This window comes from Salvelinus fontinalis, chromosome 42 (genome assembly GCF_029448725.1).
Source record: "Salvelinus fontinalis isolate EN_2023a chromosome 42, ASM2944872v1, whole genome shotgun sequence".
Lineage (NCBI taxonomy): Eukaryota > Metazoa > Chordata > Actinopteri > Salmoniformes > Salmonidae > Salvelinus > Salvelinus fontinalis.
The window spans coordinates 12,805,823-13,064,693 of NC_074706.1; the positions used below are offsets into that span (position 1 = coordinate 12,805,823).

The window sequence follows — 258,871 nt, forward strand, 5'->3', positions numbered from 1 at the left end:
ATGTTGCAGATAGAAATGCCATGAATACGTGATTCCTCATTCTACATGTTGGAGAGGCATGTTTGTTCTACATAGCCTATTTCTATCTGAACGTTCCAAAACGTTGCGTCCTGCTAATTGCGTCCCTGGTCTTTATGACATGAAAATGCTGGCAAACATTTTGGGAGAACTATCCCTTTAAGTAGTCTATTAACACCTTCTGAATTCACAGCTCTGTAACATATCAGTGGTAAAACCTTATAGATTTTTGTAAAAAAATATTATGGAAAAGCAACAAAAAAGCACAAAAAAAATGATACATAAGGGTACGGATAGGGTACAAATTGTTCCCTGGGGTAAAAAATATCCAAATACACATAATGTACATTTAGAGGTACACATAATAATCTTACATGGTACTGTTCAGTACCTTCTAGGGTATATGTGCAGATAACCATGTATAATGGTACATTTTTGTACCCTATATTTTGAACATAAAATATACAATCATCCCACTCTACTGTGAGGCTATTTTTCTGTTTGTTTTTTAGAATACAAACGTACTGTATTTTGTGTACCGTCATGGTATAATGATGTATTTTTGCCACTTAAAAGGAACTAATGGCTTTGTCACTGTGGTCGTACCCTAAAATACAAATTTGTACTATAATCATTATAATAAAAATATTTCCCAGCATGCTCTAATGCAGGTTGATTTTCTCAATGTTTTGAATATCTGTGATTTATCTTTAATGTAGATTGATCGAGGAATCTTATGCAAAGATAAATAACATATTTTTCTAAACTAATGCAATCAGTTGCATTTTTTGCACCCTTTACTGAAATAGTTGTTCAATTTTCAATAGTTTAAGTTCTCAATCTGCAGGTGAGTAAAAATTGTTGGTTAACCTAACTTTGGCTGGATTCTGATAGGAAAATCCACAGCACTTTCCAAGCCAGCATAATGTGACTTGCAGGTAGGGTTGCAAAATTCTGGTAACTTTCCCAAAACGACCAGTTTCTCCAGGAATCCCGATTGGAAGATTGTTTAGAAACAGGAGGGAATATGCAGGAAATCTGTTACCAGAATTTTGCAACCCTACTTGCAGGCCTGTACTTACTTGTGGCCTGTAAACCATGAGCTAAGGTGACTGTCTTAGGGTAAAACTAGGCCGCAAAATAAGGCCTTATGAGATATGTAATTTATTGTCATAAATAGTTACATTTTTATGATAACATTAGCCTAGGAACTCACTTGGTGAAGACCACAGGACTGAAAATGAACGAATTCACTCGAAAAGGCAAGGCACACTGTGAAATTATATTGGAGTCGTGGCTTAGTGTGGACGTGGCTTTTTAGTTAATTTCTTTGTGCCACCAGTGAGTGGAAGTGTTGTACCATGTACCTTATCTAAAGTCACCTTTGTACCTGTTGACTATACAGTGCATTCGGAAAGACTGGTTGACTTTTTCCACATTTTGTTACAGCCTTATTCTCTAATGGATTAAATAAAACATTTTCATCATCAATCTACACACAATACCCCATAATGACAAAGCAAAAACAGGTTTTTAGAAATGTTTGCAAATGTATACAAATAAAATACAAATATACCTTATTTACATAAGTATTCCGACGCTTTGCTATGAGACTCAAAATTGAGCTCAGGTGCATCCTGTTTCCATTGATTATACTTGAGATGTTTCTACAACTTGTTTGGAATCAAATTCAATTGATTGGACATGATTTGGAAAAGCACACACCTGTCTATATAAGGTCTCACAGTTGACAGTGAATGTCAGAGCAAAAATTAAGCCATGAGGTCGAAGGAATTGTCCGTAGTGCTCAGAGACAGGATTGTGTACCAAGTTTGGAACCAAGTTTGGACTCTTCCTAGAGCTGGCCGCCCAGCCAAACTGAGCAATCCTGTCCAAAGAAGGGCCTTGATCAGGGAGGTGACCAAGAACCAGATGGTCACTCTGATAGCGCTCCACAGTTCCTATGTGTCACGCCCTGACCATAGAGAGCCCTCGGCACCTAAAGAATCTCAAACCCTGAGAAACAAGATTCTCTGGTTTGAAGAAAACAAGATTGAACTCTTTGGACTGAATGACAAACGTCCTGTCTGGAGGAAACCTGCCACCATCCCTACGGTGAAGATTGGTGCTGACAGCATCATGCTGTGGGGATGTTTTTCAGCGGCAGGGACTGGGAGACTAGTCAGGATCGAGGGAAAGATGAACAGAGCAAAGTACAGAGAGCTCTATGATGAAAACCTGCTCCAGAGCGCTCAGGATCTCAGACTGGGGCGAAGATTCACCTTCCAACATCAAACATCTCTGGAGAGACCTGGAAATAGCTGTGCAACGACGCTCCCCAACCAACCTGACAGAGCTTGAGAGGATCTGCAGAGAAGAATGGGAGAAACTCCCCAGATACAGGTGTGCCAATCTTGTAGTTTCGTACCCAAGAAGACTCGAGGCTGTAATTGATGCCAAAGGTGCTTCAACAAAGTCCTGAGTAAAGCTTCTGAATACTTATGTAAATGTGATATTTCCGGGGGTTTTTTTGTTTCTTTGCAAAAATTTCTAAAAACCTGTTTTTGCTTTGTCATTATGGGATATTGTGTGTAGATTGATGAGGGGGAAAAACGATTTAATCCATTTGAGAATAAGGCTGTAAATGTAAAAAAATGTGGAAAAAGTCAAGGGGTCTGAATACTTTCCAAAGGCATTGTATATAAGGAAGAAACTATCTGAGGTATGAACCGGGGTACAACTATGTACCTATAACTAAAAGGTATAAAAGACTCATTTAAGTACAAATCTAAACCTTTGTTTCTAGGAGTGTGGATCAGTCAACTCCAGACTGTGATTGTGTCTATAGATCACTTTTACTACCTTGAGGTGTATGGCTGTGTATTCGGTTGATATCTAACGGTTTTCTGGCAATCTTTAGAGCTACCCAATGACCACGGTCGTGTTCAGTAGGGAGAAAACGTTTTGAAACGGGGAGGTACTACCTAAATTTGTCCAATATTTAATAAGTAAGTAATATGTTTATTTTTTTTTCATTTTTCTACGGTTTACCCTACTGAACACAACCCAGGGTTCATACGTGAGATTGATGATATGTGGGATTGATTGATGATATTACAAAATATTGTTGTCTACTATCAGTGGCGGTGAAAGAAACAGCCTTGTTTCAACAGTCTGTTGAAGAATTGATTTTATCAGAGTGAGTTTAGGATAAACTACCAGAGGGCAGAAGAGTACCGTGTATGATTTCTCTCAAAACCCTTTACTACAGGGTTCTCTAACTCCGGTCCCAGAGAGCTACTGCCTGTGCACGCTTTTGTTCCCGTTCTTCGGTAATCAAAGTTGTTCTAAAGTTGATACATAGCCTACCATTTCACATAGGCCTTAAAGGAAATGAAATATCCAGACCACTGCTGGCACAGTTATCAAATATAAAGGGTTCTTGGAAACAGGCTATTACCATTGTGTGTGTGAACTATCTTGATGATCTTGAGTTATCACGTGCTTCTTTTAACTGCCTTCCTTCAGCAGCCTAGGTCAGTGTGATTTGATTCAGGGTACTTGTGCAGATCTGGCCACACTTCTGCATTCACCCAACTCAGAACTGAAACAGCTGGAGCTGAGAGACAAGAGCCTGTAGGACTCAGGAGTTAGCAGTGGTGTAGTGGGGGTTGTAAACGGGTGTACACCATATTCCCACTTTTTTTCAGTGGGTATTATCTATACTCAGGGGCGTTTCTAGGATTTGAAGACATTGGGGGCTTAGCCCAAAGCCAGTAGGGGGTTCCAGGGACATTCTCCCCCTGCAAATAAAAAAATCCTTTCAACAGCTAAATGCATGAATTTGGTGCACTTTGAAATGAACATTGAAAGATTAGAATATTGAGAGATTAGATATTATTCAGGTAACTTGCCCCTTCCACAACAGACACTGCCAGTACTCAATTCCAGTTGCTATTGTGCACGTCTCTACTCTGGAACACTCATCTACATACATCTACAGTGTATCATGAAAAACCACTCAACAACTTCAAACAGACTCTGTCCTGTGCAATGAGCCAATGCCCCTTTCAAAGAGTGGGACACTAATCCGGACGCTTATAAGAAATCCCGCTATGCCCTCAGACGAACCATCAAACAGGCAAAGCATCAATACAGGATTAAGATTGAATCCTACTACACCGGCTCTGACGCTCGTCGGATGTGGCAGTGCTTGAAAACTATTACAATGGGAAACCCAGCCCCGAGCTGCCCAGTGGCGCGAGCCTACCAGCTAAACGCCTTTTATGCTCACTTTAAGGCAAGCAATACTGAAGCATGCATGAGAGCACCAGCTGTTCCGGACTACTACTTGATAACGCTCTCGGTAGCCGATGTGAGCAAGACCTTTAAACAGGTCAACAATCACAAAGCTGCGGGACCAGACGGATTACCAGTGTAACGGAATTCCTCCTCCTCTTCATCCGAAGAGGAGGCGCAGGGATTCGACCAAAATGCAGTGTGGTAGTTATAGGACATAATGAATTTATTCAAACGAAAAGACGAACACGAAAAACACTTGAGAATATTACAAAAACAAAACGAATGTAGACTGACCTGAACGTAAGAACTTACATGTAACGAAGAACGCACGAACAGGAAAAACAGACTACACAAAAGAACGAACGTACAAACAAACCGAGACAGTCCCGTGTGGCGCGACAAACACAGACACAGGAGACAACCACCCACAACAATCAATGTGAAAACACCTACCTTAATATGGCTCTCAATCAGAGGAAATGAAAACCACCTACCTCTAATTGAGAACCATATCAGGTCACCCTTTACCAACATAGAAACACATAACATAGACTGCCCACCCAAACTCACGCCCTGACCGACTAACACATACAAAATAACAGAAAACCGGTCAGGAACGTGACAACCAGGACGTGCACTCAAAGTATGTGCGGACCAACTGGCAAGTGTCTTCACTGACATTTTCAACCTCTCACTGACATTTTCAACCTCTGTAATACCTACATGTTTCAAGCAGACCACCATAGTCCCTTTGCACAAGGAAGCGAAGGTAACCTGCCTAAATGATTACACAAGACTATGTTCAGCAGGGTCATATGGTGACAGGTGTCCCAGCAGGGTCAGACAGCCAGGGAATTCCAGTCTTCGGAGCTCAGGTGAATTTTGCAGTATATTAACAATATCAGTGAATGTTACATCTTGAGTTGATGGGTAGACCTACACTAGCTACAGGACAGCAGCTTAAGCTTAAAGATACAGTCTGGGATCTCAGAATCATGTAAATGATTGAACCATTAATTATATTCTTGGATAATATCATGTATAAATGTACACCAAGGTACTACTTTGACATGCCTCATCTTAGAAGGGTCAGATAGTGACAGGGGTCTCCGCAGGGTCAGGCAACCAGGGAATTTTTGCAGATACAACACCCTATTATCTCTGTGCAGCAAACATTGGACAAGCCAGATGCTTCAAAGATTGAAACTATTTTAAGGCAGCTTGACAAACCTCCAAAGTTGAGTTCCAAACTGTATCAAGTGTTGACAGAGGCTTTTCCCGATGACACAAAACATGTAAAACAAAAATGTGAGCAAGACCTGGTGGAGTTTATGAAATTATGATTAATTATAAATTATGATGAATTTATACAGATATGTTTGAATGCCCTGTCATGTTCATATAATCGCAGACATAAATTACTGCAGTTTAAGACCATCTATAGAATGTACTATATGCCAGTGAAACTGAATTACAGGCACTCAGAAAATGTACTTCCTCTGCTGGAGGTGTAAAACACAAAAGGGGAAATATTTGCATATGTTATGGTCTTGTGAAGGCTGGCTGAATTCTGGCAAAGAGTATGTTATTTTATCTCAGTCTACAGATTCCCCCTTCTCCCTGTTTTTGTTTGCTTAGAAATGTTGACACTGGAGACTTATCAGAAGGGAGAATCAGGACAGCCCAGGACCTCCACATCTGGCTTCTCTTTTACTTTTAATTGTATTATTTATTTCTATCTATTTCTATTTCTATCTATCTATTTCTATCCATTGATATGCCTGGTTTCTATCAGTTATTATTACTAGAAATACACCTGTGTCATGTACAGTTGAAGTCGGAAGTTTGCATACACTGGGCAACTTTCATAAGGTCTGTATGCTTTATATGGAATACAGTATTGTTCTGGGACAGTATTGTTCTGAGACAATCACAGTGGCAGGAGAGGTGACATGTAAGGCAGTAACATTGCCTGAGACCTGAAGAGCTGCATTAGCTCCCCATGCTAATGCCATGGCTTTAGCTCAGCAGGCTAACACAGTCTTCTGGCGCTCAGGGCCACAGATGACAGAAAATATGTCTTAGTGACGGACCCCCAGTTTGACAGACTCCCGTGGCCTTGACACGTTTATCTGTAGATCAACCCATGCGCTTGGGATTACCTCCCTCCCTCTCAGTCCGTCCCAATCCCTCTTTATCCCCTGGCTCAGCCCCACCACACCTGCGGAATGACGTCTTCACTTTCACTCTGTGTCTCCGAGGGACTAATCTTCTCACAAATGAAGTGGGGAGCAGTTGTAAACACCAAGAATACGGATAAATGAATGAAAGGATTTATTCTATCCATTTTCTTCTCTCAGTTCATTTGAAATTAGATGATGAAGGAACAGTTGGACTAGGAGTCAGACTATTTCAATGGTAAATGGGTTAAACATAGCACATTGTTTCTTACCCAAGGCAGAAAGAGAGATGTCGCCATAACATGACGGTGGTGGCACAGCTGGATGCTTATCAGATGAAGTATGTACCCAACTCTAATGCCGAACTGCAGGTGAGTGACATTGGGTATCTCAGAATGGGTGTCTCAGCATTAATGTAGCCTACTTGGTGGGGTGCTTGAGTGCCTGCCACTGCAGAGAGACAGTCACCACTCTCTGATGTCCGGTCATATTAGGTAGGTTCTTGTCTTCATTACCATGGTCGGAGTAAGGAGGGCATTGTTTTTAAGGGTGATAGGCAGTGACATTTAAGAGACTGTGAGGACGCAGGGTGATATGAATTTGTGATAGTGCTCAAAGTGATGTTGCGTAATTCCAAGATATCCTGTGATGAAACAGACAAAAACATATATATTACCCCTGTCATCATTATAATTATTGTCCCCCACTATCAGGTAAGACCCAGATACAGACCACGTCAAATAAACAATAGTTTAATATTCCAACAGGGGCAGGCAATGGACAGGTCAATGCAGGCAGGGGTCAGTAAACCAGAGGTAGGGCAACGATACCGGGCGGCAGCCAGGCTCAGGGTCAGGGTAAGGCAGAGGTCGGTAATCCAGAGGGGGGCAAAGGTACAGGTCGGCAGGCTGGCTCAGGGTCAGAGGCAGGCAGAGTGGTCAGGCAGGCGGGCTCAGAGTCAGGACAGGCAAGGGTCAAAACCAGGAGGACGAGAAAAGAGAGACTGGAAAAAGCAGGAGCTGAGACGCAAAACGCTGGTTGACTTGACAAACAAGACGAACTGGCAACAGACAAACAGAGAGCACAGGTATAAATACACAGGGGATAATGGGGAAGATGGGTGACAACTGGAGGGGGTTGGAGATAATCACAAAGACGGGTGAAACAGATCAGGGTGCGACACCCACGATTAAATCGGGGAGGGAACTGTGGATCTGTCTCTGTCCGTTAGTATGTTCGTTCATTTGTTAGTCACATGCGATAACTTGGGTGAATGATGCATCTTGCAATAGAGATCCAGCATTTACAAAATGACACTGATTGGCCAGATGGTGGTGCTATAACAAGCGATTGAAAATACAAACTTTGAAAGGTCACGCCCATCACCCTGTTTAACCTAAAGTCATGACATTAAGTATATAAGTCCGTCTCCTCACAAGGAACAAATTTGCGTCAGAGACCCATAATGTGCGTCATGGATTTTGCGCAATTTGGAATTTTGGGGAAAATACTTTAAACGCTACTCTTCTGGCACCGAATGACCAATATGCAATGAACTTGAAATGTGTCATCTATGGACAAAGTTCTCTCAACGCAATATTTGGTACACATATTGCAAACACTGTCAAGACTCAACATATACAAGAACATACCAACCTCACGGTGGCGCTATAATCTCTTGATCTGTTTGACTGAGATTTGGCACACATGCTCAAGGATTTGAGTCTAGCTAAGCCACATGATATCTCAGACACCACTGGGAGGATTTTGACAAAACGTGGGTGAATGTCAAGTCTTGCCATAGAGATCGATAATTTACAAAATTACAGTGATTTGACCAAGGAGGTGATGCGTCATTCATGGGGGACAGCATGTTTACTGTTGCCTTGTTGCAATTGTTTAAAAAAATATATTTTAAAGGGTATACATAAAGACAGAACATAATAGACAATAGCGAAACGTAAATACAGCATCTAGTACAAAAACTAAATTCACTGGTTACATTTAGACATAGAGTATGCAGCAATCATACTCTGTCATCATTACATTCCAAAATTCGGTGCTCCAGGTCTTTCCTTATCATAAAATTATATCTTTTTAACAAATGGCCTGGGAGGTGGACTGATCTCAACAGTGGACCACTTTTGTGAAACTTTTATTTTGGTGTCAATCAGTCCTTTAAGTTGTCATTAAATGTCATTGCCATGGAGCAATGCTAAACCATGAATTAACATTGATGTAAAGCTCTTAGCATGAAAATCTTTATCCTAATATTTGTTCTTGTAACTGAAAAATGCCAAATAAAAGTGAATTCAAACGGATTATATCTTCTCCCGTTTTGGTGGTTTCAATTGTATGTTACTTTGTAACTATAACATTGATAAGATTCCTGCAAAATGATCTGCTTTTCATAGACAAGTATTCTTAGCGTGATTGTTAATATATATTTTTTTAAATCCCCGCATAGGTATTTAATTTTGAACAAAAAGGATATTTTGTATAGAAACACGTCTTTATTTTTTTTTTTTAACTGTTTTAATAATCATATCCTGCTGGTGAGTCAACGTTTTAATGCAGAAGGATTGTTACTCAATTATGAGTAATTTTTTTCTCGTTACAATATCCCTGTTACATCAAGAGAGTTCGCCATAGTCTTTGATGCTATTCCATCTGGGACTCTCATGTTGCTTGGAGGTGTAACCAGACCTCACCTTCTTGACCTACCCTCTCTTAACCCAGTTGACTCTCCAATAGGACAAATGTGTTTCTCCTTGCTCCCTCAGAACAACAGATCTATACGTGCTTTATTTCAAAGGGATATTATATCCATTCCTTATGTCACAACTTACTGGAATACATTTGTCAATAATATCTGTTGGGGAAAAAGTATGGTTACTACCACATAAATACCTGCTTCAAACAGGTGAAACTGGTCTCTTTCAGAATTATCCATAAATATGACCCTGCAAATCATTACCTGAAGAAACTCAAAAAAGACATTAACATTAACTGTACTTTTTGTGTTGAGCATCCAGAAACAGTTTTGCATTTATTTTGGCATTGTCTACATAAAGAAATTATGGAAAGATATTCAAAGTTTATAATTGTTAGTATTCTTGATGGCTTTTGTTTTTTTTAATGGGAGAATGTGCTGCTCGGTTTCCTTAACTCTAAAATGGATAAAGAAAAACAATTTTACCCCATGAATCTAATTGTGCTAATCGCAGAATTTCATATTCATAAATGTAAATTCACTACGATTTTTATTTTATTTTGATTTGTTTAAAACTTTTTGGGTTACTAAATGCGGTATTTCATAGTTTTGATGTATTCACTATTATTCTACAATGTAGAAAATAGTAAAAATAAAGAAAAACCCTTGAATGAGTAGCTGTTCTAAAACTTTTGACTGGTTGTGTATATAACATTGATCATATAAATATGTGTATGTTAAAATAAAATAGAAAACAAACAAACAAAACAGTAAATTCCCCACCCTGTCACCCCCCAAAAATAATCACAAAAGCAGCATGCACTTGAATAATGAATGAAATATAGCTCGTTTATTTTTGTACATCTGCTGTGACCATCCAATGAATATTGATAGCGTTTTAAAGCTGATTGGGTTAATTCATGTGTGTATTCCGCTGGCATTGCCTCCCTGCCTCGCTTTTTTGTCAGATCAGATATGTCTTTAATGCTGCAGTTTAGATTCAACCCACTGCTTAATTTCCACTGAAATTGACAGAGAAGGCAGAGGGCGCACAGTTTTTGCTCCTCTCTCGTAAATATTGCCCTGAGCATACTGACTGACAAAACGTGAGTATTTCTCAGGTTATTCCTGGAGGGGTACTCTGAGATCTGTTCAATGTGTTCGTTGTTTGGTGCGTTATTGTAAATGATTGCAATTCGTTTTATCAAACGATGCATGTAGTCTAGAGCGCATGCGTGGGACACATGCGTTATTGTCCGAAGATTGTTTCAGTGACTATATGTTGAAATGTTGTTTCATTGTTTCAGTTACTCTCATCACTTGCTTTATCAGCACAAGAAAGCAATGCGTGTCATATGCCGTCTTGTTTGATTTAATATAGATAATATATTTAATAAATCAGCACTCCTACTCTGAGATGCTTGATCCATAACAGCCCCAGGACAGGACTGGAGTACGTAGGCCTGCGCTGGATTAATGCTATGTAAGCATTTTAGGTTATACTTTTTTTGTACGCCTTGTTTTTGTTGAATCGTTTTACTTGCAATGGCCATAAAATGTGATTGCTTCAGCTTACTTATTTCACTACTCGGTCATTGTCGGTTGCTGGATAAGATGGTATGTCTGTGGTTGCACGTACTACTATCTAATTTGCTGTTTTCTTTCATTTAGACTCATTCGTGAAGTTTGTAAGCAATCCAGGCATTCTTGCATTCATCCTGTACTTTGGTATGCTCCAGTAGTCTTCAATAATCAATAACGTTGCCTCAGCCACGGCTTCATACAGTCATTCAGTACATTCCATTTCCTCAGACCCCCCAGTTCCTCTAAAGAGAACGTGTCAGTGAACACACTGTAATGTCTTATTACATAAACACCACTCTCTCTCTCTCTTTTCATCTCTCTCTCTCTTTCCATCTCTCTTACTCTGCCTCTCTCTCAATTCAAAAGGGATTTATTGGCATGGGAAACACGTTTACATTGCCAAAGCAAGTGGAATAGATAACAAACAAAAGTGAAAAAAAATAGTCAGTGAACATCACATAAACAGTGAACATTACGTTTCAAAAGAATAGACATTTCAAATGTTATATTACTGGCTATGTACAGTGTTGTAACAATGTGCAAATATTTGAAGTAAGAAAGGGAAACATAAATAGACAGATAAATATAGGTTGTATTTACAATGGTGTTTGTGCTCCACTGGTTGCCCTTCTCTTGTGGCAACAGGTCACAAATATTACTGCTGTGATGGCACACTGTGATATTTCACCTAATAGATATGGGAGTTTATCAAAATTGGATTTGTTTTCATATTCTTTGTAGGTCTGTGTAATCTGAGGGAAATATGTGTCTCCAATATGGTCATACATTTGGCAGGAGGTTAGGAAGTGCAGCTCAGTTTCCATAGCCAGGTCTGCCTACGGCAGCTTCTCTCAATAGCAAGGCTATGCTCACTGAGTCTGTACGTACATAGTCAAAGCTTTCCTTAAGTTTGGGTCAGTCACAGTAGTCAGGAATTCTGCCACTGTGTACTCTCTGTTTAGGGTCAGTCACAGTAGTCAGGTATTCTGCCACTGTGTACTCTCTGTTTAGGGTCAGTCACAGTAGTCAGGTATTCTGCCACTGTGTACTCTCTGTTTAGGGACAAATATCATTCCTGTTTGCTTTGTTTTTTGGTTAGTTCTTTCCAATGTGTCAAGTAATTTTTTCATGATTTGGTTGGGTCTAATTGTGTTGCTGTCCTGGGGCTCTGTGGGGTCTGTTTGTTTGTGAACAGAGCCCCAGGACCAGCTTGCTGAGGGGACTTTTCTCTAGGTGCATCTCTCTCTAGGTGAGGGCTTTGTTATGGAAGGTTTGGGAATCGCTTCCTTTCAGCTGGTTGTAGAATTGAATGGCTCTTTTCTGGATTCTAACAATTAGTGGGTATCCACTCTCTCGCTGTCTTTCTCCCTCTAACCCCCCTCTCTCCCCATCTTTTTGTCTTGGATGGCTACCCACCAGACTGTGGCAAAGTCCTCCCTGTGTCATCAGTGGCTCATCAATGCAGTGACTATTTCTCAGAAACAGGAAGTAGCGTGGGACGGGTGCCACAGTATGTTAGCCCGGATGTGCGTTCCTCCACTACTGCACCAGTGCAGTGCAGCCCCAGAGCTGGACCTGAGAGATTGTTATGCTCTTCTCATGGCCTACATATATTGTATTTTGGGGAGATTGTATATGCAGTGTTTTGTCATTTCAGGAGTCGGGAGAAGTTGCCCTTAGACACTGATCTAGGGTCAGTTGAACTTTTTCTCCAATAATGGTTAAGGTTAGGATTAAGAGTGGTAATACCCAGGGGGTGCAGGTTTTTGTTATTTCCTAGTATTAACACACCTAATTAACTTCATCGAGAGCATGGGGATTAGTTGAGTTGAAAGGTGTGAATTGAGATAGTACTGGGCTGGAACAAAACATTTGCAACCCTGGCGGCTCCCTCCAGAAATGTATTGATAAACACCTCTACGTGTATATAGTCAGGAGGAAGGTACCAGTCACTATGCGGTTCACTCCTTTGTTTGGGCCCTCGTAGATTTTAAGGATCGGATGGGTATAAGAAAGTTGCAGTAGCGCTGCATAGCCTTCTGGTTAGCTAAATGACATATTGCTTATTCACATTATCCACTCATCAGATCTAAAAGTGACACACACACACACATTGGAGAGGTCGATAAGACTTAGTGTCTAGGTTAATCTCTCTATTGCATGCAGTGGATATCACTATTTTTCATACATGTTGCTCAAACCATGCGTGGCAATATAGCCTTGCCTCCCAAACATGGCAGTATTGATTGTTTGTAGTGGCTCGGCTACTGGACAGTTGACCACGTATTGACTTATCCAGTTTGGACACAGCCTCTGGGCCCTAAAGGCTTACAACACTGGTGTCCTTTGACATTTGGTGACCCGTGTGGGGATGTGGGTCGATGGCAATGGTTGCTGCTGGAAGCCAGGCTGGTTCTGGCTGGGGCTTGTCAATGTGCAGGGTGACTAGCTGGAGGTAATTGGTTGCAACACACACACACACTTATAAATCAGACACACACACACACAGACTCACACGCGCAAATACCGACTCACAACAAGTGTATTTCCCACTCATACCAGTAGGGGATGTCAATGACTCACAAAAGGAGAATGAGCTCATAAATCAATGCATGAAATCCACCATTGTAGAGAAATTCTCCCACACACACCTTCACAACAACAAAAGAGATGGTTGTCTAGGGTCAGTTTTGCATTTCGCACAGTAATGATTAATGTAAGGATTGGGGGAGGGGAAGCTGATCCTAGATCTGTAGCTTGGTGAAACTTCACCCCGAGAGCATGATGTAGATGCTGGAGGTATAACACTGGAGAGTTCTCTTGCTGTTTGTGATGCAGTGTATTATGAGTGACACACACACACACATTGGAGAGGTTAAAGTACATTTTAATATGGTGGTGCTGGAGACATATCAGCATGTCATTCACGGGTGGCCTACTACCCTCTATACTGTATTACATACATACGTGCATACATACATACGTACATACATGCGCACACACACACACATACAGAGAATAGCTTGTTTCCATGGCACCCATAATGTTATGGTGTAAAGTGGCGTGCTCCTCTGAAAAGGAAATGGGTTAATGTACCCTGAAAAGATGGCTCGTAATTGATTACATTCAGAGAACCAATAGAGTAGATTTAGGAAACGTTCATGGACTAATGAGTTGTCTTAGCGAAGAAGATAGTTGTATAAATGGATGAGCGCTGCCTGCCCGCAATGCTTTACCTAGGATAATCGTGTGTGTGTGTTTGCTTGCCTGTGTGTGCGTTTTTCTGTCTGTCTGTCTCTACGTGTCTAGGTCTGTGTATGCGTACAGTAGTTCCAAGGCTCTCATCTTGCAGCCAATCCAAGCATGAAATAGCATGTAAGCTCTCTGCCTGTGCCCCAAATGGGCTCTGGTCAAAAGTAGTGCACTATATAGGGAATAGGGTGTCATTTGGGACGGAGCCTCTGTTTCTCTCTCTCTCCAAGCAGATTTAGACCAACTCCCTTATCTCATCTTCCGCTGAGGCCAACATATGTGAGCGTGCATACATTGAAGTGGCTCCTAACCACTGAATCCTGATCAGATAATGTTCCATCCACATCATGGTTGAGGTTAAAATTTTGATTATTTTTTGTATGTGAAGGGTGATTCTAGGGGTTGGTCTCAGTCTGTGGATTCCTCTCCTTGTTTCCTGCCCTTACTTTGTACTAATTTCCAATCAATGTGGTGAATGTCCACCCAGATTTCGCTTTTGCCCGCCTAGTCATTTCATGTCAGTGTAGATGAAGGAAAGGAGATGAGGAGAGGAAGCTATATTTAGACGATTGAGATACACTCCAGACACCAACTATTTCTATCTTTCACACTTGCTGTTGTATCCCAGTAAGTGTGTGTTTGTCTTCTGTAAAGAATCCCTTCTACTATCTATCAACACAGAGGCTAGCTAGGCTGTATACACACCTCTGTTGAGTCAACCAAGTACACTTTGTCCCAGTGTGCTTAAGTACACATTGTACGCTGTATTCTGTGATGTCATGATGTTTTATGTTTTCCCAGGGCCACAGATAGAAATGAGCTATTTGGCTACATCTGATGAAATACAGTTCTTGTGCATGGTCCCTGACAAATAAAATAAAAATGGGGTAAACATTGTAACTGTGTGTGTTATTGTAGGTTTGTCCTGGTTATGGCAATGTGATGGTGATGCTAATAGGTCATAGTAGGCCTCTGTCTCCATAGACCCGTGACTTTTTCCACATTTTGTTACGTTACAGCCTTATTCTAAAATGGATTCCATCGTTTTTTCCCCTCACCAATCTATGCATAAACCCCCATAATAAAAATACTAATCTCTGGTTAGTGAATGGTTTGCCAACCATCAGAGGTGTGGACAAGACCATGAAACCGTAATGGGGGAGAACTCAACGACCGCTTGTTTGGTTTTGAGGGCTAATGGGGAATGATGTTTTTACCCCCACTCCTCATCAGGGACTTTATGTAGGAGTCCTGAAGTTTAAACCAGTTAAAGGTGCCTGATTCATTCAGTACTGTACTATAAAACATACATTTATGTGAAATAGGTTCCCATACTGGTTCTACATCTTACGAAAATGCATGTATTATGTACGGTATCATAGTGCTTTTACCTTGGATTGAATAGAACTGAAATAAATAGCTTGACTATCATTTTCACCCGGAGATTGAGTATAAAACACGAACACCATTGTAAATACAAATATCAGCCCTTTATGCAAAACATGCTCTTCTAAAACATGACATTCAAATCGACAGCATGTCCTGTTTGTTTCCCGCTCTCCTCTCCTCTTTTTACACATCCCTTCCTCTCTCCCTCCTTAACTTGTGAAGTCTGTTGTTTTCTGCCTTTGACGCCTCTGGCCCACACGTGTGGTTGCCCCCAAGCCTCACTGAGCTCTGTGATTGGTCAGTGCCTCTCCCCTGACAGCGCCCCCCCCACCCCCGTCTGCGCTCAGCTGGTGGCTTTTCTGTCAGTCTGTTTGCTTTATTGTAACATCTCCAGCCACTCATACACACAGAGATGAGAGGGTTTATGTGACAGGGAGATGTGTGTGGACGTTCTCACATACCGAGCGGGAAGAGAGGAGATAGAAACAGAACAGACATGGAGTTCAAGTAAGTGGTGTTTTCTGGGTTTGGAGAAGGGAGGATGGAAAGAGAGTGAGATGGAGAAAGGGAATAAAGAGAGATGGAGAGAGGGGGGGGAGGGACATTGACAGAGAGAAATGAAGAAGGGAGGCAGTTGTATTATCTGTGTGATGTCTCCTTTGGGGTGATAGTTGGGTGAGTGTGTGTGAAGTCTACATGTAATGTCACTAAGTGTGTGTCTCTGTAGGTCTGCCCCTCTAGCACAAACAGTCAGAGATGATGAGTTGACTCGACACATACAATGTCAAGGGAAAGATCCATAGTAGACTTCCTCATTTCCTCATATCTCTTGAAATATTACTGGAATCATTTTCTTGAATAAGAACATCCTATCACAACACAATGAGCGATGGTGTGGTGGCTGAATGTTGAACTTAGATTTTACTGTGTGTACATGTGTGTGTGCATTCGTCTACAGTATTTTTGTTTGTCACTTGCAGTTGTTCTCCCATTGTGTGTGTGTGTGCGTGCGTGTGTGTGTTGAGTTTCATCAGCAGGGTCAGGCTGTAGACTAACGCCCATGCGAGGAAACCAGACACTGATGATACATTGATAGGAGGAGGGCTGTGAGAGTGTTTGTGTATCCCAAAGGGCACCATAGTCCCTATATAGTGCATTACTTTTGCCCAGAGCCATATGGGCCCTGGTCAAAACTAGTGCACTATATTTGGGAAGAGTGCCATTTGGGACACGGCCTATGTATTGATTGCTGTGGTGATGAAACTTGATATCTGGCGGTTACACTGGTTCACTGTTCATCATGCAGACAGTTGTGGGCAGCTATGGGCTACAATGGGTGTGGGGCTCTGTAACAAGTCAAGCCCTGAAATCTTCATTGGGTTATGATGCGATACAATCATATTCCATCCAGAGTATAATTGGAATTGAATATGCTATTTTAATGATTATTTCACAATTTCATGGGAGTTCATCTTGCTTGGAGTATATTTGGGAATTAATGAACTATTTTGTTGAGGTCTGCTTTGTATTTCATCTCATGAAATGATATTTCCTATTTCCCTTATTGTTCCATGAACTGTTTTCTTTATGTCTTTCTGATATTCTGATGGTTGATATTGAGCCAAGTGGATTATACTGTGTTCATGTTAGCTCTGAAACGTTTACCCTTTCTATTTGCATTTAGCTAACACATTTGTGATTGAGTTTGCGTCAAAAACATGAAACTATGCAAAACCCATCACATTTTATGCTCTGTACTGAACGTGCTCTATCTTGAAAACTTTTACTGCTGGCGTGCACTGTTTTGGGGGGTAGTATTAACAGTGGACTAATTAACAAAATGCCAAAAGACAGTTTTTCAGTAAAGTGATCCTTTAACAGTACTGCTTCTCAGTCTCACAGATGCAGTGTATTTCGTCGTATGGCTGACTTGGTCAGTGAGGGCTGAACTGGGAAGTGTATCTGACTCTGGTTGACAGATGTGCAAAGTCCACGTTTTCTGTTGCCCTGACGCTAGCACAGTTGCAGGCCCTAATTTAAGTTCACTGGAACACACATACACGCACACACACACACACACACACACACACACACACACACACACACACACACACACACACACACACACACACACACACACACACACACACACACACACACACACACACACACACACACACACTGATGCTTCCCGTTACCATATCTGCTATCCTCAGACAGTGCTGTCGCTAGATGCACAGAGTGAGTGTGAGCCACTGAAGGAGTACCATTCTGAAGCACATCCTCTTTTTCCCATGTTATTGTCATGGACAAAAGACAGGCCTTCACCCGTATACACAGCCAGCAAAGGGGAAAAATAATGTTCGACATTGAGTACAAAGAACAGTAGGCAATGTTAGAGTATTCTTCTCAGTAAAGCATGCATACCGGTATATAGCTATAGTTCTCTGACTGCCAGGGAGTGGGAGAAGAGATGCAGTATATTGAGCATTCAGAACATTCCCTGAACTGCTATGGGTCAACGTTGCCCAGCAGGCACAAAAAATGGCTGCCGTGGCATTACGTAACAACATCTAATAACATCAGGATGCCTTTTGGTTTGAACCGCAATGACCAAAGCATTTTTCTATAGCTGTGGGTGGGAGATGGTGGTATACTTGAGGGCAGTGGGGGTGGGAGGATGAGATACTCTACCATCCCCCTTCCTCTTCCCTATATCTCCATAATCCCTCATCATCCCATCCCTAATGTATGGGCCCAGTGGATGCTTTAGATTTGTGTGTGTGTGTGTGTGTCCATGCACAGAGCTGGGGTGGGGGACTCAACGCACCCTTTCCAACAGTAAACACACATTGAACCGACAAATCCCTCTCAACAGAGAGGGATTGAGATGAAAACATCAAGGTATAGATAGCCCAGATGAGGATTATCCTAACAATTTAAGCAACAATTTCAACATAATAGATTTAAAGGGACAATCAGCAGTGAAACAATTACTAAGCATACTCCCTGCCAATTTCGATTAAAAAGCTGAGGGATGGGGCAGGAGAAATGTAATCACTCTCAAATTCATAAACAAAACTATGGATGCAAGGACTGACCAGCCGTGATATCAAAAGTATAGTTTTAACCATGTTTTGACGCTATGCAGTGTTTGTTTACATTTATTTCGTTTACACACATTGGCGTAAAACAAGCTTTTATTTTGGGTTCTGAAGGGGATACGACAGTTGAACCAAGCTCATGAGGTTAAGTTATATTGAATGCACAGTGCCTTCGGAAAGTATTCAGACCCCTTGACCTTTTCCACATTTTGTGACGTTACAGCCTTTTTCTAAAAATGTATAAAATAATTTTTTCCCTCATCAATCTACACACAATACCCCATAATGACAAAGCAAAAACTGTTTTTTATAAATGTTTGTAAATTTATAAAAACAAATAAACTGATATTACATTTACTTAAGTATTCAGACCCTTTACCTTGTTGAAGCACCTTTTGGCAGCGATTACAGCCTTGAGTCTTCTTGGGTATGACGCTACACATTTGGCACACCTGTATTTGGGGAGTTTCTCCCATTCTTCTCTGCAGATCCTCTCAAGCTCTGTCAGGTTGGACAGGGAGCGTCGCTGCACAGCAATTTTCAGGTCTCTCCAGAGATGTTCGATCGGATTCAAGTCCGAGTTCTGGCTGGGCCATTCAAGGACATTCAGAGACTTGTCCCGAAGCCACTCCTGCATTGTCTTGGCAGTGTGCTTAGTGTTGTTGTCCTGTTGGAAGGTGAACCAATGTCCCAGTCTGAAGTCCTGAGCGCTATGGAGCAGGTTTTCATCAAGGATCTCTCTGTACTTTGCTCCGTTCATCTTTGCCTTGATCCTGACTAGTCTCACATTCCCTGCTGCTGAAAATGCTGCCACCACCATGCTTCACCGTAGGGATGGTGCCAGGTTTCCTCCAGACTTGTCGCTTGGCATTCAGGATAAAGAGTTTCATCTTGGTTTCATCAGACCAGAGAGTCTTTAGGTGCCTTTTTACCAACTCCAAGTGGGCTGTCATGTGCATTTACTGAGGAGTGGCTTCCATCTGGCCAGTACCATAAAGATTGCCTTTCTGGAAGGTTCCCCCATCTCCACAAAGGAACTCTATAGGTCTGTCAGAGTGACCATCGGGTTCTTGGTCACCTCCCTGACCAAGGCCTTTCTCCCCTGATTGCTCAGTTTGGCCGGGCGGCCAGCTCTAGGAATAGTCTTGGTGGTTCCAAACTTCTTCCATTTACGAATGATGGAGGCCACTGTGTTCTTGCGGACACAGTGGCCTCCATAAGATCTGTGCCTCGACCACAATCCTGTCTCGGAGCTCTACGGACAATTCCTTCGACCTCAAGGCTTGGTTTTTGCTCTGACATGCACTGTCAACTGTGGGATCTTATATAGATAGGTGTGTGCCTTTCCAAATAATGTCCAATCCATTGAATTTACCACAGGTGGACTCCAATCAAGTTGTAGAAACATCTCAAGGATGATCAATGGAAACAGGATGCACCTGAGCTCAATTTCAAATCTCATAGCAAAGGGTCTGAAAACTTATGTAAATAAGGTATTTCTGTTTTTTGTTTTGAATTACAGTTGCAAAAATGTGTAAAAACCTGTTTTTGCTTTGTCATTATGGGGTATTGTGTACAGATTGCTGAGGATCATTTAAAAGAAACAATTTTAGGCTGTAACGGCTGTAACGTAACAAACAATAAGGCTGTAACGTAACAAAATGTGGAAAAAGTCAAGGTGTCTGAATACTTTCCGAAGGCATTGTGTACATATTTAGTTGTCTTCTTCAAGAATCAATGGGTACATATCATTAATTTATGAATCCCAAAATGAATGTAGCAACTGCAGATTGCACTTCTAAGGAATGATTACAAATGCTATTCGGCGCTGTGGATTCTATAGTCACTGATAATAGTGGTAGATGCCTCAAAGATTGCATCTGCCTCACAAACTGGCTAAATGGAAACTGGCTAGAATAATTCAATATAATGAAAAAGACCTGCTATGTTGGTTAGATTCATATGCTCTAATTGCTCTGATAAGTGGTCTTGTGCTAATGATAGGTAATTTCTAATTGTGTTTTGTAATTGCATCACTATCCTGCCCAATTCATCTGAATGATAAGTGCTTTGTGCTAGTTGTTGATCTACAGCAGTGCCAACGTTTCAGGATTGTTGTAGTCTTCATGGACCGTTGTCATTCTCATTGTCCATTTAATGATAGACCAATGCTATAATTTAGCTTTGTTGCCTTCCATTGAACAAGACTTGTATTCCCCAGTTAACGAAGACTAATCTTAAATCAAATGAATACTCACAGAAATGGATGTTATTTAACCCAACACAAATGACACCCAATTTCCTATGGTTGCACAACTTTTGACCCCATGGGCCCTGGTTAAAGGTATTACACTATGTAGGGAATAGGGTGCCATTTGGGATGCACCCTATAACGTAGGAGGACTTTAAATGTCAGCCATTAAGTCCATAATGTCCTTTGACATTATGGTGATTTCAGAGCCCAATTACAATGCGGGGGCCCCGGTCGTTGCTCGGGTAACAAAGTGCACAGCAATTGGGCGGGTGTGTCCATTTATGTTCATTGTTTGCGTGGTCCAGTCTAGCCGTGGATAATATGTACCCCAGCCAGGTGAAGTGTGTGTGTGTGTTCTGTGCATGAGTGTTTGTTTGTGCCTGCATGCGTGTTTGTGTGTGTGCTCAGTATTTGGCACTGCTAGTAAACCCAAGCAATAAAAACCTGTTAGGATTCCCCTTTGGAACACTGGGCCTCTTCTAACACACACTGTCTACAGTTCTGAAAAGAATCCCTCCACTCACTGAAAACCAAGCCATATGTCTGTATGCGGTCTCAGACAGTTAGTTGGTGTGTTAGCATGATGCTAATGCTACTAGTGATTTCATTCACACTGGTTTCCGTTTAGAAAATGTCGCCGGCGTCACCGTTGTGATAGCATGACAAAGCAGTTTGTTGTTCCCAGAGAGAGATGGAGCGAGAGAGGGAGTGTCGGGGCTGAGTATTGACATTGGGCCATATTACGCCAGACAGGGCTGCACACATACACTGCTTTCCATTGAGATGAGTGAGTGGTATATATATATGAGGAGTTGATTTTGGAGCTTGGGCTGTGGTCCAATACTACTTCTTCCCTTCCCTTAGGTATTGTGGGTCAAACACATTGACTTTTAAAAAATAGGTCAAACAACATTGGATAGATTGAAACTGAACATCTTTCACATTTTTCCAATCGTGTCAGATCTGATATTATTTGAAAGAAGGAAAAAATGAAGACTTTATAAAATATTCAAATAGGGTTTTGGCCTTTATTGGCAGTATAAGTAATATATCTGACCTGGTGTGTGTTACATTTGAGAAGTTGAGAGGCCGTCATAAGCCTACTGTACCACATATCCTTGATCTGAGAGGCAAAAACACAAGTTTGCCATTTTTTGTGTCTTTGTGTCCAGAGGGGTGAGGGTGGTGGGGTAGGGGGCGTCTACAGATGCCAACAGTCACGCACACCTCCCTCTGGATGGGTTGATGTGAGAGAGAGAGAGAGAGAGAGAGAGAGAGAGAGAGAGAGAGAGAGAGAGAGAGAGAGAGAGAGAGAGAGAGAGAGAGAGAGAGAGAGAGAGAGAGAGAGAGAGAGAGAGAGAGAGAGAGAGAGAGAGAGAGAGAGAGAGAGAGAGAGAGAGAGAGAGAGAGAGAGAGAGAGAGAGAGAGAGAGAGAGAGAGAGAGAGAGAGAGAGAGAGAGAGAGAGAGAGAGAGAGAGAGAGAGAGAGAGAGAGAGAGAGAGAGAGATGCATGCGCATTTGGGTTACTAATGTGTTGAGTTGGGCCCTGGTCAAAAGTAGTGCCTCCGCAGAGGAGAATCCTTTCGTTGAATGCAGTGTCTTTTTTTGCGGATTGTTTTCTTTCTTTCCCACCCTGTTTTGTCTTTGCGTATGCTCTGTTTTCGGGCGGCATTAAGGTATAAGAATGTGCAGCAGCATAATGGTACCGGAAAACACTTCTGTCTGCACTTCTTGGAAAGGAGACGGGGTTTCTTGGTGTGATGCATCTCAACTTGAAATTTGCGGGCAATGAATTGGATCTGCGCTTGTACAAGTGCCCTTATTGGTACAGCTCACGCAATTCACTTTGATAAAAGCCTTCCCAGTCCGTCCATCCATCCATCACACATGACCTGATTCTAATTTCTCTAGACGTCTACGAGCCTCCCAAGCATCCTGGTGATCATGCAGTACTGTCCAGAGCCGTGGTCAAGTGGGTAACACTCCTGGCCAGGACATGCCTCCTCACTGGAGACCAGGCTTCAATCCCCATCTACACTCTTCCTACTGTGTCTCCTTTTTATCTCCCTATCGGTTTCATGCTATCGAAACATACTAAAGATAAGAGGGCAATTCTTGCCCGAGTACCAGTCTGTTTGTACCATCATGCCCCTCCTTGGCATGACAAGGACCAGGCTAGTGGAATTCCAATTACTTTTTAATCATAGTACATAAGGACCTGCTCAATGAGGTGACAGTGTCACCCTAATAATGAACTAAGTGGGGAGTGAGATGAAACCTGGTGTTTCATTACGCAAGAGCACAGAGGGCGGTGTGTCCCAAATGGCATCCTATTCTCTACATACAGTCGTGCACTCCTTTTGAACAGGGACCTTAGGGACTATAATAGAGAATGGGATGCAGCCCAAGTCTATGCAGAAGGCTTGAATTGTCACGTGCATACTGTCATGTTTCTGGATGCCTTCTCAATATTTTGTAGTTCTTCACTGTAAAATGCTATAGGCTATGTTATCTAGACAGAAGCCAGCAGCTTTGCCATATCTTAGTTATTTTGTGATCAGATGAAGTGTCTTGTCATTTCTAATGATCGTACTACGTAGCGAGTTGGTGTTGACCTTAATTCCCCGCTGTCGCTGTTTAATGTTGACATTTGCATGCATGTGTGTGTGTGTGTGTGTCCGGCTGTGTCTGCGAGTCACAGTCTGCGTTCGTGTTTATCTATGTGTGTGTGTCTATTTGTGTGTGCATGCATTGTGCAATTGAGGCTGCCTTTTTGATCTAGGCCGACTGGCAGCACACTGCTTCTCCGTCTCTCTCTCTCGTCCAGTGTTACCCAAACTCGGTCCTCAGGACCCCAAGGGGTGCACGTTTTGGTTTTTGCCCTAGCATTACTCTCTCTACCCTCTCCGCTCGATGCCTGTGCAGTGAGTCAGCAATATGTGTATACACACGCACGCTGCTGCTCCCTTTGACCATGTTAGTTTCCGCCTCATTGGTTGCCGAGCTGACCCACGCCGGCTGCTCCCCGTCTCATTGGTCGCTCTTCAAGATGCCAGCCAATCCGCTCCCTGCTGCTTACTGACGCTGCTGCATCCCGTTCCCAGGATCCTTTGCCAGCTCTTCTGCAGTGAGCCAGCATTAACTTGAGAGAGAGAGGGAGGGATGGGGAGAGGGGGAGGGGGAGTGTGAGGGGTATAGAGGGTGAGTGGGAAACAGGGGAGGGAGACAGAAAGAGGGTGAGGGGAAAAAGGAAAAGCGACAGAGGGAGGGAGGAAAGCAACGGAGGGAGGGAGAGGGGAAGAGATGTAAGACATTGATTGGCTACGAGTCCAGACATAGGTCCACACTGTTGGCTCTCGCAGTTAATCCTCCTCTCTCACTCTCCCTCCTCTTGATATGTGCCGTCATCTCTTTTCAAGTTTAGCAGCTCTTTAAGCAGCTCGTAATTTCTCTGCTACCTGGACAGGAGCGTCTTTAGAGGGCAGAAGCATGCGCTGCGTTTTACTCAGAGGATGACTCGGCGATGGTAGGGCTCCTGCAGAACGTGGTGGCTAAATGGCATGGTGGCACAGTCTTATGTTGGCACGGGTAGCACTGGGTGGGTGACAGTGTCACTGACTATATCGGCTTGGCGGTGACGCCTGTTGATTGCTTCACAGATGCTGTGACTGTGTTTGGGATAGGGATTTTAGAGTGATTCATATAGTGCCTTTGCAATGTCGTCATATAGTCGGGGGACGCACTCTATGTGCTTGAGTAATGGATTTGTGGTTTTGTTTATTGATTTGATTGATTAACATTGGGCATTTTCAAATAGGGTCATTGTTAATGCTGATATCTACAGAACTTAAGGACATTAACAAATATGTTTTTTTCATGTAAGTTGCACTCGGCTTCTCTGATTGGTGAAGATAATTGGACATCTTCAACAGAAATGCCTGTCAGTCATATTTTGCCTATGAGACTCTGCTAGTGGTATGTTGATGGACTAATCAAGCAGGATTTATTTAGTTGCATTTCAAGCTGCCTTACATAAAGATGATGTAACAGCGAGACCTCCCTTTGTGAGACGACAGGAGCTTTGTATGTGTCCTGTATGTTGTTTGGTGTTGTCTTCGTTGTGTCCTTTGTCTGTTGTGTCTGAGTTATTGTGCCCTTGTTGTGTCTGCGTGTCTCTGTTGTGGCTGTGCTGTGTCTGCGTCTGAGAGAAGGATGTGTGGAATAGTTTCATAGTCACTTTCATGTGCTGCAAATCCACCTAGATATGCAGCGACATTTCATGGAATTGATAAATCAGGGAAGGAGCTGGATTTTGATTCATCAAATCGTCTATTTGATTGACAAGGCTTTCGTTGCGCTGGGTTTGTGTTTGCATATACCGGTAGCTTTTTCAATGTAAAAATTGTGATCAACAGTATAGTGTATTTTATTAGATTCCCTTGAGATATTGAGTGTTATGATAAAAAGCATGAGCTGACGCACACCCAAAAATATTCCTACATAACCTGGTTCAAGCATTCATTATGTAACCCTGAAGAAGGCACTGCGTTGCCAAAACATTGGTTATTAGGTTTACTATTCAATTGTTGGGAGCATATAAGAGTGTCCGCCTTTCTTTCTTTATGTTTGAGTGTTATGGTGTCATAAATATTCGGTGGTATCTCAATACACCATGAACCAGATTGTCATTCTCTTAAAGATCCCACGTGTGGAGAGTTAACCCTTCGTTGACCCAGGAAGTGAAAAGGATTGTGTAATGATGTCTTTCCAGATAAAGCTTTCCAGATAAATCTAGCTTGATTTGACCTCAAATCACTTTTTTTTCTCTTTTTTTTTTTTACATCAATTCACCAATTTGGCTAAAACCCACTAAGCTTCAGTGGCCGCACAACCAAAGTTATGTAAATATTGTAGCTTAGATAAGCTAGCGACAGACACTATGAATGACTTGACTTCTGCTGTGTACTGTCGAGTAGTCAGCATTTAAGATTTAAACAAACTATACGGAAAGGGTTAAACCAAAGGGTCTCCATCCTGGTAGCTATGGCAATGGTCTTTTTCCTGTCAAGCTATTTTCTGGCACATACTATACGAGACATCAGCAAGGGAAGGAGAGTCTCCCTCAGGGTCTTTTTCTACAAGCGGCAGAGGCGTCCTGTTTCTTTGCCTGACTTAAATACATCCTGAGACCGCTAGCTAGCTGACCCACATGCTTTGCTCACTCTGCTCACACTGAGTCTTGTCTGACAAGTGTCCCCTATCCTCTAGCCAGCCTTGCAACATGTCAGAAAAATTATGCTTTTACTGACTGTGGTAAGAAACTACTATCCTTATGACTGGCACATATGAATCTGATGATTCATGATGACAGTCTAAGAGAAAATGACAAACTGCACGTTGACAATATAAAGTCCTATGGGGGTGGTAGCTGCATTACATTAATTTAATTTAATGAACTTTATTAATAAAGGAAGAAATTTGATTCTTCAAAAAACAGCAACAACATATACATGCATATAATACAGTAGGGTATTTCCATCGAAAAGGACCCATGAACACCAACATGTGAAGTTCATAGGAGTATGTCAAATTAAAGCATGCATACACTCAGTGGCCAGTTTATCTAGTACTAGGTCGGACCCCCCTTTGCCTCCAGAACAACCTGGATTCTTCGGGGCATGAAAACGTTGCTCAATTGGTATTAAGAGACATAATGTGTGCCAGGAAAACATTTCCCACTCCATTACGCCACCAACCTGTACCGTTGACACCAGGCAGGATGGGGCCATGGACTCATGCTGCTTACACCAAATCGATGATCATACCACGTTCAAGGTTGCTACGGTCACTCGTTTTGCCCATTGTTATGTTGTCGAACAGTAACTGAATGTCTCAATGCCTGTCTGCCTGCTTTATATAGCAAGCCACGGGCATGTGACTCACTGTCTGTAGGAGCGAACCATTTTTGTTAACGGGGGGGGGGGTATACCTAATAAACTGTCCACTGAGTCTATAATACTGCCATACCAAACAAAAGAGCAGTAACTCCACATTTGGTCAAAAAATGAGTTGACATCTTTTATACATTAATAAATCCTTTTAAGGATCTGACCCTTTTTAAAATGTTCACCTAAAATGACATACCGAAAGGATATGCAAGGATATGCATATTCTTGATACCATTTGAAAGGAAACACTTTGGAGTTTGTGGAAATGGGAAATTAATGTTGGAGAATATAACACATTAGATCTGGTGAAAGATAATACACACACAAAACATGCGTTTTCTATTTTCATTTTTGTATCATCTTTGAAATGCAAGAGAACGGCCATACATTAACATAGGAGCCTTGATGTAATTTAGATTATGTCTACAAGATGGCAGCAGTGTATGTGCAAAGTTTCAGACTGATCCAGTGAAGAATTACCTCACTACACAACATTTTGCACCAAGTTTGCCAGGAGTTTGCCCAAATGTGCTGAATTGGTCAATTTAAAACTATAGAGAACACACAAAAATGCTATGGTAATACAAATTTAAGTTTACACACTCCCAGGAATGTCATACATGATGGATCGTTAGCTTCCCTACAGAAAAGACACATCTAGATGGCCGGGCGGGGTGGGTGTGGAGCCAGTGACAGCAGTGGGGTCAAACTGTAGAACCCAGTTCCTTTATTTGTATTATTTTTTCAAACAAAACTACACTACATTTTATCTCTGGGACCCTCAGGATGACAAATTAGAGCAAGATTACTGAATGTAAGTACATTATTTAACTTTAGAGGTGAATGTATCAAACCAGTTGCCGTGATGGTGTTTTGTTGTTTTGCACTATCCTCAAACAATAGCATGGTCTTTTTTTAAAAATGTAATAGCTACTGTAAATTGGACACTGCAGTTAGATTAACAAGAATTTTAAGCTTTCTGCCCATATATGACATGTCTATGTCCTGGAAATGTTTTCTAGTCACATTATCGCATATTGAGCAACAACCGTCCCGGTTTAGGGACACCGATCCTTTTAAGTACATGCTTTATTACGTGGACAAATATCATGCCTCCATTGTGTAGTGTTATGGAGGAAATGGGAGGGGGGTCATGTTTGCAGTAACTGCAAAAAAAGTTACAGTGAAACCATCAGTTGCTGCCTTTTAACTTGGTTTCACTGAGCTTTGGGATGCAGTGTCTACTGTTTCCCTTGATATTATATATTGTTCTTCACTGATACAAGTATCAAACTATACGACAATGTATGTAACTATGTAACTGCCGTCTAGGGTAAAAGGTCATAACAGAGGTCAGGATCAATATGAAGAAAAAGTAAACTCATAGTAAGACAACAGAACCAATTATCGGCCTACATTTAATTTGGCTGTACAATAAAACAACTTTGAATTTTTCTCAGTTTCACTCTGAGCAGTTACTGCTCTTTTGATTGGTAGGGCAGAATACAGTAATGGATTTCTATCGAAAAGGACCCATAGTTTGATATCAACATGAGGTTCATAGGAGCATATATATTTTTTTCTTGGGGGGGGGGGGGGCATAGAAACATTTTAAAAAAAAATTCCATCTTAAAAATAAGGCACAAGTTAAGGCTTAGATTTCTGGATAAACAGATGGAAAAGCGATTAGAGAGAACATCTACCAGAAAGTCTTAGAAGGTATCAGAAATGCATCGAAACACGAGAATGTTGACGTAAAGATCCCTGCCAACACCAATATTTTGTTTTGGAGAAATTCTTTACCTTCCGGAAGTTTAAGAAATATTGCCTTGTCCCTTGTAATTCTGTTACCAAAACCCCACATATCTTTAAGATACAGTGGGGAGAACAAGTATTTGATACACTGGCGATTTTGCAGGTTTTCCTACTTACAAAGCATGTAGAGGTCTGTAATTTTTATCATAGGTACACTTCAACTGTGAGAGACGGAATCTAAAACAAAATTCCAGAAAATCACAATACTTGTTTTCCCCACTGTATTTTCTCATTTCTCTCCCTCATGAGGATGGAGAATAATGAAAGTTTAGTTATAGTGATTTTACTAATGTCCATTTTGTTTATGAATTATTAAGTGATTAAAACTCGTAATTCTGTTACCAAATTGGTAACGGAATTAACCAAAAATCAATACTGGAATTACTTTAACTGAATTGGCTACAATGAGAAATTATAGTAGTTACAAACCACAGTTGGGTCACCTGCTACTGTCCTCCCTTCCACTGGCATACTGTTATGCTCAGCTCATAACTGTTTTATTTCTCTTTCTGTTGTCTGGTGGTCAAAGCAAGAGTGTTAAAACAGTCTGGAAAACCCTACCAAACCCTTCGCTCTCTCTCCAGTTAATGTCACCTCTCCCAGCTCTTACTGACACCTACCCATGAGCCCCCTCTCTTTCTATTTACTTTAACCAGCATCCTCACCCTCTGAGCACCGATCGACACTGGACATCCATGGACGTTGAAAATTAGTTTAAATTTGGTCAGTCCACCCTGGCCTTGTTGTTAAGGTCCAAAGACGGACCGAACTGGACCAAATTTGAACCTATCATAGACACGTTTCACAAGATTGTGCTCTTCTCACTGTGCTATCCAGAGTACTGTACAATACATTATTGTACAGTATATTGTACTGTACTGTACTGAACTATACTCTACTGGAGTTGAATTGCCCAGTATCAGCTTGTAAATGTATTGATATGAAGCACACCCGTGTTAGAGGAATCCCGTGAATCTGAGGCCTACTATTTTTGCCTATATTAAACTGTATATTGTACTTTACTTTTCCTATGGCTCAGCACTCAACTCTGTCCTCAGGGATGTCACTGTAGCTGCACTAAGCTTATACTGTACATGTACTGCTTTGCTTTCACTTTGTTATCAACTATTTATCACTCAGTGCTTTTTCTGGAAACATCCACCTAGTATAGCACTGAAGCCATAGCGAAAAGCTTGGCGGCATGAAATAGCAACTCTCCTCAAATCTATTTTGAGGTCATCCAGGACTCCCATCTCTCTTAAAACCGAGCCCCAACTTGGTTTCTCAATCCTAGGTAGGGATGCCAGGTGGCCAGTCTAGGCCTGGGGCTCCTGGCAAGTTTCAGCCTTGAAGACTACTGACAAGGGCCAAGGCCCCAAAACCACAGAGGATATTTATTTTATTTCTCTCCTTTTTGGGGACGTTCTTCCCTTCTGTAACGGCTGGTGCTCTCCTCATCCTCGGATGAGGTGAGGAGAGAAGGATCTTCAGACCAAAACGCAGCTTGCGGGAAATAAGCCATCTTTTTATTTATAACAACGATGAAGATGGCAACACGAAAACAAACACTTTAACAAACTTACAAAATAAGAAAACGACGTAGAACGAAACCTGAACATAAACTTACATAACTAAACATAAACTCACGTACAGGAAACAGACGACATCGAAACGAAACGAAACAAACAAACGCTACAGTCCCGTGTGGCACGAACATACATACTGACACGGAAGACAATCACCCACAACGAACACTGTGACAACGCCTACCTAAATATGACTCTTAATTAGAGGAACGCCAAACACCTGCCTCTAATTAAGAGCCATACCAGGTAACCCAAAACCAACACAGAAACAGAAAACATAGAATGCCCACCCAACCTCACGTCCTGACCAACTAACACACATAACAACTAACATAAATAGGTCAGGAACGTGACATTACCCCCCCCACAAGGTGCGAACTCCGGACGCACCAGCACAAAGTCTAGGGGAGGGTCTGGGTGGGCATCTAACCACGGTGGTGGCTCAGGCTCCGGGCGCGGTTCCCACCCCACCATAATCCATCCTAGCTTCCTCCCTCCAAGAATGTCCACCCTCTTTTTTCCCCCACAAAATCCTCTTAATAACATACCTAATAAGGACAACACCGGGACAGAGAGATAAATCAAGACAGAGGGATAGATAAGAATATAGAGGTAGATGAAGATAGAGAGGGAGATCAGGATAGAGGGGCAACTCCGGACTGAAAGGCAGCTCCGGACAGAGAGACAGCTCTGGACTGATGGGCAGTTCTGGGTATCTAGCCTTTTCAGGCTGAAGGGCAGCTCATGGCTGACTGACGAATCTCGACGCTCATGGCTGGCTGACGGCTCTCGACGCTCATGGCAGGCTGACGGCTCCTGACGCTCATGGCAGGCTGACGGCTCTCGACGCTCATGGCAGGCTGACGGCTCTCGACGCTCATGGCAGGCTGACGGCTCTCGACGCTCATGGCAGGCTGACGGCTCTCGACGCTCATGGCAGGCTGACGGCTCTCGACGCTCATGGCAGGCTGACGGCTCTCGACGCTCATGACGCTCTGACGGCTCTGGCTGCTCATGGCGCTCTGACGGCTCTGGCTGCTCATGGCGCTCTGACGGCTCTGGCTGCTCATGGCTCGCTGGCGGCTCTGGCAGATCCTGTCTGGTTGGCGGCTCTGGCAGATCCTGTCTGGTTGGCGGCTCTGGCAGATCCTGTCTGGTTGGCGGCTCTGGCAGATCCTGTCTGGTTGGCGGCTCTGGCAGATCCTGTCTGGTTGGCGGCTCTGGCAGATCCTGTCTGGCTGACGGCTCTAGCGGCTCCTGTCTGGCTGACGGCTCTAGCGGCTCCTGTCTGGCTGACGGCTCTGTAGGCTCATGGCAGACGGGCGGCTTTGCAGGCTCATGGCAGACGGGCGGCTTTGCAGGCTCCTGGCAGACGGATGGCTCAGACGGTGCTGGGGAGACGGATGGCTCAGATGGCGCTGGGGAGACGGATGGCTCAGATGGCGCTGGGGAGACGGATGGCTCAGATGGCGCTGGGGAGACGGATGGCTCAGATGGCGCTGGGGAGACGGATGGCTCTGGCCGGATACGGTGCACTGTAGACCTGGTGCGTGGTGCCGGAACTGGAGGCACCGGGCTAAGGATAAGCACCTACCTACTAGTGCGGGGAGCAGGGACAGGGCACACTGTATTCTCAAAGCCCACTCTATAACTGATGCGTGGTACCGGCACTGGTGACGCCGGGCTGAGGACAAGCACATCAGGATTAGTAGGGGGAGAAGATACAGTTTGTACAGGGCTCTGGAGACGCACTGGGAGCTTAGTGCGTGGGGCCGGAACTGGAGGCACCGGGCTAGATACACGCACTACAGGGAGAGTGCGTGGAGGAGGAACAGGGCTCAGGATACGCACTGGTAGCCTAGTGCGTAGTGTAGACACTGTAGGTACTAGGCTGGGGCGGGGAGGTGGTGCCGGAAATACCGGACCGTGGAGACATACTGGCACTCTTGAGCATTGAGCCTGCCCAACCTTACCTGGTTGAATGCTCCCGGTTGCCCGACCAGCGCGGGGAGGTGGAATAACCCGCACCGGCCTATGTAGGCGAACCGGGGAAACCATGCGTAAGGCAGGTGCCATGTATGCCGGCCCGACGAGACCCACTGGAGACCAGACGCGTTGAGCCGGCCTCATGACACCTGGCTCAATACCCAATCTAGCCCTCCCAGTGCGGGGAGGTGGAATAACCCGCACTGGGCTATGCACTCGTACAGGAGACACCGTGCGCTCTACTGCGTAACACGGCGCCTGCCCGTACTCCCGCTCTCCACGGTAAGCCTGGGAAGTGGGCCCAGGTCTCCTACCTGCCCTTGGCCCACTACCTCCTAGCCCCCCCCCAAGAAATTTTTGGGAATTACTTACGGGCTTTTCGGGCTTCCGTGCCAGACGCGTTCCCTCATAGCTCCGGTTCCTCTCTCCGGTAGCCTCTGCACTCCCCAGTGCCTCCAGCTGCTCCCATGGCTTTTCGAGCTTCCAGCCACGTCTCCTTGCTGCCTCCTCAAACCACCGCTCCTGGGCTTTAGCTGCCTCCCTCTCTTCCTGAGAACGGCGATTTTCTCCTGCCTTAGCCCAGGGACCTTCTCCATTCATTATCTGCTCCCATGTCCAGAAATCCTTGTTTTTCTCCTGTCCCTTACTCCGTTTATTTTTCCCTTGCCGCTTGGTCTTAGCGTGGTGGGTGATTCTGTAACGGCTGGTGCTCTCCTCATCCTCGGATGAGGTGAGGAGAGAAGGATCTTCAGACCAAAACGCAGCTTGCGGGAAATAAGCCATTTTTTTATTTATAACAACGATGAAGATGGCAACACGAAAACAAACACTTTAACAAACTTACAAAATAAGAAAACGACGTAGAACGAAACCTGAACATAAACTTACATAACTAAACATAAACTCACGTACAGGAAACAGACGACATCGAAACGAAACGAAACAAACAAACGCTACAGTCCCGTGTGGCACGAACATACATACTGACACGGAAGACAATCACCCACAACGAACACTGTGACAACGCCTACCTAAATATGACTCTTAATTAGAGGAACGCCAAACACCTGCCTCTAATTAAGAGCCATACCAGGTAACCCAAAACCAACACAGAAACAGAAAACATAGAATGCCCACCCAACCTCACGTCCTGACCAACTAACACACATAACAACTAACATAAATAGGTCAGGAACGTGACACCTTCTGTGGCTAGTAGCCATAGCCAGAATTGCTTGGTCCCCAGTTGTTGGCTCTACTGCTGTTATTCAGCTGGTGCCATGGCATGAGATTGACCTCCTACCTGGGTCTTTTGCCCCTAACAGCCATGGGTCATGTTAGCCTGGTCCACAATCTACAGATGCTTTTGGCATGACAATGACCATAGGAGTTGGCAAGGCGGCACAAACACAAACAGGTCTGGGACCAGCCCCTGGGGATCAGATCTGTTCCCCAAGCAGCCAAAGCTATAGCATCTGTGTCTCATTTGAAAGGACTGTGATTTAGCGAAAATACTAAAAGGCTAGCACACTTGAGTGGATTTCATTTGGTTGGTAGTGAATCTGTATGCTCTCGTTATGTAAGTCATTGAGTGAGCAGCTAACTTCTTAGGTCTTGTTCCATGCGTTTGAGGGTGATTTATTTTATAGACTTCTTGATGACTACTACTAAGCAGTACAATCTCATAATGCCATTGTGTGTGTTGGTTATGTCCTTAGGCTTATAGGCCATATTGTGGGAAATATTATTTAAGATAATACATTAATACTTGGACCCTGTGTTGTTCATATACATACTGGTATGTGGACAATGTTGAGATTTGTTTGTCTCTTCAGCCTGTGACAGAACTGTAATTTGTGTGTTTGGCATTTCCTGTCTCAGTGAGGGACAGGATGGGAGGAAGACAGCCGCTGACGTGTGTGTGTCCTCTTTTTGACCTTTTTTTCTCTTTGTAGCTGATTTGTGTGTATGTGAATTTGCCTTTGATCTCTCTCTTTGGCCGTGTGTGTGTGTGTGTGTGTGTGTGTGTGTGTGTGTGTGTGTGTGTGTGTGTGTGTGTGTGTGTGTGTGTGTGTGTGTGTGTGTGTGTGTGTGTGTGTGTGTGTGTGTGTGTGTGTGTGTGTGTGTGTGTGTGTGTGTGTGTGTGTGTGTGTGTGTGTGTGAATGCATACTGGTTGAAAAAGCGAACAACATTTTGGACACTTTTGTATGTGTGTGTGTGCATACCTCCTAAACTCACTTCCCTCTATGTCCAAGTCTTAGCATGGGCATCAGTGCTAATGTGTGTGTGAACCCCTCTAACCCCCCTCTCTCTGTAGGGTGCAGGGTGAGAGGAAGAGGGAACTTTATGACAGAGTATTAGGATGGCCAGTGAAGGCTCCAGTAGCATCTCCAGCCCTGTGGTGCGACAGATCGACAAGCAGTTCCTGATCTGCAGCATATGCCTGGACCGCTACGACAACCCCAAAGTGCTGCCCTGCCTCCATACCTTCTGTGAGAGGTGAGTTGTGTGTGTGTGCGTGCTGCCTGCCTGTCTCATTTTGTTCTTTATGTCCAGTTTGGGAGAGTGGGTGAGCTTGATTGTCTTTGAGAGTGAGATTTATTGGTTGGCAAACATGTGAATATTCTGCCAATTAAGGGTGATGCTTGCTCATGCTTGCTCATCACACAACCTTAGATTAAAAGGACGGCAGGTAGCCTAGTGGTTAGAGCGTTGGGCCAGTAACTAAAAGGTTGCTGGAGCAAATCAAATCAAATCAAATTTTATTAAATGTGGAAAACAAATCCCCGAGCTGACAAGGTAAAAATATGTCGTTCTGCCCCTGAGCAAGGCAGTTAATTCCCTGGGCACTGAAGATGTGGATGTCGATTATGGCAGCCGCCCGCACCTCTCTGATTCAGTTGGGTTAAATGTGGAAGACAGATCTCAGTTGAATACATTCAGTTGTACAACTGACTAGGTATCCCCCTTTCTTTAAAGATGACCTAACCAAAGAAAGTGTCTTTCTTTTTGTCATGGAACTCAGCTGAATATAGAAACTAAATACTGTATCTTCACAAAATGTCTGTCTTTTCTGTGACTACGTTTGGTCTGTCCATGTCACCCTCCTAGACTAGCTGTCTTTGTCCCTGAGAGAAGGGAGAGCTCAGTGCCTGTCTCTGCCTGTCTCATTGTTCTGTATAGCATCTAGAGCGTGACAATACTCATTTAGATTTGATGACGCTGTTGAATCAAGATGCTCTCGCTCTTTCTCCATCTTTCGCTTGTTCTCTCTCATTCTCTCTGTCTTCTCTCTCAACTACCCCTCTGTCTTCTCTCTCCCATCCTCTTTCCCACGCACTCTGTCCCTCTCTCCATCTTTCAGTCTGGTCTCTCTCTCTGTTCATTTCTGACTCAGTGTGGTGCAGGCAACTGTGTGCAGAATTTAAAAATTCAGTTTGTATTAGAGGGGAGGAAAACTTTAACTTGATTGACATGTTAGGTTTTTCTTCCATTTTAATTCCGCGTTGACTTTGATTACCATCGGACAACTTAATTAAACAGGGAATTAAACAGTGATTTAATTTATCAGCGTCTCTGTGTAAATTGTGTATGACTAAATTATATCAAACTAGCAATTCAGTAGACCATTTAAAGTATATATATATATATATATATATTGTGGGACCTTTTTCTGTGCTTTTGTTCTTCTGCCATGTATCAAGTACCTACACGTATTGCAGGACGCTATCTAAAGCTAGGTAGTGTGTGACTGTGAATCCCACCGCTTCATACAATGTGTTATAGAGTCACGCACTGGTATTACAAGTCAGAGTTGTTGGTGTATGGTGGAAATGACCCCATGTCTGCATACTGCAACATTTTAGGATTTGATCCTGTAAAGCCATCGAATCTAATGAAAACTATTTTTTGCCTGACTCAAGTAGAATATACTAGACGAGAGTCATAATAACATATAAGTATGATACAATGTCTGTTGTTGCATCCCAAATGACAACCTCTTCCTTAGTTAGGACACTACTTTTGACCAGGGCCCATTGGTGCCATTTGGGACACAGGCATGTAGCCTGTATTTTCTGTCATGACAGGTATTAGGGCTGTGGCGGTATAGAAATAGTCTAGAAACACTAGTAAGTATATCTACATCACAGACATTTGACTCCACCCTTCTACCCTCCTCTACCCTATCCAGGTGCCTGCAGAACTGCATCCCCGCCCACAGCCTGACGCTGACGTGCCCCGTGTGCCGCCAGACATCTATCCTGCCAGAGAAGGGCGCGGCGGCGCTGCAGAGCAACTTCTTCATAACCAACCTGATGGATGTGCTACACCGGCCCCCCAGCGACAGCTGCAGCCAGGAGAGCGCAGTGTTGGAGACCATCAACTCTGTGGCCACGGGACAACCGTTCTCTTGCCTCAACCACGTGGGAAATGTAGGATATAACGACAGACAGACTCTCTCTCACACACACACACACACACACACACACACACACACACACACACACACACACACACACACACACACACACACACACACACACACACACACACACACACACACACACACACACACACACACACACACACAGCTAATAATTTCCATCCATCAGTGTCCATATAACGTTATTGCAGGAGTAAATGATTCTACCGATCGGTCACCTTGTTGAAATTACAGTGATGGTCAGGGGGGGGGGGGGTGATATCGATGGCATTTAACAGTCTAGACATGTCTGTGGCACTTCAGCAGGAGATTCCGTGACATTCGACTTTCTTGCATATTGCTCTAGCTCGTCACCATAGCAGCAAGTTTATTTTTATGGGATACTGGCACGGGGCACTACCACATTGGCACTGAACTCCTAAGTGACTTGCTTCAAAGCTTGATACAGAGGTTTACTACAGGGTGTGATGTTTTGGGGAAAAAATTATTTGAGACTAATTGTGGTGTTTTTTTTTATAGTTAATTGGAAATACGTTTTAGGGTTAGTAGATATCTACAGTATTTTGTACCCTCATATATTCTGGGAATATTTGGGTAGTGCTTTCGCACACCTGCACAGTATGCATTTGCAATCATGTCAGAGGAAAGGAAAAGGAGAGGAGAAAACGGATTCTCATACCGTTTCTTCACCTTGACCTTTAAACTCTTGCTTTGCTCTTGCCTAGGTGATGGAGTTCTACTGTCCACCGTGTGAGACAGCCATGTGCCAGGAGTGTACGAGCGCTGAGCATGCCGAGCACCCCACTGTGCCCCTCAAAGATGTGGTCGAGCAACACAAGGCCTCGCTGCAGGACCAGCTTGACGCCGTCAAAAACCGGTAGGGGCCAATACATACCCCTGGGGGACGTTATAAAACATATTTACAACCATAAAAACAAATTACAACCAAAATAAATAAATAAAATAAAATAAAAAGGTAATGGCCCAACACACCCTTGGGGAAAGTGGGTTAATGGTGCCATCTTTGGTTGCATCTGTACACAGAATAATGTACACCATATGTTCTTCTCCAATTTGCACTAGTGTATTGATTTTTACTATTAGACTCAAAGTTCTTAATCTACCCAAGTATTCAGTCAGACCCCTTGACTTTTTACACATGTTGTTACGTTACAGCCTTATTCTCAAATGGATTAAATAAAACAAATTCCTCAGCAATCTACACACAATACCCCATAATGACAAAGCGAAAACCGTTTTTGGGAAATCTTTGCAAATGTATTAAAAATAAGAAACAGAAATACCTTATACATAAGTATTCAGACCCTTTGCTATGAGACTCAAAATTGAGATCAGATGCATCCTGTTTCCATTGATCGTCCTTGAGACTTTTCCAGAACTTGGAGTCCACCTGTGGTAAATTCAATTGATTGGACATGATTTGGAAAGGCACACACCTGTCTATATAAGGTAAAACTGCTGACAATGCATGTCAGAGCAAAAACCAAGCAATGAAGTCGAAGGAATTTTCCGGAGAGTGCCGAGACAGGATTGTGTCGAGGCACAGATCTGGGGAAGAGTACCAAAACATTTCTGCAGCATTGAAGGTCCCCAAGAACACAATGACCTCCATCATTCTTAAATGGAAGAAGTTTGGAACCACCAAGACTCTTCCTAAAGCTGGCTGCCTGGCCAAACTAAGCAATCGGGGGGAGGGCCTTGGTCAGGGAGGTGAGTTCCTCTGTGGAGATGGGAGAACCTTCCAGAAAGACAACCATCTCTGCAGAACTCCACCATCAGGCCTTTATGGTAGAGTGGCCAGACGGGAGCCACTCCTCAGTAAAAGACTGATAAGAGAATTTTGTTCTCAAGGTATATAACCCAATTTAATTATTACTCAGTCTGCAAACCAGAATTTGCAAGATCCTGGTCGATTGAAACAGACGGAGGCCCAGCTAAAATAGATAGTCAAAAAGGTTTATTCACGGAACGTTCTAAAGTCAGGAATACAAAACAATTCATTTTATACTGACTTCTCACGCCCACACATTCACACAACAATACGCGCACTGTGACGGCCCTCAAAACCGTTACAGCACACACACACACACGTGCATACAAACAGACGCACACACACACACACACACACACACATGCATACAAACAGACGCACACACATGTCCTGCTACCCAGCCGCCAGAGATTAGTGACCTTGTCCTTGAGACATACACCCTGTTCTTCTCCCAAATCTCTAGTCAGGTCGGCACCAAGCTCAGACAGTCTGTGTTTATAATACCATAAAGACATATTGTCTTTACCCTCATTCTGACTAGACTACACATTTATTGATTATGATGTTATACATTCTAATCACTTCCATACAATTATATGTTTCAGGGCGGAATATTCTAATCATTCTATTAACCGATAATTCTCACCTAACAAAGACACATGAAATCCCATTTGGAGTTTGCGAAAGGCACCTAAAGACTCTCAGACCATGATAAACAAGATTCTCTGGTCTGATGAAACCAAGATTTAAGTCTTTGACCTGAATGCCAAGCATCACATCTGGAGGAAACCTGGATTGAGGTAAAGATGAACAGGTCAAAGTACAGAGAGATCCTTGATGAAAACCTGTTCCATAGCGCTCAGGACGACGACCCTAAGCAAACAGCCAAGACAACTTAGGTGTGGCTTCGGGACAAGTCTCCGAATGTCCTTGAGTGGCCCAGCCAGAGCCCGGACTTGAACCCGATCGAACATCTCTGGAGAGACCTGAAAATAGCTGTGCAATGACGCTCCCCATCCAACCTGACAGAGCTTGAGAGGATCTGCAGAGAAGAATGGGAGAATCTCCCCAAATAGATGTGTGCCAAGCTTGTAGCGTCATACCCAAGAAGATTCGAGGCTGTAATTGCTGCCAAAGGTTCTTCAACAAAGTACTGAGTAAAGCGTCTGAATACTTATGTAAATGTGATTTATTTTGAATAAATTAGCAAACATTTCTAAAAAACAATTTTTGCTTTGTCATTATGGGGCATTGTGTGTAGATTGATGAGGGACAATTTTAGAATAAGGCTGTAACCTAACAACGTGTAAAAAGTGTAACCTAACAACATGTGTAAAATATGTGTCAGAGGCAACCTAAGAATTATCCCCGATGGCCCAGTAGTTTGAGGGTCAAAACACTCCATCCTTCAAAGCGATTTAGTCACAGTCAGCTAATTTTGACCTATGACTGATCGCACCCACCTTCTGACTCCCTCCCTTCCTTCAGGCTGCCTGAAATCGACTCAGCTCTGCAGGTGCTGTCGGAGATCCTGCAGCAGCTGACCAATCAGAAGAGCTCGATTGAGGGGGACATCCACACCACGTTCGACGAGTTGCAGAAGACCCTGAACGTCCGCAAGAGTGTCCTGCTCATGGAGCTTGAGGTCAACTACGGCCTCAAGCAGAAGGTGAGGCCCCAATGTTTGATAAATGGGGGGGAGGGTTGAGTGGGACATTTATTACAACCTTTTCTTGTGGGTTTCTGTTTTGTCAATCTGTTTGGTGAACACAGACAATATGATATGAAATTAGAGGCAGGTGGTCCATGAAAGTAAACAGATATATGATTAGGAGATAAAGGAAAGACATTTCTTAACATGGGCATAGTTTTTAAACCAAGAATGAACGGCCTTATACTCACGATGTGAACAAGAAAAATACTGAAAATAGATGCTTCCCAATTTGAAAATGTAGTATATATTGAAAGCAATAGGTGGTAATTTTACAACTAAAACGTTTTCTGATTCCAATGTGCCTGCCTAAAAGAGATTGTTTAATCTCAATTAAATTAAACCTGTACTAATAAAGGATAAATAACATAGAAATAAAGTCCTCAGTTCTACTATCCCACACAGCAGCAGAGGCTCTGTTAACACTGTTTCTACTTTGCATGCCAGTGGCTCAGCTGTCGATCAGGCAGTTCTCTGATAAATGATTAAATAAAACATGGATTGGGGAGGGCTGGAGAGACGGACTGCCAGGGCAGAAAAGCTGACGCCTCACCCAGCCCAGAGAACCAATCACCCAGGCTGGCCTAGCGCCCTCCCCCTTAGGGAGGAGATCACCATCACATAGGAATGATTCACAAGTAGGACCGGCTGGCTAGAGCAGGCAGAGTGCTGCATAAATTACTTTTATCTGTCTGCCCTTTCCTATAGGGTGTGGACACTTTCTACTTTTCTATATCTAGGCTTTGGTGTTGCCATTATGTCTATCTAGTTGGTAATTTAGGCTTTGAAAGTGCTGTATCTTCTAGCAAGCTAGCTGAGCTGTTCATGTTTAAAGAGAGGGTGAGTCTTAGAAGCAGAGAAGGGTTGATAAAGTGGGTAGGTACAGTGGTGTGAGTGTGTACTGTATCTCCCTGCCTTTAGTGCGTCCTCTTTCTCTATCTGGAATATATTTGTGTTAGTCTTTCAGAGTGTGAGTCTTATACAGTATGAAGCAAGGGTTGATATAGATAGTGGTGGAGAAAGTCGTTTTGGCTGGGGACTTTGATAGCTCAATGGCCGCTCGTGTTGTCGAAGAGGATGAGTGTGATAGCCAGATGCAGGTGAGTGTGTGTGTGAGGGAGACAGTGAGACTGTGCGTGTGTGCGATGCTCAGTGTTTTGACCCGACCCTGTAGCATTTTTGTGCTGTGGTGATATGTTAACAAGTGATAAATATGATAGTTAGTCAACACTCTACCATATGCCTATACCAGTGGATGTGTCAAAAGTCCACTTAGCGTATTCTGCAATTCTATGTTTATTCTTGGTAATGGAAAATGTTGCTTTATTCTCAATACAGCAAATTGACTGTTATTCATGTGGCATGTGGACAGCTGTCTAAAAGCAGATGACTGTTTTCATTTGTTGTGTATGTTCCCAGTGCCCTGCTTACAGTATATATTTGCATGTCTGTGTCCGCACATTTGTTAGGTGTATGTGTTTTACATTGACAGATTGTGTGTGTACATTGACAGATTGTATATATGTGTGTGTGTGCACATGCGTCCATGTGTGTACATTGACAGATTGTATACAGTGTTTACACGTGTGTGTGTGTTGTCAGCCCAAACAGCCCCTGTTTGCATGCCCACATGTGCATCTCCATTCACACCCACCTGACACCCTTCTACGCCCTCACCCTCTCTACTATCCAACCCCCTCACTCTTTTGCCCTCTCTACATTATGTTTCTCCCAGGTACTCCAAGCCCAGCTGGACACGTTATTCCAGGGCCAGGATGGCATCAACAGCAGCTGCAACTTCACCGAACAGGCCCTGAGCCACGGCACCGAGGCCGAGGTCCTGCTCGTCAAGAAGCAGATGAGCGAGCGGCTCAGTGAGCTGGCCAGCCAAGGGCTCCCCCTCCAGCCCGGTGAGAATGACCAGCTGGACTTCCTGGTGGAAACAGAGGGCCTCAAGAAGTCCATCCACAACCTGGGTACTATAGTTACCACAAATGCCGTGGCGTCCGAGACGGTGGCCACAGGCGAGGGCCTGAGGCAGTGCGTAGCGGGCCTGCCCACCTCTGTCACCATCACGACCAAGGACAAGGACGGTGAGCTGTGTAAGATGGGGAAAGCAAACATCATGGCGGAGATCGCCACGCCGGACGGTAGCGTGGGCGACGGCGAGATACTGGACAACAAGAACGGGACGTACGAGTATCTGTACACGGCGCCGAAAGAGGGTAGTTTGACGCTGTCGCTGCGTCTGTATGACCAGCATATTAAGGGGAGTCCCTTTAAGATTAAAGCGACAAAATCGGCGGATGTGTCGCCCAGTACGGAGAGCGCTAAGAAGAGGTTGAAGTCGCCCGGGAGTAGCCATGTCAAGCAGAAGGTCATCAAGAGGCCAGCCAGTATGTACAGCACGGGGAAGAGGAAAGAGAACCCCATCGAAGATGACCAAATTTTCAGGATCGGTAATGGTTGTCTTATCATTGGTGTTTAACACATTTAAAAGGGACAGTTCACCTAAAACATTTAAAAGGATAGTTCACCTAATACATAATTAAATGTTGTAGTTTTTTTGGGTATCTGTACTTTACTATTTATATTTTTTAACAAATTTTACTTCACTACATTCCTAAAGAAAATATTGTACTTTTTACTCCATGCATTTTCGCTGACAACCCAAAGTACTCGTTACATTTTGAATGCTTAGCAGGACAGGAAAATTGTGAAATTCACGCACTTATCAAGAGAACACATGGTCATCCCTACTGCCTATGGTCTGGCGGACTCACTAAACATAAATGCATATTTTGTAAATAATGTGTGAGTGTTGGAGTGTGCCCCTGGCTATCCGTACATTTTTAAAACAAGAAAATGGTGCCGTCTGCTTTGCTTATTATAAGGAATTTGAAATGATTTATACTTTTACTTCTACTTTCGATACTTTAAGCATATTTTAGCAACTTTTAATACTTTTAAACTTTTACTCAAGTAGTATTTTACTGGGTGACTTTCACTTTTACTTGAGTAACTTTCTATGAAGATATCGTCACTTTTACTCAAGTATGACTATTGGGTACTTTTCCCACCACTGCGGTATACAGAAACGTCGGTACTTTTTCGATACTAGAACATGAAAATTGGTTTGGTACTTGAATTTTGGTTACGTTCAGTACTTCTGTCAAAATGTATCTCACGGATCAACTCTATCAGCTCAGCGATGTCCCGTTATAGTGTGAGGCGCGTACCGTGCCTGCTACACTTACTCATTGCTAGCCTGCACTGGGAGTCTGGACTGCATCATGTTAGCTCCCCACTCTGCACAGAAGTTAACACACTTAAATAATGCGAAACGGCATGTTGAAACTGTTAATTACTGTTCTCAAAACAATGTCCATACAGGCTAGAACACTTTAAAATGCAAGAAGATACGGGTAGCATCAAGCTATGTAGGCTAACTTTGCTAGTTTACAGCGGAACCAAACATCAATTTACTACCGTAGTACTTTGTTTGTGATTTAACATGGAAACTTATTTCATGCCTTCCAGGTACAAAGGGAAGAAACAAAGGGGAATTCACCAATCTACAGGGTGTGGCTGCCTCCTCAGTAGGCCAGGTGTTGATAGCAGACAGCAATAACCAGTGTGTTCAGGTAAGGGAACTGGCTGGAGAATGCCATCTCTAGCTCTATTTCATTGATCATTAATTAAACCCGTGTCATTGGCGCGACTCAAGACCATGCCTGAATCCCAAATAGCACCCTATTCCTTAGTGCACTGCTTTTGACCAAGGCCTGTTGAGCTAATGCTCAGGCATTACTGTTAGACCTAGCAGAGGTCTCAAGGCAAGGTTACTTGTCACACAAATGTAGTTCAGCCAACTACCTCACTAAAATCATTTGGCTTCAAAAGATAACTAGCAGTCATATAACGGATTGCAATAATAGATTGAGTTTACATCTCAAAGTGGTTAACATTGTACAGTAGAATGTTTTATATTCAGATGATACCAGTTGTTCAGGGTAGGATCAACAAACACATTATGCTTCTTCTCTTGGCCTGAGGGAAAAATCTGAAGGAATTGTGGGATGCTGGTAGGCTGAGCACAATGACTCATCGTCGCTATTGAACATAATTCGCTTGGTGAGAGCTGCACTTTGTCATCTCCATGGAGACCAACCATCAGCTGTCCGTCCTCCCTTTAATGCATTTGAATTGAAAAGGGCTGAGAACATGTTCCGTTAAATGAACATACAGGCGATGTTGATCTGTGGATTTACATGGCTTGAATACCAGATGAATAATGGAAATTGACAAAGGTTTTAATTGATTTATTTACTACAGCACACATTCATTTTGAGTCAGCAGGAATAGGACTTTCCCAAAGCAGACCCTCTGTTCGGACCACCACCCAGGACAATGGATCTAATTCCAGTAGTCGACCCAAAACAGCGGAAGGGGCAGACGAAGCGGCCACCTGGTCAGGCTCCGTAGACGCGCACATCGCCCACCTCTCCCGAGTATACTACTAGCCAATGTCCAGTCTTGACAACAAGGTAGACGAAATTCGAGCAAGGGTTGCCTTCCAAAGAGACATCTCTGTTTCACGGGAAATATGTCTCTCTGGGGATATGATGGCGGAAATCGGTTCAGCCACCGGGCTTCTCCATGCATTGCGCCGACAGAGAAAAACACCTCTCTGGGAAGAGGAAGGGCGGGGGTGTATGCTTTATGATTAACGACTCATGGTGTTTATTTTATTTATTTATTTTACCGTTATTTTACCAGGTAAGTTGACTGAGAACACGTTCTCATTTGCAGCAACGACCTGGGGAATAGTTACAGGGGAGAGGAGGGGGATGAATGAGCCAATTGTAAACTGGGGATTATTAGGTGACCATGATGGTTTGAGGGCCAGATTGGGAATTTAGCCAGGACACCGGGGTTAACACCCCTACTCTTACGATAAGTGCCATGGGATCTTTAATGACCTCAGAGAGTCAGGACACCCGTTTAACGTCCCATCCGAAAGACGGCACCCTACACAGGGCAGTGTCCCCAATCACTGCCCTGGGGCATTGGGATATTTTTTAGACCAGAGGAAAGAGTGCCTCCTACTGGCCCTCCAACACCACTTCCAGCAGCATCTGGTCTCCCATCCAGGGACTGACCAGGACCAACCCTGCTTAGCTTCAGAAGCAAGCCAGCAGTGGTATGCAGGGTGGTATGCTGCTGGCAAATAATAATAATAGTAATCATAACAACATACAGGAACTCAACTCCTTCTGCTCACCGACCTAGAATTCCGTACAATCAAATTCCGGCCATTTTACCTACCAAGAGAATCCTCGTCAGTTATAGTCACAGCTGTGTACATTCCCCCTCAAGCAGACACTAAGACAGCCATCAAGGAACTTCACTCGACAATATGCAAACTGGAAACCATATATCCTGAGGCTGCATTTATTGTAGCTGGGGATTTTAACAAAGCAAATTTGATAACAAGGCTACCTAAATTCTACCAGCATATTGATTGTGCTACACGCATGCGCAATACCCTCAACCACTGCTACTCCAACTTCCGCGATGCATACAAAGCCCTCCCCCGCCCTCCTTTCGGAAAATCCGACCATCTTGCTCCTACCGTCTTATAGGCAGAAACTCAAACAGGATGTACCAGTGACGAGAACCATCCAACGCTGGTCCGACCAATCGGAGCCACGCTTCAAGATTGTTTTGATCACACGGACTGGGATATGTTCCAGTCAGCCTCAGATAACAACATTGAGTGAGTTTATAAAGAAGTGTTATTGGAGATGTTGTACCCTCTGTGACTATTAAAACCTACCCTAACCAGAAACCGTGGATGGATGGCGGCATTCGCCAAAATTGAAAGCGCGATCCACCGCATTTAACCATGGACAAAGGTCTGGGAATATGACTGAATATAAACAGTGTAGTTATTCCCTACGCAAGGCAATCAAACAAGCGAAATGCCAGTATAGGGACAAGGTGGAGTCGCAATTCAACGGCTCAGACACGAGACGTATGTGGCAGGGTCTACAGGAAATCACAGACTACAAAAAGAAAGCCAGCCACATTACGGACACCAACGTCACGCTTCCAGACAAACTAAACACCTTCTTTGCCCACTTTGAGGATAATACATTGCCACCATTGCGGCCCGCTAACAAGGACTGCGCCCCCCCCCCCCCCCCCCCCCTCCTTCTCCGTGGCCGACTTGAGGAAAACATTTAAACATGTTAACCCTCGGAAGGCTGCTGGCCCAGACGGCATCCCTAGCACGTCCTCAGAGCATGCGCAGACCAGCTGGCTGGTGTGTTTACGGACATATTCAATCGCTCCCTATCCCAGTCTGTTGTCCCCACATGCTTCAAGTTGGCTACCATTGTTCCTGTACCCAAGAAGGCAAAGATAACTGAAGTAAATGAGTACCGCTCCGTAGCACTCACTGGTCCTGGACTTTGACGGGCTCCCCCAAGGTGGTGAAGGTAGGAAACAACATCTCCACTTCGCTGACCTTCAACACTAGGGCCCAACAAGGGTGCGTGCTTAGCCCCCACCTGTACTTCCTGTTCACCCACGACTGGCCATGCACGCCTCCAACTCAATCATCTAGTTTGCAGACGGCACAACAGTAGTGGGCTTGATTACCAACAACGACGGGACAGCCTACAAGGTGGAGGCAAGGCTCTCGAGAGGGTGGTGTGGTCTGCATAACACAATGTCGGGGGCTACCTGCCCTCCATGCCACCTACAGCACCCGATGTCACAGGAAGGCAAAAAAGATCATCAAGGACAACAACCACCCGAGCCACTGCCTGTTCACACCGCTACCATCCAGAAGGTGAGGTCAGTACAGGTGCATCAAAGCTGGGACAGAGAGGCTGAAAAACAGCTTCTATCTCAAGGCCACCAGACTGCTAAACAGCAACCACTAACTCAGAGAGGCCGCTGCCTACATTGGGTATCAGTGACTGGCCACTTGAATAAATGGATCACTAGTCACTTTATACAATGCCACTCTAAATAATGCCACTTTAATAATGTTTATATATCTTACATTACTCATATCACATGTATATACTGTATTTTATACCATCTATTGCACCTTGCCTATGCCGCTCGGCCATCGCTCATCCATATACTTATATGTACATATTCTCATTCACCGTTTTATATTTGTGTGTATTAGGTAGTTGTTGGGGAATTGTTAGATTACTTGTTAGATATTACTGCACTGTCGGAACAAGAAGCACAAGCATTTCACTACACTCGCATTAACATTTGCTAACCATGTGTTTGTGACAAATAACATTTGATTTGATTTGAATAAAAAAGAGCACTGACTATCCGTTGATTTAAGTTTTATATTTCAAAGCATTTTGACAATCAGATCAACTTCAGTCATGTGATTCAGCCCCGTGTTTCTTTCGCAGATTTTCTCTAACGACGGTCTGTTCAAGAGTCGCTTTGGGGTGCGTGGACGGTCTCCAGGGCAACTGCAGCGGCCCACAGGAGTGGCGGTGCACCCCAGCGGTGACATCATCATAGCCGACTACGACAACAAGTGGGTTAGCATCTTCTCCAGCGACGGGAAGTTCAAGGTGAGTTCAAAGTTTATACAATGCTGTCATTCATCCTGGAATCCACACTAGATATCGCTCTGTTCCACTTTACTGATTCAGTCTGGATCCGGAACCCTCAGTCTGGACCTGCCTTCATTGAAATCCTTTGTGCTGCTTTCTAGCTGCCCCAATTGTCGGTCCGAGTGCCTCTCTGTTGGAGCAGGTCCAGACTTCATCATTGAAGTGAAAACATTTTGAAATGGAGGGCTATTCAGTTTGGATTCCAGTCTTTTCCATCATATCAATAGCTGCTGTCAGAATTGCTTTATCCTAAGTGATGCTTTGGATGGCTGATACTTACTGATAATGGATAACTCAATGTGGGTATGCTTTCTAACTTAGTCTTTTTCTACCCAGCAGCACCTGAAAAATATGTTCCCATGCCACTATGAGACTTTGACGTTAGCCTGAATTGAAAATGTCAGCCTGAAACATTAACTTGCGAGAACCTGTTTGTTATTTCTTTATATAAAATAACCAACAGAAATACTGGGGTATTATCCACTGTCCCTCTATCTCAGAATAAGATTGGCTCGGGCAAGCTGATGGGCCCCAAAGGTGTGTCGGTGGACAGGAACGGCCACGTCATAATCGTGGACAACAAGGCATGTTGCGTCTTCATCTTCCAGCCCAACGGAAAGCTGGTCACCAAGTTTGGTAACCGCGGAAACGGCGACCGGCAGTTTGCAGGTACACTCAATGGTAATGGTGTTGCACTCCCCTCTCAGCTCCCTCTCTTTTGCTCTCACCAACTGCATACGGAATGAGGACTCCCCCAGGCGAGTGACCTTTAGAACGTGACCGTGACCTTTCGAGCAAAAACATTAGATTTGATCAAGGGGGACTTCCCGCATGCTTTTCCTACTGTCTCGAAGCCCATTGCTTTTGTCAGTCATGCGTGTTTGTGTGTGTGTGTTTCCATTCAATTCAATGTTTCAATTTTAAATTAAATGCGTCAGGACGACCGGGCATGATGACTCCTTGCTGTCTCCAGTCCACCTGGCCTTGCTGCTGTTCCAGTTTCAACTGTTCTGCCTGCGGTTATGGCACCCTGACCTGTCCACCGGACGTGCTACCTGTCCCAGACCTGCTGTTTTCAACTCTTAATGATCGGCTATGAAAAGCCAACTGACATTTATTCCTGATTATTATTTGACCATGCTGGTCATTTATGAACATTTTGAACATCTTGGCCATGTTCTGTTATAATCTCCACCCGGCACAGCCAGAAGAGGACTGGCCACCCCTCATAGCCTGGTTCCTCTCTAGGTTTCTTCCTAGGTTTTGGCCTTTCTAGGGAGTTTTTCCCAGCCACCGTGCTTCTACACCTGCATTGCTTGCTGTTTGGGGTTTTAGGCTGGGTTTCTGTACAGCACTTCGAGATATTAGCTGATGTACGAAGGGCTATATAAAATAAACTTGATTTTGATTTGAAATTAACCCAACCTTATCTTAAAGGGGCAATCAGCAGTTGCTACATCCATTTTTGTACTTAATGATATATACCCATTGATTCTTGAAGAAAGTAACTTGTGCCTCATCAGCTTACTTCAACAGATATACCCCATCAGAACCCAAAATATAGCTTGTTTTACTCCAATGTTTGTAAACAAAGTAAATGTAAACAAACACTGTATAGCCTCTCAAAACATGATTAAAACTATACATATTGAATTTGAGTGGTTACATTTCTTCTGCTGCATCCCCCCCTCTTTTTACAGAAACAGTGGTGGGGAGTATGCTTTGTAATTGTTTCAACTGCTGATTGCTGCTTTAAAAAGGTATGGGTTAACCTTACCTAGACGTGAAAGAGTCCAGTGAATCACTTGTCACTTTATACAATGCACTCTAAATAATGCCACTTTCATAATGTTTACCTATCTTACATTACTCATATCATATGTATATACTGTATTTTATACGATCTATTGCACCTTGCCTATGCCGCTCGGCCATTGCTCATCCATAAACTTACATGTAGGGTTGCACAGTTTGGGGAATATTCAGAGGTGGAATCTTTCCGTGGGAATTAACAGGAATATATGGGAATCAACGGAAATATATGCAAATTAATATTAATACCATTTAAATATAGATGTTTTTGCATTGGATATATTTACCATATCATATGGAGAAACAGAAAGGGAATATTGAATGATCCCAAATGATCCATCGCATCTCCCAAAAACGTTTTTAACATACATCTGTAAAATGATAGTCTAGAGACTAAAGCTTTGGTTATCTTCCTCTCAGGCTTCCATGTCTTCTCCCTGGACCTCCTCAATGTCCACCTCTTGAACATCAGACTCTGAGGCCTCATCTTCATTGTTACTTTCCAACCTTGTGGATGATGGCTCGTTATCAGGCTCAAAAAGCCTCAAATTTGCCCGGATGGCCATACATTTTTCAACCCTTGTATTGGTCAGCCTGTTGCGTACTTTGGTGTGTGTGTTCCCAAACAAGGACCAGTTGCGCTCTGAGGCGGCTGATGTTGGTGGGATTTGGAGGATGATGGAGGCAACAGGGGAAAGAGCCTCAGATCCACAAAGTCCCTTCCACCAGGTGGCTGATGAGATATGTTGGCACGACTGCCATATTGCATCTCCATCCCAAAGCCCTTGCTTGGAAGTGTACTTCGCCAGACTGCCAAGAACCGAGACACGGTAGTGATGACACCATAGGCCTTGTTGATCTCTGCACCAGACAGGATTCTCTTGTCAACATACTTGGGGTCCAACATGTACGCTGCGGCGTGTATGGGCTTCAGGCAGAAGTCTTCACGCTTTTTGATGTATTTCAGAACTGCAGTTTCCTCTGCTTGGAGCAACAATGAAGTGGGCAGGGCAGTACGGATTTATTTTCTTACTTCTGCAAGCAGAGTCTGAACATCAGAATGGATGGCATTGTCTCCCTCAATCCGTGCAATGGCTACTGCTATAGGTTTCAGGAGTTTCAGGCTGCTTTACCGCTCTCTCCCAAAATACATCATCCAGGAGGATCCTCTTGATTGGGCTGTCCATATCGGCAGACTGTGATATGGCCATTTCTTGGAGAGACTCCTTCCCCTCCAGGAGACTGTCAAACATGATGACAACACCACCCCAACGGGTGTTGCTGGGCAGCTTCAATGTGGTGCTCTTATTCTTCTCACTTTGCTTGGTGAGGTAGATTGCTGCTATAACTTGATGACCCTTCACATATCTAACCATTTCCTTGGCTCTCTTGTAGAGTGCATCCATTGTTTTCAGTACCATGATGTCCTTGAGGAGCAGATTCAATGCATGTGCAGCACAGCCAATGGGTGCGATGTGAGGGTCGGACTCCTCCACTTTAGACTAAGCAGCCTTCATGTTCGCAGCATTGTCTGTCACCAGTGCAAATACCTTCTGTGGTTCAAGGTCATTGATGACTGCCTTCAGCTCATCTGCAATGTAGAGACCGGTGTGTCTGTTGTCCCTTGTGTCTGTGCTCTTGTAGAATACTGGTTGAGGGGTGGAGATGATGTAGTTATTTATTCCTTTCCCACAAACATTCAACCACCCATCAGAGATTGTAATACACTCTGCTTTCTCTATGATTTGCTTGACCTTCACTTGAACTCTGTTGAACTCTGCATCCAGCAAATGAGTAGATAAAGCATGTGTGGTTGGAGGGGTGTATGCTGGGCAAAGAACATTCAGAAATCTCTTCCAATAGACATTGCCTGTGAGCATCAGAGGTGAACCCGTTGCATACACAGCTCGAGCAAGACATTCATCAGCATTTCTCTGGCTACGTTCCTCTATTGAGTGAAAAAAAAGGAGGACCATGAGCTGTTGCTATCGATAAGGTGTCTGATTAATAATTTTCACCTCGAATAGAAGTAGAGGGACTTTTGTCAGAGGTTGCTTGTTGTGAGCGCTGAGGGAACTTTATGCACTTGGTCAGATGATTCTGCATCTTTGTTTCATTCTTTACATATGATTTGGCACAGTATTTGCAAATGTACACACCTTTTCCTTCTATATTAGCTGCAGTGAAATGTCTCCACACATCAGACGGTGCCCGTGGCATTTCCCTGTAAAGATTAGAAACAAATGAGTAAAAAAAATAACCAAATAAAATTCCATGTAGCGATAAAATGTTCAGCAGTTAGATTAAACAACTCCTTTGTAAGATAAATGTTTTCAAAGTAAACATGTATGAAAACAGCTGAATTAACAGTCCTCAGTCAGCAGGCTCAAGCAAGCTAAAACCCACATGGTAGCAAAAACTAACTTGCTAACTTTTTTGATGAAGTTAAGCAAAATTCCCCAGTCTTAACTTCCCATGGAAAATTTTTGGAAAAATTACCGAAAATTAATTAAAAATTGTTTACCAGAAAGTTTCCAACCCTACTTACATGTACATATTCCCATTCACCCCTTTAGATTTGTGTGTATTAGGTAGTTGTTGGGGAATTGTTAGATTACTTGTCCTCTCCTTGTAGCGGACCATCCTCTCCTTGTTTTGGTTCGTGAGGAACTTGACACGCTGAGCCTTGTGCTGGGGCCACATATATTGGCTTGGTGGACACAAAGGACCTCTGCCTTGCTAGCACACATGACCACCCTCCTGTAGCATCTTACCAGTCTGCCCCATGTAAAACACTAGCTATTCTGTGGCGCAAGTGGGGACACTTTAGGCTGAGGAGTAAGCGCTACACTAGCAGCATTCCGTTTAATTTTGTTATAGCTCTTTCAGAAGTCTCCTTGAATGAAGGCTTAGCCTTTAGACTGCCCATTCTCGTCACAAACCAGCTTACTGGACACAATGTCTGAAGGCAGATGGTCTTGTCCAGGTTCTTAACAAAAGTATTACCTACCCTGCTCTTTCTCAAGGATGGGTCATGCTGCGACCACATGATCCGCATAAGCTTTACATGGATGCTTTCAAAGTTTCTCGTGTCCAGGGCACGCTCTGTATTGGCTGAGCTAAGAAAGTTGACATATGTGCTTGTCAGTGAACAATGGGTGATTTGGTCCCTAACGACCTGGTGTCAGTAACCTCAGGATGAAGATCACCAATGTAAAGGGGAGGCTCTGGGGTTTCTGTAAAAGAGCCAACTTCGTAGATTTTTTTTTGTTATACTGAAATAACAAAACATGCTGAAAAGCTGCAATGTTGTTCAATGTACCCAGGTCAAAAATCCCAACCCACGGCCTCCCGGGGTGGCGCAGCAGTCTAAGGCACTGCATTACAGAGGCGTCACTCCAGACCCGGGTTCCATCCCAGGCTGTCGCAGCAGGCCGCGACTGGGAGATCCATGAGGTAGCGCACAATTTGCCCTGCGTCGTCTGGTTTAGGGGAGGGTTTGGCCAGCCGGGGATGTCCTTGTCCCATCGCGCTCTAACGATTCCTTGTGGCGGGCTGGGCGCATGCATTCTGACTTCGGTCGCCAGTTGTACTGCGTTTCCTCCGACACATTGGTGCGGCTGGCTTCCGGGTTAAGCGAGCAGTGTGTCAAGAAGCAATGTGGCTTGGCAGGGTCTTGTTTTGGAGGACACGTCTCTCGACCTTCGCTTCTCCCGAGTCCGTACGGGAGTTGCGGTGATGGGACAAAATTGTAACTACCAATTGGATATCACGAAATTTGGGAGAAAAAGCGGTAAAAAAAATCCCAACCTAAGGTTTGCCATGCTCCCACGTAGGGAAATGGAGCCTGCGAGGAGAGCCCTGTGGCTTCAGGGTATTTGGAGTGGGAGAGTGGGAAATGTGGGAACCCGGTGTCCAAGTATGCTACAAGTAGTTGTGTGTAGATCACAGGTATGACATTAAACTTATTTAGTATAGTCCGTTTGTTTGTGTTGTTGGTCTTGGCTAGCTTAATGTTCTTGTCGGTAGCTAGCTTACACCATCATGAGGGAAGCCCTACAACATTACGTTTTTCTAAGTAGTCCGGAGCAGGCAGTGTTCCGGAGCAGGCAGTAAAAAAAAAAAAAGTTAAGTAATCTTTAGGCATGTTGTACTTTTCTTCCATGTAGTTTTGTAATTGACTAAAACAAGCAGACAACAAGAACATTGCGTTTGAAAAAGGTGTGAGCTGTGAGCCAATGGGGGTAACCTAGGTAACCACAGGTTGTTTTTCCCACAGGTTGTTCTAATACCGACTGGGACTATCAAATATAATCTATCCAATACTTTCTTTATTGCATCAAAGTCAGAAATCATGATTTACATAGTAAATGGAAATAAATAAACAAAACAAATGAATAAAAAAATAAAAAATAAAAAAACACTGTAGGCCTAAGGATACACATAAATAGCAAATAACCTGTCAAAAACATCCAGTAGGGGAGAGTGGGGTAAGTTGAGCCGGTGCACCCGCACATTGACTCTGTACCAGTACCCCCTGTATATAGCCTCGCTATTGTTATTTTACTGCTCCTCTTTAATTGTTACTTTATTTATTTTTTGTTGTATTTTTCTTAAAACTGCATTGTTGGTTAAGGGCTTGTAAGTAAGCATTTCACTTTAAGGTGAATTATTCGGCGCATGTGACAAATATCATTTGATTTGATTAGATTTTTTATATTCATCATCACTCCGTCAAGGGAAATATAGTATTCTTTCTAACAAAAATATCTACATATATTTCAGGATGTTGTGTATCCCTGGAAATAATCAGAATTAAAGTAAGCATTACAGTTTTGAAAAGTAGTCTCTTGGCACTTGTTGAGCCGCGGGACAGGGTAAGTTAAGCCGCCTACACATTTTCTATACCGAATGAAATATGTGACCGACCGCCTTGATTCATCCAGTCTTATGTAGCAAAATTTCAAATGTTCAAATGTTTATTTTTACATTGGATAAAAGCAGAGAGACAGAGCTAAAAAATGGTATATCATACACTGCATTTGAGGAACAATGGGAAAGTAATTCTGCTTTTAAATTTGATAAACTTGTTACCTCACTTTTGAGAAAATGGCCTTTGAATGTTTTGCTACCAACTGGAGAGCTCTTCTTTGTCTACACCCATTCAGCATCGTTCACACCCTCTTAAGCTTTAGCCCGACCCATCTCTTTTAAGGGTTGATCCGAGCGTTCTGTACTAACAACAACAGCAGTCAAGCTGGCTTGTCAAACTGGCAGTCAAACTGGCCTAACTTGCTAGCTACTTCAAAATGAGAGAACAGCTAACTGAATATTACTCGCCCTAGCAGAGCTGGTTAGGCTGTTTTTATCTTATCCAGAGCGTTGGTGACTGCAACTGTTCTGTCAGATTGTCCATTCTTAAATTCAGAGCGTTTCGCTCTCGGGAGTGTTCAGAGCGCACACTGGACGCTCTGGCCAATGCGTAGGGTTAATCTGAGCGTTCTGACCTCACAACGGCAGTCAAGCATCCAAGCGAACTTGCTAACATTGTCTAGCTTGCTAGCTACTTCCAGACACAAATGAGAACACCCTACTCTGACCATTTCACTCGCCCTAGGAGAGCTGGTTAGGCTATTTTCAACAATTTAACGGTACACTAACTTGAAATATAAACGACTTTGTCAAAATTAGTAACATGTAATATCTGAAAATGTAGCTAGCTAGACTATTTTACTCGTATACATCATGGTTGGACACTTTTCCCTGTCACGGATGCCATGGTTGCTCATAGTTTGAAGATGTAATCCGGAGACAGGTGTTTTCTCCATCTCCTTAGCTATCATACTCTAATTCCACTGATTTCAAAACTCGGTCCTCCAGAAAGTGGAGATCAACACCTTTGCAGTTCTAAGCAATATAATATTTTTAAAAGCCACATTAGACAGGATTACCTACACATTCTAACGAGATCAAATAGACAGAAGCGTGCTATATGGCAGACCAATCCAAACTCATCTCTCGGCATGTCCAGCCCACTCATTATCTCAGCCAATCATGGCTAGCGGGAAGGTTGCTAGCTTTTTTTGTGGCTAAACCAACTAGACTTGTCATTTTAACAATTGTATTTGTATTTACAGATGGCATACAAGTTTGTTATTAAGGCACATGAAAGTTCACATGTTCCAGAAGGCATTTCTGCCAAAAAACGCATTTAGATAAAAAATAAAAAAAATACATTCAAATGGCTCCCGTGTGAAGTAGTGATCCGCGACATACGCCTAGTTTCCTGAAATGGGTCACATATTACAAGTACCATTTTAAAACCATGTCTCTTTATTTCCCAAACACAATTACGATCGCTTTTTTGTAAAAATAAAATGTAAAAAATAAAATAAAATGGGACCACTTTTTCCATATGGTTTCTTCCTTTACAGACTCCATGAAATGATAACCTTTCTTAAATATTTGTTCAAATTGTAAATGTTGTTTATGGTTTCCTAGAAACAAGGGTGGCTCAACTGACCCCTTTGCTCAACTTACCCCACTCTTCCCTGTAGCTTTCCATTTCAGTTAAATACATGTCTTTAAATTTAAAAATGTGTTTATGATTATAGTTTATGATGATATTTACTTACAATTTAAAAGAAAAAAATACAAACAGTGAAATCAGTATCTACGTGTGTTTTGGCAGGCGTGTTTTGGCATGTCTTTCATAAACATATCACATCAAATGATACATTGTTTTAAATCAAGCCATTTTCGACTTTGTCAGCAGTGACAAAGTCACTACTAGTAGTAGTAGTAGTTCTATTGCATTTACATGTAGGCCGTGGTATGCCAGCTTAAAGCTGAATTATATATACAGCACAAATGTAATTAAACAAGGAAACAAAAACAGTAATTCAGGAAGTCAGGATGGGAGCTGAAGCAGTTGGTCTTGATAATATCAAACAATGGCTTGAGCGGTGGGAGGCAGCATCACAGGGATGTGGATCAGGGCCAGACAGGTCCGGAGCTGTTTAGCAGCGCACCTCGACGTCCCCAGCCGTCCGTAGCATAGCCGCTTTACTTTTGTAGCCATTCCTCCATACAAACAAGTAGCACCCACTTGGGTGATTCCCTGGCGCCAAAAAGCTCACTATTCATCGGTAGTCCAGAGTAGGCTATGACACAATGCTCATGTCTCTGCCATCATCGCTTTCCTCTGTTTTGTTGTTTACATTGCTATAGTACATGCATTTAACCGTGCTCCTATCTCTCGGTTTGATCCAGGTCCTCACTTTGCAGCAGTGAACCATAACAATGAGATAATTGTTACAGACTTCCATAATCATTCTGTGAAGGTAAGACCATCTCATCAATCACAAATGATTTGTACCCTTGTGAAAAGAGTATGTCTATTTTCCCATAAAAAGTTTGTGTACCTTTCTGAAAAAAAGTGTCACTTTTTTTTAAGGATGTGTACCCTTCTGAAAAATGATGTGCACCTTTCTGAAAAAGGGATATAATAATGAATCATTTATTCAACTTCTATAGTGCTTTCCATTACAAAAATTCTCAAAGCACTTGAAAAAGCTATAAAATAGTGTGTACACTTATTACTATGAGATTATTAACGAAGCACCAGTCCAGTATTGGACGAAAATTGTATTTAAGAAGACCTGGTTCATGAGTTATTTTACCAATAACTCTATAAGACTAACATTTTAACAATAGTAATTATTGGCTTATCTGAAGGTATGAATTCTTATGAGAATCAATTGGAGTTCTGTCATGAGTCTCTCTCTCCCATGGGTGAGGATCATAGGTGCCAGATCAGCTCGGCACAGGGCTGACAGACAGCCAGACCCCCCCCCCCCCCCTTCTCTCTCTTCCACAATAGTTTTATGACTTAACAACCAGATCGTAAATACCTGGCAGAAACCCTCACTTCTGCTCTGTAGTATTGAGTTAAAACTCCTTTGTGTGTAGAGAGAGACTCTGGCCTTAATACTTTAACATCAAAAGATTGGACATTGAAACAATATTTCTAACATAAATGTGGGAAATGGTCAGGAGGGACTTAAAGAACAATCATATCAGATCAGTTATTGTTCTGTGATATCTTTAAATAATTTATAACGTAAACATTGTAACTTTAAGAGCTTTTACAATGTATATGTCAGAGTTACATCTAAATGTTGTAAAATGTATATGATTAAATATGAAACTATTTGTGAGAAGATGAAATGTAATTTTAGCCTTCTAAATGAGAAAGGTTTTCATGTAAAGTTTTACCCAGTCAGTAACCGACCCCACGTGAGCACAGGCACAGGCATTATGCAAAAAGGATGGATGGAACATTTATAAAAGGACTCCTAATGAAATTGACATTGGACCAGTATATGGACGGTAAGCCGGACGTCACAGATGGTTTAAAACTACTAGACCAGAAAGCGTGGAGCTGTGGCTACACGTGTAAAACGGTTAGACTCTACCAGAAAGAGAAAATGTTAAGATCCTCAAACTCAACAAAGAAGAAGACTAGACATGCACCGCCTGCAGCTCTGCATGTAACGTAGTTTAGGAAACTCGAGCGAAGACGAGAAAATAATATTGCCCTATCAAACGACCATTGGTACGTCTGATGTTTCCATTCTAACAGACACTTCCAGAACAAAAGGAAACCTACTACAACTACTAAGGACATGGTGACCTCTGGTGGACAACCAGAGACTTACACAACCAGAGACTTTCTGTCGAACTATTCGCCACAGACTGATCGGGCGAGTTCAACAGAGAGAGACAACAAAGACATACAAGCGTAAATATGTACATTGTATTTCTAAATCCGAATGAGCGGTTGTTAGGGTGCCAAATATCCATATTTACGATGAGCGTATTATTCAACTGTATGTACGATAGTTGAATTATTTTGTCTCTCCTTCTCCTACTCTTTCTTTCCTCACCACATTCATTGGGTAACCAGCCGTCATATTGGGTTAGTCCACTAGGGACGTTTCATTGCATTATGTAGTAATCAATGTATAATCTATCCTGTGTGTTTATGTAATTCTGTGTGATTATTTAGTTAGTTAGTAAATAAATAATTAAGCCAATTTGTGTATCACTGAGTCACTAAGTTGTGGCCAAAAGTTTTGAGAATGACAAATATTAATTTTAAAAAGTTTGCTGCTCCAGTGTCTTTAGATATTATTGTCAGATGTTACTATGGAATACTGAAGTATAATTACAAGCATCTCATAAGTGTCAAAGGCTTTTATTGACAATTACATGATGTTGATGCAAAGAGTCAATATTTGCAGTGTTGACCCTTCTTTTTCAAGACCTCTGCAATCCGCCCTGGCATGCTGTCAATTAACTTCTGGGCCACATCCTGACTGATGGCAGCCCATTCTTGCATAATCAATGCATGGAGTTTGTCAGAATTTGTGGGTTTTTGTTTGTCCACCTGCCTCTTGAGGATTGACCACAAGTTCTCAATGGGATTAAGGTCTGGGGAGTTCCTGGCCATGGACCCAAAATATTGATGTTTTGTTCCCCGAGCCACTTAGTTATCACTTTTGCCTTATGGCAAGGTGCTCCATCATGCTGGAAAAGGCATTGTTCATGACCAAACTGTTCCTGGATGGTTGGGAGAAGTTGCTCACGGAGAATGTGTGGCTTCTTTGCTGCAGTGGCTTCTTTGCTGCCCTTCTTGACACCAGGCCATCCTCCAAAAGTCTTTGCCTCACTGTGCGTGCAGATGCACTCACATCTGCCTGCTGCCATTCCTGAGCAAGCTCTGTACTGGTGGTGCCTCGATCCCGCAGCTGAATCAACTTTAGGAGACGGTCCTGGCGCTTGCTGGACTTTCTTGGGCGCCCTGAAGCCTTCTTCACAACAATTGAACCGCTCTCCTTGATGATCTGATAAATGGTTGATTTAGGTGCAATCTTACTGGCAGCAATATCCTTGCATGTGAAGCCCTTTTTGTGCAAATCAATGATGACGGCACGTGTTTCCTTGCAGGTAACCATGATTGACAGAGGAAGAACAATGATTCCAAGCACCACCCTCCATTTGAAGCTTCCAGTCTATTATTCGAACTCAACTCTGTCATGCTGATTATCTTCAGCTTTGTCCTCGTCAACGAGAGAATCACTGACATGATGTCAGCTGGTCTTTTTGTGGCAGGACTGAAATGCAGTGGAAATGTTTTTTTGGGGATTCAGTTTATTTGCATGGCAAAGAGGGATTTTGCAATTAATTGCAATTCATCTGATCACTCTTCATAACATTCTGGAGTATATGCAAATTGCCATCATACAAACTGAGGCAGCAGACTTTGTGAAAATTTATATTTGTGTCATTCTCAAAACTTTTGGCCACGACTGTAGACTAAGGTTCGTGCAGATTTAACGGATTATGCAACGTTCAGAATGAGACTGATATGAGGTAATAATAATGAATGGATGACTAAGATAACGATATTCTGATATTCTTGAGTTAATTCGGGAAACGGTAACTCATTAAACAAACCTTTTCCGTGGTGCCCCAAGATTGCTAATGAGTTAATTGTTACATGATTAATTTAATCATCGTAATAATTAAACAGTTAATTGATTTGGTAAAATAATCATCAAAGCATTAATGGTAGTCACGTCACGACAGTTCTTTACCAGAAAACCAAGACAAACACAATTTCTTTATACAATCAACATTTAATAATTCTAATCAATATATTTAAACAAAATGAGAATGATCATGAAAAGGTAGGAAATAGATTGGAAGAAAAGTGAAGACCTTGAGATCCTGAACATTAAATGATGTTGTATTCAGTCTGTGATCAAAGTCTGTTGTGGCTTCTTGATGGCTGCATGGCGGAGAACAAAGAAAGAAGATGGCTGTGTGTCCAGTCTTGTTGAATTGGGGTTCCTCCATCAGGTTGCTCCTTTGGTCCAGAGTTGGTGTCCTTATGCTTGTTGCTCTTCTCTGTTTGCTCCTTGCTTGAGTTGCAGACGCTGTGCTCTAATTGTCTTCTCCTTAAAATCTGGCGTTCTTCCCTTGAGCAAGGAAGTTAACCCACTGTTCCCCGGGTGTCCATGACGTGGATGTCGATTATGGCAGCCCCACGCACCTCTCCGATTCAGAGGGATTGGGTTGAAGACTGTTAGCTTACGTGTACCGTTCAGGCTACGCTAGCTCTTTTAAGTCTTATGTTTTCTTCTGATACTAACTCTTCTTCGAAGCCTATTTAGTGCGTGGGCTCTTCGTTTCCAATGTCTGTACTGGATTACAGGTATTATTCCCTAAAATAAAAATGTTCCCTAAATTATCAGTTACCAGTTCTGGCCATTAAAGGCAAAGGTCCAGGACCTATGGTCAGCCTGCCGGTGATGGAGGTCCAGAGTAAAGAGGGTAAGAGATAGGGGAGCAGAACTTTTATAGTCATGCTAGGTCACATGGTATCACCCCTAGGTGTCGAGCCATTTGTACGACCCATTGTCTTGGGGGGAGAAAATCTAAAGTTGGTTAAGCTCAATTCAACATTGTTTTCTGAATTGTTCAACATATGAAATTCAATCGACAATGCTACAAAACAACAACAAAAAAACAATAAAAGAAAACAGCTATAGGATAGAGTAGATCAGGAACAATAATTTTCAGACAGTGTTGAAAGTTGAGTGTTTCAATCCTCCAACAGGTGGAGTGACAATCAAGATGGAACCACATGGCTTGAACAGAGAAAGGAGGTCAATGGGGGAGAGATGAGCAGGTCCTCCGGAGACTGGCAGGCAGACAGCACAGTTCATTCTCCATTGAGAGTGAAATGTGGCGCCTTGTCGTCGTCCCCGCCATCTGACTGAGATTTTCTCCACAGCTGTTGACTCTCTGGTCTTGTAGCGTAGAAAGAGAAGAAGTTTGTTTTTGAGCTCTCCAGTCACTAAAGATATGATGACAGGCCGCTCATATGAAACCTCCCGAGATGACGTCACTGCCAGCTCGTCATGCATTAGTCTTCCTCATTGGGTCATAAGACCGTAGAAATAACAACAAAAAAATAGGTTGGGAGTATTCAAATCTAAATACACTAACGTTAGCTAGCTAGCCTGGTAGCATTGTTAGCTATCATGAGACACTGAATTGCAATGAATTCATGGGCAGGAAACAAATAGACTTAATACAGATATAATCTATAAACATTTGGCTATTCAAAACCAAAAATAAAGAAAAACGATTCCAACAAAAAAACACGTATGAATTAAATATTTACAAAATGTGCAGCAGCTCTCTGCCTAGGCGACCTCACGGCAAAATGGCACCCACCGAACCAAATTATATGTACCTTTTCTTTAAATAAAAAGGGATTGTGTACCCTTCTGAAAAAAGGATGTGTACCTTTTCTGCAGGTATTCAACCCTGAGGGGGAGTTTCTTCTGAAGTTTGGTTCCAACGGGGAGGGGAACGGCCAGTTCAATGCCCCTACGGGGGTAGCGGTAGACATCAACGGCAACATCATTGTGGCAGACTGGGGCAATAGCCGAATACAGGTGAGGCCAAAGAGCATGGAAGTGAGACCAAGGTCAGGGAAGTGAGAGACCTTGTTTTGGTGTTAACTAAACTGTAAATGAGAAAAAGAATACTGTCCCCTAGAATGCACTTTAAAGTATAATTTTATTATCAAATATTTTGATTAGATTTGTTATATTTGCATCTAGAATAGTCAGTTAAATTTGGAATACGACTAATCTCTCTCTCAGGTGTTTGATGGCAGTGGTTCATTCCTCTCCTACATCAACACATCGGCAGACCCTCTCTACGGTCCCCAGGGCCTGGCCCTCACCTCCGATGGCCACGTGGTGGTGGCTGACTCTGGGAACCACTGCTTCAAAGTCTACCGTTACCTGCAGTAGCCCTCGCACACTTAGTGTACACACACGAAGACTTGCACACACACACCATCCTCAGTACGGAGTAAATGGGTGGATTTTCACTCATCCACTTCCCCCACTAATTCAATCCCGCCATCTAACACCGTGCCATACAGAACCTCTCTCTAGCCGTTCACCCTGACATGTGCCTCTGTAGCCTCCTTCATGACCTCTGACCTTTAACATTGTCCTCCACTGACCCCCTGGAGTTCACAAGAGCAACCCTGTATTTCCTCAAACTTTTTCTACTGTCGGCCATGGGGAAGAGGAAGAAGAGAAGGAGAATTGGTGATGTGTTGTAGGTGGGAGGGACTATGATTGAGATCTCCGTGGATTGGAGGATGGAGATTTATTCGACTCGTTTCTGTCCCTGCCCCTAATGTGATATACAGAAGTAGTAGGGTGAAGTTGCTCCTAGATGCTGGTCTTGGGTCAGTTTAGCATTTTCCCCACCAATAGTTTAGGTTAGGATTGGTGGAGTGGAAGCTGATCCTAGATCTGAACTTAGGGGAAACTTCAACCCAGAGCTGATATACAATACATCCCTTTTGTTTAAAGGGATCCTTGTTGGGACAATGAGAAATGATAACTGGGTATCATGGTAAGGTTGGACCAATTCTTCCTTTCGTTATTTATTGTTGTGACATGGCACTTGATGTAAAACTGGAAATTAAGGTTTATCATGCAAGTATGGAGGTTGTTGCTAATATATGTCGACAGTCACCAATGTGTATGGAAGTGAGAATGAAGGGAAGTAAAAATCTAAAATAAAGTGCCTGGACTTTGATCACAGACTAGCTTCAAAAATATGTCTCATTCCCCAATTTTAATCAATTAGATTGTTTAACTTTCTTGGCATCCCATGATTATTATTTGGCATCAATGATCACCACAAAGTAATCTCCGGCTAAAGTAGCTTCTAGTCAAATGTTCTCAGTGAAAATGAGTTCTCTACCCACCTCACCTGTTCAATTTCATACATATAGGACCTAAAATATAATCAGGGTATTTTTAAAGCATTGTATTTATAACAAGTGCATGCAACGCTGTCCAAAAACCTTCCCACAAACATTTGTAAATCATTCACCAACATATGCGAAACGTTTGTCAAAGAAGCTATCGAAGCTATCGTAGTTTGGTATCAGATGACACATTTTGTGACATTGCCCAATTGTTATATTCTGCTTAGGAGATAGTTCTTCGTGGGAGTGCTTTTTTCAATCTACACACCACCACTTGATATTTACATATATTAACAATAAGGATTTCACATACTGCTCAATGTATGATATAGTATCTTATCTCCTCTAGTCCAGTGGTTTTACACTTTGCTTCTCTTCCACAATAATAACAGACTAGGTATTGTTGCTCAATGCAAAATAGTGTGTGTGTGCGTGTGCGCACGCGTGGTGTAAAATACAATGAGGGACACTTAACATTAAACTCTTTATGATACTACTTATGATGGCTCAAAGCATTCTGGGATGTTTAGTTCACTTTCAATCAGTCCTGGAAATGAAAAATGTAGTTATACATGTGTTATTCTTGCTACTCTGCACTGTAGGTCATTGTAGAGCTGTTAGAAACAATAACGACGATATTGAGACTGATATTGCAAACCTGTCATCTCTTACCTCCCATCCTCAATTGTTGTGCCCTTTTGTCTGTTGTCACAACTATTGATACTACTCAGGTGTAGTGTTCTGATACTGTAGCTGACACTGTCTAATAGTATATCTAAAAAACCATACAATGGCTTAACAGTCGAGATGCAATCTGTGTGAATACACTGCGCTCTGTTCAAAAGGGTAATTAGCCTACATCTTAATAGGTTCAGCCTTAAAAAAATGCTCTCCTTATCTTTTTTTTTTCTTCATGCGTCTGTTTTGATTAATTTAGATTAGAAAGCACTTGACTGAATTCATTAGTTTCAAGCAGCCATTTTGTATTTGTCCTTAAGTTTTTTGTTTTCCTCGTCCATGTTGATACCCTGATGCCAATGGAAGAAGGGCCCATATTCTGTATGTTTAGCTCTCACTAATGCAGCAAGTGTGATATGCAATTTGAACATTTTTGTACAGAAACTACGTTTTAGTGGCATTGCAATGACTGTGCTGTTCCATTCCACCCCCAAAATGTGTATGTAAAACGTTTTTGAAAATGGTGTATTGTTGCAAGTGTTATGAATGTCATACATTCCAACTTTACACAACACCCTGTTAAAAATTGCAGTGCTATTCCCCTTTCAAAAAAAGTATTTGATCCCCTGCTGATTTTGTACGTTTGCCCACTGACAAAGAAATGATCAGTCTATAATTTTAATGGTAGGTTTATTTGAACAGTGAGAGACAGAACAACAACAAAAAAATCATGTCAAAAATGTTATAATTTGCATTTTAATGAGGGAAAAACACTGGGTAGTGGAGGGTAAACTCACCTTTTTTAACACCAAACCGGACAAGCCCGTGCGCATCGCAAAATACATTTACGCAGACACACACCAACGAGCATATGCGTTGCCAGGTGCTAATAGGCTGACCACACCACTCGCGTTGCAAATTAATGTAGAAATCTATGTTATTCAATTATTGCACCATACTGCTCGGCGGTCTGCGTTGCCAAGGGCTAAAAATAGAACTCCTTTCTATTTCTGATGCAGATCGCGGTGCAAGTCCTGCCTTTCCCATCTCCTCATTGGTTTATAGAAGCAGGTACCCAAGTGCCATCTCCTCATTGGTTATACCCACGTGGGTGATTGAAAGACCAGGTCAGTGGCCGTAATGCACCTAATCTATGAAAGTTGCCAATTGCAATATAAAGTCAAGAGAAGAAAAAGCCTGGAAGGAAGAGAGATGACTACAAACGATTCGATTGACAGATTTATGTGTGGATTCATTTTCGTAGAGGACCTTGTGCATTCCAGGTAAAATAACTCAATATGTATATCCCAGGACAAATTAGCAACAGCAAGCTATCTATCTAAATAGGACAAATTAGCTAGCTAAATTGCCATGTTTAATGCTTTTCGACCTGTCCCCAAATTAATATAATTGGTTGAGTTTGTTTTGATATTTCAACCTGTGTGATCGCTTTTGGTGTGGGGGACAAAATCAATTGGCGCACTTGGGCATAGCACCCACCTTTTGCAGAAAATGCATTGAAAGTATAGGGAGCGTTCACCGCGACCTGCGATCAGAGTTTACTTGCCACTTTTTTCCCCCACCACTACATCACTGATTATAACCATAGTCAGTCTTTCCAGGATTTCGCAAAATTTTGGGGATTTCTGCAGCCAAAAATGCTTCATTTTTGCTGCAGCTTTTCTGAATTTCATTTAGCGAAAAAAAAATTCACACGTTAATTTCACAAAGCAACAAAAGTCACATGTGATTTTAAGCAGAATACATCATACAAAAACAATTAGAAACATCTAAAGTGCTCAATTCTGTTTATTTTCCTGAACAAACAGCTCTGTCATAATCCACTCACACACCTCTCCATCAGGCTTGGGGCTTGCTATCAACGAGATGCACCTCCCATTCCTTCCTCTCTCTCCCTCTTAAAAAACCCCAAATAGGTTCAAAGCTGATCAATCACTTTCAATTTGATGATCGATATTTCTTTCAAATAAGTTGTCTTCAAAATTCTTGTTTGTGATTTTTCTTCTGAAAGGGTCGTAAGGGAGATAAAGAACAGAACACGGAAAAATAGAGTTGTGGTTGATTGTTATTACATTTCTAAAAAATCCAGAAAGATTGTGCCTTCGTGATCCGTATTAAGTTTTGGAGTTTAAAACGGCAATGCTGACAAATTGCACTCAGCGCTTTGAGCAGCGTTCTCCATTGACACTGGGGAGAGCAGAGTGCCGACCACTCGTGCGAAGATGATGGCTGATTATTGATGGCTGACAGGCAGTACAATAAACAGAAATCAATCTCATTTGCCAACCAAAAATAACAGCTAACGACAGTGCGAAACAATTTCCAAATGTTTTTGGAATCTAGAGAAAGTCGACAATCAACAGTCACTTCAAATCAGCAAAGCATATGAGAATGTTAGAACAGTTCCCGCTGCAGATCACCATGACTGAAGTGGTAGCAGGGAAGACTGGCAAACGCTGAAAGACTCAAGGTGAGTGGCGTTTTACTCAAACTTTTACTCCGCTAACCTTAGCTTTAGTAGAGCGGTCGTTTCGCACTGTCGTTAGCTGTTATTTTTGTTGGCAAATGAGATTGATTTCTGTTCATTGTACTGCCTGTCAGCCATCAATAATCAGCCATCATCTTCGCACGTGAATACGCTGACAGGCCAGGGGGAAAAAACTTTGTTGACGTGTATTTGGATTGGGCCATTTTCCACAGTAACAGTGCAGTAATTGGTCAAAATTACGAACCCGCTTTTGATTGAACGCTTTTATGCGCTGAAAGTGCGGGAATTTGCTAAAATTGCGAGCTCTCGCGCAATATGCGCGGTTTGGTTGATTTTTTTGGATTGAATTATGCGTACTCAGAATCCTGGAGGGACTGCATAGTAGGCTGTACTGTGTAGGACTGTAGCTCTCCTAAACTGACAACAGATGGCGCCAGGGTATGAGAGGTGAGTTTAATATCCCGCCACCCTTCCCTCGTTGACAACCCTTGAATTACCGCGGGAAACTCATTGCTTGCACTGTATCACTGAAGCCGGAGAAACTCAGTCCGTGAAAATGGTAAGTTAGTTAAACCTTTTTACAGTCAACACCCTTACTCCCAGTCAATTGCACACTGGCTAAATGGCATAGCTAGATAGCCAGTTGAAGAAGCTTTGGTTGAACTCTAACTTGCTAGCACACTTACATAAAGCTAACTAGCATGTATGCTAGCTTGGCATGTCTCTTTGCAACAACAGAAAATAACCAGTTACGTTCATGTGCTAGCTAGGACGTTATGTGGTTGGCGTTTATTTATGTTCACATGCTCCTTCGAGCTTGTCTGCCAGTGTATAAATAAGCCGCTTGCCAAGGCCCCTCAGCGAAAGTCTGCAAAGCTTCATTGCCACTAATATATCAAGAGGCACATTATGTTTTAAACGGGGGAGGGGTTGCAATGTCAACCCCACCTCTGTTTTCGGTAAATAGCTGAGGGATGGAGAGATGTAGACAAAGACTTTCTGTTTGATCCGAAATTGTGGTCGGATGCTTCGTATGGAAGGTATGACGCAATTTGTGGAGGCTTGAAGAGGTCAAATCAAGCTCTGTACCACATCGCCGTGTGCCTCTAAAATGTTGTAATAATGTGGAGGACCCCGAATTGACATGATTGGTTAACGATAGGTGGGGACCGGAGGTCCAGTATAAACAAACTCACTTCCTATGCAATAGTTCGGCTCCGCTAAGCGCAAGAAGTATGACAGCCCTGAAGTCTGTAGCATCTCACTAAATGCTGTATGGCCACTTCAGACGTCGGATGCAAGGACTGACCATCCATGAGATTAACATTTATAGTTTTATCCATGTTCTGAGGCTATACATTTTTTAAAAGTTATATTTGTGGTTATGATGGTGTATGACAGTTGAACTAGGATCATGAGGCATTTAAAAGTTCATTCATTCATTCATTCATTGATTCTTGAAGAATTGTTGAAAGTCAATGCATGTACCGATTACAGATTGCCACATTACAACTGACTTGTTTTATTTCTTCTGTATTTTTGTTTTGCAGTCCAAAAAAAAAGGTCTCAGTCTTGAGGAGAAGAGGACTCGCATGATGGAGATTTTCTTTGAAACAGTGTAACTCACTGTAGTTCACCAAAATGACATATCGGTGTCTTTGCTAATCGGTTCCATAACGTGAATGGGATTTGTGCCACAAATTCTTAAACGTTAGCATGTGGAAACAGTGCCAGGGAAACTAAACCAAAGCATGAATTGCTAGGGAACCCAAGGGGTGCACGTTTTTGATTTTGCCCTAGCGCTTCACAGCTGATTAAAATAATCAACCAATCATCAATCTTTGACAGTTTGAATTAGTTGTGTAGTGTTACGGCAAAATTGCTGGCCTGCAGGGTAAGGAAACCAATGTAACTTTGGTGAACTCTCCCTTTAATAATTTGACACTTAGGTGTATTTCATAACACAAATGCCGTTTCACTTCAAGCTGTGTATGGAGGTCCAAGAGTATCTATGTAGAGTAGCAAGATTGTGGGAGTTTTGAGTCAGTTGGTGAAACCGAGGACTGGTTTCGTGTCGCAGTTAGAAAGCTGCCGCTCATGCCAGGGTTGCCTATGACACCTGAGCTAAAGTAAACAGACCATACATAGCACCTTGAGCGTGCCTCCATCTCTCAGACACACACACACACACCGGCTCTCCCTCTAGTGTGAAACACTCTGACATGTTGGGGCAGGGAACTTGGTTTCCAAGGTGGGGTTAACCAGTAGAAGAGGTTTTCAGGACAATGCATGCTGTATTGCTGATTCTGAGTAAAGTTGCGGTTGAATAACGGGAACTGGGTTACTGCGATTTCCCACCCAAACCAACTCCCTTTTCCCGGGATAAATAACTGCTAGAAACCGGACGTCTGCAGTTTGACAAGTCATACTCTTACTGCTCGCTTAAAGGTTTAAAACCATAGAAATACTTAATCACATGTTTGATCATGAATTATAGGCCTATACCGGTTTTTGATATCCTTTAACGTTTTCCATGCCCTCTTTGATTTGAAGAAAAACCAATAAATGTCAGTTTTCACTGTCTTTTCAAGAAACAACAAACTACAATCTAAACTAGATTCCCTCAATCTCACACAAATTATCAAGGAACCTACCAGGTACAACCCCAAATCCGTAAACATGGGCACCCTGAAAGATATCATCCTGACCAACTTGCCCTCTACATACACCTCTGCTGTTTTCAACCAGGATCTCAGCGATCACTGCTCATCACTGTCAAACGCTCCCTGAAACACTTCAGCGAGCAGGCCTTTCTAATCGACTTGGCCCGGGTATCCTGGAAGGATATTGACCTCATCCCGTCAGTAGAGGATGCCTGGTTGTTCTTTAAAAGTGCATTTTCTCACCATCTTAAATAAGCATGCCCCTTTAAAAAAGAAATTGAACTAAGAACAGAAACAGCCCTTGGTTCACTCCAGACTTGACTGCCCTTGACCAGCACAAAAACATCCTGTGGCACACTGTACTAGCTTCGAATAGTTCCCGCGATATGCAACTTTTCAGGCAAGTCAGGAATAAATATACACAGTCAGTTAGGAAAGCAAAGGCTAGCTTTTTCAAACAGAAATGTGCATCCTGCAGCACTAATTCCAAAACGTTTTGGTAGACGGTAAAGTCCATGGAAAATAAGAGCACCTCCTCCCAGCTGCCCACTGCACCGAGGCTAGGAAACACTGTCACCACCGATAAATCCACGATAATCGAGAATTTCAATAAGCATTTCTCCACGGCTGGCCACGCTTTCCACCTGGCTACCCCAACCCTGGCCAACAGCTCTGTACCCCCCGCAGCAACTGGCCCAAGCCCCCCCGCTTCTCCTTCACCCAAATCCAGACAGCTGATGTTCTGAAAGAGCTGTAAAATCTGGATCCCCACAAATCAGCTGGGCTAGACAATCTGGACCTTCTCTTCCTAAAATTATCCACCGCCATTGTTGCAACCCCTATTACTAGTCTGTTCAACCACTCTTTCATATCGTCTGATATTCCTAAAGATTGGAAAGCGGCCGCAGTCATCCCCCTCTTCAAATGGGGAGACATTCTAGACTCAAACTGTTAGACCTATATCCATCCTGCCCTGCCTTTCTAAAGTCTTCGAAAAGCCAAGTGAACAAATAGATCACCGACCATTTCGAATCCCTCCGCTATGCACTCCGGTTTCCGAGCTGGTCACGGGTGCACCTCAGCCACGCTCAAGGTCCTAAACGATATCATAACCACCATCGATTTAAAAAAATAAACAGTTCTCGGGCCGACACTTTTCTCTGTATATATCAATGTCGCTCTTGCTGCGGGTGATTCTTTGATCCACCTCTACACAGACGACACCATTCTGTATACATCTGGCCCTTCTTTGGACACTGTGTTAACAAACCTTTAAACGAGCTTCAATGCCATACAACACTCCTTCCGTGGCCTCCAACTGCTCTTAAACGCTAGTAAAACTAAATGCATGCTCTTTAACCGATCGCTACCCGTGCCCACCCACCCGCCTAGCATCACTACTCTGGACGGTTCTGACTTAAGAATATGTGGACAACAATACCTAGGTGTCTGGCTATACTGTAAACTCTCCTTCCAGACTCATATTAAGCATCTCCAATCCAAAGTTAAATCTAGAATCGGCTTCCTATTTCGAAACAAAGGCTCCTTCACTCATGCTGCCAAACATACCCTCGTAAAACTGACTATCCTGCCGATCCTTGACTTCGGCGACGTAATTTACAAAATAGCCCCCAACACTCTACTCAGCAAACTGGATGTAGTCTATCACATTGCCAACTGTTTTGTCACCAAAGCCCCATATACTACCCACAATTGCGACCTGTATGCTCTTGTTGGCTGGTCCTCGCTACATATTCGTTGCCAAACCCACTGGCTCCAGGTCATTTATAAATCTTTGCTAGGTAAAGCCCCGCCTTATCTCAGCTCACTGGTCTCCAAAGGAACAAATCAAATTGTATTTGTCACATACACATGGTTAGCAGATGTTAATGCGAGTGTAGCGAAATGCTTGTGCTTCTAGTTCCGACAATGCAGTAATAACCAACAAGTAATCTAACCTAACAATTCCACAACTACTACCTTATACACACAAGTGTAAAGGGATAAAGAATATGTACATAAAGATATATGAATGAGTGATGGTACAGAATGGCATAGGCAAGATACAGTAGATGGTATAGAGTACAGTATATACATATGAGATGAGTAATGTAGGGTATGTAAACATAAAGTGGCTAGTGATACATGTATTACATAAAGATGGCAAGATGATATAGAGTACAGTATATACATATACATATGAGATGAGTAATGTAAGGTATGTAAACATTATATTAAGTGGCATTGTTTAAAGTAGCTAGTGATACATTTTTACATAATTTCCATTAATTCCCATTATTAAAGTGGCTGGAGTTGAGTCAGTATGTTGGCAGCGGCCATCAAATGTTAGTGGTGGCTGTTTAACAGTCTGATGGCCTTGAGATAGAAGCTGTTTTTCAGTCTCTCGGTCCCTGCTTTGATGCACCTGTACTGACCTCGCCTTCTGGATGATAGCGGGGGGAACAGGCAGTGGCTCGGGTGATTGTTGTCCTTGATGATCTTTATGGCCTTCCTGTGACATCGGGTGGTGTAGGTGTCCTGGAGGGCAGGTAGTTTGCCCCCGGTGATGCGTTGTGCAGACCTCACTACCCTCTGGAGAGCCTTACGGTTGTGGGCGGAGCAGTTGCCGTACCAGGCGGTGATACAGCCCGACAGGATGCTCTCGATTGTGCATCTGTGGAAGTTTGTAAGTGCTTTTGGTGACAAGCTGAATTTCTTCAGCCTCCTGAGGTTGAAGAGGCGCTGCTGCGCCTTCTTCACAACGCTGTCTGTGTGGGTGGACCAATTTAGTTTGTCCGTGATGTGTACACCGAGGAACTTAAAACTTTCCACCTTCTCCACTACTGTCCCGTCGATGTGGATAGGGGGGTGCTCCCTCTGCTGTTTCCTGAAGTCCACAATCATCTCCTTTGTTTTGTTGACGTTGAGTGTGAGGTTATTTTCCTGACACCACACTCCGAGGGCCCTCACCTCCTCCCTGTAGGCCGTCTCGTCGTTGTTGGTAATCAAGCCTACCACTGTAGTGTTGTCCACAAACTTGATGATTGAGTTGGAGGCGTGCATGGCCACGCAGTCGCGGGTGAACAGGGAGTACAGGAGAGGGCTCAGAAAGCACCCTTGTGGGTCAACAGTGTTGAGGATCAGCGGGGTGGAGATGTTGTTACCTACCCTCACCACCTGGGGGCGGCCCGTCAGGAAGTCCAGGACCCAGTTGCACAGGGCGGGGTCGAGACCCAGGGTCTCGAGCTTGATGACGAGTTTGGAGGGTACTATGGTGTTAAATGCTGAGCTGTAGTCGATGAACAGCATTCTCGCATAGGTATTCCTCTTGTCCAGATGGGTTAGGGCAGTGTGCAGTGTGGTTGCGATTGCGTCGTCTGTGGACCTATTGGGTCCGTAAGCAAATTGGAGTGGGTCTAGGGTGTCAGGTAGGGTGGAGGTGATATGGTCCTAGTCTCTCAAAGCACTTCATGATGACGGAAGTGAGTGATACGGGGCGGTAGTCATTTAGCTCAGTTATCTTAGCTTTCTTGGGAACAGGAACAATGGTGGCCCTCTTGAAGCATGTGGGAACAGCAGACTGGGTTAAGGATTGATTGAATATGTCCTTAAACACACCAGCCAGCTGGTCTGCGCATGCTCTGAGGACACGGCTGGGAATGCCGTCTGGGCCTGCAGCCTTGCGTGGGTTAACACGTTTAAATGTTTTACTTACCTCGGCTGCAGTGAAGGAGAGCCCGCAGGTTTTGGTAGCGGGCCGTGTCAGTGGCACTGTATTGTCCTCAATGCGAGCAAAAAAGTTATTTAGTTTGTCTGGGAGCAAGACATCCTGGTCTACGACGGGGCTGGTTTTCTTTTTGTAATCCGTGATTGACTGAAGACCCTGCCACATACCTCTTGTGCCTGAGCTGTTGAATTACGACTCCACTTTGTCTCTATACTGGCACTTAGCTTGTTTGATTGCCTTGCGGAGGGAATAGCTACACTGTTTGTATTTGGTCATGTTTCCGGTCACATTGCCCTGGTTAAAAGCAGTGGTTCGCGCTTTCAGTTTCACGGGAATGCTGCCATCAATCCACGGTTTCTGGTTTGGGAATGTTTTAATCGTTGCTGTGGGTACGACATCGTCAATGCACTTTCTAATGAACTCGCTCACCGAATCAGCGTATTCGTCAATATTGTTGTTGGATGCAATGCGGAACATATCCCAATCCACGTGATCGAAGCAGTCTTGAAGCGTGGAATCAGATTGGTCGGACCAGTGTTGAACAGACCTGAGCACGGGAGCTTGCTGTTTTAGTTTCTGTTTGTAGGCTGGAAGCAACAAAATAGAGTCGTGGTCAGCTTTTCCAAAAGGAGGGCGGGGGAGGGCCTTATATGCGTCGCGGAAGTTAGTATAACAATGATCCAAGGTTTTACCAGCCCTGGTAGCACAATCGATATGCTGATAGAATTTAGGGAGTTTTGTTTTCAGATTAGCCTTGTTAATATCCCCAGCTACGATGAATGCAGCCTCAGGGTGTGTGGTTTCCAGTTTACATAAAGTCAGATAAAGTTCGTTCAGGGCCATCGATGTGTCTGCTTGGGGGGGAATATATACGGCTGTGATTATAATCGAAGAGAATTCCCTTGGTAGATAATGCGGTCGACATTTGATTGTGAGGAATTCTAAATCAGGTGAACAGAATGACTTGAGTTCCTGTATGTTGTTATGATCACACCACGTCTCGTTAATCATAAGGCATAGACCCACCCGTAGCACGTGCTTCAGCAGGTATATTTCACTGGTCATCCCCAAAGCCAACACCTACTTTGGCTGCCTTTCCTTCCAGTTCTCTGCTGCCAATGACTGGAACGAATTGTAAAAATCACTGAAGTTAGAGACTTATATTTCCCTCACTAACTTCAAGCATCGGCTGTCAGAGCAGCTAACCGATCGCTGCGCCTGTACACAGCCCATCCAACCAATTACCTACCTCATCCCCATAAATATATATATATATATATATATATATATACACTGCTCAAAAAAATAAAGGGAACACTTAAACAACACAATGTAACTCCAAGTCAATCACACTTCTGTGAAATCAAACTGTCCACTTAGGAAGCAACACTGATTGACAATAAGTTTCACATGCTGTTGTGCAAATGGAATAGACAAAAGGTGGAAATTATAGGCAATTAGTAAGACACTCCCAAAAAAGGAGTGATTCTGCAGGTGGTGATCACAGACCACTTCTCAGTTCCTATGTGTAATAGCTGTCGCTTTCCTCATCCTCAGATGAGGTGAGGAGAGAAGGATCTTCTGACCAAAATGCGGAGTCTGGGAAATATGCCATCTTTATTATTAATTACGATGGTCACGAAACAAAAACACTTTAACAAACTACAAAATAAGAAAACGACGTACAACGGAACCTGAACATAAACTTACATGGACAAACGTAAACTCACGAACAGGAACGGACATCAAAACGAACGAACAGCCAAACAGCTCCATATGTGAAAAAACATCGACAACACGATAGACATCACAGGAGACATGTACTCCACACAAACCCATATACTATACAACAACCCCTTTACCATAAAAAACACCCAAAACCAACAAAACACAAACATTCCCCATGTCACACCCTGACCTAACTAAAATAATAAAGAAAACAAAGAATACTAAGGCCAGGGCGTGACATAACCCCCCCCTTAAGGTGCGAACTCCGGGCGCACCATTACACAGTCTAGGGGAGGGTCTGGGTGGGCTTCCATCCACGGTGGCGGCTCCGGCTCTGGTCGTGGTCCCCACGTCACCACAGTCCCTAACCACCTCCTTAGCTTCTTCAAAATGACCCCTCTCCACATTAACCCCATTGCATTAAGGGGCAGTTCCGGACTAAGGGACAGCTCCGGACTAAGGGCCAGTACCAGGGTAAGGGGCAGTACCAGGGTCAGGGGCAGTACCAGGGTCAGGGGCAGTACCAGGGTCAGGGGCAGTACCAGGGTCAGGGGCAGCACCAGGGTAAGGGGCAGCACCAGGGTAAGGGGCAGCTCCGGACTGAGGAATGGCAGCTCCGGACTGAGGAATGGCAGCTCCGGACTGAGGGACTGCAGCTCCGGACTGAGGGACTGCAGCTCCGGACTGAGGGACTGCAGCTCCGGACTGAGGGACAGCCCATGGCTGGCTGACAGATCTGGCTGCTCATGGCTGGCTAACGGATCTGGCTGCTCATGGCTGGCTGACTGATCTGGCTGCTCATGGCTGGCTGACGGATCTGGCTGCTCATGGCTGGCTGACGGATCTGGCTGCTCATGGCTGGCTGACGGATCTGGCTGCTCATGGCTAGCTGACGGATCTGGCTGCTCATGGCTGGCTGACGGATCTGGCTGCTCATGGCTGGCTGACGGATCTGGCTGCTCATGGCTAGCTGACGGATCTGGCTGCTCATGGCTAGCTGACGGATCTGGCTGCTCATGGCTAGCTGACGGATCTGGCTGCTCATGGCTAGCTGACGGATCTGGCTGCTCATGGCTAGCTGACGGATCTGGCTGCTCATGGCTAGCTGACGGATCTGGCTGCTCATGGCTGGCTGACGGATCTGGCTGCTCATGGCTGGCTGACGGATCTGGCTGCTCATGGCTGGCTGACGGATCTGGCTGCTCATGGCTGGCTGACGGATCTGGCTGCTCATGGCTGGCTGACGGATCTGGCTGCTCATGGCTAGCTGACGGATCTGGCTGCTCATGGCTAGCTGACGGATCTGGCTGCTCATGGCTAGCTGACGGATCTGGCTGCTCATGGCTGGCTGACGGATCTGGCTGCTCATGGCTGGCTGACGGATCTGGCTGCTCATGGCTGGCTGACTGATCTGGCTGCTCCTGTCTGGTTGGTGGCTCTGGCAGATCCTGTCTGGTTGGCGGCTCTGGCAGATCCTGTCTGGTTGGCGGCTCTGGCAGATCCTGTCTGGTTGGCGGCTCTGGCAGATCCTGTCTGGTTGGCGGCTCTGGCAGATCCTGTCTGGTTGGCGGCTCTGGCAGATCCTGTCTGGTTGGCGGCTCTGGCAGATCCTGTCTGGTTGGCGGCTCTGGCAGATCCTGTCTGGTTGGCGGCTCTGGCAGATCCTGTCTGACGGACGACTCTAGCGGCTCCTGTCTGGCTGGCGGCTCTAGCGGCTCCTGTCTGGCGGACGGCTCAGTAGGCTCATGGCAGACGGGCGGCTTTGCAGGCTCATGGCAGACGGGCGGCTTTGCAGGCTCATTGCAGACGGATGGCTCAGATGGCGCTGGGAAGACGGATGGCTCAGATGGCGCTGGGGAGACGGATGGCTCAGATGGCGCTGGGGAGACGGATGGCTCAGATGGCGCTGGGGAGACGGATGGCTCAGATGGCGCTTGGCAGACGAGCAGTTCAGTCATCGCTGTGCAGACGGCAGACTCCTGCCGGCTGAGGCGCACTGTAGGCCTGGTGCGTGGTGCCGGGACTGGTGGCACCGGGCTGGGGACACGCATCTCAGGGCTAGTGCGGGGAGCAGCAACAGGACGCACAGGACTCTGGGGACACACAGGAGGCTTGGTGCGTGGTTTAGGCACTGGTGGTAAAGGGCTGGAGACACGCACCATATAGCTAGTGCGTGGAGGAGGCACTGGTGGTACTGGGTTGGGGCGCGCACCTCAGGACTAGTACGGGGAGAAGTGACAGTGTGTACAGGACTTAGGAGACGCACAGGTGGCTTAGTGCGTGGGGCCGGAACTGGAGGCACTGAACTGGATACACGCACTATAGGGAGAGTGCGTGGAGGAGGAACAGGGCTCTGGAAATGCACTGGTAGCCTAGTGCGTAATGTAGGCACTGTAGGTACTAGGCTGGGGCGGGGAGGTGGCGCCGGAAATACCGGACCGTGCAGGCGTACTGGCTCTCTTGAGCATTGAGCCTGCCCAACCTTACCTGGTTGAATGCTCCCGGTCGCCCTGCCAGTGCGGCGAGGTGGAATAGCCCGCACTGGGCTATGCAGGCGAACCGGGGAAACCATGCGTAAGGCAGGTGCCATGTATGCCGGCCCGAGGAGACGCACTGGAGACCAGACGCGTTGAGCCGGCCTCATGACACCTGGCTCAATGCCTAATCTAGCCCTACCAGTGCGGGGAGGTGGAATAACCCGCACCGGGCTATGCACACGTACAGGAGACACCGTGCGCTCTACTGCGTAACACGGTGTCTGCCCGTACTCCCGCTCTCCACGGTTAGCCTGGGAAGTGGGCGCAGGTCTCCTACCTGCCCTTAGCCCACTACCCTTTAGCCCCCCCCCAAGAAATTTTTGGGAGTTACTCACGGGCTTTTCGGGCTTCCGTGCAAGACGAGTCCCCTCATAATTCCGGTTACGAGCTTGATTCTCCGGCTTCCATCCACGTCTCCTAGCTGCCTCCTCATACCAGCGCTCCTGGGCTGTGACTGCCTCACTCTTCTCACGAGAGCAGCGATATTCCCCAGTTTGCGCCCAGGGTCCTCTACCAGACAGGATCTCCTCCCAAGTCCAAAAGTCCTTGTTGCTCCGTCGAGCATTTTTCCCATACCGCTTGGTCTCTGTATTTTGGTGGGTGATTCTGTAATAGCTGTCGCTTTCCTCATCCTCAGATGAGGTGAGGAGAGAAGGATCTTCTGACCAAAATGCGGAGTCTGGGAAATATGCCATCTTTATTATTAATTACGATGGTCACGAAACAAAAACACTTTAACAAACTACAAAATAAGAAAACGACGTACAACGGAACCTGAACATAAACTTACATGGACAAACGTAAACTCACGAACAGGAACGGACATCAAAACGAATGAACAGCCAAACAGCTCCATATGTGAAAAAACATCGACAACACGATAGACATCACAGGAGACATGTACTCCACACAAACCCATATACTATACAACAACCCCTTTACCATAAAAAACACCCAAAACCAACAAAACACAAACATTCCCCATGTCACACCCTGACCTAACTAAAATAATAAAGAAAACAAAGAATACTAAGGCCAGGGCGTGACACTATGCTTCCTGGCTGATGTTTTGGTCACTTTTGAATGCTGGCGGTGCTCTCACTCTAGTGGTAGCATGAGACGGAGTCTACAACCCACACAAGTGGCTCAGGTAGTGCAGTTCATCCAGGATGGCACATCAATGCGAGCTGTGGCAAAAAGGTTTGCTGTGTCTGTCAGCGTAGTGTCCAGAGCATGGAGGCGCTACCAGGAGACAGGCCAGTACATCAGGAGACGTGGAGGAGGCCGTAGGAGGGCAACAACCCAGCAGCAGGACCGCTACCTCCGCCTTTGTGCAAGGAGGTGCACTGCCAGCGCCCTGCAAAATGACCTCCAGCAGGCCACAAATGTGCATGTGTCTGCTCAAACGGTCAGAAACAGACTCCATGGGGGTGGTATGAGGGCCCGACGTCCACGGGTGGGGGTTGTGCTTACAGCCCAACACCGTGCAGGACGTTTGGCATTTGCCAGAGAACACCAATATTGGCAAATTCGCCACTGGCGCCCTGTGCTCTTCACAGATGAAAGCAGGTTCACACTGAGCACATGAGCACATGTGACAGACGTGACAGAGTCTGGAGACGCCGTGGAGAACGTTCTGCTGCCGCCAACATCCTCCAGCATGAACGGTTTGGCGATGGGTCAGTCATGGTGTGGGGTGGCATTTCTTTGTGGGGCCGCACAGCCCTCCATGTGCTCGCCAGAGGTAGCCTGACTGCCAATAGGTACCGAGATGAGATCCTCAGACCCCTTGTGAGACCATATGCTGACACATGCACAATTGTGGCCTGCTGGAGGTCATTTTGCAGGGTTCTGGCAGTGCATCTCCTTGCACAAAGGCGGAGGTAGCGGTCCTGCTGCTGTGTTGTTTCCCTCCTACGGCCTCTTCCACATCTCCTGATGTACTGGCCTGTCTCCTGGTAGCGCCTCCATGCTCTGGACACTATGCTGACAGACACAGCAAACCTTTTTGCCACAGCTCGCATTGATGTGCCATCCTGGATGAACTGCACTACCTGAGCCACCTGTGGGGATGTAGACTCCGTCTCATGCTACCACTAGAGTGAGAGCACCGCCAGCATTCAAAAGTGACCAAAACATCAGCCAGGAAGCATAGGAACTGAGAAGTGGTCTGTGGTCACCACCTGCAGAATCACTCATTTTTGGGGGGTGTCTTGCAAATTGCCTATAATTTCCACCTTTTGTCTATTCCATTTGCACAACAGCATGTGAAATTTATTGTCAATCAGTGTTGCTTCCTAAGTAGACAGTTTGATTTCACAGAAGTGTGATTGACTTGGAGTTACATTGTGTTCCCTTTATTTTTTTGAGCAGTGTATATATATATATATATATTTTTTTTTTCTGCTCTTTTGCACACCAGTATTTCTACTTGGACATCCTCATCTGCACATCGATCACTCCAGTGTTAATTGCTAATTACTTTGCCACTATGGCCTATTTATTGTCTTACCTCCTTATTTCATTTGCACACACTGTTTACAGATTTTCTATTGTGTTTTTGACTGTACGTTTGTTTATTCCATGTGTAACTCTGTGTTGTTGTATGTGTCGAACTGCTTTGCTTTATCTTGGCCAGGTCGCAGTTGTAAATGAGAACTTGTTCTCAACTGGCCTACCTGGTTAAATAAAGGTGAAATAAATAAAAATAAAAACATTAAAAAAACAAAGAATGTTGACTCACTGAATGCATGCATTTGGCCTGTAGGGGTTATTTTCTCTTATGGCGCAGTTTCTAGAGTATTAGTTTAGGATAGCTTGGCACCCTGTCTAACTTGCTCATACTTTTTTTAAATTTGTTTATAAAATATATTAGTATGGAGTTGTTTTTTTGTCTCAAGGACATAGAGAAAATCGCCCTCAAGACTAAAGGAATAAGTGAATAATGATTATTTGAGATGAACCAGATGGATCGTTTTACAAGTGAAACCTGGGACTCGTGATTTATTTTCTATATGAAATAAAACTCTGCATTAAATTTAAAAAATGTCCCTGCGATGCCAATGTGAATTTTCTATTCAGTGACAGCATATGGATCCCAAATCTTTAAGTCCGGCGTACTAACATTTCCAGAGGTCTTTATTTCACCTCTTGAAGTTAAGTGTATCCATGTTTTTGGGGCAAGCATTTTGCGGATGCCTGAAGTAGTTCTGCGTCATTTTCTTCCCATGAATGTGCGGTCTGTGTCAACACTGAAAGTTGCCCTCACGCACCCGTAACAACATAATGATAAAATAGTCCCAACATCATCATCTTGGAAACCGAGTCCAGCCCAAATCACTTTGATTCATCCCTAAATTTAGCCTGTAGTATGGAGTGGGACGTCACTACTGTCAAAAGGCACTAACGTGTGAGGGGGGGGTGTACAGGGAGAACAACAATAGGGAAAAGCACATGTTTTAAGTGCTGGCACCATAGAGAAACAGAGCTGTGCTGTTTTGGTACGCACCCAAACGGGTCTTTATTTTCCTTTTCTTTTTTTTTTTTACAGTGGACGTTACATTAATTTGGGGAAACTTGATCGGGATGCCCGCAAATTATTAGAATCACATGTTTTTAAAGGCCCTGCTCTGGCATCTGCTGTGTATAACAGTCACTTATCACACACAGCAGAGAGGGAAGGAGGGAGAGAATGAGAGGGGGAGAGGGTGAGATCAGGGGCCCTCTTTGAAAACGTTGAATATGCATCCATTCTTTTCCTTGATGTAGCCTGATCACTGATCACTGATTTCAAATAATTGGATAAGCAAAACCAAGGGTTCAACTACATCGCTTTCCACCACTCCAGCTATGTTATATCAGTGATTACTTGAGGGACAGGAGGGAATTATATATTTTTAAAAAGTCTCAGGAGAGAAATGGTGAGTGAGCGATGGAAGAGAGAAAGGCAGAGAGGCAAACGAGCGAGACAGAGGGACTAGAAACTAGCAAGTCCAGATGTGCCAGACTATCGAGAAATTTAAGCATGTTTGATAAATGAGGCCCCTGAAATCCTTGTTCCAGAGTTTGCTTAAACAGGGCCCATTAGTTTGATTCTCCCTGCTACCCAACATCCTCCCAGTACTTAAAGGGGAAGTTCAGTGTTTTTCATATTCACAGTGTACGATACATAGCTAAAGTTTGTAGTGGCTGTTTAGAGAAAACAAAACAATGGATTACAGTTTCTCCTGGCCATAGACTACTTTCAGGATGTGGCGCCATGTAACTTTAAGTTGTTAAATACTGAACTTTCTCTATAACACAGCTCGTTCCAAAACACACCAGATCAACTTTATTAGTGCTACGGCAGAGGAACAGAACAGTGCATGATGTGGGACTATCACATTTCACCAGACGTCCTCGTTCCAGATGTTAGAACGTTCTATTATGCTTGGTGGTAAAGTTTCCCCTAGGTAGAGATCTAGGACCAGCTTGCCTTCCCCAATCTATCCTTAACCATTGTGGGAAAAATGCTAAACTGCTAAACTAGCTTTATTACTCTCAGCTGATTTTGGGATCAGTTAAGAGAGGGAGGGAATACACAGAAGAGCCCTGGACTCTGCAAATTTAAATCAACGTTTTCCCTTATCGCTGTAATAAATGTAAAGCGATTACGTGGCAGATGAGTGGGCTATGTCTGCGTCCCAAATGGCACCCTGTTCCTTATATAGTGTACTACTTTTAACCAGGGCCCATTAGCGTCTAAAGTAGTGCACTATATAGGGAATAGGATGCCAAATGGGATGCAGATTGATTCTGCTCTCGGTACATCTGGACCACAGAGTTGGAAGATTGAAGCTATATGAGCCTGGATAGTATAATGGGCTTCACTCGGTAATATGATGATTTGAAACAAATCTAGTTGTATTGCTATGGAGTGTGAATGTACAGTCGCTTGCAAAAGTATTCACCCCCTTTGGCATTTTTCCTATTTTGTTGGAATTAAAATAGATTCTGCGGGGGTTTACACAACATGCCTACCACTTTGAAGATGCTAAATATTTTTTGGGGTGAAACAAACAAGAAATAAGACACAACAGAACTTGAGCGTGCATAACTATTCACCCCCCCAAAGTCAATACTTTGTAGAGTCACCTTTTGCAGCAATTACAGCTGCAAGTCTCTTGGGGTATGTCTCTATAAGCTTGGCACATCTAGCCACAGGGATTTCTGCCCATTCTTCAAGGCAAAACTGTTCCAACTCCTTCAAATTGGATGGGTTCCGCTGGTGTACAGCAGTCTAAGTCATACCACAGATTCTCAATTGAATTGAGGTCTGGGCTTTGACTAGGCCATTCCAAGACATTTAAATGTTTCCCCTTAAACCACTCAAGTGTTGCTTTAGCAGTATTCTTAGGGTCATTATTCTGCTGGAAGGTGAACCTCTGTCCCAGTCTCAAGTTTCTTGAAGACTAACGGGTTTCTCAAGAATTTCCCTGTATTTAGCCCCATTCCTTCAATTCTGACCAGTTTCCCTGTTCCTGCCGGTGGAAAAACATGGATGGTGTTCTCGGGTGAGGAGAGGTTTTGGGTTTGCGCCAGACATAGCGTTTTCCTTGATGGGCAAAATGCTAAATTTTAGTCTCATCTGACCAGAGTACCTTCTCCCATATGTTTGGGGAGTCTCCCACATACCTTTTGGCAAACACCAAATGTGTTTGCTTATTTTTTTTATTTAAGCAATGGCTTTTTCTGGCCACTGTTCCATAAAGCCCAGCTCTGTGGAGTGTGGTCCTATGGGCAGATACTCCAATCTCCGCTGTGGAGCTTTACAGCTCCTTCAGGGTTTTTCTGATCTCTTTGTTGCGTCTGATTAATGCCCTCCTTGCCTAGTCCATGAGTTTTGGTGGGCGGCCCTCTCTTGGCAGGTTTGTTGTGGTGCCATATTCTTTCCATTTTTTAATAATGGATTTAATGGTGCTTTGTGGGATGTTCAAAGTTTCTGATATTTTTTTATAACCCAACCCTGATCTGATCCATGTTGTCCCTGACCTGTTTGGAGAGCTCCTTGGTCTTCATGGTGCCGCTTGCTTGGTGGTGCCCCTTGCGTAGTGGTGCCCCTTGCTTAGTGGTGTTGCAGACACTTTGGCCTTTCAGACCAGGTGTATACAGTTTAAGTCGGAAGTTCACATACACCTTAGCCAAATACATTTAAACTGTTTTTCACAATTGCTGACATTTAATCCTAGTAAAGATTCCCTGTCTTAGGTCACCACTTTATTTTAAAAATGTGAACTGTCATAATAGTAGTGATTTATTTCAGCTTTTATTTCTTTCATCACGTGGGTCAGAAGTTTACACATACATACACAATTAGTATTTGGTAGCGTTGCCTTTAAATAGTTTAACTTGGGTCAAACGTTTCAGGTAGCCTTCCACAAGTTTCCCACAATAAGTTGGGTGAATTTTGGCCCATTCCTCCTGACAGAGCTGGTGTAACTGAGTCAGGTTTGTAGGCCTCCTTGCTCGCACATGCTTTTTCAGTTCCGCCCATACATTTTCTATAGGATTGAGGTCAGGGCTTTGTGATGGCCATTCCAATACCTTGACTTTGTTGTCCTTAAGCCATTTTGCCACAACTTTGGAAGTATGCTTGGGGTCATTGTCCATTTGGAAGACCCATTTGCGACGAAGCTTTAACTTCCTGACTGATGTCTTGAAATGTTGCTTCAATATATCCACATATTTTTCCTTCCTCAATGCCATATATTTTGTGAAGTGCCCCAGTCCCTCCTGCAGCAAAGCACCCCACAACATGATGCTGCCACCCTGTGCTTCACGGTTGGGATGGTGTTCTTCAGCTTGCAAGCTTCCCCCTTTTTCCTCCAAACATAACGATGATCTTCATGGCCAAACAGTTCTATTTTTTTATTTCATAAGACCAGAGGACATTTCTCCAAAAAGTACGATCTTTGTCCCCATGTGGAGATGCAAACCGTAGTCTGGCTTTTTGTGGCGGTTTAGGAGCAGTGGCTTCTTCCTTGCTGAGCGGCCTTTCAGGTTATGTCAACTTAGGACTCGTTTTACTGTGGATATAGATACTTTTGTACCTGTTTCCTCCAGCATCTTCACAAGGTCCTTTGCTGTTGTTCTGGGATTGATTTGCACTTTTCGCACCAAAGTACGTTCATCTCTAGGAGACAGAACGCGTCTTCTTCCTGAGCGATATGACGGCTGCGTGGTCCCATGGTGTTTATACTTGCGTACTATTGTTCGATCAGATGAACGTGATATCTTCAGGCGTTTGGAAATTGCTCCCAAGGATGAACCAGACTTGCGGAGGTCTACAATTTTTTTTTTCTGATGTCTTGGCTGATTTCTTTTGATTTTCCCATGATGTCAAGCAAAGAGGCACTGAGTTTGAAGGTAGGCCTCAAAATACATCCACAGGTACACCTCATATTGACAAAAATTAAGTCAATTAGCCTCTAATTCTAAAGCCATGACATCATTTTCTGGAATTTTCCACGCTTGTTTAAAGGCACAGTCAACTTAGTGTATGTAAACTTCTGACCCACTGGAATTGTGATACAGTGAAATAATCTGTCTCTAAACAATTGTTGGAAAAATTACTTGTCATGCAAAGTCGTTGAATGCACGACTTGGTTGAAAAACAAGTTAATGACTCCAACCTAAGTGTATGTAAACTTCCGACTTCAACTGTGTATACTGAGATCATGTGACAGATCATGTGACACTTAGATTGCACACAGGTTGACTTTATTTGTCTAATTATGTGACTTCTGATGGTAATTGGTTGTAACAGATCTTATTTAGGGGCTTCATAGCAAAGGGGGTGAGTACATATGCGAGCACCACTTTAGCATTTTTTGAAACAAGTTATTTTTTTCACTTCAACAATTTGGACTATTTTGTGTATGTCCATTACATGATTTCCAAATAAAAATCTATATAAATTACAGGTTGTAATGCAACAAAATAGCAAAAACACCAAGGGGATGAATACTTTTGCAATGCACTATCATTACGATGAGTCCCAGATGGTGCACTTGACACTAGCAATGACAATGAGGTTACAAGAACCACAGGTTTTGCCGTCCACTAATGACCAGGTTGAGAGAGGGGTACTGAGGTACAGTAACATGTCCCCACTAAGTACACTTACCTGCCACCCCAATCTCAATTCAGACATAAAGTGCACTTCCTAGGGAACTAGGGCACTAACACACTCCTGGGCTCTACATCAATTCACCTTTCTGTGATTCCTCACATCCTTTTCAATCATATTGGAGGAGATGGTCCAAGGTCCCTCCACTCTGACCTTTTTATCTAATGGGTTTTGAGAAGGTGAGGAGAGCAGATGCGACGAACCCAGGAAAGATGAACTGAGAATGAGCCTCTCCTGTCTGCAGCACCCATGTCAGTGAAGGAGGTTCTGGTGGATAACAACATGGTGGACTGTGAGAGAGTGGGCACCTCAAACTACTACTGGGCCTTCCCCAGCAAGGCCCTGCACGCCCGCAAGCGCAGGTTGGAGGAGCTGGACAAGCAGGTGATTTTAACGGGTGTATTGTGGCCTATGGTGGTCTAAGCCACTGCCTCCAGAGCATACCGCTGCAGCATGGGTTAGAATCTGACCCACTGCTACAGAAATTCTATCTTCTATTTTTCCTATCCAATAAACACAAAATGTGTGGGACATCCCCCTCAATTGTGTGAGCTTCTCTGACACTGCGGGGGGGTGTATTTTGATTTTCAATAGGGCAAAGTACACTGTCACCCCCCCACCTGACCTCTAACCTTAAGCTAATGCTGAGGGTCTACTGGCCTCTCTCCCCTCCAGTTTTAACAGCTTGCTAGACTCTTTATCGAGTTCACGCCGGCGATTCACGCGGTTCTTATTACAGAACATCTCAGGCCTATAGACCTCATGTACCATGTGTCCCAAATGGCCCCCTATTCTCTATAGTGTACTTCCGTACTTAACTAAATTACCTTATGTGCCCTGGTAATAAGTATTGCACTACATAGAGAATAGGGGGCCATTTGGGATGCTGCCCTTATCTGCATAGTCTCAAGCCCACAGACAGACCAGGGCATTTCCTGTCCCAAATGCATCATCTGTTCTTAACTGTACTCTGATTTCTGTAGCTAGCACACCAAGCAGGCACACTTGTTTGCAGTAAAGCATATGCTTTCACTGTAAGTGGGAGGTACTACAACACTTACTACAACACTCAAACGTGATTAGACATACGAAACAGAGTGTAATGTTTGCACACAACTCCAACTGTCCATGTTGTGTGATCAGTGTTTCATTTTGTTAATCAAATGGCACTTTACATATCTTCAAAATAATGACTGAAGACAAAATTAAAATGTACCTAGACTGGCTTCGAGGTCCAGAGTTGAGTTTGAGGGGAGCGGTTAAGACCGCTGTCTTCATAGCACTCACACAGCCTACCATGTCGGCGTGTGTTTGAAATCCAGCCCACACCCTTCTGGCACAATCTTCTCTCCCATCTTCCCAGTCTTTCTCTCACTATCTATCCCCCCCAAAAATAACATGCGTAAGGAGTACATTGTCAACTCAGTGTCTCATTTGATCATGATCACGAGGAAGCTCTAGGTTCAGAACCAAAATAGCCTACGTCTAAGACCTAATAATCTCATTGCAGAGTTGTGGGTAGTGACTCGTTATCAGTAGCAGCGCTGAAGGTGGTGGCTGTGTGGCTTGTCGCAGGTGGCGGTGTCACTTAAACAGTTGGTGGTCCTCTCGTTAGCATTTCATCCTCGTGATGACCAAATTCCCCACGCCACAGACCACACAGTATGAAGGCGTGTACTGGGCGGTGAATAAATGGCTTCTAGTCGCCAGTGGTGCAACTAATTGCGGCGGCCGCCGAGTTGGAAATTTAACACATTGGCGTGAATATGTGGTCTGTTATCGGTGACATATTTATATGGGAACCCTCCCGTCTCTCATTCTATAAACAGTGTACAAGGAAGGTGACTGTTTCTTTGTTTTATAGTCAATAAACTTTTATTAAAATTGTATTTAATTTATTGGTTTGTCACTGTCTGAACTTTTGAAAAAAACAATTTAATGCGAGGTATGATGTATAGAGAGATGTAAATTAAATGACACCCTATTCCCTGTGTAGTGCACTATTTTTGATCAGGACCCATAGGGGGACAGAGCCAATGTGCAAGAATACTAACCAGTGCAGAATAATTTTGGCTCATAGTTCTTTGCCATGACTTTTGATTGAGTGAGAAATATTATAGCTGCCTGACTCTTGCCTTCTGTTACCATGGGGATGACTGAGTTGAGGAGTATCCAGATTTTCATACCTGTTTCTACGGTATTACCGGAAGTGCACACACGGGGCACTATTTATTTTGACGCGCAAAACAATTCTCGGCAACAGGTATTTTGATCCAGGAGGGGATTGAATGTCACTGCTGAAACCAAGAAGCTTGATCTTGACATCTAGCCTCTTAGTTAACAAACCAAATGCAAGCTGGAGCACTGAGCTCGATATTATTTATTTGACATATCTTAGCTTTCTTATAGTTATACTTAAGTAGTACGCAACCCCGCAGTTATTGAAAATCATACCGTTGGTATTTCGAAATACTTTGATATACAGTATAAACGGTATATCGCCTAATGGCAGCTGTTTCATGCAGACACGATTAAGAATTTGATAATGTATGTGTATGATATTTAATTATATCTGCATGATTATTTAGTTCATATTTATGTGTGTGTGATGCATAGTTACATGTGTGAAATTGAAGTTCAAGCCCACAAAACACAACATTGATGTGAAAATGTAACTGATGTTAAATTGTGATAATTCTAAATGTATTTTCTCTCCATAGCATACCAAGGAGAAACAAAGGAAGATGTCTCTGCAGCAGGCTGTCGACAAATCAAAAGTAGGACGTGAAGAAACCGTAAGTACATTTACGCCTTAAAGGGAAAGCAGACCTTTTTATTATCCTTCATTTTATCAATGATGAGTGATTTTGTTTATCTGCAATAATTTTGAGATAGTTTTTGTATTGTAAGATAAAAGGACTAGAATCCACACCTCTAAGGGGGGGTGGGGTGTGTATTTTGTTGCATATACAGTGCATTTGGAAAGTATTCAGACCCCTTGACTTTTTCCACATTTACGTTGCAGCCTTATTCTAAAATGTATTCAATTGTTGTTCCCCCTCATAAATCTACACTCAATACCAATAATGACAAAGCAAAAACAGGTTTTTAGAAATGTTTGCTAATTTATTAAGAATAAAAAATGGATCGGGAGCATTGCTGCACAGCTATTTTCAGGTCTCTCCAGAGATGTTCAAGTCCGCGCTCTGGCTGGGTCACTCAAGGACATTCTGAGACTTGTCCCGAAGCCACTCCTGCGTTGTCTTGGCTGTGTGCTTAGGTTCGTTGTCCTGTTGGAAGGTGAACTTTCACCCCAGTCTAAGGTCCTGAGTGACTGGAGCAGGTTTTCATCAAGGAACTCTGTACTTTGCTGCGTTCATCTTTCCCTCGATCCTGACTAGTCTCCCAGTCCCTGCCACTGAAAAACATCCCCACAGCATGATGCTGACATCACCAGGTTTCACAGAAGGGATGGTTTCTGGTTTCCTCCAGACGTGACGCTTGGCATTCAGAACAAAGAGTTAATTCTTGGTTTCATCAGACCAGAGAATCTTGTTTCTCATGCTCTGAGAGACTTTAGGTGCCTTTTGGAAAAATCCAAGCGGGCTGTCATGTGCCTTTTTTACTGGTAGAGTGTTGCAGAGATGGTTGTCCTTCTGGAAGGTTCTCCCATCGCCACAGAGGAACTCTGGAGCTCTGTCAGTGACCATTGGGTTCTTGGTCACCTCCCTGACCAAGGCCCTTCACCCCCGATTGCTCTGTTTGGCCGGGCGGCCAGCTCTAGGAAGGTTTTTGGTGGTTCTAAACTTCTTCCATTTACGAATGATGGAGGCCACTGTGTTCTTGGGGACCTTCAATGCTGCAGAAATGTTTTGGTGCCCTTCCCCAGATCTGTGCCTAGACACAATCCTGTCACGGAGCTCTACGAAAAAGTCATCTCTCCTCCTTCCAGGCTTTTTCTTCTTTGAACTTAAATGTTGATTGGCATCTAAACTTTCATAGTATGACATAGAAGTAGCTTGCACTTGCTAGCTAATTTGTCCTGGATATAAACATTGAGTTGTTATTTTACCTGAAATGCTTCTTTGAACTTTATATGGTGATTGGAATCTAAACTTTCATAGTATTACCACGACTACTGACAACACAGTTCGTCTTTCAATCACCCACATGGGTATAACCAATGAGGAGATGGCACGTGGGTACCTGCTTCTATAAACCAATGATGAGATGGGAGAGGCAGGACCTGCACTGCGATCTGCGTCAGAAATAGAAAGGACTTCTATTTTAGCCCTTGGCACCGCAGACGCTGGTTGACCGCGCGCAAGCAGTGTGGGTGCAATAATTGAATTATATCGATTTCTAAATACATTTTTGCGACGTGAGCGCACGCAACGCGAGCGATGTGTCAGGGTATTGGTGATGGGGGGTGAATCAATAGTTACATTTTGGTATATTTTTGACAATGTATTGTTTTGACTATCGCAATATTATTTTAGCGGCAGTTGACTGTACTGCACAAACTCCTTCCTTCATAGCTTGTTCTCAATCTTTTTAAATGGGGAGCCAATTTTGTTTTCAACACATTTCCCCGACTGATCAAATAGAAATTTATTTTGTCTCTCTGTAGCAGACATGGTGAGAAGTATGTTTGGAACATCGAATCGCAATAAAATCAGTATCGAATCGCAATACATATTGAATCGTGAGAATTGCCGTCTGTATCATATCGGCACCTAAGTATGGTGATAGTATCGTGAGATCCCTGGCTATTCCCTGCCCTAATGTGTTTGCACACTTGGTGTGTGTCTGTCTTTTGGGTTTTCACCTGTGTCCACCTATAAAGGAGGAGCGGGCCACTCTTCTAAAGGAGCTGCAGGCTCTGAGGGAGAAGAGTAGTCATCTGAAGGCAAAGCTGGAGAAGTACAGGGAGTGTGACCCGGAAGTGATCGAGGAGATGAGTGAGTACCCTGTAACCAGCCTCTCAAAAACAAGGAGGCTGCATCCCAATAATCGGACCTTTTTCCTGAAGTGTGCACTCGTTCACTACTCACCACAAATTTACAAGCATTGGATTGGTGTAGGAATGAGCTAGAGGGAGTTAACACCATTTTCTTCTACTAGTCATTCCCATGAAGGGAGATGAACAAGTGCACACTTCAGGAACAAGGATTAGGGGAATCATTGGGATACACATGGAAATACACCCAGATGTCCCTCCAAATGTCAGGTGTTAACTTTTATCCGTACTCTTTTTGGTTCTCGAGAAAGAGGCTATTTAGTATTTTATATGTCATATCAACAATGTGTCCTGCTTTAACCACAAGCTCATTTGACTGGATTTTGAACCTTGCCCTCATTTTGTGTATCTTTTTTTGTGTATCAAACTTTCGCCATTGTTGAAACCTCCCCATACAAATTCAGTTTGGATCGAATTAATAAAAGGAGGGAATCCAATGAAACATCAAGTGCCTAGTCTGGACAGATGGCTCAATCCACAGCTGTCCATCAGGCAGGTGGAAGCCCAGAGACTGAGAAGCCTGGACAGCGTCCAAGAGAAAGCAATCAAGCAGCCCCATACAAGTAGCCTACGAGTCCATGGTTAAGTTTGGAAAATCTGGATCTGCTCCAGTGGCTAGAAATAGAATGGATAGATTGGACATGGACCCAGTCCAGCACAATAAAATAGGATCCATAGAACAGACACTCCTCATGATTAGTCATGGCTAATCCAAAATGGCGACGCCATCAGATTTGTGCACCTTGCAGTTGCGTGAAGCACGTAAAAAAGGTAAAGAACTGATGCACTGAGAATCTAGTCATCGAGCATTCCAAATATAGCAATTTTAAACACCCGTCGGTCCACCGCTACTGCATATGGCTTTAAATCGGAATGCCCGTTCTATCCCTCTCCAAATCTATGCTTCCCAGCTGTTCTAGTTCAGTGCCTTCCCCTCCTCGACTTCTCTGGTTTCACAACTCAGTTTAACCCATCTCTTAAATCAGGAACTCCAACTAAGCCCATAGTTGTTATTGCATACACAACATTAACCGGTCGGGATTGACAGCTTTTAACGGTCTGCCCGTGTCCTGATTTTATAGACTGTTTATTTTTACACACCTCTCAACTGGTATAGGCACGACAAGCGATTGGCTATTTGGAGTCTAAAAAGGAATCGTTGTAGTGGCTTTAGTGTGTGTGTGTGTCAAATCAAATTTTATTTGTCACATACACATGGTTAGCAGATGTTAATGCGAGTGTAGCGAAATGCTTGTGCTTCTAGATCTGACAGTGCAGTAATATCTAATAATTCCCCAACAACTACCTAATACACACAAATCTAATGAATGAATGAGAATATGTACATGTAAATATATGGATGAGCGAAGGTGCAGTAGATGGTATAAAATACAGTATATACATGTGATATGAATAATGTAAGATATGTAAACATTATTAGTGGCATTATTTAGAGTGCGTTGTATAAAGTGACTAATGATCCATTTATTAAAGTGGCCAGTGATTGGGTCTCAATGTAGGCAGCAGCCTCTCAAAGTTAGTGATTGCTGTTTAACAGTCTGATGGTCTTGAGATAGAAGCTGTTTTTCAGTCTCTCGGTCCCAGCTTTGATGCACCTGTACTGACCTCGTCTTCTGGATGATAACGGGGTGAACAGGCAGTGGCTCGGGTGGTTGATCTCCTTGATGATCTTTTTGGCCTTCCTGTGACATTGGGTGCTGTAGGTGTGATGGAGGGCAGGTAGTTTGCCCCTGGTGATGCGTTGTGCAGACCTCACCACCCTCTGGAGAGCCTTGCGGTTGAGGCGGTGCAGTTGCCATACCAGGCTGTGATACAGCCCGAAAGGATGCTCTCGATTGTGCATCTGTAAAAGTTTTGGGTGACAAGCCAGATTTCTTCAGCCTCCTGAGGGTGAAGAGGTGCTGTTGCGCCTTCTTCACCACACTGTCTCTGTGGGTGGACCATTTCAGTTTGTCTGATGTGTATGCCGAGGAACCTAACTTTTCACCTTCTCCACTGCTGTCCCTTTGACGTGGATAGGGGGGTGCTCCCTCTGCTGTTTCCTGAAGTCTATGATCATCTCCTTTGTTTTGTTGACATTGAGTGAGAGGTTGTTTTCCTGACACCACACTCCGAGTGCCCTCCTCCCTGTAGGCTGTCTCGTTGTCGTTGGTAAGCCCACTACTGTGGTGTCGTCTGCAAACTTGATGATTGAGCTGGAGCCCCACCCTTTAACCCTTGCGACGGTTAACTCGTTTAAATGTTTTACTCATGTCAGCCACGGAGAAGGGGAGAGAGGGGGCGGGGCGCAGTCCTTGTTAGAGGGCCGCGACGGTTGCACAGTGTGGGGTTGAGACCCAGGGCCTCCAGTTTGATGATGAGCTTGGAGGGTACTATGGTGTTGAATGCTGTGTTGTATTCAATGAACAGCATTTTTACATAGGTATTCCTTTTGTCCAGATGGGATTGTGCAGTGTGATGGCGATTGCATCGTCTGTGGACCTGTTGTGGCGGTATGCGAACTGAAGTGGGTCTTGGGTGGACGTTAAAGGTGGAGGTGATATGTTCCTTGACTAGTCTCTCGAAGCACTTCATGATGACAGAAGTGAGTGCTACGGGGCGGTACTCTTTTAGTTCAGTTATCTTTTCCTTCTTGAAGCATGTGGGGACAACAGATTGGGATAGGGAGCGATTGAGGGCCCCCCCCCTCCTTCCCCGTGGCTGACATGAGTAAAACATTTAAACGTGTTAACCCTGCCAGACGGCATCCCTAGCCTCGTCCTCCAAGCGTGCGCACCCCAGGTATCTGGTGTGTTTACGGACAGATTACCCACCCCTCAGGACAGATTCCTCCCCTCAGGAGGCTGCAGTCCTTGTTAGCGGGCCGCGACGGTGGCACTGTATTATCCTCAAAGCGAAAGACATTTCGCTTGTTTGATTGCCTTGCGGCGGGAATAGCTGCGCTGTTTATATTCCCAGACCTCTTTCCATGGTAAATGTGGTGGATCGCGCTTTCAGTTTTGCGCGAATGCCGCCATCCATCCACGGTTTCTGGTTAGGGTAGGTTTTAATAGTCAGTGGGTACAACATCTCCAAGTCAGCGTTTAGGTTGATGTTGACCGGATCATACTCCAGTCCGCGTGATCAAAACAATCTTGACGTGTGGCTTCCGATTGGTCGGAGCAGCGTTGAATGGCTCTCGTCACTGGTACATCCAGTTTGAGTTTCTGCCAATAAGACGGAAGGAGCAAGATGGCGTCGTGGTCGGATTTGCCGACGGGAGGGCGGGGGAGGGCTTTGTATGCATCGCGGAAGTTGGAGTAGCAGTGGTCGAGGGTATAGCGCATGCGCGTAGCTCAATCAATATGCTTGAAGAATTTAGGGTAGACTTGTTCTCAAATTTGCTTTGTTAAAATCCCCAGCTACAGTAAATGCAGCCTCAGGATATATGGTTTCCAGTTTGCATATAGTCGAGTGAAGTTCCTTGATGGCTGTCTTGGTGTCGGCTTGACGGGGAATGTACACAGCTGTGACTATAACTGACGATAATTATCTTGGTAGGTAAAATGTAAGTTATTCTAGATCGGGTGAGCTGAAGGACTTGAGTTCCTGTATGTTATGATTACATCATGAGTCGTTAATCATAAAGCATACATTCTTGCCCTTCCTTTTCCCAGAGAGGTGTTTATCTCCGTCGGCGCGATGCATGGACAAGCAGAGTGCCTGTTTCTAGTCCAAGCGACTTTGCGTACCCATGTGACTTTAATTTGTGACTTGATTTATCTTGTCGTCCTCGCTCCCTCAATGCTACGAGGCCTCGCTATTGAGTTGTCAAGCACATGCACAGTGCTGTCATTTTTATAGCCCCAACACTGCACTCCACGGCTCCGCTAGTGTCACTGAAGAAGCCATTACAGTCCAGAGTGACTTTTGGGGAAACATCTGGCCTCATGTCCATTACGTTGTCCCCTTGAAAAAACAGACCATTCCCAATGCTGTACTCACACGGCTAAACCGCTACAACAGCTGTGTGGCTCCCGCGACAGGGAACTCTTTTAGTCTGTTCTTTTATGGGTTGAACGGATTAGATCCATTTTGCCTGTGCAATTGCTCTGCACATCAAAATAATAGGCGCAAGCGCACCAGTGAAGGCCCTAGTGCACCAGTGAAGGCCCTAGCAGGTGTGTGTTTTCAAGTTTCTAGTGGTATGTACGGGATACACATAGTATACTGTCCAACGAAATGCTTACATGCAGGTTCCTTCTTGACAATGCAACAACAATAACAAAGAATACGGACAAGGTAAAACGCTCACTAGAATAGAATAAACATTTTAGCATGAGTGCATTCTGAAAGTATTCACCCCCCTTAACGATCTGGCCTTAATGGCTGTGTTCCTAGGTTCCCTTTCGAGGGAGTTTTTCCTAGCCACCTTGCTTCTACATCGGGATTGCTTGTTTGCGCTTTGGGGTTTTAGGCTGGGTTTCTGTATAAGCACTTTGTGACATTTGATGTAAAAAAAGGGCTTTATAAATACATTTGATTGACCCCTTGATTTTTTCCCCACATTTTGTTGTTACAAAGTGGGATTCAAATGGTTGTGTTGTAATGTTTTGTCAACGATCTACACACGACTCAAAGTGAAAGAACTATTAACATTTGTAAAAATAAATATGAAAAATAAAATGCATAATGTCTAGATTTGGGTAAGTATTTAACCCCCTGAGTCAATGCATGTTAGAATCACCCTTTGGCAGCGATTACAGCTGTGAGTCTTTCTGGGTAAGTCTCTAAGAGCTTTCCATTCCTGGATTGTGCACCATATGCCCATTTATTTACTCAACCATTTTCAGGTTTTGCCATAGATTTTCACTTAAATCTGCTTGAAAATCTAACTTGGCCACTCGGGAATAGTCACCGTCTTCTTGGTAAGTAGCTCCAGTGTAGATTTGGCCTTGTGTTTTAGGTTATTGTCCTGCTGAAAGGTGAATTCATCTCCCAGTGTCTGGTGGAAACCAAATTTTGCTCTAGGATTTTGCCTGTGGTTAACTCCCTTCCGTTTTTCTTTTATATCCTGAAAAACTCCCCAGTCCTTAACAATTACAACCCATAACAATTTGCAGCCACCACTATGCTTGAAATGTGTTGTATTGGATTGGCCCCAAACATAACACTTTGTATTCAGGACGAAAAGTGAATTGCTTTGCCACATTTTTGGGATTATTACTTGTTGCAAACAGGATATATTTTTTATTTTGTAAAGTCTTCCTCCTTTTCACTCTGTCAATTAGGTTAGTATTGTGGAGTAACTACAATGTTGATCCATCCTCAGTTTCCTATCACAGCCATTAAACTCTGTTTTAAAGTCACCATTGGCCTCATGGTGAAATCCCTGAGTGGTTTCCTTCCTCTCCGGCAACTGAGTTAGGAAGGACGCCTGTATCTTTGTAGTGACTGGGTGTATTGATACACCATCCAAAGTGTAATTAAGAACTGCCCCATGCTCAAAGGGATATTCAATGTGGGGGGGAATGTCCATAGGGGGAGTAAGAGGGGGGACCAGGTAGCTGACTAGTGGTGGCTATTCAGCAGCCTGATGGTCTGAGGGTAGAAACTATTGGCCAGTCTTTCAGTTTTTGCCATGATGCTCCTGTACTGCTTTCGTCTGAGCGATTGAAGCGGGGAGAACAGGGTGTGGCTGGGGTACCTGGTGATCTTCTTGGCCTTCCTGCGACGCCTTCCTGCGGCCTTCCTGCGACACCATCAGTGCAAAGGCGAATGCGTCGTCCATGGATCTGTCAGGGCGGTAGGCGAATTGGAGAGGGTCGGGGAGGGAGGAGGTGATATGGTCTGACTAGCCTTGAAGCATTTCATGATGACTGAAGTGAGTGCTACTGGTCTTTAGTCATTCAGTTCAGTTACGTTCACTTTCCTGGGCACAGGGATGATGGTAGACATCTTGAAGCAGGTGGGTATAGAGGCCTGAGCTAGGTAGAGATTGAAAATGTCAGAACACAACAGCCAGCTGGTCTGCAGATGACAATTCTGTAGAGGTTGCTGAGGGGAGGACGGCTCATAATAATGTCTGGAATGGAGTCAATGGAATGGTATCAAACGTGGTTCCACATTTCAGCTTTTCTTATGAGCTGTCCTCTCCTCAGCAGCCTCCACTGACACAATACCTGTTAGCAAAGGTGTCAGCTAAAGGTGACGTGCTTGCAGGGCTTTGTAGTCTTGCATGATGTCTACATTGAGGCTAATTAGCATTTTGGAAGCAGAGTGAGTAAACCTGAAATATATTCATAAGTCACCTTGTCTGAGAGATTTACATGGTTATCAAAACATAACGCCAGGTTAAACCTACACGAAACACAGCACTTATTTTATTATTATTTTTTTTTTAAATAAATTTTTATCCCCTTTTCGTGGTATCCAATCGCTACTAATTACTATCTTGTCTCATCGCTACAAGTCCCGTACGGGCTCGGGAGAGACGAAGGTCGAAAGCCATGCGTCCTCCGAAGCACAACCCAACCAAGCCGCACTGCTTCTTTAACACAGCGTGCCTCCAACCCGGAAGCCAGCCGCACCAATGTGTCGGAGGAAACACCGTGCACCTGGCCCCCTTGGTTAGCGCGCACTGCGCCCGGCCCGCCACAGGAGTCGCTGGAGCGCGATGAGACAAGGATATCCCTACCGGCCAAAACCTCCCTAACCCGGACGACGCTAGCCCAATTGTGCGTCGCCCCACGGACCTCCCGGTCGCGGCCGGCTGCGACAGAGCTTGGGCGCGAACCCAGAGACTCTGGTGGCGCAGTTAGCACTGCGATGCAGTGCCCTAGACCACTGCGCCACCCGGGAGGCCTCACAGCACTTATTTTAAGTGTTCCTAAAATCCCCTATGGGAAAAATTAATGATTGGAACCATTTCCCTGTTTGACCGCTAGGTATTATGACATCTCCACTATGGGGCTCTATAACAAAGGGGTTGAATACTTATTGACTCAAGATATTTCAGCTTTTCATTTTCAATTAATTTGTAAAAATTTCATAACATAATTCCACTTTGACATTATGGAGTATTGTGTGTAGGCCAGTACCCAAAAATCTCAATTTGATCAATTTTAAATTTGGGCTACAACACAATGTGTAGAAAGTCCAGGGGTGTGAACACTTTCTGAAGGCACAATACATGAAGGCACAATTTAATATTTACACTTGTTTTCGAGATTGGGGGACAACTGTTAAAATTGTGCCTTATTTTGCAATCAAAGTAAGAGTCGTGTGTGTGTGGAATGAATGTATGTGTGAGCACGTGCGCGTTCGTGTGCATTGCAACCCCTGAAGGCATCCCCCATCACTCACTTGTCTTGACTGGTATCTGAACCCCCCCCCTCCCCCAAAATGGTTTCTAATTGTGGCCCATCTACTGTGGCTCCCTAGTGAAAGTGGATGCCTCCCACCTTTCCCCACCCTAGCCCCCACAGCCCGTCCCCTGAGCTCTGAAAGACGAGTACACGGCAAACTGTCAAACCCTCACCCCGTGTGTGTTCTGCTTAAGCCTGAATGATGAGGCGTGAAAGTCGAATAACGTGATCCATATCCTACAGATGCATGGCACTCCCAGATGGATGGCTGGAGGGAGGGAGGGGGACCTCCCCTATTCTGGTTCCCCCTGCTAGTGGGTTTGCCCACATGTCCTTCAGGAACTGATTGATTCTGGTGACGCTGTTGTCGGCAGTGAGAACTGAATACCCCGGCGCAGGCTGATGCCAAGGAGGACTCCGCCCCTACCGCTTCTCCCTTCTCTCTTTTCACCACCATCTATCTCTCCCCCCGCAGCTGTCTCGTTGCCGGAGGGGCTCCACACGGCAGGGCGTTCAGCCCCGCACACATTTTCACATAGTTGTCTCCATGTTTCCCCCATGAAGCGTTAATTGTATTTCCAAAGCTGCTTGTGGTTCTTGTGAGGTTATAGGACACCGTGTTGTGCCTAGGTTCAAACGGGGTGTGGATTCAGCCTGCAGTGTGCTAAGGCATCCCTAGAGTCCGGTTCTGGTCTAGCAGAAGGCTGTGGGCATAGGGGTTCATTAAGAACCTTCTATTAGACTTGCTATCAAGAGATTGACACTTAATACAACTATGAATTGAACTGAATTAATCAAATGTTTTACATTGAAGGACAGTCAAGGGATACAATTAAAAGATTAAAAGCAAATAGACTACAAACCTCGGGACATTTGTATAACAAATAATACAAAAGCATCACGGGGAAAAAGAACATGAACATTATTCTGTACTGTACATTTCCAATTTGTAAGTCGCTCTGGATAAGAGCGTCTGCTAAATGACTTAAATGTAAATGTACATATTATGCAGCTGAGCTATACTTCGCTGTGTTGGCGCCTACAGGTGAGTCTGCTTTGAGCTAACAATTAGCCCCTAGCACTGATATCCTCGTAGTTGGAGAAGCTTGCTTTGAGTTTGAGTTATGGATAGGCCAGGCCTCTACTGTTTATGATCACTAGGCATGCTCCTCTCCCTTAGACAGTCTTGTCGGCTTTGCCCACAGGATTTAGTCTCCGTAGAGATGTAGTACACACTGGAGCTGAAATGGCTCCATCTAGAATATTGCTCTTGCGCAGAGAGCTGAAGATCATCTCATCTTGGATCAGATCTCCTGGTCGGCTCCTTGGGGTGTTTCCCCTCATTCTTGATGCTAGGACCATGACCCCTGAGGGTGTCTGTATTAACATAGAGCTCCATCATCTTTTCCTCTGCCTCACCACTGTCAGTAGTGTCCATAGATACTCAGACTTCTCCACTACTTATGTCACTGAGTTACCCCCCAAAAAACTGCTCGCGTACACATATTTTGTAGATATTATCGCGGGTGTAGCGAAATGCTTATGTTCCTAGCTCCAACAGTGCAGTAATACCTTAAAATACAGAAGCTCTGTGACAATACTGGTCAGTTACATGCTGTATTGCCTATCTCCCTCAGTAAACAGGATGCTATGATAGGAAGACAGACTTGCAAAAAATAGCTTTGACCTTTGAAAACAATGGCAAAAAAAACTCGCTCTTTTGAAAAAGGTCATCAGTGTGTCGTCGGCTAAGTGAAACACTTCTTTGCAATGACATATTGACTTTCGATCAAAACTCGGGCTTGAGCAGAGTTTTGTAGTTTTTCCACATTGAAGCAAATGATCAAAATAACAAACTCATTCTTAAAAGCTCATTTTGTTCAATCATATTCCAATATGCCTGTGACTTCCTAATAGAATGTGACCTCACTTTCAGGGCTGTACAGTGCGATCATTTTACTCACATTTGTGCCTAAATATTTGATTTAAAGTAGTTTTATCTTTAAGTGGGGAGACAACTTGGGAGTGTAGCTTGCTAGCTGACTCACTTGACTGCTGACAATGATTGACATTGTAGAAATGTTCAATGTATTGAAAATGAAATGCATAAATAAGTATTCACACCCCTTTGCTATGACACCGAATTGAGCTCAGGTGCATCCAATTTCCTTTGATCATCTTTGAGAATTGTTTTTATTTTTAATTTTACCTTTACTTATACAGGTTTTTTTCTCATTGAGAAAATATCTCTTTTCCAAGAGAGACCTGGTCCAATAGCAGCAGGGGGAACAACGTTTCAGACCAAATAACTTACATACACAACATTAAACAAAACTATAAACACACATACAGTACAACAATTACATATTACATTAAAAACACAAACATCTTGACTAAAAACAGCTGGCCTAAAAACAATTACACTCTTCTATGATATATACATCGATCAAGTGTTTAAACTCCACTAACGAAACTAGATCATCACATGTTAAAATGTTCAGGAGAGAATTCCAGGACCACTGTGCTAAGTAACTAAAACTATTTCTACCATGACCTGTTCTAATTTTTGGTACTGTTAGAAGCAAATCAGAATGAAACCGTAAATGATTTTTATTTACTGACCTGACTTAAAAAGAACAGAGATAAAATGGCATTTTATCCAATATGGCCTTATAAATCAGTGTATACCAGTGTTTAAGCCTACGCAAGGTCAACGACGACCAGCCAACAGCGCTGTAGAGATCACAATGATGTGTTAGATGTTTCTGATTTGTAATGAACCTGAGGGCTGCATGATACACTGAATCAAGTGCTCTCAGGGTAGTGGCTGAGGCCTGCATATATAAAACTTCACTAAAATCTAAAACCGACAGTAATGTACATCATACCAGCTCCTTCCTGGAGTCAAAAGAAAAACAAGCCTTATGCCGGTAATAAAATCCTATTTTCAGCTTGAGCTTCCTTATCAAGTTCTCTACATGCACAGTGAAGCTCAGCTTTTTTTTCAACCCACACACCCAAATATTTGTACACTTTAACTTCCTCTATAGTATGTCCAGCCAATGTAGCAATGACATGATTTGTAACATGCCTGGCATTTGAAAATACCATGCATTTTGTTTTAACCGAATTTAGAATCAGCTTTAAATCATACAGATTCTGTTGTATGATGTTAAATGCTCTTTAAGGAGATGGAGATGTCACTACAGCTTGATTGGAGTACACCTGTGGCCAATTCAATTGTTGGACATGATTTAGAGAGAAAACACACCTGTCTATAGAAAGTCCCACTGTTGACAAAGCATGTCAGAAATCTCCTACATAATTGTAATGACGCATATCTGGTGAAGGATGTACAACTATTTTTATAGTGTTCAATGTTTCCAAGAGCACACTGGTCTCCATCATTGAGAAATATGGAACTACCCAGACTCTGCCTACAGCTGGCCCTCTGACCAAATTTGAGCAACTGGGTAAGAAGGATCTTGGTCATGGAGGTGAAGAACCCAATGACCACTCTGACAGATCTACAGAGGTCCTTGGCTGAGATGGGAGAACCAGTCTCTACAGCACTTCACCAATCTGGGCTTTCTGGAAGAGTGGCCAAACGGAAGGCACAACGGCATGCTTGGAGTTTGCAGAATGGCAAGTGAAAGACCGAGATCGATCATAAGGCAAAAGATTCTGTGGTCTGAGACAAAAATGTAACTCTTTGGCCTGAATGCAAAGCGCTGTCTGGAGAAAACCAGGCACAGCTCATCACCCGTCTAACACTATCCCTACTGTGAAGCATGGTGGTGGCAGCATCATGCTATGGGGATGCTTTTCAGCAAAGGGACTGGGAGACTGGTAAGGATAGAGGGAACAATGAATGGATCCAAATGCAGGCAAATCCTTGATGAGAACCTGCTTCAAAAAGCAAACAACCTTAGAATGGGACAAAGATTTACGTTCTAACAGGACAATGACCCCAAGCATACAGCCAAAGCAATGGCTTCATAACAAGAATGTGAAAGTCCTTGAGCGGCCCAGGCAAAGCCCAGACTTGAATCCCATTGAAAATCTGTGGAAAGACTTGAATGCTGTTCACCGCCGCTCCCCATCTAACTTAACAGAGTTTGAGAAATTCTGCAAGGAAGAATGGGAGAAAATCACCAAATCCAGATGTGCAAAGCTGATAGACATACCCAAGACGACTCAAAGCTGTAATCGCCGCCAAAGGTGCTTCCACAAAATGTATTTAATCTATTTGTAATTCAGGCTGTAACACAACAACATGTGCAGTAAGTCAAGTGGTATTAATACTTTCTGCACTGTAAGTACCCCAGTAGTTAGGTCATTTTATCTTTGAAAACTCAAACATTGAACTGATACTTTAAATTCAGCAATACAGAGTCTCCAATGGATGTGGGAAAAGTAAATGGAGGTACTTCAAACCTAAATTGACATTTTATAAGAAATCTTGACTCCATGTGAGCCTGCTTTGACTTAGCAGTTAGCCCCTTAGCACTGATGGGTTTGGAGTTTCAGTTATTGATATGCTACTTTCTCACAGATCCAGAGGAGCAATTCACTGCATTGTGTATTATGCTAGCTCTCCTCTGTCTATCACGCCACACGGTTCTTTTTTTCTTGCCCTGATAGCTGTTATAGGCTCCCCTTACAACCCAGTACACTGTGGTCAATGGGGTGCCGTCCACCCATTGTCAGGTCCCTTCATCTCGGTCAGTTAGACCAATCCAGAAATCCCTTGTCGACGACTTCATTTATGATCACCAGGTCTGTTCCTCTTCTTAGACGGTCCTGTTTGCACTCCTCCCAGGATTTAGTATAAACACTACACTCACCGTCATGAGAGGTAGTAGAAACTGGAGCTTAAATATCTCCATCCCCGTTGAGAGTTTTGTCTAGCACAGAGCCCGTCACTGGTCTTTCTCAGCAGCGCAGTGGGTTTTAAAAACGCTCGCCCCGAGAATCATTCCAGTATAGTGATCCCAGCCAGTAGAAGAATACACAACAACCCCAGACAATACTGCAGCAGCTCTTTTTCGCTGAGATCTCCAAAACGGAATGCTTATCTACTGGTTGGCTCCTTGGGGTGTGTCCCTCTGTCTCTGTGCTGGGGGTCAAGGCCTCTGAGGCTGCCTGCACTGCTGTAGGTATTGACAAGATGTTGCTGTAGATATTTACGCCCCTCTGCCTCACCATGGTCAATGCTGTCTTTTGTTGTAATAAATACTCCTGATATCTCCATGTCATGATAAGAAATCCATACAAAACTATTAGGAAAACGTAACATTAACGGCACTCTACAGTTAAGAAGTGCAGCTGATCCATAAATTGCTGGCATGGTTCCTACAGGCGAGTCTGCTTGGAGTTAGCCACTAGCGTGGATGCCCTCATATTTTGAGAAGCCAACTTGGAACTTTTGTGTATGGGTTGGCAACCATCTCACAGATCCAAAAGTGTAGTTCACTGCATTCTCCTCTCAGGTAGAAAAATGGGTCCATCACTCTGCAGTCTGCCCTGAAAACTCAGGTTCTCCCCTTGACCTAGTCTCTGTAGACAGAGGTGTGTCATCCGCCCATGTTTATGATCACCAGGTCTGCTTTCCTCCCAGGATTTAGTCTCAGTAGATATGAAGTACAAACCGGAGCTAAAATGTATAGCTATTATAGTGGACACTCAGGCCTATGATCTCAGCCAGCAGGACAACAGCCCCAGACACACTGCAGCAACTCTGTACGGTCTGGACTGCTGATCTTCTGCTCGGCTCCTTGGGGTGTTGCCCTTTGTCTTATTGCTGGGATCATGACACCTGCGGGTGCCTGCACTGCTGTAGACATTGACAAGATGCTTCTGTATATATTCATATTTACTCTCCTCTGCCTCACCCCTGTCAATGCTGTCTATGTTGTCATAGATACTCTCAGACCTTTACATCTCCATGTACTACCTATGGCCTTCCGATTCAACCAGAATGTCTTTACTGCTGTCTAATACATGTCTGTGACAGTTTTGTTTAGTTCGGGACTCAGTTAGGGACTTCCTGTCAAACCAGGAAGAGAAAGGCTTCTATATGTGACTGGCTGCAGTGCGGTTATTTTAAGTTGAGGCGGCCAGATTGCTCCGTCAAAAAAGCATGAGGCGTGTCCCTTTTGGTTGAGGAGTGGGCCTAGAAAATTCAAATCATTGAAAATGATGGCAAAAAATAAACTAGTTCTGTACACACAGTGTAACTCCCGGAGTGAGACTAACTTATTTTATTAAAATGTTTTGTTTATCTTTTTATTTAACTAGGCAAGTCAGTTAAGAACAAATTCTTATTTTACAATGACGGCCTACCCAGGCCAAACCCTCCCCTAATCCGGACAACGCTGGGCCAATTGTGCGCCGCCCTTTGGGATTCCCGATCACGGCCGGTTGTGATACAGCCCGGGATCGAACCAGGGTATGTAGTGATGGCTCTAGTACTGAGATGCAGTGCCTTAGACCGCTGCGTCACACGGGAGTCCAAAACTTCTATCCAGCATGTGGTTCTTCAATTGACCCAAAAATAAACTGTTACCTTTGCTGTCAAAGGCAACATGACTCAGAAAAGCACTGTATGAGTTTTCTTTTATTATAATGAACAAAAAGGTAAACGCAGCATGTAAAGTGTTGGTCCCATGTTTCATGAGCTGAAATAAAAAATCCCAGACAAGCACAAAAAGCTGATTTCTCTCAAATTTTGTGCACAAATTTGTTTACATCCCTGTTAGTGAGCATTTCTCCTATGCCAAGATATTCCATCCACCTGACAGGTGTGGTATATCAAGAAGCTGATTAAACAGCATGATCACTACACAGGTGCACCTTGTGCTGGGGACAATAAAAGGCCACTCTAAAATGTGCAGTTTTGTCACACAACACAATGCCACAGATACCTCAAGTTGAGGGAGCGTGCAATTGGCATGCTGACTGCAGGAATGACCACCAGAGCTGTTGCCAGATCATTTTGTTAATTTCTCTACCTTAAGCCTCCTCCAACGTCATTTTAGAGAATTTGGCAGTACGTCCAACCAGCCTCACAGCTGCAGACCACGTGTAACCACGCCATTCCAGGACCTTCACATGCGGCTTCTTCACCTGGGGGATTGTCTGAGACCAGCCACCCAGACAGTTGATGAAACTGTGGGTTTGCACAACTGAAGAATTTCTGCATAAAGTGTCAAATCGTCTTGGGAAGCTCACCTGCATGCTTGTCGTCCTCACCAGGGTCTTGACCTGACTGCAATTTGGCGTCGTAACAGACTTCAGTGGGCAAATGCTCACTGGCACGCTGAAGAAGTGTACTCTTCAGCGTTTTAACTTTACTGTGCAGATGGCAGACTGAGATCCTGAGGCCCATTGTTGTGCCATTCATCTGCCGCCATCACCTCATGTTTCACCATGATAATGCCCCGTGTTGCGAAGATCTGTACACAGTTCCTGGAAGCTGAAAATGTCCCAGTACTTCCATGGCCTGCATACTCGCCACACATGTCACCCATGTGAGCATGTTTGGGATGCTCTGGATCGCAGTGTACGACAGCGTGTTCCAGTTCCCGCCAATATCCAGCAACTTCGCACAGCCATTGAAGGGCAGTGGCACAACATTCCACAGACCACAATCAACAGCCTGATCAACTCTATGCGAAGGAGATGTCTTGCTGCATGAGGAAAATGGTGGTCACACCAGATACTGACTGGTTTTCTGATCCACACCCCTATATTTCAGTCAGTTTTTTTTAAGGTATCTGTGAACAACAGATGCATATCTATTCCCAGGCATGTGAAATCCATAGGTTAGGGTTTATTTATTTATTTCAATTGTCTGATTATAAACTGTAAGTCTATCTTTGAGATTGTTGCGTTTTATCTTTTTGTTCAGTGTAGGTGAAACTCCGAGCAGATTTACTTTAAAAGCCTGTGTCAGTCAACACTCATGTCCATTTCTAACCTGCATTTCAGTTCTTAAAGCTCAACTAGCTTCAGTAGTTTTTAATTGATCTTACACTGCTGCTTGTCTTAACTTGCCGTCCTTTTAGCAGCATCAGAGACATCAAGGATCGGTAAACAACTCCCTTCTAAAGCACAGCAACTCTTGTCGTTATTGCCAGGGACAACATTTACACACAGGCGCTATGGATATACTGTAAGTCCGCAATGGATGTTTAATCTTGGTTATAAAGTCAGGGTTTAGTGTTAAGACTGACATGAGTGCTTTGTTTGGTGTCTAAGAGCTATGATAGCGTGTTGCTTTGTAAAGAATAGAGTTCAGTTCAAGTTGGCCCTTGTCTTTCAGCTTCAATCGGATTGCTTAAGTAAAATGTAAAAAAGAAAATCATAGACCAGCATCAAATCTGTGTGGACATAAACCTTGACTTATGCTTACTTATACACTTGATCATTTTATGCTTTTACTTCTTTGCACATAACCTTTTCTTGAAAATTTTAGTTGCCAGTGAAATCCAGTTGAGCAAGCAAGAGGGGAAATGGAATTTGCAATTCAAAGTGCGTCCTCTGAAATGTCAAGTTTGTTCCCCAAAACCATTTTTTTTTTGTATCCTCTCTCTCTTACATGAGAATTACTTATTGTTACTCATTTGACCATTTCCCACACAGCCTTTGTGATTAAACCTGTGTAAGTACGTTGACTTGGACACAGTTACTGTTATGTATTCTTTGGTCTCAATGGGTTTGGTTAATTAGTTGTAGTTTAAGAGAGCGTAACGCTATAGCTCTATCCTTTTCCTGATTGAGCTGTATTGAGTTCTTCTTTGGGGACATAGGCCTGTGACAAAACAAAAAAGGCCACAAATGACATTAAATGATATTTATTTCAGTTGACTCTGTTGCATTTGTTGCTACAGCAATAGCTACAAATCAAGTTAACCCCCTGCCTCTACTTGCTGATCCGAAGCAAGATTTCCTTTCATCTAATAACCACTCAGCATATCATCACCGGTGTCGAAAATCTGATCCAGCAACCGTTCCTTCGAGGGCATCTTTTCCCTGGAGACGGAGGTCTTACTTGGCTTCCAACGACGAATGCGGCTTTGGCCAAGCTTGCGTGGCCCAGCTCCTCCCTTGGCTGGCACTCCCGTGCCCCTCTGCCAAGAAATTGGAGACTCAGCGCTGCACTCTCCTCGGCGCTAGGTAGCATGTTACACTGACATAGCAGATTGACCTGCCATCTCCGCCACGGCTATTCACAAAGGGCTGTAATGGATGGCGCACATAGGGTAACTCTCACTTTGGAATTGAAAGTGGTTGGTGTGCGCTCAAAGTGATGGTTTGGCTTACAAAGCGGCGTCAGGGCTGGGGTGTCGGACTGTGGAAGGGATTTCTCTGGTCAGAGCATTGAACAAGAAACGCACTCCACAGCATAATGTACTGTCGAGGCAAAGGACTCGACGTAAAACTGGCACTGTAGTGGTTGTGTAGTAGTGTATAAACTTGACCTTTTTTGTTTCCTGTAGTCAAGTGATATGTACAAATGTTCTACTAAATGCATCAACTCTTTCTGATGAAAGACTGAGGCTGGTTCTCAGACCCAGATTACTCCTGGACTAAAATGCATGCTCAAAGCCCTTTCCAGATACATTTGCCATTAAGTCCAGGAGTAGGCACTGGGTCAGGGATACCTACCCTCAATGTCTGATTTTGTTTTTGGTCTTTGTCTAACATTGCAGACAGTTTCATAAGTACAGTACCTATGTGTTAATGGTAGGTTTGTGTCTTGCAGGAAAGTCCAATGTCACAGCTAAAGAGGCAGTGTCCAGATGGACAGGTAAGTCAACTGAAAGACAAACCTGACACACACACACACACACGAACAGGCCGCCAGACCGTATGGACATTACACTGGGTTGCATGATTCAACGTGGTGTAGGGAAAGGCCCCACACACACTCACCATTACTGGCCAATTTCACACACACACACACACACACACACACACACACACACACACACACGTTTTCTTCCCCTGACCTTCTTTTGAGTCGTGTAGGAAAAGGCACATCCATTACAAAGTGGTATTTCTCTGGGAATCCACTTCTGTGATGACAAAGCTGAAAACACAGTACCTACTAACTAACTGCAGCCCTAAGCACTCCCCATTGTGGCCTGTGTCAACTCCCAGCATACCCTGCACAGGCTCCATGTGCACTACGTGACCCCTGGCAGTAACCTGGGGCGACCAGTGACCTCAGGGTGATTATGGTCGTGGGGAGGGACTACAGGGAGTTAGGGGCTACTAGGTGGAGTTTAGTGAGGAGCAGGGTTAGTATTTACCCACCAGTTATCGTGTTGCAGTGGATAACTCGCCTTTAATTTACGGCCTTTCACACTGGGTGAACACACACAGGCTTTCCCTCTCACTATCACACATAGCCTTGCATGAGCGCACACACCCCAGGGATCACACCACCACCCACTCTGTAAATAGTGTCATTGCATGACGTTAGCGAGTGAATTTATCCGGCCTGGGTTTATTGTTAAGCCTGACAAGTCATTTAAAGGTGCAATTAGACCTATCCATTGATCCCAGGGAGTGAAAGTGCTCTGCTAACCTTCTCATAAAGGATCAACTTTTACTCACAACAAATCTCTATTTGGCAACATTGAAGTCACATTTAAACAATTCTGACGTAAGTTATTTTTGTTCTGTTTGATGAATAATGCGACTCATCGGAGTGAGAACACAACAATATGCAGTGATCCAATTGTTCTAATTTGACTTTTGTGAGTCAAATTAACTCATTTCAGTCAGTTTTGAATGAATGAGATCAGTAAGAAACATGAGTTGTTTAATAAAGTAGTTTTCTAATCATTGAATTTTTGTCTACAGATAACGTCTTTGCCATCAAGTCGTGGGCCAAGAGGAAGTTTGGTTTCGATGATGGACGCATCGATAAAGCCTTCGGGATACCTGAAGACTTTGATTACATGGACTGACTACACTATCTGTAATTTCTATTAATTGTTTTTGTTAATTGAGTGACAGCCATTGCACACGTTGCAACACAAGTCAGACATGTTACTTAAATCCACTCAGACAAGCCCCTCAAAACAGCCTTATGCTTTTCGTAGTTGACTTGGGGCAGCTGCCATTTTGACGCTCGCTCATGGCCCTCGCAGGTGCAAATGCTGCTTCTGTGGAACTTGAGAAGGCGCTGTGCTAACCTTTTGGCTGTTTCGTCCGTGGTGGGGGGGCCCTACATTTGGGACACCTGTTCGCATGAAAATCAAGAGCCCAGAGTCGTTCACGGAAATTAGTTGTGTTCAGCACTCTACACACAGAAAAAGAAGCGGCACATCAAACTCCCATGCGATGTTAAAAATCTGATCTTAACTGATTTAAACAGATGGAAATGAAAACAGCCACTCATGTTGTTTTTGCTCTCCCCCTCTCTCTTTTCGTAATTTACTTTGACAAAAGAAGCATCTGCCACTGTGGCACTAGGACTGACTGAATTGTCCTTATCTCCTGTTTAAATTAAGACGGAGAGGGTCGTTGTGGACAAAACGTGCTTGGTGATTGACAACGCAGTGGCGTGGAGAGCAATGCAAGGAGCACCGAAACACACACGGAAGCGCCACTGAAATATCGTTGAGGAGGCTTTACAGTGGGGATATGTTTAGAATTTAGAAGAGCCATACATTATAACTCCCTGTAAATGTGCTGTATAGTCTTGTGGCTCTGTAGCCTCGAGACTGAGCAGTTCAGGTTTTGTTGTTGGAAACATGATGGATGATTTGTTTGAATGGAGAGGTGAATGACCCGTTAACATTTCAAAGTCTTTATGTTATGTTTTCTTACTTAACTGTTGTTTTTCCACAGGCCTACATGTACCTTAATTGATTTCATATGCCTTGAATATCCAAGCAACAGGGTGAATGCATCACCTTTCATTTTCTGTCAGACCTGGAACGTGGCGAAAACCTCTCAAACATAAAGGGCAGCATTTTTCTGCTGTACGCCGGGATTTATTCCAACGTGGTAAGAGCAGAAGGGGTATTGTAGTCGTGATCGGTTCAGAATAATTTTTGTGCTTTTGCTGACTAAGTTTTGACTGTTTTTGTAAAACTGCACAAGCAATGGGTAGAATTGCTGTGCTCATGGAGTTGACTCCAGATGCCATTATACTACTAGGGGTGAAATGTCAACCCATTTGTTCAAAATGAAAGTATCCACACAGATCCTACCCATCTCTTCATGTTGCTCAAACTGTACATGGATTGACACTGCAATTATTTACTGCTGTATCCTTATGTATGTTGTTCAAAATGTTCAATGTATTCATAATTCCATGCTCCCATTAGAGCAGATTCAGCATTATTGTACATAGGGAAACGGGGCTGTCTAGTCAGTTGTAAAACTGAATGCATTCTTCTGAAAACTGTCTTCCGCATTTAACCAAATGCCTCTGAATCAGAGGCGTGTAGGGGGTGGCTTTATTGACATCCATGTAATCAGGGCATGGGGAGCAGTTGTTGTGGGAGGTTAACTGCCGTGCTCGGGCAGAACGGTAGATTATTACCATGGCGGCTCTGAGATTTGATCCAACAACCTTTCGATTACCAGCCAGGCTCCTGCCACCGAGTAGGACCTGCTGCTACAAATATAGTAATACTATAATGAACAAAAATATAAACGCAACATGTAAAGTGTTACTTACATGAGCTAAAATAAAAGATCCCAGAAATTTTCCATACACATAAAAAGCTTATTTCCCTACAATTTTGTGCATAAATTTGTTTACATTTCTCCTTTGCCAAGATAATCCATCCACCTGACAGGTGTGGCATATCAAGAAGCTGATTAAACAGCATGATCATTGCAAAAGTACACCTTGTGCTGGGGACAATAAAAGGCCACTAAAATGTGTAGTTTTGTCACACAACACAATGCCACAGATGTCTCATGTTTTGAGGGAGCGTGCAATTGGCATGCTGACTGCGAGAATGTCCACCAGAGATGTTGCCAGTGAATTTAATGTTCATTTCTCTACCATAAGCTGCCTCCAATGTCGCTTTAGATAATTTGGTAGTACGTCCAACCGACCTCACAACCGCAGACCACGTGTAACCACGCCAGCCCAGGACCTCCACCTGCGGGATCGTCTGAGACCAGCCAACCGGACAATTGATGAAACAGGAGTATTTCTGTATGTAATAAAGCCCTTTTGTGGGGAAAAACTAATTATGTTTGGGTGGGCCTATGCCCTCCTAAGCCCCCCCCATTGCTGCACACCTGCCCAGTCATGTGAAATCCATAGATTAGGTCCTAATGACAATTTCAATTGACTGTTTCCTTAAATGAACTAGCTCAGTAAAATTGTTGCATGTTGAATTTATTTTTGTTCAGTATACTTTACCTGAACCCTCTGCCCACTACAGTGTGCAGATATTATTTCCAGCATAACATACCTAGTCTAAACATGCTTGGCCTAAACGTTTGAACAATGACACCCACCACGGAGTATGTGTGATATTTGTGTCTGACCCTGCTTAGCCTGTCCATTCTGATTCATGAGGTTGACCCGAATGTGCCAACTTTGAAGTCTGCACCAAAAAAAACTGTTCACCCTTGAGCAGTTGTGTCCAAAGTGTACTTAATTTAGATATAGGCTATTGACTTTTATGTACGCCACTAATTGTCTACCAACCACTGTTGCTAACCTAACACTGGCACATGACCTGTTTCAATGTTGAACTTGAATACCAATGACCTTTATAACTCTTGTTATAAAGCTAGTATTAAATAAAGTGCAAGAAATGTGCTTTATGGCATAATTTGAGTTTGCAGGAAATTCAGATGTTCTAGCACTATGAATATGGCAGTTTGATTATTCTATATGGGAACCACGTGATGGAATCTCTCTTAACCTTTGGAGTGATGATGTTATTGACTTTGTTCATGATCTTTTGATTGGCACAATGTTTTTCAACCTCAGTAGTAGTGGGGTAGTATAGGCAATTTATAAACAATGGGTCCACAAGCACATCATCAGAACCTAGATTTGCTTTGGTTGACCGCATGACAGTTGTTTGCCAGCGGGGGGAAAAACGAAATAGAATGTTTCGCATAAACTTTGTTCTCTGCCAGATTTACTTGCGCATTGGACTGGCCACGCAATATTCCCATCAATTTAATAATTTGGTGCGTTTAGTTTGTCATGTTCTGGTCAGCCTCATTGTGCCAAAATCAGCCAACGCAGGCAGATGAATGCAACCGCTTGGCTGTAGTCGGCGCATAATTTCCACACACACAGCGAGAAAGAGGGCGAGGGTTGAGGAACAGAACAGAGTGGGAGGGTTTGCGAGACGGGGGAGCGAGAGAAAGAGAAAGCCAAGCGTAGCACAAGGCAGGCTGCTAGATGAACAGGGCAGCATGGCGGGGGTACGGGAGTTCCATCAAGGCAGCCGCTGTCACAGAACAACGTGGATTAATATTATACTCGGAATTCTACAGCTACTTTTGCCCTGCGTACAGCATGGAGGGGCTCAATTACAAGGTCTGGAGAAGTACATTTCTCTTCAATAATTAAACACCCATTGCGAAAATGTCGGCGAGAACTGCCAGTAACGTTACTGAGTTGACAGTGAAGACAAGTCGCTATGCGAAAACGGGAATGCTACTGCAACCATCGTATTGTAGATTAAAAACGATAGTGTCAAATATGTTGATGTATGCAGACATGTAGCTAACGTTATTTACTTATAAGGGCTAAGACTATTTTATTTAGTATTTCTTTAATAAAAAATCAGTGGCCAGTTTCCTGTGCTGGTTCATGCAAGCTATAACGTTATTTCAGTGAAGTGTCGCGTTTACAGTAGCTAGCTAACTTAGCTACAAGGGAACTTCGTTTAATTATAGTTAGCTAGCCAAATGCCATTGTTTTGACTTTTTAAATGTTTCATTTTTTTTGATTATGTTATACATGTATAGCTCGGCTTTTATAAACGTTAAAGCTATGTGTTTACAAGCTAACCTAAAACCAAGCTAGCCAGTTAATAATAACAATAATAATTTGGCGGGTGCTTATTGGCCTATTTAACACATGTACAAGTGTGTATTAATACGCATGTGTGAATTGAAAATGTGATTTCTTGCATATCCCAACTCTCCCTGAGACACACTCGGGGAGTGGGATCACGGACAGTTGAATACACGCCTTTGTCAGTCAAGCATTTGCACAAGTTTATGCTAAACGTTGACAAACAACCGTTTGCGCTGTCCACGCTCCATGGTTATACACTGGGTAGAGCATTTTATCTAGACAGTATTTCTTTAACCGCTATCTGATGTGTTTGACAGCGAGTTTCTTGTTCTTGTTTCTTCAAGCTTTTCATTGTTTACCTATTTTCCCCTCTCTTCCCTCCCACCAAGCCCTGAGTCAAATGTCCAGCGTGGTCGAGGTTTGGCAAGCTGAGGATGCTGACCCAGTAGTCCCAACTCAGGTAAATGCAGTACCCAATTTATTGAGCTGGTATAAACCTTAGTTGCAGATTACATAAAGACAGTCAGCCATTTACACTACAGTTCAAAAGTTTGGGGTCACTTAGAAATGTCCTTGTTTTTGAAAGAAAAGCACATTTTTGTCCATTAAAATAACATCAAATTAATCAGAAATACAGTGTAGACATTGCTAATGTTGTAAATGACAAATGTTGCTGGAAACAGCTGACTTTTAATGGAATATCTACAGAGGCCCATTATCAGCAACCATCACTCCTGTGCAAAACACCAGTCTCAACTTCAACAGTGACGAGGCGACTCCCGGGATGCTTGCCTTCTAGGCAGAGTTCCTCTATCCAGTGTCTGTGTTCTTTTGCCCATCTTAATCTTTTATTTTTTATTGGTCAGTCTGAGGTATGGCTTTTTCTTTGCAACTCTGCCTAGAAGGCCAGCATCCCGGAGTCGCCTCTTCACTGTTGACGTTGAGACTGGTGTTTTGCGGGTACTATTTAATGAACCTGCCAGTTGAGTACTTGTTTGTTTCTCAAACTAGACACTAATGTACTTGTCCTCTTGCTCAGTTGTGCACAGGGGCCTCCCACTCTTTCTATTCTGGTTAGAGCCAGTTTGCGCTGTTCTGTGAAGGGAGTAGTACACAGCGTTGCATGAGATCTTCAGTTTCCTGTCAATTTCTCACATGGAATAGCCTTAATTTCTCAGAACAAGAATAGACTGACGAGTTTCTGAAAAAAAATCTGTTTTTGGCCATTTTGAGCCTGTAATCGAACCCACATGCTGATGCTCCAGATACTCAACTAGTCTAAAGAAGGCCAGTTTTATTGCTTCTTTAATCAGGACAATTGTTTTCAGCTGTGCTAACATAATTGCAAAAGGGTTTTCTAATGAGCAATTCGCCTTTTAAAATGATTAACTTGGATTCGCTAACACAACGTGCCATTGGAACACAGGAGTGATGGTTGCTGATAAAGGGCCTATGTAGATATTCCATAAAAATTCAGCCGTTTACAGCTACAATAGTCACTTACTATTGTAGCTTACTAACATTAACAAAGTTTACACTGTATTTCTGATCAATTTGATGTTATTTTAATGGACAAAAAATGTGCTTTTCTTTCAAAAACAAGGACATTTCTTAGTGACACCAAACTTTTTAACAGTAGTGTATATTTCTTCACACAAAGCCTACCACCTCACACGTGCATGGGTATATCACCCCGTTGTTTAGCTCCGGTTTGGACGTGCCTTGGAGCGCAATCATATCAAGGAGATTAGTTTGCTACTGCTACATTGTATCACTGTTGTGTATTCTCTAATTCGTCAAACTGTTCATTGTTGTTATATTTTGCGAAGTCAGCTAAACGTGTTTCTGTTTGAAAAGTGAGGATTTATGGTTGAAGCGAGGAGTCCAAATGGAGGAGGGAAGAACTTGCCAAGGATACCTGGCGTGTGGCCTGCCCTGTTACTTGTCTGAAGTGTGCAATAAGAGTGTGTCCATGAACAGCATAACAAAGCCCTGTCTGAAATATCTACATTTCATACATATCTAACAGATTTTATTTCGCGGAATAGAAGAGCCTTACCGTGAAATGCTTGGTTAAGGGCGTATGTGACAAATAAAGTATGATTTAATTTGAACTCCATCTCATATCTAACATTTACTATGCTACAGAGAAAATAACCTAGCTATTCAAATCAATGAAGTTGGCTAAATAGATGCAAATATGATTTAATTCGCCTGCATTACTGGCACTATGATACAAGAGTTTCATGATGACACCTCAGAAACGTCCCGAATTTCAAGTAATGAGTTGTGTCAGTGCTGCGGTGTGCCTTGCATTTTGGCGAAGTATGCCGCAGCTGTTATGTTTGACTCGTTATGTAATCCAGGACAACACTACAGTTTTAGTTTTACTGATTATCAGTGAAGCCACGGCAGACTGTCACGTTAATACCTGCAGACAGCAGAGGCTTCTTTTAATTGAACCTAGGATAAAATCTATTTGAAAAGCTTTCAAATGCCTGGTCACTTAGGTTGTGTAAACCTTTTGACAGTTGGCGCAGAACTGAAACATGCTTTCAATTGTTTGATGGGAAGTAGAATTTGCCTAGTTCCATTTTTATGTAGAAATGGTGCCCATTTCCTAACCTTACCCTGACATATAATATCACTTAAGTTGGACCAGTTTTTTTGGGGGGGGTTGTATTCCCACCAAAAAAAGGATGTGTACTGGGCATCACACTTTAGTTAGGTTTACATCTGCTCAGTGCAAAGGGGAACCAAGGTAATCCTGTCAGGGTTGCAAATTATTGGGACCTGTTGATAGCAAGTTAAAGTTGCTGACCGAATGCTGAAATTGTTTACATTCCTCTGTATTTGTCAGGCTCAGGTAGGCAGGGCTGTGCTGTGAATGGACTAGCTGTGTCTCAGGTTTATGTGAAATGTTTGCGTTGATTTCTTACGTAATCTGCCTGCACTTGGCTGTGTTCAGTAGGTTCACACCTAAGCAAAACGTTTCTTATTAAATAAGTCCAGGTAGTCCTTCCCTATTTCAGTTTATTTTCTTCCGTTTGGTGCCTAATGTACACAGTCCAGGTTTAAGTTTGTTGTTGTTGGGTAGAAGTTAGCAGCTCACTGAGATGATTCGGTGCAAAGATATCCCGGCTTGTTTTAGCCACGCCACCCAAAAACACTCCCTCTGTTAACCATAACTGGTTGATCTTGGCGTCGACAATTACAATGGAATAGTAAAATATATTTTTTTTATCAGGATGGTTGTTCAACCAATTCGGTGCATTTTGAGGAGTGCAACTTGGTCCCCAAAAAAATGATTTCACATAATTCTAACATTCTGTCATAAAGAGCACATGTTCAACTTAATTTACACGTTTTCCCATCTCAAGAGGTTAACTAAATGACTATAGTCAGTGCCTGTTATGTGCCAAATAAAGTAACATGGTTGACTGTAACAGGGTTGATGATTTCATCTTAAATCAGCCAGAAATCCCCTTGTGATGGGGAATGGAAGCGTGTTGTGTGCAACAGAGAGTGGCAATTTAATGCAAGCTTCAAACATTTTTAATTGTTAAAATAATTCTAGCCTCTATGGGTATCAGGGTTGACGTGTTATGCTCGACACGCTCAGTTTTCCACCAGAAAATGGCCAAAAAGAGTAGAAACAGCTTAACTGTTAAACATTATACTTTTTTAAATTCTTTTTTTATTTTCCAATAAAAAAGACATTGACATTCATTGTATTGTTGAATGGGATGGCACATTTTAGAAGACAAAACAAAACTTAACTCACACATAAAAAATAAAACTTATGTGCTGCACTCCAATCAAAAATAAATATTGAGTCGAGTGCAGCACAGAGTAGCAGCAGATTATCAACCCAGTTATGAAGCAGGACTAGACCATTTATCCAGTATCGGCTGCCATATTTTGTAAAACATTGGACTTCTATTGAAGGTATTGCATCGAATCTTTTCCATATGCATTACAATCCCTAAATCCCGTAACCACATTTCAAAGGTAGGTATAGTCTCCAATTTCCAAAATTGCAATATGAGCCTTTTGGCTAATAGAGTACAAAGAGAGACAGCCTTCCCTTCCTGGTTATTCTCATCAACTGAGCGATCAATGGGTCTGGGGCTATAACTCTATCAAAGGCTTTAGATAAGTAATCAAAAATGAGAGCCCAGTAAGCATGTAATTTAGGACATTCCAAAATAAGTGGGTCAACGTCCCCTCATCCTGCTTGCACCTCTCACACAGTGGTGAGGTGTCCAGGAATATTTTATGCAGTTTGTTTTGAGTAATGTAACCTGTGTATCACCTTAAACTGTACAAGGTTGTGTCTGGCATTCACTGAACTGTGGTTTATAATCATGAGAGCTTCTACCCAGTCCTCATCTGAAATTTCTGAACTAAGTTCCTGCTCCCAAGTCCTTTTAACAGTGTCTGTAGATACCTCTATGTGGGCCTGTAGCACATCATACAGTCTAGAGACCGGCCCTTTTGAATGGGGTTTGACAAGGATCAGGCTATCTAATTTAGGATTCTTTGTCTTAATGCCATACTGTGGGATATGTGTCCTTAAGTAATTCCTGATTTGGAGGTATCAGATTTTTTTTTTTTGGCATGTTAAACTTATTACACTGTAATTGTTGAAATGAAGCTAACTGACCATCAATGTATAATTGTTGTGAGCCCCTTCTCCCTCCACTGTGAAAACACACCAGGTCTACTCTGTGCCCGGTCACTATGTGGCATTTCTTATTTTAGAGCAAATTGTTGCTGTCATACCAAACTCAAAAGAAAAACGTCCCTCCGTGCAGGAGCTTCTCATGCCACCTGTATTAAAAGTGATCATAAAACAGACCCCCCCCCCCCCCTCCTGTCCCATTACTGAGTGACTTGCCCAAACGAAGCACTCCTTGACTAACACACAAACCGTAGTTCCGTCTTCATGTCTAGGCACCCTAACTCGTCATCTATAGATGCTCCGCATATAAACAAATACTATATAACACTTAACTCTCACGTTAGGGGGTGAGTGGCGCTAAAACACGATAGGCTAAACAATGCTATATAAGCAATAACATCATTATAAGTCCCAATTTCTGATCGAAAAGACATAGGCAGGAAATTCAAACACATTCCTGGCCTATATTTGGCCACTTAGCCGGTTGACACAGCAGTTCTGTATCCTCAGCCAGGGAGCATGCTTGACAAGAACAGGTCGGCCTCTTTTGGGTTGTTAAACGTACGTGTTGATCCTATCGACTGTCACCTTAAACCGGGCTGGGAAGAGGAATCCATATCGGATGTTGTCCACCCTCGACCCTGCATTTCTTGCGCAACTCATCATACTCTTTCCGTTGGTTACTCACCTCCAAAGGAAGATCTGAGTAGAAAGACAACCTGGTAGTTGTAGTTAAGGGGGAACTTTTGACTGTCGAGCTTGAGGATGAGATCCCTGGTCTGGGGATAGTGCAGCCGTGCGATGAATGGCCTTGGTGGCGCACCCTTGGCTGGTTTCGTTGCCAGTGATCTAGTCATTTTTGAATGGTGTGCACTGTTTATTTATGTCCTGTAGCCTGGCCTCGTGATCGACTGTCTGCTCAATCTCATGCACCCTGCCCTTAGTTGTCTTCACAGTTAAAGTCCAAATACTCTTTGAGATGTCAGCCAACCTTGTGCCCACCTTCTTGCTTAGTGAGTTTATAGCAGCCAGTAGGTTAGAGTAGGTTCTATGGGGAGCTCTTGGGAGCTAGCATCTTCAGCTAACTCCTCGTGGGTTGGCGATGTTGAAATTGGTTCGTTGTTTGTCTCATCTAAATTATCTTGTTTAGCGCCCCCTTTTTTGGTGCCTTTTCGCTTTGTCATAGTGTCAGACAATGTTTGAAGTTATAGGTGGCGAGAGGTTAAGATAAATATAGCACGCTCTCTAGCGCCCCCCGCTCAGTTTCTGTTTTTACTCTTTGATTTGACTATTAATGTTCAATGTTTTATTTATTTTTTAAAGGAATTAGTTTCACCATATTAAAAAGAGTTAATGTCACGTAAAAGGGTTGACCATAAAATTAGGGACAAACGTAAATGAATCACTAATCAAATTAAGTAAATAATAATCTTCAGAAAGGACCTTGTCAAAGCAACAAAATAACTAAGGCTTTACAATGATGGTAAAAACTTGGCGAAATGTTGGGGTTAAGTGGGTTAAAATCTTCTTCTTAGAAGTCAGTGTATTTATTAAGGATCCCCATCTACTGCTGCCAAGGGGGTCCAGCAATGTTATGGCAGTTATATAAAATTAAGTGTTTGGAGGATATTGGAGGATATTGGCACGGGTGTTAGTCCCGAGAAGGAAGTATTCAGAACCCTTGACTTTTTCAAAATTTTGTTACGTTACAGCCTTATTCTAAAATGGATTAAGTCGTTTTCCCTCATCAATCTAAAAAAACGGAAATATCTCATTTACATAAGTATTCACACCCTTTATTCAGTACTTTGTTGATGTACACTACCATTCAAAAGTTTGGGGTCACTTAGAAATGTCCTTTTTTTTTTTATAAAGCAATTTATTTTGTCCATTAAAATAACATCAAATTGATCAGAAATACAGTGTAGACATTGTTAATGTTGTAAATGACTATTGTAGCTGGAAACGGCAGATTTCATGGAATATCTACATAGGCGTACAGAGGCCCATTATCAGCAACCATCACTTCTGTGTTCCAATGGCACGTTGTGTTAGCTAATCCACGTTTATCATTTTAAAAGGCTAACTGATCATTAGAAAACCCTTTTGCAATTCTGTTAGCACAGCTGAAAACAGTTGTACTGATTTAAAGAAGCAATAAAACTGGCCTACTTTAGACTAGTTGAGTATCTGGAGCATCAGCATTTGTGGGTTCGATTACAGGCTCAAAATGGCTAGAAACAAAGACCTTTCTTCTGAAACTCGTCAGTCTATTCTTGTTCTGAGAAATTAAGGCTATTCCATGTGAGAAATTGCCAAGAAACTGAAGATCTCGACCAAAACTGTGTACTACTCCCTTCACAGAACAGCGCAAACTGGCTCTAACCAGAATAGAAAGAGGAGTGGGAGGCCCCGGTGCACAACTGAGCAAGAGGACAAGTACATTAGTGTTTAGTTTGAGAAACAGACGCATGACAAGTCCTCAACTGGCAGGTTCATTAAATAGTACTCGCAAAAGACCAGTCTCAACGTCAACGGTGAAGAAGCGACTCTGGGATGCTGGCCTTCTAGGCAGAGTTGCAAAGAAAAAGCCATATTTCAGACTGGCCAATAAAAAGAAAAGATGGGCAAAAGAACCGAGACACTGGACAGAGGAAGATTGAAAGAAAGTGTTATGGACAGACGAATTGAAGTTTGAGGTGTTCAGATCACAAAGAAGAACATTGTTGGGACGCAGAAAAAATGAAAAGATGCTGGAGGAGTGCTTGACGCCATCTGTCAAGCATGGTGGAGGCAATGTAATGGTCTGGGGATGTTTTGGTGTTGGTAAAGTGGGAGATTTGTACAAGGTAAAAGGGATCTTAAAGAAGGAAGGCTATCATTCCATTTTGCAACGCCATACCATACCCTGTGGACGGCGCTTAATTGGAGCCAATTTCCTCCTACAACAGGACAATGACCCAAAGCACAGCTCCAAAGTATGCAAGAACTATTTAGGGAAGAAGCAGTCAGCTGGTATTCTGTCTATAATGGAGTGGCCAGCAGAGTCACCGGATCTCAACCCTATTGCGCTGTTGTGGGAGCAGCTTGACCGTATGGTATGTAAGAAGTGCCCATCAAGCCAATACAGCTTGTGGGAGGTGCTTCAGGAAGCATGGGGTGACATGTCTTCAGATTGCCTCAATAAATTGACAACTAGAATGCCAAAGGTCTGCAAGGCTGTAATTGCTGCAAATGGAGGATTCTTTGACGAAAGTAAAGTTTGAAGTACTCAATCATTTCAATAAAAAATTATTTATAACCTTGTCAACGTCTTGACTATATTTCCTATTCATTTTGCAACTAATTTCATGTACGTTTTCATGGAAAACAAGGACATTTCTAAGTGACCCCAAACTTTTGAAAGGTAGTGTACCTTTTGGCAGTGACTACAGCCTCAAGTCTTCTTGGGTATGACACTACAAGCTTGGCACACCTGTATTTGGGGAGTTTTTCCCCATTCTTCTCTGCAGATCCTCTCAAGCTCTCAGGTTGGACGGGGACCTGCACAGGTCTCTCCAGATATGTTAGATCGAGTTCAAGTCCGGGCTCTGGCTGGGCCACTCAAGGACATTCAGAGACTTGTCCAGAAGCCACTCCTGCGTTGTCTTGGTTGTGTGCTTAGGGTCATTGTCCAGTTGGAAGGTGAACCTTCATCCCAGTCTGAGGTCCTGAGCACTCTGGAGCAGGTTTTTATCAAGGATCTTTCTGTACTTTGCTCCATTCAACTTTCCCTCTCCTGACTCCTGACTCTCCCAGTCGCTGAAAAACATCCAAACAGCATGATGCTACCGCCACCATGCTTCACTGTAGGGATGGTGCTAGGTTTCCTGTAGATGTGACACTTGTCATTCAGGCGAAAGAGTTCAATAGTTTCATCAGACCAGAGAATCTTGTTTAGTCCTTTAGGTGCCTTTTAGCAAACTCCAAGTGGGCTGTCATGTGCCTTTTACTGAGGAGTGGCTTCCAACTGGCCACTCTACCATAAAGGCCTGATTGGTGGAGTGCTGCAGAGATAGTTGTCCTTCTGGAAGATTCTCCCATCTTTACAGAGGAACTCTGGAGTTCTGTCAGTGACCATCGGGTTCTTGGTCACCTCCCTGACCAAGGCCCTTTTCCCCCGATTGCTCAGTTTGGCCAGACGGTCAGCTCTAGGAAGAGTCTTGGTGGTTCCAAACTTCTTCCATTTAAGAATGATGGATGCCACTGTGTTCTTGGGGACCTTCAATGCTGCAGAAATGTTTTGGTACCCTTCCCCAGATCTGTGCCTCGACACAATTATGTCTCGGAGCTCTACAGACAATTCCTTCGACTTCATTGCTTGGTTTTTGCTCTGACATGCATTGTGAACTTTGGGACCTTACATAGACAGGTGTGTTTCTTTCCAAATTATGTCTAATGAATTGAATTTACCACATGTGGACTCCAATTTGTATAAAGATCTCAAGGATGATCAATGGAAACAGGATGCACCTGAGCTTAATTTTGGAGACTCATAGCAAAGTGTCTGAATACTAATCTAAATAAGGTTTCTATTTTTTTTATTTGTAATAAATTTGCGAACATTTCTAAACCTGTTTTCGCTTTGTCATTATGGATGGGGTATTGTGTGTAGATTGAGGGGAGGGGAAAAGTATTTAATCCATTTGAGAATAAGGCTAATGTAACAAAATGTGGGAGAAGTCGAGGGGTCTTAGTAGTTTCCGAGTGCACTGTACAGTGGGGAGAACAAGTATTTGATACACTGATGATTTTGCAGGTTTTCCTACTTACAAAGCATGTAGAGGTCTGTAATTTTTATCATAGGTACACTTCAACTGTGAGAGACGGAATCTAAAACAAAAATCCAGAAAATCACATTGCATGATTTTTAAGTAATTAATTTGCATTTTATTGCATGACATAAGTATTTGATACATCAGAAAAGCAGAACTTAATATTTGGTACAGAAACCTTAGTTTGCAATTACAGAGATCATACGTTTCCTGTAGTTCTTGACCAGGTTTGCACACACTGCAGCAGGGATTTTGGCCCACTCCTCCATACAGACCTTCTCCAGATCCTTCAGGTTTCGGGGCTGTCGCTGGGCAATACGGACTTTCGGCTCCCTCCAAAGATTTTCTATTGGGTTCAGGTCTGGAGACTGGCTAGGCCACTCCAGGACCTTGAGATGCTTCTTACGGAGCCACTCCTTAGTTGCCCTGGCTGTGTGTTTCGGGTCGTTGTCATGCTGGAAGACCCAGCCACGACCCATCTTCAATGCTCTTACTGAGGGAAGGAGGTTGTTGGTGTAGATCTCGCGATACATGGCCCCATCCATCCTCCCCTCAATACGGTGCAGTCGTCCTGTCCCCTTTGCAGAAAAGCATCCCCAAAGAATGATGTTTCCACCTCCATGCTTCACGGTTGGGATGGTGTTCTTGGGGTTGTACTCATCCTTCTATTCCTCCAAACACGGCGAGTGGAGTTTAGAGCAAAAAGCTCTATTTTTGTCTCATCAGACCACATGACCTTCTCCCATTCCTCCTCTGGATCATCCAGATGGTCATTGGCAAACTTCAGACGGGCCTGGACATGCGCTGGCTTGAGCAGGGGGACCTTGCGTGCGCTGCAGGATTTTAATCCATGACGGCGTAGTGTGTTACTAATCGTTTTCTTTGAGACTGTGGTCCCAGCTCTCTTCAGGTCATTGACCAGGTCCTGCCGTGTAGTTCTGGGCTGATCCCTCACATTCCTCATGATCATTGATGCCCCACGAGGTGAGATCTTGCATGGAGCCCCAGACCGAGGGTGATTGACCGTCATCTTGAACTTCTTCCATTTTCTAATAATTGTGCCAACAGTTGTTGCCTTCTCATCAAGCTGCTTGCCTATTGTCCTGTAGCCCATCCCAGCCTTGTTCAGGTCTACAATTTATCCCTGAAAGCCTTACACAGCTCTCTGGTCTTGGCCATTGTGGAGAGGTTGGAGTCTGTTTGATTGAGTGTGTGGACAGGTGTCTTTTATACAGGTAACGAGTTCAAACAGGTGCAGTTAATACAGGTAATGAGTGGAGAACAGGAGGGCTTCTTAAAGAAAAACTAACAGGTCTGTGAGAGCCGGAATTCTTACTGGTTGGTAGGTGATCAAATACTTATGTCATGCAATAAAATGCAAATTAATTACTTAAAAATCATACAATGTGATTTTCTGGACTTTTGTTTTAGATTCCGTCTCTCACAGTTGAAGTGTACCTATGATAAAAATTACAGACCTCTACATGCTTTGTAAGTAGGAAAACCTGCAAAATCGGCAGTGTATCAAATACTTGTTCTCCCCACTGTATATCCTCCAAACACCGGCTTCGAGGGCATTATCACTTTCATACAATGGGTTACCAACATATTCAAATAATGATTGACTTGTTAATTAAAATATTATTTTGATGAATTTATTCATACTTCTTCCTTCCACAACATATAGTCCCGACACACAAATCTAGGGATGCTACACAACCCGGCTGGTTGTTCGTTCGATCGTTTCGGTTGCTAGAGATGCGACCCAGTCAATCGTTCTAAATGTTCCATTGCCGTACTGGCTGGCAACATTCTTATCCCTTGCTTGCTAGCTAGCCAACTTCTGCTAATTTAGTCACGTCAAACAATTCAGGCAGAATAACAACAGTAGCTGCATTTGTTTAACCTCTTAGATGTAAAGGTCCCATATTTGGGAGCCTATTATTCAGTTCAGTCTGGTATGAGAACGGTAGCCCCTATCTGCAAAAGCACGGTGTCTGCAGAAAGCTGAGTATCTTGGCTATTGATTGGTGCCTTCAAAATCTTTGGTGCGACTTACAACCATATATGGGCATACTAATATGTAAGGGCAGGCCGAGCCAATTACATTATTTAAAGATGGCTGCTACTTACATTCTGGTTAGGTTATGAAGCATAAACAAGGAATACGTTGATACACACCAAAGCCGGGACTCCACAAATCATGAGGATACATTATTTGTCTGCCTGTGACCTACCATTATTGATTACCGGCGCCGAGAGTCAAAATGTTTATTTTACACAACGTTTACAGCAAACATCATCTTACAAGGTAAGCTTCGATTTGGTCTGTGTTTTAGCTATAGCTTCTTGGGGGTATCAAGTTAATACTTAGGTTGGTAGGAACAAATCTAGCCTATTGCCAATTATCTGATTATGTATGACTTAATGGCAAAATCGAATGTCCACAGAGTGACTATCTTTGCGCATCAAAAATATGTTGCCGCTCATCCTGACATGACCCTCCAGCATGACAATGCCACCAGCCATACTGCTCGTTCTGTGCGTGATTTCCTGCAAGACAGGAATGTCAGTGTTCTGCCATGGCCAGCGAAGAGCCCGGATCTCAATCCCATTGAGCACGTCTGGGACCTGTTGGATCGGAGGGTGAGGGCTAGGGCCATTCCCCCCCAGAAATGTCCTGGAACTTGCAGGTTCCTTGGTGGAAGAGTGGGGTAACATCTCACAGCAAGAACTGGCAAATCTGGACCAGTCCATGAGGAGGAGATGCACTGCAGTACTTAATGCAGCTGGTGGTCACACCAGATACTAACTGTTACTTTTGATTTTGATCCCCTCCTTTGTTCAGGGACACATTAGTCCATGTCTGTTAGTCACATGTCTGTGGAACTTGTTCAGTTTGTCTCAGTTGTTGAATCTTATGTTCATAGAAATATTTACACATGTTAAGTTTGCTGAAAATAAATGCAGTTGACAGTGAGAGGATGTTTCTTTTTTTTTTGAAGCTTTGAATAAAATATTGGTCGAGCGATTTGGACAAAGGGGATTTAGACTCAGCTGACGAAGAAGGATTTTCTAGAAGGATTGGATCCATTTTAAGATCTGTAAGTAAATTATTTTCATGACTTCATGTAGCTAATTTATTATGTATTTTGTTTTTTTGTAAGTTGTCTGCTTTTTGTGCTTTGGATTTAGTTTACATAGGCCTATGTAATTTCAATGTTATATAATTCCAAAGTAGTTACTGTCTGTTTTCATTTTAGTTCATTGTTTACTTTCATCCTTGTATCTTTGGAGAGGCCCCTGAGGTCTCACGGCCATTGGTTATTTGTGGTTCCCACCTCTGCCTTTGTCTCAAGTGTTACTGTTTGCATTGTGTGTGTGCTTCACACCTATGTGCATCACTATACAGATAAGGTTTAGGCTTGGTGTTTTTACTTTACAGTAATGTCATTTTGTACATTTTAGTCAACTGTAATTCTGTATCTTACAACTATCTTTATTTTATTCACCACAGAGTGGAGGATGCAGATAATTTGGATGATGAAGTTTGGGAGCACCCCTTCCCAGCAAGCGCTCCGCAGGTCAAGGTCTTCACCCCTCAACTGCTACGGCCATCACCCCGTCTGATGGTTCTACATCCACCACTCGACAGAGTCCCCATTCCTCTTCAACCACCCCCACTGTAGTTTCAATCAGCCCGTCTGATGGTTATTTAATCCACTTTTCATAGACCTCTTGAAAAAGAAAATAGTGGCTTGTGGCACCATTCATCCTAACAGAATCATTTTCCCCAAGACCAAGGTAAATGACATGACAAAGACATCGGAGAGGGGGACCAAACATTGGATCAGGACTAACAAGCTGCTTTTTGTGAAAAGGAAGGACACTAGCTAAGTAACCATGTTCACCACACAGCATAAGGCATTCAATAATGACCATGTCTCAAGGAGGGTGAAAAATGCCAATGGGGCATGGGTGAGGAAGAATGTCCCCGTTTCTGTGAAGGACTACAATTCCAGCATGGGGAATTGTCTAATGCTCTGATAAGCTATGACCAGGTCCTCCACAAGACCAGGAAGTGGTAGAAGATATATATCTTTTTTTCACTTTGTGGACATAGCAACAGTAAAGGCTTTCATTCTCTGAAAGCAGATGGCCAAAGCAAAAGATCAAACCCCTCTCACCCAGTTCCAAGTGCAGCTGGTGTTGGAAATTGCAGAATTGGAGGCCCAAAGCAACCTCACAACCATCACAAGACCCCCCCCCCCCCCCCCCCCCACTCAAGGTGAGCGCCACTATCCAACACACATGCCAAAAGACAAAGGAACTCCAAATGTTGCACAAAACACGGGGGGAGGTTGAAATGCCACATCTTCTGTCTGAAATGCCAGTGTTCTTTTTGTTTCCTGGCAGAAAGGGACTGCTTCAAAGACTATCATGACATGCACAAGCTACAGTGAAAGTGGAATCTAATCATCTACACCTGGGATGTAAAACGAACACGAATGCCATTTTTGTAAATAGTTCCGATTATTTCTATTTTTGCACCTTTTTTAGTGAAGGACACGTGTGTATCCAAGTTTGTTTGATAAGACATTTAAAAATTAAAAATAAATAAAAATTGTGTATCTGTTGTTTTTATATTGTTTTTGTAAATAGTTCATTTGTATGTGGGACTATATATTGGATATGCGTAGGCTAAACGTTCAGAAACTTTGGAGAGGTTGAAAAAACACTTGGATATCCCCTGTATGTCACCCTGACACCACCGCAATGTTTGAGAGAGGTTGGTGTTGTAGAAATTTGTTTTTTATAGTGAACAATAACTTTTAGGCACTTCCAGTGAGCAAAAACAGTGCAATTACCACATTCGGACACTTTGGAGAGGTTGAAAGGACACTTGAATGTACCCTGGATACCCCATAACACCACCACACTGTTTGAGTGAGGTTGATATGGTAGAAATTGTTATTATACTGAACAAATAGCATTTAGGGATTGCAAATATGTAATAGCGCTGGAATTATATAATTTACAGACATATACCACTTTGGAGAGGTTTAGGGACACAATACCAAATGTCCCGTGACCACAGCTGACACCACTTACTAAAACATCTGCCCATTTCTAGTTGTTAGGTCTATCAATCCCTTTTTTTCTGATATTGTTCACTTGTTGTGGAAGCCATCTGATGTGTTTCCAGCTCTGGGCATCAATAATTAACTTATTGCTTGTCAATGAAAGATGACTTTCAAAATACAAAAACAGGTTATTTTGTGTGTTTGTTCTTGTTTATTCTGAACTACGTAACTCCTATCTTCTGATCCTTTCTTTATAATCTCCCAGATGTCGTCTTTCCAAATATACCACGTTTTGGCATGTCAGAATCATGAAATTACACATGAATAGCAGTTACTTTTGGGTATGTCAATTTAGGTGGAAATCTACATTTTTCCTTTACATTTCAAGAGGTTAAACTTTTCCAGTGACATTTGTTTGGATACTTCGATAACAATGAGCTAATGAGGTGCGAATTCGGCTGGCATTGAAAATGTGTTCTCTCGTAAGGACACTGATGTTCAGAGGAGCTAGCCAACAACACAGCTAACACAATCACTTCAAAAATGATGCCAGCTGATTCATGATTTCAACTGGCTGAGAAACGCTGCCTGCCTGTCTCGTCCCGACACCTTCATTACTGGAGATGGAATTTGAATATTGAAACAATGTTGCAAATGTCGAAAAGACAGACACCAAGGTTTATACAAGTCTGTGCTGTTGAAAACCAAATGTTACACGGAACCCAAACCGGCCCATCGTGCATACATTTATTTTGTCCCCCCACACCAAACGCGATCACGACACGCAGGTTAAAATATCAAAACAAACTAAACCAATTACATTAATTTGGGGACAGGTCGACAAGCATTAAACATGTATGGCAATTTAGCTAGCTAGCTTGCACTTGCTAACTAATTTGTCCTATTTAGGTAGCTTGCTGTTACTAGCTAAATTGTCCTGGGATATAAACATTGAGTTATTTTACCCGAAATGCACAAGGTCCTCTACTCCGACAATTAATCCACACAAAACGGTCAACCGTATCGTTTCTAGTCATCTCTCTTCCTTCCAGGCTTTTTCTTCTCTGGACTTTATATTTCGATTGGCAACTTTCATAAATGAGGTGCATTACAACCACTGACCTAGGTCATCTTTCAGTCACCCACGTGGGTATAACCAATGAGGAAATGGCACGTGGGTACCTGCTTCTATAAACCAATGAGGAGATGGGAGAGGCAGGACTTGCAGCACGATCTGTGTCAGAAATAGAACTGACTTCTATTTTAGCCCTTGGCAATGCAGATGCGCGTGAGCAGTGTGGGTGCAATAATTGAATAATATAGATTTCTAAATTTATTTTGCGTCGTCAGTCTGTTAGTCTAAATGAAATGTGAGATGTAGTGGAGATCAAGTTTATAAATTGCCTTGCTGGGCTGATGAGAGAGACCGTTGATTGCGCAATCAGATGGAATAGAGTAATTGGGCGTTTTAATGTCATAGATTTAGCCGGTGGTAACTTGTGGAATAGACACTGTCTGGAATGCGGTTTTAACCCATCAGCATTTAGGATTAGACCAATATCAAATCATGTATTTCCCAACTGCAGAGACTGAAAGGTAGAAGACTCTAGGTACAAACTTCAGCCGTCAGGAGCTGATAGGCTAGATTGGTATTTGTACAATTAAACATATTACATTTTACAACAGGTGTGTGTGTGTGTCCTCGGGCCCACTACTCTACTACCACATATCTACAACACACAATCCATATGTACTTGTGTGTAGAGTGCATGTGTTAGTATGTGTATGCATACTGCAAGGGGTGCATGGATTGCAAGTCTGATTTATTCAATTCTCCATGTTTTCTATATTAATGGGAACTTCATTTTAATATAACAGACTTAAATTCAACAATTTCTACTTAAAATGTAAAACGGGCGCAAAATGCACATTTCATGGAACAACCTATTATCTGTTGTAATATCTTGTCTTAATGGGAAGGAAATACATCTGTTTCCCTGATAGCTTTTATGCCTAAATGCGCTGATGTCCAAACTGGTTTTACAATAGATAGGCCTAGCCTAGGTATTCCATTGGAATTGTCGTAACATCGCAGTTCAAGATGAGTGTTTAGTGTTTAGATAAGCAGCACAATTCAGATTTTTTTTCTTCTCCACAAATTGGTCTTTTGACGAATCACCTCTGAAAAAGATCTGACTTAAAAAGATATGATGTGATTGGTCAAAAGACCAATTAGTGGGAAAAAGCTCAGAATTGGGTTGCCTGTGTGAACACAGCCCCCCCCCCAAAAACAATATATCACAATTCCCATGCTTTATAAAATGTTTAAATTGAGTTTGATCCATGGGTGACTAGGCCTATATGCATACAACGTCATATAGGCTAGATAGATTAACCTACACTAAAGCACCCCGCCCTTCAACTATACTGAACAAAAATGCAACAATTTCAAAGACTTTACTAAGTTACAGTTCCTATAAGGAAATCAGTCACTTGAAATAAATTAATTAGGCCATAATCTATGGATTTCACATGACTGGGAATACAGATATACAGTGGGGCAAAAAAGTATTTAGTCAGCCACCAATTGTGCAAGTTCTCCCACTTAAAAAGATGAGAGAGGCCTGTAATTTTCATCATAGGTACACTTCAACTATGACAGACAAAATTTGAAAAAAATATCCAGAAAATCACATTGTAGGATTTTTTATGAATTTATTTGGAAAATAAGTATTTGGTCACCTACAAACAAGCAAGATTTCTGGCTCTCACAGACCTGTAACTTCTTCTTTAAGAGGCTCCTCTGTCCTCCACTCGTTACCTGTATTAATGGCACCTGTTTGAACTTGTTATCAGTATAAAAGACACCTGTCCACAACCTCAAACAGTCACACTCCAAACTCCACTATGGCCAAGACCAAAGAGCTGTCAAAGGACACCAGAAACAAAATTGTAGACCTGCACCAGGCTGGGAAGACTGAATCTGCAATAGGTAAGCAGCTTGGTTTGAAGAAATCAACTGTGGGAGCAATCATTAGGAAATGGAAGACATACAAGACCACTGATAATCTCCCTCGATCTGGGGCTCCACGCAAGATCTCACCCCGTGGGGTCAAAATGATCACAAGAACGGTGAGCAAAAATGGACCTAGTGAATGACCTGCAGAGAGCTGGGACCAAAGTAACAAAGCCTACCATCAGTAACACACTAAGCCGCCAGGGACTCAAATCCTGCAGTGCCAGACGTGTCCCACTGCTTAAGCCAGTACATGTCCAGGCCCGTCTGAAGTTTGCTAGAGTGCATTTGGATGATCCAGAAGAAGATTGGGAGAATGTCATATGGTCAGATGAAACCAAAATATAACTTTTTGGTAAAAACTCAACTCGTCGTGTTTGGAGGACAAAGAATGCTGAGTTGCATCCAAAGAACACCATACCTACTGTGAAGCATGGGGGTGGAAACATCATGCTTTGGGGCTGTTTTTCTGCAAAGGGACCAGGACGACTGATCCGTGTAAAGGAAAGGATGAATGGGGCCATGTATCGTGAGATTTTGAGTGAAAACCTCCTTCCATCAGCAAGGGCATTGAAGATGAAACGTGGCTGGGTCTTTCAGCATGACAATGATCCCAAACACACCACCCGGGCAACGAAGGAGTGGCTTCGTAAGAAGCATTTCAAGGTCCTGGAGTGGCCTAGCCAGTCTCCAGATCTCAACCCCATAGAAAATCTTTGGAGGGAGTTGAAAGTCCGTGTTGCCCAGCAACAGCCCCAAAACATCACTGCTCTAGAGGAGATCTGCATTGAGGAATGGGCCAAAATACCAGCGACAGTGTGTGAAAACCTTGTGAAGACTTACAGAAAACGTTTGACCTCTGTCATTGCCAACAAAGGGTATATAACAAAGTATTGAGATAAACTTTTGTTATTGACCAAATACTTATTTTCCACCATAATTTCATAAATTCATTAAAAATCCTACAATGTGATTTTCTGGATTTTTTTTCTTCTCATTTTCTATGTCATAGTTGAAGTGTACCTATGATGAAAATTACAGGCCTCTCTCATCTTTTTAAGTGGGAGAACTTGCACAATTGGTGGCTGACTAAATACTTTTTTGCCCCACTGTACATCCACTGCCACCATGTTCACAACGTTGACATCAGCAAACCGTTCGCCCACACAACGCCATACATGTGGTCTGCGGTTGTGAGGCCGGTTGGACATATACTGCCAAATTCTCTAAAACTAATATTCAATTCTCTAGCAACAGCTCATGGGACATTCCTGCAGTCAGCATTGTGTGAAAAACCTGCTCATTTTAGTGGCGTTTGATTGTCCCCAGCACAAGGTACACCTGTGTAATGATCATGATTTTTAATCAGCTTCTTGATATGCCTGTCATGTGGATGGATTATCTTGGCAAAGAAGAAATGCTCACTAACAGGGATGTAAACAAATGTGTGTACTAAAATTTCTGTGATCTTTTATTTCAGCCAACCCACTTGCATTTATATTTTTGTTCAGTGTAAATTGGCACTTTATCACCGTTTTGTGTCTTGGTCGACAAGACCCCCCCCCCCCCCCCCCCCCTTGTTTTTACTCTGCTGCTACTCGCTGTTTGTTATCTAAACATAGTCACTTTACCCCTACCTACATGTACCAATTACCTCGACTAAACTGTATCCCCGCACATTGACTCGGGACCGGTACCCCGTTTATAGCATCGTTATTGTTACTTTTTATTTCATTTTCTACTTTAGTTTGTTTGGTAAATTTTTTCTTAACTCTTCTTGAACTGCATTGTTGGTTAAGGGTTTGTAAGTAAGCATTTCACGTTAAGGTCTACACCGGCGCATGTGACAAATAGAATTAGATTTGATTGCCTGGTCAAGGCTTTCGAATAGTGACCCCTAGGTATGCATGAAGACCCACGTTGCAGTGAACAAAGGCCCTATCAAGAAACTGTCCCTAAATGAACCAATATACACTAATGTAGCCTAGATATGAAATAATTACATAGGTTGGCCTATAAGCACTATGGAAGTACCTTCTCCTTTCCCTCTGATAAGCATGATGAAATTAGTTATTTTTACCATATACACTGAGTGTACAAAACATACCACCTGCTCTTTCCATGGCAAAGACTGAGCAGGTGAAAGCTATGATCCTTTATTGATGTCACTTGTTAAATCCACTTCAATCAGTGTAGATGAAGGGGAGAAGACAGGTTAAATAATAATTGTTAAGCCTTGAGGCATGAATTGTGCATGTGTGCCATTGAGGAGGAATGGGCAAGACAAAATATTTTAGTGCCTTTGAACGGGGTATGGTAGTAGGTGCCAGGTTCACCAGTTTGTGTCAAGAACTGCAATGCTGCTGGGTTTTTCACGCTCAACAGTTTCCCGTGTGTATCAAGAATGGTCCACCACCCAAAAGGCATCCAGCCAACTTAACTCCAATGCTTCCCACAGTTGTGTCAACATGGGACAAGCATCCCTGTGGAACGAGAAAAAGGTTCTGATGGCAAAAGGGGGGGCTGCAACTCAACATTCGGAAGGTGTTCCTAATGTTTGGTATACTCATTGTATATATGGCATATACCTATCCTATCCTTTTAGATCTACTCAGTGTCTAGAGATATAGGGACTATGGGTAGTGTCAGGACAGGGCCTGTCAATCAACACAATGCCCTTGCACACACAAGATTTGCATCAGGAGGACATACAATAGTAATCTATGAACTCTTGCGCACACCTGGTCCTGCTGCAAAAATCAGAGTGTCATTTTGACTTTGAAACAAGTATGGTCCCATAACATAGGCTACTCCATAACCAGTCAGCTTTGGAGCCTCTCTGAATGTTGACATTATATTTTCAAGACAAAATGCTTGCGCCCTAGATAAAAAAACAAAACAGGAAGCCAGTTGTGGAGTTCCTGGGCTGGCGTGGATACACGTGATCTAGGGTTGTGAGGCCAGTTGGACGTACTGCCAAATTCTCTAAAACATAAGCCTATATATTAGAGAAATGAACATTCAATTCTCTGGCAACAGCTCTGGTGGACATTCCTGCAGTCAGCGTGCCAATTTTACGCTCTCTCAAAACACGAGACATCTGCAGCATTGTGATGTGACAAAAACTGCACATTTTAAAGTGGCCTTTTATTGTCCCCAGCACAAGGTGCACCTGTGTTATGATCATGCTGTTAAATCAGCTTCTTGATATGCCACACCTGTTAGGTGGATGGATTATCTTGGCTAAGGAAAAATGCTCACTAACAGCGATGTAAACAAATTTGTGCACAACATTTGAGAGAAATAAGCTTTTTGTTGCGTATGGATCTTTTTATTTACTGGACTGATAGCCTGCATCTGATGGTCAGTCTGAGGGGAGGGAGGGAGCATCGGTGATGCTGCCTGTCTCCCGACTCACCATCTCTCCGCTGACAAAAGGAGAAACCGTCTTCCAGCTGATAGCAAAATCTCACATTTTGAAATCTCACATTATCAACTTTGCTGTCAGAGGCTTCTTTTTACAGTCTATGGTGCGAGGAAACTGCAGACACGTTGATCTGAGCTATCTGATTGGCCAGCAGTAGGTCTATAGGTGCACTTTGATTTGTTCTCTGTGCCTGCCGGGTAGGCAGAGTTCTATCTTAAGACACATTAAATGGTTCAAAATGAGAACACTTTGCCTTCCTGGCGCTAGGGCTGCTGAATCAAGTGCACCTACTGTCACCAGCACAAAAAAATAAGGAACTCAAGGCTCAAGGCTTTATCGTTGGGTTTTTACATAATGTACCCATCTACCTGCTTTGAGTGTCAGTGTTGTCATAATGGGCCACCATTCACCTGAGGCGCATTTAGAAAGCTGGTCATGTTGATGTTGTCTTTTTTCATACAGAATTCCTTTTATCCAAAACAGAAATGTTTTAAAAATACAAACATAGACGGCAGCTAATTTGTTGATACATTTGGGTTTATGTAAGCCTAACACACTTGATTAATTATATTTGTCCATTGTTTATTCATGATCAAATACTGAAATACTACTAATGCACTGAAATATGAATTTGCACTATAATACAATGACTCAATATAGAAACGATTAGGCTAAACTGTAATTACAAGACAAATATACATTCTTTAACCTGCTATGTCTTGATGTAGTTGTTTTGTAATTTAGTTGCTTTGTTTGCTTGTCTACGCAGGTGGAAGAGTGCAGCAAAGACAGTCTTCCACTGGAAGAGAGGTAAGCTCTTCTAATCCCTGATATCCCTTGGCAATCAGAAACCAACATCCTTGTTATGTTACTCATTTGTTTCACGCACACCACAACACACAACAATCATAGGTGAGAAAAATTGCAGAGAAATAATATCCTGCCATGATCAGAAAGTATTTGCTCACTGAGTGGAGAGAACAGTCCACTGACAGTGAGAATGAAGAACAGAATATTAAAATGTAGAAACAGCGAAGTGTAGGTAAGTTAGGACTATGGAAACAAACCACTGCAGCGGTATGCAGTTTAATCGAAGCTCAGACTATGACAGGTGTGCATCTTTCAGATGAGAGAACCAAAGTGGGCGGAAGACAGAAAAGCGGGGGTGGTGTGCAGAGTGGAATAAGATTTGTGTCGTTAAAGCATGCATCATTTTGACTTGTCACACACATTCACATACACTGTAATGCGTAGCCTAGACGTATTCCGATGCATTTATATTGTGTGTATGCATTCATATAAATTGTATCTATGTTGTGTGCATTTATTCATTGTGTACTGAAGGCTATGCCTAGCCTATATGTTGTGTTAGACACTCGCGTTTCAGAGGGGGTTCTAAGAGGTCCTTATTGGGGCCTTTTCAATATGGTGTGGCGTTTATGTTGGTATGAGTGTGGGGCCGTGAACACGAGTGAGAGAGTGGGGAGAAAGCGAAAGAGCGCACAGTACTGCATTCCAGACACATTTTAGTACTCCTTTAAAGAAAATGCAGTAGAGGTCCATCTGACCAGACTTTTTTGTTTTCACTCCAGAATGGGCAGTGTCTCCTTTCTTATCGAATAGAACGTTGATATGCTATACATCTTGAAGGCAGTTAAATGTGTTCTTGTTACATGAAAGACTGGAAGCATAGATGCCAATAGCTCATTTGAAGTGTTGACCCTGGTGCTGCGTTTAAGATAACAAAATGAACTGGCTTGGCAATGACTGAAGGAGTGAGGACATGGACTAGTCTCCTAAGTAACGTTCCACATTCAAGCACATTGATACTGTTAATATAGGCCTATTCTTTTGTGTTTTCTGGTTAGCCATAGCATTAGTGACTAGAGAATGACATTACAAGAGTTGACGACAAGTCTGAACTGGGACTTCTTTTGCTATCAACATTCTTCTTCTAAAGTTCTTTTGGATCTAACATATAGCTGGGATTGTCATGGCAGCCACTGCTGGCAAGCTGCGTACTGCTGGTTAGTGTCAGCTTCTTCTAAAAGCCCCCTGACAGTCAAGAGACAGAGCCCTGAGTCTCCTGTGTGTACTCAACTTGTCACTGTGGCACTGTAAGGGACTCCAGTTGCTTGCTCACAACGCCCTAAAATGAATGATGTTTTGTATGGCATTTGATTTATTTTTATTTAACCTTTATTCAACTAGGCAAGTCAGTTAAGAACAAATTGTTATTTACAATGACTGCCTACCCCGGCCAAACCTGAACGACGCTGGGCCAATTGTGCGCCGCCCTACGGGACTCCTAATCACGGCCGGATGTGATACAGCCTGGATTCGAACCAGGGACTGTAGTGACGCCTCTTGCACTGAGAGCCGTGCCTTAGACTGCTGCTCCACTCGGGAGCCTTACCAGCTAACACGTAGCTAACCTAGCCTACAACTTAGGCAGTTGCTAAAAATGTCCCCCAGTACAAACACACTGGGAAGGTGTTGATGCCTTGGACAGGGCTAACATTCAACAACACTAAATTGAATTTGATACTAAACAGTGCTGCGCTCCTCAGCAGCAAAATGCAGTGGGGTAAAGTACTTATGTAAAAATACTTTAAAGTGCTAAAGTAGTTTTTGGGGGTATCTGTACATTACTTTTATTTCACTACATTCCTAAAGAAAATAATATACTTTTTACTCCATACATTTTCCCTGACAACCAAAAGTACTCATTACATTTTGACAGGAAAATGGTCCAATTCTCTCACACTTATCAAGAGAACATCCCTGGTCATCCCTACTGCCTCTGATCTGAAGGACAAACACAAATGCTGCGTTTGTAAAAAAAAATGTGCTGTCTGGTTTGCTTAATGTAAGGAATTTGAAATAGTTTATATTTTTACTATTGATACTTAAGTACATTTTTAGCAATTCCATTTACTTTTTATACTTAAGTATATTTAAAACCAAATACTTTTAGACTTTTACTCAAGTAGTATTTTACTGGGTGACTTTCACTTTTACTTGAGTCATTTTCTATTAAGGTATCTTTATTTTTAATATGACAATTGAGTACTTTTTCCACCACTGGCAAAATGCCCATTAATGACTTCCTACAATCTCCCTATCAGTAGCTAATACGAGCTAACTGGATGCACCATTGATTTTAGCTTCAAATAGCTGTTGATTTCCTCAGGCATAGTCCCTCTAGACCCAGTGTGGAAGTGTCTCTGAGCCCAGAGAAGTGATAGAAAGTGGGGACAGGTAGGGCTGGTTGAATCCCCTCCAGGACTGAGGCTCCAGGGCCTGGATTATCAAACCTCTTGACACAAGGTGCCATCACTCTTCTCCCAACTGGAGAACATCTCCAGATAGGGGCAGCGGGACGGGGGCCAATGACCTTGTTGTTTGTGTGTGTGTGTCAGGGTTTGCGTTAACAAACAATTGCCGGGATTTGCCCCAAAAATTATAATGAAAAGCTCATGGATAAAACTGTTGCCGGCCAAAATGCCTGGGAGAAAAAAAATCCCATCGCAAGATGATGCTTTTTATTCATTGATGGACTTATCAGTCGATGTACATTTGACCGTCATGCTTATCGGTCTATAGGTACATTTGCGTAATTTAGTATATTTAAATTGGCCTGTGTATATTCGTTAGTCATCATGCATCTTATTTATCCAACACAACTATCACACGGGTCCTCTGGAAAGATTTGTAGCAGTGGGGGTGGGGGGTGGGGGGGTCCCCTCCTATAATTTGTATGTAGGAGGACTGAGGAGATCAGTTCTGGTGAAGGACATTCTAAAGGACATTCTACTCCAAAATAAATAAAAAATAAGGTATCTAAAATAGAATTTCCCCCTCCCAGAAATTTGCCCAATAACACATTGGTAAAATTATTTTAACATATTTGGCCATGTGCAGTATATAGCCTATGCATGGTCCATATTATCAGGTATGCTATAAATAGGCTGAAGCATGGGGTTGCCTATCTGAATTTACCCTATTGGGCTAATCATTAGTCAAATCTCAAATGTGATCTTTTAACTAGTTATTATCATGTTTATGAATTGTATGACCCATAAATTGACCGGTGTTACATTTAGCCCCACTCTCCCCTATGCTTCAGATAGATAGTCATGCCCTGCTCCACTGCGAATTGTGGAGCGGTGCTTAACCATGCTTATGTTAAAAAACCTGGGTTTAAAATGGCGCAGTTCGCGCATATTTATGAGTTGAGAAATAAATAAAGTAGGAATGGAAAGCTGGCATTCCCCATTAAAACTGCTGTTTTCGCGATTGCAAGAATTGTTGTGCATTGACTGCTTGTCAGAATGCATGTTTCCCTCCCTATGGCACTTATAACATGAATGCGCCACGAGAGGAATATTTATCTACACAGAAAATTTGAAAGTGTTAAATTTAACACTGTCAGCGAGTACGTATGGTCACACTCTACACAGAGTAAAAAGTACACTGATCAAAGTGTTACATTTCTAGTGTTGATTTAACACTGAGGAGTGCAAAAAGTTAACACTGCACTACACTGGCCGGTGTTGATCAAATTTAACACTAAGAGGTAATCAACACCTGAGTGTTTATAGTGACACTCACTAGTGTTGATTCAGGTTGACTCCAATTATAGTAAAAATGTATTTACTCTTCCCCCATGTAAATGGAAATTATATTTCGTAAAAGCACTTGGAATTTAGCAATAAACTCAAGCAAAGCTGTTTCAACATTCAAATGTGTTTATTATGACCAAACCATAAGTCTCAGCCCTGGCTTAAACTGTTATCAAGTGACAGTAGAATGTAGTCAAAAGAATCCCTTGCTCCATATGACATGAGCAAATCAAAAGGTTTGGGGTACATGTCATTTACAGGAAATACCTTGCATGGTGGACTTCGCTTCAAAACAACTTTAAATGCATGCAAATGATCATCAAAACATAAGGTTTCAAGAGCTGACACAACCAAGAACAATAGCCTTAATTTAGTAAAATACTGGCATTTCAACGACTCCTTCACCACATCAAGACGATAGTCTGTACCATGGTGCTTTACCCATTTAACTGACTAAACATTTGTGCGCACTGAGACATTCAACTTGGCAGCAATCTCATGAGCTTCTTTCAGGTCATTGAGCCCTGACATCTTTCTTGGACCTAAAGATGGTCTATCCTGGCTGAAAGTTTCCCAATTATACGCCATGTAATTTTGGTGTTTCTTGGCTAAGGTCATAGTGACATTCTTAAAACTCTTCAGTTGCTTCATGAAGAAATTATGTTTTGCCTCGTAGCGCATGCAACCACGAGTGAAGAATGGGCCCAATATTCCTTATACGACGAGGATAATGTATCATGAAGTGGTGTTTCGGTAACAGATTTCTATCAGGAAACAAATACTTGAAAAGCCTATGATGTTCAGCAATTAAGTGCTTCAGATAGATAGTCATGCCCTCAGTATAGGAGAAAACACAATATTTACAATTTGTAGTAGTAACAGAAGCAGCTGCCAGTATTGATCATCTTTGTACCAGATCACCAAATATCAATTGCAAATTGCAGAGAAGACGCAAAGACTGAATAGCATTTAGACCCAAATCATTGCTCCCATCATCCAATTTGACTGCAGGTGGACGATTCCTCCTCTCTGTGTAGCCATAGTTAAATGAATGAACTCTACCGTACACATCTTTAGGAGTCACAAAGTTGGCTTGTATATAGTGTAACACAAGTTTTACCTCATTGTGCAACTCCTAAAATGTCACGCATTATTTCAACATAAAAATTGTCTGTAGTATTGAAGTACTGCAGAGTTCAATAAGCAAGCATGCTTCACACCGTACACGTGAGGTAGGGTTGGGTTTGACTGAATAGTTTGACAATGGTCTGAGTGCATGTGTTTTGTTCGTAAAGTCACTCTTGGGTCATGCTCAGAGAACACAGTTTGAAAATCCACTTTCTCAGGGAGACAAAAACGGAAACAATAACGAGCACTAAATGATTCCACAAAACCAAACAGGCAATGTATACCAAGATTATCTCCAGTTACTTGGACAATACCGTCATGTATACGACCACTGAAGAAGGGAACTTCAATGCACTTCCAAATTGCTTACAATTGGCTCAAGAATGGAATCAAATCCATAACTTTTAGGGTCCTGGGTATGGAAGAGTGCACATGAGTGAATATTTACCCAAATTGAATTAAACTTTGGGGTAAAATTTCTCCAAGGAAAGTATATACCTCCCAACTTGTGAATACCCTTTTTTGATCCCAATGGATTAGCAGTCTCAAATTCAACATAAGAGTTAAATTTGCAATGCATTTTTATTTTTTTTATTTTTTATTTTTTTTAGAAAAGAGAGGATGTCTCTTCATTTATAGTCCATCTTTAAAATTGTGCCCGAGTTAAACATGCCACTTGTTTGGGTTCTTCAAATTTGACTGCTATGTCTCGAGAATTGGAACGTAAGAAAATTGATCAGTTATGACTATTTGATCATAAGTTCCTGTAGTTTTGTTTCTTCTATTGTCAAATCTAACACCAATGACTTTGTCAACTGGTTGAACTGTTCCTCATTTTTGTATGAAATAAGCACTTAGTTTTGATACCAAATTCAACCAAATCCTGAAAATAATGTTGGATTTTTCTGACCGTTTGTGTCTTTTGAAGATATAAACTCAGCAAAAAAAGAAACATCCTCACTGTCAACTGAGTTTATTTTCAGCAAACTTAACATGTGTAAATATTTGTATGAACATAAGATTAAACAACTGAGACATGAACTGAACAAGTTCCACAGACATGTGACTAACATTTACATTTACATTTACTAACATAAATGGAATAATGTGTCCCTGAACAAAGGGGGGTCAAAATCAAAAGTAACAGTCAGTATCTGGTGTGGCCACCAACTGCATTAAGTACTGCAGTGCATCTCCTCCTCATGGACTGCACCAGATTTGCCAGTTCTTGCTGTGAGATGTTACCCCACTCTTCCACCAGGGCACCTGCAAGTTCCTGGACATTTCTGGGGGGAATGGCCCTAGCCCTCACCCTCCGATCCAACAGGTCCCAGACGTGCTCAATGGGATTGAGATCCGGGCTCTTCGCTGGCCATGGCAGAACACTGACATTCCTGTCTTGCAGGAAATCACGCACAGAACGAGCAATATGGCTGGTGGCATTGTCATGTCAGGATAAGCCTGCAGGAAGAGTACCACATGAGGGAGGTACCAGACCATGACGGACCCTCCACCTCCAAATCGATCCCGCTCCAGAGTTCAGGCCTCGATGTAACGCTCATTCCTTCACGATAAACGCGAATCCGACCATCACCCCTGGTGAGACAAAACCGCAGCTCGTCAGTGAAGAGCACTTTTTGCCAGTCCTGTCTGGTCCAGCAACGGTTGGTTTGTGCCCATAGGCGACGTTGTTGCCGGTGAGGTCTGGTGAGGACCTGCCATACAACAGGCCTACAAGCCCTCAGTCTAGCCTCTTTCAACCTATTGCAGACATTCTGAGGACTGATGGAGGGATTGCCCATTCCTGGTGTAACTCGGGCAGTTGTTGTTGCCATCCTGTACCTGTCCCGCAGGTGTGATGTTCAGATGTACCGATCCTGTGCAGGCGTTGTTACACGTGGTCTGCCACTGCGAGGTCGATCAGCTGTCCGTCCTGTCTCCCTGTAGCGCCGGTTTAGGCGTCTCACAGTACAGACATTGCAATGATCATGCACCTGTGGAACGGCAACATCTGTAGTCCTCATGCCGCCTCGCAGCATGCCTAAGGCACGTTTACGCAGATGAGCAGGGACCCTGGGCATCTTTCTTTTGGTGTTTTTCAGAGTCAGTAGAAAGGCCTCTTTAGTGTCCTAAGTTTTCATAACTGTGACCTTAATTGCCTACCGTCTGTAAGCTGTTAGTGTCTTAATGACCGTTCCACAGGTGCATGTTCATTAATTGTTTATGGTTCATTGAACAAGCATGGGAAACTGTGTTTAAACCCTTTACAATGAAGATCTGTGAAGTTATTTGGATTTTTACCTATAATCTTTGAAAGACAGAGTCCTGAAAAGGGGCCATTTCTTTTTTTGCTGAGTTTACATGTAAGAGGGGTCGCTTGAGCTTGACCCTGTATCTCTTGAACTGCTTCTTCCATGGAAGATAAACTATTTACAGTCGTCTGATCTATACCTGCAGCTATGCAATAGCAGATGCACACATATCAAGTTTGTTCTTGTTAGATATTGGTACAACATGGTAACAACTACAATTTGAAGGAAAATCACCATTACTTGGCTGATTATCAACGGCTGTATTAGCATCCAAGTTAGCGTTTAACAAAATTTGACAGTCTCCGGAATGTACCCTGTTCAAATGCTTCCTAATGCCTGAAAATGTACCAAATACACGACAACAATCTGCTTGACCACATTTTAGTCTGAGTTCTACCAGGGCGTATTCCATGCATCAACTTGAAATGCCTCACGAGCAAATTGGTACTTCCATGACTAGCATGGCAAACAAAACATATCATCATAAGTTAATCTGCATTAGTGCAGGAGTCTAGTCTAGCTTTGAGCTCAGCAACCCTTGAAGTCACTTTAACCTTCCCAATGCGCTTGTTGACTTGCAAGGCTCGCTTGTCCAGGATGATGAAGTAAGGCTCGCTTGTCCAGGATGATGAAGTAAGCATGGATGCTGCTCTTCCTGGTTCCGACTGCAAGAAGATATGGTTGGCGGCTCTGGTCAATCGCATCAAGGTGTTCCTGGATACGGATTCCTGCCTGAAGACGACAAAAACAAACACCATCATTAGTTCATCATAACGGCTGCAGCACTGTCCAAGAATAACCTTTTGGAATATCACAAGATGCTGTTCAGCTTGGGATGCAGACATCTTTCCTGGTCTTTTGCGGCCTTGTGATGGGGGAATCAAATTGAGAAGGATGGAGGAAAGGTCACCGTCCCATTCTAAACAAAAAAGAGATCCTGATTTTAAAATGGCAAATTCCATCATCAGTTACATTAACATTTCAGAGTTATTTGAAATATAAATTATGATCATCTAACTGTCAGCGTTCATGTCAGCTCCCTCATCAACTGTAGATTCTGCCATCTGGATAAGCTACTGAAGTTCAGCTCCCTGAGTGGCCTTGCTTCGGGTATTGCTTAGCATGATGATCTTTTGCTTGAATGTAGTTGGCCACCTCTCCAAAAACTTGGCTGATGTTCCCTCTCCAAACAGCAGCACAAAATCCTGTTCAATCTGAAACAAATTATACAAAGAACAAAACATTAGTTTCGTGCAAGTCAATTTCTTTCTCATAAAACATTCCACTTTAACCTCCAAAACAGAGTTTGAGTAAATCACCAGCCTACACATTAATTTAACTAATATTACGGAAGTGTTGTTTTTGTTTAAATTTACTGGTCAACCTGAATTGGCATCTAGAGATTAAACGCAATTTATATAACTGAAACTGTTATTTAAAAAGTCTTACCAAGCCCTTCACATCCAGAAAGCGTGGAAATTCGGTTAGATGGTGGAGCATTTACTCGGGTCGTGGGTCGTCTTTCTGTACTCAAAGGTCAATTTCATATTCTGTTTGACTGTTTCTTCATCAGAAGAATGCTTCATAAGAGAAATGGCCTCTCTGCACTGGTCTTCACTCAGGGTAACCTTTGTGGATGGACTGGACTCCCTCTCAGCATTTTGCCCTCCAGAGTATAGTTGAGATGGCCGTTTCCCAGATGAAGCTAAATTCCTCTGAACGGTTTTGTTTCTGTACGAGAGGTACACTTCTCCACTGTTAGGGTTGTAATAATGTGCCTTAATAAAATGAACATAGTTACTAATCTTGAAAGAAAAAACAAATAACTAAGTCCCATTTGCTCAGATACCAGACAAATTAAACGCAGATGCCCTTTATCATTTGTAATGTATACTTACATATCCATTTGCGGTGTAGGAATCCTTCAGGTATGGGAACAAGGAGACGATGCCTTATGCAAACGTTTCTCTCACACTGCACCGTGGGGATGTCCTGACAATAATATCATTTTTATTTCACCTTTATTTAACCAGGTAGGCCAGTTGAACAGGTTCTCATTTACAACTGCGACCTGGCCAAGATAAAGCAAAGCAGTGAGACAAAAACAGCACAGAGTTACACATGGGATAAAGAAACGTACAGTCAATAACACAATAGAAAATCTGTATACAGTGTGTGCAAATTAAGTAAGGAGGTAAGGCAATAAATAGGCCATAGTGGCGAAGTAATAACAATTAAGCAATTAACACTGGAGTGATAGATGTGCAGATGAGGATGTGCAAGTAGAAATACTGGTGTGCAAAAGAGCAGAGAAAAATAAAATGGGGATGAGGTAGGTAATTGGTTGGATGGGCTATTTACAGATGGGCTGTGTACAGCTGCAGCGATCGGTAAGCTGCTCTGACTGCCAATGCTTGAAGTTAGTGAGGGAGATATAAGTCTCCAACTTCAGTGATTTTTGCAATTCGTTCCAGTCATTGGCAGCAGAGAACTGGAAGGAAAGGCGGCCAAAGGGATTGTTGGCTTTGGGGTTGACCAGTGAAATATACCTGCTGGAGCGCGTGCTACGGGTGGGTGTTCCTATGGTGACCAGTGAGCTGAGATAAGGCGGAGCTTTACCTAGATGACCTGAAGCCAGTGGGTTTGGCGATGAATATGTAGTGAGGACCAGCCAACGAGAGCATACAGGTCGCCAATGGTGGGTAGTATATGGGACTTTGGTGACAAAACGGATAGACTGCATCCAATTTGCTGAGTAGAGTGTTGGAGGCTATTTTGTAAATGACATCGCCGAAGTCAAGGATCGGCAGGATAGTCAGTTTTACCAGGGTATGTTTGGCAACATGAGTGAAGGAGGCTTTGTTGCGAAATAGGAAGCCGATTCTAGATTTAATTTTGGATTGGAGATGCTTAATATGAGTCTGGAAGGAAAGTTTACAGTATAGCCAGACACCTAGGTATTTATAGTTGTCCACATATTCTAAGTCAGAACCGTCCAGAGTAGTGATGCTAGGCGGGCAGGCGGGTGCGGGCAGCGATCAGTTGAAGAGCATGCATTTAGTTTTAAAAGCGTTTAAGAGCAGTTGGGGGCCATGGAAGGAGTGTTGTATGACATTGAAGCTTGTTTGGAGGTTTGTTAACACAGTGTCCAAAGAAGGGCCAGATGTATACAGAATGGTGTCGTCTGCGTAGATGTGGATCGAAGAATCACCCGCAGCAAGAGCGAAATCATTGATATATACAGAGAAAAGAGTCGGCCCGAGAATAGAACCCTGTGGCACCCCCATAAAGACTGCCAGAGGTCCGGACAACAGGCCCTCCGATTTGACACACTGAACTCTATCTGAGAAGTAGTTAGTGAACCAGGCGAGGCAGTCATTAGAAAAACCAAGGCTATTGAGTCTGCCGATAAGAATACGGTGATTGACAGATTCGAAAGCCTTGGCCAGGTCGATGAAGACAGCTGCACAGTACTGTTTTTTAATCGATGGTGGTTATGATATCGTTTAGGACCTTGCGTGTGGCTGAGGTGCACCCATGACCAGCTCGGAAACCGGATTGCATAGCGGAGAAGGTACGGTGGTATTTGAGATTGTCGATGGCTTGGGCCAATTCCTGCGGGGGGTGCAGAGCTGTTGGCCGGGGTAGCCAGGTGGAAAGCATAGCCAGCCGTAGAGATGCTTATTGAAATTCTCGATTATCGTGGATTTATCAGTGGTGACAGTATTTCCTAGCCTCAGTGCAGTGGGCACCTGAGAGGAGGTGCTCTTATTCTCCATGAACTTTAGTATCACAAAACGTTTTGGAATTAGTGGTGCAGGACGCAAATTTCTGTTTGAAAAAGCTAGTCTTTGCTTTCCTGACTGTGTATGTTGGTTCCTGACTTCCCTGAAAAGTTGCATATCGCGGGGACTATTCGAAGCTAGTGCAGTGCGCCACAGGATGTTTTTGTGCTGGTCAAGGGCAGTCAAGTCTGGAGTGAACCAAGGGCTCTTAGTTCTACAATTTTTTAAGGGGCATTCTTATTTAAGATGGTGAGGAAGGCACTTTTGAAGAACAACTAGGCATCCTCTACTGGCGGGATGAGGTCAATATCCTTCCAGGATACCCGGGCCAGGTCGATTAGAAAGGCCTGCTCGCAGAAGTGTTTTAGGGAGCGTTTGACAGTGATGAGGTTGTTTGACCGCGGACCCATAACAGATGCAGGCAATGAGGCAGTGATCGCTGAGATCCTGGTTGAAAACAGCAGAGGTGTATTTAGAGGGCAAGTTGGTCCGGATGATATCTAATAGGGTGCCCATGTTTACAGATTTTGGGTTGTACCTGGTAGGTTCCTTGATGATTTGTGTGAGATTGAGGGCATCTAGCTTAGATTGTAGGACGGCCGGGGTGTTAGGCATATCCAGTTTAGGTCACCTAACACTACGAACTCTGACGATAGATGGGGGGCAATCAATTCACATATGGTGTCCAGGGCACAGCTGGGAGCTGAGTGGGGTCTATAACAAGCGGCAACAGTGAGAGACTTATTTCTGAAGCGATGGATTTTTAAAAGTAGTAGCTCGAACTGTTTGGGCATAGACCTGGATATTAGGACAGCACTCAAAGGCTATCTCTACAGTAGATTGCAACGCCGCCCCCTTTAGCAGTTTTATCTTGACGGAAAATGTTGTAATTGGGGATGGAAATTTCAGAATTTTTGGTGGCCTTCCTAAGCCAGGATTCAGACATGGCTAGGACATCAGGGTTGGTGGAGTGTTGCTAAAGTAGTGAATAACGCAAACTTAGGGAGGAGGCTTCTGATGTTAACATGCATGAACCCAAGGCTTTTCCGGTTACAGAAGTCAACAAATGAGAGCGCCTGGGGACACACAGGGCCTGGGTTAACCTCTACATCACCAGAGGAACAGAGGAGGATAAGGGTACAGCTAAAGGCTATAAGAACTGGTCGTCTAGTGCGTTCGGAACAGAGAGTTAAAGGAGCAGACTTCTGGGCATGGTAGGATAGATTCAGGGCATAATGCACAGACAAGGGCATGTTAGGGTGCGAGTACAGTGGAGGTAAACCTAGGCATTGAATGACGACGAGAGAGGCTGCATCTCTGGAAGCGCCAGTTAAGCTATGTGCGGTCTCCGCATGTGTAGGGGGTGGGGCAAGGAAGCTAACCGAGGCATGTAGAGCGGGACTAGGGGCTCCGCAATAAAACAAAACAATGAGAGCTACCCTAAACAACAGTATACAAGGCATATTGATATTAGAGGGAGGCATAAAGCAATCACAGGTGTTGATTGGGAGGGCTAAGACAACAACGGGTAAACAGCTAAGACAACAACAATGGGTAAATGGCGTTGAATGGGCAGAGAGGGTCAGTTAGCTACACACAGGGCCTGAGTTCGAGGCTGGGGCCGACAAATAAACAAAATGAAATACCGTGTTAATGAACAGTCCAGTAGGCATCAGCTGTGTAGCCGAGTGATGCATGAAACAGGGAGCCGTTTGGTAGTCGTTACTACGCTAGGCGAGCGGGAGACACGGCGTTCAAAGAGCTAGCAGGCCGGGGCTAGTAGCTGAGTCTTCACCGACATCAACAATGTCCAGGCCAATTGGCAAGAGAGGTATTGTAGTTGGTGTACTTAGTTTGCTAGCTGGGGGAATGGGCCTAGGGGAATGGGTCTAGCCCGATAGCCACTCGGTAGCAGCTAGCTAGCTGCGATGATCCGGTGTAATGGTCCAGAGTTTGCGGCAGGAATCCGGTGATGTAGTGGGGAAAAAAGCAGTCCGATATGTTCAGGGCTGATATTGCGCTGTGCAGACTGGCAGATATTATCCGGGCTAAAGCGGCTGGTGTCTGTGCTAAAGGTAAAGACTGCCATCTTGGGTAAATAATGTTATGTTTAGGCAGCAATCAAAATATCCACAAGCAGCATTGGTCCCCAGTCAGCTAAATATCAGGAGTGATTTTTGAATCAGTATCATGCCCATTGAGTTTGATACAATATAAATCTTCTACCAATCGCAGTGGATGGTCAACAGTAGCCTAACCAATTATGTGACTGAGATACTGATACAGAAGTCATTTTTAACATTCAGCAGATATGGGAGCAAAGTAATGCTCAACAATTTTCATTATGAATCTTTCCTTTAAACTTACCCCTTGAGTCTCTGTCATCGCCGAAACAAGAATGTTGATCATCTTTCGTCTGGTGCAGTCAGTCAGGCTTTTAGTTTTGGAGTATTCCTTGATGACAACCTCTCCGCCAGGCTTTTTCTGTATTATGTTGTCATGTTCTAGGAGCAGTGTTACAAGACCACCAAAACTAACTGGTGATAAAGTGAGTGGGAAACGCAGTTAGCTAGACTAGTGAGCTGCTGATGCAATGGCCACAATATTTATCTATAAGCATCACCCCAAGTTGAAAATGCAGTTATAATTTGGCTAAATAAACAACTCACCTTAATCAGATTAGTCCTCAATATATAGTGGAAAGAAAAAGTATGTGAACCATTTTAGAATTACCTGGATTTCTGCATAAAATTGTATCTGATCTTCATACAGCAATAGACACACAGTCTGCTTATACTAATAACACACAAACAATTATAATTTTTCATGTCTCTATTGAATACACCGTGTAAACATTCACTGTGCAGGTTGGGGAAAGTATGTGAACCCTTGGATTTAATAACAGGTTCCTGGGATGTCTGGTGTGAACCGCTCTCGAGGTCATGCCACAGCATCTCAATCAGGTTGAGGTCAGAGCTGACTGGGCCACTCCAGAAGCCGTATTTTCTTATGTTAAAGCCATTCAGTTGTTGATTTACTTCTGTCTTTTGGGTTGTTGTCCTGTTGCGTCACCTAACTTCTGTTGAGGTTCAATTGGAGGACAGATAGCCTTACATTATCCTGCAAAATGTCTTGATAAACTTGGGAATTCATTTTTCAGACTATGATAGCAAGCTGTCTAAGCCCTGAGGCAGCAAAGCAGCCCCAAACCACCATAGTTTACAGTTGGGTGAGGTTTTCATGTTGGTGTGCTGTGCCTTTTTTCTCCACACATAGTGTTGTGTGTTACATCCAAACAATACAACTTAAGTTTCCTCTGTCCACAGAATATTTTGCCAGTAGCTCTGTGGAACAGCCAGGTGCTCTTTTGCGAAATTCAGACGTGCAGCAATGTTTTTTTTGGGACAGCAGTGGCTTCTTCCATGGTGTCCTCCCATGAACACCATTCTTGTTTAGTGTTTTACATATTGTAGACTCGTCAACAGAGATGTTAGCATCTTCCAGAGATTTCTGTAAATCTTCAGCTGACACTCTAGGATTCCTCTTAACCTTGCAGTCATCTTTGCAGGACGGCCACTCCTAGGCAGAGTAGCAACAGTGCTGAAATTTCTCCATTTATAGACAATTTGTCTAACCAGGGACTGACTTTTAGAGATACTTTTGTAACCCTTTTCAGCTTCATGCAAGGCAACAATTCTTAATCTTAGGTCTTCTGAGATCTATTTTGTTCGAGGCATGGTTTACATCAGGCAATGCTTCTTGTGAATAGCAAACCTTTAGGGGCAGGGCAGCTCTAAACAAAATCTCCGATCTCGTCTCATTGATTCGACTCCAGGTTAGTTGACCCCTGACTCCAATTAGCTTTTGGAGAAGTCATTAGCCTAGGGGTTCACATACTTTTTCCAACCTACACTGTGAATGTTTAAATGATGTATTCAATATAGACAAGAAATACAATGTGTGTTATTAGTTTAAGCACACTGTGTTTGTCTATTGTTGTGACTTAGATCAGATCAAATTTGATGTAAAATTTATGCAGAAATCCAGGTAATTCCAAATGGTTCACATACTTTTTCTTGCCACTGTATAGTAAGCAGCTGAAATAAAGAGAACTAGCATGAGGCTAAAAAAAGCTTGGTGCTGAAATGAGACACGCCCCATGGAACCACCATGTAGAGCAGACTAACTGCACAGGACAGGGGCAAGCTAGTTAGCTAGCATGCTAGCTATCTAGCAAAGACATGCAAAAAGTGAAACACAAGTAACTCTAACATTAGCTGCACACACAAACAAAACTGTTCAACTTTTTATGTTACACTGCAGTCTGACAATCAAGTATCATGTATTTAAATTAAAATAGCTAAATGTCAGTGAAATAATTGTTTAAAACTCCCCTTTACATGGAACAAATTAGGATTTTGTTGGTCCAACAATGGCGTTGAGAAAAGAGGAAATTTAAACGCAGGAACTGAATTTATGGGCGTGGTTGTGATGTTTACACTTACTGAGTAAAAGTCTACACTAATAGAGCAAAATGTTATACCTTAGCAATTAACACCAGTTATCAGCAGTGACGCAAGGGGTCATTTGGCACTGCCAGTTGCTAAAACAACTATGGGAGTCGATCACTTTTGACACAGTGAATTTAACACTGGTGATTTTACTGTGTAGCATACAACAACAACAAGCCAGCTAGGTAAATAGATAAATCGAACAACCCCATGGTAGAATAGTTTTTCTATTAATTACTTGTTTTTTTGCACAGTAAAAGTACATGTGGAATGTTCTAGCATCTTCAAAATGCGCCTCGGCAGAAATATTTTTTCATATTTTTGGGGTTGATTGGCGGCAATGATTTTGACGAGGCGCAGCACCACAGCAAAATGAGTGCAGCGGAGACACTGGTGCGCAGCATACAGAGCCTATTTTGAGCGGTATTTCTTCTGCTGCTGGAGTAAAACGCGTTTTTATAAACCAATTCATTGCGCAACAATTCTAAATGCAATCGCATGTTAACAGTTTTGGTGCACGATTAAAAAGAGCTTCTATTTTTCTCAACTGGTAATTGAAGTGCGCCTCCCATTCAAGTGCATGCAACAGGCTATCAGTGCGTCACCCACCACTTTACAGTGTGAGCTGGAAGCTGGAGGCAGTATGCATTTTGAAAACATACTTAATTGTTTGAAAACTGAATGTTTTATTTCATATTATGAGGCATGTCTTACCTTGCTTCAAAGTAGCCTATAGGAAAAATTTGACCATGGAAACAATTATTTTATAAATACTTCATAGGCGGCGCGTGAGTTTCAAGTTTGGGGAAGCTTACAATTTAGCCTACCATTTCTACCATTCTGCATGCCAGTTATGATGATTTTCATATGCTATATTAACATTGGCAATGGATGTAAAAAAACAACAACACTTTCCTACATTTCCATGCAGCAAGCCAGGTACATATATGTGTGCTCAGGTGCACGCACTCCCTCAACATTATCAGGACAGAGAAACCAGACACATACTCATTGCTCATATGAGCAATCCAAACAAAAGACGATTATGAAATAAATCAAAACTTGTTTCTCACAAGTGTAGCAGGTTGTGAACTATGTGAACAATGTTTTCACACCGAAAATGAGAACGGTAAATGACTAAAATTAATACATGCATTAACAGAAATGCACAGTGCCTTCGGGAAGTATTCAGACCCCTTGACCTTTTCCACATTTTGTTACATTACAACCTTATTCTAAACTTGATTAATTAAACATTTTCCTCAGCAATCTACACACAATACCCCATAATGACAATGCTAAAACAGGTTTTTAGAAATGTTTGCAAAATTTTTAAAATAAAAAAACATACCTTATTTACATAAGTATTCAGACTCTTTGCTATGAGACTCGAAATTGAGCTCAGGTGCATCCTGTTTCCATTGATCATCCTTGAAATGTTTCTAAAACTTGATTGTAGTCCACCTGTGGTAAATTCAATTGATTGGACATGATTTGGAAAGGCACACACCTGTCTATATAAGGTCCCACAGTTGACAGTGCATGTCAGAGCAAAAACCAAGCCATGGGGTCGAAGGAATTGTCCGTAGAGCTCCGAGACAGGATTGTGGTCGAGGCACAGATCTGGGGAATGGTACCAAAAAATGTCTGCAGCATTGAAGGTCCCCAAGAACACAGTGGCCTCCATCATTCTTAAATGGAAGAAGTTTAGAACCACCAAGACTCTTCCTAGAGCTGGCCGCCCGGCCAAACTGAGCAATCGGGGGAGAAGAGCCTTCGTCAGGGAGGTGACCAAGAACCCGAGGTCACTCTGACAGAGCTCTAGAGTTACCTTCCAGAAGGACAACCATCTCTGCAGCACTCCACCAATCAGGCTTATGGTAGAGTGGCCAGACGGAAGCCACTCCTCAGTAAAAGGCACATGACAGCCCTCCCAATGTAAGAGGGGCAAAAGGCACCTAAAGACTCTGACCATGAGAAACAAGATTCTCTGGTCTGATGAAACCAAGATTGAACTCTTTGGCCTGAATGCCAAGCGTCACGTCTAGAGGAAACATGGCACCATCCCTACGGTGAAGCATGGTGGTGGCAGCATCAAGCTGTGGGGATGTTTTTCAGCGGCAGGGACTGGGAGACTAGTCAGGATTGAGGCAAAGATGAAGGGAGCAAAGTACAGAGAGATCCTTGATGAAAACCTGCAGTAGTGGTAGCCTTCTAGTAAGACTATCTTGTAGGTGCATTGAATATGCCTGCCACCCAATTCAACTGCACACTGATACGTTTTTGAACCGCGACAGTGACCCCTATCCAACGCAGGAGAAAGCCATTTGTTATAAAATATTTTTATTTGCACCATTGTTCTTACGTAATATAACCATATACTATATATACATATATTCATATTCAATATTATATACAATTTCAGAAGCACGTCATAGAGTGATGGACTGTGCCATCCCCACGGCTTCCACAATGGATCAGTCAACTCAGACAGGCTCGAATCAGACAGGTATCTTTTTTTTTGGACCAACAGCCTATCGACCAAACAATCGACCAGTCAACTAAATGGGGTCAGCCCTAACCCACATCCATCATTTTAGGCTCTGGGTAAAAAAATTAAATAGAATGCATAGTCTCAGCTATCTTCCTGCATTGCGCATATTGCAATTGCCAGGAAGATTTTTGTTTGTTAGCTAGTTTTGTTATTATTAAATGGTGGTATTGACCAACTTTACCAACCTGTTGCATCTTGCTGTGTCAGCATCTGAGGGCCAGGAGTTTTCTGAACCCAAGTGATGTCTTATCAATAGGCCTGGAGTTTTTCCTCTTAAGTTCTTCCTGATCAGGTCACGTGATCAGGGAAACCTTAATGCTCTATGTTATACACTCTACAGCATCTCTACACAAGGTGGAGTGTCTCATGAACAGCTGACCAATTTTCTCGGCTGGTCCTCACCTCTTTCCCTTGAAGCATGTTTGTCAGGTTAACTGGTTCAAATAAGGTCACCGCTAATGTTTGCTTTATTCAAGGTAGATCCAGGGATCAAATGACAACCAAACATAACTTATTTCTGCACCGTGTCTGTGGACAAAACATGGTCTGGGGCACACAGCATGCTTGCTGAGAAGGTGAATTTTGCCAGGGGCTGTGGCTTTTTATTGAAAATAAACACACAGCCTCGTGCAAGGGCAGCTCTGAGCTCTCCTCCTTCAACAAACAGTAGACCTATATAAAGCCACCTGACTGTGTGTTTCTGAGAGTGAGGGAGCGTGTGTGTGGGTGTCGTCATCCTAAAAGGGTTGCTTGTCTCCTAATATTTGACCATTGTAAACCAGTTTACAAGTTCTTTAGGGAAAGTTAGATTTGCATAGCTCCTCTTTATAACTTAGTAGCCTACATTCATAGCCATAAACACATTTATTTTCTTGTAATATGTATCAAGTAGCCTATTACATAAACAAAACCTTTTGCTTCACTGTTGACTAACCCCGTCTCAATTACTAGTCTTTCGTTGACAGATGGATAGTGGATTGAGATACTGGTAGTCAAAATGCTGGTAGTTCAAAGAAAGAGGGGAGATTTGGCTCCCTCCTCCTTTCAGACGAAAAAGTGTACGGCGATCAACAATGCCCGAGTTTGATCTGTCCCTACTCCTTTTCAGAATCACATATTAGCTTTCAGCCACCATTCAGCCACCATTGCAGAGTCAAGTGTCCAAACGCTGATGGCCCTGCCACAGCTTTTTCCTCAGAGTGACAACCTCGTTGACCTTTCACCAAAAATAATATTGCGATATTGTCAAAACGATACGATATGACAGGGGTCTCCAACAGGTTGATCATGAGCTACCAGTAGCTCGCCAAACAATTCTGAAAGTGCATGCAATTTTTATGCATTCCACCACAAACTGTCATAAACAAATCTCACAAGTATCAGACACCGTAAGCGCCCAGCTACTATCTAATCAACGCAACATTGACATTATCCCACGCCTGTTAGCCACTATTGGCTTAAAAGTCCAATTACTTTCCAGCAATATTGCCCGTCTGTGTGATGCCTGCATTTGTTTGTCACTCCGTATGTAGCCAGTTGATGTGATAAGTCTTTTGGGTTGACCGAAATACTTTCGTCAAAACCTTATCAATTAAATGTTAACGGCATATTAGGCTTACCTGGCAGAAGTATATCATGAGTAAGTATATAATTTGTAACAGAACCATCACTAGTGTCACGTATACTCCCTCTCCGGCGCTCGAGGTCGTCAGGCTGCTCATTATTACGCACACGTGTCACCATCGTTACGCGCATCATCAGACTCACCTGGACTCAATAATCTCCCTGATTACCTTCCCTATATATGTCACACCCTTTGGTTCTTTCCCTAGGTGTTATTGATCCTGTGTTTGTTAAGACGCTACTGTTATGTAGTCTCGTTCAGTGTATGTTGTTTTATTAAACGTTTCACCTGCACCTGCATCTCGACTAACGCCTCACCAAAGGGGAGCATTTGAGTTCTTTTTGGGGGTTTTTGTGAGTGTGTGTGACGTCGGGTCCGGGTGCCGCTCCCGGATTAACAGGGGATGCCTCAACTGGCTCGTCAGGTTTACAATACCCGGTTGTCCCATCAAGCATCCGTTGCCAAGTCTACCAAGGATGCCTCAGCGAGCTCGTCAGGCTCCCGCATCCCCGGCCGGCTCGTCAGGCACCCGCATCCCCGGCTGGCTCGTCAGGCTCCCGCGTCAGGCTCCTGGGCCGGTCGCCCCAGGAGTGGGCGACCGGCCCACTCCTGGTCCTCGGGACCATCCCTCTGGTCGGCGTCCTGCGGCTGCGCGTCAGGTACGGGGTACTGTCACGTATACTCCCCGTCCGGTGCTCGAGGTCGTCAGGCTGCTCATTATTACGCACACCTGTCACCATAGTGACGTGCATCATCAAACTCACCTGGACTCAATCACCTGCTTGATTATACCTTCCCTATATATGTCACTGCCAAAGGGGGAGGAGTTGCAATCTACTGCAGAGATTGCCTGCAAAGTAATGTCATACTTTCCAGGTCCATACCCAAACAGTTCGAACTTCTAATTTTAAAAATGAATCCCTCCAGAAATAATTCTCTCACTGTTGCCGCCCTCAACCGACCCCCCTCAGCTCCCAGCTGTGCCCTGGACACCATTTGTGAATTAATCGTCCCCCATCTAGCTTCAGAGTTTGTTCTGTTAGGTGACCTAAACTGGGATATGCTTAACACCCCGGCAGTCCTACAATCTAAGCTAGATGCCCTCAATCTCACACAAATCATCAAGGAACCCACCAGGTACAACCCTAAATCCGTAAACATGGGCACCCTCATAGACATTATCCTGACCAACTTGCCCTCCAAATACACCTCTGCTGTATCCGCTACGGGTCCGCGGTCAAACGACCACACCTCATCACTGTCAAACGCTCCCTAAAACACTTCTGCGAGCAGGCCTTTCTAATTGACCTGGCCCGGGTATCCTGGAAGGATATTGACCTCATCCCGTCAGTTGAGGATGCCTGGTCATTCTTTAAAAGAAACTTCCTCACCATCTTAGATAAGCATGCCCCGTTCAAAAAATGCAGAACTAAGAACAGATATAGCCCTTGGTTCACTCCAGACCTGACTGCCCTCGACCAGCACAAAAACATCCTGTGGCGGACTGCAATAGCATCGAATAGTCCCCGCGATATGCAACTGTTCAGGAAAGTCAGGAACCAATACACGCAGTCAGTCAGGAAAGCAAAGGCTAGCTTTTTCAAGCAGAAATTTGCATCCTGTAGCTCTAACTCCAAAAAGTTCTGGGACACTGTAAAGTCCATGGAGAACAAGAGCACCTCCTCCCAGCTGCCCACTGCACTGAGGCTAGGTAACACGGTCACCACCGATAAATCCATGATAATCGAAAACTTCAACAAGCATTTCTCAACGGCTGGCCATGCCTTCCTCCTGGCTATTCCAACCTCGGCCAACAGCTCCGCCCCCCCCGCAGCTACTCGCCCAAGCGTCCCCAGCTTCTCCTTTACCCAAATCCAGATAGCAGATGTTCTGAAAGAGCTGCAAAACCTGGACCCATACAAATCAGCTGGGCTTGACAATCTGGACTCTCTATTTCTGAAACTATCCGCCGCCATTGTCGCAACCCCTATTACCAGCCTGTTCAACCTCTCTTTCATATCGTCTGAGATCCCCAAGGATTGGAAAGCTGCCGCGGTCATCCCCCTCTTCAAAGGGGGAGACACCCTGGACCCAAACTGTTACAGACCTATATCCATCCTGCCCTGCCTATCTAAGGTCTTCGAAAGCCAGGTTAATAAACAGATCACTGACCATCTCGAATCCCACCGTACCTTCTCCGCTGTGCAATCCGGTTTCCGAGCCGGTCACCGGTGCACCTCAGCCACGCTCAAGGTACTAAACGATATCATAACCGCCATCGATAAAAGACAGTACTGTGCAGCCGTCTTCATCGACCTGGCCAAGGCTTTTGACGCTGTCAATCACCATATTCTCATCGGCAGACTCAGTAGCCTCGGTTTTTCTGATGACTGCCTTGCCTGGTTCACCAACTACTTTGCAGACAGAGTTCAGTGTGTCAAATCGGAGGGCATGTTGTCTGGTCCTCTGGCAGTCTCTGTGGGGGTGCCACAGGGTTCAAATCTCGGGCCAACTCTTTTCTCTGTATATATCAATGATGTTGCTCTTGCTGCGGGCGATTCCCTGATCCACCTCTACGCAGACGACACCATTTTGTATACTTCTGGCACTTCCTTGGACACTGTGCTATCTAACCTCCAAACGAGCTTCAATGCCATACAACACTCCTTCCGTGGACTCCAACTGCTCTTAAACGCTAGTAAAACCAAATGCATACTTTTCAACCGTTCGCTGCCTGCACCCGCCCCCCCCGACTAGCATCACCACCCTGGACGGTTCCGACCTAGAATATGTGGACATCTATAAATACCTAGGTGTCTGGCTAGACTGTAAACTCTCCTTCCAGACTCATATTAAACATCTCCAATCCAAAATAAAATTTAGAATCGGCTTTCTATTTCGCAACAAAGCCTCCTTCACTCACGCCGCCAAACTTACCCTAGTAAAACTGACTATCCTACCGATCCTCGACTTCGGCGATGTCATCTACAAAATAGCTTCCAATACTTCCAATAGCAAACTAGATGCAGTTTATCATAGTGCCATCCGTTTTGTTACTAAAACACCTTATACCACCCACCACTGCGACCTGTATGCTCTATTCGGCTGGCCCTCGCTACATATTCGTCGCCAGACCCACTGGCTCCAGGTAATCTATAAGTCCATGCTAAAGCTCCACCTTATTTCAGTTCACTGGTCACGATAACAACACCCACCCGTAGCACGCGCTCCAGCAGGTATATCTCACTGATCATCCCCAAAGCCAACACCTCATTTGGCCGCCTTTCCTCCAGTTCTCTGCTGCCTGTGACTGGAACAAATTGCAAAAATCACTGAAGTTGGAGACTTTTATTTCCCTCACCAACTTTAAACATCTGCTATCTGAGCAGCTAACCGATCACTGCAGCTGTACATAGTCCATCTGTAAATAGCCCACCTAATTTACCTACCTCATCCCCATGCTGTTTTTATTTATTTACTTTTCTGCTCTTTTGCACACCAGTATCTCTACTTGCACATGATCGTCTGATGATTTATCACTCCAGTGTTAATCTGCTAAATTGTAATTATTCGCTCCTATGGCCTATTTATTGCCTACCTCCTCATGCCTTTTGCACACAATGTATATAGACTCTTTTCCCCCCCCTACTGTGTTATTGACTTGTTTATTGTTTACTCCATGTGTAACTCTGTGTTGTTGTCTGTTCACACTGCTATGCTTTATCTTGGCCAGGTCGCAGTTGTAAATGAGAACTTGTTCTCAACTAGCCTACCTGGTTAAATAAAGGTGAAATAAAAAATACAAACTCAATTTGGTTCTTTCCCTAGGCGTTATTGTTTCTGTTTCATGTCTGTACGCTATTCATGTTTCTTTCCATGTTTTATTTATTATTAGATTTTCACTCTCTGTACTTACTTCCCGACTCCCAGCGTACACGTTGCAACTAGACCGGCACATTAGACAGCACTTTCCTCACTCACTATAAATGCCATTAAAGGGGAATCATGAAAACAATCGACATTTGTTTTTCTCCTCACCCCTCCAAAAAAAGTATGTATTCTGATGAGATTTAAGCATTGACAGAACATCCAATTTTGTTTGTCTATGAACAATTGTAATTTTTAAGATTTAAAAACAAAACTGAGAACATAATTTTGGAAAATATATCACAGATTTTAGAGTTGTTTATAAAGCATTATTTTACCAGGTATATTGACAGAACATAGTTTATGTTCTCTTGTACACTTATTTGAAAGCTAGAATAAAATGATTAGCGCAAGACAAGTTTAACAAAAAATAAATGTACGACAAGTTGGAGACACAAGCCCGTCAAAGATAATATCCCGATATTTAACTATCGATTTCCCCCGCACTACTTTCTACCCTTCATACCCCTGGAAAAACCATCACATTCAACATAATCTGTTTTACTCTGAAACCAGTGGAGCGTTGTGCTATAGGCCTAAACCTGTATTAATTTGACTACTAACCTCAATGTCAGCTAGCCTCACCTTTGCATGTGTGGTACTTTTGAGCGTTTGGGCAGGTAAAGACATCGCCCCTTTTTGCAGTTTGTTGTGTTTTTTTTTGCCCTGCTACAGCGAAGATGGTATTGAAGCTGTGTGAAGTGTCGTAATTTGGAATGCTGAGCTTGCCTTGCAGCATTGCGTTGAAGAGGCAGTTGCAGTGTGTTCTGTATGATGCATACGTTAGATTTATCCAACGTATGCATCAATCTGTATGCATTGACGGCTTGATAGAAATGGTAGCAGAAGGTGAATGTTGAACCTTTGTTGCACACATATAGAGATGATGCTGCGTATAGTCTTGCACTATAACAGTGTCGGTGTGATCGAGGCGTAAACTAAGCCCCCTTCCTCTCGCCCGACCGGAGAGTGAGATCATTCCGTGGCTAAATCAATCATGTCCAATTCATGCCAAACGAAGCAGAAACACAGAAAAGGAACCAAAATTGCTCCGGAAAATAAAGACAAAGCGTACCTTAAATCGAATGGACAGTGGTTTTACGTTTTGAGCCGAGTAGTGGTGGTAATGTTCTCTCTTCTGCTATTTTTGTTTTGGCATGATAATAGTCACTACGGCTCAGAAGTTATCTAATAGCTTTCTCTGCATAGCAGCTGTTGCTATGAGTCCATTATGCTAAAGTGCTATCTGATTCGATAGGCCTAGTTGTATATAGAGCTGTATCAAACCCTTTTTTAGGATATGTGTGTGCCTTTGCTTGCAAGAGTCTCCCTTTCCCTATTTCTGCCTGCTCGTCTCCGTCTCCTGCTCTCCATCAGCGATGACCCAGTGTAAGGCTGGCAGATGAGGGGTGGGGGAGTGCTAATTTTCACACCTCCTACGGTTCCTGCACCCACTCTCGTCTCTGCTCCTTTCCAGCGTCCCCAGAGCCAGCCATGCCTCCAATTACTCCCCATGACGCAAATAGACCCACCACCAGCACCAGTCTGTGTGATATTTAGACCCACTAGCTAGAGGTTAACCCTTAAAATCTCAGTACAAATTGACATAAGGGTTAACGGTAAGGGTATACCATTATTTAATTTGTTCTGCAGGTAGTTTTACCTGATCAAGCTATGCTGAAGTATCAACATTATTGACGTAAAACAATCATTGCTGTTTGTTGTCTGTGGCCAATTACGGCTATTCAACCTCAATATCTTTTGAATAGCCATTGGTTTCTCCCTTCCCACTTCACGTTGGCGGGTGATGTATCTTAATGATCCCAGTGACGGAGGTCTTACAGACTAGAACAATAGGGGTTACGAGGATATAATGACATCGTCCCCCACCTTTTATTCTACTACCTCTCATCTCCTACAGCGTTTGGAAAAAAGCTTTGTCTCACCATAATAACACATTGTATTGGTGAGAACAGGAGGGAAGCTAAAAACGAGTGCTCTAGCCGGGCTTTCATATTGTAATGCACACTTATGATAGCTTTGATTCGCCTGAGATATATTTAGAAGCTCTCTTTCTTCCCCTTCTCTTTCTCACCTCTTCTTTTAATTAGCTAGCACACAGCGCTAATGCCAGAGCTCTCCTCTCCCCTACAGGCAGGTCATTGGAGCCGTGAAACAGACACCCAATCATTGCGCTCGCACAGATTAGGGAGTTGGATACGAAACGGTCGCCAACGGAATTAGCCAACTGCCACCGTCTCGAATTCTTATCTCTGAGCTCCACTCTCTTCTCTTTGTATGAGAGTTGGTTCTGCTGTACGACCACAAAGATCTTCAACTCAGTTTTTTTGAAGGGGTGTATGCGAGTTTTGCTAAAGCCTTTTTTTCTTACTTGGCTATCAACATACATTACTGGATGTGTAATTTTGGTAGATATTAAGTTGAGCAGGTGTTTAGGACACTGTTTTGGCCTTAGACTTTTTCTGATTCAAAATATTTTGATACGCAACCTAATGCAGTGATTGTCATGAATTTTGGGTTGACAATTAGGCATTTTTTGTTATATTTTACTGTCAAAATTTTCATATTTTTTTTGTTCATTAGATATTAATTTGCCTTTATCATTATGTGCACTAATATTATATTTGGGCCTATGTATTAATCTAACAGTAAATGTAATGTCCTAAAAATAACTTTGCAATGTGGCCTAGTGCACTCGCGATGGCCGATGTGGAATTTTGCGCGCTCCGTATTTCAAAGCCATATCAAATATCATGATTATAAAACAGTGTGCTTTGAGCTCAGTGATCGTTGAGAAATAAAATGTGTATCTACAGAAAGCTGATCTTTAATACCCGCAATTTCATTTTGAAATGTTATACAATCACGAGGGGCACATGAGATTGTGAGGCTCGCTCATTACAGCAGCCGGCCCAAGCGAAACAGGCAGGCAACAGCGGCAGGGTAGACACTTTTATTTCAGGAAGGATGGTGCACTTTACTGTTTAACAAATCATGGTTTCATCTGCCCAAACAATAGGATGATTGAGGTGATCAGATAGAATGTGCAGCTCACACCAGTGCAACCAATAAAAACGTTAACTTGCACAGCTAAATCCAAAAGGTCGCAAAATGCAACTAAATGGTCTCAATCTGGACATCTGACAGATACATGTTTTGTGAATGTGTTTGACTGGGTACATCTCTGGCTGTAGAGGAAACCAAATGACAAATCGTTTCAGTTTATCCTTATAATGCACCACACGGGTCGGGACATTAAACACTGAACAGGGTTCCGAGTTTATCAGTATCAGAACATAGTTAGCATGGTCTTGTTCATTAGGCACCAAACATAAGGAAGGGACTTCCTGGGCTTGTCCAACAAGAAACGGTCAATATCGTTTTCTGTTGCAAAACTTTTCAAACGTTTTCCGTTGCGTGCCCTAATGAATACAACCCATGTCAGAAGAGACCTTCCTGTATGAATAGTCTGTTCCCCGTCAACTGTCTGCGCTGTGACGAAATCTGTTTGGGCCAGATTAGGCCGGGAGGGCAGAGCGAAACAGTGGGGCCCCGCAATATTCAAATTAACCCCAACCTGTTGAAACCGTACAGGTAATACACTCTCTCTCTCTCTCAGGGAGATGCTTTATAGGCTCATTACTGTTTTTGTGACACAGGGAGATTTTAGTTGACTTAAGATACTACACTAAACAAAAATATAAATGCTACATGTAGTGTTTAGTTTCATGAGCTGAAATAAAATATCCCAAAAATGTTCCATACACACAAAAAGCGTATTTTTCTCAAATGTTATGCACAAATTTGTTTACATCCCTGTTAGTGAGCATTTCTCCTTTGCCAAAATGATCCATCCACCTGATGTGTGTGGCATATCAAGAAGCTGTTTAAACAGCATGATTATTACAAAGGTGCACCTTGAGCTGGGGGCAATAAAAGGCCAGTCTAAAAAGTGCAGTTTTGTCAGACAACACAATGCCACAGATGACTCAAGTTTTAAGGGAGCGTGCAATTGTCATACTGACTTGACTGCAGGAATGTCCACCAGAGATGTTGCCAGAGAATTTAATGTTAATTTCTTTACCATAAGCCGCCTCCAACGTTGTTTTGGAGAATTTAGCAGTATGTCCAACCATGCTTCACAACCGCAGACCACATGTATGGCGTCACGTGGCCGAGCGGTTTGCTGATGTCAACATTGAACAAAGTGCCCCATGGTGGCGGTGGGGTTATGGTATGGGCAGGCATAAGCTACGGACAATGAACACAATTGTATTTTATCGATGGCAATTTGAATACACAAAATACCGTGATTTTTTTTTTTGAAGGTGTCTGTGACCAACAGATACATATCTGTATTCCCAGTAATGTGAAATCCATAGATTAGGGCCGAATGAATTCATTTCAATTGACTGATTTCCTCATATGAACTGTAACTCAGTAAAATCAATGAAATTATTGAATGTTGCGTTTATATTTTATATTGAGCAACAGCTTCACACTGTCCATGTGAACGTGTAGATACCATACATTTACCTCAGTATCTGAAGAGATGGGTGGTTTTGAGTTACGTAAGAGCCTTGTCTTTTCAGGCACATTCTGTCCGTGGTGCATTTCAGGTGTTGGCAACCTAACTGTTTTCTCCCCAAAACTCTTCATTCCCACGAATATCTCTTCCTTCTAGTCAAATTGCAGATTATGTGAAAATGGAGGTGGCTGAACTTTCTTGTTACGCTAGATGACAGATTAATTGTTGTAACCTTCAACGCCATGCAAATCCTGCAACAATTTTTCCTGCTTTGTAAAACATGTCTCAGCAAAGACTGTACTTGTCAGACACTCCCCTATAGCAGCCATCTATAAGCCTAGATTATAAGGGCTGGAAGCCACAAGCTGCTCTCTGTTTCCTCTTTCATACATGTAGCCTAGGTACATTTGTGTCATGTCGATTGCACATTATGTTCTCAATTCTCATAAAGCTTCAACATGAGATCCTGATCAGATCACACTCTGGACATGTTAAAGACCACCTTGAAGGGTTATTAACAATGTAGCCTATTTTGTCATACCAAAAACGTGCAAGTCCTGGTTGTGTTGTTTTCGAGTATTTCGAGTATTGACTTGTACCTTGTTGTAGCTACATCCATAGCCTACATGTGGCTTGGTGTCAATGTAGCTGTTAATGCCGCAAGCTAGTTGTGAGAGGGTTAACTTTAGGGCAGTATGTAGATTTCATCATTTTGATTTAATCTCTAGGATCAGGCTGGCAAAGTGAATGACCTTGGGCTGTGCTAGGCTATATATTTTTTACACTGGCTGTGGCAAGCCTCCAGACTCACTGGGTACTCATCAGTCAGTGTTTTTTTTGTTGAGGAATGTAGCTCGCATAAGACATCGCCTGTCTCACTTTGGAGCAGGGTTTCGTTTAGGGAAATGTGGCGCCAGTCATTTGACCGGCAACATTTTAATTTACCGGACCTTTCAGAAATGTGCCGACCTTGCGCTATTGCGCAATCTGACAGATTTTCCACTCAAAGGCTCTGTATCTGTATGCTGTGTGATAAGACAGCCTACATAATGAATATCCTGTACACACGCACCAATTTAATTCCAATAAATGATACCAATTAACCTATAGACCGATAAGAATGACCAGTCAAATGTATTTCCGTAGACTGATATTTCCATTAATTACTTGGCTATAAAGCATTATTTAGTAATGGGATTTTTTATTCTTCTCCTGGACAATTGGCTGGCGGCGGTTTTATTTATTGGCCTTTCAAAAAAATGTACGGGCAAAAACTGCTATTATCGGCTAACGGTAATTATCTACCTCAGATCAGCCATCTTGTTTGTGTTTATAAATCAGTGGTGTTTGTGTGTGAACTGATTAGGCCTGTGTATTTCTTAGGCTTGTCCTTCCAAATGCTTTTAGACAATTGTCGCAAGGCACATGCCAGCGGTGTCCGACATCCACTGCAAACAGCCTCTCTTTTTCCAAGCCCTTCATGTACTTAATGCCGTGTGACCACAGCATGAACTTTCTCCCCTTCACCTCTCCCTCCTCCCTTCCTCTCCCGTTGTCTTTTTATACCCCTACACAGCACACCGCATTGCAGGCCAGCGATGCAGATCCCTAGGATGCTATAAGCGGCGGTAGCAGTTGGCTGGCGGTGACTGGTATGAGAAGCTGTTAATAATGTGAATAACCACCCCTAGCCTGAATATATTCATGGCCTATTTTATTCTCTCCGTTAATGACTGGGGGAAGCTGCCAGTGTACAATGCCTCTCAACTCGTAACCACCCGCAAAGTGTCTGTTTGAACTATATTCAGAACCTGTGCAGGTGGGTTAGCGTGCTTCAGGGATGGTATATGTTCAGTCTCTTTTCTTTTTTTCTTGGGAAATTGTGTGTGCGTTAGCGTGTGTGTCAGACCATTGAAGAATAAGACATTTTAACATAAGTCTTTATTGAACATGAGTCTGGAGTAGGACAAGGGTTTTATGGCATAAGATGCATATTATAATAATTAGAATGTTTATCATGACAATGATATGAAGTGTGATAGATTGGATTCTATTGGACACGTTGAGTTTATATAGCTTCCATTCGAATCCGTTATATCTCATTAGGAGCCTATACTGTTGGCTTCCATCATTAGCAGGGTTTGGGTCAGTACCATTTAAATTCCAGTCAATTCAGAAAGTAAACCAAATACCTATTCCAAATATGACACCACACGATATATTGCCCATCCCTATAAAAGTTGGGCCCAGTGTAGCCTGTTACTCAGTGAGGGACAGTGCAGGAAACCAGAACTGAAAGGACAGCAAGCAGTGCTTCGGGTCTGCTTTATGATACGAGTCACCTCAACAGGCACCACCCAAAAGGACATACAATTCAACAATCATTCTGCGGTCCAGAACATTCGCTACGTCTGTACACACTGTACAATCCAGGAAGTCCCCAGTAGTAGCCATCCACTGTGCCTCTTTCAACTCTCTCTCCCACCCCTCCCTGGGTATGTGAGGCGGGATCCCAGCTGTTGAAAGCTTGGACAGGAAACTGACAATCTGGAGCTGATGGAGAGAGCTCGCCAGCTTCCAGCTTACCCTCGCCATCCAGCATGTTATCCGTCCTGAAGTGTGAAAACATGGCTTCTTCAATGTGTTGATTTGATTATCACTCAGGGAGGGGTGTGTGTGTGTGTGTAGGGTAGTCTTTCAGCCCAGGTGTTGCGTTTGAGTTTCCATGTGTGTTCTGGTGATGTTAGTGGGAGTTGACGTATACTTGGGTCTGTTTTTATTGGATGATGATTGGAGTTGATGTTGATGACATGCTTAAAACCCAGAGCTCCCTTTTCTGACTTCAGCATACTTGAGCATGCCAACTTCATGTATCATTGTGAACCCCTCAATCTACACCTATATTGTTAAAGCTAGTTTGGCTTCCATCTCTGTCTCTGCTGTCAACTCACTGAATAGCTGTGTCAGCCCTCTGTCAACAGGTCCAGATCAGGTTCTCCTCCTCACACACTACAGCTGCCGGCTCCCTGCTGTGCAGACCTCCGTCACAGTGCTCATTAGGATGGGACGACACACACACACACACACACACACACACACACACACACACACACACACACACACACACACACACACACACACACACACACACACACACACACACACACACACACACACACACACACACACACACACACACACACACACACACACACACACACACACACACACACACACACACAGGTCGCAGCAGGGTGGCAGAAATGACCTCATACTAGCCGTCATATAGTGTGTCATTGAGAGAGAAAGCACAAGTTCACTTGTTGATTTTTGGTGAGAGTGGATGTGAGAGAGTAAGGGATAGGGTGTGTGTGCATGTGTACTTATTGAGTTCCCAGTACATTTACATTTACATTTAAGTCATTTAGCAGACGCTCTTATCCAGAGCGACTTACAAATTGGAAAGTTCATACATATTCATCCTGGTCCCCCCGTGGGGAATGAACCCACAACCCTGGCGTTGCAAGCGCCATGCTCTACCAACTGAGCCACACGGGACCACGTACAATATGTTGTAGGCTGTGTGGGGTTCTTTTTTAAATCGCTACCTCTATCGCATATCGGCTTCTTTTTCACCATAACCACTCGTCTCTATTTGTGTAACAAAGACGTTTTTAGAGCGCAAACCTGACGGTCTGACGCAGGTGACAAGACAATGTAACCCACTCAGTCTCAGGTAGATGGAGTAGGTTGAATGTGCTCTAAACACTGATCTTGGGTCAGTTAAGCATTTTCCCCACGAATGGTTAAGGCTAGGATTAGGGGATGGAAAGCTGATCCTAGATCTACCTAGGGGGAAACTTCATCCTGGAGCCAGGTGGATGTTGCCATGGTCTCAGCCAGACTAGCCTAACTGATGTACATGGAATTGTCAATGTACCAGCCCACTCACTTATAGCCCAGGGCCCAGTGTTTCTCAATACTGGTCTTGGTGACCCCACAATGCACATTTTTGGTTTTGCCCTGGCAATAACACACCACACCAACCTACCTGATTCCACTTATCAACTCATCATCAAGCCATGTGATTAGTGGAATCAGGTGTGTGCACCCATTTGGTTTCCCAGTAGGGCTGGGAATTGCCAGGGACCTGTATTGCGATGATCGTGTTTCTCATGATTCTATATGTATTGCAAGTTGATATTTAGATTGTATTGTGATTCGATGTTCCAAACAATATTGATCACTGATTCAGAGAAACGAGAGAGCATAAGAAAACATGTTTTGATCAGATAAAATTGCTGAAAACAAATTAGCTCCCTATTTAACATTTTCACACGTACCAACAAACGGGTTTGATCATTCTACAGCGTATGCTTAAACCGGTGTGATTAGAGCGCTTATTTAGAACGCAACAGTCAGCATTTGCGCTAGCCACACAGTTTTTTTCACGGAAACATTTTACACACAGTCCTTACAAAGTTATGTCCTGAATGTGAAAGTTTATTTTTGGATGCAATGTTCAGACACTCACAGAAATAGCACAGCATACACATTCATCCAAACCGGAAAATGTAGGCTACATTAGTCCTAGCGTTTACTAAGGAAAGATTGACGTAACACAAGCAGTCATATTTAGAGAACTTTTGGCTGACAGAAACCACAATATGAATTAGCTAATAGCAATTACTATTTATACACTGCTCAAAAAAATTAAGGGAACACTAAAATAACACATCCTAGATCTGAATGAATGAAATATTCTTATTAAATACTTTTTTCTTTACATAGTTGAATGTGCTGACAACAAAATCACACAAAAATTATCAATGGAAATCAAATTTATCAACCCATGGAGGTCTGGATTTGGAGTCACACTCAAAATTAAAGTGGAAAACCACACTACAGGCTGATCCAACTTTGATGTAATGTCCTTAAAACAAGTCAAAATGAGGCTCAGTAGTGTGTGTGGCCTCCACGTGCCTGTATGACCTCCCTACAACGCCTGAGCATGCTCCTGATGAGGTGGCGGATGGTCTCCTGAGGGATCTCCTCCCAGACCTGGACTAAAGCATCCGCCAACTCCTGGACAGTCTGTGGTGCAACGTGGCGTTGGTAGATGGAGCGAGAAATGATGTCCCAGATGTGCTCAATTGGATTCAGGTCTGGGGAACGGGCGGGCCAGTCCATAGCATCAATGCCTTCCTCTTGCAGGAACTGCTGACACACTCCAGCCACATGAGGTCTAGCATTGTCTTGCATTAGGAGGAACCCAGGGCCAACCGCACCAGCATATGGTCTCACAAGGGGTCTGAGGATCTCATCTCGGTACCTAATGGCAGTCAGGCTACCTCTGGCGAGCACATGGAGGGCTGTGCGGCCCCCCAAAGAAATGCCACCCCACACCATGACTGACCCACCGCCAAACCGGTCATGCTGGAGGATGTTGCAGGCAGCAGAATGTTCTCCACGGCGTCTCCAGACTCTGTCACGTCTGTCACATGTGCTCAGTGTGAACCTGCTTTCATCTGTGAAGAGCACAGGGCACCAGTGGCGAATTTGCCAATCTTGGTGTTCTCTGGCAAATGCCAAATGTCCTGCACGGTGTTGTAAGCACAACCCCCACCTGTGGACGTCGGGCCCTCATACCACCCTCATGGAGTCTTTTTCTGACCGTTTGAGCAGACACATGCACATTTGTGGCCTGCTGGAGGTCATTTTGCAGAGCTCTGGCAGTGCTCCTCCTGCTCCTCCTTGCACAAAGGCAGAGGTAGCGGTCCTGCTGCTGGGTTGTTGCCCTCCTACGGCCTCCTCCACGTCTCCTGATGTACTGGCCTGTCTCCTGGTAGCGCCTCCATGCTCTGGACACTACGCTGACAGACACAGCAAACATTCTTGCCACAGCTCGCATTGATGTGCCATCCTGGATGAGCTGCACTACCTGAGCCACTTGTGTGGGTTGTAGACTCCGTCTCATGCTACCACTAGAGTGAAAGCACCGCCAGCATTCAAATGTGACCAAAACGTCAGCCAGGAAGCATAGGAACTGAGAAGTGGTCTGTGGTCACCACCTGCAGAACCACTCCTTTATTGGGGGTGTCTTGCTAATTGCCTATAATTTCCACCTGTTGTCTACTCCATTTGCACAACAGCATGTGAAATGTATTGTCAATCAGTGTTGCTTCCTAAGTGGACAGTTTGATTTCACAGAAGTGTGATTGACTTGGAGTTACATTGTGTTGTTTAAGTGTTTCCTTTATTTTTTTGAGCAGTGTAATTCAACACATCACAGGTGAGCTCAAAGTTGATCGAAATAATTGAGTTAAACACTTTCTAGAAATTAAAAGTAATCCGGCGATGGGTAGTTTGTGAGCTCCGCCATTTTAGTTTTTTCGCATCAACCAACGATAATAAGAGGAGACGATGAGTTTGTTCTGTTTGTTGTATGCATGTTCGGGGGGGGGGGGGTGTCTATGATCATTCACTTCCCTTCATTCACTTCCGGAAGTTTACTCAAAGATTAGTGAACGATTCCTTCACCTCATTATAACATCTTTTCTCTGACAGACGTTTACGTGACACCCAGAATGCATTGTATAATGGCAACAAACATGGCGCCACACATAGCTGACAAATAGCTTAGCATTAGCTCATTATAACCAGTACAACAAAATACCCCAAAAGTATTTTACACACATCCTAGGTTTCCATTACAATCTATGCAATAATCGTAATGCATTACTTGTCACCAGTACTTGAAAATGTGAATAAAACTGTACATACATTATGCTCCATACTAGGGTTGCACATTTTGGGAAATATTCAGAGGTTGAAACTTTCCATGGGAATATATGGAAATGAACGGGAATATATGGGAATTAATAGCAATATATGCAAGTTCATATTAATACAATTTAAATGTAGATGTTTTTTGCAATGGATATATTTACCACATCATATGGAGACAAACATACACCTTTAACCTTATCATAAGTAGACATAATTGCAAATGATTAAATCCTCATAAATAAAAAAAACAATGTAGTTACGAATTGAACTTCAATTAGGTGAGTTGACTCTTCACATGGGATGATTTCACTGAACAACAAAATAAAAGGAATATTGAATGATCCCCAATGTCCATCACATCTCCCAAAAACGTTTTCTACATATATCTGTAAAATGATAACCAAAGCTTTAGTTTTTAGACTGTCTTCCTCCTCAGGCTTCCATGTCTTCTCCCTGGACCTCCTCAATGTCCACCTCTTGAACATCAGACTCTGAGGCCTCATCTTCACTGTCACTTTCCAACCTTGTGGAGTATGGCTCGTTGTCACGCTCAAAAAGCCTCAAATTTGCCCGGCTGGCCACCAATTTTTCAACCCTTGTATTGGTCAGCCTGTTGCGTGCTTTGGTGTGTGTTCCCAAACAAGGACCAGTTGTGCTCTGAGGCGACGGATGTTGGTGGGGTTTGGAGGATTTTGGAGGCAACAAGGGAAAGAGCCTCAGATCCACAAAGTCCCTTCCATCAGGTGGCTGATGAGATATGTTGGCACGACTGCCATATTGCATCTCCATCCCAAAGCCCTTCCTTGCTTGGAAGTGTACTTCGCCAGACTGCCAAGAACCTTACCCTCATCAGGCCAAGGTGGCGAGACACGGTAGTGATGACACCATAGGCCTTGTTGATATCTGTACCAGACAGGATGCTCTTGCCAGCATACTTGGGGTCCAACATGTACGCTCCGGCGTGTATGGGCTTCAGGCAGAAGTCTTCACGCTTTTTGATGTATTTCAGAACTGCAGTTTCCTCTGCTTGGAGCAACAGTGAAGTGGGCAGGACAGTACGGATTTCTTCTCTTACATCTGCAAGCAGCGTCTGAACATCAGAGTGGATGGCATATTGTCTCCCTCAATCCGTGCAATGGCTACTGCTATAAGTTTTCAGGAGTTTCAGGCTGCTTACCGCTCTCTCACAAAATACATCATCCAGGAGGATCCTCTTGATTGGGCTGTCCATATCGGCAGATTGTAATATGACCATTTCTTGGAGAGACTCCTTCCCCTCCAGGAGACTATCAAACTTGATGACAACACCTCCCCAACTGGTGTTGCTGGGCAGCTTCAATGTGGTGCTCTTATTCTTCTCACTTTGCTTGGTGAGATAGATTGCTGCTATAACTTGAGGACCCTTCACATACCTAACCATTTCCTTTGCTCTCTTGTAGAGTGTATCCATAGTTTTCAGTGCCATGATGTCCTTGAGGAGCAGATTCAATGCACAAGCAGCACAACCATTGGGTGTGATGTGAGGGTAGGACTCCTCCACTTTAGATCAAGCATCCTTTATGTTCGCAGCATTGTCTGTCACCAGTGCAAATACCTTCTGTTGTCCAAGGTCATTGATGACTGCCTTCAGCTCATCTGCAATGTAGAGACCGTGTGTCTGTTGTCCCTTGTGTCTGTGCTCTTGTAGAATACTGGTTGAGGGGTGGAGATGATGTAGTTAATTATTCCTTGCCCACAAACATTTGACAACCCATCAGAGATGATTGCAATACTGTCTGCTTTCTCTATGATTTGCTTGACCTTCACTTGAACTCTGTTGAACTTTGCATCCAGCAAATAAGTAGATAAAGCATGTGTGGTTGGAGGGGTGTATGCTGGGCAAAGAACATTCAGAAATCTCTTCCAATACACATTGCCTGTGAGCATCATATGTGAACCAGTTGCATACAGTTGTGGCCAAAAGTTTTGAGAATTACACAAATATACATTTTCACAAAGTCTGCTGCCTCAGTGTCTTTAGGTATTTTTGTCAGATGTTACTATGGAATACTGAAGTATAATTACAAGCATTTCATAAGTGTCAAATGCTTTGTTGAGAATTACATTAAGTTGATGTAAAGACATGAATGGTCTCAGGATGCTTTACTGTTGGCATGACACAGGACTGATGGTAGCGCTCACCTTGTCTTCTCCGGACAAGCTTTTTTCCGGATGCCGCAAACAATCGGAAAGGGGATTCATCAGAGAAAATGACTTTACCCCAGTTCTCAGCAGTCCAATCCCTGTACCTTTTGCAGAATATCAGTCTGTCCCTGATGTGTTTCCTGGAGAGAAGTGGCTTCTTTGCTGCCCTTCTTGACACCAGGCCATCCTCAAAGTCTTTGCCTCACTGTGCATGCAGATGCACTCACACCTGCCTGCTGCCATTCCTGAGCAAGCTCTGTACTGGTGGTGCCCCGATCCTGCAGCTGAATCAACTTTCGGAGACGGTCCTGGCGCTTGCTGGACTTTCTTGGGCACCCTGAAGCCTTCTTCACAACAATTGAACCGTTTAAATCAGAAATGATTTAAACACACTTTGCTGTAGGCTACTATTTACTAGTTAACAAAAAATCATGTATGTCATAAAATATATTCACCCCACCTATTATTGTAATCAAAACTTACCAGAAAGCATGTAGTCCTTGGCTCAGACAGTGTAGTAGTGTGGGCTCAATAGCATCTCATTAGTGTGCAAGATCTTGAGAATCTGCTGTACATGTGATGGAAGAGTGCACTGTGCATGTAGAGGGTTGCAATTCCATTGAATTGGGGATAGTTTAATCAAAATATGCCACAAGACCTGGAATTGCCTTATGTGTATCCCACAAAAAGGTTCACTGTTATAAAGCTAACTTTTTTGATGAGTTTAAGCAAAATTCCCCAGCTTAACTTCCCATGGAAAATGTATGGAAAAATTCCAGAAATTTACCGGAAAGTTTCAGACCCTTTGCAACCCTACTCCATACATACATACATACATACATACTATACTGTATGTTACAGTAGAAACAACAACACGGTATACAGAAAATAAGGCACTTACTTTGATAGCAACGTACACATGTCCAAAGTTATTATTTGTAATGAAACAACAATGCAACAATGCGAGCGCCAGTCAGAAAATGTGCTAGTTCTTACAAGACTGCTCAAATGTCCTCATACTTGATGTGCGGAAGAAATGGGGTAGGGCTGTCCTCGAAGAGGTAAGTTTATCCAGCTCAGTAAAGTCTTAAACATAAATTGTCCACAACACTGAAATCTTCTGTGTGAATTAATGAGGAGGCGGAACACACTTCAATTCAAACTGTTAGAAAATACAACTTGTTAGAAAATAATTGGAAATTGACAAGTTGAAACATAGCCTATAGATAAGTAGCAGGTAGCGCGTGTTAACTGTCCTGTTGCGTAACAATCACATTAGAGATATTTGGAACAAGCTATGAAGGAAAAATAATGGTGTTTTTGTGCAGTGACAGCAAACTTGCGAAAAAATAATATTGCGACATCGTCAATACGATATCAAATATAATATATGTAACTATCGATTTATGTTTGATAAATAAGATGCATAACGAATATGCTATACACCTGCCAATTTTACAACATTGAAGTCTCCTTGACAACATTGGATTCAGACCTCTGATAGTTTAGAGTTTCAGATATGAAACTGAAGTAGATGTGTGTGATATCTGACGTCCCGAGAGCTATTCTTATTGAGCTCAGAATTAGAAACTACCACTTTCTGTTGTAGCGGTGTCCCCGGAGATTGGCTTCGTTGTTTTGCTGCGTGCATCGACGTTCACCTGTAGTGCCATGCAGGGGCATGTTCATTACAGCAACGAAAAACTTTCTAAAATGTTTTGCAATGGGGAAAAAAGTGCAATATTTTTTTTTTATGAGTAGCATGCTCAAGTGTCTCACAGAGGATTCTGAATTTCGCCACCACTCTGGCTGCATTGTTAGGCAGGAGAGTCAACGTTTTGCCAAGTCGCCCAAGCGCTCACTTGTTTCGAATGATAAGGTCCCATTGGAACTCATTGAGTTGAAAGGTGTACGTGTACATAAATGTGTTCTTCTCTTTTTGTCTTTCTTTCGCCAGCTCCTCGTTCTACGTGCCGGAGAATGGAAGGCCGCTGCGCTTCCAGCCACCATCGCTGGAGTTTGGGACACAGTGAGTTTTTCTCTCACTTCCTGGTTTCATAGAAAAGGATTCATTAACATAAGCCGATGTAAAGACAATGATAAATCCTGTGTTTGGAGCTACTATAACCAACCACCTCATTTTAGACGTACACATGGGTGCAAAAGACACCGACTCCAAATCACAATCCGACAGTTATAAGAGTAATGTGGAAAAAGCATTTAGAATAGCATCGTAAGACAAAATCCACAAAATATCTGTAACCTTTACCTAACCTTGTCGGGATTATGTCACCGGAAGCCCCCAAGAAGAAGCACAGCTATAGAAAGTGATGATAAAAAGCCGTACAAGTGGAAAAGCTCTCTATAAAGCGGAGGGGCCTTTTAAATGCAGAAGAAGCCAAAGGAACAGACAAGCGACGACTGTGAGCATCTCAGCTCTCTTCCCATCAGCGCGAGACTGAATAAGAGAGAGGGTCAGACCCAAGGGGAAAGGTTTAGAACTCTGCTGTTTGCCTCATTGCTCCCAAAACAACCACCAGAATAGCGAGACTCTTTGTTGTGCATGGATGGCCGTCCCCACTGCTACAATTTGCAGCTGAAAAAATGTATCCTATGACATTTTATTCATTCTTTTGAGCCATATTCAAAAAAAAATGCCCCAAGGTCTACGTTTATTTCCCTTTTCTTTATCTATTGGTCCAAGTATCCAAGATATCTATTCGTTAATTAGTTCTGTTTCTAAATCTGAGAAATACCCCATTCCCAACCTTTCGGTGTAGATTATAATGAATCCAACAAACTAGGAAACACTAGGTCCGACCTAGGATGTATCCTCGCCCATACCTTATTGCTACAGACAACGGTTGCTATATGACTGAAGCGTTTAAACATTTAAATCCCACGCCCTTGTTTTGCGACAGTGGCATCAAGCAAAGCAGGCATAACATAACGCAAGCACACCAGCGCAAAGTGTTAAACTCAACCTCATCCCTGCCCACTAGCCTTGCTAGTCTCTCGCTAACTAGGCTAACCCAACGGCCCAGTCATTTCAGCAATGGCAATATACAGTGTTGATATGCAACGTTAGCACACCCTGCTCTCTCTCTGTTTGCCAGGCAGTGCAGAGGCACCCAGGCATGCCCAAAGAGACCCTTATTGACTGAAGTTTTGTCCTAAATGTCACCCTCTTCCCTATATAGTACCAGAGCCATATGGACACACTATTCACTATGTGTAGTGCACTACTTTCGCAGTATTTACTGTCATCCCGTAGTTTAAACACACAACAAGCCCCCTGTCCCCACTACAATGCAGGTCCCCAGTCATGTGTTATGAGTGGATAGGACGGGCAGTAGCTTCGCATAAAGTGGATGGAATTTTTGTCATTGCCGTCAGCATTGATTTGAGGAAACGTAGATTATATCAAATGTATGTATTATAAAATAGGCTAAAATACATCTACAGTTGAAGTCAGAAGTTTACATACACCTTAGCCAAATACATTTCAACTCAGTTTTTCACAATTTCTGACATGTAATCCTAGTAATAAAAAAAACTGTTTTAGGTCATTTAGGATCACCACTTTATTTTAAGATTGTGAAATGTCAGAATAATAGTAGGGAGAATAATTTATTTCAGCTTTTATTTCTTTCATCACATTCCCAGTGGGTCAGAAGTTTACATACACTCAATTAGTATTTTGTAGCATTGACTTTAAATTGTTTAACTTGGGTCCAACGTTTCAGGTAGCCTTCCACAAGCTTCCCACAATAAGTTTGGTGAATTTTGGCCCATTCCTCCTGACAGAGCTGGTGTAACTGAGTCAGGTTTGTAGGCCTCCTTGCTCGCACACACTTTTTCACTTCTGCCCACAAATGTTCTATAGGATTGAGGTCAGGGCTTTGTAATGGCCACGCCAATACCTTGACTTTGTTGTCCTTAAGCCATTTTGCCACAACTTTGGAAGTATGCTTGGGGTCATTGCCCATTTGGAAGACCCATTTGCGACGAAGCTTTTAACTTCCTGACTGATGTCTTGAGATGTTGCTTCAATATATCCACATATTTTTCCTTCCTCATAATGCCATCTATCTTGTGAAGTGCACCAGTCCCTCCTGCAGCAAAGCACCCCCACAACATGATGCTGCCACCCCCGTGCTTCACGGTTGGGATGGTGTTCTTCGGCTTGCAAGCATCCCCCTTTTTCCTCCAAACATAACAATGGTCATTATGGCCAAACAGTTCTATTTTGTTCCATGAGACCAGAGGACATTTCTCCAAAAAGTACGATCTTTGTCCCCCATGTGCAGTTGCAAACCGTAGTCTGGCTTTTTTATGGCGGTTTTGGAACAGTGGCTTCTTCCTTGCTGAGAGGACTTTCAGGTTATGTCGATATAGGACTCGTTTTACTGTGAATATAGATCATTTTGTACCTGTTTCCTCCAGCATCTTCACAATGTCCTTTGCTGTTGTTCTGGGATTGATTTGCACTTTTCGCACCAAAATACGTTAATCTCTAGGAGACAGAACGCGTCTCCTTCCTGAGCGGTATGATGGCTGCGTGGTCCCATGGTGTTTATAGTGGCGTACTATTGTTTGTACAGATGAACGTGGTACCTTCAGGCGTTTGGAAATTTCTCCCAAGGATGAATCAGACTTGCGGAGGTCTGCAAAAAACAATTCTGAGGTCTTGGCTGATTTTCTTTTGATTTTCCCATGATGTCAAGCAAAGAGGCACTGAGTTTGAAGGTAGGCCTTGAAATACATCCACAGGTACACCTCCAATTGACTCAAATTATGTCAATTAGCCTATCAGAAGCTTCTAAAGCCATGACATCATTTTCTGGAATTTTCCAAGCTGTTTAAAGGCACAGTCAACTTAGTGTATGTAAAATTCTGACCCACTGGACTTGTTATACAGTGATTTATAAGTGAAATAATCTGTCTGTAAACAATTGTTGGATAGATTACTTGTATCATGCACAAAGTAGATGTCCTAACCGACTTGCCAAAACTATAGTTTGTTAACAAGACATTTGTGGAGTTGTTGAAAAACCAGTTTTAATGACTCCAACCTAAGTGTATGTAAACTTCCGACTTCAACTGTATCTGTTTAACTTAATCACGTTAGGAAATTGAGTTTGACCTATCCAATGACTTCACATTGTACAGTAGCTCTAAAAGTTACTATCACGTATATATTTTTCTTGCTTGTGGTTATTATGATGACACTAGTCTGAGGAAAGCTTGCACCTGCAGCTATCTACTTTTTTATCTGCAAACCCATCCTTTAAGAGTGACATTTACAGAACTGTGGTGACTCCGGCCTATGTTGCTGGTCCCCCTTTTTATTACAAACACATCAAAATCTTAAAAGGCTAAACAGAGAGCGCTAAGCGTAGCTCCAAAGGTCACCATAGACCTTTTAACACCAGCCTGCGCTCGCTTTGTTTTTTTGGTTGATCTGAACTCCTTTGATGTCGGCCCCAGAGAAGTGTCAGATGAGCAAAAGTGCCTGCCTCGTTTCCAGGAAGTGCTAACTTGACATCAGCAAAATGCTGTAGGGTGAAGTTGCCCTTAGACGCTGATCTTGAGTCAATTTTGAATTTCTCCCACTAATGGTTAAGGTTGGAATTGGAGGAGGGTAAGCTGATCCTACCTAGAGGAAACATTTCTATTAAGGGTCAGTTCTATCTCATGCGCAAGTGTTGATGCTGTCAATGTTGACACAACCGGAAACACTTTGCATTGAGTCGCACAGTTATGCCCTGAAATTACTCTAACTACAGTGGTAACTAGAATGCAATCATGGTAAAACTGCAAATGTCTAAATTGTACTTAAACAAGAGTTTGTTTCATAGTAGTTTAGAAATATTACTTTGTCGATGTCCGAATGCTAGAAAGTATTTTACACTGATTAAACAGCATGATCATTAAACAGGTGCACCTTGTGCTTGGGATAATAAAATATACTCTAAAATGTGCAGCTTTGTCACACAACACAATGCCACCGATGTCTTTTTTTGAGGGAGCGTGCAATTGGCATGCTGACTTCAGGAATGTCCGCCAGAGCTTTTGCCAGATAATTGAATGTTCATTTCTCTACCATAAGCCGCCTCCAACGCCGTTTTAGAGAATTTGGCAGGACGTCCAACCGTTCTCACAACCGTAAACCACATGTGTGGGCGAGCGGTTTGCTGATGTCAACGTTGGTGACGGGGAGGTTATGGTATGGGCAGGCATAAGCTACGGACAATGAACACAATTTGCATTTTATCGATAGCAATTTCAATGCACAGAGATGCCATGACGAGGTCCATTGTCGTGCCATTCATCCACCGCCATCCCCTCATGTTTCAGCATGATAACGCACGGCCCCATGTCGCAAGAATCTGTACACAATTCTTGGAAGCTAAAAATGTCCCAGTTCTTCTATGGTCTGCATACTCACCAGACATGTCAACCATTGAGCATGTTTGGAATGCTCTGTTCTAGTTCCAGCCAATATCCAGTAACTTCACAGGAGAGGATTGGCGCAACATTGCGCAGGCCACCATCAACAGCCTGATCAGCTCTATGCGAAGGAGATGTGTCTCACTGCATGAGGCAAATGGTGGTCACACCAGATACTGACTGGTTTTCTGATCCATGCCCCTTCAAATTGTTGCATGTTGCTTTTATATTTTTGTTCAGTAAAGCTTGATGTTTACAATGCCTGGATAGAACAATGAGCGGTGCTTGTTATGTCCATCTCTCTCCATTTCTATCTCTCTCTCTGTAGGCCACTGGGGCTGCCAAGAGCTGAAACCATATACATACACAACCCCAGCCAGGAACTCCCAGTGACACTGCTGTCAATGTTTACATCCAGCAGAAATGTTCACATGCCTTCGTTCCACAGAAGGGTGAGTGTGTGTGTGTGTCCTTCCTTCACTCGGACACTCCCTCCCTCTCTCACTCAACCACACCCACGTTCATCCAACTTCTCCCTACAATCTCTATTTCGCTTCCCTCTCCTCTTTCTCTCTGTTTGTTTCTCTCCCTCGCGCTCTCTCTCTCTCCTTTTCTCTCTCACACTGTTTTTCTCTGCTCTCTCTTCATCTACTTCTCTCTGCTCCCCCCTCTTTCTCATGTCAGTCCCTTGGGCCACCAGTACAGCTATTTAAACTCTCAAACTGCCATTGAAACCCACAGAATTTCCCTGCTCTGCTTAGAAAGTATACCAAGCACAACAGCGTTGCATCACACTCTGACAACAGTGCATGTTACATCATTGCATATCACATTTTGTCCTATCGATTTCACGTTGAAATTAACCCACGATTCATTCACACAAGGCCTCATTCTCAGCATGATTCTTCAATATGCTGAGCTCTGCGCTACCGAGTGGGGCAGCGGTCTAAGGCACTGCATCTCAGTGCAAGAGGTGTCACTACAGTTCCTGGTTCGAATCTAGGCTGTATCACATCCGGCTGTGATTGGCAGTCCCATAGGGCGGCACACAATATGCCCAGCGTCATCCGAGTTTGGCCGGGGTAGGCCGTCATTGTAGATAAGAATTGTTCGTAACTGACTTAAGAACAAATATATATAAAGTGTTGGAAGTTGTGTGGCTCACCAGCATACCACTGAGAGTGAAGTCATGTATGAAGTCATGCTAGTATGGACATTGTAACGTAGTCGTTGCCTTCGGTGAACACTGACCCCGTGTTTTCTCTGCTTTCAGGTAATCCCACCCCGAGGGAAGGCTTCATTTAAACTCGTCTTCCTCCCGACGGAGGAGGGCATCATAGAAAACTCATTATTTATAAACACATCGGCCCACGGGGTGCTCTCTTACCAGGTCAGTAGTTATACGAGCATATGATACTAACACTCCCCGGTCTGCTTCGCAAACGGCTCCCTATTTAATGCACTACTTTTCACCAGTGCACACATGACTCTGGTCAAAAGTAGTGCACTATAGACTAGGGTTCTATTTGGGACGTATGCCCTGACCCACAACCAGGGGTTTGTTTTAATATGGACTAAAAAAGAACATTGTGTGCCTGGTGGAAGGCATGTTGTTTTGCAACACAGGAAGTAACGGCTATGATGTGATATTTGGCACCCTTGACCCCTGACCTTTGAAGACGCATCAAAGCAGATGGGTGTTAAGAGGGACTCCCGGTTGGCGCAGTGGTCTGAGGCCGGGCGTAGTGCGCGCTGACCAGGTCGCTAGGTGTACGGTGTTTCCTCCTCCGCTGGCTTCCGGGATGGATGCGCGCTGTGTTAAGAAGCAGTGCGGCTTGGTTGGGTTGTGTTTCGGAGGACGCATGGCTTTCGACCTTCGTCTCTCCCGAGCCCGTACGGGAGTTGTAGCGAGGAGACAAGACAGTAACTACTAACAATTGGGTACCACGAAATTTGGGAGAAAAAGGGGGTAAAAAAAAAAAAGGTTAAAAAAATTGTTAATTAGGCATGGTTCTTGGTAGGGAGATATATGCCTAAATATATACTGTTTACCAGTGAAAAGGCACAATTTAGTTCACCCAATCATTAAATGACTTATGTTTCCATTAAAGCTATGCTATGGGTATTGTGATATTAAGATGATCCACTCTCTAGGGTTGTACTACTTCATGGCCTCTATTAGCATAAGCAATATTAGCATGCTACCTTGGATTCATTCACATTCTTTGTTTTGTGATTTAATATTCTGTGGTCTAATCAGTCCCTTTACAATGGCCAAGTAAACAAAACTCCACTTTTGAATTGCTCTCTCTTCTGACACATTAAATATCTCTCAAGGTAAAATAAGTAATTTTTGTAATTTATATGAACGGTCCCTTTAACAGTGATGTCCTTTCACTCAGGTTTTGGGTTTGGGCGTCCACCGGGGCTCTTTAAAGGGGGTCTATAGGAAGGACAGCGTCCTCATATTCCCCCACATCCAGAGCATCAAGCTGAGCCAAACTCAGGTACGTCCATTCCATTCAACTCAATACACTTTATTTATTTTCCAACAGGCAATTGTTCCTGGACAAGAAAGTCAACAGACAACACGTGGCAACAGGATAGATATGTTTACCACAACATGTACCATAACGTCACACACACATATCAATCAAATTTCAATAACATATATTTATAAAGCCCTTTTTACATCAGCCGATGTCACCAAGTGCTATACAGAAACCCAGTCTAAAACCCCAAACAGCAAGCAATGCAGATGTAGAAGCACGGTGGCTAGGAAAAACTCCCTAGAAAGGCAGGATCCTAGGAAGAAACCTAGAGAGGAACCAGGCTCTGAGTGGTGGCCAGTCCTCTTCTGGCTGTGCCGGGTGGAGATTATAACAGTACATGGCTAAGATGTTCAAACGTTCATAGATGACCAGCAGGGTCAAATAATAATACTCAGTGGTTGTAGAGGGTGCAACAGGTCAGCACCTCAGGATTAAATGTCAGTTGGCTTTTCATAGCCGATCATTCAGAGTTAGAGACAGCCTGCGGCTATGGAACAGTTGAAACTGGAGCAGCAGCATGACCAAGTGGACTGGGGACAGCAAGGAGTCATCAGGTCAGGTAGTTCTGAGGCATGGTCCTAGGGCTCAGGTCCATCGAGAGAAGAGAGAAAAGAGAGAGAGAGAACACTTAAATTCGCACAGGACACCGGATAAGACAGGATAAATACTCCAGATATAACAGACTAACCCTAACCCTCCGACACATAAACTATTGCAGCATAATTACTGGAGGCTGAGACAGGAGGGGTTGGGAGACACTGTGGCCCTGTCCAGCCAGGCAGGATATAACCCCACCCACTTTGCCAAAGCACAGCCCCCACACCACTAGAGGGATATCTTCAAACCACCAACTTAGTACCCCGAGACAAGGTGGAGTATAGCCTACGAAGATCATCCCACGGCACGAACCCGAGGGGGGTGCCAACCCGGACAGGAAGACGACATCAGCGACTCAACCCACTCAAGTGACGCACCCCTGCTAGGGACGGCATGGAAGAGCACCAGTAAGCCAGTGACTCAGCTCCCGTAATAGGGTTAGAGGCAGAGAATCCCAGTGGAGAGAGGGGAACCGGCCAGACAGAGACAGCAAGGGCAGTTCGTCGCACCAGTGCTTTTCCATTCACCTTCACACCCCTGGGCCAGTCTACACTCAATCATAGGACCTACTGAAGAGATGAGTCTTCAATAAAGACTTAAAGGTCGAGACCGAGTCTTTGTCTCTAACATGTATAGGCAAAACATTCCATGAAAATGGAGCTCTATAGGAGAAAGCCCTGCCTCCATCTGTTTGCTTAGAAATTCTAGGGACAGTAAGGAGGCCTGCGTCTTGTGATCGTAGCGTACGTGTAGGTATGTACGGCACAACCAAATCGATAAGATAGGTAGGAGCAAGCCCATGTAAACTTTGTAGGTTAGCAGTAAAACCTTGAAATCAGCCCTAGCCTTAACAGGAAGCCAGTGTAGAGAGGCTAGCACTGGAGTAATATGATACATTTTTTTTGGTTCTATTCAAGATTCGAGCAGCCGTGCTTAGCACTAACTGAAGTTTATTTAGTGCTTTATCCGGGTAGCTCTAAAGTAGAGCATTGCAGTAGTCTAATCTAGAAGTGACAAAAGCGTGGATGAATTTTTCAGCATAATTTTTGGACAAAGTTTCAGATTTATGCAATGTTAAAAAGCTGTCCTTGATATGTCTTGATATGTTCGTCAAAAGAGAGATCATGGTCCAGAGTAACGCCAATGTCCTTCACAGTTTTATTAATTGTTTGATCCAACAGAAGATCTCTTTGTTTCTTGGGACCTAGAACAAGCATCTTTGTTTTGTCCGAGTTTAAAATTAAAACATTTGCCGCCATCCACTTCCTTATGTCTGAAACACAGACTACCAGGGAGGGCAATTTTGGGCCTTCACCATGTTTCATTGAAATGTACAACTGTGTATCATCCTCATAGCAGTGAAAGTTACAATATGTTTCTGAATGACATCACCAAGAGGTAAAATATATAGTGAAAACAATAGTGGTCCTAAAACAGAACCTTGAGGAACACCGAAATTTACAGTTGATTTGTCAGAGGACAAACCATCCACAGAGACGAACTGATATCTTTCCCACTGCTGAAGTGAAAGCCATCCTCTCTTGGGGAATGCTGCTTTTTAGTTAGCTTTGCAACAGTATCAAAAATACATTTTGGATTGTTCTTATTCTCCTCAATTAAGTTGGAAAAATAGGATGATTGCGCAGCAGTGTGGGCTCTTCGATACTGCACGATACTGTCTTTCCAAGCTAATCGGAAGACTTCCAGTTTGGTGTAGCGCCATTTCTGTTCCAATTTTCTGGAAGCTTGCTTCAGGGCTCGGGTATTTTCTGTATACCAGGGAGCTAGTTTCTTAGGGTTGCGACTGCATCTAGGGTATTACGCAAGGTTACATTTAGTTCCTCAGTTAGGTGGTTAACCGATTGTTGTACTCTGACGTCTTTGGGTAGGTAGAGGGAGTCTGGAAGGGCATCTACGAATCTTTGGGTTGCCCAAGAATTTATAGCACAGCTTTTGATGAGCCTCGGTTGGGGTCTGAGCAGATTTATTTGTTGTGATTGCAAACATAATAAAATGGTGGTCCGATAGTCCAGGATTATGAGGAAAAACATTAAGATCCACAATATTTATTCCATGTGACAAAACTAGGTCCAGAGTATGACTGTGGCAGTGAGTAGGCCCTGAGACATGTTGGACAAAACCCACTTAGTCGATGATGGCTCCGAAAGCCTTTTGGAGTGGGTCTGTGGACTTTTCCATGTCAATATTAAAGTCACCAAAAATTTGAATCTGCCATGACTACAAGGTCCGATAGGAATTCAGGGAACTCGGTGAGGAACGCTGTATACAGCCCAGGAGGCCTGTAAACAGTGGCTATAAAAAGTGATTGAGTAGGCTGCATAGATTTCATGACTAGAAACTCAAAAGACAAAAACGCAGTCATCTTTTTTTTTGTAAATTAAAATTTGGTATTGTAAATGTTAGCAACACCTCCGCCTTTGCGGGATGTGCGGGGGATATAGTCACTAGTGTAACCAGAAGGAGAGGCCTCATTTAACAGAGTAAATTCATCAGGCTTAAGCCATGTTTCAGTCAGGCCAATCACATCAAGATTATGATCAGTGATTAGTTCATTGACTATGACTGCCTTGAAGTGAGGGATCTAACATTACAGTGGCTTGTGAAAGTATTCACCCCCCTTGGCATTTTTCCTATTTTGTTGCCTTACAATCTGGAGTTAAAATAGATTTTTGGGGGGGTTGTATCATTTGATTTACACAACATGCCTACCACTTTGAAGATGCAAAATATTTTTTATTGTGAAACAAACAAGAAGTAACACAAAAAAACAGAAAACTTGAGTGTGCATAACTATTCACCCCCCCAAGTCAATACTTTGTAAAGGCACCTTTTGCAGTAATTACAGCTTGGGGAATGTCTCTATAAGCGTTGCACATCTAGCCACTGGGATTTTTGCCCATTCTTAAAGGCAAAACTGCTCCAGCTCCTTCAAGTTGGATGGGTTCCGCTGGTGTACAGCAATCTTTAAGTCATACCACAGATTCTCAATTGGATTGAGGTCTGGTATTTGACTAGGCCATTCCAAGACATTTAAATGTTTCCCCTTAAACCACTTGAGTGTTGCTTTAGCAGTATGCTTAGGGTCATTGTCCTGCTGGAAGGTGAACCTCCGTCCCAGTCTCAAATCTCTGGAAGACTGAAACAGATTTCCCTCAAGAATTTCCCTGTATTTAGCCCCATTCATCATTCCTTAAATTCTGACCAGTTTCCCAGTCCCTGCCGATGAAAAACATCACCATAGCATGATGCCGCCGCCACCACCATGCTTCACTGTGGGGATGGTGTTCTCGGGGTGATGAGAGGTGTTGGGTTTGCGCCAGACATAGTGTTTTCCTTGATGGGCAAAAAGCTCAATTTTAGTCTTATCTGACCAGAGTACTTTCTTCCATATGTTTGGGGAGTCTTCCACATGCCTTTTGGTGAACACCAAACGTGTTTGCTTATTTCTTTCTTTAAGCAATGGCTTTTTTCTGGCCACTCTTCCGTAAAGCTCAGCTCTGTGAAGTGTACGGCTTAAAGTTCCTATGGACAGATACTCCAATCTAGAGTTTATTTTTTGCCTCTGATTAATGCTTTCGTTGCCTGGTCTGTGAGTTTTGGTGGGCGGCCCTCTCTTGGCAGGTTTGTTGTGGTGCCATATTCTTTCAATATTTTAATAATGGATTTAATGGTGGATGTTCAAAGTTTCAGATATTTTTTTATAACCCAACCCTGATCTGTACTTCTCCACAACTTTGTCCCTGACCTGTTTGGGGCGCTCCTTGGTCTTCATAGTTCCGCTTGCTTGGTGGTGCCCCTTGCTTAGTGGTGTTGCAGACATTTTTGCCTTTCAGAACAGGTGTATATATACTGAGATCATGTGACTCTTAGATTACACACACGTGGACTTTATTTAACTAATTATGTGACTTCTGAAGGTAATTGGTTGCACCAGATCTTCTTTAGGGGCTTCATAGCAAAGAAGGTGAATACATATGCATGCACCACTTTTCCGTTTTCTTTTTAGAATTTTTTTAAACAAGTTATTTTTTAAATTTCACTTAACCAATTTGGACTATTTTGTGTATGTCCATTACATGTAATCCCATTACATGTAATTACATGTAATCCATTTAAATTACAGGTTGTAATGCAACAAAGTAGGAAAAACGCCAAGGGGGATGAATACTTTTGTAAGGCACTGTAAGTAGCACTATTTTGAGATGTGAGATATCACAATCTCTTTCAATAATGACAGGAATAGAGGAGGTCTTTATTCCAGTGAGATTGCTAAGGCAAACACCGCCATGTTTAGTTTTGCCCAACCTAGATCGAGGCACAGACACGGTCTCAATGGAGAAAGCTGAGCTGACTACACTGACTGTGCTATGCTAGTGGCAGACTCCACTAAACTGGCAGGCTGGCTAACAGCCTGCTGCCGGGCCTGCACCCTATCTCATTGTGGAGCTAGAGGAGTTAGAGCCATGTCTATGTTCATAGATAAGATAGACAGGGCTCTAACTCCTCTAGCTCCACAATGAGAGAGGGTGCATTCCAGGCTCACATCATACCTACAAACAAACACATTTACCACAACATACACCAAGTAGAAGATTTGCTAGCATGGCCTTCTGCCCTGCAGTGTGCAGGCCTTGCTGTATTGTGTCTGACATCTGATAGCCATCAGCAGCTGACTTCCCCTATTTGCCAGTCTCGATACAGCGATAACCCAACACATAAAGACACACACACACAAACACACACACACACACACACACACACACACACACACACACACACACACACACACACACACGAAAAAACCAGAGGCATAAACACACATTTACATGAGAGGCGTACGTACGTACACGAGGTATATATACATTCATGCATGCACACACATGATCAATTACTTTCATATTTGTGTATACAGAATCACACACTTGTGCCTAAACAAACACACAAACACAAGGAGCATGCAAACAGTCACATCACACACGTACTCTCACCCACTTTTAAAAACATCAAGGGAAGGAGTGAAAGCGGCACGAGGCTTCTTTGGAGGAACGTTACCCTCGGCAACAGGAAGCAGGTGGCAGTTTCAAAATGTCAGCCTGGCTGTCTTTTTTTGGGGGGGGGGCAAGCAAGATGGTCGTTGTTATTTGACATTATGGTTTACTTATATACTCAACCACTTATTTTGAACACACTTCTTCTGTTACAACACTGAAGGCAGTATATGGCGTGCGGAACTAAAGTTTTACAAGACAACATATGGGCTGCGTCTTAAATAAATGGCACCCTATTGCCTATATAGTGCACAACTTTTGACCAGTGCACTATATAGAAAATAGGGTTTTGGTGAAGAAGTGCACTATAAATGGAATTGGGTGCCATCTGGGACACAAGCATTGTTTCTTCACTGATCTGGATATACTGTTATGAGAGGTTTTGTTATTACTAGACAGGCGTTGTGAGAGTAAAGTTGTTCCTGTATGGTGTTTGTGGTTTGTGTTTCTGTAACATGGTCTGTTGAGCTGCTGAACACATCAACAGGTTTAAATATAGATCGAGCTTTAGCAGCCAGATTCAAATTTAGTTCCCTCTTCCCTTTATTTCTTTACTCTCTGTCACTTTATTTCTCTCTTTCTTTCTTTCTTTCTTTCTTTCTTTCTTTCTTTCTTTCTTTCTTTCTTTCTTTCTATGTCTCTCTCGCTCTCTTTTTCTCTCCATTTCTCCCCCCCTCTCTGACCAAGTCATTGGATGAGGTAACTGTTATTTCACTGTGTGTAGCTTTGAGCTCACCACCACTTTTGATATTAAATAATGCACTATGCACCAATCCAAATACACTGTCATGTATAAATACTGTTACCTAAGTCTAAGGTCTTGACTAGTGAATACTTGTGTTATAATAGTGTCAAAGAGATCTGCCATGTAGTCGGGATAACCTACAGGTCATAATAATAAATCAATTAATCCGTTTTGAATTTATAAATCCCTTTTTACATCAACAGTTGTCACAAAGAACAACCCAGTCCAGAACCACAAAGGCCTTAGGGTCCAATGACTGAGATGGCAATTATGCTGTTCATGTACAGTTGAAGTCGGAAGTTTACATACACTTAGGTTGGAGTCATTAAAACTCGTTTTTCAACCACTCCACAAATTTCTTGTTGACAAACTATAGTTTTGGCAAGTCGGTTAGGACATCTACTTTGTGCATGACACAAGTAATTTTTCCAACAATTGTTTACAGACAGATTATTTCACTTTTAATTTACTGTATCACAATTCCAGTGAGTCAGAAGTTTACATACACTAAGTTGACTGTACCTTTAAACAGCATGGAAAATTCCAGAAAATGATGTCATGGCTTTAGAAGCTTCTGATAGGCTAATTCTCAGAAAATGAATTGTAGACCTTGCAAGTCTGGTTCATCCTTGGGAGCAATTTCCAAACGCCTGAAGGTACCACGTTCATCTGTACAAAGAATAGTACGCAAGTACAAACACCATGGGACCACGCAGCCGTCATACCGCTCAGGAAGGAGACACGTTCCTTCTCCTATAGATGAACGTACTTCGTTGCGAAAAGTGGAAATCAATCCCAGAACAACAGCAAAGGACCTTGTGAAGATGCTGGAAGAAACAGGGTCAAAAGTATCTATATCCACCGTAAAACGAGTCCTATATCGACAACCTGAAAGGCCGCTCAGCAAGGAAGAAGCCACTGCTCTAAAACCGACATAAAAAAGCCAGACTACGGTTTGTAAGTGCACATGGGGACAAAGATCGTACTTTTTGGAGAAATGTCCTCTGGTCTTATGAAACAAAAATAGAACTGTTTGGCCGTAATGACCATCGTTATGTTTGGAGGAAAAAGGGGGAGGCTTGCAAGCCGAAGAACACCATCCCAACCGTGAAGCACGGGGGTGGCAGCATCATGTTGTGGGGGTGCTTTGCTGCAGGAGGGACTGGTGCACTTCACAAAATAGATGGCATCATGAGGGAGGAACATTATGTGGATATATTGAAGCAACATCTCAAGACATCAGTCAGGAAGTTAAATCTTTGTCGCAAATGGATCTTCCAAATGGACAAGACCCCAAGCATACTTCCAAAGTTGTGGCAAAATGGCTTAAGGACAACAAAGTCAAGGTATTGGAGTGGCCATCACAAAGCCCTGACCTCAATCCTATAGAAGATTTGTGGGCAGACCTGAAAAAGCATGTTCGAGCAAGGAGGCCTACAAACCTGACTCAGTTACAACAGCTCTGTCAGAAGGAATGGGCCAAAATTCACCAAACTTATTGTGGGAAGCTTGTGGAAGGCTACCTGAAACGTTTCACCCAAGTTAAACAATTTAATGGCAATGCTACAAAATACTAATTGAGTGTATGTAAACTTCTGACCCACTGGGAATGTGATGAAAGAAATAAAAGCTGAAATAAGTAATTCTCTCTACTATTATTCTGACATTTCACATTCTTAAAATGAAGTGGTGATCCTAACTGACCTAAGACAGGGAATTTTTACTAGGATTAAATGTCAGAAATTGTGAAAAACTGAGTTGAAATGTATTTGGCTGAGGTGTATGTAAACTTCCGACTTCAACTGTATGTTACCAATGTTTTGCTTAATATAACCTCACATAATTTGTTTAGTTTGTTAATTATGCTACACATGCCTGTATTTATTTATTCACTAGTCCTGTTAGACTTTCATCTAAAAGAGTGGTGGATGTAATTTTTATATTTAATCTGGATTAATTCAACTGTCTCTTTAATTTATTTAGTCTAATCAACATGACTTTTCAAGCTGTTTGTCTCATCAAAGAGCATTGGGATGAAGGCTGAGTTATCAACCTCTTGATTGTATATTTCTGCCATTGGATCTTTGTTCTCTGTTTTTGCTTTTAAAGGACGATTCTTCCAACATCACTATCCTGGGGCTACTGCTGGAGTGCAGTTTACCCAAGAGCATATACAGCCAGCCGCAGGTACTGGGCATCTCATCACTTTTTAAAACCGCCCCCTTTTCACTATAATGTCGCCAATATGCAAATTGTATATAATTATTATTTTTAACAGACCAAAATATGCTTTACATTAGTTAAAAATGTACACGAGACAAAAATCTAAACAATGCCAAACTCAACAGATATGCATGTGTATGACCACTATATTTTCGAGACGAACTATTTGCGTTTTAAAGGGCAAAACGTTTAAATTGCAAAGTCCTTATTCCATGCTAACTAAGAATAGCTTTGCATTTTCATAGCACTTATGCCCGTTTACTATTTATTTTATTATTTTTTCCAACTATTGTCAACATGAGTGCTGAATACTCCTTAACTGTGTGTACTCACTGTCTTGTTGGCTTCACGATAATCACAAGGGTTATTCTCCTGTAGTCAGTTATAAGACCTATGTTACGCGAATTGTGGCTGTAAAGTTTACTGCAGAATCATTGCTCATGATGAAATTGTTTGAAAGATTGTGTACAGGACTATTGAGTGAGCTGCAGTGTTGTGATATCTGACTGCAGTCTGGTTCCTCAAGAAGCCCCAAGGACAGTGAGACCACTTGCTAGGCACATAATTGCTTTCTCACGAGACTGTTAATTGGCCGGGAGCTTCCCTAAACACAGGTTGCGCAATTACCACCATGACGCAAGCCCCACCCACCACTCTATCTCCCAAACCTAACCCAACATTATGTTTGTTCATAATGACTTGTGAATAATACTAGTATGGTATAGCCTGGTCCCAGATCTGTTTGTGAAGTATAGCCAACTACTATGGTCAGTGGGGATAAGTACTAATATGGCGTTTTCAAGAAGTGGCCGGTAGTCTGTGTGTATCTGTTGTATCCACAGGGGCTTGGTGTTTGTTATTGTAGGCCGAGGCCCTGTGGGGTCTAGCCAGGGATAGCGAGCTGTCTGTTTCTTAAGTCCAGGCCTGAGTCACTCCTCCTCCTAAGACGACAACGCCTGGTTTGCGCCGAGCTCAGATGCCTCAGATGCTGATCTTGTCAGGTTAAGGGATGTTTAGTGGGTTGGGTTAGGTACAGTACAGAGGGACTGGAGAGAAGCAGGTTGATGCCCATAGTTTTACCTCTAGCTGGCTATGTATATACTGTGTGTGTGTGTGTGTGTGTGTGTACAAGCATGCACACACACTCTTAGTATTCTCCCACTCTTCATCGCTTCCTCTTTTCCTTTTCTTACACAATTTTACTAATTTGTCTCTCACCCTGTCCCCCTTTCTTGCCCCCCAAACTCTCTCCACATTCCACTAATCGCTCCTTCTACACGCCTCTTCATTCTCTCTTTGCTCTATTCAACCAACCCCCTCCCCCTTTCTCCCTCCTTGCTCCCTCTGCGTAACTGGTATGCCTTTCCTGCCGTATCCCCAGGGGTCGTGCTTCCAGAGCGTTGAGGACAACGCCGCCGGGGTGGAGCAGGGACTCAACCTCCAGATCAGGCTGTCGGAGCACACAGAACGTCCCGCTGACCTGGACAAGCTCAAGCCCTACGTCATCGAGCACATCCTGGTCCTGTTGGTTGCCCCAGCGACGGGCCGCTGCTCCGCCAACGGTGGGTGTTGGGGACTAGGGGACTCGTTTTTGGGGGTGGAGGTGGGGTAAGGCATGAGAGCTATAGGAATAACTTTAAATATTTTAGGATGTTGGTAGATTTCAATAGAGAATGTTGGTGTTCTGCGGGTTTAGGGACCTCTGCACCCGCCTAAAGAAAAATCTGGGAGAAACACTGATTAGGATTTGGGAGTCTTACCACTTACCATTGAGCATATTTTTTGTATTTTATTTAACGTTTATTTAACTAGGCAAGTCAGTTAAGAACAAATTTGTATTTATAATGATGGCCTACACTGGCCAAACCCGGATGTTGCTGGGCCAATTGTTCGCCGCCCTATGGGACTCCCAATCATGGCCGGTTGTGATACAGCCTGGATTCGAACCATAGTGTCTATAGTGACTCCTCAAGCACTGAGATGCAGTGACACCTAGTCAGTTGTACAACTGAATGCATTCAACTGTTCAACTGTACAACTGAAATGTGTCTAATGCATTTAACCCAACCCCCCTGAATCAAAGTGGTGCGGGGGGCTGCCATAATCGACATCCACGTCTTTGGTGCCCAGGGAACAGTGGGTTAACTGCCTTACTCAGGCACAGAACGACTGATTTTTACCATGTCAGCTCGGGGATTTGATCCAGCAACCTTTCGGTTACTGGCCCAACGCTCTAACCACTAGGCTACCTGCCTTAGACCGCTACGCTTCTCGGGAGCCAAGCTAGTTGTAGAATCAAACATGTCCTTCCCCAAATTCTCATCTTAACCATTAAAGGGGAAACGGCAAAACTGATCTTCGATCAGCCCATAGGTGCAAGTTCATCCTGTATCCTCATCACCATCATACCCCATATTACATACACAGGGCCATTAGCACAAGACCAGACTATACTGTGTAGAATGGACTACATCTCCCTGCTCGAAGATCCCAATCACACCAGGCATGTAGCCTATAGATTGATGGTAGATTAACAAAAGTTTTGTCCCAAATGGCACCCTATTCCCTACATAGTCCACTTCTTTTTACCAGGACCCATAGGGCTCTGGTCAAAAGTGGTGCACTATGTAGGGAATTGGGTGCCATTTGGGATGCAGATTTGTTTACAGTTTGGACATGGGAGATTAGATGTTCTTTCCTGGTTCTTCTGTCCACTGACTCTACATCATAAACAACTAAGGGATGTTTTCCTGGCTTTCTCCATTTACATTTTAATCTAATAGTAGATTTACACTAGGGTCTGTTTCCCGGACCCAGATTAAGTGGCCCTATATGCACTATGGCTGTAAAGTCAACCTTTTCATGTGTGAAAGAAAACATGCATTATTTGACATTAAAATGCTTTTCGGAAATTAACATTAGATAGAACATTTTATTTCTGTGAAACAGTACTAAAACGGGGAACTTGGTGACCTCTAGTGAACGGTTGGTCATTCATTGGTTTGCCAATACAACGCAATCGATGGAGGTGAAGCGTGATCGGTAGCACAGGCACTTTTCATCCACAGTCTCACTTGCAGAGAAACCTGAGGTTGAAAGGAATTGCCAGAGCCAAGGAAATCAGCCCCGAAGTGTCAACTCAGCGCTTTCACCCACCAAACTGCTGCAATGCTGCTGTAGGCTAGAGCACTCAGTTTTTATGATCGCGGCATATTGTAAATGTAATCACCTCCTTTCACTTAATGCTACTGTGCAGGTCAAACCAAAGTAGCACCGCTTTCACCTAGTGAGTAACATTAGATATCATTTTAAGTTAATTGCCACAGTCATCTGACCTTATATGAGGAGTTATATCAGTCAATTTTTGTCTTGTGTACAACCGATGTGATTGGCATGCATGAATGGGATTGATGAGGCATTTACCTTCTACCTTGGAATGGGCATCATAGAGCATCAGCATTACACGCTTAGATTATGTGCATGGAGTATAGTCACAGTACCTAAAAGGATTAGCTCTCAATCATGTCAAGTAGCCCTGAAGATTGCTTTGTTATTGACCGTCTGTCTAAATGTGGATGCATCCATTTTGTGTGCCTAGTGACACCTACAGGCGACAGAGCGAAGTGCAATTTTCAGTGTTTTGTTGGGCAGCAATACAGTATTTATTTGATTCTGTCATTAATGTTGATAACATGTCATTAACCTATTATGTCTTAATTGTATCCTACAGGAGAGTCAAAAATTGGAATTTGTATGTTGAATTCAGGAGGAAAGAAACTTTATGTGAAGGTAAGTTTCTGTGCAAACTCATGCAGAGTACTCAAATGGACTCTATTTCATATGTATTCTGTATTACCCATGCATGAGTTTATATTGTATCAAACAGCAGTTTTGTTCTTTTTTTTCTTAGGAAATGCAGTTGTTATCCAAAGTGGACAGCACTCTGGTGTTCAGCCCAACCCTGCTGAGAGCATCAGCGACAAACTTCACACAAGTGGCTACGCTAGCCTGCAGAGGTACATTTAAATGGCAAGGTAGAGAAATAATGGGTCTATTTGCCACTTGTGGTAATAATGTGGATGTCTTAAAAGTAAAGGAAGTTGCGAACTGTTCCTGATATATCATCATCAAATTATTCCCAAGCACCTGCAACAACCAAACTCAGCTGTGTGAGATATTTTGCTAATGAGTTGATAGCATGTGTGTATATTTAAGCAATAAGGCCCAAGGAGTTGTAGTACAGTGCCTTCAGAAAGTATTCATACCCCTTGACTTATTCTACATTTTGTTTTTACAGCCTGAATTTCAAATGGATTTGTGCTTTTTTTTTTCACCCATCCTATGCACATACATCATAATGACAAAGTGAAAACATGTTTCTAGACAACTTTGCAAAGTTGTTGAAAATGAAATACAGAAATATAATTTACGTAAGTATGCACAACCCTGAGTCAATACTTTGTAGAAACACCTTTCACAGTGATTACAGCTGTGAGTCTTTCTGGGTAAGTCTCTAAGAGGTTTCCACACCTGCCCATTATTCTTTTCAAATTTCTAGACAACCATTTCCAGATCTTGCCATAGATTTTCAAGTAGATTTAAGTCAAAACTGTAACTCGGACACTAAGGAACATTCTCTGTCTTCTTGGTAAGCAACTCCATTGTATATTTTGCCTTGTGTTTTAGGTTATTATCCTGCTGAAAGGTGAATTAATCTCCCATGGTTTGGTGGAAAGCAGACTGAACCAGGTTTTCCTCTAGGGTTTGGCCTGTGCTTAGCTCCCATTACATTTATTTTTTATCCTGAAAAACTCTCCAGTCTTTAGAGATTACAAGTATACCCATAACATGATGCAGCCAACACTATGCTTGAAAATCTGTAGAGTGGTACACAGTACTAATGTATTGGATTTGCCCCAAACATAACACTTTGTATTCAGGACAAAAAGTTAATTGCTTTGACATATTTTTTTGCACTATTACATTAGTGCCTTGTTGCAAACAGGATGCATGTTTGAATATTTGTATTCACAGCTTTTCACTTTGTCAATTAGGTTAGTATTGTGGAGTAACTGCAATGTTGTTGATCCATCCTTAGTTTTCTCCTATTACAACCATTAAACTCTGTTTTAAAGTCACCATAGAGTACCACAGTATGAGTCATAATACCCATAAAACCTAGTGGTCTAACAGGGAAATGGTTCCAATCGTTTTTCCACCATACATTTTTCCCATAGGGGATTTTTAGAAACACTTAAAATAAGGGCTGAGTTTCATGTAGGCCTACCCTGACGTGATGTTTTCATAACCGTGTAAATCTCTCTAGGGCAAGGTGACTTTGATCAATATATTCGCCTGTATTTACTCCCCAAAATGAAATGCTAATGTGGCTATCATTAAGAACAAAAAATACCATAATGATCTAGACAAGACTGCCGAATCGAGGCAAAGGTTAGAATCTGGATTAGCTATCTGTTTACCAAATGTATTAATGAATTAATTAGCAACATTTCTTTAAATGGAGAATTCTGTAAATTGACACAATACATGTTAGCAACGGTGTCAGCTAGAGATGACATGCAGGAGCTTGCAGGGATTTGTAGTGTAGCATGACGTCTACTTTGAGGATAATTAGCATTTAGAATCTGAGAGTAAATAGAGCCAAATATATTAATAAGTCACCTTGTCTGAGAGAGATTTACGTGGTTATGAAAACATCTCACCAGGGTAAGCCTACATGAAACACAGCCCTTATTTTAAGTGTTTCTAAAATCCCCTATGGGAAATATGAATGGCGGAAGAAACGATTGGAACCATTTCCCTGTTTGACCGCTAGGTTTTATTGGTGTTATGACACCTCCACTGTGCCTGAGTGGTTTCCTTCCTCTCTGGCAACTGAGTTAGGAAGGACGCCTGTATCTTTGTAGTGACTGGGTGTAATGATACACCATCCAAAGTGTAATGAATAATTTAGCCATGGTCAAAGGGATATTCAATGTCTGCTTAAAAAAAAATATATGTTTTACCCTTTTACCAATAGGTTCTCTTCTTTGAGAGACATTGGAAAACATCCCTGGTCTTTGTGGTTGAATCTGTGTTTGAAATGTACTGCTCGACTGAGGGATAATTGTAGGTGGGGTGTACAGAGATGAGGTAGTCATTCAAAAATCATGTTAAACTATTATTGCACACAGATTGAGTCCATGCAACTTATTATGTGACTTGTTAAGCAAATATTTACTCCCGAACTTGATTAGGCATGCCATAACAAAGGGATTGAATACTTATTGAGTCAAGACAATATAATTTTTTATTAATGTGTAAAACTTGCAAAACACATAATTCCATTTTGATATTATGGGATATTGTGCGTAGGCCAGTGTCAACAAATCTCCATTTAATCCATTTTAAATTGTGGCTGTAATACCACAAAATGTGGAAAAAGGTGAGGGGTGTGAATACTTCCTGAAGACTGTTTCTGAAGACTGTTGGGTTATGTGTCCTGTATATGGCCAAAATGCCATGGATATAAGGGCTGTTCTTACGTACGACGCAACGCGGAGTGCCTGGACACAGCCCTTAGCCGTGGTATATTGGCCATGTACCACAAACCCCCGAGGTGCCTTACTGCTATTATAAACTGTTTACTAACATAATTAGAACCGTAAACAAGTTATTTTTGCATCATTCAGGCAATCAGTATCCAAGACCAAAACTATTTGTGTGTGTGTATCTACAGTGCCTTCAGAAAGTATTCATACCCCTTGACTTATTCCACATTTTGTTGTTGCAGCCTAAATTCAAAATGGATTAAATATATTTTTCCCTCACCCATCTACACAAAATTCCCCATAATGAGAAAGTGAAAACATGTTTTTAGAAATGTACAAAAAAAGAATACTGAAATATCAAATTTACATAAATGTTCACACAAATGTGCTACAGTGTAGCTATTCTCTCCGCAAGGCAATCAAACAGGCTAAGTCCCAGTACAGAGACAAAATCGAGTCGCAATTCAACAGCTCAGACACAAGAGGTATGTGGCAGGGTCTACAGTCAATCACGGATTACAAAAAGAAAACCAGCCCCGTCGCGGACCAGGATGTCTTGCTCCCAGACAGGCTAAACAACTTTTTTGCCCGCTTTGAGGACAATACAGTGCCACTGACACGGCCCCCTACCAAAACCTGCGGGCTCTCCTTCACTGCAGCCGAGGTGAGTAAAACATTTAAACGTGTTAACCCTCGCAAGGCTGCAGGCCCAGACGGCATTCCCAGCCGCGTCCTCAGAGCATGCGCAGACCAGCTGGCTGGTGTGTTTACGGACATATTCAATCAATCCTTATCCCAGTCTGCTGTTCCCACATGCTTCAAGAGGGCCACCATTGTTCCTGTTCCCAAGAAAGCTAAGGTAACTGAGCTAAACGACTACCGCCCCGTAGCACTCACTTCCGTCATCATGAAGTGCTTTGAGAGACTAGTCAAGGACCATATCACCTCCACCCTACCGGACACCCTAGACCCACTCCAATTTGCTTACCGACCCAATAGGTCCACAGACGACGCAATCGCAACCACACTGCACACTGCCCTAACCCATCTGGACAAGAGGAATACCCATGTGAGAATGCTGTTCATCGATTACAGCTCAGCATTTAACACCATAGTACCCTCCAAACTCGTCATCAAGCTCGAGACCCTGGGTCTCGACCCCGCCCTGTGCAACTGGGTCCTGGACTTCCTGACGGGCCGCCCCCAGGTGGTGAGGGTAGGTAACAACATCTCCACCCCGCTGATCCTCAACACTGGGGCCCCACAAGGGTGCGTTCTGAGCCCTCTCCTGTACTCCCTGTTCACCCACGACTGCGTGGCCATGCACGCCTCCAACTCAATCATCAAGTTTGCGGATGACACTACAGTGGTAGGCTTGATTACCAACAACGACGAGACGGCCTACAGGGAGGAGGTGAGGGCCCTCGGAGTGTGGTGTCAGGAAAATAACCTCACACTCAACGTCAACAAAACAAAGGAGATGATTGTGGACTTCAGGAAACAGCAGAGGGAGCACCCCCCTATCCACATCGACGGGTCAGTAGTGGAGAAGGTGGAAAGTTTTAAGTTCCTCGGTGTACACATCACGGACAAACTGAATTGGTCCACCCACACAGACAGCGTCGTGAAGAAGGCGCAGCAGCGCCTCTTCAACCTCAGGAGGCTGAAGAAATTCGGCTTGTCACCAAAAGCACTCACAAACTTCTACAGATGCACAATCGAGAGCATCCTGTCGGGCTGTATCACCGCCTGGTACGGCAACTGCTCCGCCCACAACCGTAAGGCTCTCCAGAGGGTAGTGAGGTCTGCAGAACGCATCACCGGGGGCAAACTACCTGCCCTCCAGGACACCTACACCACCCGATGTCACAGGAAGGCCATAAAGATCATCAAGGACAACAACCACCCAAGCCACTGCCTGTTCACCCCGCTATCATCCAGAAGGCGAGGTCAGTACAGGTGCATCAAAGCAGGGACCGAGAGACTGAAAAACAGCTTCTATCTCAAGGCCATCAGACTGTTAAACAGCCACCACTAACATTTAGCGGCCGCTGCCAACATACTGACTCAACTCCAGCCACTTTAAAAATGGGAATTGATGGAAATTATGTAAAAATGTACCACTAGCCACTTTAAACAATGCCACTTAATATAATGTTTACATACCCTACATTACCCATCTCATATGTATATACTGTACTCTATATCATCTACTGCATCTTGCCATCTTTATGTAATACATGTACCACTAGCCACTTTAAACTATGCCACTTTATGTTTACATACCCTACAGTACTCATCTCATATGTATATACCGTACTCTATACCATCTACTGCATCTTGCCTATGCCGTTCTGTACCACCACTCATTCATATATCTTTATGTACATATTCTTTATCCCTTTACACTTGTGTGTGTATAAGGTAGTAGTTGTGGAATTGTAGGTTAGATTACTTGTTGGTTATTACTGCATTGTCGGAACTAGAAGCACAAGCATTTCGCTACACTCGCATTAACATCTGCTAACCATGTGTATGTGACTAATAAAATTTGATTTGATTTGATTTGATTTGGCACTCCAAATTGAGCTCAGGTGCATCCAATTTCATTTTATCATCCTTGAGATGTCACTACAACATGATTGGAGTCCACCTGTGGCCAATTCAATTGTTTGGAAATGATTTAGAAAGAAACACACCTGTCTATAATAGATCGCACAGTTGACAGTAGCCTTGTATACCATATAGCTGGGTATTTGGAAATGGCCACAGGATGGTTTTTCAATACCGTTAACTAGTTCTTTCAAGTTTTTTTATTCATTTGCATATTTGTAGCTTCTTTTTATGTAAATACCTGCAGTCAACTTGTGCAATATGTTAGATCGCATTTTCCATTTCACCTGTCACATAATCTTTTATTATGAAGCTTTCCGGTAGTCCTCAGTCACGTGGTGTTTGTTTACAAGCACACAATGACGAGAGACCGGTGCCTTGTGAGTCACTCACAGTTGTGCAGCACGCGCCAGGTCATCTAGTTACAGTTTGGAATTCGCAACTAAATGTTTGCCAGCTAGATATCGTATATAAAATGTTCGCTATGCACTCATTAGCATTTAGTTAGCATTCTCTATGGGATTTTACATGTACTTGTTAGCATTGCTAACCTTTGGGTTTACAAATAGCACCCTTGTGTTCAGTGCCGGTATTACTGAATATCCAGGCATGGCACAAGGTTGGTATGACAATCTGGATATCACCCAAGCCTAGTTGACAGTGCATGCCAGAGCAGAAACTATACAATGAAGTCCAAGATCGTAGATCTCCGAGAGAATTGTCATCAGACCACAGAATCTTTTGCCTTCTTTTCAGTATTTCACGTGACTTTTTGCAAACTCGAGGCATGCTGTCATGTGCCGTTTTCTCAGGAGTGGCTTCCGTCTGGCCACTCTTCCAGAAAGCCTAGATTAGTGAAGTGCTGTAAAGACCTTCTGGCATATTCTCCCATCTCAGCCAAGGAACTCTGTAGTTCATTCGGGTTCTTGGTCACCAAGGACTTTCTTGCCCGGTTGCTCACACGGCCAGCTGTAGGCAGAGTCTGGGTAGTTCCATATTTTTTCAGTTTCCCAATGATGGAGACCACACTCTAGAAATTATTTTCTGTCCTTCTCCAGATATATACGCCTAATGACAAAAAGGGAGCTGTTTGGCCTGGGTGCAAAGCGCTACGTCTGGAGAAAACCAGGCACAGCTCATCACTCGTCTCACCATCCCGTCCGTGAATCATGGTGGTAGCAGCATCATGCTAAGGGGATGCTTTTCAGCGGCAGGGAATGGGAGACTGATAAGGATAGAGGGGACAATGAATGGAGCCAAATACAGGCAAATCCTGAATGAGAACCTGCTTCAGAGTGCAAATGACCTTGGACTGGGGCGAAGATTTACGTTCCAACAGGACAATGACCCCAAGCATACAGCTAAAGCAACGCTGGAATGGCTTCAGAACAAGAATGTGAAAGTCCTTCAGTGACACAGCCAAAGCCCAGATTTGAATCACATTGAAAATCTGGGGAAAGACTTGAAGATTGCTGTTCACCTCCATTCCCCATCTTCAAAAAATCTGCAAGGAAGAATGGGAGAAAATCCCAGAATCCAGATATGTAAAGCTGATACAGACATACCCAAGACGACTCAAAGCTGTAATCAAATAGAATTGTATTATTCACATGCGCCGAATACAACAGGTGTAGACCTTACGGTGAAATGCTTTCTTACGAGCCCTTAACCTACAATGCAGTTTAAAAAAATATCGATAAGAATAAGAAATAAATGTAACAAGTAATTGAAGAGCAGCAGTAAAATAACAATAGCAAGACTATATACAAGGAGGTACCGGTACAGAGTCGTCAATGTGCGGGGGCACCGGTTAGTTGAGGTAATATGTACATGTAGGTAGAGTTATTAAAGTAACTATGCATAGATGATAACAACAGAGAGTAGCAGAGGTGTAAAGGGGGGGGGGGGGGTGCAAATAGTCTGGGTAGCCATTTGATTAGGTGTTCAGGAGTCTTATAGCTTGGAGGTAGAAGCTGTTAAGAAGCCTCTTGGACCTAGACTTGGTGCTCCGGTACCGCTTGCTGTGCGGTAGCAGAGAGAACAGTCTATGACTAGGGTGGCTGGAGTCTTTGACAATTTCTAGGGCCTTCCTCTGACACCGCCTGGTATAAAGGTCCTGGATGGCAGGGCACTTGCCATACCAGGCAGTGATGCAACCAGTCAGGATGCTATCGATGGTGCAGCTGATCTTGGTCCTGTATTGAAGCTTTGCCTGAATGATGGTTCGTCAGAGGGCATAGCGGGGTTAGAATCCTGCTCCTTGAAAGCGCAAGCTCTAGTCTTTAGCTCAGTGCGGATGTTGCCTGTAATCCATGGCTTCTGGTTGGGGTATGTACGTACAGTCACTGTGGGGACGACGTCATCGATGCACTTATTGATGAAGCCAATGACTGATGTGGTGTACTCCTCAATGCCATCAGAAGAATCCCAGAACATGTTCCAGTCTGTGCTAGCAAAACAGTCCTGTAGCTTAGCATCTGCTTCATCTGACCACTTTTTAATTGATCTTGTCACTGGTGCTTCCTGCTTAAATTTTTGCTTGTAAGCAGGAATCAGGAGGATATTATTATTGTCAGGTTTGCTAAATGGAGTGCGAGGGAAAGCTTTGTACGCGTCTCTGTGTGTGGAGTAAAGGTGCTCCAGAGTATTTTTCCCTCTGGTTGCACATTTAACAAGCTGATAGAAATTTGGTCAAATGGATCTAAGTTTCCCTGCGTTAAAGTTCCCGGCTACTAAGAGCGCTACCTCTGGGTGAGCGTTTTCTTGTTTGCTTATGGTGGAATACAGCTCCTTCAATGCTGTCTTAGTGCCAGCCTCAGTCTGTGGTGGTATATAATCAGCTACAAAAAATACAGATGAAAACTCTCTAGGTAGATAGTGGGGTCTACAGCTTATCATGAGATACTCTACTGAACAATAGCTCGAGACTTCCTTAGATATCGTGCACCAGCTGTTATTTACAAAAATACACAGTCCACCACCCCTTGTCTTAACAGATGCTGCTGTTCTATCCTGCCGGTACAGCGTATAACCAGTATGTTGATAGTGTTGTCGTTCAGCCACGACTCCGTGAAGCATAAGTTTTGAATGTCCTGTTGGTAGTTTAATCTTCTGCGTAGGTCATCGATTTTATTCTCCAAAGATTGCACGTTTGCTAGCAGAATGGAAGGAAGTGAGGGTTTATTCAATCGCCTACAAATTCTCAGAAGGCTGCCTGCCCTCTGGCCCTTTTTCTCTGCCTCCTCTTCACGCAAATCACGGCGATCTGGGCCTGTTCCCGAGAAAGCAGTATATAATTTGCGTCGGGCTCGTCAGACTCGTTAAAGGGGAAAAAAGGATTCTGGTGGTGAGTAATCTCAGTCCTAATGTCCAGAAGTTATTTTCGGTCATAAAAGACGGTAGCGGCAACATTGTGTACAAAATAAGTAAAAAATAAGTTACAAACAACGCAAATAAACGAACAAAAACACAATCGGTTGGGAACACGTAGAATGTCAGCCTTCTTCTCCATTTTACATTTTAATTGCCGCCAACGGTGCGTATACGAAGTATTGACTCATGGGTGTGAATACTTATGTAAAAGAGATTTCTGTATTTCATTTTCAATACATTTGCAAAGATCTCTATAAACAAAAACATATATTTAATACATTTTGGCTGTAACACAATATGTAGTAAGTCAAGAGGTATGAATACTTTCTGAAGGCACATTATATATTTATGCCACTCTAGATATGTATTTAGCTGCTATCACTATGAAAAATACAACTGTCCTGTATTAGCTGGAACGTAACTGCTATCTACTGAGAGGAACCTCCTACTTTAAAATCCAATGTTATGACTGTGTTCAGCAGGGTCTCTGCCAGGTCAGGGTAGAAGATGCTCCAGTCATATTAGCCTACAGGTCCTGGGGAATCACACAGTGAACACTTTCCCTGGCTTCCACAGCACACACAGGTAAGACCATACAGATACTCTGCTCAAATGGAGCTTTCAATTGTATTTTCTGCCCTCAAGGTGTGTTAGACAACTTGTATGTTCTGTTTTCAGTTTGTATTTACAAAGTATCAAATCCAGATAACAAAAAATCACTAGAAAATGTAGTGAATGTGTGTTATGTTATCAACACAATTTAAGAGACAGAGTGCCTCTCACTCCTATAGACCACATGTCAATGGTTGTCCCTCCCCTCGCTAGGGGGTTGGAGCTGTCTAGTCTCTTCCAGGTGAGACAGAGGCAGAAAGGGGCAGACCACGTGGACCTGTGGCTGACCAACACCCTCCACTTCCCCCTCACCGTCCAGGATGCCATCCTCTCCCCGGAGTCCCAGGGCTTACTCAAGGTAGGGGGGGTGGTATTTTTTTGTAGCTGCGCTGAGCATCTCAGAAGATAGCTATATCATACAAATGTGGTTCCATGAATTCCGTTGAGATTTCTATGAAGTCGACCAGAAGGTCAACTCAATAGAAGTTCAGCCCGAAAGCTATGTGCAAAAGAAGTTGCCTTTGTTTTTTTTTAATACAGATTGGTACAGGCACACAACTCAGCCTCTCAACATTTCACAGGCCTGGTTTCTCAGGTTGAAATCAGTCTCTAGTTAAAATATGAGAGAATGAGATCTGCGTAGTTACAGTTGAATGTCCTAATATCGGTATGTCCGTGCTGACCGTCTGTCCCCCGTGCGTCAAGGTGGTCAACTTCAGCGGGGCGGTGTCAGTGCCCCAGGGTGGCTGCTGGCGGCTCCTCTCCCTGCAGCTCCTCAACAGGAGCCTGCCCCTAAACCTACTCTCCACCCTCTCCCTGACCACTGATTTGTGTCTGACCCTGAAACTACCCCTCCACTTTCACTCCACCCTGGCCAAGGTAATACTACCAATGACGCCAGTTTGCATACACATAATGTACACTCCACCCTGGCCAAGGTAATACTCCAAATGACTGTGCATACACACTCCTCCATACTCTCGATAGACCAGCATTTCTTAAGAAAGGAGTGAACGTTTTTGCCCTAGCACTATATGCCTGATTCCATTAATCAAAGGATTGATGATGAGTTCATTCGTGTAATCAGGTGGGTAGTGCTAGGCCAAAAACGAAGATGTGCACCACTTTGGGACTCCAGGATCAGGGCCTGTGTCCACAAAGATTAGGATCTAGGATCAGTTTTGCCTTTTGGGTCATAATGAACAAGATTATATGGACAGATCCTAGATCAGCACTCATACTCTGAGATGCCTTGTGGATACAGGCCCCGGACTGAGAATCACTGCCATAGACAACTGTCTATTGCATACTACTACAGTCCCGAATGACCACACTTTACATTATTACTGTACATTGTTCTGATCTATATACTAATGTTTAACATCTGCTCACTCACACCTTTGTTCTGATATACTACAGTACAGTGTGTGTGTATATATATGTGTATACAGTGCATTCGGAAAGTATTCAGACCTCTTCACTTTTTCCAAATGTTGTTAAATTACAGCCTTATTCAAAAATGTAGATGTTTCTACAACTTGATTGGAGTCCACCTGTGGTAAATTAAATTCATTGGACATGATTTGGATAGGCACACACTTGTCTATATAAGGTCCCACAGTTGAAAGTGCATGTCAAAGCAAAAACCTAGCCATGGGGTCGAAGGAATTTTCTGTAGAGCTCCGAGACAGGATTGTGTCGAGACACATATCTGGGGAAGGGTACCAAAAAGTCCCCAAGAACACAGTGGCCTCCATCATTCTTAAATTGAAGAAGTTTGGAACCAACAAGACTCTTCCTAGAGCTGGCCGCCCGGCCAAACTGAGCAATCGGGGGCGAAGGGCCTTGGTCAGGGAGGTGACCAAGAACCCGATAGTCACTCTGACAGAGCTCCAGTTCCTCTGAAGATGGGAGAATCTTCCAGAAGGACAACCATCTCTGCAGTACTCTACCAATCAGGCCTTTATGGCAGAGTGGCCAGATTGAAGCCACTCCGCTTGGAGTTTGCAAAAAGACACCTAAATGATTCTCAGACCATGAGAATCAAGATTCTCTGGTCTGATGAAACCAAGATTGAACTCTTTGGCCTGAATGCCAAGCGTCACGTCTGGAGGAAACCTGGCACCATTTACATTTACATTTAAGTCATTTAGCTGACGCTCTTATCCAGAGCGACTTACAAATTGGAAAGTTCATACATATTCATCCTGGTCCCCCCGTGGGGAATGAACCCACAACCCTGGCGTTGCAAGCGCCATGCTCTACCAACTGAGCCACACGGGACCACGGTGAAGCATGGTGGTGGCAGCATCATGCTGTGGGTATGTTTTTCAGCGACAGGGACTGGGAGAGACTAGTCAGGATCGAGGGGAAGATGAACGGAACAAAGTACAGAGTTCCTTGATGAAAACCTTCCAACAGGTTCACCTTCCAACAGGACAACGACCCTAAGCACACAGCCGAGACGACGCAGGATAATCTTCGGGACAAGTCTCTGAATGTCCTTGAGTGGCCCAGCCAGAGCCCGGTCTTGAACCCGATCGAACATCTTTGACCTGAAAATAGCTGTGCAGGGACGCTTCCCATCCAACCGGACAGAGCTTTAGAGGATCTGCAGAGAAGAATGGGAGTAACTCCCCAAATTCAGGTGTGACCAAGCTTGTAGCGTCATACCCAAGAAGATTCAAGGCTGTAATCGCTGCCTAAGGTGCTTCAACAAAGTACTGAGTAAAGGGTCTGAATACTTATGTAAATGTGATATTTCATTTTTAAAACAATTATACGTTTGCAAAAATGTCTAAAAACCTGTTTTTGCTTTATTATTCAGTATTATGTGTAGTTTGAGGGGGAAAAAATGATTTAATCAATTTAAGAATAAGATTGTATCGTAACAAAATGTGGAAGAAGTCAAGCGGTCTGAATACTTTCCGAATACAGTGTGTGTGTGTGTCTTTATCTATCTGTCTTTATGTATCTATCGAGATACATAGATATACACTCTTCCCTTCCATTCACTTTCATTAGTATACTCTTCCTGCACATCCACTCCACTCTGTAGAGGGAATCTCTCTTTTCAAGCTGACAGTCAAACGGAATAATATTGATATGGCATTCGTCCAGCCAAAAATAACTGGGTGTGTGTTTGTGTGTTCCCTCTCCAGCAGGGTGATGTTGTGTTTGAAGCGGATGGGGAGTGTGGCCGACCATGTCCTCTCAGACTGTCAGAATCAGGTGAGACGTGTGCACTCGCTTGTGGCGTGCATGCATGAGTCATTGGTCTCTGCTGTGTTTGACTGATATGTGTGCGGGTTGTGTTGTATGGGTGCTTCCAGGTCGTGTCCAGTGGCAGCGCTCTCTCCTCCCAGACTCCTCCTCCTGGATGCTGGACAGCAGACTGGCCTCGGAGCTCTGCGCTCGCTGGCAAATCCGCAAAGACCAGCTGCCCTGCAGGTGAGACACACGATTGTTCACTTCACTCCTTTACTCTATGTCTAGTCACTCCTACACATACACACACGTATGAGGGCGGGTGGGCCACACACACACACCACTTTTCACTTCACTCAGTCACTTATACATTATCTAGACACTATAACACGTATCACTTATAATGACGTTGGGCCACACACACACACACAATACACTTACAGGTCCTATTTTCTTCTGTTTGCTGAAGGTGGCCCAGACTACCAGCGGAGACCTCGTCCCCTCTAGACTTTGGTGCTGTCCCTGTCAATGAAAGCAAGGTAACAAAACATGTTTTTATCACACACTAATAGTTGAATAGCTCTGTGGTACATAAAGTCACCATTTCACCTGCAGCAGTTTGAGTATTTCTGATATTTGTAATAAAATTTAAAAAATTTACTCTACAATCTGCACTTTTAACATTAGTATGCTTTTCCATTACGCTGTTTGTGTAATGCAATGTCTTGTTATGTTATGTGTCAGCTGTGAGCCATGGAAACCAAATGTCAATGTACAATACATCTTTTGAACTTTGAACTTTTCCCCCAGGTTAAGCTGCTGACTCTGAAAAACCCCTCCTCCTCTGTGGTCTGTGTGGAGATCAGAGCCCTCTCCCTGTACCCGGCCCCCCTGGAAGCCCTTGACCTCCTCACCAAATGGTACGAACCCAAGAACACCTTCCCTCACCATTAGTTGCACAGAAGATGCACTCCCTTGGGTGCGTTTCAATAGTTTATAGTGGCTTCCTGTCCTTGTCTCCTTTCATTCATCTGCACTGAAGTGAAACAACTGGACCATATTACTTTCACCCATCCTATGTTTTGAGATCCGTGCAGATGAAAGGAATGGAAAGTCACTTCAGACTATTGTAACAAATTCCTTCGCATTAGTTTCCCACTCCTTAAAGGGACAGTTCACGCAAACGTTAGTTGATTTTAGACAGAACTGCCCCTTTAACATTGCAGTTTCGTACCAGTTAGCTCTGAGCGTCCCTTGTAGGTGTTATTGATGAGGCGTCTCACTGTTTGGCCACTTACTCTCCCCTGTTTCTCCAGGTTCAACATCAGCCCCCTCTCTGTCAATATCAGCACTAAGGAGTTCACTCTGCTGCCTGCAGAGCACAAGGTAAGGATGTTGTGTATTCTGGGAAATGTAGTTTGTTGTCTGTTCCACTGTCTGACTATGGAACTAGGGCTGCTGTAATGTATTAGGTGTAGGGTAGGAATGGGAGTCCATACAGTAGAGTATAGCAATATTATTTTTGCTGATTTTATATATAAATTGCTAGGTACTATGGTTCTTCCTTTAAAAGTTGCATCATACTGCAGCACACCTTGCTGGCTGCTGCAGAATTCTATGGCACGTTATTGCCATTAATGCTAGTTAGTGCTAGTTTGACCATCAGGGGGCATCTTTGAGAAGCGTTTGACAGTTTTTGATATGGGCTGTACTAGAGAACCTTTTTTTTGTAAGAACAAAGTATATTGGATTGATTTGAAGAAACTTAGCTTAATTAATTTGATTAATATTATGGTGTTTCTATTTCAAGAAAATGAAACCCTCAGGGTTTCCGTTAGGAAAATATGGCGCTGTACAACGTGGTTTTACCCGTGGTTGTGGAGCTGGGGGGGAAGTGCAACTAAAATGTAGCTGAGATGTACTGTACAGTAGTTGAAATAAACATCTGCATTTTGAAAGTCTTCTTTATTGTTATTTTATTAACGAAAGCATAAAGATGTTGATGAACAGATACTGTGTAAAACTTTATAGTACTTAAGTTGGGGGGGTTTTCACACCTACAGTAGCCGGGCTATTAAACTAATCGTTAGATAACAAATCGACTCTCGGAAATAATTAACACGCGTTACTGTCTGTGTGTTTCGATCCTCTCGCTCTCTCTCACACGCACTTGCTGTCTTGACCTCTGAATACTCGGCTATGAAAAGCCAACTGACATCTACTCCTAAGGTGCTGACCGGTTGCACCCTCTATAACCACTGTTTATATTATTTCCAGTAGGGATGGACAGCTGGAGGCATTTTGTTTTTCACAAGCGTAGCAGGCTGTGAATTCTGCAAACAAGCCAACCTAACTAAGAAATACATTTAGCTGGTTGCCATGGTGAATAATCCAATAATAATTGGTTGGACACATAAAAGGAAACATCAAAGAGTTTACCGGAATCTCTAAAGGAAAATACTGGCAGATCAATACAGGTCAATAAATTACAGTAGTAGATCAAATTAAATTTAGAGGATTCTAAATTAATATCTAAGGGGCTTTTATACAATTATAATGCAGGGTTAATAATAAATGAATATATTTGTAGGGGTTTATGCATTTTTTGGTTGGGGCAAATCTGGTTTTAGAGTACTTAAGCATCGAATACATTGCAAGTTTGACCATTTTGGCCTTTAGGCTAAACTTTACAATAGGACTCAACTCTGACTGACCGCAACATCTACAGTGGTACAAATATATTATTGAATTCGATTTTTTAAATGCTTATTAAGTAGTCTTGCTTGTCTCAGAGCAGAGCGAAACGGTGCTGAAATAGTTGACCACACGCGGGTAGGCTATTGCTTCAAATCCTGTTGTAACAATTGGATGACTTTGGGTGTTTCAGTAAGCAACAATTGTTTGCCTTCATTAGCCGACTTTATTCTTAAAAGAACTCCAGCACAGAGAAGAAGAGAAAGGAGCCTTAAATAATTTAACAATAAAGTGATTGAATTCACAAATGCATTTGACTGTATTTAATATTGGCCATCAACCAAAAACACACCGTGGTAGATATATGTTATTGAATTCGATAAAAAATGCATATGTTTATTAGTCTACTGTGCAGTCTGACAAGTAAACATGGGAAAGTGCCTAATTCCTTACATAAGGGAGAGCAGGCCATGTCCAGACTTTCTTGTGACCTCAAGTACTCTGTCTTTAATGCTTTTTCGGGTTGCATCAGTCATGGACAGAAACTTCTGAGACACACTATTAATGAATAAAAACACAGCATCTTGTTTACATAGTCTATTGTAACCACAATGTCACAAATCATTTGTGTCTGCCTTTCCAATTACTTTTAGAGTTTGGGATTTACAAATGTACGCTTTTCATGTCATTTTTTGTTAGGGCAAATATGGTCTGTTATATAATTAAGACTTTTATATAATTATAATGCAGGGTTAATAATAATAAATGCTTTATTATCCAAATGTTTAAATTGCGTATGGGTGACGGAGAGAAACAAAATGGTGCGCCTTGGGACCCAAAAGCATAGTCAGTGCTCTAACTTTGTTTGAGGTCATGAGGCTGACAGTCAAAACATTTCTTTATTAAAGACTATCAGAAAAAATGTTGGTACTTATTTATTTTGATCCAAAGCCATGAATGAGGGAGTCACTCAGCTTTATGTAGGTGCCGAGGCTATATGACTGCGCCATCAACTTGATTATTTAGCAGACATCGCTTGCTGCTTATATTCAATCATCACATATATCTTAAGAATATCATGGAATATAATTGAACATTTTAATTTCTCTTAGAATAAAGAGCTCCAGACCACTGCTGGGGGGGGGGGGGGGGGGGGGGGGTAGAACACTGATTATGCTTTTGGGTCCCAAGGCCTAATGTGTCTCTACCTGAATGAATGGGTGATGTAAACCAAATAGACACTGATAATTGTGTACGACTTCAAAATGCAATTTCAATGAACTGAATGATGAGGATGAAGAAGGTGAATGAATTTAGAATAAGAGTGTAAGAATTGCAATTCCTCTGTCTTGCACACACACCCGAAAAAATACACATATTTTTTGGGTTCTATTTGGTCAGAAGAAGCTGTAACTGGACTGTAGCATATTACTTACTAAAACTGTTGTTACACTAAGGTTTTTATTCTAAGAGAAATGAAAATGTTCAATTATATTCCATGGTATTCTGAAGATATCATGGCGGCTTCTATCTTCAATATGCTTTATTATCCCAATGTTTAAAATGCGTGTGGGGGACCTCATGCAACCGCAAAATGTCTGATAAAGCCTATCCTGTACAGTATTTCTTCATCAACATCTTTATGCTTTCGTTAATAAAATAATGATAAACATTGCATTTTGAAAGAGTATTTTTATTTCGTTATGGATCCATAACGAATTACTATGGGAATAAATATCAGCTAAATAGTTGGGAAGAGATTTTCGATGTACCATTCCATGGCACATGGTTTATGAATTGACACGCAATTTTCCGTTCCTCCTGAAAGCCCTAATCTGCTCACTTAAATTAATAGAGATCCTGGTCGTGGTGCTATTAGCAGGACAATAGACACTTCAACCTTTACAAAAGGATAGCTTGGCTAGGTGTAAATATTTTTTTTCTTAAGTTGTAAATTTATTTTATTTATTTATTTATTTAAAAAATTAAAATTAAAAAAAACTTTTTCTCCCCAATTTCGTGGTATCCAATTGGTAGTTACAGTCTTATCTCATCGCTGCAACTCCCGTACAGTCCGCAACTGGCTGCCAGTCCTCAACTGGCAGCTTCATTAAATAGTACCCGCAAAACACCAGTCTCAACGTCAACAGTGAAGAGGCGACTCCGGAATGCTGGCCTTCTCGGCAGAGTTGCAAAGAAAAAGCCGTATCTCAGACTGGCCAATAGAATAAAAGATTAAGATGGGCAAAACTGGACAGAGGGAATCTGCCTAGAAGGCCAGCATCCCGGAGTCGCCTCTTCACTCTTACTATTTAATGAAGCTGTCAGTTGAGGACTTGTGAGGCGTCTGTTTTTCAAACTAGACACTATTATGTACTTGTCCTCTTGCTCAGTTGTGCACCAGGGCCTCTGGGTGCAACCGGTCAGCACCTTAGGGGTAAATGCCAGTTGTCTTTTCATAGTTGAGCATTCAGAGGTCAAGACAGCGTGTGTGTATGAGAGAGAGAGATTCGAAACACACACAGTAACACGTGGAATATAGCATTAAGACTGTGCATTTAATTATTTAGATTTTTTTTACCTTTATTTAACCAGGAAATATGCAGATCACCTCCTATTACCCTTCTCAGAGTTTTAAGAATTGTGTGTGTTCAATTATTTGTGGCATTTAAAGCATATTGAAGATAGAAGCAATAGGATTTGAAGCAATAGCCTACTCGCGTGTAGTCAACTATTTCAGCACCGTTTCGCACTGCTATGAAACAACATGGGGACTGGTCTTGATACATCAATGAGATTTTGTTTTCCACTGAATCTCCGTTTGGGTATTGGTTAGACTACAATTAGGGTGTGGAAATATTAGGATTATTTTGCTCTTGGTACTGTAGCCTACTCCAGACTGGAGGAACTCTGGAGCTCTTTCAGAGTGACCATCGGGCCCTTCTCCCCCGATTGCTCAGTTTGGCCGGGCGGACAGCTCTAGGAAGGATCTTGGTGGTTCCATACTTCCATTTAAGAGTGATGGAGGCCACCTTCAATGCTGTATCATTTTTGGTACCCTTCCCCAGATCTGTGCCTCAACACAATCCTGTCTTGGAGCTCTACGGACAATTCCTTCAACCTCATTGCTTGGTTTTTGCTCTGACATGCACTGTCAACTGTGGGACCTTATATAGACAGGTGTGTGCCTTTCCAAATCATGTCCAATCAATTGAATTTACCACAGGTGGACTCCAATCAAGTTGTAGAAACATCTCAAGGGATGATCAATGGAAACTTATGTAAAAATAAAACATATTTGAAAAATGTTCTAAAAACCTGTTTTTGCTTTGTCATTATGGGTTATTGTGTGTAGTTTGATGAGAAAAATAATTTGATCAATTTTAGAATACGGCTGTGACGTAACAAAATGTGGAAAAGGGGAAGGGGTCTGAATTCTTTCCAAATGCACTGTACAGTATTGTGTATCCCGATAATATCGTATCGTGAGGTCCCTGGCAATTTCAAGCCCTCCTGTAGGGTGATGTTGCCCCTAGATGCTGATCTTGGGTCAGTTTCGCATTTCCTCCATTAATGGTTAAGGTTAGGATTGATGGAGGGGAAGCTGATCCTAGATTTGTACCTAGGGGAAACTTCACCCCATAGCATTGGATTACAATGAAATGACAGGACATGTTTGCTCCTCCCAAGTGTGGTATTTCATTGACCTATGGTGGATCGCTAGCTAAGTCAAAAGCCTTGCAGCAAACATTGAGCGGACATTCGCTGTCTTTTTATTGCATTATTCTTTGGTCCTTATTGCATTTTGATAAATGTGTTTAAGTAATTCCTTTCTTTTGACACTCCAGCTCAGATTTTTTTAATCCACTCCTAGGGAATCCAGGTTAGTCCTGGGCTAGCATAAATATGTGATCCTCCTGGGGGTCCCTCCCCCCCCCCAGGAATGGATTGAGAAACACTGCTCTAGTTATGGGAAACCAATGCAGTCTTTAATCATTGGCCTCTCACCTGGTGTCCCAGGTCTGAATCGGTTCATGATTAGTAGAGAATGAAAGCCAGGGGCCGTATGTATCAAGCGTCTCAGGCCTTTTAGATCAAAATTAATAAGGTTTTATGGACAGGCAAGACCTGATCCTAGATCAGCACTCTTGAAATGCCTGATACAGACAAACCCAGAAGTGTTTCAGCTGTCCAGGAGACCGCAGTTGAATAATATTTGCTATATAAAGTATGCTATGCAGTGATATATGAACCATTTCCACTAACCCTCGCCCTCTGTGTTGTCTACAGGGGGGTGAGGGAGTCCTGCGTCTCCTCCTCCAGCCGTGGGAGAGCAGGGAGGTGGCCGTGGTGTTCACCCCCTCCGAACACAAACCCACCACCACCACCATCCTACTCCTCAGGTACACTATGATTGACACCTGTCTACATTATGACACGTTTAGAAATATTCTTCTGATATTCATATTTCATATGTACATACAAAGGCAAAATGGCCACATAAACAGTACGGTGAATAATTCCCACCAGTTGTTGCATACTGGTACCAGTAGTTGTAGTCTTTCGTGCATGCACGATTTTGATATGAGCACTGATATTACAGTAGTTATTGCAGTACTATGCGAACATAGATTTGTACGTGATATTTTTCCACGTTTGTGGTTGTTTTGGTCAATAATGTTGCCAGATTTGAGTATGGTGCCATGTGCCGTGTGTCAGTTTTGGTGAATCACAGCATTGGTGACCGTCTAGTCTCGAGTTGCCATTCTTTTCAAGTCTTCTCTGTCACTCTGCTGTTGGAGCGTGAGGAAGTGGAAGTCGGGGAGCTGAGTCTAGAGCCTGTCTGACTCTCTTTCTCTTTTTTCATTTCTCTGTCTCAGGAACAACCTGACAGTGTTTGACATGGTGACGGTGCGGGGCCATGGGTCCAAGGAGCTGTTGAGATTGGGGGGCAAGCTGCCGGGCCCCGGGGCCTCATTACGCTTCAATGTCCCTCAGTCCACCCTCATGGAATGCCGAGACGGTGAGCCAACCACTCGGTTAATTTTATATTTGTAATTTATCCACCTTTCTCTCATTGAGATAAAACCTATTTTGTGCTCCTAGTGGCAATCATAACAATCAGTGTGTTACTCCACAAAAAAATCAATGATAGGGTTTGATTATATTTAATTTGAGTGCAGTATATGTAGGGCTGGGCGATATGGACAAAATATCATATCACGGTATAAAAAAAAAGGATGGTATTTTATATTTTTGAATACTAAAAGTTCTACATTTGCTTTATGAGTAATATGTGACCCTAGGCTGGCAACACAAACATTCTAAGTGATTCCAATGGGTCTTTCTCCATTATGATTTGTTTTATACTCTTCAATTCAACCAAACACTTTCATAAATTTCTGTGTTTCCTGCACTTATTTGAGATCATTTCCACACTGCCATATAGGGCTGCACGATATGGACAAACAATCTAGGCCTTATTTTTAACCAAATGTTGCAATTGTGATTTGACTTGTGTTTTAGAGCACAACACTTGAGTGAACTAATGATTATTCTAATTCTATAGTTAGAATATAATAGTGGGCACTTTGAATACAGTGTTGTTATTGTGACAGGGTAGGAACCAAAGTGTTGATAAGTGTTTTCTAGGGGACCCTATAATCTTTGGCTACAGTTAATGTTTTCTCTTAGCTACTTCATGTATCTAACATATTCATGCTTTGCGTATTCCTCTTTGATTTAGAAGAGACTGTTGCACAAATAACATGCTGATTTAGATCAACGCCATCACTGGTATGTTGGTATGCTAGCCAGCTAACTAGCGATTAGCATTAGCGGCTAACAAGATTTAGGCCCAATTTGCTAAGAAAAGACAAACTAGCTGTTTGCAGACGTAAGAAACACAAACTAAGTGTAATTGTAGAACGCTAGTGGATTTACAGTAAGAAGCAAAGTGAAAACAGCATCGTTGTCGTCAACGCTGTTGCTGTGCTGCATGCAGACTAAACGCAAGTGTCTCGTGGTCGAGGAACAACAAATGCGCTCCATGAGGGAAAGGGAGAGGGCCTAGGTGTGGAATACCGGTATATCGTAAAACACTGTATACCGCCCACCCTTAAGTGTATGCACTGTATGTAGCTAGATCTTATTAGATGTTTATCAATATGTCAATGCATTACTAATACAATTCATTAGTCAAGGCAAATGACCATGCTTCGTAGTAATGAACAGGCAGGAAGCGGCGCAGGTCCTAATCCAGGCACTTGTCATCTCCCGTCTGGATTACTGCAACTCGCTGTTGGCTGGGCTCCCTGCCTGTGCCATTAAACCCCTACAACTCATCCAGAACGCCGCAGCCCGTCTGGTGTTCAACTTTCCCAAGTTCTCTCACGTCACCCCGCTCCTCCGCTCTCTCCACTGGCTTCCAGTTGAAGCTCGCATCCGCTACAAGACCATGGTGCTTGCCTACGGAGCTGTGAGGGGAACGGCACCTCCGTACCTTCAGGCTCTGATCAGGCCCTACACCCAAACAAGGGCACTGCGTTCATCCACCTCTGGCCTGCTCGCCTCCCTACCTCTGAGGAAGTACAGTTCCCGCTCAGCCCAGTCAAAACTGTTCGCTGCTCTGGCACCCCAATGGTGGAACAAACTCCCTCACGACGCCAGGTCAGCGGAGTCAATCACCACCTTCCGGAGACACCTGAAACCCCACCTCTTTAAGGAATACCTAGGATAGGATAAAGTAATCCTTCTAACCCCCCCCCCCCTTAAAAGAGTTAGATGCACTATTGTAAAGTGGTTGTTCCACTGGATATCATAAGGTGAATGCACCAATTTGTAAGTCGCTCTGGATAAGAGCGTCTGCTAAATGACTTAAATGTAAATGTAATGGAAAATTGAATGCAATACCTTTCAGGTTCATTGGTAGGATATCAAGTTTGGAATTCAAACTCAATTATAAGGCCCTTGAATTTGAAACTATGCTACTTAATCATTGTCTTACTATTAGTGGTGGTAGTTCTGCTGTACAACCTGTCATATCCTGTAATAAACTCCTTTTAATGGCACATTGCCGATTTCTTGTAATTAAACGGACAATAAACCGTGTCTTATCTGTGTGTTCTCCTACCTAGGCTAGTTAATCCTTGGTGGCACACCAAATGTCACCCTATTCCCTTTATAGTGACGTACTTGGTCAAAAGTAGGGACCCTGGTCAAAAGTAGTGCGTTATAAAAGGAATAAGGTGCCATTTGGGACTCAGCCCTTGTCTTGCTCTACTGTTCTGAAGAGTGTGTGGCTGGCTACTTTCATTTATTTCCTAAGTTCTTCATGCATCAAACAAAAAATGCTTCCTCCCATCTACCTCCCAGGCCTGCGCACCAACAAGCCTCTGTTTGCCATCCGGAAGAGCTTCAAGGTGGAGAACGCCGGGGAGCTGCCCCTTACGGTCACGTCCATGAACATCAACGGCTACAAGTGCCAGGGCTTCGGCTTCGAGGTGCTGCAGTGCAGGTCATTCAGCCTGGACCACAACTCCTCGTCCGAGATCACCATTGCGTAAGTCAAATGACGGAAGAATGGATGCAGATTGTTGTTGAACCTTTTTTTTATGTGAACATATTTTGTATTAACTCAGCAGTAGTGTACAGGTTACTTTCAAGTGAAGGGTACATAAAGTAATGAAAGAAAAATGGATGTATCATTGTATCAAGACGTTTGTATTGTTCAGTTGATCACACGAGACATATCAAGAAATTGTTTTTGGACATTTGTATCGCTCATTGACCTCTCATCTCCTTCTCTCCTTTTCCCCCCACTGTCTCAACTTCTATTTTCTCTATCTCCACTTCCCCCTCTTTCTTTTCCCCCTTCATCGCTCGCTCTCTCTCTTTCTCTCCTTCTCTTACTCCACCTTCTCCCTCCTCTTCTCTTACTACACTTTCTTCCTCCCCTTCTCTTACTCCACCTTCTCCCTCTCTCCTTCTCTCTCCTCCACCCTCTCTTTCTCCACCCCCTCTCTCCCTCCTCCAGGTTCACTCCGGACTTCACGTCGTCCTGGGTGATCCGGGACCTGACCCTGGTGACGTCGCGTGGCTCATTGTTCCCCTTCACCCTCAACGTGACGCTGCCCCACCACATGCTGCCCCTCTGTGCCCAAGTGGTGCCCGGCCCCAGCTGGGAGGAGACATTCTGGGTGGTCACCCTCATCTTCACCTGGTCAGTGCTGTTAAGTTCATGTTTTAAGTATCCCTATATTTATGCTATTACGGGGCTATCACTCAGTCAAGAGTGCGCCTGCGCAGGGAGTCTTGTTGTTGATGGACCTAGCCTGGAGTGGAATGGCTACCTTGTAGTGTGTTCATATAGTATAGTAAACTTTGTTAAACTGGAACCTTGTCGTTGTGTCATTTCGAGTTAACAAGTGCCACCCCGAGACGCATAGACCAGTACCAACTTAGTGCCAACTTTGGGTGAAGAAAAGCCAATGTCGTACACAGCGTCATGATTTTGTTGTTGTTGCATAAAACAGGTTTCAGGTTGAAAGACAATGGACTTTGACTCCCCAACCAGATTACCAGTGTCTACTTCTTTCTGTCAATTTGTTGGCACTGGTATCCCCAATGAATAACCAGTCGTATCCTCTCTCTCTCCTCTCAGCTTCTCCCTGGCCGGTGTTTGTCTGATGGCTTTCCACCAGGCCCAGTACATCCTGACTCAGTTTTCCAGCCCCACCACCCGGAGCATCCACAATTCTGCCCTGTCCCGGGACAACGGCCCCGTCAACAACATCACCCCCAACGGAGTCAAGTAAGTCTCTGGAATATATTTTACAAGAGACCCGTTTCCAATCAAATATGTGTACCTAAAATCAACAGTTTTACATGGTTAATTACCAATATAAAGCGTTATTAAAGTTAGATGTTTTGGTGGTACTTGATATGACACTCCAGTAAAAGTGTTCCATCAACCCTTTTGTAAAAGTAGCTGCATGTTATCTACATAAACCTGAACTAATTTTGTTCTTTAAATGAAGCTTATCACCCATTTGATTAGCTGGTGATAATGCACTGGTATGGGTTTACACATACACAATCTCTAACTGGTTGTTGTCCGTGTCCAGTAAAATGAAGGGCAGCTGCAAGACGTACGTGGACACCTGCCACAACTCCGACAAAGGAAAGGGGCGTGGCTCCCCGGCGGTGTCCAACGGTGCCACCCCCCGGCCACAGCCCTTCTCTTCTTCCTCCTCCAAGAAGGGTGCCTCCACCACCCCCTCCCAGCCACAGAAGAAACACAAGGTGTCTGTTTACTACGGCAAGTACAAAACCAGCTCCTCCGCCACAGCGGCGACGGCCGCCACGGCGACCGAGGAAGAGCGGGAACTAGACCTAATGCCCGACCTGGGAACCCTGGAACCTTACCTGAGCACGGACGCCTGCAACAACAACGAGCCCACGTTCCTCTGTCAAATCGACATTAAGAAAACGACACAGCACTTTAAGGAAGCTCCCCCACAGAGCGCCGCCCAGGGGGAGGACAGCAAGGGGCCGGCGGCGGTTATGTTTCCCGTGGAAACGCAGGCCGGCTTCCCCGACAATGTCACTGTGGGCCCGGGCCCCCGACCTGGACTCCTGCTGTGCAGCCCCGTGACAGAGAAAGGGTACGACCTCGGTACACATTTGCAGTTTGCAGAGAAGAGGGACACAACAGAGAAAAGGGACAACTCTGAGCTGGAGGTGAGAGATACACAGGGTGATCAATTGGATATTACTTGGCTTTATTTGATAGCTTGCTCTGATTGATGCTTGTAGCCTGGTTTCTCCTACAGCTCTGTAGAGATTTTTTTGTGTGCAATCTAAGTACTTCAGTACAGGGTGGAAATGTAAAGTTAATCTTTCTCTCGTTCTCTCTCCCTCCAGACCAAAGTAGATGGTAAAAGCCAGAGGAAGAAGGCAGAGAAGACGGAGGCTGGTGTCCCAGCCGGGAACAACAAGGCAAAAAAGAGTCGCAAGAAGAACACAGAGGGGGTTTCTGGGTACCTGGCATCTTCAAATCGATAGACAGCGATAGACAGCGTGCTCACTTACAAATTAATCTTGATTTGGTGCAGAATTCCATTTGTAAAATCTATAGAGAATGAAATTGACAGCACTCAAAGGACAATCTTCAATAAGTAATTTCTTGCCCTACACTTGGGATGAACCTATTCATCCCACACAGATGTGATACACCTAATTCACACCGCGGCTTTTGTTCATTGACCAAAAATTAAAACATTTGACGTTAATATTTTCTAACTGGGTAGAAAGGGAAATGGTGAATTTGATTATTTCGATTTGGGATTGATTTAAATTTAAGGAAAAAACGTTAATTAGCTACCCCCAGCAGGCGTTTATAGTAGAACATTCAGCTGTGTTGAAGGTTTGTAACCCTGTTGATTGTAGAATCGCTGCAGGAAATGTAAAGACATTGAAAAGGGACATTGGTCTTTGCTGTTCCCACAGGCTACCTGAACACAGCGTGGTTGTGATGTCAGTGCAGGAGAGGGAACCGGAGTGGAGAACGGGAGAACAACAACAGAATATGAACGGAACCCGCACTCGTAACCGCTGCTCCACAGGAAAACCAGACGCACCAAAGCCCAGCCCCAACCCTGGCAGCCCCCTCAAACAAAACGGTGGGTACATATACATGCACACACCAGGGTTTCCGTTAGGAAAATGTGGCGGCGGAAATTTGACTGGCAACCTTTTAATTGACCGGACATTTAAGAAATCTGCCGGACTCATATGCATTGGGTGCGTAACTGATTAGGGCGTCCACCCATGGTTCTCAGAATGGCAGAAATCACATTTTAGATTATGGTAATTCATATTAACAGAACATGCAAGTCGAGAATGCAACGTGCGGAATACCGAATTCTGATGTGCACTTTGAAGATGTTAGAAGAACTGTCCACATGTACTTTTCCTCAGCCAAGAAGAAGAATAACGAACAGCAAAATCACTAGCCTATGTCAATTACTATCCCCCATGGTATAAAAGTTGACCTATTCTATTGGTCAGCTTATCGAGAAAGAAATGGCCTATTCCAAACATACTCTAGGACAGTTGTGAGACGATGGATCCCAAATTCATACAACCAGTAGGCCTAGGCTCCATAAAAAAAAAACTGTTAAAAAGCAATGAGTCTGACGCAACAGTTCACAACGTTTAGCTTCAAATGTTGATCAACTATTATTTCTTCACATTATAAGCGCAGCAATGCGCACAAGTCAATAGGCTACGTGCAAACGTTCGTTCCATAACGCAACTGTCACCACACATGCGAGCGGTTTCATATTTTATAGGCCAAGCGCAGGCTATTACCGGATAACGGAAACCCTGACAAACACACACACACACACACATACACTCAAAAAGCTGGGACATCTATCTAAAGCTGGGACATCTGCACCCCTCAACCACTTGATAACCTGTGTGGCTATATCTGCCAGTCTGTGGTTAACTTGACCAAAGTTAAACCCTACCCCTCACCTAAACCACCATCCTGTTAAAAGCATTCTGCTGTGTCTGTGATGATATGGCTTGCTTCTGAAGCTAAGCAGGGTTGGTCCTGGTCAGTCCCTGGATGGGAGACCAGGTGCTGCTGGAAGTGGTGTTGGAGGGCCAGTAGGAGGCACTCTTTCCTCTGGTCTAAACAAAAATCCCAATGCCCCAGGGCAGTGATTGGGGACACTGCTCTGTGTAGGGTGCCGTCTTTCGGATGGGACGTTAAACGGGTGTCCTGACTCTCTGAGGTCATTAAAGATCCCATGGCACTTATCGTAAGAGTAGGGGTGTTAACCCCGGTGTCCTGGCTAAATTCCCAATCTGGCCCTCAACCATCACGGTCACCTAATAATCCCCAGTTTACAATTGGCTCATTCATCCCCCTCCTCTCCCCTGTAACTATTCCCCAGGTCGTTGCTGCAAATGAGAACGTGTTCTCAGTCAACTTACCTGGTAAAATAACGGTAAAATAAAAAAAAATAAAAAAAAATATGGACATCTCTAAGTGTATTTACACCTGACTGACCACAAGAAGGTGCCAAAGTGCCTTTTCTTTTTCAACACATTGACATGGTAGATGCTACAGTACATGTCCAGTTTTGCCACATTATCAGAAACATTGGGAATTCCCAATTAAATGTGATGGCTAAAGACGAGCGTGAATGAGTTAAAGTTAGTAGATTGACATTTTACATTGGACAATGGACAGTCCTCAGCATCTCTGTCTTTCTTTACATTTTACACTTCATTTAAAACAGTTGGAAACAGAAGGGAAGATATGCAAGTGGGAGAACCTTAGGAAGGTTGGCCATGGGGATTGAAGGGATTGAGCGGTATACTTGACTGGCCTGGAGTGTTACTGCTCGGCCACAGGCTTTACACAGTCCTCAACATCTCTCGCCCTCCCTCCTGTTCTAGGTGTGTGTCTGGTTCGGCCACGGCGGAAGTGTGTGGAGCGGCGCGTGGCGTGCGAATCGGGCTCAGACTCGGGCAGCTCATCAGGCAGCGTGCGGGCTAGCCACGGCAGCTGGGACAGCTGGAGTTCTGCCAGCAGCGTTGAGGGAGACAAGGACCCCGACGCCTCGCACCACCGCACACACCACTGCACTACCTCAGCCAGGAAAAGTATGAACGCACTACTGCAGCATGCACACTCACACACACATACACACACTGCACTATATACAACACACACACACACAAGCACACTTTTATCTATACACTGAGTATACAGTACATGATGCTCTTTCCATGACATGGACTGACCAGGTGAATCCAGGTGAAAGCTATGAACCCTTATTGATGTCACTTGTTAAATCCACTTCAATCAGTGTAGATGAAGGGGAGGAGACAGGTTAAAGATGGATTTTTAAGCCTTGGGACAATTGAGACATGGATTATGTGTGTATGTGTGCCATTCAGAGGCAAGACAAAAGATTGAAGTGCCTTTGAACGGGGTATGGTGGTAGATGCCAAGCGCACCAGTTTTCTGTGTCAAGAACTGCAACGCTGCTGGGTTTTTCACGTGTGTGCATCAAGAATGGTCCATCACCCAAAGGACATCCAACTGTGGGAAGCATTGGAGTGAACATGACCTCGTATCTCTGTGGAATGCTTTCAACACCTTGCAGAGTCCATGCCCCGACGAATTGAGGTTGTTCTTAGGGCAAAAGGGGGTTGCAACTCAATATTAGGAAGGTGTTCCCAATGTTTTGTACACTAAGTGTATACACATTCCCCCCACTCGCTACTGCAGCACCTCGGACAGGGGAAGTGCATACACTGTCACAACCACTGCGCTGCCATTATCAGGAAACGTGCCCCTAGAGCAGGGCTCTTCAACCCTGTTCCAGGAGAGCTACCGTCCTGTAGGTTTTCACTTTAACCCTAATCTAGAACCAACGACCTTTCGGTTACTGGCCCAACCGCTAGGCTACCTGCCGCCCCGCTGGGGTTGGAGAGAAAGCCTGCAGGAAGGGTTGGAGAACCCTGCCCTAGAGTCACAGATTTACTTTAGGGATTTTTTTATTTTTATTTTTTGGACCCTACATATTGTTCCTTTACTATTCTCAACTCTCTCTCCATCTGATCTGTTGCTCTGTCTTTCATCAGGATAGCCACGTGTCTCCATTCCATCCCGCACATGTGCTTCTCATCAAAATGTCCTCCTTTCACTCCAGAATAGTAGGTCCGGACCTATGCTCTGGAGCTCCGAGGGCTGGGGGGGTTGGAAGTGGGACTGGAGACTCTACAGAGCACCGTGGTGCTGGGTTAGGTTAGGCCAGATGTTTTCTTGTCCATTGGCTCGGAGTGACTTTGTCTGTGTTGGTTAGGGCTGAGATTCTCAAATTCCCCATCTCTGAATCCACCTCAGTGTACACCTCATCAGACATGGAAATGTTGCATCCGTCTTTCACCTCACCTGTTCTCCATCTCTCTTTTTTTCCGCCTATTTCTTTCTCTCTCCCTCTTTCTCTCAGTCTACCTCTCTCTCTCTGTCTACAGCTCTCTCTCTCTCAGCCATCTATTTCCTGTGTTTTGAGGGGTGCAAAATCCACTTGTCACTTAAATCTCTTACTCTGGTGACTCTTTCTCACACTTGCTAGTGCCGTTCGTGTTTTCTCGTTGACATAAGGACCGCAGAAATGTTTCTAATGACCTGCCAAACCCACTCTGGTAATGGCTGAAATGGGCTCAATGGAATACATTGGTTTTCCTGTGCATCTATAAGAACGCTAACACAACGTCTGGGATTTAACGCACCATCTCGACAGTTACATCACAAGAAAGATATCTTATTTTGATCGGTTTAGATTTATATGCAATCGAGAGAAAAAAGAGTCATGATTTAGTTAAAATGTTTGCAAATTAGAGGCGGTGAAGTTAAAGCAACTTCTGAAAATTAAAGCTCAGATTATAGTGATGTTATGTCTGATCTCGCAAACAATGGAAAGCAGGTATAAATAGGTGTAATCTAGAGCTAGTGTTTTGATTTAAAAAATGCATGGTTATCCTTCTCTTGACACACTTGTTGAATTATGCAAGAGAACGTGACAACAACAGTGAATAATTCATGAGGCTGTCTAGATAGTGCAGGTAGACCTAGAGACAGAGCAAGTTTTTGTTGGTTGTAGCCTTGTTCCACCCCTTTATATAAATGTATTCATGAATGCAAATACACCCAGGCAAATGAGGCACATAATATTGTTTATTTTATCACAAAGTATTAAAAAAATACCTGGGAATAAAAGAAAAATGACATTTTACTATAAATGTAATTCCTGAATTCCCACCAAAATGCCTGAACTCCATTCATTATTTGTCCGTGCCAGTCCAATGTTTTATGCGCAAAAATGCAGTCAATATCTGATATATATATATATATATATATATATTTTTTTTTTATCTAAACGTTTGTAGTATTTTCACTGTTGCATTTTTTAGAATTGTTATTTAAACCTTTTAACAATTTCGATTAACATTACTACTCCCACGCTCTCTCTCTCCCTCTCTGACGCTGATATAGTAGAAAAAGGAGGAATGAACTAACCAGTTTTCATTAGAAAGCAGGGTCAGAGTTGTGATCTGTAGCTGTGTGTCTGTGTCCACAGGGGACATGCAGTACGGCGTCTACCCAGCCGAGAGGGACTGCTACCAGACCATGAACTCCACCTACAAGGCCCAGAGGTACACACCACTCACACACACACATTAACTGATTTAATCGCACCAACACAGACAGATAAATACACACACGTAAACACACACAGCAACCACATAGAATGGAAGACATACTCTTATGGTCATTTAGCAGACTGTTTTATATAAAGCTACTTACAGTTCAACCCACAACTGTAGTGTGGCAAGCACAGCCATACTCTAACCAACTGAACAACTCTTAATAGTGTTTCAAGAAGTGTACTATCATTCTAGAAGTCCTTACTGACAAAGACACTTTGATCCTATCAACCCTAATGGAGAAGTCAAAGTTCCAATAATAATGTTGATTATTTACAGTGGGGAGAACAAGTATTTGATACACTGCCGATTTTGAAGGTTTTCCTACTTACAAAGCATGTAGAGGTCTGTAATTTTTATCATAGGTACACTTCAACTCTGAGAGACGGAATCTAAAACAAAAATCCAGAAAATCACATTGTATGATTTTTAAGTAATTAATTTGCATTTTATTGCATGACATAAGTATTTGATACATCAGAAAAGCAGAACTTAATATTTGGTACAGAAACCTTTGTTTGCAATTACAAAGATCATACGTTTCCTGTAGTTATTGACCAGGTTTGCACACACTGCAGCAGGGATTTTGGCCCACTCCTCCATACATACCTTCTCCAGATCCTTCAGGTTTCAGGGCTGTCGGTGGGCAATACGGACGTTCAGCTCCCTCCAAAGATTTTCTATTGGGTTCAGGTCTGGAGACTGGCTAGGCCACTCCAGGACCTTGAGATGCTTCTTACGGAGCCACTCCTTAGTTGCCCTGGCTGTGTGTTTCGGGTCGTTGTCATGCTGGAAGATCCAGCCACGACCCATCTTCAATGCTCTTACTGAGGGAAGGAGGTTTTTGGCCAAGATCTCGCGATACATGGCCCCATCCATCCTCCCCTCAATACGGTGCAGTCGTCCTGTCCCCTTTGCAGAAAAGCATCCCCAAAGAATTATGTTTCCACCTCCATGCTTCACGGTTGGGAGGGTGTTCTTGGGGTTGTACTCAACCTTCTTCTTCCTCCAAACACGGCGAGTGGAGTTTAGACCAAAAAGCTCTATTTTTGTCTCATCAGACCACATGACCTTCTCCCATTCCTCCTCTGGATCATCCAGATGGTCATTGGCAAACTTCAGACGGGCCTGGACATGCGCTGGCTTGAGCAGGGGGACCTTGCGTGCGCTGCAGGATTTCAATCCATGACAGCGTAGTGTGTTACTAATGGTTTTCTTTGAGACTGTGGTCCCAGCTCTCTTCAGGTCATTGACCAGGTCCTGCCGTGTAGTTCTGGGCTGATCCCTCACCTTCCTTATGATCATTGATGCCCCACGAGGTGAGATCTTGCATGGAGCCCCAGACCGAGGGTGATTGACCGTCATCTTGAACATCTTCCATTTTCTAATAATTGCGCCAACAGTTGTTGCCTTCTCACCAAGCTGCTTGCCTATTGTCCTGTAGCCCATCCCAGCCTTGTGCAGGTCTACAATTTCATCCCTGATGTCCTTACACAGCTCTCTGGTCTTGGCCATTGTGGAGAGATTGGAGTCTGTTTGATTGAGTGTGTGTACAGGTGTCTTTTATACAAGTAACAAGTTCAAACAGGTGCAGTTAATACAGGTAATGAGTGGAGAACAGGAGGGCTTCTAAAAGAAAAACTAACAGGTCTGTGAGAGCCGGAATTCTTACTGGTTGGTAGGTGATCAAATACTTATGTCACGCAATAAAATGCAATTTAATTACTTAAAAATCATACAATGTGATTTTCTGGATTTTTGTTTTAGATTCCGTCTCTCACAGTTGAAGTGTACCTATGATAAAAATTACAGACCTCTACATGCTTTGTAAGTAGGAAAACCTTCAAAATCGGCAGTGTATCAAATACTTGTTCTCCCCACTGTATGTACATTTCTTAAGTGCTTTTCATTACACACATAATCTCAAAGTGCTATATCTGTCCCCTGGTGTGCAGCATGAATAACCTGTACAGGAAGGAGCCTTGCCAAAGCCCAACAGAGCCCGCCCCAGTGCCCCCCAGCTTTGCCCCCAGCTTCGCTTCTGTAGCAGCCCGCATGGACAGCACCATGGGTGAGTGAAGTGCTTAGTCAATAAATGTTGACATACCTGTACATCAGAAACCGTGTGTAAAATGTATTGTCTATTATAAATAGAAAGTTGATCTCAAAATGGGAAGTGCTATAAAATTAGCATGCAAGGGTATTGTTTTGTTTGTCATTGCATAAATGCGTTTCGCGAATGAGTGCGATTGCTGTAAATGTTTGGCGTCGTAAATCGGGGATGGCCAACCCTCTTTCTGGACAGCCAAGTATGCCGGCTTTTTCTCCAACCCTACTATAAAGCCTGTGTTACTGCTTACCTTGTTATAAATGCTCTATGTTAATTGTTTCCCTCTTCTCTCTCAGATGTGGCGGGCCAGTATTTTCCTGAGGAGACTTGGTCGGCTCCCTCTGTGCCCCTCACCAATGAGTTCAGGTACAACGCCTCAGAGGCCGTGCCCTACGTACCTCAAGCCGCAGCCCCCTTCAATGGGTAGGTCACTAAGCCGAGAGGAAATGTACTAATTGTGTCTTTTGTACAATCATGTTGTAGCTTAGGAAGCCATTTTGATTGTCAGGCCATGTCGATCATACAGCTATTGTATACAGTAATCATTTGCCTATGAACCAGAGTTCATAGCACTGAGGTGGTATGCCCTAGTAGGACGTCAACTGTGTGCACTCTCACCCTGCACTATTACCTCCAACATAAAAAACATTCTCATGTCTACCTACTTCTCATAAGCTTCCCAGTAAAGCAATAAAAACAATCAAGAATGCCAGAAGAGTGCTAAAAATGGCCCACATGAACATACGTATCCTAAGAAACAAGGTTCATGAAATAACTTGCTAGTAATAGATGACATTCCTATTCTAAAACTCACTTAGATAATACCTTTGATGATACAGTGGTAGCAATACATGGTTATAACACCTACAGAAAAGACAGAAATGCCAATGGGGCCAGTGTCGCGGTCTATATTCAGAGCCACATTCCTGTAAAGCTTAGAGGATCTCATGTTAAATACTGTTGAAGTAATATGGCTACAGGTTCACCTGCCTCACCTAAAGCCCATTCGAGTGGGAAGCTGCTATAAACCACAAACTGCTAGCAGTCAGTAACTGGATAATATGTGTGAAATGCTTGATAATGTATGTGATATCAACAGAGGTCTATTCTTCTGGGTGCCCTTAATATTGACTGGCTTTCATCAAGCTGCCCACTCAAGAAAAAGCATCAAACTGTAACCAGTGCCAGCAACCTTTATTTAACTAGGCAAGTCAGTTAAGAACAAATTCTTATTTACAATGACGGCCTACCCCAGCCAAACCTGGACGATGCTGGGCCAATTGTGCTTTGCCCTATGGGACTCCCAATCACGGGCATATGGGATGCAGCCTGGATTCGAACTAGGGACTGTATTGACGCCTCTTGCACTGAGATGCAGTGCCTTAGACCGCTGCACCACCCCCACTCTGGGTTTAGGTTGTCAGTCAACCTACCAGGGTATTTACAAACAGCACAGAAATGAATTCATCAACATGTGTTGATCACATCTTTACTAATGCTGCAGAAATCTGCCTTAAAGCAGTATCCAAATCCATCGGATGTAGTGATCACAATATAGTAGCCATATTTAGGAAAACCAAAGTTTCAAAGGCTGGGCCTAATATAGTGTATAAGAGGTCATACAATACGTTTCGTAGTGATTCCTATGTTGATGATGTAAAGAATATTTGCTGGTGTGTATTGAGGAGCAACCAGATGCTGCACTTGACACATTTATGAAATTGCTTTTTCCAGTTACTAATAAGCATGCACCCATTAAGAAAATAACTGTAAAAATAACTTCTGTGCGGCTTTTGACATTATCGATCATAGTCTGCTGCTGGAAGAACGTATGTGTTATGGCTTTACACCCCCTGCTGTATTGTTGATAAAGAGTTACCTGTCTAACAGAACACAGAGGTTGTTCTTTAATGGAAGCTCCTCCAACATAATCCAGATAGAATCAGGAATTCTCTGTATCTATGTATGCGGATGACTCAACACTTTACACGTCAGCTACTACAGCGAGTGAAATCACTGCAACACTTAACAAAAAGCTGCAGTCGGTTTCAGAGCGGGTTGCAAGAAATAAGTTGGTCCTAAATGTTTCTAAAATTAAAAGCATTGTATTTGGGACAGATTATTCACTAAGCCCTAAACCTCAACTACATATTCTAATGAATAATGTGGAAATTGAGCAAGTTGAGGTGACTAACTATGTTGTTGATGCAACAGTACCTACGATGGGGAAGAAGTCTGTCCATAATAAAGCGCTGCTCTGCCTTCTTAAAACCACTATCAACAAGGCAAGTCCTACGGGCTCATTCGTGTGGTCAGGTGCCACAAAGAGGGACTTTGGCTCAGAACAGGGCAGCACGGCTGGCCCTTAAATGTACACGGAGAGCTAACATTAATGATATGCAGGTCCATCTCTCATGGCTCAAAGTAGAGGAGATATTGACTTCATCACTACTTGAGTTTATAAGAAGTATTGACATGCTGAATGCACCAAGCTGTCTGTTTAAACTACTAACACACAGCTCAGATACCCATGCATACCCCACAAGACCTGCCACCAGATGTCTCTTCATTATCCCCAAGTCCAGAACAGACTATGGGAGGTGCACAGTGCTATATAGAGCCATGACTACATGGAACTCTATTCCACGTCAGGTAACTGATGCAAGCAGTAGAATCAGATATACAGTGGGGAGAACAAGTATTTGATACACTGCCGATTTTGCAGGTTTTCCTACTTACAAAGCATGTAGAGGTCTGTCATTTTTATCATAGGTACACTTCAACTGTGAGAGACGGAATCTAAAACAAAAATCCAGAAAATCACATTGTATGATTTTTAAATAATTAATTTGCATTTTATTGCATGACATAAGTATTTGATCACCTACCAACCAGTAAGAATTCCGGCTCTCACAGACCTGTTAGTTTTTCTTTAAGAAGCCCTCCTGTTCTCCACTCATTACCTGTATTAACTGCACCTGTTTGAACTCGTTACCTGTATAAAAGACACCTGTCCACACACTCAATCAAACAGATTCCAACCTCTCCACAATGGCCAAGACCAGAGAGCTGTGTAAGGACATCAGGGATAAAATTGTAGACCTGCACAAGGCTGGGATGGGCTACAGGACAATAGGCAAGCAGCTTGGTGAGAAGGAAACAACTGTTGGCGCAATTATTAGAAAATGGAAGAAGTTCAAGATGACGGTCAATCACCCTCGGTCTGGGGCTCCATGCAAGATTTCACCTCGTGGGGCATCAATGATCATGAGGAAGGTGAGGGATCAGCCCAGAACTACACGGCAGGACCTGGTCAATGACCTGAAGAGAGCTGGGACCACAGTCTCAAAGAAAACCATTAGTAACACACTACGCCGGGACTGTATGGATTAAAATCCTGCAGCGCACGCAAGGTCCCCCTGCTTAAGCCAGTGCATGTCCAGGCCCGTCTGAAGTTTGCCAATGACCATCTGGATGATCCAGAGGAGGAATGGGAGAAGGTCATGTTGTCTGATGAGACAAAAATATAGCTTTTTGGTCTAACTCCACTCGCCGTGTTTGGAGGAAGAAGAAGGATGAGTACAACCCCAAGAATACCATCCCAACCGTGAAGCATGGAGGTGGAAACATCATTCTTTGGGGATGCTTTTCTGCAAAGGGGACAGGACGACTGCACCGTATTGAGGGGAGGATGGATGGGGCCATGTATCGCGAGATCTTGGCCAACAACCTCCTTCCCTCAGTAAGAGCATTGAAGATGAGTCGTGGCTGGGTCTTCCAGCATGACAACGACACGAAGCACACAGCCATGGCAACTAAGGAGTGGCTCCGTAAGAAGCATCTCAAGGTCCTGGAGTGGCCTAGCCAGTCTCCAGACCTGAACCCAATAGAAAATCTTTGGAGGGAGCCGAAAGTCCGTATTGCCCAGCGACAGCCCCGAAACCTGAAGGATCTGGAGAAGATCTGTAGGGAGGAGTGGGCCAAAATCCCTGCTGCAGTGTGTGCAAACCTAGTCAAGAACTACAGGAAACGTATGATCTCTGTAATTGCAAACAAAGGTTTCTGTACCAAATATTAAGTTCTGCTTTTCTGATGTATCAAATACTTATGTCATGCAATAAAATGCAAATTAATTACTTAAAAATCATACAATGTGATTTTCTGGATTTTTGTTTTAGATTCCGTCTCTCATAGTTGAAGTGTACCTATGATAAAAATTACAGACCTCTACATGCTTTGTAAGTAGGAAAACCTGCAAAATCGGCAGTGTATCAAATACTTGTTCTCCCCACTGTATATATATTTTAAATAAAAATACACCTTATGGAACAGCAGAGACTGTGAAGAGACACAGGCACACCCGTACACATAACACACACACGCTACACACGCGTATGGCTTTTGTATTGTAGATATGTGGTACTGGAGTAGTGGCCTGAGTGCACAGACTTAATGTGTTGTGAAATGTAATATTTGTAATAATATGTAACTGCCTTAATGTTGCTGGACCCCAGGGATCCTTAATACATGCAAATGTGGTTACCTGTCAAATGATATACTTTTTTTATTGTGAAATATTGTGTGTTAGCTAATTTACGATTTTGTGTTTTCCTTAATGTATATTTGTGTTCTTGAACAGCTTCCCTTGGAACAGTGCCAACAGCCAATGTAACAGCCCGTATGCATACTGTGGCCAGGGCAACTACATGTCAGCAGGTAGGCGTCAAACCTACTGTGTTATTGTGTGTAAAATGTCTTATACAGGTCTCCCTGGAAAAGGGCTTTTGATCTCAATGGTACAACCTGGTGAAATATCACGGGGGAAACACTTACCATTGTATCTGTACCATCGGTCCGCAGGCAACACCAACTTCCACAACAGTTTCCCATGCCAGCCAGAGAGCCAGACGGTAGCCTACAGCCACCGGCCCAGCTGGAGCGAGGAGTGTTCCCAGGAGGCTCCCTCGACCTGGGATACAGCCGGCTGTGTGGGCAGCAAGGTAAACCTCTGGGACCCGCTGCTTGCTCCATTCAACCTAATCCCCCTAATATCTATCATTACTGTCCCCGTCTGCCTCAGTCAATGACCTAGTCCTAACCACTTGACTTCGTGCAGGTTTCCTAAGTGTCTGGACCGAAGAAAAAGATCAAAACAAGAAACTGCCTTCATTTACACTTAAGAGTCATGTTTTTTTTCTTCAAACCTTTATTTTGCCCACTTGATATGTCCCCAATGTTTAATTCCTTGTCGAAAAAGGCATGTGCAAATGCTTAGTAAATCTGTCTAAGTTAAGCTTAGTATTTAATGTTATGTATTTATTATATATAATTTAATATAAAGTATAAAGGACTGTTTGAAATTATGTGGATAATCAATATGTGTGTTATTGTAACTCATCTGAATCTGTGGAGCTACCGTTTTGTTGACCGTCTGTTTTCTGAAACGCCCTTGGCCTCTGTAACCTCTGTTTTTCCCTTTTGGTGTGCTGTCTGTGGTTATCAAATTTAACATCACAATCTAACTGTGTGATTTATAACAAAGCAAATAGAGCTTATAAAATAGGAACTGCAATCTCTGCGGTTTGAATAGGAATCTAGAGATTGAGGCTTTGTCTGCTTCTCTTGACTGGAGAACTTCCACTTTTCACAAACTACCCACCATGGTTCTGGCCTCAGCATGGGTCAATACAATGTAGATCATAGTCTTTCGGTTAGGCTTTATTTTAGAGACCATTGTTTACCTGTTATTTAGACAAAACAATGTCACTGACCGCTTGATGACATAGATGATATCTTTCTTTTCCTAACTCTTAGTAAAAAGTCACAAATGGTACTCATCATTGTATTGAATTGTTTTCTAACAAGAACCAGAAAGTAAATACCAAAATACTAGCGGTGACAGGGCTGTAAAATGAAGATTTTTTTTAGCAAGATCCTGACCACCTCCATTATCGCATGTCTTGTGTGCAATGTTCCCTCAAATATGTATTGGGTACTGAGCACATTTCTGGTCTGCTGAGCACAAACTTGAATGTTGTGAAAATTCTGTGCAACTTCCAACATTTACTCTGAACACTGAGGCTCTACCAGCGTTAAATTACAGTTTTAAAAGTGGCCATGTAGGCTACTGTGGCTATTTGATCATAATGTAGGCCTACCAGAGTGGCCTACCATAAAAAACAATGGAGAAAATACATCCCATAATATTTTAACATGGAAATAGCAGTTCTATCATTCAGCCTACAGTAGTAGCCAATGTGTGGTGTTCAATGTAGGTCTACATTCTATGAGACTTTTGAAGAAGAAAAAACATGCAGGGCTTATCATTAACCTTCAGACAAGGAGGTGACTGAAAATGTTGTTGTTTGATGCAAGAAACCACTTTACAAAATAAAATGCATTATTATTCCCAGATTATGCTACCCTCTGCCTATTGGCTACTTAGTTTATTCAAGCCTGTCTCAAAATACAACACTGGGTCATTAAGACAAAAAAAAGCTCTTTACCTGACTCGCTTTTCAAAAATGTCTAGAGATGTATACGTTTTGTGCTCTTGTAGGAAACAATCACGCCCCTATTGCTGACCACAAATGATCTATAACTGGGCTAATAACTCACTAACTAGCAAAGGATATGAACAAAATGTTTACATGTGGCTACATGCAGTTCTCGACTTTGATCTCAAAACAAGCGCATCTACTCACGGCCGCTCATGCTGTAAACACAGTCCAGTTCAAAGAAAATTGCACAGATCCATATATGGCAATGGTCTATTTGCATATAGGCCTACTGCAGCTCTGATTTGTTTATGCCGCACCGGTCTGTGTAGAGTACGGGCGGAGTAGTGCGTATCAATGCAATAGAATCCTATTCCAATGTGTTCTGCCTACAACAAAATCTCTTGCATAGTTTCGGTTTGTAGCACTGAAAGTGGCTAATATTGTGTTGATTCGATCACAATTGCCACAGTAAAGGGAAATGTTGATAGTGTTAACAGGGAAAACTCTAGAACAGTTGTCACCAACCTTTTCTGAGTCAAGATCAATTTGAGTCAAAATGCAAGCTGAGATCTACCACTCAGATTTTTTTTTAACATGATTTACAAAACGTAAGCCTATGCAACATTAACCAATTGAAAACAGTACTGTAGCAAAGAGTTTTGTGCTGTAAGCTATAGGCCCAATACGTTATGACCGAATATTGGCTTTGCTTGAATTGCCCTGCCATTGTGTTGTTTGGGCCATTTAAAAAAAAATCTAATTCAAAATTTGAGGTAGGCTATATGATCACATCAGTAATAGATCCATTGTTGTATTACTTGTGAAGCACAGCTGTTCAAATAATTTGCTTTTTATAAAAATATTTACTGGGCTTATGGTGCCTGCATCTGATGGTCTGTCTCAGCAGAGGGAGAGAGCAGCAGACTGAGAGTCCGCCTCTCAACATCCCTCCGCTCTCCCTTTCCTCCACTGACACTGACCAAAAAGGGACACCGTCTTCCAGCTGATGGCGAAACCCGAGTCGCACCGCATTATTTCTGCTTCATGCACAAATTTGTTACTCCTATGAACAGAGAAAGTGAAATATTCCTCGATATTAAAAAAGACCCAAGCTGCAAATAATAACAACGCAAGCCTATATATGCACTTTCCTACTCATTCATTACTGTTTCAGTGCTTGTTGTAGCGCTGAGTGGAAATAGGAAGAATGTGCATTTTATGGCTTATAAAACTCACTCATAAAAACCATCTCTGCTGTATTCATTGACAGTCTCTCTAGTCATTTTTGAAATCTAATTTTGAAATCTCACAGTATCAACTTTACTGTAGCTTTCTTTTATGCCTGCTACGTTACTGCAGACACGGTCATCTGTGCCATTCGATTGGTCAGCGGTAGACCTATAGAGCACTTGATTTTCTCTTTGGGCCCACTGGGAACACAGAGTTTGTAACTTCAGAAACATGAAGTGGTTAAAAATGGCAACAGTTCAAGAGGGAATATTGTGTGTATAGGAATTCAACACAGCTTCTCATAAACTTTACTTTTAGATTTTTGTGTCCAGCAACATTTAATACGATCATTTTTTGTAAAATAAATGGTGCCATATCTTTTCTAAACCATATTTTGTTTCTCTCTCTCTCTCGCTCTGTTTCCCCCTTAGCCATATTTCCCCGGCACCAGGAGCCTGTCCCCCATGTCCAGTCTGTTCGGTTCCATCTGGACCCCCCAGAGGGAGCCATACCAAAGCCACTTCCAGCCCGAGCGCTCAGTCCCCATGTCCCCGGTGTCCCCCGTCAGCCCCATCACCCCACCTCACGCCCCCTTCAACCGGGAGCCCGGGGGCATGTGCCGCCCCAAGCAGTACTCCAGCTTCAACCCCTTCGGCCCCCACATGAACCTGGACATTTGGAACTCCTCATCCAACCGCAGCTCAAACTCGCAGCTGTCCAACGACTCGGGCTACTGCGGCGACGTTTAATAAGAACCTGGCATATCCGACGACAACAAACAAAAACGATGCTATAAAATAAAGGAACAAGAAATGAATGTGCTTTTATCGATAATGGGGAAAAAATGTGAATTTTCCTTTACTTTTATGTTCCTTTTTTTTTCAAACGTTCAATGTTGTGAAAAGTTAAGCATTTGTTGTATATTTTTCTAGATGTTTTGCAGTTTTGATCATAGAAAATAAAAAATAAGAATAAAAAAGGTTTTGTACTTGATGTCTTGTTTGCTTTGTCCCCCACGCTACAACTATTTAGAATATGGCAGTAACCGAAGGACCGTAAAGCTTGTTATCTTTGCCATCCATCAAAATCACTTTCATACAGCAGTTTAAATCGCTTTACAAAAACAATTATAACCAGAAAATGTCACAGAATTCAAATGTACAGTTGTGGCCAAAAGTTTTGAGAATGACACAAATATTAATTTCCACAAAGTTTGCTGCTTCAGTGTCTTTAAATATTTTTGTCAGATGTTACTATGGAATACTGAAGTAGAATTACAAGCATTTCATAAGTGTCAAAGGCTTTTATTGACAATTACATGAAGTTGATGCAAAGAGTCAATATTTGCAGTGTTGACCCTTCTTTTTTAAGACCTCTGCAATCCGCCCTGGCATGCTGTCAATTAACTTCTGGGCCACATCCTGACTGATGGCAGCCCAGTCTTGCATAATCAATGCTTGGAGTTCGTCATAATTTGTGGGTTTTTGTTTGTCCACCTGCCTCTTGAGGATTGACCACAAGTTCTCAATGGGATTAAGGTCTGGGGAGATTCCTGGCCATGGACCCAAAATATCGATGTTTTGTTCCCCGAGCCACTTAGTTATCACTTTTGCCTTATGGCAAGGTGCTCCATCATGCTGGAAAAGGCATTGTTTGTCAACAAACTGTTCCTGGATGGTTGGGAGAAGTTGATCTCGAAGGATGTGTTAGTACCATTCTTTATTCATGGCTGTGTTCTTAGGCAAAATTGTGAGTGAGCCCACTCCCTTGGCTGAGAAGCAACCCCACACATGAATGGTCTCAGGATGCTTTACTGTTGGCATGCAACAGGACTGATGGTAGCGCTCACCTTGTCTTCTCCGGACAAGCTTTTTTCCAGATGCCCCAAACAATCGGAAAGGGGATTCATCAGAGAAAATGACTTTACCCCAGTCCTCAGCAGTCCAATCCCTGTACCTTTTGCAGAATATCAGTCTGTCCCTGGTGTTTTTCCTGGAGAGAAGTGGCTTCTTTGCTGCCCTTCTTGACACCAGGCCATCCTCCAAAAGTCTTTGCCTCACTGTGCGTGCAGATGCACTCACACCTGCCTGCTGCCATTCCTGAGCAAGCAATGTTCTGGTGGTGCCCCGATCCCGAAGCTGAATCAACTTTAGGAGATGGTCCTGGCGCTTGCTGGACTTTCTTGGGCGCCCTGAAGCCTTCTTCACAACAATTGAACCGCTTTCTTTGAAGTTCTCTATGATCCAATAAATGGTTGATTTAGGTGCAATCTTACTGGCAGCAATATCCTTGCCTGTGAAGCCCTTTTTGTGCAAAGCAATGACGACCCGTCTTTCCTTGCAGGTAACCATGATTGACAGAGGAAGAACAATGATTCCAAGCACCACCCTCCTTTTGAAGCTTCCAGTCTGTTATTCGAACTCAATCAGCATGACAGAGTGATCTCCAGCCTTGTCCTCGTCAACACTCACACCTGTGTTAACGAGAGAATCACTGACATGATGTCAGCTGGTCATTTTGTGGTAGGGCTGAAATGCAGTGGAGATGTTTTGGGGGGATTCAGTTCATTTGCACGGCAAAGAGGGACTTTGCGGTTAATTGCAGTTCATCTGATCACTCTTCATAACGTTCTGGAGTATATGCAAATTGCCATCATACAAACTGAGGCAGCAGACTGTGAAAATGTATATTTGTGTCATTCTCAAAACTTTTGGCCACTACTGTACAACAGGTGATGACCTAATAATATACAGTGAAACTAAGTGAAATATACACCATGCCAAGTAATCAATTGATTCAAATAACTGCACAATTGATATCAATCAATTAAAAGTATGTTTATAAAAGTCACATTTTTAAGATTCTAAGATTAGGATATTCGTTGTTGATCTTCGACCACGGATTTAACTATACTGAACAAAAATAAACGTAACATGTAACAATTTCAAGTTCATATAATGAAATCAGTCAATTTAAATACATTCATTAGGCCCTAATCTATGGATTTCACATGACGGCATGGGGGCAGCCATGGGTGGGGCTGGGGGGGCATAAACCCACCCACCTGGGAGGCAGGCCCAGACAAAAGGGCTTTATTACAGACAGAAATACTCCTTAGTTTCATCAGCTGTCTGGGTGGCTGGTCTTAGACCATGTGGAGGTCTGTTATTGTCCCCACCACAAGGTGCACCTGTGTAATGATCATGCTTTTTAATCAGCTTCTTGATATGCCACACCTGTCAGGTGAATGGGTTATCTTGGCACATTTATGCAAAACATTTTAGAAAAAAGCTTTTTGTGCAGTGGAACATTTCTGGGATCTTTTATTTCAGCTCATGAAACATGGGACCAACACTTTACATGTTGCGTTTATATTTTTGTTCAGTATAAATCAGAAATAACACTTGATAAAACCAATCCCCATGTTTCACTCTGGCTTCAGTTCCTCTTTTGACTCAATGTACTGTTCCATATATATTGTTGGACAGAGAAAAGGGAAATACTACATTATGCTCACTATTTGGCATCGTTTGCCTGGCTACCCAAACTTCTTGCTATGGCCAAACGCTACGCCACGCCATTCAAATGGACAGTATATTGCTTGCAGGAACAGAGGCTCCAAGGGAATTTGGGACAGTCAAATTCTCACTGACCTGTAAAAGGGAGACTCAGAACACTTTTTAGAAGACGGACCACTCTTATGTTTGTTTGAATCAAGGAACCTAGTGGTTTATTTTGCTATACATTTCTCAAGTTCTAATAATTAAAAAACAATTGTCATAGTTGTATATGCACTGTGGTCAGTTTATTAGGTACACCACCCCGTTCAGGAAAATGGTTCGCTCCTACAGACGGTGAGTCATGTGGCAGTGGCTTGCTACATAAAGCAGGCTGAAAGTCGAGGCATTCAGTTACTGTTCGATTGGGGAAAGGAGTGACCTAAGCGACTTAGTGCCAGGCACGCCGGGTCCAATATCGCAGCAACGTCCGATCCTCCTGGACTTTTCACGTATGACAGTGCAAGGGTTAACCCGAGAATGGTGCGAAAACAAAAAACATAGTCAGTGGCAGTCCTGTGGACGAAAACAGCTCATTGATGAGCTGTCGAAGGAGAATGGAAAGAATCGTGCAAGCTAACAGGCGGATCACAAACGGGTAAATAACGGCGCAGTACAACAGTGGAGTGTAGAACGGCATCTTGGCGCGCAGAACGCGTCAGTCCTTGTCATGGATGGGCTATTGCAGCAGAAGACCACACCGGGTTCCACTCCTATCAGCTAAAAACAAGAAGAAGCGGCTCCAGTGGGCACGCCATCACCAACACTGGACAATTGAGGAGTGGAAAAACATTGCCTGGTCTGATGAATCCCGCTTCCTATTGCATCATGCTGATGGCAGAGTCAGGACTTGGAGTAAACAGCATGAGACCATGGCCACATTCTCCCTGGTGTCAACGGTACAGGCTGGTGGTGTAATGGTGTGGGGAATGTTTTTTTCCTGGCACACGTTAGGTCCTTTGATAACATTTGAGCAACATGTACATGCCCAGAAGAATTCAGGCTGTTCTGGAGGCAAAGGGGGGTCTGACCCAGTACTAGATGGGTGTACCTAATAAACTAGCCACTGAGTGTATAGCTAGCTGTATGTTATATCTTAAAATCTAGTTATTATAATTTGAATAAATGGTCACACTTTTATGAATAACCATTTTAAATGCTTATTTTCATGTCTATGAATTTGAGTGGTTACATTTCTCCAGCCTCATCCATCACAGCGGACACACACAGGGATGGGAAGAAAGATTTATTGAGCAATCATGAGGAGCTTCTGTTCCATGTCAGTGCTCTAGAAGTCTATGAAAATGGACGTTTAGAGAAAATTGGACCTGTTGGCAGTGTAACACTTTGTCTAAACAATCAATTTTAGAGAAAAATGTTCTTTGGTTTAACAACAGGGTTCCCCAAATTTGGCCTGTGGGTGGTTTTATTTGTCCCCCCACGTTTTTTGAGCACATGGAAGACTGGAAAAACACCAGTCAGCTCCAAGTGATTTTCATTTAAGATATCTGTTCCCAAGTATTCCCACGCATAATAGAGACACGTGATCATGTATAAATGTAACCAATGTTTAAAATGAATATGTTTTAGTCAAACTTATGTTTGGGCTTCTTGCGGTCAATTTTCAGTCTACAAATTATTTGTAATTATGTTCCGGCCCCCTACCGTCCACTAAAGATAAAATAGGCCTGCGGCCGAATCTAGTTAATCCATGGTTTACAACATTATGTTGTATATTTCATATCCCAACACAACATAAATTTTCCCAGATACAGATTCACAAAGCATTGACAATGGGGCCATTTTGTGCAGTAAAATACAAAGGTGTGAGAAACATTGTTCGTAGAGATGTCAGTGTTTTCGACATAGCTTTTATTGAATTACAAAGTCAATGCTGTCCTGTATTGAGGTGGAGGTTTCCACATTTATTCTGACTGGCCATTGGGGCAGTGGAGACAAGCCTCACCTATGTATCTCTCTTGGCTAAGAGTTGAGGAGAGACTGACTACATCACTTCTTCTTATTATAGGAAACAATGTCTTGAAAATCCCAAATTGTTTGCATAGTCAACTTACACACAGCTCTGACACACACACTTATGCCACCAGGGGTCTTTTCACAGGCCCCAAATCCAGAACAAATTCAAGAAAGCGTACATTATTATATAGAGCCCTTATTGCATGGAACTTCCTTCTATCTCATATTGCTCAAATAAACAGCAAACCTGGTTTCAAAAAACAGATAAAGCAACATCTCATGGCACAACGCCTCTCCCCTATTTGACCTAGATAGTTTGTGTGTATACATTGATATGTAGGCTATGTATGCCTTTTTTTTATGTATGTAGTTCTGTCCTTGAGCTGTTCTTTTCTATTGATATTCTGTATTATGTCATTATGTTTTGTGTGGACCCCAGGAAGAGTAGCTGCTTCTTTTGCAACAGCTAATGGGGATCCTAATAAAATACTAAAAATACCCAGAGACTGCTTTTCTTCAAAATGTAGATATTCCTCAATTCTATAATTTCCCTGCCATCTTTTGTCTGGTACCTATTCTACAAGTGCTGCGTAAATTGATCGGTGATCAATAGTATAGTTCACACCACTCCTTGTGTAACCTCTGAGGATGTTTCCAGGCTGGAGTATGGACATTAGTGTAAACCTATTCAATTATCAGACAATGCAAGAGATGCTGTGCTATGGCAAGGGTGTACTTTGGAGGCTTAGGACCCTGAACGTCAGCAGACACAATCTGCAATCCTTCAACAATCACCTTTTCACGAAACTGGACAAGTTGACCACCATCGACTTGAGTTGGAATGTTTTCCATAGCATACCTGACAGCTGCGTCTGGCCTCCAAGTCTCAGCTTACTGAACCTCTCGTCCTCCCACTTAATAAAGGCAACCCTTTGCCTTCCGAAGAGTTTGCACGTTCTTGATTTAAGCGACAATGACCTGACGCTGTTAAACATTGAACATTCCTCTCCTTACTGAGTTGTACTTCTCTGGCAACAAGATCTTGAGTTTGATGGATGTAAAGTTGAATCCTTGTCTGGAGGTTCTCTCCATTCGCAACAATGCCATTTGCTCCTTTAGCTGTGATGACTTGGAGGGATACAACAAACGAAGGGTTCTGGAGGCTGGTACCAACATTTTACATTTTACATTTTAGTCATTTAGCAGACGCTCTTATCCAGAGCGACTTACAGTAGAGTGCATACATTTTATTACATTTTTACATACTGAGACAAGGATATCCCTACCGGCCAAGAGCAGACGCTCTTATCCAGAGCGACTTACAGTAGAGTGCATACATTTTATTATTATTTTTTTTTTTTACATACTGAGACAAGGATCCCTACCCCTACCCCTACCGGCCAAACCCTCCCTAACCCAGACGACGCTATGCCAATTGTGCGTCGCCCCACGGATCTCCCGGTTGCGGCCGGCTGCGACAGAGCCTGGGCGCGAACCCAGCCCAGCCTGGGCGCGAACCCAGAACCCAGAGACATTCGTATGTTCGTGTGACTTTGTGGCTTTCATGCAAGATGACATGGGTCATCTACTCACCTTAGTAGATGGATCTGGGGCCTATGTATGCGAGTCACCTGACGCGGTGAGAGGGATGCCCATCGTAGACGCTCGGTGTTTGTGTGCCATGCAACATTACTCCTGTCCCTTCTTTGCACTAGCATTCTCATGGTCTTTCCTGTGTCTGGATGTCTGTGTTACAATTGCAATGCCCTGTGGTACCTAAAAATGACCTGGGTTTGGCTGAGAGCTAAAAGGAGGTCAGTTCTCAAGAGAGGCGACTGTCAGCTACGATGCCTTTGTAACCTATAGCGAGAGAGATCTGGGTGGGAGGAGGAGCATCTGGTCCCAGAGCTTGAGCAAGTGCAACCGCCATTACGGCTCTACCTCCACAAGAGGCACTTCCTGCCCGGTGGGTGGATCTTGGACAACATCATGGACGCTATAGAGAAGAGCCAAAGGACACTCTGTCCTCTCCCAGAACTTTGTAAGGAGCTATTGGTGTGAGTACGAACTGGACTACTTCCGACTGTTTGATGAAACAACGACAGGGCAGCGTTGAAACTGCTGGAGCCCATTGCCAAGGAAACCGTCCCCAAAAGGTTCCGTAAGCTGTGAAAGGTCATGAACTCTAGGACCTACCTGGAATGGCCAGAAGATGACAACCAGTGAACTGAGTTTGGGCAGTCTAAAACTGTCAATACAAAGACCTGAGCAGAAAGCATGAAAAATACATTTGGAGTGAAAATGTAGGTATGCTATTGCTGTGCTGCTGTTATTTGAAACAATGGAATTTTCTTAATGTGAAATGTTTTGTGTATTTAAAGGTGCATCAATGCAATTCAGGGTAGTGTTCTGTAGGCAAAAATTGGAAGATAATGTTTTGAACCATACCAGAGATACTGGATATAATGACGAAATGCTTGTGTCTCTGTCCAAACAATGGGATTTGTTGTCCACAGAGCGGAATGTCGGGCTGTCAAGCGCACGCTTAATTCCTCTCTTTGGATTTGTGGATACATTTTGTAATTTGAATATTAGATGAAGGGTGTTGACATCAACCACCTCCCACTGAGCACAAACTTCAATTCAACGTCTATTCCACGTTGGTTCAACGTAATGATCTCGAATTTCAACAACGACAACTCCTATATCTATCCTACCCTGCCTTTCTAAGGTCTTCGAAAGCCAAGTCAACAAACAGATAACCGACCATTTTGAATCCCACCGCACCTTCTCCGCTATGCAATCTGGTTTCAGAGCTGGTCATGGATGCACCTCAGCCACACTCAAGGTCCTAAACGATATCTTAACCGCCATCGATAAGAAACAATACTGTGCAGCCGTATTCATTGACCTGGCCAAGGCTTTCAACTCTGTCAATCACCACATCCTCATCGGCAGACTCGATAGCCTTGGTTTCTCAAATGATTTCCTCGCCTGGTTTACCAACTACTTCTCTGATAGAGTTCAGTGTGTCAAATCGGAGGGCCTGTTTTCCGGGCCTCTGGCAGTCTCTATGGGGGTGCCACAGGGTTCAATTCTTGTGCCGACTCTCTTCTCTTCTCTGTATACATCAATGATGTCGCTCTCGCTGCTGGTGAGTCTCTGATCCACCTCTACGCAGACGACACCATTCTGTATACTTCTGGCCCTTCTTTGGACACTGTGTTAACAACCCTCCAGATGAGCTTCAATGCCATACAGCTCTCCTTCCGTGGCCTCCAACTGCTCTTAAATACAAGTAAAACTAAATGCATGCTCTTCAACCGATCGCTGCCTGCACCTGCCCGCCCGTCCAGCATCACTACTCTGGACGGTTCTGACTTAGAATATGTGGACAACTACAAATACCTAGGTGTCTGGTTAGACAGTAAACTCTCCTTCCAGACTCAGATCAAACATCTCCAATCCAAAGTTAAATCTAGAATTGGCCTCCTATTTCGCAACAAAGCATCCTTCACTCATGCTGCCAAACATACCCTCGTAAAACTGACCATCCTACCGATCCTCGACTTCGGTCGATGTCATTTACAAAATAGCCTCCAATACCTTACTCAATAAATTGGATGCAGTCTATCACAGTGCCATCCGTTTTGTCACCAAAGCCCCATATACTACCCACCACTGCGACCTGTACGCTCTCGTTAGCTGGCCCTCGCTTCATACTCGTTGCCAAACCCACTGGCTCCAGGTCATCTACAAGACCCTACTAGGTAAAGTCCCCCCTTATCTCAGCTCGCTGGTCACCATAGCAGCACCCACCTGTAGCACGCGCTCCAGCATGTATATCTCTCTGGTCACCCCCAAAGCCAATTCCTCGTTTGGCCGCCTCTCCTTCCAGTTCTCTGCTGCCAATGACTGGAACGAACTACAAAAATCTCTGAAATTGGAAACACTTATCTCCCTCACTAGCTTTAAGCACCAGCTGTCTGCACCTGTACATAGCCCATCTATAATTTAGCCCAAACAACTACCTCTCCCCCTACTGTATTTATTTATTTTGCTCCTTTGCACCCCATTATTTCTATCTCTACTTTGCACATTCTTCCACTGCAAATATACTATTCCAGTGTTTTACTTGCTATATTGTATTTACTTCACCACCATGGCCTTTTTTTGCCTTTACCTCCCTTATCTCACCTCATTTGCTCACATTGTATATAGACTTATTTTTCTACTGTATTATTGACTGTATGTTTGTTTTACTCCATGTGTAACTCTGTGTTGTTGTATGTGTCGAACTGCTTTGCTTTATCTTGGCCATGTCGCAATTGTAAATGAGAACTTGTTCTCAACTTGCCTACCTGGTTAAATAAAGGTGAAATAAAAAAAATAAAAAAATAAAGTGTTTTTTTCTCAAAGTTGCCAGGATGTCACGTGCATCACACTTTTAAATCAGTACACCCGTGACAACCTAAGCATTACGGAACCTCTATTAGATCAAATAAGCCATCAAAATAGCAATTCATTTTTATCTTGACAAAATTCGTCAATCTCTCATTGTCCCCCATACAAAAACTTGTCATTTGCAAATGAGTGATCTCCGCAACGTGGACAGATTTGGGGCCCTTTCGTTTCGCCTCTTCCTCTCTGACCTTACTACCTAGGCAGGCTCAATCCCAATCAATAACTATTCACCCCTATCAAGTCTTTATTGACCTCAATTCTGAATATGTTGATATCAAGTAAGAAATGTAGGGGCTAAGCCTAGTTTTCATAATCCTGGTTGCACTGTCCTCAGCACTTGCATTTTAGAGCAAACCTGCTTACCTTGATCTCAGTTGCAGTGTGTTAAAATCTGTTATCTACCACTAGTGGTCATGCAAGACCTACCAAGAGTTAGTTTTAAATCCCTGACATGTTGCTATGACTATCCGTTTTCTGCCATATTGTTACACATTAGTCAATTGGTATGCTTGGTCAGTATTTTTAATTTTTTTTGTGTATGTATATATACTGTATATATATATATATATTTTAGGGGTACATCAGCTTTAATATTGCAGATAGATTGTGGATTCTATCAATGTAATTAGCTGCATAATTTCCAATCTCCCACATATTGTGTGTTAAATATATATTTTTTAATGTATTTTCCGTCTTTATTATTTTCCCTTAACCCTACCATCCCTCGCCTAGTTGGAGTAGACTAATAGACAACAATACTTAGGCTTTTACTTCCTGCTGATACACACTATATACATTTTACGGACTCATTGTATTTTAGTTATCTTGTTTTTTTGTTATTTTTAGTCCCACCCTTCAGCGCTCCCCTCAACCCCTCCCATCTATCTCTGAACACCATCCAGTTTTGATTTTTATTTGCACTATATTTCTAAACTGTGCTGTGATGTTTCACAAAAGTTCTGAACCTTTCTATTCTCATATTTTCTACAGATTGTAAATTAAGGCAAACATTTTTGGCTGAGAGTATTATTATATTATTGACTGACTATGACTTGTTTAATCACCCAGCAGTGCTATTTGCAGAGTTAGCTTCAGGTAAATGTTGCAATTATTCAACCATTCCTGAACATGCTTCATATGGGCAGTACCAAAACAAGGTATCTAATGATTCTGTCTCTTTGCAGCAAAATCTGCAGAACTGGGATGGTTGTATCCCCCATATATATACATAACATTCTACTGGTTGCAAGAATTTGGTGTAATTTAAATTTAAAAACTATAAGTTTTGAATCCGGCGTTGTATTGTGTATCAGTTCATAAACCATGTACCATGGAATCGGTACATCGAAAATCTCTTCCCAACTACAATATTTTGCAACCTGTATGGCACAGCTGTCAATGTTTTGGTCCTTAAATGAAACTGGTATACTTTTTATTTACTTATTTATCATTTTCTTTAACCAGTTTTGGTCTTTAATGCAGGGCTGACAGACAAGTTCCTTACATTCTCCCCCATCCACTCGCCTCTTCCATTTTTACTGAAATGCTGTAATTAGTTGGTTGTAATTTTGGATAGAGCAGACATTTCCATAGTTTTGTTAGCTGCTTGTGTGACATAACTCCACCAGTCCTATGTATGATATAATTTACAAAGATTATACCGTCCCCAAAAAATCCAATAATGTTATTTTTTTTAAATCAATTAGTATATTTGAGTTATTTATTGTAATATTTTCTGGTGGATTAAACTGAAATTGCAACCAACTTTCTATGGCTTGTTTTAGAAATAGCAATATTTTGGAGAATTAGTTTTCAAATATCCGAAAGTGAGAGGTTGTAATCTGAATACAGGGAAAAAGGCCATTCTTGAACACTGGGTGAGCCTTTATTAATAATCTGCTAGAGAACCAGTTTGGATTTAAGCCTTTATTGAGAGGTCTAATGCTTTAATATTTAATATTCTTTTGCCCTCTGAATTCATATTCATTACAGTGCATTCAGAAAGTATTCAGACCCCTTAAATTTTTCTGCATTTTGTTATGTTACAGCCTTATTTTAAAATTGATTAAATAGTTTTTTCCCCCTCATGAATCTACACACAATACCCCATAATGACAAAGCAAAAACAGGTTTATTTAAAAAAAAATCACATCTACATAAGTATTCATACCCTTTACTCAGTACTTTGTTGAAGCACCTTTGGCAGTGATTACAGCCTCGAGTCTTCTTGGGTATGACGCAACAAGCGTGGCACACCTGTATTTGGGGAGTTTCTCCCATTCTTCTCTGCAGATCCTCTCAAGCTCTGTCAGATTGGATGGGGAGTGTCCCTGCACAGCTATTTTCAGCTCTCTCCAGAGATGTTTGATCGGGTTCAAGTCCGGGCTCTGGCTGGGCCACTCAAGGATATTCAGAGACTTGTCCCGAAGCCACTCCTGCGTTGTCTTGGCTGTGTGCTTAGGGTCGTTATCCTGTTGGAAGTTGAACCTTTGCCCCAGTCTGAGGTCCTGAGCGCTCTGGAGCAGGTTTTACTTTGATCCGTTCATCTTTCCCTCGATCCTGACTAGTCTCCCAGTCCCTGCCGCTGAAAAACATCCCCACAGCATGGTATTGGGAGTCTTTAAGTGGCTTTTGGAAAACTCCAAGCAGGCTGTCGTGCCGAAGAGTGGCTTCCGTCTGGCCACACTACCATAAAGGCCTGATTAGTGGACTCCTGCAGAGATGGTTGTCCTTCTAGAAGGAACTCTAGAGCTCTTTCAGAGTGACCATTGGGTTCTTGGTCACCTCCCTGACCATTGCCCTTCTCCCCCGATTGCTCAGTTTGGCCGGGTGGCCAGCTCTAGGAAGAGTCTTGGTGGTTCCAAACTTCTTCCATTTAAGAATAATGGAGGCCACTGTGTTCTTAGGGACCTTCAATGCTACAGAAATGTTGTGGTACCATTCCCCAGATCTGTGCCTCGATACAATCCCGACTCCGAGCTCTACGGACTATTCCTTCAACCTCATGGTTTGGTTTTTTCTCTGAAATGCACCGTCAACTGTGGGACCTTATAGACAGGTGTGTGCCTTTCCAAATCATGGCCAATCAATTGAAATGATATGAATGCTTGGTCAGTATTTGTATTAAACCATTCCCTTCTCTAAACTGATTAGTAATTTCCCTAACTCTTATTAATATGGATTTGATCCCCACATGGGTCACATATTATGAAAATATGTTTATCTGTAAATTGATAGTGATAAAACCAAAATCCCCAAGCTATCACATTTGTCTTGTTTGTTACTAATTTGTTTAAAAATAAATATAGGTATGCAGGACAAGCTGTATTCTTTTGAAATATATCCAGCAGATAGCTCAAGTGAGCTCTTCATTATTGTATACATTTTACCCTAAGAGATATTTTGTTCAGGGCCTCAGTGCCCAAAGAATTGGTTTGGTCTTGGCTAGTCTTTGTGGTCTCAACTCATGTGGTCAAGATACATAACATCACTAGCCCAGTTTATACCTGGTGCTCACATGTGTGGTTGTCGTCATCCGATCAAGATGATCCAATCACAATTTGACACATCTATACTAAAATGTATATTTTATCAGTCCACTTTCTCTGCATTGTGACCAGATTTTGTGATCCCTCTGTATGCAAATTATTTGACAGATATTGTTTCAAAATAATATGAATGTATTCATTTTAAGACAATGGTGCCACCTGTTAACTTTACAGGGCTGGATAATGATGATTTAGAGTTTTTTACAGTCCAGATCTGTCTACACTTATCTAGTGTCTAGTGTCTAGTGTCTACACTAGATATCCAGACACAATGCGTGCTCTTCTACCTCCGCAGGTGATCAGGAAGATCAGATCACAATGTGTTTTTTGATCATCTACACCCGTCTACAAATGGGGGCAAAATCAGTATGTTGACAAAATCAGGACAAAGGACGAGTTAGCACCAGGTTTAAACGAGGATACTGAGTACCATCTCTTGCCCTGGCACCTTGCTTTAAATGTGGATGTCGTATTGGCATGATAACGTTTAGGGAGATGGATACTTTAAGAGGGTTGGTCCGTGTCTTGTTTTTCCACATTTCAACAGATCTTGTCATAGACTCAATACGCTAAATCTAGCTCTGGTTGTCAAGAAGTTAGGTCTTGGTCTGGAATGGTCCTGAAGAGGTTGCGTCTGGTTCTCAAGTTCTCCAGTCTTCACTTCATATCTGTTCCCAACATATTAATAAACATGCCATTGATTAAGTCAAAGATTTGTATTTTAAGGTTCCTTGGATTGCTTCCTTTAATTAAGAGGGACCAAAAGATGCATATCATTTATAAGAATTACACTTCTCAGATTAACATTATACTAACATATGTTTAGTGTTGTAATTTAAAAAATATATATATATCACCATCTGAATTCACACGTGTCAACTTCTGCTGTCTCCCGAAACTATGTACAAGAATACAAGGATATTTACAGAGTACTATATAAAGCAATATTTTACACACACACACACACACACACACACACACACACACACACACACACACACACACACACACACACACACACACACACACACACACACACACACACACACACACACACACATTTTTTTTTGCATTCACCCCTAAAAATGAAAACACAATCGACCACTAATATACAATCCTGATATACTTAGTTAACATACCTAAGACACGCTGTCATAGTGAGAAGAAATGTAATTAAAAAAAGTTGAGAAAAACAGAAATGGCATGGTAGATGGCACTCCAAAATTTGATCACCAATGTCAAAGGAATTTACTTGAAAAAGCTTGAAACAGAAAAATATTTCATAATCAATAATTGTGGTAGAAAAATAAACAGTGCAGTATTGAGGCTCATGTACAAAAAGGTGAAATAGTCCATTGACTGCAGAGGGCCGAATAATTGATTGTCGTCACTGCAATGATATGGGCCTTGCTTTGGGGCTGCTGAACTTGCAATGCCAGGGTAACATTGGAAGTAGTATCTAAAAGGCAGAGAATATAGCCAGCTATCTCTCATTGCTTGAGAAAAATAACAAGTAAAAAAGCACATTACATTGTATTTCATTAAATACCTTAGTCTCACTATCATCATCATCTTAAAGAATACACCGGAACAATATCACACCATGCACACAGAAACCACACTCTCCCTCTCACCTAATGATAGGCCAATGCACTAAATGTATCCAGCCTCATCATCAAGTCTGGATAAGTGGAGCCTAACAGACTGCATTGCATAAAGAAAAAATGAAAAGAATGATTTTTAATCTCTTCAGAAACACTGAAATATGCATCCAACATTACAGGTGGGGACTATGTAGTAGACCTACAATATTCACCTGTTTGTCTTTGATTTTAATGTAATGTGTTTGTTTCATCTTATAAGGACTATTGATGGATCAAATGAAATCCTAATAAACAATAAACGTGTTGAAATATAGCCTATGGCAGTGCTAAACATGGTACTAAAAACAGGACGTTTAACAATACTGACTGAGAACTAGTTGCATCCGGATCGGACCAGATCCGGATCGGACCAGATCCGGCTCTTAGAGTTTAGATAAGACTCATCGGGTCTTGAGTCTTGCTTCGCTCAGCACTGCAGCTTGCGGATGCTGCGTGAGATCCTCTTGAACTCACGCTGGCCCCGCTGCCAGCGCTTGAGCGAGGTGATGACCAGGTGGCCATCCATCTTCTGGCCCATGACCAGGTAGGAGGCGTTGATGTCGTTCATCTCGTCGCACACACACTGCAGGCCATCCTTGAGCCAGAGCACCGTCTTGCGCAGGTCGCGCTCCGTCACGCCGCTCAGCTTGTAGATGGTCTTGCTCTTGGTCTCGGGCACGATCTTGGTGTCGCCGTTCATGTAGGAGATCTCCTTTACCTTGATCTTCAGGGCTGCGCAAAGCAGCCAGTGGCGAAAGGAAGAGGTGGAGGTTAAGGTTTCGATCTGTTGGACTTGAAACTGGGTGCTAACAGGCCTGCAGTAGGTAGCCGACTTTTGTATATCTATAAAAAGCAAGACAAGACAGTGTCCACTTAGAATTCAGGAGTAGGACTTACCGAAGTCGTTTTTGCAAAGGTTGTCAACTATTTCATTGTCATTTTCCTCCTTTTCCTTGCAGGCGTCACACACTCTGGGCACTACAGGAAAAACGAGAGCAGATGTTTTATACTCCCACCGTAAATTCAACAGGTGTTCTATCAACTATAACACGATACAGCATATGACAGTGTAAAGAGTAAAGCTATTCAATGCATTCTTTCTCACATTCCACTGTTGAGTGATTCTCAGGAGTAACCGTGGAGATCTTGCCGTTTAAACATCCCCTAATTAAGGGAACAACCCAATAAACACAGGCCCTGCCCAAAGGAGGGGGTTCCACAAGACTCCCCACTATTAACCTGATGTTCAGTCTTATGAAAATCCACGAGGGAATGGAGCTCCAGGAACATGGCTTTTAGACTATTACGTTTCATTTAATTACTCCATTAAATCTCAATAGGCTACTGCATAACATATACCATCGGCTGTTTGCTGCAGTGTCATGTTATTGTAGGCTAAGACATCTTTTGCCTGGACTTTATTTATTTTATCAGTAGACTATATGATCTGAAAATCTTACTCAAAATGTTATGTTATGTTGCCATAATAAAGCCCTGCGTTTTTTCAGAACTGGTTATTAAACAGGTTTACAAAAATATATAATCGATTTGAGGTTTATTTTGTGAATAACTGAAGTGTTGTCTAGCCGAATTATGCCAATACCTTACCTTCTTTGGTGACTGGCATGAAATAATCGATGTCCGCTGGAGGGATACACAGGTCATTGTCTTGGGGGAAGCGCTCGCAGTCAAGCATATCTGGCCACGGGAACCCGAACGCGGACATCACCGGTGCGCAACCGTGTTTGACGCTCTCGCACAACGACCTGCACGGCTGGATAGGCTCGTCCAAATCGTGCAGACACACCGGTGCAAAGAGAGAGCAAAGAAACTTCCTCGTGTCGGGGTGACACTGCTTCTGGACCAGTGGAATCCACGAAGAGGCTTGCTGCAAAACCTCGTTCATGGTCTCGTGCCCGAGAAGATTCGGGAGGCGCATCTCGGTGTATTCGATATCATGGCACAAGAGAAGATTGGCCGGGATGGGCTTGCAGTTATTCTTTTTGAAGAATAACTCGGGCTGACCGAAATTGTATAATCCGTGGACGGCCATGCACGCAGGTAATGTTATCGCCCATATTAAGGACAGAATGTAGTAATTCATAGTTGTTGCCTAAATAAAATACAAATGATCTAAGATCAATTTTTTAAAAATCGAAACGTCGAGCTGCAATTCCTTCATCCGGGTGTTCTTCTGCATCAGTAGCCTACATGAGTAGAGGACCACTGACAATGTTCTGAATATGTAGTAGTCTAACGGGGGGGTTTCTTGTGGGCATGTTTGGGAGGAGTCAGGATCGTGAAGTGATGTCATCTATTGGTCCAGTTTCACTCCTCGGTTTCAGGTAAACATTCGACTGGCAGAGTTACATTAACAATTATTTTGAGTTTGGGTGGAATTAAAATCATTTACTACTATTGAATACAAACAATTAAACAATAGAGCTCACCAGAGAAAGATGTGTGAAAGTGTGACCTGGGATATTTTCTAGTGTACAATGTTCTTCATTTCTCATTTCTAGTGTACATTTCAGTGTGCAATATTCTTCATTTCTTATTGTAGCAAAAACATATGTAGAAGAAAGCAGACACTGGAGAAGAAGGCAGATATTTTACATGTCCCCAACTCATTGTGTTCTTTTGTTCTTTAATTTGCGTTTTTTAATATTTTTAAAAATATTTTTTATATTTTGTGCATAATGTTGCCACTACCGTCTCTTATGACCGAAAATAACTTCTGAACATCAGGACTGCCGTTACTCATCACGGACTGGCAGAAACAAGCCTGACACAGATCAGGCCCAGATCGCCGTGATTGCATGAAGAGGTGGCGGAGAAAAAGGGGCCGAAGGGCGGGCTGCCTTCTGAGAATTCGTAAGCAAATCGAATAAACTCCTTCCATTCTGCTAGCAAACGTGCAATCTTTGGAGAATAAAATAGACGACCTACGCGCAAGATTAAACTACCAACGGCACATTCAAAACTGTAATATTTTATGCTTCACGGAGTTGTAGCGGCAGGATAGAACAACAGCGGCGTCTGGTAAGACAAGGGGCAGCGGGCTATGTATTTTTGTAAATAACAGCTGGTGCACGATATCTAAGGAAGTCTCGAGCTATTGCTCACCTGAAGTAGAGTATCTCATGATAAACTGTAGACCACACTATCTACCTAGAGAGTTTATCTGTATTTTTCGTAGCTGTTTACATACCACCACAGACTGATGCTGGCACTAAGACAGCATTGAAGGAGCTGTATTCCGCCATAAGCAAACAAGAAAACGCTCACCCAGAGGCGGCGCTCCTAGTAGCCCCCGGTCAACATTCACAAGGCCGCAGGCCCAGATGGATTACCAGGACGTGTACAGCGAGCATGCGCTGATCAACTGGCAAGTGTCTTCACTGGCATTTTCAACCTCTCCCTGTCCGAGTCTGTAATACCAACATGTTTTAAGCATGTTCTTGTGCCCAAGAACACTAAGGTAACCTGCCTAAATGACTACCGACCCGTAGCACTCACGTCTGTAGCTATGAAGTGCTTTGAAAGGCTGGTCATGGCTCACATCAACACCATTATCCCAGAAACCCTAGACCCACTCCAATTTGCATACCGACCCAACAGATCCACAGATGATGCAATCTCTATTGCACTCCACACTGCCCTTTCCCACCTGGACAAAAGGAACACCTATGAGAGAATGCTATTCATTGACTACAGCTCAGTGTTCAACACCATAGTGCCTCAAAGCTCATCAATAAGCTAAGGACCCTGGGACCTAACACCCCAGGTATTTGTATTTGTATTTATTATGGATCCCCATTCCCACTCTTCCTGGGGTCCAGCAAAATTATGTCAGTTTATACCATTTTAAAACATTACAATACATTCACAGATTTCACAACACACTGTGTGCCCTCAGGCCCCTACTCCACCACTACCACATATCTACAGTACTAAATCCATGTGTGTGTGTGTGTGTGTGTGTGTGTGTGTGTGTGTGTGTGTGTGTGTGTGTGTGTGTGTGTGTGTGTGTGTGTGTGTGTGTGTGTGTGTGTGTGTGTGTGTGTGTGTGTGTGTGTGTGTGTGTGTGTGTGTGTGTGTGCATGCGTCTGTGCCAATGATTGTGTTGCTTCACAGGCCCCGCTGTTCCATAAGGTGTTTTTTAAATCTAATTTTACTGCTTGCGTCAGTTACTTGATGAGGAATAGATGGTAAGGGTAGGTAACAACATATCCGCCACGCTGATCCTCAACACAGGGGCCCCTCAGGGGTGCGTGCTCAGACCCCTCATGTACTCCCTGTTCACTCATGACTGCACAGCCAGGCACGACTCCAACACCATCATTAAGTTTGCCGATGACACAACAGTGGTAGCCCTGATCACCGACAACGACGAGACAGCCTATAGGGAGGAGGTCAGAGACCTAGCCGTGTGGTGCCAGGACAACAACCTCTCCCTCAACATGATCAAGACAAAGGAGATGATTGTGGACTACAGGAAAAAGAGGACCGAGCACGCCCCCCATTCTCATCGACGGGGCTGCGGTGTAGCAGATTGAGGGCTTCAAGTTCCTTGGTGTCCACATCACCAACAAACTAACATGGTCCAAGCACACCAAGACAGTCATGAAGAGGGCACGACAAAACCTATTCCCCCTTAGGAAAAGATTTGGCAAGGGTCCTCAGATCCTCAAAAGGTTCTACAGCTTCACCATCGAGAGCATCCTGACTGGTTGCATCACTGCCTGGTATGGCAACTGCTCGGCCTCCGACCGGAAGGCACTACAGAGGATAGTGCGAACGGCCCAGTACATCACTGGGGCCAAGCTCCCTGCCATCCAGGACCTCTATACCAAGCTGTGTCAGAGGAAGGCACTAAAAATTGTCAAAGACTCCAGCCACCCTAGTCATAAACTGTTCTCTCTGCTACCGCATGGCAAGTGATACCGGAGCGCCAAGTCTAGGTCCAAGAGGCTTCTAAACAACTTCTACCCCCAAGCCATAAGACTCTAGAACACCTAATCAAATGGTTACCAAGACTATTTGCAATGCCCCCCGCCCTTCCCCCTCTTTACACCGCTGCTACTCTCTGTTGTTATCATGTATGCAGTCACTTTAATAACTCTACCTACATGTACATATTATCTCAACTAACCGGTGCCCCCCCACATTGATCCTGTACCGGTACCCCCTGTATATAGTCTCGCTATTGTTATTTTACTGCTGCTCTTTAATTACTTGTTACTTTTATTTCTTATCCGTATTTTTTAAAACTGCATTGTTGGTTAGGGGCTCGTAAGTAAGCATTTCACTGTAAGGTCTTCACTGTGAGGTATTCGGCGCATGTGACAAATACAATTAGATTTTATTTTATTTAAGTTATTTCACTACCAAGCATACCTCTTTGCAATTGTAGCCAGCATAATGGGAGAAATACCTCACACATGCTACAAAACTGAGTCTTGCACTTTTTTTTACTAGCTAGAGCTATATCACTTAATTTAGGCTTTCCAGTCTCCTATGCTTTTTTGAGTCAGCTGCCCATAACAATAGTAATACATTAACTAATTAAAACCCATAAGCTACATCTTGTCTTTAGGGAGTAAGGAGTTAGGAAAGCTATGTTGAAAGTGCCACTCGACTCAAATGAACGCATGGACAAATTATCATCATCGCCAGGGGTTAAACTTTCTGGCCCATTCATGTGTATACACCATATGGTGAAATATAGTCCAGTGTGAGAACCAGAGCTTGGCGCATTGGACCCAGGGGGGAAACTCTATCTTCCCCCATCGGCTGCAGCCCTAGCCTGGCTCCCATCCCACTCAACACCCCCTGGGCTGGAGTCTGGTCTACAGACAGCCAAACGGTTCTTCTCAGCCTTGACATCCTGCCCTATTTTCTTATTGGGGGAAAAAAAGAGAAAGAAAGGATGGTGAAAGCTTTATCTTAAAGGTTGATGTTGTTCATGCTCGCAGGAGTCTTTGCTCCGACAAGTATAACTAGATCAATGAGTAAAAGGGAGAGCTGGAGTTGACATGGTCAGCAACCTAAGTCATGGCCTCCATTTCCTTACTAGAAAGTCCGTACTCTGAGAAGAATGTTGATTTTCAGCCACACACAATAACATAAGGAAGCATGTACATTGCGTCGTTCTAGTGAATTTTACATGTTATAAAAGCAACAAAAATGTGTTCTTGCTTGTTAAAGATGCACTCTCGAATCATTTCAGCCAGTAGTTTTGAAAATGATGCTCACGAGCAAAAACGGTTCCCTGTTTTTTTTGTGTACCACGTCATCCATTTCGTGTGATTCCTTATGGACTTTACAATTCGAATGATATCATACGAATTTTGCAAATCGGGTGATATGTTAAAGATGCACTCAGGGATCTTAAGCACAAGAAATTGTAACTTATTTCACAAATTGGATTTGTAACTTCCCTTCTACTATGTCACACAATATGATGTTATTGCCTTGTAACCTACCTTGACAATAATGCAGTATGTATGCTATAATAGGCCTAAGAGTACACAACCTATGTACAATTTTTAATTTTACCTTTATTTAACTAGGCAAGTCAGTTGAGAACAAATTCTTATTTTAAATGACGGCCTAGGAACAGTGGGTTAACTGCCTTGTTCAAGGGCAGAACGACAGATTATTATTTTTTCTTTATTTTTAAAACCTAGTCAGTTCAGGGATTCGATATCGCAACCTTTCGGTTACAAGTCCAACGCTCTAACCACTAGGCTACCTGCCGCCCTTATATGGGTTTTTACGATAGAAAAAGTGATACTACAAAGAAAAAAGAAACGAGGGAAGAATGTGTTATTGTAATGGTGTGATTTATGGCATCACCCAAAACGGTTATAATGAAATACATTTTTTAAATTTCAATGGGAAATCTATCAAATGTCATAAAGCTGTTTTTCTTTTAAAATTGTGAAAAATTTACGAGGCCCATAAAGTTTTTAGCCGTGTGCCATCCATGTCAAACAAGCCAAGAATTGACAACCCCCACCTTTTGGATGGAAAAACCAATGAACATGATTCCTTGCTAAAGCTTTCTTCTGGGACAGGAAGTGCAATATGTATCTTGCGGTGGTCTCGCCATCTCGTCTTCACTTCTCGAGATCCCCTTCCAGCACCACACAACAAGCAGATCTGTTCAAATAACATTAGTTGTCTTTCAAATACTTTAGCTGTGATTAATTGCCCTGCCTGTCGAAATTGAACCAATGGAATAGTCCCAAAAGTGCAAATCCCACCCACCTGGCACAGTGGCACTCCAGGCAGGCTCAAGCAAATGTTTATAGTATTTGAAGGAAAATCAGGTCTGCACAGCAGTCACTTCGTTCGCCCTAGAAGTTGATATAAGTAAATGGCAAAAGAGGGAGGAGAATGGAAGTCAATTGAAAACAAGAGAGTCATTTACAGTGTCTGAATTAAGCCCATCATTAAAGTTTATAGCTTTAAGTCCGTACATTTTTCAGTTGGGAGGGATAAAGAGGATGGATACGTTGGGAAAATGCTTAAAGTTTGGGACTTTTACTCTGTGGTAAAACAAGACAGAACTTCCATAATATAAACAACTAGGAGTCTTTGGCATGAGTAAACTGTCTTTCAGTCCAAATGAATAGCTGACTATTTACCCATTCCCTTAAATTAGGTGTTTTATTGTTCGCTAGCCATGATAAAATACTTCTAAAATTCTCCTGGAATGAGTCATCATAGAATCATGAGTAGATGGCATACCTTCTACTGAGTCACACATTTCATCTCTTTATAGAGGCTTGTATGGATTTGTTACGAATAATAGTACCTATTACGCCCACATTTCAGGAAGGCAGATCACCTAGGAGCGCATTCAGAATGTATAAACATATGTATTTGCTGTCAAAGCAAGGCCCTTGTGTGTTGGGACAATGTGAAACTGACTACAGACACTTCCATTTGAACCATCCTCCAATAACATTTAGACTGCTGCTCGCCGAGTGTCAAGTGTGCACGTACCGGAGTGTAACTTATCTACAACTGCTTTTTATTAACATAGGGAAAATGTGCCCCCAGTGGTCTAAGGATCAACTGAGTCCAGTGGTACGTTTGTGGTGCCCCCAGTGCCTTGGAGTCAAAGGTTTACCCTGCTTTTATGGGAAAACGCTTCTCCCTTCATCCTTGCTCCTCTTCGTAGTGTGCAAATTCCACAAACACTTATGCGAAGACAACCTTGAGGTCGTATTTACTCACTAAAGCCCATATTAACCCGCTACTGGGCTCCCCTTGACCCTCGGGGTCCAGAGGCTAAGCCACGCAGCGAGCCCAGCTATTTAAACCCAAGGTTTGATAGTTCAAGTGACAATCCCTTCTGTTGGGCTACCGAGGTGATCTAAAGGCTACAAACGGGAGCACGGCTTATACTGGGGAGTCTTAACGTCTCGCTACACCAGGGCCTGTATTCACAAAGCGTCTCAGAGTAGGGGTGCTGACCTAGGATTAGGTCCCCCCCTGTCCATATAATCTTGCCCATTGTGATCTGAAAGGGAAAACTGATTCTAGATCAGTGTACTCCTACTCTAAGAAACTTTGTGAATACGGGCCCAGACAATGGTTGTGGACCCATTCAATGGGAAAGCTAAGGGGCGTAGAATGTGTTGAGGTTTCACGGGGCATGGGTAAAATCACTGGGGAAGTCAAGCCAGAAAATTAACCATATCACAACCTGTATGTGTTGTGGTAATTGCGTTGTTTTCTCTATAATCTATTAGGTCATATGCCTTGCCACTGTGATATATAGGCCTAAGGCCGAGACAATAAGAAGATACAGTGGCAGAATAAATTCAACCACACCTTTGTTTCATCACAAAACTGGAGAGCAGCATCTGTCCAGTGAAGTCTACAAAGCGTATAGCATGTAACAAACAGTTACATGACAAGCAAGTTAATGTTTCTGTCATTTGCATACTATTGATTTCGAACCACAGAGAGTTCCCGCAAGTCGCTAAGAAAACAGGAGCTGCCTCCTGCTAGTTAACATCAGCCTAATACATCTAGCTACATATTGAACTTCCATCCTCTCAGGCCAGGGGCACAATGATTGAATTTATGGTTGGTTGGATCAGAAACCCAGTTATATAATCACTGACCAGTACGGAGAGCTAATTAAAAACAAATCGCTATCTCCATCCATGGCTAATTTAGGAAAGGGACAATTTTATCTAACTAGCTAGCCACCGGAGGACAACAACACAATGAGATGCAATAATTCAATTTTTTTCTGTCAATGACAATTTACTTTTGATGTGATTGGTGGGAAGCCAAATCCAAACTGTCTTCCCATGACACTTCCATTCACAGTTGAGCTCGTTCAGTTTAGCTCAACACTGTTTGGCTATTATTATTTATTTTTTATATTATAAAGGGAGGCCAAATGCTCACTGGCTTCCCTTGAATTCAATGCTACAGGCAGCAACAATGTCATACTCTTTTTGATCAGACAGCATCAGATACAGTTGAAGTTGGAAGTTTACATACACCTTAGCCAAATACGTTTAAACTCAGTTTTTCACAATTCCTGACTTACTCCTAGTAAAAATTCCCTGTCATCGGTCAGTTAGGATCACCACTTTATTTTAAGAATGTGAAATGTCAGAATAATAGTAGAGAAAATGATTTCTTTCAGATTTGATTTCTTTCATCATATTCCCAGTGGGTCAGAAGTTTACATACACGCATTGCCTTTAAAATTGTTTAAACGTTTTTGGTAGCCTTCCACAAGCTTCCCACAATAAGTTGGGTGAATTTTGGCCCATTCCTCCTGACAGAGATTGTGTAACTGAGTCAGGTTTGTAGGCCTCCTTGCTCACACACGCTTTTTAAGTTCTGCCCACAAACTTTCTATAGGATTGAGGTCAGGGCTTTGTGATGGCCACTCCAATACCTTGACTTTGTTGTCCTTAAGCCATTTTGCCACAACTTTGGAAGTATGCTTG

The 258,871-nt window shown here is 43.1% G+C and overlaps 4 protein-coding genes, 1 long non-coding RNA gene and 1 pseudogene across 11 annotated transcripts; 4 read left to right on the plus strand and 2 right to left on the minus strand.

Moving 5' to 3' along the window:
* The first annotated feature begins 10,244 nt into the window (after positions 1-10,244).
* Positions 10,245-64,632, plus strand: LOC129841346 (tripartite motif-containing protein 2-like). Of its 6 annotated transcripts, none has more exons than XM_055909580.1 (12): positions 10,245-10,319; positions 34,450-34,631; positions 36,325-36,565; positions 37,302-37,453; positions 39,857-40,037; positions 41,815-42,538; positions 43,620-43,723; positions 47,531-47,698; positions 48,241-48,421; positions 56,825-56,895; positions 61,945-62,085; positions 62,296-64,632. In XM_055909580.1, the coding sequence occupies exons 2-12, from the start codon at positions 34,495-34,497 to the stop codon at positions 62,446-62,448; spliced, it is 2,253 nt and encodes a 750-aa protein (XP_055765555.1). In that variant the 5' UTR covers positions 10,245-10,319; positions 34,450-34,494; the 3' UTR covers positions 62,449-64,632. The 6 variants fall into 6 exon arrangements, 4 of the variants coding, with proteins under 4 accessions (XP_055765555.1, XP_055765553.1, XP_055765556.1 ...); XR_008757306.1 differs by lacking the exons at positions 10,245-10,319; positions 62,296-64,632 and adding exons at positions 15,807-15,945; positions 58,197-58,355 and having other exon boundaries at positions 61,945-62,034; XR_008757307.1 differs by lacking the exons at positions 10,245-10,319; positions 62,296-64,632 and adding exons at positions 15,808-15,945; positions 58,197-58,355 and having other exon boundaries at positions 48,241-48,409; positions 61,945-62,034.
* A 99-nt stretch (positions 64,633-64,731) lies between these two features.
* LOC129841347 (meiotic nuclear division protein 1 homolog) lies at positions 64,732-109,451 on the plus strand. Its single transcript, XM_055909582.1, has 6 exons — positions 64,732-67,062; positions 85,682-85,821; positions 88,158-88,232; positions 90,284-90,398; positions 107,594-107,638; positions 108,700-109,451. The coding sequence occupies exons 1-6, from the start codon at positions 67,056-67,058 to the stop codon at positions 108,804-108,806; spliced, it is 489 nt and encodes a 162-aa protein (XP_055765557.1). The 5' UTR covers positions 64,732-67,055; the 3' UTR covers positions 108,807-109,451.
* Positions 109,452-112,078: 2,627 nt separating this feature from the next.
* LOC129841526 (transmembrane protein 131-like) lies at positions 112,079-234,654 on the plus strand. Its single transcript, XM_055909832.1, has 34 exons — positions 112,079-112,369; positions 113,245-113,315; positions 134,650-134,690; positions 173,826-173,897; positions 178,650-178,773; positions 179,595-179,711; positions 180,724-180,828; positions 189,394-189,471; positions 190,889-191,069; positions 193,238-193,296; positions 193,418-193,523; positions 202,526-202,628; positions 202,869-203,013; positions 203,361-203,534; positions 205,817-205,886; positions 205,988-206,105; positions 206,332-206,401; positions 206,673-206,782; positions 207,179-207,248; positions 212,847-212,959; positions 213,437-213,579; positions 215,931-216,117; positions 216,592-216,777; positions 217,219-217,368; positions 217,682-218,297; positions 218,481-218,596; positions 219,066-219,238; positions 221,031-221,237; positions 223,724-223,799; positions 225,806-225,921; positions 226,257-226,383; positions 230,600-230,676; positions 230,821-230,960; positions 234,122-234,654. Exons 1-34 carry the CDS (start codon positions 112,081-112,083, stop codon positions 234,437-234,439), a joined length of 4,848 nt encoding a protein of 1,615 aa, XP_055765807.1. The 5' UTR covers positions 112,079-112,080; the 3' UTR covers positions 234,440-234,654.
* LOC129841527 (uncharacterized) lies at positions 142,515-148,277 on the minus strand. Of its 2 annotated transcripts, none has more exons than XR_008757342.1 (5): positions 148,098-148,277; positions 143,844-143,937; positions 142,964-143,159; positions 142,789-142,864; positions 142,515-142,677 (listed from the first exon to the last, which is right to left on the minus strand). It is a non-coding gene; the product is annotated as an uncharacterized LOC129841527 (long non-coding RNA). The 2 variants fall into 2 exon arrangements; XR_008757341.1 differs by having other exon boundaries at positions 143,844-144,016.
* Positions 234,655-238,119: 3,465 nt separating the features above from the next.
* Positions 238,120-241,562, plus strand: LOC129841076 (toll-like receptor 2; annotated as a pseudogene).
* Positions 241,563-249,243: 7,681 nt separating this feature from the next.
* Positions 249,244-251,143, minus strand: LOC129841381 (secreted frizzled-related protein 2-like). The gene is made up of 3 exons (XM_055909630.1): positions 250,488-251,143; positions 249,777-249,857; positions 249,244-249,611 (listed from the first exon to the last, which is right to left on the minus strand). The coding sequence occupies exons 1-3, from the start codon at positions 250,981-250,983 to the stop codon at positions 249,307-249,309; spliced, it is 882 nt and encodes a 293-aa protein (XP_055765605.1). The 5' UTR covers positions 250,984-251,143; the 3' UTR covers positions 249,244-249,306.
* Positions 251,144-258,871: the final 7,728 nt, after the last annotated feature.

Excerpts from the sequence above, each read along its gene's own strand:
- LOC129841347 (XM_055909582.1), top strand. Across the intron at positions 85,822-88,157 it reads TGGAGGAGCTGGACAAGCAG|CATACCAAGGAGAAACAAAG; the intron begins GTGATTTTAACG and ends TTCTCTCCATAG. Across the intron at positions 90,399-107,593 it reads GGAAGTGATCGAGGAGATGA|GAAAGTCCAATGTCACAGCT; the intron begins GTGAGTACCCTG and ends TGTGTCTTGCAG.
- LOC129841381 (XM_055909630.1), bottom strand. The coding sequence starts at position 250,983 with ATGAATTACTACATTCTGTCCTTAATATGGGCGATAACATTACCTGCG. Across the intron at positions 249,858-250,487 it reads CATGCCAGTCACCAAAGAAG|TGCCCAGAGTGTGTGACGCC; the intron begins GTAAGGTATTGG and ends TTTTTCCTGTAG. Across the intron at positions 249,612-249,776 it reads CCTTTGCAAAAACGACTTCG|CCCTGAAGATCAAGGTAAAG; the intron begins GTAAGTCCTACT and ends TGCTTTGCGCAG.
- LOC129841526 (XM_055909832.1), top strand. The coding sequence starts at position 112,081 with ATGCAACCGCTTGGCTGTAGTCGGCGCATAATTTCCACACACACAGCG. Across the intron at positions 180,829-189,393 it reads TCAAGCTGAGCCAAACTCAG|GACGATTCTTCCAACATCAC; the intron begins GTACGTCCATTC and ends TTGCTTTTAAAG. Across the intron at positions 202,629-202,868 it reads GGCTTCCACAGCACACACAG|GGGGTTGGAGCTGTCTAGTC; the intron begins GTAAGACCATAC and ends TCCCCTCGCTAG.
- LOC129841346 (XM_055909580.1), top strand. The coding sequence starts at position 34,495 with ATGGCCAGTGAAGGCTCCAGTAGCATCTCCAGCCCTGTGGTGCGACAG. Across the intron at positions 36,566-37,301 it reads GCCTCAACCACGTGGGAAAT|GTGATGGAGTTCTACTGTCC; the intron begins GTAGGATATAAC and ends GCTCTTGCCTAG. Across the intron at positions 40,038-41,814 it reads ACTACGGCCTCAAGCAGAAG|GTACTCCAAGCCCAGCTGGA; the intron begins GTGAGGCCCCAA and ends TGTTTCTCCCAG.